Source organism: Larimichthys crocea, chromosome III (genome assembly GCF_000972845.2).
Source record: "Larimichthys crocea isolate SSNF chromosome III, L_crocea_2.0, whole genome shotgun sequence".
Lineage (NCBI taxonomy): Eukaryota > Metazoa > Chordata > Actinopteri > Sciaenidae > Larimichthys > Larimichthys crocea.
In genome coordinates, this window is record NC_040013.1 from 4,577,419 (window position 1) to 4,839,447 (window position 262,029).

The 262,029-nt window shown below is 41.8% G+C and overlaps 14 protein-coding genes and 1 long non-coding RNA gene across 30 annotated transcripts; 8 read left to right on the plus strand and 7 right to left on the minus strand.

Moving 5' to 3' along the window:
- Positions 1-750: 750 nt before the first annotated feature.
- stc1 (stanniocalcin 1) lies at positions 751-8,924 on the minus strand. Of its 2 annotated transcripts, none has more exons than XM_019275940.2 (4): positions 8,438-8,924; positions 6,472-6,611; positions 6,103-6,314; positions 751-5,530 (listed from the first exon to the last, which is right to left on the minus strand). In XM_019275940.2, exons 1-4 carry the CDS (start codon positions 8,616-8,618, stop codon positions 5,230-5,232), a joined length of 834 nt encoding a protein of 277 aa, XP_019131485.1. In that variant the 5' UTR covers positions 8,619-8,924; the 3' UTR covers positions 751-5,229. The 2 variants fall into 2 exon arrangements, with proteins under 2 accessions (XP_019131485.1, XP_010744395.2); XM_010746093.3 differs by having other exon boundaries at positions 6,472-6,614; positions 8,438-8,922.
- Positions 8,925-38,270: 29,346 nt separating this feature from the next.
- LOC109142373 (uncharacterized) lies at positions 38,271-47,267 on the plus strand. Its single transcript, XR_002042965.2, has 5 exons — positions 38,271-42,288; positions 46,005-46,094; positions 46,206-46,312; positions 46,529-46,616; positions 47,131-47,267. It is a non-coding gene; the product is annotated as an uncharacterized LOC109142373 (long non-coding RNA).
- On the minus strand, positions 44,979-48,160 carry ido1 (indoleamine 2,3-dioxygenase 1). The gene is made up of 10 exons (XM_010746092.3): positions 47,961-48,160; positions 47,304-47,399; positions 47,100-47,219; positions 46,505-46,623; positions 46,396-46,410; positions 46,200-46,299; positions 45,966-46,083; positions 45,835-45,886; positions 45,600-45,748; positions 44,979-45,507 (listed from the first exon to the last, which is right to left on the minus strand). Exons 1-10 carry the CDS (start codon positions 48,051-48,053, stop codon positions 45,110-45,112), a joined length of 1,260 nt encoding a protein of 419 aa, XP_010744394.1. The 5' UTR covers positions 48,054-48,160; the 3' UTR covers positions 44,979-45,109.
- Positions 48,161-51,533: 3,373 nt separating this feature from the next.
- Positions 51,534-61,848, plus strand: rhobtb2a (Rho related BTB domain containing 2a). 3 transcript variants are annotated; one of them, XM_019275968.2, is made up of 10 exons: positions 51,534-52,128; positions 53,765-53,966; positions 54,054-54,157; positions 54,257-54,442; positions 54,531-55,471; positions 55,557-55,675; positions 56,331-56,481; positions 56,573-56,661; positions 57,346-57,451; positions 57,969-61,848. In XM_019275968.2, the coding sequence occupies exons 1-10, from the start codon at positions 52,067-52,069 to the stop codon at positions 58,187-58,189; spliced, it is 2,181 nt and encodes a 726-aa protein (XP_019131513.1). In that variant the 5' UTR covers positions 51,534-52,066; the 3' UTR covers positions 58,190-61,848. The 3 variants fall into 3 exon arrangements, with proteins under 3 accessions (XP_019131513.1, XP_010744393.1, XP_019131514.1); XM_010746091.3 differs by having other exon boundaries at positions 51,540-52,128; positions 57,984-61,848; XM_019275969.2 differs by lacking the exon at positions 51,534-52,128 and adding an exon at positions 52,191-52,348.
- Positions 61,849-61,941: 93 nt separating this feature from the next.
- Positions 61,942-110,109, plus strand: pebp4 (phosphatidylethanolamine binding protein 4). Its single transcript, XM_019275970.2, has 7 exons — positions 61,942-62,058; positions 63,583-63,677; positions 63,851-63,983; positions 82,314-82,412; positions 102,361-102,406; positions 103,285-103,401; positions 109,726-110,109. The coding sequence occupies exons 1-7, from the start codon at positions 62,056-62,058 to the stop codon at positions 109,815-109,817; spliced, it is 585 nt and encodes a 194-aa protein (XP_019131515.1). The 5' UTR covers positions 61,942-62,055; the 3' UTR covers positions 109,818-110,109.
- A 4,206-nt stretch (positions 110,110-114,315) lies between these two features.
- On the plus strand, positions 114,316-123,749 carry egr3 (early growth response 3). The gene is made up of 2 exons (XM_010746090.3): positions 114,316-115,105; positions 117,842-123,749. The coding sequence occupies exons 1-2, from the start codon at positions 114,952-114,954 to the stop codon at positions 118,918-118,920; spliced, it is 1,233 nt and encodes a 410-aa protein (XP_010744392.1). The 5' UTR covers positions 114,316-114,951; the 3' UTR covers positions 118,921-123,749.
- Positions 123,750-123,802: 53 nt separating this feature from the next.
- On the plus strand, positions 123,803-154,014 carry bin3 (bridging integrator 3). Its single transcript, XM_010746089.3, has 9 exons — positions 123,803-124,091; positions 132,271-132,319; positions 133,573-133,613; positions 138,577-138,638; positions 140,200-140,336; positions 145,261-145,301; positions 149,586-149,727; positions 150,785-150,919; positions 153,282-154,014. Exons 1-9 carry the CDS (start codon positions 124,084-124,086, stop codon positions 153,426-153,428), a joined length of 762 nt encoding a protein of 253 aa, XP_010744391.1. The 5' UTR covers positions 123,803-124,083; the 3' UTR covers positions 153,429-154,014.
- On the minus strand, positions 153,699-169,753 carry acsl2 (acyl-CoA synthetase long chain family member 2). The gene is made up of 20 exons (XM_019275971.2): positions 169,622-169,753; positions 162,404-162,660; positions 162,205-162,319; positions 160,783-160,847; positions 160,573-160,674; positions 160,145-160,244; positions 158,719-158,897; positions 158,562-158,594; positions 158,304-158,355; positions 158,074-158,147; positions 157,676-157,753; positions 157,455-157,589; positions 157,237-157,371; positions 156,582-156,750; positions 156,418-156,506; positions 156,229-156,345; positions 155,991-156,134; positions 155,796-155,897; positions 155,639-155,710; positions 153,699-155,553 (listed from the first exon to the last, which is right to left on the minus strand). The coding sequence occupies exons 2-20, from the start codon at positions 162,656-162,658 to the stop codon at positions 155,413-155,415; spliced, it is 2,157 nt and encodes a 718-aa protein (XP_019131516.2). The 5' UTR covers positions 162,659-162,660; positions 169,622-169,753; the 3' UTR covers positions 153,699-155,412.
- Positions 169,754-171,743: 1,990 nt separating this feature from the next.
- On the minus strand, positions 171,744-179,495 carry prkg1l (protein kinase cGMP-dependent 1, like). 2 transcript variants are annotated; one of them, XM_010746097.3, is made up of 20 exons: positions 179,135-179,495; positions 178,175-178,367; positions 177,958-178,081; positions 177,606-177,772; positions 176,926-177,039; positions 175,330-175,435; positions 175,039-175,102; positions 174,641-174,718; positions 174,371-174,465; positions 174,203-174,268; positions 174,047-174,124; positions 173,845-173,941; positions 173,596-173,735; positions 173,412-173,501; positions 173,131-173,272; positions 172,886-173,049; positions 172,666-172,788; positions 172,383-172,445; positions 172,221-172,287; positions 171,744-172,140 (listed from the first exon to the last, which is right to left on the minus strand). In XM_010746097.3, the coding sequence occupies exons 2-20, from the start codon at positions 178,362-178,364 to the stop codon at positions 172,057-172,059; spliced, it is 2,052 nt and encodes a 683-aa protein (XP_010744399.3). In that variant the 5' UTR covers positions 178,365-178,367; positions 179,135-179,495; the 3' UTR covers positions 171,744-172,056. The 2 variants fall into 2 exon arrangements, with proteins under 2 accessions (XP_010744399.3, XP_027131313.1); XM_027275512.1 differs by lacking the exons at positions 177,958-178,081; positions 179,135-179,495 and having other exon boundaries at positions 178,175-178,264.
- Positions 179,496-183,315: 3,820 nt separating this feature from the next.
- ubl4a (ubiquitin like 4A) lies at positions 183,316-192,242 on the plus strand. The gene is made up of 4 exons (XM_010746088.3): positions 183,316-183,579; positions 190,354-190,459; positions 190,563-190,786; positions 191,537-192,242. Exons 1-4 carry the CDS (start codon positions 183,532-183,534, stop codon positions 191,642-191,644), a joined length of 486 nt encoding a protein of 161 aa, XP_010744390.2. The 5' UTR covers positions 183,316-183,531; the 3' UTR covers positions 191,645-192,242.
- A 241-nt stretch (positions 192,243-192,483) lies between these two features.
- On the plus strand, positions 192,484-200,130 carry LOC104931148 (dynamin-1-like protein). Of its 3 annotated transcripts, none has more exons than XM_010746086.3 (18): positions 192,484-192,652; positions 193,702-193,824; positions 193,915-194,056; positions 194,260-194,298; positions 194,523-194,569; positions 194,664-194,735; positions 194,835-194,921; positions 195,049-195,211; positions 195,737-195,857; positions 195,966-196,304; positions 196,706-196,826; positions 196,981-197,136; positions 197,231-197,320; positions 197,404-197,502; positions 197,707-197,823; positions 197,914-198,023; positions 198,163-198,322; positions 198,467-200,130. In XM_010746086.3, the coding sequence occupies exons 2-18, from the start codon at positions 193,723-193,725 to the stop codon at positions 198,521-198,523; spliced, it is 2,022 nt and encodes a 673-aa protein (XP_010744388.2). In that variant the 5' UTR covers positions 192,484-192,652; positions 193,702-193,722; the 3' UTR covers positions 198,524-200,130. The 3 variants fall into 3 exon arrangements, with proteins under 3 accessions (XP_010744388.2, XP_019131506.1, XP_010744389.2); XM_019275961.2 differs by having other exon boundaries at positions 193,707-193,824; XM_010746087.3 differs by lacking the exon at positions 194,260-194,298.
- A 119-nt stretch (positions 200,131-200,249) lies between these two features.
- On the plus strand, positions 200,250-213,512 carry disp3 (dispatched RND transporter family member 3). 2 transcript variants are annotated; one of them, XM_019275960.2, is made up of 22 exons: positions 200,250-201,204; positions 201,461-201,571; positions 205,588-206,565; positions 206,663-206,882; positions 206,977-207,113; positions 207,220-207,354; positions 207,561-207,721; positions 207,901-208,040; positions 208,158-208,249; positions 208,374-208,538; positions 208,890-209,051; positions 209,136-209,282; positions 209,382-209,518; positions 209,639-209,808; positions 209,906-210,036; positions 210,349-210,533; positions 210,648-210,774; positions 210,849-210,994; positions 211,109-211,268; positions 211,377-211,490; positions 211,595-211,761; positions 211,959-213,512. In XM_019275960.2, exons 3-22 carry the CDS (start codon positions 205,596-205,598, stop codon positions 212,313-212,315), a joined length of 4,023 nt encoding a protein of 1,340 aa, XP_019131505.2. In that variant the 5' UTR covers positions 200,250-201,204; positions 201,461-201,571; positions 205,588-205,595; the 3' UTR covers positions 212,316-213,512. The 2 variants fall into 2 exon arrangements, with proteins under 2 accessions (XP_019131505.2, XP_027133702.1); XM_027277901.1 differs by lacking the exon at positions 200,250-201,204 and having other exon boundaries at positions 201,415-201,571.
- Positions 213,513-214,897: 1,385 nt separating this feature from the next.
- On the minus strand, positions 214,898-243,124 carry bmp1a (bone morphogenetic protein 1a). The gene is made up of 20 exons (XM_027277902.1): positions 242,730-243,124; positions 234,726-234,839; positions 231,666-231,791; positions 231,032-231,149; positions 229,369-229,547; positions 229,045-229,150; positions 224,541-224,665; positions 222,766-222,881; positions 222,486-222,588; positions 221,966-222,082; positions 221,389-221,534; positions 221,107-221,302; positions 220,744-220,869; positions 219,781-219,941; positions 219,439-219,619; positions 219,188-219,313; positions 218,940-219,067; positions 218,282-218,495; positions 217,713-217,963; positions 214,898-216,374 (listed from the first exon to the last, which is right to left on the minus strand). The coding sequence occupies exons 1-20, from the start codon at positions 242,872-242,874 to the stop codon at positions 216,240-216,242; spliced, it is 2,913 nt and encodes a 970-aa protein (XP_027133703.1). The 5' UTR covers positions 242,875-243,124; the 3' UTR covers positions 214,898-216,239.
- Positions 243,125-245,272: 2,148 nt separating this feature from the next.
- kansl3 (KAT8 regulatory NSL complex subunit 3) lies at positions 245,273-256,609 on the minus strand. 8 transcript variants are annotated; one of them, XM_019275992.2, is made up of 22 exons: positions 256,392-256,609; positions 254,384-254,658; positions 254,112-254,282; positions 253,900-253,990; positions 252,913-253,098; positions 252,694-252,822; positions 252,478-252,594; positions 252,296-252,394; positions 251,943-252,014; positions 251,791-251,865; positions 251,548-251,705; positions 251,395-251,458; positions 251,116-251,304; positions 250,293-250,449; positions 249,927-250,004; positions 249,504-249,683; positions 249,130-249,217; positions 248,778-248,905; positions 248,295-248,401; positions 247,718-247,916; positions 246,708-246,823; positions 245,273-246,039 (listed from the first exon to the last, which is right to left on the minus strand). In XM_019275992.2, the coding sequence occupies exons 2-22, from the start codon at positions 254,593-254,595 to the stop codon at positions 246,034-246,036; spliced, it is 2,622 nt and encodes an 873-aa protein (XP_019131537.1). In that variant the 5' UTR covers positions 254,596-254,658; positions 256,392-256,609; the 3' UTR covers positions 245,273-246,033. The 8 variants fall into 8 exon arrangements, with proteins under 8 accessions (XP_019131537.1, XP_019131536.1, XP_019131542.1 ...); XM_019275991.2 differs by having other exon boundaries at positions 246,708-246,826; XM_019275997.2 differs by lacking the exon at positions 249,927-250,004 and having other exon boundaries at positions 256,392-256,606.
- A 1,486-nt stretch (positions 256,610-258,095) lies between these two features.
- On the minus strand, positions 258,096-261,770 carry LOC104931144 (dynein regulatory complex subunit 4-like). Of its 2 annotated transcripts, XM_027278000.1 has the most exons (11): positions 261,705-261,770; positions 260,786-260,983; positions 260,339-260,545; positions 260,203-260,257; positions 259,914-260,107; positions 259,532-259,696; positions 259,074-259,160; positions 258,793-258,987; positions 258,500-258,565; positions 258,268-258,410; positions 258,096-258,236 (listed from the first exon to the last, which is right to left on the minus strand). In XM_027278000.1, exons 1-10 carry the CDS (start codon positions 261,717-261,719, stop codon positions 258,273-258,275), a joined length of 1,320 nt encoding a protein of 439 aa, XP_027133801.1. In that variant the 5' UTR covers positions 261,720-261,770; the 3' UTR covers positions 258,096-258,236; positions 258,268-258,272. The 2 variants fall into 2 exon arrangements, with proteins under 2 accessions (XP_027133801.1, XP_027133800.1); XM_027277999.1 differs by having other exon boundaries at positions 258,096-258,410.
- Positions 261,771-262,029: the final 259 nt, after the last annotated feature.

Sequence of the window (262,029 nt, forward strand, 5' to 3'; positions counted from 1 at the left end):
GCTGTGCCTTGGTCACATAAAATTTGACCCTTAACAAATAATCTGGAGGTCATGGCAGTTTGCCACTTGTATCTTGATGTGTTTTGTGGTTTTGGGGGAGACATACGAACGCGTTCCCAAACATCTTTTTGGCGGGGTGTGTTTGTACTGCCATTGCTGTGAACCATATAGTCAGAACTTAAGTGTTTCTCTGAGTTTATCTAACCAGTAAGAGAAGGGAAGGTTTTACTTTTCATCAGCATTAAACAACAGATTTTGGGGTTTGCTGATAGATAAACCAAAGTCATTAACTCAGAGGCACTTTTCTGAATGTTTAAAGGCAACGGATGGAGAAGAACACAGAGAACTAAAGGACATTTTAAATTGGTAGATGTTGAAGCAAATCTGCGAGTGATGATGGATCCAAATAAGTGAAACAAGAGCAAAGCAACATATTTCATACCATATGCCAGATATGATAAATATTTTATTTCTGATCCGCAAAAGACACACAATTGATGCATTTGTATCTTTCATGACTTTTCAGTACAGAGGAAAAACCCAAACATATACACAGTATGGGTATATATGTATATGGGTATATCTTAAAGTGCAAGTGATTCACAAGGGTCAATCATGCGTTACATAGCATCAGTAATCTCCTTAAATCCTCGATAACTTTTTGAATCTGATAGTAAAATAACTGTCACTATATATATATATATATATATATATGAATACAAAATAAACTTTACTAGTCACTGAAGCTTTTTGATTTTGTTTAAGCACAACATTTATGAATCTATTTCAAGTCTTGAGAGGAAAGAGTACCATGAAGTGCCAGAAGTGAGGGAGTCTTTAGTCTCTAGTGTTGACAGGAGAAAAACAGTTTCACAAAACTCACCATGGGTCAATTTAATAATGCTCCAGTACCACCTTAAGCACCCTATATGCTTGAATTTAAAAAAAACGAAAAGCAAGCAAACTTATACTTTTCTCACTTTTGTTTTTTTCCAAACAGCCTTCATGGGTCACCAAACTTGGGCACGCCCTCGTCGTTAACAGACATTCAGTATACAGGTACATTCTCTGAAATTACCATTACATTTGACTTGGTGAGGAAACAGTCAATTTGCCCTTGCCAAATATGTTTGACACGAGGAGTGTTCATAGAAAATAAATATGAAGAACATGGATGGACATTAAAATGTTTCAAATGTAAATGTGGACTGATGCTGAGCTCACTGTGTGTTGGCAGATCGGAGCGGCCACAGCAGAGGGGCATCTGGACAGCATCATACAGGGAAGTAACAGTTTAGCAGCAGCTGTTGGGTTTTGGATTTACCCATGGACAACAAAGATACAGACATATGTATCAATAGTACATGAAGAAGCCCTGACCCTTCAGGATGCGAAATATTCAAACTGATTTTCATTCACTGGGTAAATAAAACATGTCTCAATTGCACATGTGCTGAATGTTTCAATGCCCTTTATAGTGGTTAAGATGCAAAGTGCATATTTAACATAAAATAGTAAGCTAGGATATATTACAGTGTGACTATAGCTCTTAACTTCCCAAGTGATTCCTTCAGAACTGCTGTCCTTTCACACCAAATGACACAAAAGAAAATGATCATATTCACAGAACAAAAAAAGAAAAGAAAGAAACAAAACAAAACAAAAACAAACAAACAAAAAGAAACACCAGTTTACAAGAACCACAGAAACAGAAAAGCAATGCAGAGGAGCAATGCCTTCACACTGTGAGTGCAGTATGAGAGCACACATGCTGCTGCTTTATTCACACAGCATCAGCTGGCACTGAATGAAATAAAGGTCAATTTCTGTGTTGCTGTGAATCCTTTGTATGTGAGATTATTGCATAGTTTGGAATTCTTAACATAGCTATTAGATTGACACTGACATCTGTTTGTTTTTGTTTTTTCCTCTGGTCTGTGCTTCAATCTCTCTTTATCTATACAGGACAATATATAAATTCACTTTTTTTTCAGGAGAGGACTGGGTTCAGTTCTTTTCATGAAATCAAAATAGAAACTATAATCAAAACCAAGCAGGCAGGCAAGCAGAACCACTTACGCTGAACAATTCCTCATAATTTTATTATGAAATCTGATTTGAATGGTTTCAAGGGTATTTTTCTGAATGAATAGTGAACTGAACCCAGTCCTGCTTCCAAGTTCATCTTTATATTGCATTTTTTTTTATGTGCACAAACATTTGCAAGTTACTCCCACACCACCATCCTCTATATCTACCCAGGTATAGACAAAACAAACACCAGCATGAAGACCCTTCTCAGTGACTGTGGCTCTGTACTAATCCTCTCTGAAGGCCATGAAACATGCGGTCTCATCTGCAAACATGTTCAGATTTCATCTGTGGTTTTTTCGGAGAGAGATCTTAATGAATGAAGTCTACTGGGACTTTTTGTTACGCTGATATACAGTTACAAATCCCCTAATACACACAAACTAACACGAGCTTCTTACCTACTGAGACAGCCTAACACCTGAGTTTCCCAATGAGCCAGCAAAAAGCAAAACAGCACACTGGTAGCTTTCTTACTTTGACTTGTGTTGCTTGTTACTGCTAGTGCAGTAAACCAAGTGTATGAAACTTCTGGACCTCAGACACTGGGTTCTGTTGAGTTTCCGCCTCATTTTTCTTCATCATTAAGTCGCAAACTAGATACTGTTTGGTCTCTTTAATCTAGTCGATCCTGGAACACATCACTCTCTTCAAGGCCCCGAAAACATATTTTCTGAATCAACTATGAGTGATGTGGTGTAACATGGACACACGAGAGATTTCTGTCCGTGCTCATCTTCAGTGGTTTGACATGGAAATGGAAAATTTCAATCCATCAATTAACCTCATCAAACCGCATCCACATAGTCTTGATTAAGCAGATTATCTGTGGTTTTGGATCATGAAATATTAATATTAATAGTGAATGTTATGAGAAGATTTCAGGGGCTTTATAGAAAGACTGCGACTGAGTGGCTAAAGCATACACAGATACCACATTATGTGCTCCCATGATGCGTGTCCTCACTTCTCTTGCATCTTTCCTATCTCTTTCTCTACCGTATAATGTCAGAAAAATCCAAATAAACACATAGAAAATAACAAGAAAGAAATGCAAGAGTGCTACGATCAGAATGTATTTAAATATAACCTAATCTAAATGGAAATAGACAACGTTTTTGCTTAACTTTGTCATTATAATTGCTATAGAATAATGACACCTTCTGCTTTTAGACTGCTTCCTGTCTCCTCTTCCTTACTCCTCCGCCATCCCGACGCCAACCTCTGCTGCAGTTACTTAACGTTACTTAAACTGTAACATGATTTGTCTGTTTTGCTTGCTCCCAGATCCAGTACAAAACTGTGACAATTTAAATTCTTTCTTATTCCCAAAGTGGTGCTGATCATTTCTTCACAGAGTTACGCTCTGAAGAAAAATGGTAAGCGATCTGGTCTTTGCAACAGCAGCTCAAACAATCATACCACTTTGGAAACGTCTATTAAATTTCAGCCTGCACAAACTAGGACAGGGCCGTTAAAATAACTTCCCTATGAGGATAATGGATGCTGGTGTTTGTTTTATTGTGATTACACCTGGTCAGTGTTCAATAACGTGCACGAACCCCCTGCACTGAACAAGCGCATCCAGCAGCTGCAATAACAACCTTTCTTCAAACCAGAACGTGTGTCAGAAAGCTATCGTTTTTGTTGTGGTCCCTTGTAACACCCATAAAGCGGATTACCTGACATGAATGACCAACATTGTTCCCCTATGGCCAGCACAGAGTCATGACATGGGTCCCATTCAGTCACCAGAGTGTCAGCTCACTCTTTCTTTTTCTCTCTCTCTCTTTTTTTTTTGGCATAGAGCTCATGTTCAAATAGGAGCCATGACTGAACTGCTTGTTAAATCTGTAAAGTAATCAAAACTACAATAATGCATTAAAATAATAATAATAAAAAAACAAATTAAATAATATAGTAGGAAAATAAATATCATTCCAACAAGGCTTTTTTTTTTTTTTTTTTTTTAAATAGTCTTTCTCAATCTCGACACTGGAAGCCAGTGTGTATGTCACGTTATTCACCTCAGAGAATGACGATCATCAGTCCAAGACGATGGCTGCGCTCAGTCTCATCGGTGAACGTGCTAATCAGCCACCGCACATACACTACTGCTTCACGCTCACTTAAGAACATGGATACAGATTCCACTAAACATGGTCCCACATATACTGCAGAGCTCAACAGTCATATGCATTACAAGTGTCTGGATACAATATATGCAAAATGGACTTTTTTTTTGTTTTCTGATAGTTAGACTTGGCCATGACCTAGACAATCCATCTGTGCACAGCTACACCTGCCATCACAACAAAAACAATTATAAGTGCTATAGCTATACACTATTTTGGTATATCATAAATAGCATTCAGGGCAGTTTGTAGTTTTTTTTTTTTTTTTTTGGTCAGTTTAAGGTCAAAGGTTATCATAAAACCTCTGCAGACCTCACTCTGTATGAGCGCTCTCTCTCGTAGAGGGCTAGCTATGGCTGTCTCAGATAACTTAGTGTACAGTACATTTAACTGTTATGTTAGGAAAATAAATATGAAAGGTCATATCTCATGCTCACAATTTGATTGGTCTCAAATATTAAATACACCTAGCAATAATTTTCCATTCCTATCAATGAACTAATAATTATCCAACTACTTCTATTCATGAACAGATGTCTGGATTATGAGATTTTTGTCCTTTAAAGTATGAACTTGTGCTCTAAAGGCGTGAACCACCATGGCTGTTTTCTTTCTTTTCTTTTTTTTCTTTTTTAATAGTTTTTTTCACGCTTGGCATCAAAAGAAATCTTAAGGATTCATCTCTGTTGGAGGATGGCGAAGAGGAGTGAGCAGGACCATGTTGCACAGATGCAACAGCCACATGTTCAACACTAACTGTGAGCAGACACGTTTGAAAACAGTCAATGGAAGGGGGGATTCTCTCAAGCCTAAAGTGTAGGATATACATATAACAACAATCAAACTCTGATATCAACTCTATGGGCGTTCCGGCATTCCCTAGAGGTGCATATTTCTGTAACTTCCAGTCTAGCGGAGGAATGTATTTTATCACCCCTAGGGAATAGAGGAGCTTTCATGATGTTTTTGAGGAGTGTGTGGAGTTTCTGAATCTGAGTGGAAGTTAGGAGCTGTCACTGGCAGAGCGCTTTTTGCCAAAATGACTGGCAGAGTCTCTGTTTCGCAGATTAGGCTGGATCTTGTACATATGGGGACCCATGGACCAGCGCCAGCTCCCACGGCCCTCCACTCCAGTTGGGATGGCGGCAGCTGCAGCCACAGCAGTGGATGGGCAGGGCTTGTTCTGCAGCAGCTGAATAAGCATGGTCATCTCTGGGCCCAGCCGCGACACCATGCTGGTCCTAACGCGGTCCACCGTGTCCTCATCGCAGTCCATCAGGCTCTGTAGCAGCTTACCATAAAACCTAAGACAACAAAACAAAACGCCAGAGTGTCTTTTTAAGAGCTCGAGGACAGAAAAGTACAGCATGGCCACGATATATTCATATTATACCCTCTAACAGTTCAACTCTTTATCAGTACTTTTATGTATTTGCACACACATGTTCTATAGTCTGATGTCATCCATGTGGGAGTGACCATTAGCACTACAAAGCTTTGTGCCCCCCCCCTCTCCCAACCCTTCTGTATCCACTCCCAAACTGCAAACATGTATTACAACAACAATAGGAATGAAAAAATGCAAACTTGATATCCCTGTTTCATTTTCTTTCATTGTACAAAGAATGTATGAAGGAGTTGTCAATCAAAACATAGAAATGAATGCATATTTAGCCATCTGTTATGCTGCATAAATCAGGGTCAAAGGGCCATTTGGAGCATGCCAGGCATGTATATTTGAGAGTGATTCAAACACACGTCTTCCGCTTACAATGAATGGCAGCTTATCGTCCTTTACTTGAGAAAAAAACCGTTGGGTTAAATCTACTTTGAGATAAGCTTTAATCTCTTTACGTACAGGAGAAGAAGAGCTCACCTATTTGGGAAGTGACTTGGTAGCTGTGCCACTTCACCAATAGCATCTGGATTTGATCGGGCAACGGTGCAGATATCCAGCTTGCTGTAGCACTCCTCTTGGACTTCGGATATCATTCTTTGGAAGGTGGAGCAGCGGCGGATGGTGGGGAATGCCTTCGAGGTGATGCCATTGGCAATGCACTTAAGGCTCTCCTTCACGAATGCTTTACCCTGTAAAAAAAACAAAAAAAAAAACCCAGCAGTGCTTCACACATTCTTGCCCTGACAGTTACACCCATATAATCCTACATGGCTACATGTGCACGTAGAAACAGAGAGAGAATGGCATTCTGCGTGTAGTCCGTGTGAAATGAATTAAAGTGTATACCTGAGTGTCAAATTTAGCAGCACTGTATAGGAAGGACTTGCAGATGTCATGCATGCCATCTGTGTCACAAGTTGAGTTTTCCAGGCAGGCGAAGGCTCCGCAGCCAACTTGGAGGGCACTGTTGAGACAGCGTGCCACATCTGCTGTGGGCACAGAGAATGGACCATCAGCAGGGGAGCCAACAGTGGGTTCACTGGGAATCACTGCACACTCACTGAGCTCATTACACAAGGGTTGCCAGGGTTTCAGCTAAGAAATGTGGCGAACAAAAGAGAATTTTCATACTTTGGTGATTCACAAAAGACATACAGTCACTCGGGGCAAATAGTGACTTGACTGGGGATTGGACACCTTACAACTCGGACAGTCTCAGACACTATTTGGCACAAGTGCACTTTTCTCTTGGCAGGGACCTATATTCCACTGTTTGGTTCTTTTCAGCAGAGCTTGGATGAACAGCACCAGAAAAACCAAAGAGTTTCCTGAAAATTGTTGGCGTGCCTGTAGACACGCACAAACATACACTTGTACCGCTGGCACACACGCACGCACACACACACACACATATATACAAACACACCCTGCTACCAGACTCTGTCTTCAATTTTTGCTCAAGCCATAATTGTCAAGCTGAATTTAAAGACTCTGCCTCCAAACCACTTTAATATTCTTAACTATTAACTAAGCACATGTAACAGTCCAGTTAAATAGCCAAAATTGATCTCATGAACATCTACATAATTAAATACACATGCAGAAAACGCTGCCATATTCTTTTCAGGAACGTCACATGACTGGAATAGTTATTAGGCTGATTAACCCACAAGTAACTCTGATCCCCATCTTTGTAAAAACCCTATGAAACAGCTACCCTGCAACATCATTCAGTCCATTTTCCAAAAACTGATCTTGTCCATAAGTGGCACAGCTCAGTCCACGCAATTGACTTGAAATTATACACCAAGACCGAGCTATAAAACATAATCTGTAAATCAGTGTATCCAGATAGTTGGCTTTTCCTTCCTCTTCATCCAAGAATCTACGGCAATGGCAAGCAGCCTGACTCAAATCTTTTGTAATAACCATTAAGAAATGTCACCGCGGAGCCTAAGCCTACTTGGCAGTGGGCCCCCATGTTGACCTGCACAGTCAGATAAAGTCTGCCTGCCATCAGGGACCAGAGATTGTTCTCTAAATACAGAGAGTGAGCTGCAAATCTTATGATGATGAAGCAATTCCTGCAGAAGCGAATCAGCATCCCTCTTACCCACTGCCTTATTTTTTTTTTTATTACTGGGCTGTACCTTTGTGTTAAAGGGGGAAAAAAAAGTCCACATTTGGATGAAACCATGTGAATTTAATGTCATTTCTTGATGGTTAATGAGACTCTTTTCTTTGATGGCTAAGAAATGTCAACTAATAGGGTTGCATTTTCCCAAAAGGCACAGCCCCAGTGACAAACAGTGTAGCTTTTTTCTTTTCTTTCAGAGGCAATACTGAGAAGAAAACACAATGGTGTAGCCTACTTCTTTTTCTGACTTGAAGGCTTACACATGAAGGCTACACAGGAAGCTTTATGTTTTATGCACCCCCCTCATCAAGTCCACTATAATGCTGAATAGTGGGACCTATGCAGCAAGGCAAAAGCCATGAGAAAGAGACTATCAGCATGACACAGCCTGCGCTCTCAGGTGTCAGCACCAAGCACCATGCTCATCTGTTGCCGGCAGGACACCGGCAAAAACCACAGCGTTAATCCCGCAGCCTTCTCCATGAATCAACGCGCTCGTTTAGACAGAAAAGGCTGCATAGGCCAAAAAAAAAAAAAAAGACATTATAGGAAAAATCTTCACATAGTAAGCGAGCAAAGGTAAGGCTGTGCATTTGTGGGAATGTATGTAAAAAAAAAAAAAAAAAGCAAGCAGTGCACTCTGAGATATGCAGATGGAAGCAGCGTGTTACTTACAAGGGCTGTTGGCAGAAAAGCGTGCTCTCCTGGGCGAATAAGACTCGTTTTGATCCAGTTCATATGCAGATGCGTTCAGCACCATCAGGAGGAAAAGTCCGGTCCTCAAAGGCATCGTCCTCTCAACACAGATAATACAACTAAATGTAAAGAGACGCCTCCTGATTTGTGTGTAAATCATAAGGAATAACGCTCCAAAAAAAAAAAAAAAAGCTTCTGCAGCGACGAAAAACAGAACAAATGTAGGCTATTACAAGTGCCAGCAATTTCTTTACATTGGACTCCTCACTATCCTTTTGACTTGCATGACAGATAGAACCGATGTCAAGTCTGCATGGGTTTATATGGGAGCGCTGAACATTACGAGTTCTGCGTTTGGACCAATCACAACGCAGTATTCAAGACCGTGGTCCTGGTCTTTCCACTACTAATTGATAAAATCATTTAACAGCGGCCAGCACTGTAGATCCTACAGCTCCACATGAAGAATTCAGACATTATTACTTATAATAACACAAAGAAACAAAATATGAATGTATATATTTTAATTTCATCATTAGAGACTTTTTTAAATCATCGAATTATTGCATGTTACAGGCTATAAATGTATATATAATTTCACCTCTCTCCCTTTATCTTCACTTTAGCTTCAGCCACACCTCTGTTCATTACTGAAGTAGATTTAATCACCACTGTGATCACTGGTTATGAGGTGACGTACATACAGTATGACATATCAACAGTTTATGGAATATAGATGAGTTGTCTTATAATAAAAAATAACTTACATAAAACAGGAGTTGTATATTGTAAACATGCTGCAGTCCTTCTGTGTTGACTTATGCAGGGTGACATGAAATTATGTGTCTATAAAGAATAAGTAAGGGACTGTACCTAAATTATTTGTTACTGTTGCCTGAAGGGCGAGCACAGGGAAGGGTCTTTTTTTATTTTTGAATAATTCATTTCAGCTTTCTTTTCTGAGATTTGTTAGCCATTAGTTGGTTAACAATCAGAATCAGAACTTTATTTAACACAAGAATGAACCGGTACCTACAGGACCAGTGGAGTGCTGCAGGAATGAGTCTGAAAACCAAGACTGTGAGTTCACTCGTTAGTTCATTTTTGCACTTTTCTGTCTCAAAGTCAACAGATTTTCTGAATGTGTTTTTGGTTTAATGCATGAAATAAGGTCTGTGGTTAAAAGATTCTCACGTTTTGTGCTACAACATAATTTTGAAGCTTCTTAATGATTTTTAAAAGCAGCTAAATGAGACGACAAAGGTCGGTGGGAACATTGAACCAAAATTATTCCATGTCATTCCTGCAGCACTCTGCACCAAATGTGGATGTTTGTATTTACTACAGACAGAATTTCTTTACTAGCCAGTCACATCTTGCATCATAACAGAAACTGAAATTTGCTGCATAAAGCTAGTTTATAATAATAATATGTAATATAAAGTTTAGGATGAAACTTTGCTAACTTGTTTTTCTAGTTTGGGGATGTTTGTATCGTTAAGTTTATTTATGATTTGTTTGGGTTTTATTGTTATAATCAGATCATGATGACATACACACATAAACCAAACCCTAACTCTGTTTTATCATAATAATATATGTATAATGTATACTAGTATTTAAAGTGGAGTACACAATTAACATTGTTGTTAGCTATAATGACATTTCTATTATTCTATCAGAGTATCCAAAGAGAATGAATAGCACTGTGAAGTTCAGCCCTACTCCCCACCCCAGAAATTTTTCCACAGTCCCTAACATTAACAAATACATCTCCAAAATAACAGACCAAGGTGTATGGAAATGTGGTGCGTACTTTGTCAGTCTTGAAAGCCTAACATCCAAATATCAAGCCAGAATATTCAAATGACTTCATTTTTTATCACTCTGGCATTTTCCTAAAGTGTGCTTAACGATGACACCACTGTTGTTTTAACTTAAGCGAGTCTACGCAACATGTAAATAAACTACCTGGGCTGCTGACGCAAAGTGAGGGTAGTGATCGATGTCGAACTAATTCTTCATCCTCTTCTTCCCAAGTCAGTGAAATGTTGGCTCAGAGTCCACTAACTTGCAGCTGCACGTGCCGGCATACAGAGGATGATGTGTGGGACTCTAAGCTATCATTAATCATGGAGGCCTCACGCCTCTTCACCCAGTGCAATGCTTGACTATTACAGACAGTATCAGACACTAGGAAGCTGAATTGTCCTGATAAGAATGTGGAATAGAGGCAAATATTTAAAGATCTGAACAATCTTGTTGTCTTGTTTGACTTAGAAATACAAGAGACGGTTCTTTATTTGTGCAGACAGCTTTAAGGTATTCGGTTACACCGAGTCAAGTGAACGGACAAACTTCTCCAGGCTTCAAATGGTGCTTGTTCTCCTACTATCAGATATACATTTCATTACAGGTGTCAGTGTGTGCCAAGCATAAATCACCATATTCTTTTCCTCATTAGTAAAAGATGTGTGATATTTTCCATGCACGTTATGTCAAATCACATTTCCTGCGGTGTTTCAGAGAGCAGAAAAAGACCTCTTTGTGTCTCTCTTCTGTGCTCTGTTTGGCAATCATTGTGTTATAACCCTAATTTCTCCCAGAGCATTGTCAGTTGGGCATGATGTCAAGCTGTTGGCACCTTATCTCTGCTGGGGAATCCAAATATGGGCCCCTGCCAGCTGCACCAATAGCCTTTGTAATGGAAAGATAATATGAATATAACAACCTAATGAATGAGCTATTATCTACTGTCACAATCAATCATTATTAACATCCCAGTCTCTGAAGGGCATAAATTACACGTTAGACATGTGATTTTTGAGAATTTAGACAGTTCGAACTCGGCTTGAAGACTGATGGCTCTTTCAAAGGAGTCCAGAGAGCCAAGCTCTGTGATCTTTTTGTCCTTTGATGGCATTATTTAGACATTGTCCATCTTAACAAGATTAAGTTTGACTGTCCAGTGCAATGTTTTTACTTTTAGAATTTCTTTCTGTTACAGCAGAAAAGGAGTTTCCAGAGTGATGACTGGTTCTCCTCCCTGCAAATTAGGTGAAGAAAACAGTATGTCAAAGACCAGCCTGCTTGCTTATTGGTTATGTCAGCACTCCTAAAAAAACCTGAAGAAAACAACAGTCTGAACAATGTAAGATTTGAGTCAGATGTTGAGCTGATATTCATGCTTTCCATGAATATGTTGCTGCTCTTGCATTTATTGCTTCCCTATGCTTTTTCTCTCAGGTGGGCGGGGGTTGGCGTTGTCTCAGCTGAAACTGAGGACGTGAATCGAGAGTTTATTCATGAGTTTGGAAGTCGGTCTCGTCCTTGTTAGCACATCACTGCAGACTCTTCCTTTTTGGAGCGTAGCCATACCACAAACACATTTGAGAAGACCACTTCTGTGTCCTCTGGGAGGGTGGGGGGAGGAGAAAGGATAATGAATTCCTTTGTCAGGTAGAAGAAGGTGATTCGCCTTGTTTTCAGAAATATAACAGACAACACTGGCATGGTGCTGGAGATAGAGGGCAGAGTTCACTGAAAGGACAAATCTGCTACAGAGAACGTCCTGCTGCAGCGTGAGAGTTTTGCATTCATTTACATTGAGGTGGATGAACTGATTCTCTGATTAGAGGTCACTTTGCATCTAAGTTGAATTTCGCCCTGAGCTTATTGCTGTTTGCCTGACAGCAGCTTCCTCTATAATTATAAGATTATGAGATTGTTCATTATGAGCCCAAGATTTGAAATTAGAATAATAAATGGGGGGGTTCAACTTTTATCAACCGCAATCAAATTAATCACAAATATTGCTAATGTCCGGGCTGAAGCTTTTTAACGAGTTTATATAATGAGTTATGTAAAAGCACCTGCAAGATGTCACCTGAAGGACAGTGCTAGTCTACCTGTGTCCACAAGAGGGACTTTTTTTCAGACGTTGCTGTCTTTAAATGAGCCATTACTGCAAAGCAACACCTTCAGACTGTTTTGTAGCGTGACGGAGTGATGCATGGGGATGATTTGTCACATTTGAGAAGTGGAAAAGATGCCCTGCAGGATGATTACAAACAAGTTATCCACATGTAAAGCCAGTATGTGTTTCTCCGTGTTTTGATGCGTGATAATGTGTTTTGCTTTCTGGCGGCAGATGCTTGTGGCGTTCACATGAGAATAACACTTCATATCTGAGGAAATATTTTGAACAGGAGGTGAGGTGTGGGTAGCAGCTCTGCACGGTAATGACAGAAAGAACCAGGATCTGTCCATTAAGACACTACACCCTGCAGTGCCATCAGCTGTCAGAAAAAACAGCGGTAAAAGAGACTTTTAAATCACAAGAAAAGATTTGAAATAAGCACATATCCTTCAAAAAAAAAAAAAAAGCTCTCATGATGCTGAAAAATTTGATTAATTATTGAAAAATGTTAAAAAGACTTCCATAAATCAAATGATCATGTTCAGCGCTGGTGAGACCACAATTATAATCTTTATTGTTCAAGGAAAGTCTATTGAAACACCAGAAGGGGAGCAACCTAACTGAGATCTGGTTTCTGTGGGCACAGTGAACAGCTAAACTCATTTACCATAGTAAGTGGTATTCACCACTCTCAAAAAATAAAAAGCAGAGCCCGCTGTGTACAGAACTCTCATTTTATTGTGGGCCTGTGGAATTCACGATTCCTAAAAAAAAGGGGGGAACTAAAATGATTCTGAAGGACAAAATACTCATTGTCACATTACCAGAATGGAGGGTGTAATGTTTCAGTTTTTTTTTTTTTTTTTAAGAGCATTAGGTCATTTCTTTCTCAGTCGTATCTGAATGCATGGTATTTTTTCCTCAAACAGATGTCTGCATGACTCGAACATAACGCAAACAACTCAGGGGATCTGCATTCCTGAACATGTGTCCAATATGAGCAGTATAGCAGGGCTATATATCTGGAGGCTGGAATGAAAACACACTGCAGCACTGCAGCATGAAACATTAGCACCAAACTTTACATTCAAAAAACAAAGTTAGGGTGCACATGTCTTCACATTGGTATGACATGCAGCTATAGATGACTTACTTTAGACAAAGGGAATGAGAATCAAAAAGATGTAGAGACATATATGATGAGGAAGAACACTTTAAGTCCAGCTGCTGACGCTGACAAGAACAACCTTTTCTTCTAGTCAAGGTCTGAAACTACTTAAAGGTCCAGTGTGTGGGATTTAAATGGCGTTGCTGAGCTGCAGATTGAAGCGAACTGAATACACCTCGCCTCACCTTCTGCGATACTCAGGTAAAATGAGAAAGAGCCAGTGTCCTCTAAATTCAGCTCAACCAGGCAAAGACTTTCCTTACATCGTCGATGAGTCCTCACTTGGTGATGGACTTGCTTAGATTTGCGACTGCAGCTGGGCAGATGTCAAAAGTTTTTTTGTTTGTTTATTTGCAGGCAAAGATTTTCAAGACAAGGAAGGAATCAAATAAATAAATAAATGAAGTTAACACCATGATGTTCTTGTTTTTCTCCTGCCATCAAGCCACCACAAAGAATGAATGATATATTTAGTTTCTGCACTGCTGCAGGTCACATCGGGGAGTAGTATTATGTGACTCCTCAATTGAGTTGCATTGATTTTATGGCTTCAGCATGCCCACTCCATCATCGGTGAGGTTTAATGTTTTGTACGAGCGTCCGTGCTGCTGAAGTGTCCTCGAGCACTTTTACCTCCTTTTAAGACAACTGAAATGGCAAATTTCTCCTCTGGGAATTAAAAGGATGTTGCTCAACCCGTATTAAGATCCCAAAGACATTTTACAAGGACAAAAAAAAAAACTTGTGCGGTTTTTAGTATTGTGTGCACTTGTGTGTGTTTTGCTTCAGTGTTCTGTTGCAGGCAGCTAATTCTGATTGGAAACATTTTCAATGTGGATGCTTTTGAAGTTAAACAAAAAGTACTGTCTACTTGCGTGAGGCGTGCTGTTGAAGATACATTTGAAATGCATTAACTCGCACTTCTTCCCAAAGGGCACAGAGAACTGTAGAATATCATTCCCAGAGCTTCCCATTCCCGTTGCTCCTAATCATGCACTGGCACTTTCTTGCATTTGCTGTTTGAAACACCTGTTGTCTGCTGGGTTTTTTTTCTGTGGGTAATATCCTCTGGTGCACAGGTGTGCAGTAACTGTTTCCAAAAGCAGCAACAGTGATTTTGAAGTAATAAACAGAGAGCTTTCTTTGTAGTTTTCTTGACCAACTGTAGAAAACGATGCCGGACGCCAGATACCCTTGACTTCATCATCTGAAGATCTAGGAAAACTTGGAAAACTATATCACATAGCTCTACAGACAGTACAGATGTGTCTGGCAAGTGACCTCTGGAATGTGCACTTCAACAACCCAATGAAATATTAGAACCACATTTTCAGATTTGCAACTTTTTCAATGATTTATTCTTTGTGTCAGACCTTTTAAATCCAATGTCATGGCTCCTCAGTTGAACATCTAACGCTTGTGGATCAGTCCAATGTTTAAATGCCAAAGTGTGTGTTGCAGCCAAAATCATCCGACCAAGAATAGCACAGTGTGATGTTCAAACATCAGAGTTACATGGTGGATTTTGTTGACTTGTTTCAAGCCTTATAAAGCAATATGTAAGTTACACTGTAGCTTTGGCATTAATGTAATGAGTTGGTTAAAAAAAAAGCCAACAGACGTTCTGTAGTTCCTCGTTAGATTAACTTTTTCCTCTCATGGATTTGAGTTAATTAGTGTAATTCCTCTTTACATTCCACCTCCCAAGCACACACATGCATTTAATGCTTCAAACACACACCATGCAAAATCACAGTGCCTGTACCTTAGAAGGAGTCCGTCTGTATGCAGCATGCAGTAGTACCTAGGCTATGTTCCCTTCACCCAGCCATCTGGTTTTAGTTCAGACCCATCTGGATCTGTCTCCAGCTCAGGCATCTCAGGAATACATTTTGGAGGGGTGCCCACATCCGTTCACACAGACAAGTGTTTTCAATTACTCAATTTTAAATGTCTCTAAAACCCAAGTGATTGAGCTTTTTTTTTAAGGCGGCAGTGGTGGTAAACACTACTTTAAAAGAGCTGCTTCAAAGAGAGATGGATGACCAGTCCGTAAGACGTCGGCCAAGTTACACCTTGATGAGTGGCAGCCACGAGCATATCACCACTCACGTCCGCAAGCCGGAGCGCGACTGCAGCTCGCAGACTCCGGGATCACAACACATACTTGTTTGCTGATTTCAGAGCTACCGCAAATATCCTCTGAGTCGACATGAAGCAACTAGAGAGGCGAGAAGTGATGAGAACCATGCAAAGAGCTCATCTCATATTGTAACTGACAGGATGATTCCACAAGCTCCCACAACAAAAGACATGAGTTAGCTTTATGTGTAGTTGAGGTTTCTATCATGAAAAACAGAAGAGATTTTAGGTTTGCTGCAATTTATCAAATTTATACAGGCCCATGGCTTAGATTAATTGGTATTGATGAGTTTCTGATGCATGTTACCAATTTCTGAATCATTATTCATGATCACTGCTTATTCCAATCTGAAACTGGATAAAGCCTGTGTTGTAGTTTCAAGTATTTGGTCAAATTTTTCTAACATCATCTGACACTTTTGTCAGCAAATAAACTAACATGATGAGAATAAAAAAACATAACAGAGATCAGTTTGAATGCATCTTGGCCAGCTGCAAGAACTTTCCCATTTCTCTAAGAGTTGTGTGTGTGTGTGTGTGTGTCTCACATCCTCACACATGAATCCATCCTGATGAATTCTGCTGCGTCAGGGTGACGCTTGTACCTGGATCTATTTTAAATTGTGACCAACAGCACATTTTAATGACTTCTATGACTAAACCAGTGGAGACCTTCCTCAGGATGCCCATGGGCATGTACTCATACAGCTACAGTTTTTTCACATGGCTGTGTGATAAGAGCTATAGTGTAGCACTTATACATTGTCACAGGCAGTGGCAGTTAATCCAAAGAAAATACTGCCCCTTTTTTCAATTTGCATGCTAATATTATTGCAGATTTAATCTGATATGAGCTGCACAGTGGTAGCCCTCATATAAGTTCCCCCGTCAGGCATCCAGTCCTGCAGCAGCTCCCAGCACACTAATTCTTTGTCAAATGTTGTAAGGCCTCCTTCAGACCGACAATAGCACTGCGTCAAAACGAGGAGATTACTGCATTGTCATAGAGAGTAGAGTCCAGAGGCGGAAATGAGTTGATCATGGTTCAAACAGTGCAATGTCATCCAGCAATGCACTTTGCTGGCCAATCAAACATAAAAAAACAAACTACAGCGACAAAATGAATATAATTCTTTTTAAGTCTGCAGCCACATTAGCAGCTCTGTGAGGCTGCATTATCAGCATGCTCACAAATAACAACGCCAATATGAGACGCTCAGATGCTACATCTAGTAGTTCTGAACGTCAGATAAAGCATGTTCACCACTGTTCTAAAAGCATTTCAAATCATCTCTAACCATCTGGATAAAACATTAAGACTGCTGCAAAATAAAAATATAGCCCATTTGCCAAATTTCCCATTTGTATTTTCTAATCCAAACAAAGATGAAATATAGCACGTCTTTGTTCAATTTGTGATGGTAACCAAGATGAAACTGAAGATCGCGGGGGATCCCAGCTGACATTGGCAGCTGCATCAGCAGTGAGGTTGCGGTTTTGTTATGGGCTATCAGCATGTTCATAAAAAACAATGCTGTAACGCTGCTTACTCTCAGCGTTAACTATTAACTTGACTTTGATTAAATTAAATTAGTTACGGGCTGTGGGTCAAGCACAACGCAGGGGACCCCTTCTTCAGTGTAACATGAATACTTTTATGTACATCTCAACAATACTGTAGGACAACTGAACACTGACCAACATGTGATACATCCGCCAATTTTAAGAATCACTTATTTAAGGCAAGATGTATCATAAAATATAGTACCTGTTCTGAGTTAAGGAATAGAAATACTGCTAACTTGTTAATGTTCACCATCCTAGTTTGGTGAACATTTGTTAATTGGCAAAGTACAATTGAGGATGATGGGAATGTTTTACAGGTATCTGGTCATAAAATGTGACCTGATGATGATGCTAGAGGAAACATTAAGGTATCATCAAAGTTATTACTATTCATCCAGAGGAGGATGTGAAGGTCTGTACCAAATAGTATGGCCGAAAAGTTGTTGAGATGTTTTACTCAAAATCACAAATGTTATCCTCAAGAAGCCACGGGTTCATAAAGTCAGTGGGATTCATCATGATGTTAGAGGTAGCTAGCTAGATGGATTGGGGTTGGATGGAGTTAGATGGATTTAGGCCACTGTGCAGGTCAAAGAAAAATCTCCTTACTAAGCTGTTACTAAAATAACTCTATTTTGCAAAAAAAATAAATATTCCAACCAGTGTAATAATAGTAGAATTATCCTCTTGCTTGTCTTAGTGTACTTATCTTGTCACTTATGTTCTCAGTGGTGTCTGTTTGTTTTGGTCTGAGATGCTGGTGCTCTTTTGCCGCATCTAGTGGCTCGAATGTCAAATAGAGCACATTTAACAACACTCACCACTCTTCTGAAAGTATTTCCAACCACCTCTAAACATCTGGAAAAAACATCAAGTCCACAGCACAATAAAAAAGAAAATCTATCCAATTTGCCAAATTTCCCATTTGTATTTTCTAATCCAAACAAAGACGGTAGGCATAAATGAAATACAGCATGTCTTTGTTCAATTTGTATGATCTTAAGCAAAATTAAACTAAAGATCGCAGGGGATCCCAGCTGGCGAGAGGCGGGGTACACCGTGGACAAGCCGCCAGATCATCGCAGGGCTGACACAAACAATCATTCACACCTATGGACAATTTAGAGTGACCGATAACTTAAAAACTTGCATGTGTTTTATCTGTGGGAGGCGAGAACCCACAAAGACACGGAGAGACACTGGACAAACTCCATACAGGAAGACCCCAGCAGGCTGGGCGATTCAAACCAGGAACCTCCTTGCTGTGAGGCACCAGTACTAGCCACTGCACCACCCCCCATTTTATATTTCATTCATCTAAATTGTGGTATGCTGCTACCCCATTCCATCTCCTGATGGCGCAGCAGTGGTTAGAGCATTTCCCTGCCCCCATGTGCAGCTGCCCTACTTGTGTGACGGACCTCAGTTCACGTCCTTCCTCCAGCTGCCCTTCTCTACTTCCTCAGCGAGGTCTTCAGTTGCTCTACGGAGCGTCACTCTAGTTACGCCAATGTCCCGAAGTAGTAGTTTCCATTGAGAACTGGAAAAAATATATAAAAGAAAGTTATTGCATGAGTTTGCAAGCACTAGAAATTCACTGTGACGCTCTTGCTGTCTACTAGAGTTTAAGTCTGTCTGTGTGTGTTGTTGAAAAAGTAAATAAAAATCCCCACATACACCGAGAACCCATAATTCTCACCATTACACTAATTCCCATGTTGTTAAATGTGTTTTATACACAGCTTTTATTCTAATGACCAGAACTGAACAAAGCTTGAAATCTGGAGGATCGTTGTGGTTTTGATTTATGAAGCTGGAGTGTTTCTCAATGGTCTTGCGGTATTCATCACATCTATGCGTAATCCCTAATCAGGGTTATGTACATAGCGCTCCATCAAGAGCCCTTCAACAACGCTCAGAGAATGTTGACTTGGTAATTGAATTTGAGCATAGCTTATGATGGGAACATAAGCCAGATGCCAGGATGTTTATGGCGTTGTCGCTTTGTGGGTAGCAGTGTACACAACCTCTGTCTCTCGCTGCAGCCAAATTTTCCATGCTCGGTGCATCCTTATGGTCAAAAACATTTGAGTAATGTATAGTCATGTACTTGGTGTTAGCAGTGATATGCATCATGTGTATTACTTAATGCGCTGTGTCAGATTCTGGCAAAGCAAACTATGACTGATTATTAATCTCGTTTAAAATCTTCTACAGACGAATTAAAGAAAAAAATCTGAATAAATGTGGAGAAACATAACGAATGCACATGATTTCCTACAGGGCATGAGGGTCACTGACTAGTTTAATGAGTATGGAAATTATATGAATCCTGGAAGTCCAAAAACTTACAAAGAGACTTTGTGTCAAGGCCAGTATTTCTAGGAATTTGTGTGCATAAGGTCACGATTTAGTATGTCCGTAAAATGCAGGAAGAAGTGTGTTCTTTATGGTGTCCTAGGTAGAGTTTGGTGTACGTAATCTTAACCATATCGTGTAAGCCAAGTGGAGATATTGTAAGCAAGAGTTGCACAGACATTGTTATTGGACACAAATTTTCCAAGTTTCGTAGAATCTGGATACATAGCTGACAGGCGCCTCCCCAAAAATGTAACAACACACCAGGGCAAGGACAGATGTGGCTCAACCCAGTTGGTCACAAGTCCCAAGTCAAGTCACTTTTTCACCTCTTATCTGGTCTTTATAAAGAGAAAAAACATGGTATTGGTAGCTGTCTGTTATCAGTCTCATTGGTCAGTTTATCTTTAATTGTTCAGAAAATATGAAAATTGAATTAATTTGTCAGGTTGCATCTTAAGAAGCTTGACTGACATCCAATCATGGCAACATCATTCCCAGCATACGTTCGTATATCATGTAACCTTACACAGACACTTGTAATGTCAACATTTTTAACACAATGTCATATTTAATATTTAAACCGAAAACATGAATGTCATTTGAGTCATCACCTCAAATGAAGTCTGATCTGAACTTCAAGAATCGCATCATTTCTTTTCTGTCACGTGAAGTTGCAAGTCATCAAACCAGTGACTCAAGATGACTCGAGTCCACACCTCTGCTGTCTGCCTGTGTCTTCTCCTACGCAATGTAGACACTGTCAAGGAGGCAGTAACTTTCTCATTTTCAGAGACGCACATCCAGCAAAGCAGACTGCTTCTGCTCACCTCAGAGTGAACACATGGAACGAGCCTCCTGCTCAGTAACTGACGAGTTGTATGTAGCCCAAATCAAAAATCTAAATCAATCCAAAATAATACATACAGCCTGTTGTGTAAACTACTATCAAATATATTTGATGGAGATTCTGCCCCCAGAGATGCAACCACCAAATCAAACCAACATTACTACATTCAAATTATAGACGCTGCATGTAATTACACTGTGACAAGTGAGACTCTGTTGTGATCGATAGAGCATAAGCAAAAAATAAAACACTCAACGCCACCAAGCTTTTTTTTTCAAATAGGCATAATTAAGCTGAACGCAGCACACAGGGAACACGCAGCTCCTAAACCAGCATCGACCAATCTTATTCCACAATAAACGTCTCTGCGGCCACCCCTGCACCCAGTTGTTTGTCATTAAACGTTGCCTTTATCAGTTCTTGTTCATTGTTCTGTTTATGCATCTTGAGTTTCTTGAGCTAAATGTGTGGGTTTCACTTTCCCAATGCTCAATTAAGATTGATTACATAACTTGTTTTGGATTATGCAAAGTGGTTATGAGAGGAGAATTAGATAGTAACAATGCTAGTAATTACAGAAAGGGCAGTTACTCACTCAGTGGCAGCAGAAACTACTTTTATGCAATGCAGCAGTGATCTAGGCCTGCGAAGCACAGGCTTGACCTGCCTTTGTAAAGTTGAGCACGAAGCAAAAAAAAAAAAAACAACAACACAAGAAGCGCCTTACCAAGCCACATCCCACTAGTTTCATGGCAGACACCCTAACCACACAACCCTAAGTGATGGATAACGGAGAAAGCAATGGGATTTGTAGTAGAAGCGCTGTGCATCCTCACTGAAACACAGCCACCATGTCTTCCAGAGCCTCAGCAGCTTGGCCGATCACTGTGAGTGAACGCAGATGGGAGAGATGCCCAGCAGTGGAAAACAGGGAATAAACTAGCTTAATGAAAGCATCATGGCACAGTGAAAAGCCATCAGTGAGAATGCCCCGGGGGTAGGAAGATGTGCTGGTGTGCGTGCTGGGGGCTGGAAGCTTGCCTAAATCCAGGAGCTCTGTTGGCCCCTCTGTGGGCTCACGGCAGTCCACTCCCTCATCATACAGTACCTCCTGGGAGCAGCCAGAAAGCTGATATGCGATGTCACAGGTGATGCCCAGAGGTACTAAGTACCATATCAAGAAAATTAGATGCTTAGTTGAGAATGGCAGTGGCCCAAGCTCGTCTTTTACACATGGGATTGCATCTGCATTCAATGTCCTTGACAGTGTTAGGAGGAGAAAAAGCTTTTCAGACTCGTGTTTTAATTTGTGTTACAGAGCAGATACAACAGTTGTGTTTTTCTAGAGTTGCATGACTGATGTTTGCCATCAGCTGTTCAGTTAAGAATCTCAGCTAACAGATATAGTTCCCAGCTGTTCATGGTTGCGTGCAATTGTCACCTGATATTTATCTCCCCTTTTATTTCAAAGCTAATACCTCCAAGCATTTACTGTATTTCATGCTTCAGTCTGATGTTTTTCTGTCGCCTCATCACAGGCTGCAACATGTAAGCTGCAACTTTCTGACTTGTGTTTTAAATTTGTAGTTATCAATATTTGTATATTAACACTGGGTAGAAAGGCAACATGTAGTGACAGAGTTATTATCAACTCTGCAGGAGCTGTTTGGCATATTTCAGCTCACTGTTTTGGTGTTTTCAGCTCTGATAAATCAACTGTGAGTGACCTTCCCAGCATCAACAGCATGTCTGGTGCACATAGTGGAGCATTTAGTAGCTGGTAGAGACCAAAACAGAGTGAAAAGAAGAGTAAATATTGGACCTATAATGAATTTTAATGTTTATAGCTGATTTATGTGTGAATATGCAACCGTTCTGCTGCCCACAAGTGGCCAAATAAATACAGTCACTTATTACTGCTTTAATCTATTTAATCTTCCTCATATTTGTCTTTAAAATGTTTTTCTCTGTGAAGACCTTTGAATTGGTGTTGACTGAAACGTGCTGTGCTTTGCTGCAATCAGAAAATATTGATTTAAATTCCTTCAAATAAAAAACAATTAGTTATTTTAATGCCTGCCAGCTGCAGCTACAAAACATTCAACTTTTTAAATCTGCACAGGGTACACCCTGGTCAGGTCACCAGTTCATTGCAGGGCTGACACAGAGAGACAAACAACCATTAACGCCTCTCATTCACACCTACGGGCAGTTTAGAGTCACCAATTAACCTGCATATCTTTGGACTGTGGGAGGAATCCCGGAAAGTACCCACATAGATACGAGGAGGACATGCAAACTCCAGACAGAAAAAGTCCCAGCCACAGAAAGGCCCCAGCCAGCTGGCGAGTTCGAAACCAAAACCTACTTACTATGAGGCGACAGCGCTAACCAAACCACTGCACCACCATGCACTCCCATTACACAAGGGGTAATAATGACCAATGACAAATCAGTCAGTACAGACTACAGTTTGTGCAAAGGTAATATTTATTTACTTTATGGAATTTCATATATAATATATAACCGAAACTGCACCGCCTGCTCAGCTTTTAACCCACCAACTCACCACTTTTCTCCTCAGTACAACCATCAATCTTTCTAAGAAAAAAAAAGGGGAAATGTCAGAAATTATCCTGTTTGTCTCAGCCGGCTGGAGGAGTTTGCAAGTCATGGGCGGAGTGTTGTTAAGACCGCAGGACCACACCGGTGCACCAAAACGATACTTGCAGGTATGTTAACATGTTAATGTGCTGCAGCTGAGCAGCTCATTAACTATCGAGCCTGCAAACTGACATTAAAAAGACGTGTTCAGGTTTGTAAGTGACATAAGAAGGAGACTTTGAGTTTTTTGTTGTGTAGCAGGCTGCAGTCCAGCTCTGTGCTTTGCCTATGATAGACACTGACATTACTGTTTTCTGCAAGGTTTAATTGGCCTTACTGAAGGTCCCTGTCTACGTGGATGGATACCTGAATGGTATACCAATGAATGTATTTAAAGTGGGGCTTTAAGGGTTATTTAATTTGATAAACATCTTATTCAAGAGAAAAGGGAAATTATCCAACATCTATAAGTCCCTGTCAACAGCTTTTTTTGATTTAGTATACTTGGTTTAAAGTTTTTCCATTGACTTTCATTCCTGCGTCTATAAATAAAGTTCTTTCAATAGAAGCCACTTTTCTCTCTCCACAGAGTGAGAGCAACCTTCATGAAGAAGTTATCTTCTGGTGTACAGTGCACCTATTCACTGCTCGCTGCTGTCTCCCTAACTCACCTCATCATCCGTTTATATCAATGTATTTTATTTTTATTTTAAGACTGAACGCTTTCACTTGAATTTTATTCTGAAATACGTACAGTACATACCATAAAGTATGGGCCTGTCATGTTCCCAGAACTGTAAATACACTCTTTAAATCTGTCATCCGTCATGTCACCAACGCATTTATGTGAAATTAATAGACTCAATTTATACTTATCGCATAGCTCAGGCTCTCCGGCAGACATATGGACGCATAAGTCATATGGATGGACAGATTCTGAATTTGCAGTTCAAGGCAGGGACATTGTGCATTGTCTCATAGGCACAGAGTGAAAGCAGAGTTCAAAAACATGTGTTAATCGTTATATTCATATGGGGGAAGAAGATATAAGGAAGATTGTCCTCTTGTAAATGGGTGAAGTTGAGAAGCTAAATCCAAAAAGGTGCAGGCTTAACTCTTTGCAAGAGCCAACACGGCCACGTGGCCTGTCAAACTGTCTTTTCGAGCCAGACAGTGCTTTTTCACTCTTTGTAAATCCTTCTGTATAAGCTAAGTCAGCTGAAAGCCTAAAAGGTAATGATTGCTGTCTGTGGACAGTACAGGGAGTTTTCTTCAGTCTATTAGGTGTCAACTCCACTGACAGAAAGGCCATTTACAACTTCCAAATATATCCTCCCGAATCTCCGTGCAACTGGCAAAGATGGTGAAGTTGCCATGCATTTTCCACTGATCCATCAAGAACTGAATCAAACTGTGAGAGCCAGGGAAATGCAAACAAGGCAAACTCAGTCACAGCCTCTTCTCTTTGTCTCTGTTAGCAGGAGGGCGGATATTAACCCACAAATAGGAGATAAGGCAGATAAATTAAAAGGTGACACAAAGAGAAAAGATACATTCAGGAAAGACATGCTCAGTTATTTTTTCTCGTATCACTCATCCCTACCAAAACAATTACTCTTAAATGAGATTAATATCCTTTTGTTGAAGCTGTGTCATTTTCCAGGGCGTCTGTTTGAGCACATATCGCTGCCAGGTTTAACATCAGGGTCGGTCTTAATTGTTTTCCACTACATTTTAAGTTGATGTAGCAAACATATTAGCAAAAAGTTGACATCCGGGTGCAGGTATGATCACTTACGAGAAGTGCGTAACGCTTTTACGGCACTAAGTCACACACCACCAACTATTTCACTGATTTCGGTGAAACCGGTTCATATTTTATGGAGAAAAAGTTTTCTGGTTTTCCCTCTGATGTCCTCCAGCTGCTCCGCATCAACGTAAAAAAACGTAATAAATCAAAGTGATTCATAGAGTTCCCTTATAGGACAGTAACTTTAACTGCTGTGAACTATAGCTGCTGTTAGCAAATGTTAGTTCAGTTTGTTAGCCAGGCTGACTGTAAACTCAGAGCACCAGTGTTTGTACCACTAATGTTTTGGACCACGAGGAAGAAGAGGAGGTTTTCAGGCCCAGGGGGAAGGTTGATGGGGTGCAGAGCAAGTGTCGTGCCAGAAGTACAGTATGTATGGACATAATGGGCAAAGAGAATGTTGATAGAGAAAGCCACAGGTGCTGAACACATAAAAGCTTTGCAGAGCTGAAGAGGAGGGTGAAATTCTTTGTAGGTTTTCTTCGCGTCATGCATTGTTAAAATTTTGAAGGTCTCTGCGGAGATGTTCGTGAATATCTTTGGAGAAACATAAGTTCAGGATCAGCAGGTATAATGTTTACCACCAGTGTGTTAGCATGCCAATAAGCCCTAAACACAAAATTCAGTTCAGAGTCAGTATTTGGTCGTAAACATATAAAAGTATTGGACAAATTAACTTGATGATGGCAATCAGCGGATCATCAAGGTTTTTACAATTCATCCTGAGAGAGACATTAATGCCTGTAACAAATTTTATAATCCCTCCATTAGCTGATGAGATACTTAAGTCTGGACCAAAGTGGTAAACTAACTGACACAGCCATCCTTAGACTTAAGGATATATTGATTAGTTCTTAAAGTGCTAGAGCTGGTGTTTAGTCACTTACCAACGTGCAGGATCTTATGCTGAATGGCGAAAGGTAAGAGTGAGCTGAAGGGAAATGAGGCACATACAGTCACAATTAGTGAGTTGCTCTTTGTTTAGAGATTTATCATCTCTCAGTTGGACGTACCGTGTCCAGCGGACGTGCTTGATCAAGGAGTTAAAACCAGAGTCCAGTGGCTTTGGCACATATTCACAACATCTTTCAGTCTTTTCATTAGACTTGTTTTGGAAAGTTTGAGACCAGTTTACTCCTTACTGTCCACAATCATTAGATCTAGAAGAAAGGGGACAAGAAAGTCTTGCTGAAGGTATTTTCTTGCGTGGCTGGTGTATACGTGTGAGTCAAAGGGAAAGTAAATGAGTGCTTGTCTTTATGACTCCTTTTCTGTAACACGTCGGTCCCGTGGGTTTATATAATTTCGGAGTATAAACCACATCGAACACTCACAGTGAGTGGGACGAATAACTAAAACAAGAGGGGTCCTTGTAACCTTTCATGTGAGCATTCTTGGCACATCTATGTTCACTTCCTTCAGACATTTTAAATCTCAGCTGCCCAGTTGGAGAGCGCTTGAAAGGACTGAGGCTATGATGCAGACATATTGCTCAGGAGCATGTGGATAGCGCTAACACCAATGTGGGAATCATATATTTTGTCAGTGTGTTTGAGCTAGCAATAGGCAAGTGTGTGGCCTCGCAGTCAAATTGATGATCTGATCAAACTCTGAGTGCGTTCAAAATGCTCGGGGTTTAATTATTAGAGTTGAACAGACTCCAGCAGTAATGTTCATGGTGTTCTCTCCTGGTATTTGTTAGCGAGTGTGTTTGCATTCTTGTCTAGGATGACAGATAAACCAGCTTTGCTTGCATGGAAAGCAGAATTGAAGAATTGCTTTGTGCATGGTGGGGAATGCGTAAACCACATTGTCCGCAAATGTCCTCACTGGACCCCGGTGAGGTCCCTGCAGTTTCAAAAATGTAATGGTTTACATACAGAGCTGGCAGCGTGACGGGCCATCATTCATAGTTATACTTGATTTGACACAGGTGGATTCTCTTCATGTTATTTATACATGGTTGTTTTTTGGTTGGAGGCTTAGGTTTTTATGGTATTATAATAATAATCCTTACTTTTCTTCAAGATTTTTGAAATATCAGGATTGTTAAACATCTTTGATATCACCCTGTATAATTCATTTAGATGTTTTTTCACTGTGCTGCATGTGGGACACACATGCGGCACAAGTTCCCACATCGTTTGAAAGATCTTTACAGCGAACAGAAATCTGATTCCATGTTGTCCACTCAAAGATTTTGATAAAATATTTGATGTTATAATAAAACCTTTGATGGATTTGAAAGCAAATCTTATTATGTTAACTTATGTGATGAAAAAAAAAGAAGCAGACTGACTCATCCATGTCTATTTTTGTTTGTCTCTTTTCAAACGCTGTATTGTATCACAGTGAAAAAGGACCTTGTAGAAACTAATGTGAGAGTATTTAATTTAAATAGCATATAATAAGCTTTTGATTAGTAGCCCAGGCAAATTAGTGGTACAGTTGTTTCAGTTTGGCTCTCTCTTTAGTGGTTACAACTCTGTTGAATCAACTCAGTAAAGGAAAGGAGAATTTTGAACATAATGTCTGCGGGTCCCACAAAACTTTGTGAATTACCGTCTTGATTTTCAGTCCACTGGTAATCATACTGTTGTTTAAAAGCCTTATTTTATAGACGATAATGCACTCGGGCAGCATAATGCAGGTATAAAAATGAAGGCATGCAACATAAGAGGTCATCTGATGTTTTTTTTTTTTTCTCTTCTTCCGTGCTCTGACAGGGAAACAGACATGATAATTCAAAGGAACTGAGAACTGCACAATTTGGAGACAGCGGTTTTATGTGGAAAAGCAGAGGCGTGCACTTAGTAACACATCCAACAACACTGGCGGTGACTTTGTTGGGGGCAAATATTTTCCATTAAGAAATTCATGAGCTTGTAAACAGCTCAGGTCCTGGGAAGCATAGTTACATCTGGGATGATAACCGGCCTGTTCATTTGGTTTTCGTTGACATACCCTTTTCTGTTTTTCTGCACAAGAATAGCTCCGGGCTCACTTCGCAGTAAGCCTCACGCTAATCCTGTAGGAAACTGTAGAACCTCCTGGCCCAGTATTCACCTCCACTCCAACATTTTTAAACTCTTCAGTAGATTTTCAGATTAAGTGCGAGTGTTGCGGTGCATGTTCACGGCCTGCTTGCCTTTCTTTCAGCGCTTGGCAACCTCTGCCTGCGTGTGAGCATGCAGGTGCACACAGAGCAGTGTTCTGATGAAGATGAGTCAGTCCAAAGTCACTTAGCAGCTTTATAGAGGATGTTTGTAAACTTTAAAGGGCCACCTGTGAGCAGCCATAAAGCTGCCATTGTGCCCGACCGTGTGTGAGCTGAGTCACATCGTTCTGCTGCGCTGGGCACATTTCTTCTTCTTTGAGGTGACACTTGCTCATCTTGACGGCTGACGTCTCTCCGACTTGCACGCAAGAGATTTTAAATCTGAGACGTAAAATAAGGTTTGACTCAGTTGGCGAGGTTGGTGGTAATTAAAAATAGAACTAAGAGAAGCAAAGGAATATCCATAAAAATAAAGTACATTAACAAGAAAATCCAATAAAAAGCATAAATAGGGGGTACCATGCCTTCATGCTTATAGTGTGTTCTGAAAATGATTACTAACAAATGCCATGTTGCCCCATTAAATATATAGCTCTTTAAAGTATGATAACACATTTTATATATCATATTCTGGATCCAAAACAAGTTTGCATTACAGAGTAATTGCTTATTCTAGTGGATATATTTTATACTATATTTTATTCTCTTCTTTTATACCTTTAATTGGGTGCCAAAGTCTGGCATTCATTTTCTGTTCCCTCATCACCATGTGTGGTGCCAGAGGTTTTCGAGTCAACCTTCCTGGAAAGTATTGGTTATTTTGCTAAATATGGGGTCTGCTGTACCTCTCATACACTTTATTTGCGTTCTGTGGAAAGTCCGGACTTTTATGATCGAGAATAAAGATGATTCTTGCAACAACAAAAAAAATCAGATGGCAGAAGAAGAAGGAGTAATAGTAGTGTGTAGGCAGTGTGAACTCAAGATCCGTCAAGATCCAAATTTTTAACTCGGTCTTCTCTCTGCCTTAGACAAAGAGGAATTCTTTGAATTTGAATTTTGTTTCAAGACTAGTAAACTCAGTTGCCTGTGCATTGGATGTAAAACTTCAAATTGACAAAATTCTAAAAATCTTGTTTACCGCTAGCAGCTATCACCCCTCGCCATCCACCTTCACATGCACTCCAACAAAGTGAATGGTGGAGACAGGAGATGAAGCTGTGGCTGTCTGGGAGGAGATGTCAACCGGGTCCTTCTGTAATAAAATTTAGCCACCTAAACCACAAAGAGTTCATCTGCAAAACAAGAGTCCAAAGGAAAACACAGGCGTATGTAAATCATGCAATGCAGACGGATGGGACCACGCCAAACAAAGGCAACATTTTAAAGAGAGGTAAAGCAAGGCTAGCTACATAATGTAAGCACTTTCTCTCTGTACCAAAACTCTTCAGAGATCTCTTCAGCCAAAGAGATTGGAGAAACTGTGGCTTAGGAGGTAGAGCGGGTTGTCTCCTAATCAGATAATCAGTGGTTCCATCCCCAGCAAGATATTGAACCTTAAATTGCTCCCAAAGGCTGCACCACTCTGACTCGGTTTGGGTTTGACTTGATTTGAACCTCTCAAAGTCTTGGTTTCGTCTCTTTACAGTCTGTCTTTGGTCATGACTTGGTCTCGGTTTATGTGGTCTTGCTGTGTGTAGCTGAGAAAAATAAAAAACAGTAGCAACACATCCTTCCTTATGAAACAGTCAGCGTGTCAATTAAATGACGTCGTATTGCATTGTTATGTTTGAGAGCTGTACTGATAAATGTGCGTAAATACCACGAAGCTGTGAACTGCCTTCTCAGAGCTCAGAATCATTAACACCAATTATTCACGTCTTGGACGGGAAGCAGGGTCAGCTTCCTGTTCACTTGACTTCATTTCCTCCTGTTGCTGTTACTGTATTGTTTATCCTGTGTTTCTTCCTCTACGAGTCTATCCATCACGAACACTTCAAACGACTTGCCCTTCAGTTTGCACTCAAGTCTTTCTAGTTATTCCCTTTCACACTTAAGTTGGTTCCCATGTGTTTGGAAAGCTGTTCAATCCTCACTTACTCATACTGGGACTCATCAGCATCCCATAGACTGACTCTCTCTCTCTCCTTCCAGTGTTCCCAGGATGCACAGCTGCTTTTCTGCGCTCCACACGCTGGAAAGTCTATTTCTGTGCAGATAATATTAGCCACATCCCCTGTTTACTCAATGCTGAAAACTGAACCATTGTATGTGGAGCTGTCAGGGTCCCTGGTGGCTCAAAGTCATGGTTACAGGCAGTCAGTGTAAAGGACGTAGGATTCCCTAAAAGAAAAAAAGGATAACACTGTCCTACCTGCACAGTAACTCCATGGTCTTAGAGAGACTACATGGAAGTAATGAGATCCGTGAGAGATATAAGGTGTGCGTTATGTCCTCGAAAATTATCAAAACCAACAAATCAAGCCTTTAACTAGGCCGTACTAGGCCGTAGAAGCCCAGAGTCTGTAAGACTCTAAAAAATAATCTCTGGATTGGTTTTGAGGTTTTGTGATGACTAATGAGCATGTCAGTAGGTGTTGAAGACAAAAAGTCTGCACTGCACAAAGATTATCAGATTGTTTCCGATTTGTTTCTTACTCATTCCCTAGTAACCGCTCAGTATTTTGTGTACCTTATTGCAAACTGTTACTCACTATTTGTCCTGAACGCTGAAATAAACAGTTTAATTTGGCACCACCAAAAAGAGATGAGTTCTCGTGATGGTAAAATCCACTGTTGAACCGCACGCACGTAACGTCCTAAATGATTAAGGTGGTAAAAGGCCAGATATAGTCCAAAAAACGGGTGCGGGAAGCACGTGTACACACACATGTTCACATATGTAGGTGCATACAGTCTGCAGGGTGGTCGCAAATGCGGGCAAGTTGTGCCACACTGATGCAGAAAGCAAAATTTTGATTTAGCCTGACTCATCGGATGGAAGCTGTTCATATAAGCTTGCAATCGGGCATGTCTCACTCTTCCTTCCCTCGGCTATCTCTATTATGTTTTCGAAATCCTCGTTGTTAACTGTTTCTTTTGCCATTTAGCTTTTCAGTGGCATTGCTCTCCTCAAACAAACTTTTCAGGGAGATTAGCACTGCATCGTGGGCTTAGCACCACCCAAGACGATTGGGATTGGTTTACAGAAACACAGCCGGAGCGTTTTTAATGGATCCGCTGCTCTATGGAGATCTGGCTATGAGAGACTAATCTTGACTCAACTCCACACCCTTTTTTTTCTTCACGTTTAAAGTCCAGAAATTTCGCAGGCAGCAAGCTCCTCAACAGCAACATCAGCAAGTTACATCTCCATCATGCTCATGCTCTTGGAGCTTTTCAGCTACCGAGATGGAATTTTGTTTTCTCAAAAGTTTGTTTGGAGCGGTAACGTGGCAACGTGGAGCTGTTAATTTGATCTTTTCATTCACCACTTTACAATTGGCACCTGATGTAAAGAAAGAAATTGTGGAAGTGATAAAGCTGCGAGCTTACTTTATCTTGGTCAAACACTGCTTCCAAGAAAACCACAAAGAGTTATTTGCAAAGTGGGAAATATCCTTCCCCGTTGCTGCTTTGTGACTCAACATGAATAAGGTGGAAGTGGTACAAGGCAACGGAGAACGGTGCTTTCCTCTAGGGTTATGAGTGCAAAAGTTTGGTGTGTGTTCTCGTTGAGTCACAGATCCTATTCCAAACCAAACTTGACTGAGGCCACGTTACATCTTAAAAATGCTGTAAATGGGATTCAAAGGCTCACTCCGGCCCACCTTGCAGCTCTCTATCAACTCGATAAACTTTGGATCAACGTATCGATATTTAAGAAGAAAAAAAAACAGCAACCTTTTATTAACCTGCCTGACACTAACTGGAGACAGTTGCTCTACCACCTTCTGTGGACCCAAGATCAACAACATCCTTTGTGATAGCTGAGGAACTGACTGCTTTCTTTGGCATCATGTCATACACAGAGAGATATTTTTAGGCCGTCCTGTATGAATTAGGCAGTGTTCAGTGTTCTCTCTGTGGGGCAGTTCAGATCTACCTGATTCAAGGGTTGCTATTAGCCCTTCTAATAAAGGCCAGATTGTGGGAAAACTGGTAGTTAATGTGACCCGGCTGTGGCTTGCTGACAGACGTTCCCACCAGCGGTGTAGGACAGAGGCTGCTCCATTTTCCTATCCACAGGAAAAATGCTATCAGCTCCCTCAGTGCTGCAGACTCTTTACTTGCATTATTTTCCCTTGAGAGATTTAATAGCCTTCTATCTTACTCTTGACATCAGCTGCGAGATTCAGTGACTCCATGTTCAATATGAGTCCATTCACTGCCTCTGTGGCAGAATGGCAAGAACAAACTCAACTCTTCAGACATGGATACAAAAACCCAGTCATATGTCTCGATACTGCTGAAAGTAACCGTGACAAATGAGAATAGTGTTTTATCATGCAGACTATCTCCGAGGTCTCAGGTTTTTAGAGAGTTATACGCCCTTGTTTTTCAGCATCCATTTTAACTCCCCTGCAGGGATATCCATTTATATTTTTAGTTCAGTCTTTAAATGTAATCTGATTGTATGAGGATGGAGTATCGTTACAGGAAGAAGTGGTCCATCATGTCATCCTCAAGCACTTAATCATCACCCCGGACTTATTTGCTTATACATGTTGGCACTTGTTTGAGCTTCATATACCTGGACTGGCTCCTTGGGGTCTGGGTTTTATCTCACACTATTGTCTGATGTTCTCATGGCTCGCATTAAGCAGAAAAATACTACCCACAGTATGAGAAGACAGGAGGAGATACCCGGCTTTCAGTCCTCGGTGGGCTGCTTGGATTTTTATTTTCAACCGTGTAAATACAGACTGTATATTTTATGAATTTTGCCGTTGTCATTTTTATTTCCCTCCACAACTCCACAGTGTCTCTGTGTTTTAACTTTTCTCCGAGCCCCAGCAGGCAGCTATTTTCAGCACAAAAGCTCTGATAACCCAGCTGTAAGCTACCATCACTAAATGGCATAAAAGCCAGATGTGTTTCACCAAATTGGAGTTAAAACAAGAGTATATATTGGACTCCAATTGAATAATAATGTTGCTCCATGGCTGCTAGATGTGTAAACTGGCAACTGTTTGCTAACAAACTTGCCACAAAAAACTTTGTACGGTGATCGTATGTCAATTTTTGCAACACTTTATTTGGATAGTCCGCCTACAGATAGTTTATAGAGTATTTGTAACATTTCGACAGTCTGGACATCAACTAACATTACTTAATAGTCCAAAAGCAGTCAGCCCAGCTCAGCGTCTGTCTCTCAGCCTTTTATTTGTTGAAACTCTCGCAACAATTAAAAGTCCTAGTTTTACTCTTATCCGATGACTTCTTGCTCAATCACTCTCTCTTTTTCCACTTCTTAGCCTCCTCCATCATCCTCTTCTGTTTTATAGCCTCTGTCACTTTGTCCATAGAGGCTGCTGGCTGCCTGCTCACCCAGCTCGGGTTCTGGCATAACACTGGCTGCCTCTCCCCCGTCAGCATCGACTCCGTGGCCTGGGCCTGATATCTTCCCCTTCCTGGTGGTTGAATTGTCGCATATACTTTAAAGCTAACCTGTTAAACATCTACAGACAACAGCAAAACACATCTGTATGTGCACTAATCTAAATAAAGTGTTAAATAAAGGGGACTGTTGACCCAGAGAGGTCAAAAAAACAATGAAATGCTACTTTAAGCTGTTTAAATCAATATTACATGGTCATATTTAGGTGACTTATCATAGTGCTAAAGGTCAGTCAAATATGTCTTGCAGCACATGGGTGATAAAAGGTTATGTGACCAGGATGCAGAGCAGCTACAGGACACTGAGTGCTGTAAGCAACTTTGCAATTTCACACCCTGCTCCTCCAAGAATTGTCCTGAGGCATTGTGGGACATAAAACTGACGTAAAGTTGTGAAAGAGACCTGATATTAATGCTAATAACTTCATTTTCATTACTTTTATGACGCTCTACGTAGCGCCACAACTAAAACGTCGGATCCTTTCCACCTAAATCACAGTAGAAAGCCTCTAATTGGCATCCAGCTTCGTACCCTAAAACTTCAGACACAACAGCAGTATGGTGGAACATGCCTGTCTCCGTGGTCCTCCGTTAATGGAACAAGCTTGTCCGCATGAGACCGTTTAATTCAAGCTGCTGAGTGATAATTTCTTCTGGGTCTGCTTGGTGCCAGGCCAGCAGGTGACACAGCCAGAGCATCCTGCCCCATTATCCAGCGAGGACTTGGACTCCGGTTCCCACGACATTTCTCAGAACGTGCAGGTATGGGTTTCATTTGTGTTTGTGAAGAATGAGCTATATTTTCCAGACAAAAAAAACATTAAGTTAAAGTTCTGTTTGAATCATAGTGGTTTTGTTTTGCTACAGGCTAAAACATTTGCTACAAAAAAAAATCAGACATAACTAAGTTTGATTTATCTATTTTTGCTTTTTTAATTTTCTGCAGCAGATGTAGAAAAAGAGAAAAAGACGTAACAAATGTCGTCAGCTGGAATCAAACTATCAAACCACTCCACTAGTACATGATACAGTATGTGCCGAGCTAAGGAGGAGACAAATAAATCACCGAGCCTCATAAACATCACTCAGTGTACTGCTACAGCGCTGACGCTCTTTAGTGGAGCTGAGGCACAAGCGCCCCTCACAGCGGGACAATGTGCTCGAGGATAATCAGCTCAATAAAAGTACATCTGCCTTTCACACTGCTGTATACTAGAACTGCACAGAGACACAATGTCCTGTTGTTTTTTTATATTTCACTGCTCTTGACAAAGAATTTCAAGCTGGAGGATGAAGGTTCATCTTTCCCTCTGTACACAAGGCTTTCCTTGCTGGGTTTATTGAAGGGAAATGGAGTGCGTTTCAGAGTTTTGGAGGAAGTTGTTTTCATGGCCCTGGAGAGCTCTGACTTTATTTTTAATTATTTAATTGATGAGACTTTAACTTGTGATACTGTCACAGTATCCAAAAGAGAACTCACCGAAAAGACGTATGACAAGAAACAAAACAAAATATATAAAAGGAGGTTTGAAAAAAACTTAAAGCAACACAGTGTAGAAATTGTGACTGCGGTAACTATGACAGCTGTACATGAGAATTTGTTATGATTACATTACTTACAACACAAGACATAGCAGCCAGTTAATATCACTTACTAGTCCAATGATCCAGACGTACGCTACCAGAACCAAATGGCAGAAAAAACAGATGTGTTTCACCAAACTGGAGCTAAAACAAGAATATATATTGGACTCCAAATGAATAATAATGTTGCTCCATGTCTGCTGGATGTGTAAATTGGCAATGTTTGCTAACAAACTTGCCACAAACCCTTTCTACAGTGATCATATATCAATTTTTTGCAAACTATTCGATAACTATTTGGATAGTCCCCCTACAGATTTATAGAGATTTGAGTATTTGTGACATTTCGACAGTCTGGACATCAGCTTACATTACTTAAGAGTACAACAGCAGTCAGCCCAGCTCGGCGTCTGTCTTTTAAGCCTGTTATTACACGAAACTCTCACCAATGACTAAAAGTCAGTTCCAGATTTACTTGTCCGGCAGCTTCTTGCTCAGTCACTCTCTCGCCTGGTTACACTGCCTACTCACCCTGCTCTGGTTCTGGCACGACACTGGCTCTGCCCCTCCAACCAGCAGTCTGGTCTTGATAACTTCATCATCCCAGTGGTCCAAAATGCCTGTGGTACAAACACCAACACTCCTCCAGCAACCTGGTTAACAACCTTAGCTAACATTAGGTAACAGCACCTGTTTACTCAACTGTCCGTCAGGAAACTCTGTAAATCAGCTGGATGACATCAGAGGAAAAAACAGAAAACGTGCCATATCAGAGATTACTCTCCTGGAGAGTAGTGCAGAGACAGACGTACGGGGGTGCAGAGTGGGAATAAAAGAAACACTATCAAAGCTCCACTTTCTGCAAATGTTTGTGTGCTTTCAGGTGCACCTTGGCTTTCATCAGCAGGTGGAGACAGGGATTCACAACTGAAATTTCATATGCAGGTCACGTGATAATAATATGACCCTCTCTATGCCGACTGAGTAAACATCGCTTTGGGCAGAAAACTCTTTTTTCTTACCGCCGCAGATTCCAACCTGCAGCCAAGCGCTGTATGTCATTCCCTCTCTTTTTCTGTCTGTCTTTGGCAGCTCCGATATAATAAAGGCAATAAAAAGCCCCCAGAATAAATCAAGTATTATTGGAGTGTCTTCAGGCCACACATTATTATTCCCTATTTGATAGTTCATAGTTTATAAATGTTATTTGTACTATCACAGGTTACATCATATTTTACTTTATGTTACTAGAGTCATCTTAAATATTTGGATGTGTTGAACAGGTCACGGTGAACTTCAGTGTTACCACAGCCTGTTCAGGGTAATTACTTTTTATAGACCTCTTTTGCTTAGAGACTGGTGTTGAAAAGTGAAGATTCGGTCCCTGCTGTGGGGGATTTACTTCCTGTGTGTGTGTGTGTGCTGTTATGCCAAAAAAACACCCTTCACTCTTCACTCTCATGTCTATTGCTGCTTGCACAGCTGATTTCAATATACGTCTCTGAATAAAGGGAAGGGGAAAACGCCAAAAACGGTAATTTGTCAACTAATTTTTACAATCAGGCCTATTTAAAGTTATCGAATTAGATCTGGCCAGACACACTGTCTTGACAGAGGGGAGAATCATTTTAGCTGAATTATTTTTGGAGAGAGGTTTCAATTTCGTGGAGAGTAATAACCATGAGCATGTTGATCGGACGACTGAGACACTGCAGACATGGCAAGCCAGAACGAAACTCCTGGAAGTTACTGACATACAAATGAGTAAGAATGAAAATAAATGTTCAGAAAACCGAGAACGAGTTCCCAAGGTGCTTGAACTTGATGTCTGAAAAATTGTACGGCAATTTATTTTGGTAAACAAGATTAAATTCTTTTTACAAGGATGTGTAATCAGTCAGGCAGCTGAGGTTGAGATTTTTTGGATCTTTGCAGTCCCAGATATTGTTTTTCTCTACAAGACTTGTCTACTTTTGTTCACTGTGGTCCTGTGTGTCAGCTCAGAATATAATGGGTAATATAAATATCTGAGCACAAAGACCCTCTCAGAGTATTTAAAACAAGCTGAGTTATTTGATTATATAGCAGCCGAAAATATTGTATAATTACACAACAGAAATGAGAAAGAACTTTTCACTCTACTACTGTATATTTGCACTTCACCACAGTAATCTAGATGACACCACATAAGAGGTTCCCAGAAGTGGAACAATATTTATGGAGTTTCCTGAATTTTTTTTTTAATAATAAAAAATATTATATTAATTTTAACCATGAAAATACCGAACAAGTACATTTGGCAAGCATCTATTTATATGTTTTGCATTAAACCCACTGCGGAAACTAACAATATTGGCTTCCCCCAATTTTGTAAATTACATGGCAGAAAGTACAAGGTCTTAAATCTAAATTTGGTTGTTTTTGGCTTAGGTGAACATGTTTTGGCAGTACAAATTGTAATAGTTTGTTTTATGAATACAGTTTTTCAGGACACGGTGTCTTGGGAGCAGAGACAAGCAAACTAAGCTCGTGCTGTGTGGGCAGTGAGAGGCTGACCTCAGGATGAGACAAAAGGTCTCAATGTGCTCTTTCATGAACCAGTCAAACCAGTATGAAGCTCTTCAGTCCAGCACTATCTGTGGACTGTTGATCAACTGATATCTCGGTTTAATTAATTTTAAGATATTATCCTCGCATAAATCATATTAGATCTATATTGATGTTAGTTTCCAAGACAACCAAACCAGACCACTGCTTTTTGAGCCACGAACGGTCCAAAGCTTTGGTCCAGACTGAAATATCTGCTTCTGTTGCCAAGAAATTTGGGATTAACAGTCTAGATCAGGATGAATTGGATTAATTTAACTGTTGAATGATTAATTTAATGATACATTTTAACTGTTAACGCCTTAATTTTAACTCTAGTGCCATCATCAGATTAAAAAAAAAGTACTTTAATGCAACGTGCATTAAATTACATTACAATAATCTAATAATATTAATCTCTAATTTGGGAATGACACCATACATCCTGTAAATCAATCAAATCACATTTATTCACACGTTACATACATTTCAATATAATAACATCTGTATCTGTTTTCATGTGTAAAACTTCTACAGTAGCAGCACCAGTCACGGAGGATGTGACGCCTGCGTCGGTGGCGTTCCGAATGGAGGAATTTTGTCAAGGGGAGTTCCTTTAACCGAGTAAACAAGTACTGTTTATGCACACTGTGAAATGGAACGCAGCCTAAATTAAGGCCGTTCCCATCAGCCTCAGCTGTAATCATAATTAATAAATGTTAGGATGCTAATATGCTGAACCAAGTTGATGAACAGAGTGGACACAAAACCCAAACACAGTGTGTGAATAGTGAATGAAACAACACTGAAACAAGCCTGTGTGAAAATATCAGCTTCATGTGATCTTACAAAGAAGATGTTTCATCCTCAGCCTCTCAACTAAATGCCAAACAGGAGCTCGCCAAAAACACCAGAGTATAATCTTTCTGATGAGGTTAACCATGTCTAGCAGCTTGTCATGCCACTAAGCCCTTCCTAATTCCTGTGAAGTGATCTTGTATAAAAGTATTGTTTCCTTTAATCATACAGTCTAGGCATGAATACAGGCGTTTCTGGGATGGTAGCACAGTCTGGCCTTCTTTAAGTGTAGTGGGCATAATCAATGGACTCAATGACCCATGACATCACACTCTGATCTTGACTTACGGCACAATAAGATCCTGTCGTCCGTATTGACCAATGTGAAAATATTCTTTATCCGACAGAAGCAGAAGGACTCTGTCCATATTTCTTCCCGTCCGTGTTGGAACAGTGCAGCACCGCATGTCAGTGTCAAGTCTCCCCAGGCCTGTAAGTTGCACCTGAGCGCCCCTCCCATCTGCCTGACCCTGTTTGTCTCCAGTTTGTCCCCTGGTCTGAGCAGCCCACCCTCTGCCTGCCTCAGCTCTGCATGCGAACAAGTCCGGATCTCGCCTGGGAGGAAGTGGAATGTTTTTACTGGGAAGTTTGGGATTAGACGACCAATGCAGGATTTTCATTCCATCTCTCGGTAGCTGCACTCCAAAGGAAGCCCCCCTCCGCCCACCTTTCTCTCTTTTTTTTTTCTTACATAAGTGAGCCATCGCCAATGTGGATTAATATGTTTTCTCCCATGCAGTAAAAGCAAACTGGACTCTGTGTCCAAAAAATGCAGTACAGAGCGTCCATGACTGAACTGCAGCAGGGCCTGGGAATAAAGACTCTCTTCTTTCGGCTGCCCATTGATTACCTGCCATAAGACAATTTTGCGGTGAATTACAGCACTTGACTTTTTACTGCTTGGAAGCCTTTATTAATCCATCAATCCGACCTGATCTAAAATCCAACATTTCTGCTACAGATCTGGCTTATCGCTCAACATGGGGCAAAGCTTGAGTCGAATATGGACAGGTGAACATCCCAGAGCTGATAGCATCTCCAGTTCCTGCTATTATCTTCGAACACCTACTGTGTAATCTACACCTTAGCTCATTCACGCCTCCTCCGTTATCATGCAGTGTGTCTCTGTATGTATAGCATGCAATACATGAGTGTGTGACAGGGAGAAGAGATGGACATTTCTTTTCCATGCAGGAGAACCCCCCGGGGGAACTTCCTGTATTTTTGTAACCCGGATGAGAAGCTGTTGATAACATGAGTGTGTGGGCGCCAGCGGGGAAGGTGACATTAGCGACAACTCAGAGGAAGAGGAAGTCAATCAGCAGAGCGAGAGCAAGGAGGACAATAGCTGTGTGGCATGAGAGGAAAGCCAAGTGGGGAAAGTGGGAGTAAACACACACACACGAGGTATCTCTGTCTGCAGGTCAGAGGCAATGACGTCCTCTGTCCACACGTGCATGCATGCATGCTCATTTGGGCATGGCGTGTGTCTGCGCATTTAGGTGCATTTGCATGTGTGTGTGTGTGTGGTTCGCACAATTGTCTGTTTCGCACCTGGCCGGGCCAGTAGTGAGTCAGCAGTGGTGAGAGGTTGAGCTGTATTCCCTGTCACACAGCTCAAAGTTGTGTTAACCTTTAAGACAAAAGGCTGTGACGTGTGTGGGCTTCTGCTAATCCTGTAAGGAAAGCCATCTGAATGTCATGTATTCTTCTAGCTGACATCAAAATCTGATTTAAAATGTGTGGTTGAGGTCTCTGAGGAAACTATTCAGCGCGTCTACCTCAAATGTAGGGGCATTTTGGTCCTCCTGAAAAGTGTTGTTCCAACAACTCTCAAGTTCAGGCTTTTCTTAGTTGAATTAGAGGGACCCACAGCACTCCGGAAATTAGAGAATTAGTATGCAATTCCAGAATGATGAGCTGATTTGATCTGCTGCTGTTTGTCTTTCAGTAATTTGAGCTGACCTGTGTTTAAAAGAGTATTTGTTACAGGATGTACAGCTTAAAAAAAAACTCTGAGTGAAAGTCACACTTGTCTGTACTTTTAACATCTCCCCTAACTTCTTTTTAACTTCTCACATAGTTTCACAGAGTTTAAGGCAAGATAAGACTGTAAAAAATCTGAAGTTCTGCACAGATTTTGATAATGTGTTAAAATATCTATTGCCCTTGAATTCACTGTCTGGCCAACAGCTACTACAAAGCAAGAAGACAATGAAAGCATGAAGCAGATCACTGGAGTTACACTTTGTGGTGGCCACATTTCTTTGTTTCATTAACCTTGTCAAAGCATATTTCACAGTATAAATGAAAGAGAACAACACAAGAGGTTTTTTTTTTTTTTTGAAGGTCTATTGCATAAGTGCAAATCTTTCCTCCAAAACATGAGCGAAATTGGGGACAGGTCAGTAAGCTGTCACTACATCTTAGATCTTAAAGGTCCTGCAAAGTTTTTAAACTCTCATAAAGACGAAAACTTTTTTATTAAGTCAATTAATTTCACATTTTCTAGCCAAGCTAGGCTAGCAGCAGAGCTCCAGGGCTGGAAACGTTGATCAGTCAGTTGGTTTGTTTTGGTCCAAACTGAAATATAAAAGCTCTGTTGGATGGATTACCATGAAATGTTATACATAAATTCGTGGTCCCTTGACAAAGTATCCTAATTACTTTGCTGATCGTTTGGCTATGAGGTTCACATTGGTGGTTTGTGAGTGAAATGTCTTGACAACTGTTGGAATTTGGTTCAGGGTGAATTGTAGTTAATGTTTTGTTTAGTACTACCTGCAAAACCAATGACATTCCCATCAGCCTGAGCTGTACTGTGCCAAACTAAGATGTTAAAGATGGTAAACGTTATACCTGCTAAACATGGTAACATTTAGTTAAAAAAAAAAGAGCAGAGCCAGGTGACACTGTTGACTCCCAGCTGGTTTGAACCCTGGCTGGGGCCTTTCTTTGGAGTTTGCATGTTGTCTCCGTGTTTTTGGGTTAATTGGTGACTCTAAATTGCCCATAGGTGTGAACGTGAGGGTGGTTGTTTGTCTCTATGTGATCTGTGATGAATTGCCGACCGATTTGTCCAGGGTGTACCCTGCTGCTTCCCCAATGCCAGCTGGGATTGGTTCCAGCCCCCCACAACTCTGATAAGGATAAGCAGTTACAGAAAATGTATGGATGGAAGAGCAGAGCCACCAGCATGGCTCAGAAAATGCCTCAGGTGACTTATCAAAACTGGTACAACAGAGCCATTTGAACAAACACTTGACAATTTCTCTACATATATTCAGCCAAATAACTCACATGGCTGCAAAGGTGGAACACAACTATCCATTAGATGCAGAGCCATCTGGATATCTGTGCCGTACAGCACAGCATGATGCAGTATCTTGATCACAGGGGCCAAAATGTCACAAGTTTTTCCCTGGAAGAACAAAGGCTGCAATGTGACGTGTGCTTTCCTGTCAGGCTAGTGACGTCATTCGGGCTGGATCATCAACACTGGCAACAACAGTAATTCAACACCTGAAAAAGCAGCCTTTCAAGCTGGCTGTGACTGCTTCGTATTTTCTTTTTTCATGTGGGCATGGCGTTTCAGTCGAGTCAGTGGGGAGGAAGTGATAAAGTTGCTGTAAGATGACTACATCAAAAGCCCATAACCTGCTCTACGAGACCGCACAAGTGATGTACAAAGAGGATCTGAAAGGTGGGGTAGGTGAAAGAAGAGCTTTATGTCTTGTTTAACGGTGACTTGTAGGCAGAAAAGTGAAGTCTGAGAAACCACAACACGGAGAATGTCAGTTATGTTTGCCTGTGTTTAGAGGGGCCTCTATGGAAACCTTCCAAATGGGGGTACTATAAGAAGGATGATTCACCGGTCTGGAGGTGAATCACGGCATTCAGAGAGTCTATAGGAACACTACAGGTAAAGAAACCCCTTCTCCCTGCGGTGAACTGTCACATATTCTTTTACCCAGACCACTTAATGAATATCCTGTGGGGGTGGGGATCAGAGATCAAGGAGATTTGTCATGGGTATCTGGACTACAGTATGTAAGCATATAAAACAAGAGAATAAACCAGAGTCACGTTCACTTAAACTTAATCATCCAAAAGAATGGCGATGACAGATGTGTGTTAGTATATATAGAGCTCAAATTTAACCAAGGGAGTGTCCAAACTGATCAGTAAGACATATCTGACCTGTGGGTGTGTTGGACAAAGATACTGAAGTTCAGATGGGTAGAAAGTGGTCAGACGCCCAGCCCAGAGTCACCTACTGTACGCTGTACAACCCATAATTCCCAGCTACGCCCGTCGTGTGCACGCCAAAAACAATCAATCTGGAGCCGCTGCCATCGTGGCTGCTCATTCAAAGGGGTGAGAAAAGGTCCTGGCTTTACTTGGCTTGAGGTACGCAGCAGCATCATAAATTCAATTTTGAAATAACAGAATCCAGGATATCCTGTGGTTAACCACCAAGGCAAGATATCCGATTGTCTAACCAAAAGGAGAACCCACGCCTGTAATCCTGTCGGCTCTGATAGATGGAATATGGATGTTTGAGTAGATTTCATGAAAACAAGAGTGACTCCAGATGCCCTTTGCCCTGAGGAAAATCATTGATTTAGGTTTCTGAGTCGATTCTCTGTTTGGCAAGTACATTTGTAGTTGATTCATTTGGAACATTAAAGCCAAAATATTATTATATGACGATAAAGACTACAGCCCCTACACACTTATTTTGTAATACATCTCACAGCACTGTCAGTCCGACTCAAATCACTCGTAAGCGGACGTGTGCATGCGTATGTGTGTCGCATCCTACGCTGAAACCAGTCACTGTTGTGATATGAGGTGAAATTTCAGTGGCAGGCCCAGCCCCGACTACACAATGAAGACATCCTTAGAGATGGCCTTTGTTTACTGCCAGGTTGTCAGGGAGTCCTCCACATTCAGGCAATAAGGATGGGGATTATTTGCTTTGGCTGTGGAAGAAGGTTCTAATCAGATCAGTGTGACATGTGAACACGCTGTCCTTCTCGCCACCCAGCTCTCTCCATCTCCTCGTTTCTGTTCACCTTTCACCTCCTCACCCCGGGATCTTCCTGTACAACAATGAACAGGTTGTGAAACGTGTCTGACTGAACGGTTTTGCGGAGAATAAAAGCATGAATGACTGCTCCATTAGACCCGATGCTTACTAAATCTCTCCTTAAACCTTTGCGAAACGTGACTCACGCTAAAATCTTGACAGGCCGCATGTGTAATTGTTTTTCTTTCTCATTTGCTCCTCCATTGTCTGCCCAGCATGTGAAAATAAAGAGGGAAAAATGATGTAGATCACTCAGGTTGGGCGGAATTGTCATGTCTAATTGCCACATCGTCTGCCTTATCTGATCTCGCAAGGCTGCTATTGTAATGAAACACCAGTGGAGACGAGCCAGGAAAGGTGAAGATTACACAGCGTGAGCCATTCATGGCACAATCCATCCCTTCATTGCTCTGGGTTTTCCACACTCTCACTGTCCAGGAAGTATAGTGGGGCATGTGAGGGCTGGATGTGGGCTGGAGGAGGACGGCAGGAGTGCTGAGGTAACCACTCTGATAAGTGATGCATCTCTGCACTTCATTGTGCATTGTGCTTCGACATGACAACCCTATTGTGAGGACTGCTCTGCAGAGTAAAGATGCAACAAAGGCTGATTATTTTGTGAGAGGGAAAGGTCAGGTTCCAGCCTGTCGAGGCTTTAGTGCGTCAGGAGGATTTTTACTTGTGTGGTTCTCACACCTCTTCAAATGACTATTATTAACGATAAATACATTATTGCATCAGGTCCGACAAGGTTAATCAGAGAAACCTGCATGCCTTTGGTGCACTCAGGTATTGCTCACTGCTTTTGCTTTTTGAAGGCCAACCCTGGTGTGAATTATAATGCTGCCCTTTAGTGCCCTGCCATGGTTCCACTAGGTATTACAGTATGTCAAGTAGTAATTATTTAACAGATGAAAACGTCGCTCGGTTATTAATCGTACTTTTAAACCAAGCGGGAGATAAGAGTGAAACAATAACAGCTACGTTTTCAAGCTGCAGAAGACAAACCGTCTTTGTTATTTCTAAACTATATTTGAACTGAAACTCAAAAGAGGTTTAGTAATGACTTTTGTCTAATGTCCAAAAGTCCTGTAGATACGTGGGTCTGGACCAGATGTCTGATGCATTTTTTGCGTCCCAGCTCAGATTAAAGAATGAATTAGTGGTTGAGTTTAATGGAGACTAACAGCAATGGTTTGAATTATGGTTTGGACTGAATGATGGGTATCACTCATGTCTATTAAGCTGAGGTTTGTTTACGCACACAACAAAGCTACGTGTAAGACAACCGATGGAGGCCTCTCACTCTCATTCTGCCAAAATGCATCCTTTTAATGACACAAAATAGTGTGTTAAGTAGTCAGAGGTGATTTACTGTCTGTTTTATGTGATGTGCTTGACACTTGGCTGTGTGAGCATGAGTGATGACAGTCCACATCAGCTGTGGTGTTTCATTTCTTTGCTTGTCTCAGGCAGGAAGGCGTCTTTTGTTTGGTCTCTCACAGTCTTAAGGAAGATCATGATGCCAGAGCCACCGGTGCCCCTCTCCTCTAAAGCTGTTGGTGCTCTGCTGATCATCTCGCCCTCTGAGTGTTGGCCCTGGTTACGAAGTTGTCGGGCACGGGCAGCAGGTACAGTGATGAAGCGGCTCACGATGTTGATGTGGTAGTTGCGCAAAGCCAACAGTTTTGTGACACAGTGCTGAAAGGCTTGGTTTAGCCGCTCGCTATCCTGCTGGTGGACAAAACTCTTGAGGGAGGGTTGCAATGAGATATCCTGGATCAGTTGCTTGTGTGCAGGTGGCATGTAGTTCCTCATGCGGGTTAGAAAGGCACCTGCATAAGGGCAGTTTCATCACAATGAGTCGTTCTCATTCCTCTCTGGTGCTGTAATGAATCAAAGGGTTGGAAAAAATCTGCAGTCTTACCACTTTTGGCTTCATGTTTGATGCCTAGAAGTTCATCAAAGCAGTGCAGCAAGCTGCTCTGTGCAGCGCTCCCACCTGAATACTCCATCGGTTCTGGCTGGACCCCTTCATAAATCAGACCCTTTGGCATAGAGGGGTTGTCTTTCCACCTATGCACAAACACAAACACATTTCAAAAACATGTTTCACTTTGCAAATTAATGACGAATAAGAAAACAAAGAGAGAGTTCTGTACCCAGACAGGTAGATCCTCATAATGCCATAGAAGATAGACGGCTCCACGTACACTTAAAAAAAAAACATATTATTCAACATACCTGTTGATAGAGAAATATAAATACTTTCAGGTTATGTTTGATTGATTACCATGCATCAGTTTGAGTGCATCTGTCATCTCCTCTACAGACTGGCTGACCTCCTCCAGGGCTCTGGCCACAGCCTCAGTGTCACCACACCTGACACCATTGATCACAGTGGGAATGTTCTGCAACACAGGTCCTGTTACAATGCCTTTTATGTTGTTGTTTGAAGGTGACTTTTATAGTTATTAAACTCTTTTCACAATATATATTGTATGAATTGACTTGACTTTATTTTTACCTTCAGCGCAGGAACCGCTGCCAGCTCCACCAGCAGAGTAACCATAAAGAAACCTCGCACGCTGTCTCCACCCGGGAGGCTGAGCAGCAGCTCCAGGTTCCTGCATGATGCAAGTAAAACAATAACCTCATTGTACATCAAAATATCATGGTACATTATGTATAGAGGAGCGGGATTCAAGTGAAAACACACTTACTCCATGTCAAAAGGCCTGGCACAGAACATGCAAAAAAAAAGAGAACAAATTTATAACTGACACTTGTTTAGGAAACGACCAAACCACATGCAGAAATAACTAGTCTTACCCCTCTGGGTCCTTTTTTCTCCAGTTAGCCAGAACTGCATCTGCATGGGTGAGGATTGGAGGAAGTCCTAAGCGCTGTGACACCTCCCAGTACGGGACAGCCAGATTATGTGGTAATTTCTTAGAAGAAGATTATTGAAGATTATTGTAGATTGTAGATAGTTGGATGTTTGAGTAGAATTCATGAAAACATGTGTGACTCCAGATGACCTTTGCCCTGAGGAAAATCACTGATTTAGGTTTCTGTGTTGATTCTTTGTTTGGGAAAGTTCATTTGTAGTGGATTTCTTTGGAGCATTTAGGCCAAACTATTACAATATAACAATAAAGACTGAGCCCTCATCTGTCACGATGCAAATGACTCATAAGCAGGTGTGTGCATGCATATGTGTGTCATATCCTACACGGAAACTAGTCACTGTTGTGATGTAAGGTGAAACTTCAGTGGCCGTGCAGGTCCAGCCTGCTCTAATTTTGTAGAGGAAGACTATTGAAGATGAAAAAGCATTTATATGTTGTAGTAGTATTGTAGTATTGTAGTTTGTAGAGCAACTGAGGGAATGTATGACAAAAACGTAAAGTGAACACAAAGATACCTCGACTGTGTTGCTCTCTCCCCCCTGCCAGGTGTAGCCCATGGTCATGATGCTGAGGGCCAGGTGGGCCAGCCGTAACTCCCGGTGCTTCTGCAGAAACTGGCTGCTCAGCAGCGGCATCTGGAAAGATGGAGTATCAGCACTGAACCATGGCTCCATAAACTGTTGAATTGTCCTTGTCGTCAGTTTATTATCCCCACTTACCTTGTTTATATGGAAGCGCAACTCGTGAGAGAGGACAAGCTCTGGGACTCGCAGGGCAATATCCATCCATGGCTGGTAGTAAGGTGGAAGCTCTTCCTTTGAAAGTCAAGTCGGAGCATCGCGTACATCATAAGAATGGTGTAAGAATAAGAATAAAATAGAAATGAAACAATTCACTGGGTGCTTTATGTCATTGTTGGGTCTCTCTAAATGATGAGTATGGTCTAAAATCTGCTCTAAAACTAATGAAATTGAATGAAATTGAATTTTATGTTGCTTCATGCACGGTGACCTTGGACTTGGCAGAGGGTTTAAACAAAATGTGATTTTGTAAACACATGCTGCTACGAATAAAGTTCATTCGACAAAGTAAACAGGAACAACGCCAAATTTCAACTTCCCTCGGTCACCTGGTGTCAATCAATGACACCAGCCACAAGTTCACTATTTTATAACTGCTCAACTACAAACAGAGATCATACAATGTGAGTTTAGTTTCAGGGACTGCAAATCTGAGACTGTTTTTCTCTTATATCCATGTTCAATATCCAATGAATTTCAGAGACTGAGGTTTCCTGACACACATACTTCATTATGACAAGCATTAAATTTAAAGAGGTAAAGAATGAAACTTATCCAGTGAACTTTTCCACCTACCAGAGGATCAGGGAGGATGAAGCCAAGCTCCTGAGAGACATGGTAAGAGTCCAGAGAGAAAAGAGATCTGGAGTCTGATTCAGCAGCAGCCATATAGAGAACGTGACAGAAACCCACAGACAGCAACGATCCTCTGACTATCTGAGTGGTTCAAGAGACCCCAATCTGCCTGGACTCTGGCACGGAGTTCACTTTAAATCTGTTGTCAACAATATTTGCTTACACAACATTTGTTCGTCACTTCTGCAATTGCACAATGCTAAGTAACGCGTGGCTAATCAGTACCGTTCTTAACTTTGTGAATCATTAAAGAGGCAGATGTTCAACGGACAAGGGACATTCGATCACACTATACTTACTGTACATTTTACTGTTATGGTATGTAAGATAACTTCCATGTTGTGTATAGGAAGCGCTACACTTCCACTATTTCAGTGCTGCATTTATAAAAAATAGTTGAACTGCTGTGTTAAAAAAATAACCCACTTTTAACCCCACACTTCAGCATTTAAAACCAAATACCAGATTGTTCATTTGATTTAACCAAGTGAGTGAAATTTATTCTATATCTGGATTAAATATTACCCATACAGAATAAAGGTCCAGTGTGTAGGATTTAGAGGTATCTAGTGGTGAAGTTGCAGATTGCAACCAACTGGTCCTGGCTTCACCTTCTTTCAAGTGTGTAGGAGAAACTACAATGGCTGCAGAAGCCTTCATATAAACTGTTCTGTGAATGTCAATGAAAAGTGGCTGAAAGAACAAAAAACATTTGACTGACTGCATGTCCTCTCCATTCACATACTGACACCAAATTCAGGGTTTTAATTATATCTCATTTATATTTCGGTATTTTAAATGTTTAGCCTGCAACACAATTATTACATTAACAGTACCGGTCAATAATTTAGACACACTTTCTCATTCAATGTTTTTACTTTCAATGGAAGACACTAACACTATAGACACATGTGGAATTATGTGGTAAGCCATGCTGGTTAAGTGTGCCCACACCATCACACCTCCTCCTCCATGCATCATGTTGGGAACCACACATGTAGATACCATCCGTTCACCTTCTCTGCGGCTCAGCAGTTAGACCAACAAATCTCAAATTTAGACTCATCAGGCCAAAGTCTGGATTTTCACTGGTCTAATGTCCATTCCTTGTGCTTATTTGCCCAAACAATTCTCTTCTTCTTGTTTAGTCTCCCCACAGTCGCAGCTTTTTTGCAGCAAATTCGACCATAAAGGCCCGATTCCCGCAGTCTCCTCCGAACAGTTGATGTTGAGATACAGTATGTCTGCTACTTGAACTGTGTAAAGCATTTATATGGCTTCTAATCTGAGGTGACATTAATTTGTGATTTCTGAGGCCGGTAACTGTAATGATCTTATCCTCTGCAGCAGAGGTAACTCTCGGTCTTCCTTTCCTTGAGTGGTGGTCTGGCATGAGAGCCAGTTTCAACATAATGTTTGATGGTTTTTGTGATTACACTTAAAGACACATTCAAAGTTCTTGAAATTTTGCAGACTGACCTTCATGGACTGTTGTTTTTTCTTTACTTACACTAGTGTGCTTAGAAGGGTTCTTGCCCTAATGTGGATTAGTAGTCGAATATGGCTATTTACTATATGCCAACACTACCTAAAACTGATGGTTTAAAACGCATTAGGAAGGGAAAAAATCCCACTAATAAAGTTTTTCAAGAATCTGAAATATAAAAACTTTGTTTTGTTTACATGTTTTTGTTAACACATAATGTTATATCGTAGTTCTGATGTCTGCGGTGTTAAAATCAGTGAATGAGAAGGTGTGTCCAAACATCAACAGTACTGTATGTTATATGGAAGAAGGGCAGTCTTTGTTGTGGCTCAGTTTTAAAGAGAGGATTGAGGAAATTTAGACTGTCAGCCTCACCTGGTGGAGCAGAGTGAACATTGCGGGAGTTGCAGTGTAACAGACTGAGGAAAAGTGAATCAGTATCACTCAGTCCTCCACAACAACAACAACAAAAGTGCATTTTACTGTGTGAACAGGTTGATTTTGGAAAGCTGACACGCGGTGCAATATAAATGCAATATAAATCTGTAAAATCACAGAATGATGCTTGTGTGGAGCCGTTTCTTTGTAAATAACTGCAGTGCAGCTTTAGCATTAATCCTTTCTAAAAGTTGGAAGTCTAAAGGTCAACTGTAATTTGAGCCTCTTGTCCCTGAAAAAAAGTTAAGATGTACAAACACTGGATTGCATTGTTAGACTCTAATGTGCATGACGTAGTTCAGAGCGGCACAGAGTGACGGAGGTAACAGATAAATCAGCTCTTTAGAATTGAGCTTATCGTGGATTTGAGGGCCTTTCCTAAACTGCATTATATAAGGAGGCTGTGAGGACAGAGTTACTGAATCGAACTGGAGTGGAAATAATCTGTATTTAACAGTGAAAACCTCCCAACATCTGCGCACCATGGCTGTCAGTACCTGTGAGTGGTAAGTAGCCTTTTATTTATCACAGACCAAACATGGCAGGTCATTTATTTGCATGAGTTATCACACCTGTAAAGTGCTAAACAATAACTAAACGGACTGTTGAGAGTCATTTCTGCGTGTGGCAGTACTGTTAAAAGTAAATCTCCTAATCATTAACACTGCACTAATAACAGTCATGGCTAATGTATGATAACCATGATGAATGAGAATCTAATGTAGAAGCACATTTATCTGAGTAATGAGCTCGATTATTGGAACGTAGCATTGATTGAGTTCTTTTCAGGCTTAATAATCACATTTTTTTTGTACTGACAACATGTTTAATATCATAAAATCAGTGATTTATATGCAACTTAATGAGTTAACTCTTAAATATGGAGTAAAAAGCAGCATTAGTAGCCAAACTAATGACAAAAGATCTTGGTCGTATGCAATAAAACATGGAACTGCCACATTATATTGTAATTTTGTGCAAAAAATGACCCAGTTATTGAGTTTCAAACTGGGGACATGGAGTTTGAAAGACGTTACTATACTGGCAGGGTCTAAAAAAGATGTGCTACTGGTTGCAGCATGTGGAGTGCACAGTATGATTGATTCTTTCTGGAGCTTGACCTGTGGGCATTAGAAAAAAGTCAAACCCAGTCAGTCAGTCTGTAGCTAAAGAGTTTGGCTTGTTCAGAGGACCTCATGCAGAGTTTAAACAGCCTAAGGAGTTCATTTAGTAACAGGGAACAGCTGATTATTTATATAAAGCTCTTTTTACACAGTGCCTTTGATTCGTGCATGAATGCAAACATTTAGTTTCGCTTTTATTTGATGTATATTTCAGTTTAAAAGCAAACAGATGTTTGCATCAAAGCGCTTCACAGAGACAGAAACAATTGAATTTATGTCATGCATCTGCCATACATTCAACCACCATATGTGTGTGTGTGTGTTTGTGTGTGTGTGTGTAGGCTATATACAGTACATACACACACGCATTCACAAGTTAATCCCTGCTGAATGAGTCCCACCTGTCCTAAGTGTACATGTAGTAGACCCGCCCCTGAATACAACACTTTCAATTAACGCTTTGGGGAGCTGATGCAAGACTGTGCACGCTTTATCTGACCCAGCATGAATGCATGAGGGGTGTATAATGTGTTTTTAATCACACTCACAACATAAAATCTGCAAAGTATAATCCAGATTGTTTTAAGGAAGAGGTAGAACAACAACAACAAGAAGCATGTGCTGGACTTGGAGGAGAGCTGCTTAGGAGCTGTGGAATGAGATTTGTGCGACTTTAAAGTGGATCAGTGTTTTGTAATGAATGTTTTTTTTTCCTCTCTCTCTCTCTCTCGTCGGTGCGCCTGCCCTATTATTAGCTACGGAGGCCTTACAGTTAGTGGAGGTGGTTCCATGACGGTCAGGGCTGCAGCTCTGCAACGCACCGACAGGCTTCAGATCAGCGTTCGTATTTTTGGCAATGCAATCGGACTTAACGCACTGATCCAGGGGACCTTTCCTGACACATCCACGGTCGGTGCACGCTCTGTTTTCAAGCCTCGTTCACCTTGCCTTGAAGATGAAGTTAAACACGAGCCGCCGTCAGGTGCGAGCCGCATCCGATGGAGCCCTGCTTTTTGTCTCGTTCATCGACCAACCCCATGCAGCACTTCCTTATGTTGCGGTAAGGTTGGAAATGACACATTTCCTGAGAGAGAAACTGGTTTTTATTTCCTAATCGCTGCTTTGTTTTTTTGTTTTTTGTTTTTTTGTTTTTTTGCGGTGAACACGGAGGCAGATAAACAGGCTCAGGAGTCAGTGACGGGGCGTTACATAACGTGTAATGCAGCAGAGCCTCATGACTAGTGTCTCGGTGGTGGTGGAGAGACTGTTCGGTCCTCCTGGTAGGATATGCACATTTTTTTTTTATCATCTTTGCTGCTGGATGATAACTGAGGCTGCAGGCTTGTTTCACGCTGGTTAGTTTAGGGGATAGTCTGCAGGCGCTGTTTATTGTATGTGACCATATGAAATATATAAAAGATTAATTAATTCGTGAGTTGCGCAGTGTGGACTGTAACAGGAAAGGGTAAATGAATGAGCAATATTAGAGGCGGTATATCTCTATAGTGTCATGCAGGCCCTGCCTAAGGTCACATAATGCTTTGTATGCCTTTAAAGAAGGTGAGACTGAGCCCAGATTGTGCAGTCAATGAAAGGCTGATTTTATGAATGGCTGCAAACGACAAGTTGACCATAAAGAAAAATCATAGTAATCTCCAAAGGGACTGTGCACATGCTCTGAAAGCTGTAACATGCTTTTTTTTTTCTCCTGATTGCAGCATGTCATCCTCCTGAATCAGAAAGTGGTGTGTAGTGTAGGTCATGGTCAGGAAGGAGGGGCCAGTTTTTCTCTTTATGTTTGGCATCTGATCTGACCTCATTCACTAAGAATCTAAATATGAATGACGGTTCTGATCAAAAGTCTCAGTGGGATGATGCTGGGACCAATCTCAGATGGTGGTCTGGTGTTTGAACATGCAGAAGTTGGATGTGGGAGTCCATGACATGACAGAGTTTGGGATGTTGATTTGTCCTGTGGTGGCACAAGTTAGACTACAACCCTAAACATGACCACAGCACTCATAACAGGCTTTTTTATTTATTTATATGCTGCTGATGTTGCAAAGAGAACATCAGTGTAATAGATGGAGGGTTGTCTGATGTAGGCTGTGACACACACACAGACACGGGCTACAGTTCCCTTGGAAACCAGTCCGGCTACCTAATTCATCAGCCTCCATTTTCAAGAGACAGAAATAATCTATTTACCTATTCCCTCCATTTCATTTAATGAGGGTTTATTTGTGGATGTCAGATGTCTAGTATGAATTAGGGTTGTGATGATTGAAGCTTAGCCTGTAATATAGGAACTGTAAAAAGAGGAAGGTTTTTGGGCTTAGTGGTTGAAAGGGAATACATTAATATTTAATATGATCAGCCTTTTATTAAACCATCGTGTACAAACTAAACACTTAAAGTGGGATTGTGGTATTATTTTGCAGACTTTATGGACACCCCTGCAAAAAGAATTTGCTTGTCCCTTTAAAAATTCTATATCAGTAACAAGGACAGGCAACTTGTGAATGGGCACAGGGAAGTCACGAGACAATCCATTGATAGCTCTGCAGGCAGACTGAGCAGTGCAGATAAGGAGTAGTCACCGTATTGATCTATGTTCCTGTCCTGTTCAGGACAATAGTTTAGGATTTCAGTTGCTGATGCAGCTTTTTTTTTTCCTTCTGTGTATTTTTCGACAGGTCTCAGCTGACAGATTCTGATATGGACTATGAGAGGCCAAACGTTGAAACTATCAAGTGTGTGGTGGTCGGAGACAATGCCGTTGGAAAGACCCGCCTTATCTGCGCCCGGGCCTGCAATGCCACGCTGACTCAGTACCAGTTACTCGCTACACATGTGCCCACAGTCTGGGCAATTGACCAGTATAGAGTATGCCAGGAGGTGAGTAAGCAAGCTCATAATGTTTGAAGGTTATCTGCGCATTTTAAATCTCTGGTCGCTCTTAGCTGATTTGTTATCTCCTTTTAGGTACTGGAGCGCTCCAGAGATGTGGTGGATGACGTTAGTGTGTCCCTTCGCCTCTGGGATACTTTCGGAGACCATCACAAGGACCGGCGTTTTGCATACGGCAGGTAAGATATTATATTATATAAAATTCAGTGTTTGTCTACCAGCAGTGTTGATTTTCTGCAACGTGCGTTGAGATTATGTGTCCCGTGTATTCTCTTCAGGTCAGATGTGGTGGTATTGTGTTTCTCAATCGCCAACCCCAACTCTCTATACCATGTGAAGACCATGTGGTACCCTGAGATCAAGCACTTCTGCCCCCGTGCTCCTGTCATCTTAGTGGGCTGTCAGCTGGACCTGCGCTATGCAGACCTGGAGGCAGTGAACAGGGCACGGAGGCCTTTAGCTAGGTAATAGGACTCATGTTTGAACACAAGAATTTGAGATTTACTCTCCTCTAGTGCCAGAATTGCCTTTGATATACTCTCTTATTTTCAGACCCATTAAATCCAATGAGATTCTTCCTCCAGAGAGAGGTCGGGAGGTGGCCAAAGAGTTGGGAGTGCCATATTATGAAACCAGTGTTGTTGCTCAATTTGGAGTCAAGGACGTCTTTGACAATGCTATCCGAGCTGCACTCATCTCACGCCGCCACCTGCAGTTTTGGAAATCACACCTCAGAAATGTTCAGCGGCCTCTCCTTCAGGCGCCCTTCTTGCCACCAAAACCTCCCCCACCTATAATCACTGTGCCTCCTCCCCCAACCACCACGGAGGAGCATCCGGTCGGCCTTCTGGAGGACCCACACTGTGCCGACGTCATCCTGGTCCTGCAGGAGCGACAGAAAATCTTTGCACACAAGATATACTTGGCGACATCCTCTTCAAAGTTCTACGACCTCTTCATTATGGACACGCAAAATGAGGAAACTGAAAGGCCCGCTCGGGGTCCTCTCTCTGGCCGAGAGCTGCTGATGCGTGCTGCTAGCTTTGATGTTTGCGAAAGCAGCGATGACGGAGACAGGGCAAACCTTAGGGCCTGCACAAGTGATGGGACCTTGAAAGACTCCGAGGGGGCCCGACGGGGCAGAATGCTCTCCTCGTGGAGCCGAGCTTTCGTCAGCATCCAGGAGGAGGTGGTAGATGACCCAGTAACATACAGCCCCAGGCCCATGACTGTAGTGCACATGGATCAGTCCATGCAGCTCGGCCCTTTCCGAGCAGTACTTCGCTACCTGTACACAGGTCAGCTAGACGAGAATGAGAAAGAGCTAATGCACATTGCACACATTGCCGAGCTGCTGGAGGTCTTTGACCTGCGGATGATGGTGGCAAACATACTTAACAATGAAGCCTTCATGAACCAAGAAATCACCAAAGCCTTCCATGTACGGCGCACAAACAGAGTCAAAGAGTGCTTGGCCAAAGGCACCTTTTCTGGTGAGTGGAAATCATTGATCCATGTTTGTTCTCATGTCATGTGGAGAGGATGTAGGTGTTTACCAGTACCACCACTGTATTGCAGATGTAGTATTCAAGCTGGATGATGGGACCATCATGGCCCACAAGCCTTTACTCATCTCTAGCTGTGACTGGATGGCAGCTATGTTTGGCGGGCCTTTTGTGGAGAGCTGCACCAAAGAGGTAGGGCAACCTACATCGCTGTTTTCTTTTAGGCTGTGAAATAAGAGCAACAGAGCTCAAGGACAACAGACCAAAGTCATGTTTATAATTTCCAGAGGCATTCTTATTCTTATTAACAATCCAGTTACATTATAATCACCCACAGCACACTCGTGCAGCAAAGATAGACACCCTGACTGACCCAAGTAGAGCACCAATGAACTATGTGGTCTGTATACGAAGTATAATTTGATTAGAGGATTGCAAGTCTGTTGTAATTCAATTACGCAAGCTTCTGTGGTGCAAACTGTAGTCCTGTGAGCTCAGTGACTTTGTTTATGTCCCGTAACAGAACGCTAAAGCATAAATCAGAAGGACTATTTCTGCAGGTAGTTTGAAATTTAGATATTCAAAAGTGTGTCTCATCAAAGCTAAATTTAGATTTACTAACCAGTTATCAGCTTTGAGCCACTTCATGGTGTTTTTGTTTTTTTCCTGTCTTTGCTGCAGCTAAAGCAGAACTGACAGTAACTCGATTTTTAGGAAATATTTGAATTAAATCCTCATAGAAATACAAAAGTGAAATGTTCATCTTGCTTTTCTATTAAATGCAAAACGCAGCAAAAGCCTCAGGGCCCCCTAAGTCGTGACTGTGTCACATGTTCCTGTTTCTAAGGTGCTGTTTCCCAACACAACTCGCAGCTGTATGAGAGCTGTGCTGGAATATCTGTATACGGGGCGGTTTTGTTCTCGGTCTGACCTGGATGCAATGGAGCTTATTGTTCTTGCCAATCGTCTTTGCCTGCCCCACCTGGTTGCCCTTACAGGTATTTAGATTTGGTATAATTATTACTCTGTAAACCACAGGATTGTTGTGCATGATTCCAAGTTAATGCCAAGCTTCTGTGTTTCTTTCAGAGCTCTACACAGTGACAGTATTGACGGAGGCAGCGATGATGGGGGCTGACATTGATGGAGATGTGCTGGTGTACTTGGATATGGCCCAGGTAGTGTGCCCTGTCAACATGGCACTGAAAGCTTTTATAAACTACTCTGCAATTTTATTTTTTATTAATGATAAGGCATTTCTCGGGAAGAACTGCTCTGGAGGCTGAAATAATCTTTAGACTAAGTAGGTGGAGCCAAAAAAAAAAACAGTTTTTCAGAGTGCAAGTCAGCTATTTGGCAAAATGAAAGGCAAAGGATCATTGGGGCAGTGGGCATTTAGGACACATGGGAGTCTCAGCATGCAGGCTCAGCACTTTAGTTCATCTCATCATTCAGACTCAGACGGGCTTCTGGTTCAGCTGTATTTCCGCTTCAGCTATCACACGCAAGGCTGGATCACCAAAGAACCTCAGAGGGCTCATGTTCATTTTGTGATAGATGATGAATTGCTAATAACTTAGGTAATATGCACCACTAAAGTATGGAAATAAATGTATCGAAGCTGATAAATGTTGATCAAACACAAACAAAATGTATGAAAGTCGAGTCAAGTCTAACAAAGCAGATGTAAACATGAGATCTGAACCTGACGTCACTTAAAAGTAAATGTTTTTGTTTCATGCTTTAATGATCATTGATTTTTTAGTTCAAATATTGAGGTGTTTGCATCCAAAGCAACAACAATGAACATACGAGAATGTACAAAAACATTTGTCATATGTAATAATTCTGTATGTTGACAGTTCCACGGTGCCCAACAGCTCACTGGCTGGTGTCTTCACCACATTTGCACCAACTACAACAGTGTCTGCCGCAAGTTTCCCCGAGACATGAAAGCCAAGTCTACAGGTGGGTGACCTGGTAACACATACTTATACTATACTTATACAGTAACCTGACAAACAGCATGGAGAACACTTGGTTTGCTACATTAGACTTAAGAGGATGAAATAAAAACATGTTTAATAAGCTTTAAGGAAAGTTAGCCAATTTAAATAAAATCTGTAAAAGCAGATTACAGATGGACTCATTCCACCTCAGTAAGAATAAGGCTCCTAAAAACGAATGGTTACTGACCTGCGTTGATCAATAATACACAAAGACGCTTGTATCATCTGGTTCTTAGCTTACAATCTTATCAAAACAAGTCCATCAGTGTTGCGAAATCAGATATTTTTGCTGTTACATGATGCTATATAATGTTTCTATATCATATCGGTTTATACAGTCTGTAAGATTCCCTCTGTAATATATTGCTAGTACGATTATTACAATAAAAAATATGCAAACATTCTATTCTTTTTTTCTTTCGACTTCTTCCGACTTATATGTTTCTTCCAACTACATTTTTAAATTCCTAAAACAGTTTATTCTGATGCAGAGAACCAAGAGTACTTTGAGAAACATCGCTGGCCACCTGTGTGGTACCTGAAAGAGGACGACCACTACCAAAGAGCACGCAAAGAACGCGACAAAGAGGACTACCTGTACCAGAGGCGGCAATGTAAACGCAAGTGGCTCTTCTGGAACCTCCCTTCCTCCCCTAACTCAAACTCTCCTTCTTCTGGCTCATCCGCTGTCATCTGACCCAAGTGGTAAGGCCAGGTCCGCTCTGGAAGTACATCAGTGTGGACGCGAGGTTGTAAAGATACAATACAAGAAAAGCACTGTTGGCTAGGTATGCCCCCCCAATTATTCAGGCACAGTTCCTCCTCCTGTTTGTTTGCCTCTGCAGTCAAACGGCACTCCTCCAGGTTTGCAAGGTCAGCTCAATCTGACGGTTAAAGTAATGAGTTTTGTTCCTTAGATTTTTAGCTTCGTGTACATGAGACTCAAACCTCAGTGATATGAACCTCACTGACAAATGGCACAGTGTAACTGGCGCAAATAGCAACTCGTATTGATTGTTATGTGTGTTCCACTACCTGAGTTTTAAGTTTTAGAAATAGGACTCTGCTGGCACAGAACTTTCCACCTATGATCATAATTATCATCAATTAACGTGAACTGATAACCAAGTGCTGCTTATCAGCTGCAACAACCAGCAATTCAACACAGAACTTCTCAGTCTCAGAGATATAACACTTTGCCCTTAAGTGTTTGTACAATCTACCAAACTATGTGTAAAGTATGATCTCATCAACAGGATGTGACAACGATAAAGCCTGCCAGGAATCAGTTATTGACGTCATTCACTCCAACCGTGCTGATTATGATCGTGGACGGATAAATGAAAGTTCCACTCCTGTTAATTTTTCTTCAGTCATTTATATTTTTGAATGTCTGTGCACGGCTCGCACAGCTAAAAGTGACGTGAGTCTGGACACACTGCGCATTTTCCGTATTGTGAACGTGTGATTTGTGGCCTCATGTCACAAAAGGGCTTTAGTTTACATGAATGCATTCAGTGTCCCGAGACACAAGATCCCAAATCAAGGAAAATATCTGTATTTTCTGTAAAATGCCAGCAAAAACAAACCAGATCACTAATTATGTGTTGCTTGATGAGGCTTGTTAGCACACATGTTTCCAGAGTCCTTCGGTTTTTACATTGAACGGTTTCCATCAGCTTAATCACTGTCATCCTGGAAGGCAACACATGATTCATCTCAGAGGCAGTAGCAACATTTCTAGAGCTAAAGTGACCACATGTACATTACCATCCCTTTGTGACGGCGCGTCATCCGCCGCTGGTGGCGATTCGGCCCGTAGAGATTTAACGTAACCGATCAGAGGACGCCCTCCTGACTGTCTGCAGTTGGCCCGCGTAGGACTTCTACATGCAGGAGGCTTCCTCACGTTTGGGTGAAGTCAGTCATCCATATTCTTCTACTACACACCTCGAGCACTTTCTGGACTCTTCTCCACAGAGACACACACATACACGCAAGAACCTCCAGAAGCAGCATCCTGGTGAACGCCACCTAAAAACAGTGGTGGTGCAATGAAACGCTGCGGCAAATGTAAAGAAAGAAACTGTGGATGATACAAGACCATGATATTTAAAATGTTAAAAAAAAAAAGTTGTAAAGATGTTTAGATCAAATCATTTTTCATGATTTGTTTTGCACACCTCACAGTATATGTTCAAGATTGTCATCTACTGTTGTACTTGATTGTAGGATGGACTTGTGGTGCTCAGTGAAGATGGGTAGTATTGTAAATTGTACAGAATATCAGACGAACTGCAAGTAACTCGCATCACTCTAACGTGCAGTTACCCAATGTTGTGCACTGCAGGCAGTGAGCAGAATCGTACAGTATTACTGAGTAATACATATACTGAATATAGACTTGACTTATCCGACTTGCATTTAGTTACTGTGCAGCTACAAACTGTTGTCGATAAATACCTGAAAATACTCATTGTGCTGACCTCCAGTTACATCTATTATATGCTGTAGTATACATGCAAATTACAGACAGAATAGTAAAATAGGGTTACAGTGCAAAGTAAAGTAGACACATGTTTATATAAACAACATTATAAAGACTTAAAAAACAAAACGGAAAAAAAAAACACTCCATTGTTGTCAAAAATTCAGATTGCAGCGTTTGCTTTTGCAGCATATGTTAAAGAGAGCTCGCTTTAATCCTGCATATGATTGGGTTATACTTTTCCATACTGATTTTTGAGTAGGCAGATACCTAGAGCCCGACAAAGAGCTTAAAAAGTGGTGTGAATCGACTCGGTGACAAACGGTTCCTTGCTTGTATTATCTCCTCACTTAATAACTACACTGCATGAACGGGGCTCGCCAAAATAGATGAAGTTAGACGTAGATTAGTAGTGGTGCTGGTGCTCTAAGCAGTAGCTTTAAATTGTTTTCGATTACATGGATTTTGTCTATTGCTAAGTAAACATAAGAACTGTCATTCTGAATGTTTTAATGGATCAAATCTTTGGGCACACGTGGTCAGACGTTTGGAGTATCGTTCTCTTTTTTAGAGTTTAATTCTGAATGTTTGAATTTATTAGATCATCTGACTAATAAATAATAATGTCCAGTTTTTACACACTAGTTTAACAGCAGGGAGGGTCTGTAATGTTATAATTTGCCTTTGGTGGTGCGATTGAAATTTCATAGACATACATTTCATTCCTCGGTGCATTGCATTCATCAATGAATCTTCTGCTGATGTTTTGCATTGACAACACCTCATGCCTTAATGTACAGTGTAGTGTATGGTATCGAATGTAAAGTAGCGTTACTGTGGTTTGTTTGCTATGTGTTCAGTTACCATGGTGCTCTCTAGGTTGTGTATGTGTGTGTGTGTATTTGTGAATGTACATAATTCATCACTTGGATGTAAAGCAGCCAATGTATGACTCGAGGAGCTCGATGTGTGTGTGCTTTAGTTTGAACACTGCGTAGGATTTTTTTATTTTCTCTCGAAGCTGTAAACAGAAAAAAACTAATTAAAGACTCTGACCATCAAGGCCACACTAGACTAACATAATGACGAACCATTAATTTGTGACATTAACCATGAAATGAATGCAGGGATTTCAAATTTGCTTCATTATTTTGAGGTTGCTTTATGCTTAACAAGCTCCGATTTTAGACATTCGCGGCCATTGGGAGTTAGATGTAAATAGTAAATCGTGTGATGATTGCAAACTTGACATAGCAATTGATACAAGCTGTTGCATAGTTTAACATAGATACTGTTTTTGTACTATGCATACTGATATGTCTGACTTTGAAACTACAAACTTGCACTGCTTTGTAGCACCAGGTTCTATTCAAACTGCATTAGAGGGGTAATAGCAACATCATTTAAGATACGTAGACAACATCAGGTGATAAAAAATAAATAAAAAAACATGAAAAAAAAATTAGATCATAAATTACAAAGAAGTTGTCACTGGGGCCCGTTTCCATATATTTGGGTGCTAATATCACCGCTGCAGAGAAGCACAAACCAAAGGGAGCTTTAGCAGCACCAGGAATATATTATATATGCTGCACAATCACTACTGCATAGTTTAAGAGGCCTTGTTCAGAAATGGTTGAAAATAAATAAATAAATAAATGCATAAAAAAACAAAAACAATAAATGAAAAGAAAAAAAAAACTTGAATGTTTTCTCAGTGTTCAAAAGCCTAGATGACGTTTTCTTTAGTCATCAGGTGTTTTTGTTTCTCAAGAGCTGTTTTTATTGTTTTGGGAGCTGTAAATCTGGAATTCTGTAGCATGTGTTCTTGGAAAATGTGTAAATAATATTTACTAAAATAAAAAAAATGGAGCAACATGCAATTTGAGTATGGCGCCAGTCTGATTTTTTTCTTTCTTTCAGTTTTGTCATATGAAACTTTTGCAGCCTCATAGGTCAGCAGGTTGGTGCACTGACTGCGCAGAGGCAGCAGCAGCAGCAACAACAACTGCGACCTGAAACCAGGAGGAGAGGAAGAAACCTGCAGAAAAACACAAGTGGACGAGCTCTCAGAGATGGTAATGTTGCTCAGTAATGAATGTAGCTGCTCTGCGGAGGCTGCAGTCTGTGTGCTGTCATGTTTAATGTCTGTTCTGCGTCTTAAAGTGCACCGACGCGTCGGTTTGTTTAGCAGACTGTGCGTAAATACAAACAAACTAAAACAGGTGAGTTTACCTGACCGCAAATTAAATCACCTCCCCGAGTCGAGTCATTCCAAATATTAATTATTAATACGTTTTCCAGGAAATAAATAACTGAAAGTAAAATGACTTGGTGCCTCTTGTGGCCGCAATTTAAATATAGCAACGTGTCAGCAGCATGTAATTTATTAATGTCATATGACCCCTACAGCTGAAGCAGGCACATATTTAAATGTTTTAATGTAAAATGAAAGACAAATACCAGCCTGGGCCAGTTTTTAAGTGAACTAGTTTAAGTTGTCATGTTGCTGCTGATGTGGCAGACTTGTCTGATTGGCCAAGACTGCCAGCAGGTGAGTGACTGAGTGAATAGATCAGACATTTTGAGTCCTTATGCGTCCAGCCTCTCTGTTTGCTGCTTTTATTTGTCTTCTATGATGTTATACTTAATATCTTTAGGTTTGGAATTGTTGTCATACTTTTTATTTATTTTATTCACGTCTCTTTCTTTCAAATGTTGGAATTATTCTTTTGTTTTCAAATCTTTTAAAGACCCAGTGTGTCAGATTTAAAGGGGCTCCATTAACAGTTTGTTTTCATCAGTGTATAAACACCTGAAATTAAGAATCATAATGTTTATGTTACCTTGATATGAGCCTTTTAGGAATGAGAGGGTGACGTTAGGGGGTTGCAATCACCACTACACCAACAGATGCCACCAAATCCTACATACTGACCAGTACTGACAGTTACTCTGGAAACTTCCAGCCTTTTAAACTACTTCTAAGTGATTTAATGACGAGCTCACTGTGGCAGATTGTTATTTGCAAGATAATTCTGAACAATATACTAAAAATTAGATCTATCTCGATATGAGTCATGATCTCAGTTAAATGTTTGTTTGTTTTTTTGCATTTAATTAATGGAAATAAAATCTAAAAATGATGGTGATGTGACTTTTGTTGGCGCTTGTACCAAACAACCACGTTCCATTACATCTGGATAAAATGATTTATATGCCGTCATGTCATCGTTTATCATTTCTAATTTATCATTATCATTAATAAAAAAATGTTGTTAAACATTTTACCTTTTGAAAATCTGGATTGTTTGGCCACGTTGTGATTTCAATAATATTTCGATTAATTATTCGGGCCTGTTGCAGAGTTGTATTGACTGTTAAACACGATACTGCTCGACAGATGAATGACATGTAACTTAATCTGCTGCTGGGCTTCATGTCAGTATGAACAGGCCTCGTTTGACCTCGACTGTCAGGACGTTATTGGCTGTGTTTCAGTCAGACTGCTTGGAAAAAGAACAATTTAAATCTAACTAGGTCTAACTAAATATAAGTTTTAACATTTCTTGAACAAAGGTTATTTGTCTGTTGTCCTGCAGGCGATGTCGGCGCAGTTTGTGGTGTTGTGTGCTTGTCTTTTGGGGTTTTATCCAATACCGGATTCCCTCAGCTCTAAGGATACATCTTTCTGTCAGTAAGTATCCCATAATGCCTCACAGACGGGTGAACCAAAGCTTCATCTGCTCTCTCTGTGTTCTACTTAATGTTTATCTCAGGATATGAGCCTGTTGTGATCGTTGCCCACTACAGAATGTAATACAAAATCGTGTTGAGTTGGTTTTTATCTCTTATCTCTCTTCAACAAAGCGGCGGGCTCGTGGTGATCTACCCAGGATTGCACATTGACAAATGTCTCGTAATCCCAAAGGGCGAGAAAGTCAGAGAAAAGGTCAGCACAGTCTGGAAAGCTCCAGAGATTTCCTTCGCCGGAGCACACAAGGTAAGAAATGTGATCTGTATCTTGAATACTGAAGCTACATACTGCAGATTTTAGTACTTATCTAAGTATTTAGACCTTTTTAGTCGTCCCTCATACCTGAGACAAAGAAAGAGAATTACATTTCTGACGTTATCCTGAGAAATACTATGAAATATTGTCTTTGTTTAGTCAGTGTTCTTTGGCAAACATGCACATGCTTATTTGTAACACTAGAGTGCAGTAACACACAAGACAAGCTGCATTTCTACCTCAGCTGAACAGGCCTTTAAGCTGTTGTCACATGAAAGGAAATGTTACCGTTAACATAAATGTAAAGGTACCCAATAAGATTTCAGTTTTATATTAAATGTCAGACTTCTGTACCACCTCATATTATCTACTTTAATATGAGACACTCTGCAGTAATCATGGCCACCAGAGGGTGGTGCTAGCACATCGTACTTGTAAAGCCCCTTTAATGAACAATGTGTTAAATCAAGGTAATGTCCTATCTACAGTTTCTACTATTAAGAATGTCTAGATAACATAAATACTAATGTAGACAATGATGTTATTGGTGTCTCACTGCTCAAATCTCTTGACTATTTCAAATCTGTGAATCTACAAACATGAAATCTCCATCCTGCAGTTTGATGTCATTACAGTCAGCAGACAGACACACAAAGCTGTGCGTGCTTTAGAGGACCAGTATGAACCAGTATTCTTTAGTGGGAACTCATGTTTAATAAAAAAAAGAAATGTGTAAAACAACTCCCAACAATGACCTGAAGAGAACAGTTGATTACTACTTGTAATTCATGTATCTGGAGTATTACGACCTGTACCGAGCTGAAAGGGACGCAGTAAAACTGTAGTTTGAAGTTTGAGTATTGTGTTAGAATATTGCATTTGATTCCACATTTTAATTAAATATGGTTCTAAAAGGATTTTTAAAAATGCAGCGCTGATGATAAAACAAAGGAAATGCTTCTGAAAAGAGAACGACAGTGAAATAACTTCTACACCACATAAGAGAGAAACAAGTTTGGAAAAATGGGTCGGCAGCACATGAAGTAGGGCTTAAATGATGTGTAGTATGCACCTCTTCTAAAACTCGCTCTTGTCATGCCGGATAGAGAGTCATTGAGGCGATCTGTGCAGTATTCATTTATTCAAAAATGTGTATTTTTCAGTACATCAGTGCAGTTTTTATTTCTTGTTGTAGCGACAAATTGAGAGAGATACAGTTCCCAATGCACAGAACCCCCCTGCTGAAGTTGACAATGAATTCACATCAAGCGCACACCAAATCCTATATCTGTAAATTGAAAACTTAAATTGAAAGCCACCTCGATTTAGGAGGTAGTTTATGAATTCCAGAGCTAAGCAGTCTAGCTTGAACATGATCTATTGCCCTTCTCTTGCCCAAACTCCATTTGATCTATGGTCGTATTATCTATAATGCTGTCTTACATGATTCTCTTTTATTGCCAGAATCAGTGTCAGACAGCAAAACAGATTACATGTTGGATTAAATCAATACAAACTTTATTTACTGGGCTCTGAAATGTAATTCTCCATTTCTCCTGACACTTAAGTAAACACGCACTATTGAAGGATCAGATTGTTACTTGTGGTTCTGTGGTTGGTCTGCTGGTCCACCACGCTTTCTGTCACCGTGCCACGCTGCCAGCGCTGCTGCCGCTGCTATTCTTTGCAACTCAGCCCTTGTACCCAGTAGTAGGAATACAGAATAGTGACCGCTCATGCTCAAATCCACCCACAGTAACACCCACTTCATTACTGGGACGGGACGCATGCCTGCTGAGTAATTGTAATGGAGCGCAATGGGCAGAAGTCCCATACACCCGCCTCTAAATAGGTGCTCATAACCAAAAACAAAAGCAAAGGGCCACAGAAACTGCAGATTTCTGTGTTCAAACTTCAGAGCAACGATTCACCACTTGAACTTATGTGTTAGTAAAACCTGGCATGTGTGTCGATGAAGCATTTTTAGAAATCCTAATTACACTCTACGGTTTGAAGCAAGTGGGATATTTATTGGCTAAAGGGACTAAACTATAACAGCATGACTCGGTTACAGTTAGTCTCATGAATAAAGTTAGCGCAAAGTGATAACAAGGACTGTAAAATTAAAAAAAAAGCTGACTATGTTATAGAATAATTATTTTGGTTTTTAAGTTAAATCAAGTCAGTTTGCAGATTTTCAATCAGCTTTGTATCATCATCAAAGCCTGGTTATGCCAAATGTGCCACATGGCGGACTCGTGTTGAGCTCTTGGTGCAAGTGGCATGGAAGAAAAGCTAAATTGTAACGATACAAAGCTTGTTGAAAATCGGCATCACTTTAACCTCTGGACTCCACAAAGAACAGCGGGAAACGATGCTGCTGTCAGCTTCATTTCAAACACTGACCCCTGGTTTTTAGAATATAAGAAAAGTTTTGGCGCTAAAGCTGTTGTTTCGAGGTGAATGCACAGAAAAATAGCCCAATTAGATAAAGATAAACTTGATGTTAAACACTCTCCGAAACACCCAATTAAATAGGTTATGTCCAAGCATGTGTTAAAATGAGACCTATAGCTTTTCTTGAGTGTAGCTGTAATATCCAAAATTACATAGCACAGCGACCTCATGATTAGTGTGGAAATGAAGGTCAGTTCTTGAGTTGAAAAACTTTGGTTGCAGCTCTAGTCTCACACCCTGAAGTATTTTCTCAGTAGGAAGCAGAAATATCTGTTAAGTGGAGTGTAGCAGTAGCCTGTTTGTGTAAACTAATGAATAATTATATGTCATATTTGACATTTAGCATAACGTAGGAATGACTCCTGACACAGAGACAATAATAATCCCAATTAGTAACCGACCCGTGGGAGTCACGCTAGGAAGGCAGCTCTCACCTACATAATGAAATGCTCAGCAGGTATAACATGAGTCAGTGTAGCACTGTCATGACATCAACACTCTTACACACTTCTACGCTGACACCTTGCTGTATACAGTCTCTTTGAAGGCGCGTTTAAGTGAGGAGCCGAAAGCTGTAGCTGGAAGATTCACACGATAAATATCTTTAATTAGAAACCAACTGTTATAATCACGTTCCTGTGTTGTTGTAAATTGGGTCTCGGTGGTCAGGAAGTCGGCTCACTGTTGGATCATTAACATGCTTGGCGCTGATCGTCTTAAATTTTCACTTTTGGTAAAAATCCTGATGCCTCTGCAAAAGATCCCTTTTGTATGTCACGCCATTAATTGTTAAATAAAGACGCAGAGAGTAGTTTGTAAATGTCAAACAATGTATCAACACCCTCGTCCTGTTTAAAATCTAGTCTCAGTTCAACATTAATATCTACTGTAAATGCCAAATTGCTTTGAGGAATTTAGTGTTTTTCACAGAAAAAGAGCTATATGAGCTTTTTGGAAAAGCGGCAAACTTGGCCAAAGGACAGAAAAGCCGTGAGATGAAGCTTCGCCTGCAGAAAAGAATAAAAGAATAGTGAAAATTAGGAAGACTCCAAAAATAACCTCTGAACTAGAAAGGATTAAAAAGCTCTGTGTGCATGTAGCATGCAGGTGTGCTTTTGGCACAACCAAAGAATGTTTCCGTGAGTTTCCACCTTCTTAAACTTTGTGTTTAATCGATGTTTTAATGCCCGTTGCAGGTGATAAGAGATATATATTTATCACTAATGCTTGAATCTCTCCTGATGAGTGACGTCTGTTGTCTTTTTTTAAAATTACTAATTAACCTTAATTTATTTAGAGGACAGAGAATTGGGTCTCGTGTGCATCCACGAGAGTATTGTTGTGTTTGATTTCTCGGCTGAGATCACTGACATTAATGTACGCCACATATTATTTAAAATGATGATTTATTTTTGACACGTTTTGAAGCATGCTCATCTTTCCTGTAGCATGTAGCTGGTGTAAACAACACAGGCCACAGGAGCTATCTTTACCTCATAGTTATTCCAAAAGTGGAGACAGTTTTGGAGTTGTTGTTTTCTTTTCTTTTCTTTTTTTTTTCAGTAAGGACCATAGCCACAGGGCACATTCTTAGACATGGGGGATTTCAAAGCCTTGTTTTTGGGTAGACATTTCTTGCATCTGGTGGATGGAATGAGGGTTTAAACCATTACTGCGATTAGAGCTGCCTCACTATGATCTCTTGAGCTTGCTTACTGCTGCTAATAGCTGTTTCCTCTCTATTTCCCTCTATCTTTTTCTTTTTCGCTTTCTCTCTCTCTGTGAATGATTTTTATGCTTTGCTAAAACATGTGGGGGCGTTGAGAGAGGATTTAAATGCAACGATCCCCCTCCTCTTTTTTTTTTTTTTTTTTTTTTTTTTTTTTTTGGTGAATCTCAGCGTTCTTTTCTGCAAGCCTCTGATGACGACAGGGCAGCTTTAAGCCTGGCAGTGCCCACGGCAGGCTGCCGTCTCAGCGCTGCCCACTCTCCTCTGTGTTGGCATGCTGGAGAAAGCGAGGGTGGGGTTCCTCTTTAGCAGACCCTGTCATTCCTAGGAAAGCCTACATGTCCACCCATGCAGGATTCCTGATAGGTCTTCATGTTGGGGATGTGAGAGCACAAAGATAGGGATTTTATTTTCAGTAGGCGATGGTCTCCATTCAGCGAAGTGTCAAGGATGTATATTTAGATAAAGACACACAGCACTTCCTTGAGCCTTCACATGACAGCGAGGGTCAACAAGTGAAGCATGTTCTTTAATATCCATCTAATTGCACATTCAGTGTCGTCAGGTGGGTGTTTTTGGCTCTGCTGGATTAAAACAGCGCGTTTGGCCGAGATTCAGGGAGTTTATTTCCTTAGCTAATGTTCCCCTTTGTCATTGTAACACCCTGTTAAGCTGACCCGTGTCCCGCTCCATTCAGTCATCGCCCATTACTACACAACATCTATGATTCATGCAAGCTTCTGAAGAGGAAAGAATTACAACCTTCTGCTACCAGGAGCACTGGATTGATTATGCATATTCAGTGGACTGAATAAAAGGCAATAAACCTCCTAAGCCACCTTTCCACGCAGAAGAAGAGGAATTTGCACCTTGTGAAGAAGCATGTGTGTGGCAACGCGAACCACTACAGGTGCAAGTGCAAGTCTTCGAGGCTGTTGCACCACAGGGTTTCAGTCTTGCCCTCAGCTGGCAGCGTATATCTCATAGCCAATATTTATTTTTTTCTCTCACCTCCTTCTCCTCCAGTTTTCTTTCCTACCTCCACTCACCCTCTTGCCTTCACTTGTACAGTGACAGTGTATTTTATTATTTTTTTAAAGCTACCCTTTTGTACCCTGCATGGCATTCTTTCACCTTACATTTGGTATAAGAGCGTAGGCAGCAATACTTTTACTCTGTGGCTGTGAGTAAAATATGATTTCAATTACCATGAAAATGTATTGTATTATCAATGGGAGGATAAGAACAGATTAAGGAAGCTCTGGGATGCTCTTATAGACGACAATGGTCAGGTTTCTATGCGAGCAGAGGTATTGGAGGAAATGATAGATTTTCAGTGTTTGTCAAAAGCTCTGAGGAAAGGAGGTGGTTCGACATGTAAAGCCGACTCAACAGACCCCGTTAAGACGAGGTTATTTGCTTCGAAACGTGGCAACTCTTTTAAGCATTGATAGACGTGGCAACTTTTTTAACAAACTAACAAAGTAATAAAAATGTTACCACCCGCTGTTGAAAGAAAATGTGCACAAGTTAATTTCCGCGTTTGGAATCGTGTGCAAATTTCCCACCTGAGACCACGACAATTACCCAAATTCATTAATTAGATCCAAATCTGCGAACAGGCTTCAGCACGGAGGCAAAAGCAAAGACTTCGACAAGCAGAAGCAAGTCTTTAATAAAAATACCTCCCGAACCGCGCGGCTCCTGATTATTATTCAGTATTCACACAGAAATTCTATCTTGTCAGTTCATATACATTGACGGCAAGATCTGTTCAAACAGAGATTCATAATCTGCATGGGAAGTGCATCTGCTGCGGTGGATACTTAGACAAACATACAAGATTAAATTTCTATTTATATGAGCCACAGAAATCTAACATTTACCAGGGAATCATTGTAAGATCTGGAGTCGACTCGGTCTCACTTTGGCACAGTAAGAAACTTGTACATTTTATGAATGTGATCTGTCCGGCGGCCCTCATGATACCAAAAATAACAACTTGACAAAATATTTGTGCATTTTTTTTTGTCTTTTTGTGTGTATTGCATGAACTCGAGAAATCTCTTGTAGTTTTTTTTACGAGCTCCTTCCTTTGTGAGGAAGTCGAGGACAGAAATTGAAATATAAACTCTCATTTAGATTCTTAGTCTTAGAGTTTTAATGTACACGCTCCTCCTCCTTTACGGACAGGATTACTGTGGTGTTTATGTTTGAAAGCGTTTCTTCGACAGCCTCTTTTCTTAAGCAATCAAAAAGTTAAAAGTGATCACGTGAAGTTTACTTAAGACCCAGATGCTTGGCTTAGTGGCACCGTGCCCAAAATGTTTTTTGTGCTTCTCATTTGTGGTCAGGCACAGGGTTTAGTTACAGTTGTGTCCCAATCCTCTGATTCACCTTCTTTAGGAACAGCTTCAGGGCTGCTCACAATGCTTAACTCTCCATAATGCCATCCCCTTCATCTCCCCAGTGGTCTTATTGTCTTAACTATGGATGGAGCGACGGTGTTAAGAAAAACAGGTTAATACACGTTTGGCACACTGAAAGTAAAGTATCTTTTCAAAGATGCAAGTTTTTTTCTTCAGAGAATGTTTTTCATCAGGTGATATCAACTTGTTTTTACTGTTTTTTAAAATATATTACCCGCGATTCATTTCGCTCCTGACATTAAAAAGGCTGTCGCTAATGGTTGCAGCAATCATGGGTCCATTGATGCGTTGATTGATCTGAGAACAGGGGATGATAAAACTGCCTTCCTTGTCATTTTTCCTGATCCTGTAGTTTGGAAGCGGAGAAAATGTTATGCAAATGATTTGTTAATCCCTTTACATTATTTGTTCCATTTCTCCCTCTCTTCGTTTTCACACTCAATTTCTAGCACAGCGAGCTGACAGGCGGACACCCTCAGATTGCTAATTCTTAAGATAGAAAGAAGAAAGTCAGCCATCCATTTTTTTTTTATTTAGAATATATATATCGCTTCAATTAATTAATTTGACTCCAATCGTTCACCTGAAAAACTGCACAAAGAGATCTCGGAAGACATTCGACTACTTCACTTTAGAGACCCTCAACTTTAACCTCTTTCTCTTCTTCTTTGTGTGTGAGTCTTAAATATAAGCCGAGAGAGCAGTGGCACATGTGACCAGTGTTTTTTTTTTTCCATAGTTTTGTTGTCCCAAAGGTTGGTGTTAAAAATAATAAGAAAGAGGTGGGATGGTCTTAGATTCAAGAAGCTTAAAATGCAAAATCTCAAATAAGCCCAATTTCCCCTAGCCAATCGCGTTGCATTTTGGTGGGTTTGTGTTGATCGTCTCAACTGACTCACATACCGCCCCTCCCCAAATAAAAACACTACAGATTTACGTGGCTTTTCAAAAAATGTATCTAGACATTTATCCAGCTTAATCTTCTTAACATATTAAAGTGATTTGCTTTACCCTGAAGTGGCTGAAGCTGCGAGCTCACCGCCCCTCATGGCACTAAGACCTGAGAGGCATTGTGGACATCTTTCCGCTCTTGAATAAGAGAAAGGTGGGCAGAAGTCAACCTGCTTCTCAGCTGTGGAGCGGTGGCTGTCCCCGTTGTGCGTCCATTTTATTTGTTTATTTATTTAATTTTTTTTGTTCTGTTATTAGTCCAACTGTTGCACTCAGTCAGTGTTCTTAAGCACATGGCTCTGCCAGAACTGCCCACACTGTGGTGTGGAGGTTTGGAGCTCTCAGCTTTTGAGCTGAACTGAAAGAGCTCTCTCACAGAGTAGGTGTTGGCAGGATGCTTTGTTTCTTTCTGTGAATGTCATGAGAGGTATGGATAATGAGAAAACTGAAGCACATTGATGGCATGATTTATCTGGGTGCCAACTTTATGCCTGACTGCAGATCTGGGCATTTTCAGATAGACGATGTGCTTAACCTTTTCTTCAGACGCGACGCAAATCTGAGAATCGGTAGTGACGGTTACAGTGTGTTTTTCCTTTAAACACCACTTCACAGGCCGGGCAGCTAAAAGGTCTTGGTCAAACTCGAGTAGCGCTAATGTCTGTATTTGGCATAATGCTCTATGGATGTGCTTTAGGGCATTGGTTTTGCCAGATTGCATCAGTAGAAGTGTAAGTTTAAACTTGGAGACATTCATTGCAGCTGAAGCCTGAGTCCATTTATTGCCTTGGTGGTATTTAGCTTAGTTAAATCAGGCATGATAGGGTGAAAGGACACTGTGCTGCGAACATCATTTATTTTATTTGGATAATAGTTGCCTAAAATATAAAGTAGTTTTTAGAATGATCTTTTTTCAATGATAAAAGAGTCTTTGGTGAAGTAAGTCTGTGTAATTATAAAACATAGCGTTGCTTTGGCCACCACCAAGCAGATTTTCTCACTTTTCTTCAAACTTTGAGCTCGATCCCTACTCAAATGTTTTTTTACATCTTGAGAGGAGGCTTTTCCTAGAGTGCAGGATATCATCTTTACACTGCTTGCTTTGTCAAAAATAGCCAAAAAAAAATTTATTCAGATCGCTATCACACAAGATAAAGAAACGCTGTGAGTCTTTACGATTGCAAACTTGAGAATGTTTAACTAGTTATCATATGTATATCAGATTCATGGATTCATTTAGTGTCAAATCAAATGAGTTAATTGCTTCATCCACTCTATCCCAAAATACGTGCGTCAAAAGAATAAAAGGCAATGTTCGTTCTTTTACTATGAAATAATGAAACTACAGAATGCGGGATGGACATACAGTATGTGGGGAGTTAAATACGTAAACTGCTGACAGATTGAAGTAGAAGTACGCACAGATACAGGACTCAGATTTAATATAGATGCGTATGTGTGCAGATGTGTTAAAGCCTGCATATGTGGAAGGGTGGACGTGGATAAATATATACGCCTGGAAGTGGAGACTCACAGGAACATGTGCATATGTACATGTATGTACAATAATTAAAGTATGTGAAAAAGTCAAAAAGGTTGTGTACATTCTGTGACAACAAAACAAAAAACACCCTAAATGACATGATGTAAGTCATCATAATAATGAAAACAGTCATCTTACCTTTGTTTCTATACACAGGAGAAAGAGTTTTAGTCCACCGCTTGTGCATGACTGAATCTACTACAGTTTATTATCAGCAATGTACCAAACCAGAGAAGATAATGAGATCATTTACTCTGCATAACTAAGTTTGCACAATATATAGTTTGCAGGAAATGTTTCTGCTGCAAACAATCTAATTTTAATAGCTTCATGACAGACTTGTAACAGTAACCCGCTAAAGAGTGTGACAGCGCGCACAGTCACTTACTCCTGCGCAGAACATATTCACCGTCCTACATGTGCTGTACCATAGTGACTAAACTATGATGCGTTCCTGTAAATGTGTCCACTTATTAGAAAAAGAAAAAAACCTCATGAAATGAAATGTAGTGTTTTTGCTCTATCCCTTTCCCTTATTCAGCCTGGCAGGTACTTGACCTCTCGTACTTGGACTGAATGTCTGACAGGTGTTAAAATCATACGCATACGAGGTTGTTCATACAAAATGTTGTTGAACGTAGCGCAGTTAGAGCACTTCAAACAAACTATGAGTGGTTGCTTCTCTTCGTATCGCAGAGAATAGGAGAAATTGATTGGAACTGGGAGGCTTAGGACTGGATTTTCCTCAACCATAATATTTTTTCTTTAACAACCACAGCTTAAATTTAGATTTTTTTTTCTGGCTTTGTTTTTTTTATTTTATTTCTTTGTCCAAATCCTATCGAGTGGTGCTTCAGGTTTTTCCTTGAGTAAAAAGTTGATATTGTTATGGGGAGGGAGAAAGGACTTTTTTCAAGTGTGCAGGAATGTAGATTTCTTCCCCCCGTGAAATCCTAATTGTGCCTTGGAGGGCTGGTAGGGTATCTGTGCTCGGCTCAGCTCAACAGGATTTGTGTCTGTGTATGTTAGAGTATGTCTCTTAGCTTGAATGCGGATATAACCCTTTCATTGCACAAGCTGCTGATTTTTCATTTTTGCCGATAGGCTGATCCTGTGCATCCGTATCTTTTTGTGGAAGACATTGAAAGTTTTTATTCAGGAAGCTTCGATATTTCATTTTTTTTTTCTCACCCCCCTTTAAACATTTGATATTTGTGAAGAGTCAGTGCAGATAACACGTGGACCTCTTTCTGTGGATCAACCATATTTGAAAATTAAGCTCCTGAGAGCAGGTGTTGTCAATAACGTGTGGTCAGATTGAGAACATATATCTCAGGTCAAAACTACATCTGTCCCGTGTGCTTCTTGAATTATTGCTTTGCATTTATCTATGCAAATCCAGGATAAGATCCTATCTGCCTGCAGCGACATATCCCCCTGGATTTGGTCTATGTGAGTTAGGCAGGTTATGGTTGACAGTCAAAAAGGAATTGCAACAACATATATGCGAAGATTATTGCTGTAGTCATTAATTGTTGCTTGAAAGGGGATTAGGATTACCTAGTCTTATAGAACACTCTAACACCTGTCCTTCCTCATATCTAACAATGTGACTTCAGTTTTTTCCTTATTTCAGTATCAGTTCAAGTTGGCAAAATAAAAAAAGGCTGATTTATTCAAATGAATCATCAACGCTGGAAATGATTCAATATGTGCCACATTCAGATGGGTGATATATTATTCCCTTGGGGAGAGGCAAAGATGGAGCTGTGGAGCTGTTTCATTTGTGCTGTCTTTATCAGTGTGTCAGGCAGAGAGGCTGAGCTTGTTCTCTATGAATGGACGAGCCCTTGAACCATAAACCTGTACCTCCTCTGATAACAGTTTTTGCATTGTGATATAAGTGCCATTCTCTGTGATGTCCTCTCTGACAGCGCTAAATATATCAACATACACAAAATGATCTGTCAGACGAATTATTTTATTTCAGCCAGTTCTCCAAAACTAAGGATTTTCAAGGCAGCTTGCGCAGTGTGTGTTTCTGAAGACATATTGTGGATTCAAAGCAAAGCTCAGCATTGTGGTTGCATTTCACCAAGCTTCGCTATTCATGTTTTGCTCTTAGGGAACATTCTTACTGTAGTTTTTTTTGTCTTCAATTTCCGTGCGCTGTATTTCACCTTATGCTATTTCTACCGCCGGGACCTCAGACTGCTCTGACGTCTGAGATTGCCACATCTTCTAAGGTGATAAGAATGCTCCCTGAATTACTCAGAGCCCGTGTGATGACATGGCCCTGATTGTCAGACGGGTGGGCTGGTGACACTGGAACACAGACGGTGCTTGTCTGTTTGAAATATTCTGTTTCAAGCTTCCAAGCCCTGGGCAGTCCTCTCTCCCAGTCTCCCAACACCCAGCATCGCCCACTGAAACAAGACTCTTCCATACTGGAAAATCTGGCCCTGTCAACTGGCAGTCTTGACTAGGTTCAGCCCACACGCCAAGCACCCCCCCACCGCCACTTCCACCCCTTAATAGGCACTAGAGTTTGCCACCCCATGTAGATGCCTTTTGGTCGCCATCCATGGATGGCGTCAATAGCATCTTCCTACACAACAGTGACTGAACGGAGGGCACAAGAAAATGTGGGAATAATTTACACTTTCTCACTGTACTACCATCAGAAACCATAATTAATCATGATAGAAAAAATGTGGAAGCCATCTTGGCTGGTGAAACACACAGTGCCTGTGAACAGGCCTGACACCTTTTAACAGCTCTGATGGCCAAATAGGAATGGGTGTCAGAGTGCTTACAACTAAGCTCCCTTCATGGCAGCATGTATCCCATCATCGTCTTCAGGACTGTGTCTGCTCCGTGAAGTGGACCTGTTGTAAGCCGTTCATATATTTCATTTAAATAAAGTCCTTAAAATAGATGCAACAATAGCAGTTATTCTCCGATTAGACTGATCGTTTTTGCATCTCGTTCCAGATAAACAGTTGGTTTCCGTAAGAGCAAAAAAAAAAGCTGCCAGAATGAAACGTGATGACCCAGATAAAGTACATTTTTAGGATCATGTGTTAAATAGGAGCGTTAGGCGTTTGCAGCTTTGAAGTCTCGTGTCGTGCCCCGTGTAAACTTGCTGCACAGTACAACGACCGAAAGCATCCACTGCAGTCTGAAAAGATCTTTATTATGTTCCTCTCTTTTTCCCCAAATTCCCCTTAGCACTTTTGGAATCAAAATAGTTGATTTAGATTCCCAAATCCTGGTGAAGTAATTAGAATGTGCTCACCATTAACTTTTATAGGCTGCACTTGGTGGTAAAGTAGCAGATCTATGTTTTTCAGTGTGTGACATGCTTGACAGACTAATTATGGATATGAGTCCAGTGCTGTAATTTGCCCTGTTTGACTGTGTTGTGCTCTCAGCAGCCAAACTACATGACAAAAATATTTCCCTCTTGCCTCATTTAGCACGGGCTGGATCTGAGGCTCACATCCCCGGCGCTTGGCTGCATGTTACTTCAGAGTACCTGTTAGTGGTAGTTACTGTGTTTTGAGCATGAGCATTTTGCAGAAATGCTTTCATGGCAGTGAGTAGGTGTATGTGTGTAAAGCCACAACTAGAAAGTGTTGAAAGCCTCAGCTAGCAAGATCGCATCCAGGGTGACTAATAAGCTTAACATGAGCACGGCTGTGTTCGCGAGCATGGTGCAGTGAAAGAAGTCTTCAGTGTTGAGAGAAATGCAGAAATGGTTCCCTAGGCTGCTACTAATTCCTTCACCCCCCTCAAGCTTCAATCAGACTGTGAACCATCTTACTGTTAGCTATGGCTTCATAGCAGTTTCCAAACTGCTATGTGAAAGTACACAGGCTCTATAAACAGAGTTCAGGACAGGCTGCGATCAAACGTTTTATCGGCATATCTGGGAGATGTTTATTTCTGGTTTTAGAGGCCACAGTGAGTGCATGTTCACTGCAGAACATTTATATTGAGTGTGCAGAGTCTATAGGCTGTAAACAACCTCACCTTCTGTCATGTGTTAATTTGATTAAAATATAGTATTGTAATACATTTTTATATGTTCAAACAGAGAAAAAAAAGTGTTAATGTGATTATGTAATTATGTAAACTTGTGCTTCATATTCCGCTGTGATTCCTCTTGAGCCGCTGCCTCCCTCGTACCGCAGCTCACTCCTGTGTTTGGCTACCCAGCGGGGATCTAGTAGCTGTGTTGTCTTTAGGCCTAGACTATGCATTTCTATCCACATGTGACTTTCCCTTGACCATGTGGCTCCTCGAAGTGTGGATTTATAAGCCACTTCACACTCCACTCCTGTGTGGGAGGGAGGCTGAGTTAAAAATAGGCAGGTTTGGAGGTAGTGAGCAGCCCGCACTGTGTGAGGCGCTTAAGAACACACTGAGGAGTATTGGCATTCTCTTTGCATATCATTTATATGTGTCAATAATCGATCTGAATGTTAAACCAGTAACTTAAGTACTCCAAATCATCTTGTATGACACTCTCAGAAGCGTCGCCACCACTCAAGTGGCGGGATGTACTGAGCATGTTGCATGTTATGGAGTTTAATAATAAATAGTGCCATGTGTTCTGTGATTTACAACATCTAAGACATGAAGTGACTTCACCTTTAGCTGACTGACTGTGTGCAAGCTGTGTTTGTGTGTGCATGTACGTAATAGCTACATTTATTTACTTAAACACACTTTCTAAATTGAAGCTGAGATATCCTGACTTTTTATCCCTTTTAGTCAGCTTTGTCTAAAAGAAATTCCATTTTTATACTATTAATTTCTTTTTCTAAACACATTCTGAGAGAAATGATGCCTGGATTATTGTCAGCGTTCATATCTTTTACCACTAGTATCCTGATTATCTTGTGTGGTTCGGTTTAGACAACAAAAGCCGGTTAACGCTACGTTAGAGTACGTTGCAGTCAGATGTTAAGGAAGTAAACAAGTTGTCAACATAACTTAAAGAGTTGTAGTTTTGTTTGTATCCTGCATGGGACCTTTTTTATCACTAGAATAATAAGATTCTCCTGAAAGACGCCAGGTTTTTTTTTCCTTGTGCATTCCTCTGTGGCAGATTACCCATCTGCCCTTCATGAAGGAGGTTTTATAATGCTTCTTGCAGTGAGGAACAATGAGGCTTCTGCAGATGAGAGGTGTCTGTGTGTGTGTGTGTGTGTGTGGGGGGGGCTGTTATTAATGACACCGAGGACCTTCTCACCTGTAAGTTTGGTGACCTCTAGGTGAGCGCCACAGCCCCCCTTCTATCTCCATCTCATCTTTGGGTCTACTGCGCCCCACTTTCTGATCAGGATTCAATTACTGCTGCCTGGCTGACCCTTGACCTCCCCTCCACCAAGATGAACCTCCTCTTGTGACCCCGACATTGGTACCACTGTTAACCCTCCCCATCACTCGCTCTCCTGCTCCTCTCGCTGCTATCCCGCCTCTGAAATGAGACCTTATTACTTCGTCCTTCATATAAAAGTCCACACATCTTCAATCTTTGATACTAGATGATATATTCTGTTTTAGTTTAAAAATATTTTTAATACTGTTTGGCTGCAAAAACAATTAAATGAGCCGAGATAGATTTTCATCATCTAAAAAAAAAAATCTACTTCTACAGATTTATTTTTATTTTTCTGTATTTTTAGATCAATCTTTCAACCTTGCTTTAAGCCGCAGTCGATGGTTGTTAAGCCATCACCGTCTCTTAATCACAACACAGATACCTGTTAATTACCAAACGAGTTCAAGTGTTTTTGCTACTTAAACAGGGATTTGAGATCGATGCGTTGCTCTGCCCCGGGTCGAGCGGTGAGCGCAGTTGACCATTTAATGAATCATTTTGGGTTGTGTTGCACAGAGGCTTGAAGGAGATGAAGAAGCGGGAGGATAAAGGAATGGGTATATTAATAGGCAGCTGCATGGACGACACTGTTAAGGTATTGGGTCAGGGATAAAACATGAACTTGTAAACTCACAGAGGGGCCTCTCCTTCCTCCCTCCTTCCCTCCCTCTCGCTAACTCACTCTCGCCCTTCGTGGTGTCATCAGTTAGCAGAGCTGGGCTCGATAGCCCAAGCAGCTCTACTAGAGCGGCGATTAGACATCTCTCTGATTCTCATCCCCAGCAGAGTTCATTCAAAGGTAAGCCAGTAGTTTACATCCTCAGAGACGCTGGTCTTCCTCTGCCTTTGTTCTTCGCCGTCTTCTGTTTTGCACACACTGTATCTATTCGATGCTATTGGCATGGAGTGGGAGTTTCATGTCATCTCTTGAAAATACAACAATATATAAATGTATTTAAATAAAAACTACATCTGCATTTCTATGATATATAATCATAAAGAGCCACTGAGTTCATATATTCAGTAAATGACTCCCCCTACCTCAGTCTCCATAGGCGTCACCCCCTTTTTCCCTCTCCACCACTGACCAGCAGCCATGACAGAGGCGCCCCGTTCGGCTGCAGGGTTTATTCCAGCCGCCTGGCGTCTGAAGTGTGGTCCTGGTGGGCCGTTTTGCTGTGATCACAGCAGGCAGTGGGAGGTTAATCCCAAGAGAATACAGGCTCAATCTCCCCCCACCTCCAGCCTGTACCCAGGAGCCTCACATCCCCTCCTGTATGGCCCGGTGGAGCTCTGTGGTCTGTGGCTGACACCTACCCAGATTTCACTTCTGCTCTGCACTCTGAGACAAGTCCTGTAGATACATTTCAGAGCATAACAGAGTGGGCAGGCGACCTTTAATCTCATTTACAATACTCTAGTTTAAGTAGGAAAAGGAGATTAAACACAGGAACATGAAAACAATTTTAGGTTTTTACTAATAGCTTTGTGTGTCCTTCAAAATATAGAAAATGAAGTGTCACGAGTGAAAGATTTGGTGGGCAGCATTGTAAACATGTAAAATAATCATCAAGTTTCCTCATTACTATTAATTATTAAAACTAATAATGTATTTTCAGTAAATGTCTGCCTTCCAGTATCCAGCTATGAGCATTAGCCCCGTTAAAACGTGTGTTTTGATATACATTTAGTTTGGTCGAGCCCTGATAAATTATTTCAGATGGCGGACTATGCATCTGTTTTTCCCTGGAGTCTTTCACACATATCTGTGCGTAATTAATGTGGATTTTGACAGATGGAGAAAAAAAATGTCCTTGTAAGAGAGAAGGGTACATGCCACAATGTGTGAAGTGCAAGCATGGAGGGAGCCTCTTGTATTATTTGCTGCCCGTGCCAGCTGGACCAGCCAGATTCTTACAGGTAGAAATTCAAACCACTAAATATGTGCATAAATCATTGAAATTCAGTGCCCACCATAATAAGTAGGCCATGTGTTTTTGTTGTTACACTTGAAAAATTTATGTGAAATGTTCTTAATGTCTAAATTTGGCTTTTGGGGGGGAAAATTTAAGCTCATCTTATACAGTGCATCTCCATCCATGGTAACTTTCGTGAAATATCCAATAAAGTGCTATTCCTTTCAGTGATAATTGTGACTGGAGGTCATTTTTAATTTAAATGCTTAAAACTGCCTTGTAGTAGTATACATGCATGTGTGTGTGTGCTGTGTTATTTCTGAATGCATCAGACTTAAATATTAGTGTAACTACATTATCACAGTGTCTTTGCCTGGTAGCAAACATGTACAAATGAGGATTACAACTCTTCAGAAGGCAACAGGTCATGGTTGGTAAGCTGCCCGGGGGGGTCACTGATATAGAGTCACTTTTGACAGGCTGTGGAGGAGGCTCTATTGTTGCTGGTGTGTCTGGATGTTACCTGCAGGCACTATCACTGAGACTACAGTATTATCCTATTATTAGGCTTAGTTGTTTACGCTTATTACTGCTTGTCAGGTAGGCAGAGAATCCTTCTGAAAATGAGCATCTGCAGAAAAATACATGACTACCTCTTTATCTCATTCAAGTACATCGGCTTACGATAATTTTCTGAGGCCTTTAAGAATGTCTTGATAGGATGCAACAAACAGGAATTTCAGGTTTATGTTTACATCCGAGCATTTGAATTCTATAAAACTGCGCCACAGACAGCTTTGTTTGGCAGTCGGTGTAAGGATGTATGAAACGCTGCATCTGTTTTTATGTGTATTAAAGCTGATATCATTATGGTCTTGCTTCAGACGAAAGTGCATATACAGTAAGAAGACATCGTGGATTGAAACAGCCTCGATTAATGTCTCTGTTTGTAGAGGAAGTGAACAAAATAAAAAAAGCCCATCATATGGTCTGGCAGATTTTGGGCACAGGACCAGGGATGACAAATGTGCTCTCGCAATAATTCAATCTGCTCTCATAATTCTCTAACTTTTAGGGACAGACAGAATGAAGATTTTCCGGCAGTCATGCCGCCAAGTCAACGTCCAATAACTGTGATCAAGTGTTAGTTAAGATGCTTTTTCTCTCACTTTATCTATTGACAGATTGAGGGGTACAAAGATACTGGGTAAGTGGCAGAAAGTTACTGTGAATATGTTAACGAGAGGATTTGGTATCAGATCCAAAATGTTGTCATTTTATTGATGTCACAGTAATGATATTAAGTTTAAGAAATAACAGAGACGAGACAGAGCTGTACTTTTGCTGTGTGTGTGTGTGTGTGTACTGCAGTTGGGGATTAGTATGACTGCAGAACATATTCTCATGTGTATTGTTGCCTTTTTATAACAGTTTTATTTCATACATTTTTAGAACAATACTGTCTCATGTGATTTTTTTTCTTTTTCTTTTCTAACCAACATTTTAGCTTTGACAGCTGAAGTAAGACTGTTGAGATTACGTGTCAAGCCAACAAAAGGCAAACCCAACCTTCTGGTATGAACTGGGTTTTGTCAGCTTTGTGTACTCAGTCGACAAATCATCTGACTATGTTTTAAAAAAACAAACACTTTTTATGAATAGAATAAAATTCACACTTTGCAGCATTTTCATGTACAGTGTGTAAAATCTATAAAAGCTGAAGTGAAGCATTTAAACTAAGCGTTGTTAGCTGCAGAGATGGATGTCAAGCCTTGGGCAACGTGATGCACAAACAGCTCATGGCTGCATTTAGAAAGCGAGAGGGATCAGGTACCAATCACAATGTATGTGTGTGGTACTGTTATGTTAAAAGTAATAACATATGAATCTCCTTCTGTTTGCAGAAGACGATGTATGTTCTGGTGATGGTTGATCCTGACGCACCAAGCCGCACCAAACCAACATCCGCTTACTGGAGGCACTGGCTGGTCGTGAACATACAGGTACAGTAAGTCTCTGCGGTAACCTTGTGAAGGCGAAGGCGACACGGACAGCATTCGTTATCGGATTAGGAACTCACATGGTACAAATTTATGAAGTAGTGGATTTTTTTTTGAGCATTTTCATAATCTCGGGGTCTCACTTGGCATGCCTTGTGTTTACATCTGCGCTGGGGTCGATCGCAAAAGGCTGAAAAATTATGAATGGTTTTTAAAGTCTAACTTGGTGAAATAAAGGATGCCAAGTTCAAAAAATGTTAATTTTTCATATCATGTATCTTGTGCAATAAATGCCTGTGACAAAAGTGTGGGAGTAAGTCTTTCTAAATGGCTGTGAAAGTTTGCAAGGCCCTGTCAGCAGCAATTTCCCTCTGCTGCAGAGAGCCTGGGACGTGTCAATGCAAGCGTGTGAGACTGAGATTGAGGAGAGCAGCATGCGAGGCGCACACTCTTTCTCCCATAGAGCTCCAGTCCCTCAGCTCCCCCTCCAGTGGAGAGATCTTGGCAGAGTGTCCTCCCTTCATCTGTTCCCCCAGGCAGAGCAGCTCCCCCAATGATCCACACTTCTCCATATTTTACACCCCCGAAATGGGCACGGCTCCGATCCCCTTATTTCTCTTCATATTTCACTCCTTTTTATCCATTCGTTTGTGTGTTTTCACAGTCTTGCATCCTAACGCCAAATGCGTGTTGAGTTGTTGATTGCCTCAAATATTTGGAGGTTTGCAGACATTTTATAATCCCGCGGGAACCGGGAGATCAACCCAGTAGATTAAGACTAGTGGTCTAAAAAAACAAACCACACAAAGACGCTTCAGATGATGTATCACTGCTCCTGTTTCATTTTATGAGGCGTACTTGTGCACTAAGTAAATGCCACATTGATTCAAAGATCCAAATGTATCTGGGGTATATTTTTTAGTAAACCTTTCAATGGGTATATATATTCAACTCATCTCTGCTTTAGAGATGATTTATGCAACCATATCTCTGCCTGCTTTAAGAATATTTACCTCATATATGAGTGATATACAGGAAAAACAAGTAATTTCCACTTTGTAAAATGACATCAGGCATCACATTTGCTTTTATTTTTAAGCCCATGAAGTCTGTCTGGCCGTGTGACCAGCTGTGAATAAACAAATGTCTTTCAAGTGCTCAGACAGACCACATTCTCTCCAGCAATTCAATTTCCTGTCACTTGTGTGGGTGTTGACCTGCGTTGCCCATGTAGGGATTGGCCAATGTGACGGGATGTTTTTTTCTGATTGTGACTGGTGGTTGGTCAGAAGGGTTAATGAGCCTTTTGAGTGATGCCAACCCATAGTGGGAGGTGTTTAATTGACCAGAGTGGCTAGGTGACATCACACAACCCCAGTTTTGTTTTTTCAAGTGTCGATCGATGAGCGCGCGTCGGATTTTTGTTTCAGTGCAGTCGTGATTTTTGGCAGCATTGTCGGCCAGTTCATGAATTAATGCATAAATACAGTGTATGTAATTCAGCCACAAAGACTAGAAGTGTTTCATGTGTTTTGTTTTATCTGTATGTAAGAGTGAAGTACTGTATGACAGCACGGTTTGGCATTTAAATTGATCTTTCTGGCAATGTGTTTGATGCTAGACTGTTTTGTGAAGCTGAAGTCAAAGGTCATGTTTTCAGAGGTCAAAGGGATCAGTGTTTTGATCCTCACTCGTCTAATACTACAAGTTGCAGCAGCCATATTCTTTTCATATATATTCATTAGTCCAAGGTCATGCAGTCTCGCCCCAGTTTGTAGATGTTTCCATAATTAGTGTGTATTCTTTATCCATAGCCACAGCTACGAAGGTAAAAGCCGAGAGTGAAGTGAGGTCAGGCTGGACTGAGCAACGCGGCGCCATAGATTTACACTGATTCTTTAGGCGATGTCTCATTAGAGAAGCGATGGTAGCAGAACAAGGACACACTGGACTACCCCGAGTATTATAGAGTCATCACTCACCTTGCTTTGAGCTGCATTATGTAGCTGGCTCTTCTTTTGTCAAAACTCATGCTGAGGATCTCCTCACTGTGTGTCAGCCATGCCAAAACCCTCTTGAACCACAGACACATACAGTACTCATCCACAACCACAGTGTGGAGACTTATAGAAATAGAAATAGGCAGGTTAAATGGTTTCAAAGGCTTTGATTGTTACATTTCCTACAAAAATGTCTCGATTTTAAGAGTTCTGGATTGATGAAGAGAACATTTTTGTTTGAATTTTTTTAACATCCTTACAAAGGCTTTTCACTAGAAGAAGGACATTGTTAATAAAAAGAGGTTTTGCAGGCTGTATGGGATGTTCAGGCCTTCAGGATGTCAAATCATTGACTTAGGTCCTCATGAAAACCCGAAAGCTAAACAGCAGTTACTGCCCATCTGCTAAGCTAGACCAGTTACCCTTTAAGCAGGACATCTAATTTATGTAGAATAACAAAGTAAATTAGTGTATACAGTATCGTTTGAATACAGGGAACAGATGCAGGTAGTAATTTAGGATGATCTGTAAATGCAGCTTTAGCCATGGTTAGCTGTCGTTAGATTTAGGGGGCTCTATTTATTGAATATAATATGCATAACTATGATTTAATTAGTGTATGATAAGAATAATTATGTTTTTGTTACCTTAGAATATACTGGGACGAGTCTGCCGTGTTTCTATGGTAGCCCACATGGACAAACCTTCGCCATGTTTCGCGCACGTCTCGGCCGAAGTTTCTCCTTCATGCTAGTAAAGAGAGGACGAGGCGAGGGGTTTGTAATCAGCAAGTACAACACTAGATGTCACTAAATCCCACACACTGGATCTTTAACTGGATTTGGCTTCATTCGTCTGGTTGTTGTTTTTTTTGTGGTTTTATTTTTGTACATTTCTGTGGCATAAAACAAATTCTTTGTTAGAACAAATGTCTACAAACCAATCTAAAGCAGTATTTTGTGCACTTGCACATGAATGGTACAATAAATAACTACCTTATTACATGTGTGCTTCAACACACATTCATAAATATGCAAAATAACTTACCAGGTAGCCGTGTAAAAAAGAAAAGAAAATGAATGTCAGGTGTCACATCTTTTATTTAATTGGCTGTGTCAATTAAGCGTTTACTCCAGCAGTTAAGTGTAAGCTGTGCGACTGGGTGTCTTCTCCCACCAACTGTCCAGTTTTCTTCTAGGATTCACATTATTAGATGCTGTATGTGCATTTTAGTCGCAACTGCCCATTTTCAATGACCCCCCGAGCTACTGAAACCGTAATTTAGAATCTTCTGCAACACACTCTGTGTTTTACATCAATTATGGACAATTACCAAAATAACCATCAACAGATTGTTGTCTAGCTCTCGAAGTCGAATTCCAGATTGTGAGCCTCTCCCTCCCTCTCTCCGCTCTCCCAGAGTCTAAATCAATGCAGATGTTCCGGTATGGTCTCGCAGCGATAATTACTGTAACAAGCAAATCATTAGTATGTGAATAGAGGCAGCTTATATAAATACAGAACTGGGTCTTACTTTTACTTGTTAATACTTATTCTCTCATTATAGTTTTGGCGGTTTGTGAGTCAAAATGATGCAATGTGAACTTGTAAAAGAGTGCTACAGAGAAAAGCCAAGGTGTTCATTATCACTGTAAAATCCCATTTAAGCAGCAATACATAACCTCAGCTTTTTATGAATGTTTTCTTACTTTCTATAATGTGTGAAGTTTCTCTGTTTAGGGTCTGTCTCCATGAGAGATGTTTTCTAAAATATATTTTTTCTGCACTAATGTTGTGCAGAAAAGTTACCGTAAGGATAATGATTGGATTTTCTACGCCTCAAATTATATTTCCTTGTATAATGATTCAATAAGAAAATCAATTGTGCGAAATATATGTACCGTACATATTTATATCCACAAGAAGCATTAAGGCTATCAGCTTTGTTGTTGTTTGGTTGGATTGTTTAGCAGCTTTCTTATCGACAAGCTCCATAAGATCATGATCTGGTCCGGCTGTGGTTCATTTCCAGATTCACTTCAAAAAGGGATTAGAAGTCATCATATGTTTGTTAACTTCCTCTCCCTGGCTAATTGGAGGCCAGTTGGACAGTTCTGTACACAGCGTGCTGTGCTCATTATTATGGTGCACGAGGGATATGAATGCTTTAACATCCATCACTGTTGTAGCAGCTCCCAAACGGCGGACAGAGCCTGTGTTCTGCTGCTGGTCAGGCAAATACAAACAGTGAAGTATTGTGACTGTATCAGACCAGCTGGCTTTGTGTTTGTGAATTCTGCAGCCTGCAGAGATCGTCTGCTCCACACCTCAAGATGTCCTTTAGCTGCAAACTATTAGGCGTGTAAACTCATCACATCGCATTTCATTCAAAAAGGATAACACTGGTGTTATTTTGCACTCACCTCGACAGGCCGACACATATTTGGATATTGTATTGTTGGTCTTGCTTTGTTTCATTAAGAAAAACGGTGTCGGCTCTTTTATTAGCATTTCATGCATAACAATAGTTGTCACAGTGGAATACATAACACAAACTGGATGAATTAGTTTAGTTGACTTCCTCTTTGTCAGAACAGAACATTTCTGCATACACACTGAGCGACTAGAGTACAAGTCTTTATCTTGTTAAGTTACACTTGACGTCAAAAACAGTCTCAGTCACCAATCATTAGCATCTGTGCAGCAGTAAATGATAGTCCTGCGTGTTGAAATTACATTTTTAACCTCTGCAATAGCCTTTGAGTTTGTTTTAGCAAAATACCTATCCAATATTGCAAATAAACATACATAATTGCATTGTTCTTTATCCTGTAATTATCCCTACTGTGGCATGTTATGATTTAAGCGTTTATTTTTGACAGACAGCTGCCCCCATATGGAAGCCAAAAACTATTTCCCGAAGGCCAGGCGAACCATAGCTAGCTTCATTGTGAGAACAAAGAACCATTGGTATTATTCATAATTAAACTCTTATTGTGTACTCTGTTGAATATTTCCATTCTTCTGCCTCTCTCCTGCTCACTCTCGTTTCCCCTCTCGGTACTTTGCACCTCGTGCTGGGAACATCTGTCTGGCGTCAGAGTGGAGCCTGGCTGTGCAGATTGGAGCAGGTAGAGGAGCACATTGTAGCCCAGCTAATGATGAGAGTGTCTGCCCTCTCTCTTGGAGGAGACGCAAGCTGCTGCTTCACGCTCGCTCACTCCACTCATACGCCCAGGGAAACAGATTTCCAAACATATGCAGTATGTTTTTAATCCAGTTGAGCACTTCATTTCCCAGCAAACACAAATAACCTTACGGGACATCCATATCTTATGACAAGGGGGTGGGCGCAAAGGAATTGAACAATTTTCCTTTTTAATGTGATTTTTTTTTTTCTCTCCAAAGTTGCTAAACATGCTCATAACCCAGGTTAACAGTTTGCTTGTTTATGGTTTCACAAACTTTTACACAGAAGTGCCTCCTGGCTCCGAGTCATATGAAGCAACTTTATCCAATCTAAACTCCACTCCTGTGCACCTGTTGTCATCCTTTGTTTAAACTTAAATTGACGGCATAAACACATGTTCTTTCTGTGAAGGGCCTTAAAGAATTTGAACAGATTGTTGTCAATAATACATATATATATTTATTTATTTATATATATACACGAGGAGTCAGTAAACAAAGTCTATTTACCGTACGTGATTAAGAGCCTGAAAATGTTTTTAAGAGAGAAAACTTTGCATTATGCATTTCTCTTATTGCAGCTTGAATTAGTTTGAGCATAATAAAGTTTACATGCAGGTCATTCATCTTTTTTTTTATAGCTATCTGAAACCTCCCTTGGTACAAGTCAACAATAGCCCTTAACATGGAGGCCCAGCTGGAGGTGCTTAACATTTAGAGCGATGCTCATCCTGCTGTCAGCTACAGCCAGACAAATGTCAGAGGTGGTACTACATGGAGTTCAGCTTTTGGAAGTCATTCCCTCACTAAAATCTCATCAGACTCTCCCCACAGCCTCTCAGCCAGATTAGGATGCTAGTGTTTGTTATTTTGGCTTTTTATCTTCCACTCAGTGCGGTCGCACACTTTCTTGTGTCTGTATGCATGCACGAAGAGTTCAAAAGAGGCTAATCGAGCAGGAGCCGGCGAGGTCATACCTGTGACACTGTGGCTTTGTCCCTGTCGCTCTGCTACTGTACACCCGGATCCCCCCCTCCTCCACCTCCTCCCCCCCTCAGTCTGTGTATAAACTGCCTGTAATAATACTATCGATCTTATCTTACTTGCAGCTTATTAACAAACAGGTTCTTCTTCAGTGTGGGCTGCTGCTCTCACTGTTCTCTGCCACCTAAAGGGAGAATTACATAAGAATCCTCCGCTCAATTGTCAGCTCCATCCCCCGTCCACATACAACAAACACACACACACACACATATACACACATAATACTGTAGCTGATAACCTAGCAAGCCTCTTGCCATCTCTATAACAACTGACCTCCCTGCTTTGGTTGCCGTGGTGAGATGATTGAGGAGGTTTCACTGCATGAAGAACGTGAGCTGCTATGGTTTCCTATCACAAGCGGCGAATGCTGTTTGGGCAGCGAGGAAATAATCATCCATAAATTATACTTTTCACGTGTTGCCTAAAAGTTTCTTCTAGGAAAATCTAATGCTTATTGATTTTGCCATTTGACTTTAGTCTCTTTCATGCAGGGGAAGATATTCATGTTACATTTTATTATTATTTAAGCACGTAGGCCTACTGTATGTCAGTTTGTGTGTAATTTTTACCCTGCATACTGTTCTGGATATATCCCGATTACTCTCCAAGAAAACAAGGACAACCTGGAAAGCCCTTTTTGATCCAGTCTGTCACACTATAGCCTGGTATGGGGAAAAAAAGAACAGATTGGACCTTCTCCATGCAAATGCAGTCTAAAAACCAGTAGCTCTGCACACATAAAGGCGCTTCTTTTAATATGTGCCCCCTTTCTTCACACCCACGACCATTGTGTATAAAATCCTGTTTTTCCTGAAAAGATTTCTAGTCGCAGCCGCAGACAATGTTCCCCCACACAAGCTGTCGTCTTTGTCATACCCCCCCCTCCCCTCCCTCCCCTCCACTTCAGTCAGTAAAGCAGGATCTCTGGCAGTCGGCCCCGCGTGCGAATTCATGCGTTTCAGGGTACAGGTGGGGGGTTTGCCGGAGCCTGCCTACCTGTTCCCCTGTAAACTGGTCAGTTTTGACAGACATGGATGGAAGAGGGGGGGGAGTTTGTCGGGAAGGTGGGGTAGGCTTGGAAACCAGAAGGGTAGAGAAAGGGGCGGGTAAATGAACAAATGTCAGGGTTAGTGGGGGGTTGCTGGGGCCGCGGCTGTGGAAAATGCTTCCTCTCAGGGGTTTCTCCTGATAGGGTACGGTGAAGGGGAGTGAGGCATGCTGATAAAAACAACTCACTAACAATTATGCTAACCAAAAATAGCCCTTACTTAAGTATATAGCATGCTTTCCAGTTAATTGTACACAAAAACAAAGACTTCACAAAAGACCTCCTGCAGCCAATGTATTTTCTTGTATTTTGGCATGATAATTAAGTGTGACAGCTATGAATGCAAAGTTGGCAGATATTATAGTGGCCTGTCTAACTCTACATACTGATTATGATTGTTTGTATTCCAAAAGTTATACTGAGCTATAAAATTAGAAAACTGCAGTATAGTGCAGGGAACTGTATTGTATAATAGAACAAATAATTAAAAGTGGTATAAGAGGAATTGTGTCTAATAAATAAAATAAAGTGTGCTCACGTGCCTGAAACACGCCAACAACCTACCGTGATTTTATAAATATACCAACAAGTCTGTCCATCCATCCATGGAGGTTTGTCAGTCGTCTGTACATGATTGTATAGAAACTGGAGATTTGGTTTATGAATATTAAACAATAATTGTTCCTATTTCTGTGAGTATTATTTATTTATTTATTTTTTTGGAGTACTTGACAATTACAAAATTTTTCCATTCTGTGCAGATTACAGCCCGTGTCCCTTCCTAACCAAGCGACTGACTGCATGGGATTTAATGACAGCGTTCCTAATATGCTCAAAAGATAATGCTTTTCATAATGGCAAGCGGGAAAAAAAGCCACCATCAATACAATGCGTTCAGTGGAAGCCAACATTTTATCCGTGTTACACTTGAATAATTTGTGTACGATTGCTGCATTTCCTCTGAATTGTTCTCCGGGTTTGTTCAACTTATTCTTATTGATATGCTGTAGGACTAACAACCATAAAATCTACTAAGACCTCTGATCTGTACTATTGACCATTATCATAGCCAAGAGCTTTGTTACAATGTGGTATTTTTATGCTACAGTTTGTGAGAAACCTGTTTACATTCCAGGGTGCTGTATAGTTCACTTCTCTCCGCAGCTCAGTCGGATTCCAAAGCACTGTATAGATTTCTTTCAGCTGATGAAATTAAAAAGACAGCAGTGTGTGTGTGGTGTGCCTTCCAGCAACACGATTTGCCTGTGAGTTCACGATACGGGTTGAGAGGGGAGTTCCTTTGGGGGGGATTAAATAGCTCCCTCTCTTCCTTCCCTCCTCCCCTGCCCTCCATACTTGCAGAACACAAACAGCTTGCAGGGCTGTACAGTACTTGTACAACATGTTTGCCACAGTGCTGCTCACAGGTAACAATAAGCCAAGGTCAAAGGTTAAGAGGGATTGTGGAGCTCGGATTCTTGTGTGTTCCTCTGGCAAACATTGTGTACACAGGCACAAGAAGCAGTGCCCATGGTATCGCTGGGAGAAATAAAGAGTGTGAGACAGAGAGAGCGAGTTGGCTCGGAAGAGAGGTGGGGGGGATCAAAACGAACAAGACCGGGGCCGGTTTCATGAAGATATGTTGGACTGGTCTAAGAAGGTCGGACAGTCTTAGTTTAGACTACTCTATTATAACATCACGATTACACCTGCTGACAAACTGAGACAAAAGATGACAGCATCGGTTGTTGCTTCAAACCCTTCAAAATGAACTCATATGACCTAAAAGGAGGGCAAAAGGTAACTGTATGCAAAGTGCTTGAATTTGAGCGGCGTCCTTGCAGGGGTGAGTAGGTGTAGATGTCTTTCAACTATAAAATCAATCTCTCACTAACCTAAAGTTAACTGAACTATGAAGTTTTTAAGTAAGACTTACCTAAAATCAGGGCTGGAAGAAGTATTTCTTTTACTTAAGTCACAGTCTACTCCATTATAAACTCCATTATGAAAGCAGCACGATGGCCCCTTGTCAGAGTTATATTATTATATATTATATTACAACAGATGTATGCACATGTGCTGTAAGAAGCGTTTTAATGTTGAAGATGGTCAAGTTAATTTGCTTCATATTTCATAAGTGGATCATGTGTTTTATTTGAAAATCAGAAATGTAGTGGAATAGAAGTATGAAGTAGCAGAAAGATTCAAAGGCTTTAAATTATATATTTACCTACAATACTTGACTTATATGGACTTAGTTACAGTTTACCACTACCTAAAGTTAGCCAGTTTTAAAGGTATCCAGTGATACCAGGGTTAAGTGATCGTGGAATGGGAGAAAAGATGAAAAAGGAGTCGTTGAAGATGCTTGTAAATGAATTTAAAAGTATATATATTGTAAAATATCCTCTTGATTTTAAGATTTCCTTGTTTTTTTTTTACTGAAATAAGTTCTCGTATCTCGTATCCAAAAAGATCGGCGAAAACCGCACAGTTCTGAGCAACTGATGAACTTGGATGCATCCCTGAACTCTGACTGTTGGTTCGATTTAAGCCATAGTGAATGTCTATCTTTGTGAAACCAGATCCCTGCCTCCGTCGGGCTCTTTGAATGGGAAGGAGATTATCCATTTAATCTCTTAATCATACACACTGTATACATAGTTGGTCCTGTGCCTAAAACCTCTGTCCTGATCAGATGTGTCATAGCCACCTTTTTTTTGCCTTGATTCCCTCTAACCCACAGACTAATTCAGGTTAGCGCTGACACTGTTACACTTGTTCCTCTCCAGCTGTCAGTGTATTATACCCTTGGTGCCCTACTAAAATGAAACCCAGACCAATGGTGCATAAAATCGAATGTGGAAATATGTAGATTTAAAGTACAGCTTTTTAAAAATCCCTCATTCCCACAAATGTATTCAGAGTAAATGCAGATGTTTCATAACATCGGGTTACTGTACATTTTGCACAGTATATGTTCCCCAAAAGTAGGAATTAATAATGAAGATGCTTTTTGGCCTGAAATTGCTATTCAAACAATTATGTACTTAGTTTCTTCCAACAAATGCATTCCACATTATTGTTTTGCCTCATAGCAAAGCACCCAAAAGACTAAAACCTTTCATTTCAGCAAAGGCCGCTATTGGTCACCGTCAATAAAAGCATAAAAGCATTTATTTCCCACGTTTGTCAAATTAACAGCATACTCCATCTCCCATAGGACTTGTAAGGTTCATTAACCTTTCTGTGAAGTGGGACAGGTTTCCAGCAGTTACCATAACCTCTGTCTCGCTCCTACCTCAATTATAATAGAAGAATTAAACATCCAGCGATTCAAAACAGTAATGCTGCCTCTTAAATCCCTTTGTACCAGCTCTCAGTTGTTAATGACTAAAGACACTGAATGAACTATAGAGTTATCAGCAGATATAACCGCGGACAGAAGCATATCAAATGGCTACTCTTAACAGCAGGGATTACAGACTGTACATGTACAGTTTTTGTTTGATGGCCAGATTTTTACTAAAATTATTATTCAGGTTTTTAAAATGGTAGGTTGCCTTTGTTATCTATGAATTACACGGCATTGGATTAATGGTACATAAAAACAGTTATTGTTCATTTGGCAAACAATTCAGTATGGAAACACTTGTGGCTGTTTATGAGTTTATTAATTGTTGCAAATTACGGGATATTTCACCGACATTTTCCCGTCTTGTTGCGCCGGCGTCCTTCCAAAGTCAAAAAGAGTAGACTGACCTTGAACTAATTAAGTGGTCAATTACACGCCTGTTGATCTCTTTTTAATTTCTTAATAATTAGATTAATTGTGTGGGCAAAGAGTTCGTTGTCTTGTCCACCTACTCCTACTCCTCCTCCTTCATCCTCCACCTCTTCCTCTCACTTCTTTTCCTCCTCCTCCATGCCCGGGCCCACAAGGTTTCCATACTCATTTATTTTGTGTCACTGTTCACACTTCAAAAATGACTTTAATTCTGTGCCATTGACTGTTTTAATAAGCTTAATCTTCCTCTTCTCTCCCACCCCCTTAAATCTCCCCCATCCTCTCATGTATTAATCAAAATCCAGCACGTGCCTGGATGTATTTGTAGGCACACAGCTCTATTATAACTCTATCAGTTTACTATCTCCCTGGATTTATGGTCTTACCGCCGGAAACTGCTGTAGCCATGGAGCGGCGAGGCCTCGTGTTTGTGTGTGCATGTCTTCTGATGCTACTTGTAGGCAATGCTCAGGCTGGGATTTTCCATCGCCACCCCCGTCAGTGGGAAGCCCTATATGGGGACATGTCAGCGCCTTGTTTGCTTGTTGTGCTGATGAAGCTGGGGGTGGGGCGAGTGGGCAGCCTTGTTCAGGTTCCAGGATTCCCTTCAAATGAGTCAGCCAGCCCCCACTCAAACTGACTGTTACCTTGGGAACTCAAGCTTGGGCTTCCCTCAACACTACTTAAGTACAGACTCATCAGCACCCATACTCCCGAGCACACACACAGGAGCTGTAAGGGCAGCGGCAGCAGCAGCACCCGGGTTGGATGAAATTACCTCATTAAAAGACTTTGGCCTGTACTTTGCCCTGTTAGGCCCAATCTGCTCTGTGAGAATGAGATGACCAACCCAGCACGGCCGCTTTGTTAAGGCGAATTTGTAATGTACGCAAATTAAGACCGAATAGACGAGCGTTATAATGAGTTTGGGTGGCTAGTTTCTTAAGTCAGTGGTTTGAGTAATAGTATGCATCCCTGCTAATGAGCACAGCCAGCGCGGTGTAGGTTTGGTACATCACAGGTGATGTCAGCGATGTCTGGAGTTCACTTAATAACTGGACTGTTTATGTTTCCAACGCAGTTCATTACCAAAGCCAAATGAGTCGCTAAAGCCATTAGTCTAGCAGGCTATCGTTAACTGGGTTAATTTGTTGATGCAGTGAAGCAGATCATGGGTGACTCCCCCGCTGGCTTTCACCCTGTCCTGCTGAGGCCGATCCATCCCGCTCAGCTGATCACCGTTAAAAGGTTGCTCTACCAACCAGTCACGCCAGACTCGAGCCCATTAGGCTCACACAGGCTCATTTAATGTAAATGGAGACTCTAGGAAATAAATAAAAAAATATTATAATTAGGGCTGTGTTTAATTTAATAGGGGTTAATATTATCAGCTTTATTAAAAATGTAGTTGTTTGTTTTGATGATTTTTTTTTTAATGACATGAAAATATCTGTGTGAAAATTGAACCAGTGTTCAGTATTATTTATTTTATGTGTTAACTGATTTATTAAAGGTCCAGTGTGCAGGAGTGTAAGTTCCTGATTGCAACCCCATCACCTCACCCTCCCCTTCCTAACATGAAGAAGAAACTACAGTGAATGTGAACCACACAACAACATTACAGACCTACACCGTCTCTATGAAAATTATTCTTATTTTCAGGTGGTTATACACTGATTAAAACATAATTATGCATATCATATTCAATTCCTGCTATTTTTTTAAATGGAGTCCCTTAAATCTGACACACTGGACCTTTAAGTGTATTTTTTTTTTCTATTTTGATGGGAGTTTGGAGTCAACTGCATCACCATTTGTGCATGAATATAAAAATATAACATGACCTGCATATGCTGAAACCGCCGTACACCTCTACCAGCTGCTCAACCGAGAAGTAAAGGTTGTCTGCTGTAACACAGAGGCTGGCATCGCTCCCATTTCATGCAGCACTGGGCTCTGCCACGGTCTGTTTGTGTGCCATCTTGATCTGATCTGAGAAGAAGAAGAGAGCTTCCAGCAGAGGAATGTGGTGTAGCTTGAGTTTGCAGTGCAGTTGAAGAGGTGAAGCCATCTGTCTGAGCTGCGGCACCTGGTTCATTCTGTTCATCCTCCTCAGTTACAGAGCCATATATATATGTACGGGTTTGATGCCTGTTTCCCCGGTGCATTTCACAGAGTTGAACTGTGGGCCACCTATGGTAATAGAAACAAAAGCAAAGAGCGACTCTAGGAAGCACTATAGCTACAATGAGTGAAAGTCAAAGACCACCACAGGAAAGAGCTCCCTGTAGATGTGATCTCAAATGTGCTTCACTATCCTGGCTGGTGGGAATGATGGCTTAAAACCGTTTAGTCAACTTCATGATGCCTGTGTGACCCTTCTGGGCCTTGATTAGGATGCATGCTTGTCTGCAGATGGCATAAATGGTGCACACTCACTGGTTTATGCAGATTTTACTCCAGCATGACAGCTGAATCTGAGAGTAGTTGGCAAGCTTTTTAGAGATCTTTGCCACCTGGCAGCGATGGACCAAAGCTAGGAGAGACCAGGGTCCTGCCAAAGGTCAGCTGTGATAGTAGGAGGGAAAGTTTCAAGTTAAGCATCTAAATGTTGCTTTTGTCCGGGCCTGAATTTGTTGATGCATAAAGAGTATCACAGGAGAGTAAGATTGTCACCATGTTCTCCGAACCTGGTCTAATCTGCAGGGTGAAGAAGCTTTACCAACCAGCAAGTCTTATGTGGCTTCAAGGCTTTAAGGGCTAAACACAGGAGCTACAGAGTGTTGCAGCTGAAGCCCAATTTCACCATATCTAGGGATGGCACATGTGTGGTGCACCAGTTGGATGATTCAAGCTCGAGGAGGGACTGACTGACTGGCTTTTGTCAGTAAATTGTTGCACGTTATGCTAGTAAACTCAAAAGCCTCGCTGGTATCTTTTCGCCTGTTATGCAGAGAATCTTGTCAGCCAGTTATTTTCAATTCAGAAGTGGCAGATTCACACTGAAATCTTTAATTTTTTTAGCTCCCTCGAAATAAATTAGTCCCCTGGTTGAACGGACACGTGAATTCTCTCTTCCACTTTGGAAGAAGAAAAAACGTGTTTAACCTGTAAACGGTGAGGTTCCTTGTGAGACGCAGACTTTTTAATTCACAATAACCCTGCAAATGAATGGGCTGATTACCGAGGCGAAGATGAGGAGGCAGTCATAAGCACTTGGCTTGAGTGGAATAGGCTGGGTGGGGAGGAGGGGGAGGGATGGGTGGCTGTGGCGGTACAAGTCCAGCCTCAGAAATAGAGCTGTGAACACCATCTGTCATGCTCTCTCTCCCCGTCTGTTAGCCTGACTGCAAGTAGAAGGGAGAATGATGCTCTCAGAACTGCATTAGAAGGACGTGGGTGCTGATTGTCGTAGGTGTGGGTTTACAGGGTGTGCAAGGGAGGAGGAGGGAAGCGGTGAATATACAAGGAGGTGCATGAGTAACCGACAAAGGGAAGCACTCACCCACACAGAGAGAAGGAGAAGGGTTGTTGGGCAAGTGGGTATTCCTGGTGAAACCGCACCCCTGCACGCACCCACCACCTCCTCACGGACTCCTACCTATTGGCTCTTGTCAGAGGATTCCTAGTGGAAGTTATGTAGGCACATTGTACAAACACACTGCTCATTTTCTCCTCTAAGGCCTAGAGGAGTTAACAATTTGTGTAAATATTAAGCCTCATTTGAAAAGTTGAGATAATGTTGAGTAGGTTTTACCTACCTGTAGTTAACCATGTTTAGACCCGCAGGAGGTGCATCTGTGTCCCATCAGTAGTCATTTACAAGAAATTCATGATGACTAATACTGCTGTCAGACGTGAACTAATTCAGATTCACTGTGTGGATTATGATAAATTGATAATTGGTCGGATCGGTCTTGGTTGTGCTTCACTTGGAACACACAGCCGGAGTTTCTGCGCTGAATATCAGTGGTTGGAGTGTCAGGCTATTACGTGACCCACAGAAAAAGCTCTGCTGCATTGCTTTTTTTTTTTTTCCAGATTTTTCGAATTATTCATTGCTCATAATGTGTAGGTTGTTCGGGATCCTTTCTGCTTTTGTCTGAGTCAGAGTGTGAAATGGAGTCAGTAAAACATGAAACCAAAGCTGGGCCACGATGAACAACGGGGAGAGGCAGGATGAGGTGTCCGTAACACCACAGCTGGAATAATATTAGTTAGATCTGGCATCTAAAGAGGTAACTGACTTTTTATATTTGAAGAATTATATAGTGTAAATTTGCTCTTTTAACATTCAGGAACAAACAATAGATGATTTTTACATTTAAATCCACAAGACTGTTTCCCACGATTGCCCTCCAAAGGCAGATCAGAGGTCAGGGTCAGCTTTACAACACCGTCAGCGGCTCTGACTGTCTTTTTCATTTACCAGCCACATGTTTCCTGTTACAGAGTCTTGAACTCGGGCCCTCCATTAGATGGGTGGTGTCCCTACTCACTACACCCCCTGCTGCCACAAATAAATCAGTAGATGTCTGGCCAGTCTCCAGCAATGTAAACATAGTACAACAAATGTTTAGCTGATCGAACAAATGTGGTGATATTTTCTGAACAGTTAGTTACTGCTAGATTTCCCAATGATATTCTTCAGATTTATTTTTCCATTTGATGTTTATGGGTGAATTCACAACTGAGGCAAAGCATCATACCAAATCCAGGATACAGTTGCTAGAATTTCTCTCCCACTCTTTGTTTATTGCTCGCTGGTTCTCAGTCTCTCATGTCAAAAAAAATTGTCTCCTCTTGAAAAGATTAACACACCTTTATGATTCACAGCGAATGTTGTTTTCTCCTTGTTTAAGTATGTTAAATAGTAAACAGCCATTTTGACGCTTTCAGTTTTTATCTCTGTCAGTTTCTGCCTCTCCCACACTGCTCAGTGTGTGATTCACCATCACAGCTACAAGAATGGGTATTCCCCTAGTATGAAGATGCAAAGCGTGGTCACATTTTGTTTGACATATTAACTCTCACTTTAACTCGATGCAGGTAATTCTCTTTGTTTGTTTCACTACCATTTGAATAAGAAAAGACTTCTAGCTTATGTTAACTACAGGTTAAAATGATCACCAGACCTCTGTGCTGTTATGATGACAGTTTGGTTGTCTGGGTTTAAGTGGTTTGGTGGCAGGAATTATTTATAATCTATGTCATCCAGTCAGAGTTGTGCTGATTTATTTATTATTGAAATCAATGTTCAAAAAGACAGTGCAGCATTGTTGTCATTGTGACAAAGCATTAACCTACTAAGCTTCTCTCTGTCTTCGCTGTGTATCTGTCTGCCACACAAGAAGAGTTTAAAGGGCAAAACATATAAATGGTACAAATGTTAAATAAACATAAATTAATGGAAACATATATTAAAAGTGTGTGTAGAATAGTTTGGCCACAGTGGTAGGCGGTGTTACATATTTAGCTCTATGAATGATTGAATATTGAAGAAATGGTGAGGTTTGATACTCACAAACGTACAAATTTAAAATAGCTACAAGATGAGAAAATATTTAGAAACACTCATGGTGTGTTCCTTGGTAACTGCATATGTAATGAAGCTAGTCTTATTCAACTTTCAGCTGTTGAAATGGCATAACTTGCAGATTTCCAACTGCTGAAACACTGACACAGCAGCCGTGAGTTCTCTGTTTAGTTATAGATGTATATTTTAATGTTCTGCTTCGAATTAAACGACCAGTAATTGTTTTTTTTAATGAAAAAGATGCACAGTATGCATTGGATTTGTATTATGAGCAAACAATACCGCACAGTTACAACCATCCAAGCTAGTGTGTTCTCTGACATCTGTCTTATGTAATGTAACTTTCACCCTCAGCTTGAGATCAAGCGCAGACGATCCAAAAATAAAACAGCTGTGCAGTCGGTCAGTATTTGAATATGTTGTACTGCAAAAGAGAGAGAACTTAATGTGTATCAATGTGTATTTCTATAAATCTATCTTTATCATAGCATCAGCTAAAGCTTTAATTTATTTGGGATGCGTCATGGTATCCGATCATAGTTATCCTTAGTTTATAATACTGTTCCGTCTTTATTGGGGGGCTTTACAGTGTCTGGGTTGTAGAGTCTCAACGCTTTTGACATTTTCAACCCTGAGCCCAGAGTATCATCCTAGCTGAGGATACCATTGATCCAAGATTAACTTCATCAATGCGCTATGTGGCTTTTGATTCCCCCTAACAAAGCTGAAATGGATTTACTATATGAAAAACTTTATGTGGTGCAAACAGTCGTAACATCTGAATTAACTGAAATGAGATGACTTGTGTGAGTACTTGTTCATCAACTTAATGGTGGGTCACAATAGACAGTGCGTGAGCTTTGCCATCATTAAATCCTATTTTAATTTATGATATCATCGCTCCCAGACTTTGCACGGGTGAGGTTAACAAGCAAATCACTCATCAGGGGCGAGGGGTATTAGGTGAATTTAATTAATTCAGAATAAAATAAAGCTCATCAAGTTACAGATGAATCTTTGGAGTTATCATTTAAATGTATTGTTATTGTTGTTTTATTTTTGCCCACAAATTTCCTAGAACATTTATTAGAAACCTTGCAGACTGATACACATATTCAAACCCATGATTTAAGCTGAACCTTTCCTTAATAAACACAATTAACACAGCAAGCGGCTGTCAATCATTTAGTGGTCAGAACTTTTCACACCCTGTGCCCCGCCCCCACAGCAGGGTCCCCGAGGGAGGCCGCCCACCATGTGAGAATGTCCCGTAGATTAGTGTGAGCGAGTCCCGTCACTCCCCAGTGAACATCAAGAGTCGGCGACCTCAACACTGCCCTGCCCTGTCACAGCTACTGTGCGATAGCAGCTCAGCCGTGGAACAGATAAACCACTATAACCACGTAACTGATTATTTTTCAAGATTTTGATATCCTGTGAATATTAATATGTTATTCATTGCTTGAGTTCTGCATGTGATTGACTTGTCTTTTATTGTTTGGCTGAATTTTCAATATTGCATTCATTTGCTGTTGTTTTTACTCTATGTATTATAATGAAATTAAAAGGGCAGAGGGTGCCGTGGAGAGTGAGCGAGAACTGAGCATTAAGATGTGGGAAAATGTTGCACGCTCAAATGTTGACTACCTGTTGCTATGGCGATGGGTTTGGATCCTGCAGGCTGCAGGACTCTTGCTATTTCTAAATAAAGCTTTTTTTTTCTCACTGATCAGTGGATGAAGATACTCACAGTTGAAACTAATCTTCTGAATTTTTACCAGTCTGTGTAAACACTGGTGCTCTGCGCTCTAATACTTAGTGCTAAACCTCCTAAACAGCAGTTACAGGATTATATATTAGATGATGCACAATAGAGGACTCACTGCTACATGTTTTCTATTCAAAGAGTCAATGATTAAAAATGAATATTGATAAATGAATCATTACAAAGTGTACCTTAGTCATCTGGCACGGACACTATGTCCTTATGACTATAGAGTTGTAACATTTTAATTGGCATAATGTGCCATCATTGGCTCCAAATGGCATTTCATCAGCTGCCAGGTGACACATATGACTAGCAAGCAAACTACATTTTTTCCATTTCCTGGTCAACAATATAAACTGAACACAACTACAGTTATTTATTATTATTCAAACAGTAGATCTCCTTTTAAAAAAAATATCAAAATTGATGACTGTAAAACGTGTTTGCACTATAAAAACACAAAATACCATTGTATGTTCCAAATTAGTCAACATCCATTAAAAGAAATTCAGATTAATGTTTTAATAGTGCTACGTTTCTGTTTATGGATCAAAGGAGATGAATAAAAAGCCCCTCGTCCTGCACATCTTTTGTCCTCACATGCTGTCTAGAAACACAGTACCTTTGTCACCCTGTGGGGGGAGCCTGTGCGTGCAGAAAAGGAGGACAGAAATAGGTGCTGAGATCAGATATTTGATGCCTGTGATGGGGACTTCCATGCTTACCTCAAGTGGGTTTTGGGCCATTTCACAGACAACATATTTAGTCCTTTTTTCCTCCCACTCAAGGATGCAGCCGTCTTGCTGTAAGCAGCCAAGTCTATTAAACAAACATTCCTGTGTGCAATTTGCAGTGCGAGGTGCCCGACTGTGTGCTTCCTGGGGATGAGGGAGTTTAACCTGACAAATATACAGTAGAAAATGCTTATGCTTATAAATATCTGCGCTTCACATCAGGTTAGATGATGTCTGTTTCTAGGCAACAAGAAGTTAATATACAATTAATAATATGGTAAATTGCTACCTGGTAATCCACTCAGTGGTTTAATTTTCTTGGAAACTCTCCTTTGTCTGAGGATTGTCTTCAGATATGAATATGAATTTGTAGATATTTAACATTAAAATATTTTTTTAAAGTACAGCTGTGATGAGGTGAAGCTTCCTGTAATGTAAATTAATAGCAAATTATTTCCCGATCATCACCTGATTCTCTAAATCTATGCTTGCCATGACAATATATGTCTAATTTAGTTAGACTATAAAAAAGAAATTGGCTTGGGAATTAAATGCCGTCTCCAGGCTCTCTCTAGTTGGTACAGTTTGTGCTAATTCAAGGACTGATCATTGAGCTAAGTGAGCACAGAATATTTGGCTGAGAGCACAAAACCGAGAGAAGAGTGGCATTATGTTAGTGTTGTAGAAAGCAATGTTATGGCTCACTGTACTGTCTTTCTTGTCAAATTGTTAGTTGGATTGTTTGTTTGTTTTTTGCAGATTTTGCCCAAAAGTGAGATGATTTAACTATGTTTAATAAATCTCTCACATGCTTTGCCTGACTGCCTCTGTGTCTGAATTACCAGGGCAATGCACTCAAGAAAGGAAAGATACAAGGGACGACACTCACCGGTAAGTATGGTTTCAGTTGACCAATCATTTGTAACCTTAGCTATTGTACTCATTGTATTTTTAATATTGTGTAAGCTGTCAAGTGTACGGTACTAAATAGTTGCCTTCGGGGTCAAGAGGTCATGTTGTTTTGAGCGTGTATCAAATGCACAACAGTAGGGTTGAGACAGATGTTGGGTGTGGTTGCTGCTGTCTTGCAGTGTTGATGTTGTTAGCTCGGTGCTAATCAAAAGATACGCAGCTTTGCCAAGCAAAGAAATTACTGTTTACGAAATTCTTTTACCCACGTGAAACCTACTGCTGCTGGTTGTTTAATCAGCTTCGAATGAAGCCGTTCAGATCATTTCTCTTGGATAAAAGTATGAACTTGACAGTCTGTACTGTTCCATGCTTGAGCAATCCTCTGAGACCTCACATCCTTAAACAATGGGAGTAAATGAAGACTTTTCACACAATACCTTCAATAATTTTGTGTCACATTAGTGAGGAAATAGCGTGTGAACAGTGGGGTAGATATTCTCTATCTGTTGAGGTGGTGCATCACATGGAGAGGGTTTTTAGATCACACACTTCATGATAGATGGAAGAAGAAAAAAAAGGGAGAGGACGGTCTTTTCTAATATTTTGTGGGTCTCTAGACAAACGAGGGACACAAAAGTTTATCCAGAGAAGAGCTTCCCAGAGCGATAGAAGAATCCGAGGAATTTATTGTCATCTAAAATAAATCCACATGCAAGAAGAGGTTTTATTGGAAACCTTTAACCGTGAAAAGAATTGGGATATCAAAGATGTATCCCACTGTTAGATTATTGCTATGTAATATCATTCTCTCAGTCTCAGCTCTCCTGGTTTTAATGCTTTGTTTTTTTTCCATGCAGACTACTATCCTCCAAAGCCGCCGCAGGACTCTGGTTTTCACCGCTACCAATTCATGTTGTTTGAGCAACTTCCAGATGTACCAGTGTCACTCACCGAGCGGGAGAAGTCGTCCCGCGGTAATGACTCCACAACACTGTTGTTAACCGACTTGCAGTATCATCTATCATATACCAACACTGATCAACACAACTGCCAACTGTTACTTGTTGAATCAGCAAAAAGAAAAGATCATGCCAAGGCATTAAAACTCTAGGCCCAAGCGTTTCCTCTCGACTGAACCACATGGTATGTTTTTTGTGGTTATAGGTCTTCTGTTTTTGGAACCTTTGTAGGCTGTTGTAGTTATTTTTGTAAATATTAGCAAGCAGGGTATACTATTTTCTGACATACAGTAGGAAGTTGTGTCATTTTACGACGTTAGATTCATTTAGGTATTGCATCACTAGTTTGAGTGGGCTTAATCCGTCATAAAGGGTGACATTTTTCCATATTAGGTTACAACAAATATAACCATGACACTACTGAAGCTGCTGTTATTAGTAATTTGATGTATTATATAATAACAGCCAGACTCCATCTAACCGTATTTAAGCTCAGGTTATGGCGCGTGGTTCTTTCATCTGGACACATGTCATTATGCATAATCCACCAACAATTACAAGCGTCTGATCGATAGATCTGGAGTTGCTTCAGAAAGATCTTTTATTCCAAGTGCTTGAACCTAACAAGGGAAATGTTAATGATGTTAGTGAGTAAGTCTGCTGCAGTGTTAATGCCGGCGGGGTCAAGACGAGTATTGTTAGCTCCCACGCACACCTGCACGAGTCTGCCTGACCACATCTCGTTAACCTCCGCCAAACCTGAAATCCTCATCAACCATGTCAGTACACGTGTGCATTTACTTATAACCTTGATTGCTGTTAATATTATTACCAGATCATTTCTTAGTTTGTCTCCCCTGAAAAGACAAACCGTGTTTGTCTTGCAGAAAGCAGACTTCTTGTTTTGTTTACGCTTCAGGTTTTTTGACTTTTCCTCCCCCTGAAGAAAAAAGTCTCTTGAAGGTGGGCAACTGCACTTGGATGTACAGTACAGTACCTCACAAGTAGGCGTGCCCATCTGTCTGTTCTACTCGGGTCACAGCCGGTGATTTGAGGGGAGATCAGGGCGGTTTGAGACTTCAAGCACTGCGGCCGTGAATGAGCGGAGCTGCCAGTCTTTGCTGTTTGAAGTTTTTGACAGCTATGTCAGCAAACAATCCAACCACATTAGGCTCAGGTCTGTTTGATGTTGAAACTTCTGGAAAAAGAAATGTCAAAAGAGATGTGCAGTATTTTATGTATTCAAACTCACATTTTTTTTTTTGGGAGGTTGAGATGAACTCCTATCACAATGTTAGGGTATTCACTGTGTCAGAACTGATTAAGCAGAACTGAATAATCGCTTGCTATTTAGAATATTTTAATATATTGTTTTTTGTGCAAAATAAACTGGAGCGCACTCATTTTCTACTTGCCAGCTCCAATACAGTAGTTGCCCCCACATTATGAAGCGATTGAACTGAGTGGATCCACCCATCCTTAATCTACTGGATGAGTTTAACTCCCGCTGTTGTACTTCCTCTCCCCTGCAAACTGTTCTCTCTATTCAAGGGAAATGAAATTAAGAAATTCACTCTTGGATAATCAAATGTTTCATGATGGGTCAATTCTGGAGAGGATAACTGCCCTTGTAAAGAGGGTAATGGAAATAGACTCTGCGTGACATATTAAGAATGAAAGCCCAGTCATGGTTTATGAATAGAAAAATATTCGATTTTCACAGTTATTATTGGTTTGGCTGAATTCGACGGTGTACCTGCTGTATTATTATCGGCCTCCACTTGGCCATGATGAGCACGGTATTCCCGCACAGACAAGAGGAACGGAGGGAATCCCATGTCTCCCCACCTCCTCCGTTAAGTATGTTCACTTATTAGCGTCTGTCCTCCCTCCATGTGGTATGACACAGAGAGCATTTTTCATAGCCCATGACATTAATTGATGTGATTTGCAAAGGGAGAGCATTTAGTCGTGGGTGGGAGACTCCTAATGATCGTTTTCCACTTCCAGTAGCGCAGTCATTGACTCAATTTTATCGCAAATTTGTCGTCTTTTTTCTTTTCATCTCTGACCATCACTTGAGTAGTAAAGGGGGTGAACAATGAGAGGTGGAGTAGGGCTGTTGTGAGGAACCGTGGGAGTCTGCTGTGCCTCCTGTGTTAAGGTTATGAATGTGGGTCAGTGAACTGATGGAGACAGCTGGTTTGTTACACAAGGAACTACAGGGGGGCTGCGCTCTTGGCACCGGGCACAGGGGCGTGATTGTAGGGAATCCCCTTCGCTCTGGCTCAGGAAGGCTGTTCTGACTGGAGGCTGCCCCTGTGCCAGGGTGGGGGGCAGGCGTGGGCACGCAGGCCCTTGTGATACTTGTTAGCCACTTGGCAAGCTCTCAATATGTCCTGCTACTGTTCAGTGCCGCAGAGTCAGTTTGTCAAGGGAAACAGTGTTACAAGGCCAGGGAGGAAAACGCTGAGGCCTTGAGAAAGGCTATCTAGTGTTGTTTCAGCCTACACGTTAGTTTGCACATAAACTGTTCACACATCCAGTCCCCTGTCTCCTGAATTGGACCTCAGCGGATACTGTGGATTGATCAGAAACAGTCTGAAGAAAAAAGTTGGAAATTAAAAATTGATCAGTTCTTGACATTTTTCCTCCATTTTTTTCGCGGTAAATTACAAGGGAGAGGATATACGTGACGATCATGTCGTGTGAATGAATGGATCACAGTGGAGTTAGCTGCTGGATGGTGCACGTTGCTCATCTTGCCTCCTAGAGCCCCTACTGCCAGCTCAGCACACTCCACAGTAATTGAAGCCATTTGCAATGTTGCAGTGTGGTAATGGGCAGATCCATGTCTACCACCCACCCACAGCCTCTACCATTAATCAGAGCTGCGTGGAGTCAAGAGAGCCAGGATTTGGTTGCTACAGCAGGCCTGAGTTTCAGCCAGGAGTCGGCTGCCTTAAAGGAACACTTTGACGTGTTGAATTTTGGCTGGTTGTGTTTTTTTTCTTCTCTCTCTCTCTCTCTCTCTCTCTCTCTCTCTCTCTCTCTTCCCAACACACGCTTGTCAGGTTTGGAGTAAAAGTTTCTAGATTTATTTCTTAATTCCCCTCATCGATAAATCGCTTCGCAGTATTGTTAAAATTCATTGCTGAAATGACTAATCAAAGTAGAGCTTAAAAACAGTTGACTGGTTAGTCAGTCCACAGGAAAAAAAAAAAAAAAAAGATTAATCATTCACATAACGTTTCATATAAAGTTGCCAAATGTTCCCGAGTTTTCTCAAATCATTTGAGGAGCTAAATCTGCTGCTTTTATTTGTTATATGTAGTAAACGGAATAACTTTTGGTTTTGGACTGTTGGGTGTGAAATTTGATCATGTCACCTTGGATTGTAGGGAATGATGGGCATTTTAGCTGTTTGCTCACAATTTATAGACCAAGTTTATTGATTAATCAAGAGAAGATGACAGATTAATCGATAACAGAAGTAATAATTAGTTCCAGCAAGGTCTGAAATAGTTAGTTGATTAATCAATTTGACAGAAAACTACTAAGCAACTATTCTCATCTGTCAAAAACTGCAGTGCCTCAGACGTCCACTTTGAGGTTGGCTGCAAAACGAGGCAATCTCCATAAGCTGGCATGTTAAAATGCTCTTCACAGCAGAAATAAACATGTTTACAGCCTGGTCTCTGTAGCTAATTTCCCTGTTTATGACAACTGTACTGATGTTTTCATAACCTACCAATTTTAATTATATTACGGCTTGATGTTATGCAGCATGGCTGCTTTGATTGACAGCGGCTGGTTTCAGCAGCTCTTCAGGAACCTATGGGTGACGTCACGGAGACTACATACGTTTATATTCATGCAGTCTATGAATCCAACTTGTGACACATCCCTTTCAGACTGACAATGCAGGCTGCTAGATTGACGGGAGGCTGTGAGCTGAGACTGGAAGCCAAACCTCGTGACAGGTTTCACCGAGGTCTTCCGCCCCGCTGAAGCATCTCTGAGTGAGACACTTCCCTGCTTTAGAGGCACTGTTCTGTGGGTGACCCCTATAACCTCTGACATTCACCAAAGAATTCCCCTTCATGATAATAGGATTGCATTATTATGACTATGAATGTTGTATGATAAAGCTCTGTAAAGCTCTTACCCTGATATGGCTCCTCTCACTCTGCTGCGATGAACAGGATCACTTGGTTTTGAGTATTTTTGAGAGACTATAAGAGGTTTAACAGGGACACCGCCCACACCACTAAATGTAGCAGTTCTGTGTCACCTCACAGCAGTCCTGATCTTCCTGCCATACCCAGACGGAGAAGCAAGGTGGAAACAAAAGGGGAGGCAGGAAGACTTTAACATCGCCCTCAGGTCCCACACTATCTGTCCTTTCCATGAGCAGGCAGATGGGAGAGGTGGAAACACGTCTCTGCACTACAAACAGACACCAGCCTATTTTAAGGTCACTTGTAAGTCTAGGCATTTGCAGGGTACCAGCCAGCGTGATAGCACCAGATATTGTGAATTCGCCTCATTTTGGATTGCGCCCAATGATTGCACAGCTTTAGACAGGATTATGTGTGTAAAGCCTTACAAGCAGCGCCTGGTTTTGACTCTCCGTCTGATCGTTAGTCTACAATAAAACGATCTTCAGTGTGACATTCTCCGTTAGAGGAAATGTTGCCTAATACTACTGTAAGGCAATTTTTCAAGAGAAAGTTTGACTTTTTAAATGCAAGAGAGTCAGATCTGCCACATGACTTGTGAACTATATCCCCATATTCAGTGTAAAGTTTGCCGTCCCCTCAGCTAAGTGCTACCTCTAAAGGGTTAGGGCCTTGTTCTGGACATGCAGGAGACTTTAGGGATGTGCAGAGGCGGTGCATTATCTCCCACTGAAGCACAGGCCAGAGGGGCCACCGGGGCCATGCCCTACTGCACAGACAGGTCACTTGACTCCATTGCCCTCTCTTGATTATTGGAGCCCTCTCTGCAGGCAATCCTCATCCACAGAGAAGACCTGGCAAGATTCAGGTACTCATCTGCTCATCTTCCAGTTATTATTCATCACCTTCCACCAGCTGAGCTCAGAACCTGGCCTCACCTCGTGGCAAACCCTGGACACACAGAGGTGTCATTCTCATAAGCTAAACATGTAGGGAAGATGTGGAAGGGCCTAAAAGTAGTTGATGATCATTTTAAACTGAAACTTACTGGTTCACGTGTGAACAAATACGCTACTTTAAGATTTTGCATCTGAAATGTAAATGAATCTTTGTGATTCGCTCCTGCATTGATGGGAGGGGACTGCACTTGATGTGCGTGGCAGTGGCAAAGTGTATTTCTTCTCCCATATCTCCTCCGCGATGATGGAGGATACAAAATGTGGCTGCCTGATGGTGAAAACAGCCACGGCAAAAGCCTGTAAAGCCAGAGGTGAATAGCAGTAATGTTTCTATCCAGGCAGAGACAGACTCAAACCCTAACTGTGAGACCATTCTCTCTACAGATTTGGACCATTTCAATAGTTGGCTTTCTTTTCAAAAGATTAACTTTCCTTCCTTATTCTTGAGCATCTGTTAATGTAATTACTCCACATACGGAAATACCAGAATGTCAGCGATTCCCTGGATTACGGAGCACGGCATTGTCTTATGTACACCCAAACATACACTCATTTTCACTAGAATCTGTTAAAGTTTAAAGCATGCAGGGTTTTTTTTTTTTTTTTTTTTTTTATGTGCTTGCCTTGGAATGATAATTGTGAAAAGTATCTCTTTTTTTTTTGTACAGGGAGGGGAAGCTGCAGGGAATCAGCGGTTGTCAAAATCTAAGAAGTGATATTGTCATACCAGCCGGATGGCCGTCTGGTGTTTGTTTAAAAGGGGAGGGAAGAAAAAAAACAGTCCAGGCGATTGAATCATATCTTCTTGCCAATACGTCCTTGCGTTCCCACCTCCATCATTACAGCAACATGTTTTATTTTCAGCAGTGCTGTTCTCAGTGACTCACATCCCAGAGCCATGTGCTGCTCAGTTAGGCCTCAGATCTTTTAAACATGGACCGAGCGGTCATGAGAAATACACTTGTAATGCACAAGAGATTGTGCTCAGACTGTGCTAAATTTATGTAGGATATTGTTAGGATAAAAACATGCTGTATTATAAACATGTGAGTTTTAACTGCTTTAAGTTATTTTGATCTGTTTGCAAATCAGCTGTGTATCAGACTGAAAAACAAACTCATTTGTTCATTTCATTCCACCTCCAAATATTTCTAAGTACTAATAATTTTCTGTCTTCATGTGTCTCCCTGCTCCCACAGGTAAATGGGATCTCGAAGCCTTCGTCACTAGGTTTAATCTGGGAAAGCCTGTGGCCGTGCTGCAGTTTCTCACCCAAAACTACAAAGACTGAAGATGCTCAGATGTCTGTAAAATGTTGTGGGAGAGAAGAATCTGTCAGTGCAACAATAGAAAATAAGATGTTTCCTCACGTTTCTCGAATTATACAGCATCAGTTCTTCAAAGCTTGCAACAGGTCAGCCCTTTTTGCTTTATCTTATCACCTAGTTAGAGAGAGATTTCCTCTTTGTGTTACAGCAGCTGCTTTCTCTTGATGTTGCCCTGTATCTCTTGTCACGTGGTCCGGAGCGAAGGATTTGGGAGATAGATTTTGACCTCACTGGGGATTTCTTATTAGTTTCCGAACGCTGTCGGCAAAAGAAGGAAGACGGCCTGATATCACAACTCAGTGTGGAAAGAGTTGATTCTAATTCAGGGGCGGAAACACGTCAGGGCCAAAAAAAGGAAGTGGGAGGTGAAACCGAGACCGCAACACAGCCGGATGCCGCAGTGGAACTTGAACCAAAATACTCTACAGAGTGACAGGGCAGGGGGAGGGGCTGCAGAGCCTGTGGTGTATTGGGTGAAGGAAGTTGTTTGTGTAATTGTTTATCATATTTCCATTGACCACTCTCACCTCAGTTGGAAACATTGAGCTGTTTTCAGGTCCTTGATTGATTTTTTTTTTTGAGGTGAAAGCTACTCTAACACGTTCAAGTGTCCTTGAATGTAACTTTGGGACTCTGAACCCATTTTGAACTTTGGACAGTTGCATAAGAGGCCTACCTGGAAGGTCTGTAGAGGATGGTGTGGGTAAACTTTTCAACCCTTTCACGAGGAGATACTTTTCAGACTTCTTAGGTCTTTGTAGAGGGTGGGTCAGAGTACCCCCCATGAGGAATATTGGTTTCTAACCAGCAACTCTCCTCTGGGAGGGGTTTGTATCAATACCCCAGATGTCTGAAAAAGGCTGGATTTACATGAGGGACTTTGATGTTCTGATGATCAATCTTTAGTTGGTGGTTTCATTGACCCTAATTTGGTGTCTCATCAGTGGGCTAGGCAGGAGTAGGTAATGGAGTTTTTTTGTTCCTTTGGTGGTTAAGCCAGCCTTGGTAAACCCCTATGTGCCCTCTTGATGAACTCTGGGAGATCATTGATCAAATTGTCCTGCATCTACTTTGTTTGCTTCCCCGACTTAGCAGTCTAAGCAGCCGCGTCGACAAACAAAACAACCAAAACAATGCACACAAGCTCACAGTTAGACAGCCCAGTCCACTCGCTTTTGAACAAATGTTAAGCATCCGTCAGTTGGAATATCGCTCTTGACCTTGATTTACCCATCTTATTTGACTTATGAAATCACATTTTTAACAATTGGCAAGTGGAGTATAATTCCACACTCATTGTGAAGCATGCCAAGTGGGAGAGCATTCTTCCAAAAAAACCACCTACTTGAATCCATCAGTGCACCATTGAAATGCCAAGATTTGTACTTCCAAATATACTGTGCATTTCTTTTTCTCCTTTATATCTTGGAGATAACCTGCCAAAACAGCTGGGTTTTGCCACTCAGCTTCCTTGAATGTGTTTATTTTTACTCCAAATGTCAGGAGAGTTAGAGAAATATTCTGATTAAGAAAAACTGACAGCTGTAGTTCATCGCTGCACAGTATATTGCCTCCTGTGAAAAAAAATAACTTCTCGCATTCCCTGATGATATGGGAAAGGCATTTAATATTTTCTTAATTTATTCAAACTTACATTAATTAAAAGGAATTTGTATAATCAATTCAATTGCCTAACCGGCACTAAGTGATCTAATATGCATACGATGACTCGAGTCTCTCTATTCTTTTCTATCTGCTGAAGTGAAAAAGTGCAGGAGATTTATTTTACTGGAGGATTCCTGGAGTTCATCGCTTGTTGTGAGCAGCGGCAAAATGGATTTGAGTGCGACATCTGTTCAATGCATGTCAACAGTATGGTCTGCTGACCCCTGTTGACCTTTATGCAGCATTTATTTTCTGTGCGCCTGACCCTCGTATTGCTCTGCAAATCTGACTGCAGAGATTCAGCGTGGTTTAGTCCAACCCAGGGAATAATAATTCACATTAATATCTTTATTTTTTGGATCTTTCCCACAATGTTTTGACCTCTGAAAGGTGCTAAGGTATCTGTGCTGGCCTTGTATCTTAAATACATTTTTATCTCAACTGTTAACTGTTAAAAAATGGAACTGCACATATGCAGAAGTCAACAGTGAATCTAACAGTGAGTTTAATGATGTTCATTTTGAACCTTTGTAAAATACTGGACTGGATAAGTAAATAAATGATCAAACTCTGTGACGTTTTCGTGCTACTCTTTAACTTTCATCTCTGTATGACTCAGAATGTGATGCTCTTAAGCTTAAATAAAGGTGTGTTAGTGCTTCAACCTGTCATAATGTGCGAGATATTTCTCACTATACATGCTCGTGATAACTGTCATAACTGTCAATATTTTTATTTTTCCAGCTCTTTCATTAACAGCAAGGAACAACAATATCAGTCTTCCCCATGAAGCTTGGAAAAACAAAACTAATTTGACTATATATCCACAGTGCCTGGTTAGTTTTCCACTGTGTTTTAAAATGAGCCTGTTGCTTCCATGGAATCCCGGTATGCAAAGGAGCCAGGACGCTGCAGTCAAAGAGGATCCAACGCTGCAAGCCATTGACAAACACTGCAGGCGTGCCCCATGTGACCCAGCTCACAGTCGAGGAAATAAGCCTGCAACAGGTAGGTGTTCCAGCAGGGCTGGCCAACTTTCCAACCACAGAGACACACAAACGCCTCCCATTGAGGAGACCCACCAAGGCACAGTGGGTCCTCGACCTCACCTGACAGGATTCTCTTGACGCTTTGCATCTGTAAATGCGACAGTTGGGCACCCTTTTTCCACTCTCATAATGTATTCATCAACTTGTGCAATGAGCTGGACAAAAACAGGAACAACGGACAACGCAATCAGATGTTATAACCCTGCAATAAATACTACCTTACATATGCTTATGATAGTCTTTATGTTTATGGCATTGTTCCACATTATGTTTTACTGTTAGGCTTCCCTGTTATTTAGTCCAAACCACGTACATCTAATACATTTATGGTTGTGTTTTATTTATAATATAAACAAGTAAGACATTCACTCAATAATAAGCTTTAATGAGCATGAATGTTAAAAATGTAAGACAACATAAACAGCCTCTTAACACACATACAGGCCGACAGAACTGTTCGAACACAAGACAAATGACCATTTTAACTTTTGACCTGGACAGATGTGTAAAAAAAAAAAAAAAAGAAGAAAAAAAAGACGAGAGAGAGAGAGAACTAGTTCACATGAGGGAGTGAGTCAGTATGATGTGAGCAAGGCAGATGATTAAGTAAACATTGAAAATCTATTTTCTGTCAGATACAAGATCAAGTCCATCGAGGGCAGAGTGTTGTGCCTATTTTGTTGGTTGAAGGTACAAGACTGGAAGCAAGACACCCTGAGAGGACTGGACTGCACCTGATGGTAAGACTGCTGCTCATACAACACACACACACACACACACATATGGAGGACTTGCCTGTGGTAATGAGACACACAAGATCACTGGCTGCTCTGTTTGTGTAAGCCCCCTAAACACAGAGCATGATTCAGACTAATTCTCCCACACACTCTGTTTACACTTCTGGTTCATTGAGGTACTATTAATTTCTCAGGTCTGAATATTCAGGCTCTGACATTTCATTCAATATTTTCTGTGAATTTTGCACACAAAAAAAAAAGAAAAAAAAAAGGCCTGTGTGTTTTATATTGTTGCAGCCACAGCAGAAAATATATGAAGCTCACACCAACTGTGAGAGTACAAAAGCTTAAAAACTATGATAGTGATGCATTTGAATGACCCTGCTGGCTTTTAGTTATTCTTAGCTGTTATGGTAACAAACAAAATCATAAGGGGATATTTCTGAAGGCAACTTTTTTTTTCACAAGTTGGCAAATTGTTTTAAAAAAAAAAAAGCGAGCCATGACGCTTTGTCCACTGACATCTCTTTGACTGCCTGTGGCTTCCGATCACTTTCCACTACTACTTCACCCGGAACTCACATGTCCAAATAGAGACACAAAGGGGGCGGGGCCGGACACTGCCTTATTTGGAGTTTCCACTTAAGCGGTCACTTGGGCACCAAGTCAAAGCAAAAATCCTTGTGGATTTACAAAAGCGCGGCGCAATATTTACAAGCGATTAACTGAGTCAATTATCTTTGTAAGTGTTGCTGCATGAAACAAAACAAAAGAAAAAGAAACGGGGGTTTGGAGCAGTGTAAGACAGGACGGCACAAAGTGTGTGCATGCTCAAACTAAAAGCACTAAAGTCATATCTTGGATAAAAAAAAAAAAAAGTTTAAAAGTCCCTACAGCCATAACACACTCTTTCTCCTCACGCACACTGCTGCACAAAGAGCCTGCCTCACACACACACATATATATATAGTCCACTGTTGTGTCTGTACAATAATACAAAGAAGTCATGTTTTCCACAAGGACGGGAATGAAGGAGAACCGTCGGCACAATCCTGGAGAAGCGCGCAGCTGGAGGTGACATGTAGATTTTGGTTAACTTTCTATCAGTCTATCTGTCGGAGCCTTTTGCCTCCACTTGTAGTTTCCACCGACTGACGCGCGGAGAGCCTTGTTCTGGGTGCTCTGTCCATATATGGTCATCTACGTCACGCAAATGTTCCATCCCCCTATTTAATACAAGCAAACTGGAGTCCCCTATCCAGCTCCAATAGAGCAAGTAGAGCCGCTCTTGTGCAACCAACACCACCACCACCTCCTCCATTGATTCACAGACTTCAAATTCCCCCACAAGCAGCCCATCAGCTTCCACAGTGATCAGATTAATAACAACAATAGCGTGTGATCACACAGGAGGAGATAACCAGCGCTGCTCGTCCTCCGCGGGATACTTGGATAAGCTACAGCAACAGGATCCATCCCTGCGCCTCTCTTCTTCTTTTTTATTTTTTTATTTTTTGTTGTATCCACGCCTGATCCACACCTGTGTTTTTACACTTTTGAGAACAACCCGCTGTATTTTTTTTGTGTGTAACTACTTGGATACCTGCGCGTTGTCCTGTATAAATGTCGGACTGAATATAACTGCTATGACAGGGAAACTAGCGGAGAAGCTCCCTCTTACCATGAGCAGTTTAATAAACACGATCCCTGACAGTCTCTACCCAGAAGAGGACATCCCGACGTCTATGAATATTTTCACCAATACGGAATCTATTAACCACTATTCACAGATGAACACAGGTAAGATTTTTTAAATCTAGTTTCTCGTGTGTGTGTGTGTTTTGGTTCAAGTGGTTCAAACTGCGATGTGCGCGAAAGGCAACAGTTGTCTTGGGGCTTGGAGCACCTGTTTGCGCTCTGGCTGTTGCGCACAAAGGCAGATTCCCGTACTGAATACTTTCTCGGGGGTCAGGTGTAACAGTAACCCGCTCTATGAATTAGATACATTTTAAAATGAGTCACTTTCAGGTCAACCATGTGATTTTTTGTGTGAGTGTGTGTGTGTTGTCCTTTTTCTTTTCTCCCTCGTCCGTACAGCCGAAATATCAGAAACGCAACGTGGAAAAAAAAGGGGGCAACTGGACTCATATCAAAACTTTTTATTATTATTATGAAATAAATCATCAGTTAAGATTTTATATTTAAGCAAATCTACCGCATTTAGAGTGATGAATTGAATTCTCCAAAGCTGAGGCGTGTTTGAGGAAATGTGTTATGAACGGCTGTGAAAGAAAAAGGCTCGTTTACGCAAACTCCACCAAAGGAAAAAAAAAAAAAAAAAGCCGCAATCGGCTTCAGATTGAAACAGAAATCTGAAAGCTTATGAGAAAAATGTGTCCAATTAATGTGGTTAAACTACAAATATCACTCATTTATGAATCTAATATCCACCCGCAAAGATGGGTCAACTACTTTAGACAATGACTTTCATTCACAACTCTATTAACATGTCACAGATTGGGTTTCAGTAGGCGTGTGTGGCTGCTTTTTCCCTATATACATGAAACATATTTAAACACCAGGCCCATGAACCATCTTATATTCACTAAATTCTGAGGCCGGATATGATTTATTGATTTATTGCTTAACGTATATTTCTGATTAATTGAGTCGCTTAGATAAAGATGACTTACTGCTTCGGCTCAGTGTTGGCATTAAATCAATCACTAATTGTACAGACTCACCTTGTGAGGTGATGGGTCAATGCTGCACGAAATCTGCTAAATCCGAAGTTTTCTGGTGTGGCTGAAAAGATCAGGATGTGATGCAGTGGTCACAATTAACCTCAGTGGACTTTATCACGAATCTTATGTTTATATAAATTCACAAATTAAAAACAACCCATCAGTTTGAATTTAACTCGAAATATGCTCCTCTTATGCACCCAGGAAATGTGCGTTCATTAATAATCCCAGCGCCAAGTCTTATAAATAGTATACTTCATTTATTTTGAATAGAAGCGAATTAAATATAAGCGACTTGAAGTTCATGACACACACGTGAGATATTACATTTTTTTCTATAAACACGGCAATAAAATGTATTTTATGTGACTTCTGACAGGATCAATTTAAACAACTGGAGAGAATAAAAAGGCGTGCAGGTGTTTTAATTCACGTCTGATCTGAGTGAAAATTATAAACTCTAAAATCTATGTATATGAAATTTTTGCATGTATGATATTTTTGAGCAAAAAAACAATAATATTTTTTTTTAGAGTACCATGCTGTGATTTTACAGGTGGAGCAGGTGTATGCTGTGCTCTTCAATCCTGACCTATAAGAAAAGAGTGGGGACTTTATTTCATGCCCCTTATTCCGTTTAAATATCCCACTGTTCAAATCACCCCCAAAGGACTGAAGATTTCAAATAAAATATCAACTCAAGCTTAATTTTTCCTTTTTATAAATGTCATATAAAAAAAGAAGTAAAAAAAAAATATGCCACAAGTGTCAATGCTCCCATGTACCTCATGTGTTGAACAGTGTTGTGCAATATACGTAATTTTGCTTTGTTTGTTTCATTATGATTTGCCTTTAGCCAAATTCCTGCAGGCTGTAATTACTGGGAGTGAGTATATAAGCACCCCTGTGTATGATTCCCTGCAAATGAAAAGAGACGTCTATTTTAACTTCTGTTTGAGAGAAGAATTCCTTTTAAAATGTCTCACATTAAGCTTTCAGAGCATGATCAGCACATAAACGTATCCCCATTAAGCACATCTACATTTGATGGTTTTTATGGCGTCTTTGGAATAAGTTAAACGTGTGTGTGAGTGTGTGTGTGTGTGTAAGAGAGAGAGAGTGTGTGTGTGTGTTATTGTGCGTGCATATTCAGTGTGAAGCGTAAGATTCTGTACAATTCAAATATCAAGCAAATTTGTGAAAATGTTGTTAAGCTCAATAATGCAGACATTCGATAGGAAACGTTTAAATATTTTACCCCGATTATGTGCAGATGTTCTTTTCTGCAAATGTGTTTTGAATCCTTGAGCGTGATAGATGTGGCGTCTGCCTTATAATCCTCCCTGCTGTAAAGAAATCAGATCTTGCCATTCAGTTTGGCTGTCCTCCTGAGGGACACAATGACTGGATCAAAGGGGGTGTTTAGGTCTTGATTTATGAGAGCTTGTGGGATCTGAGAGAGAGAGAGACACCACTGTCTCACATGCAGAAGTCACTCACTTAACTTACAGGTCTGACAGCGCTCACATTTCTTTATTGGACTTCTTTTATTTTTGGTCCCTTGTTGGCACTCTATTGCAGAAATATGCAGAATATCTGAATTTTGGACAAGACAGGGACAAGTTCAAACAGCTTGACAAAGTGAATTTTCCAGACTTTTCTTCACAACTTGTGCCACATTATCACTTTTACAGATCTTTTTTCCCCAACTGATTGCATTTCATGTTCATGATTGAGCAACCACGTGGATGATTTGTTCACGATTTCTGTTTTTTATTTGCTTTTTATCTAGATAATATCATGGATCTGGGCATGGGAAGCGAGAAAGCATCGGCAGAGATTCAGTATGGATCCAGCTTCCAGTCCAACCGCAGCGGGCAGACTGTCACCTATCTGGGGAAGTTTGCCTTTGACACTCCTCCGTCAGGTGGCATTGGCGGCTCGGGCTGGTGCTCTGATAACAATATTATCAGTCTTGTCAGCGCGGGGATCCTGGGCGTTTCTCCATCACCCGGCACGGTAACGACGCAGACATCATCCTCCGCAGCCAGCATGGGCGGACAGACGTCAGATATGGAGCAGGTATATGGTCCCCCACTGCCTGCCTATTCCACCTGCAGCGACCTGTACCAGGACCAGGTCTCCTTCCATCACAGCCCTGCCACCAGCACGGCTCTAGCCTACCCTGGCAATGACTATCACTCCACATCCAAAGCCTCCATGGATGGCAGCCTTTTCTCCATGATCCCTGACTACAACCTTTTCCATCATCAGGGGGAGGTTGGCGTGATGGAGCACAAGCCCTTCCAGACCATGGACCCCATTCGAGTCAACCCTCCTCCCATCACACCCCTGGAGACCATCAGAGCATTCAAAGACAAGCAGCAGATTCACCCAGGTTTCATCGGCGGGCAGCAGCACCCTCCTCAGCACCACCCACCACCACAGACTCTCACTCTCAAACCCATCCGACCACGGAAGTACCCCAACCGTCCCAGCAAAACCCCTGTCCATGAACGGCCGCACGCCTGTCCGGCAGAGAACTGTGACAGACGCTTCTCACGCTCAGACGAGCTCACACGTCACCTTCGCATCCACACAGGTCACAAACCCTTCCAGTGCCGAATATGCATGCGCTCCTTCAGCCGAAGTGACCACCTGACCACACACATCCGCACACACACGGGCGAGAAACCCTTCTCCTGTGAGTTCTGTGGACGCAAGTTTGCCAGAAGTGATGAGAGAAAGAGACATGCAAAGGTTCACCTGAAACAGAAGGACAAGAAGCCAGCTGACAAGAGCAGTGGGGCAGCTGGGAGCCACAGCTCGCCACCCAGCTCCTGTGGGGGGCCAACTGTGGGAACATCATGACCGTCACTACGTGCACTTGGACTGGACCCTCACCATGCCCCATAAAGAGACTTAGGAAGAAGGGATCACGTCCACTATGAGATAAATAGGTGACACTTTTCCTCTCTTTTACATCCCACTGCTCTTTTCAGTTCCTTCTATTTTGAGATGGATGCCTTTAGTTTAAGTGAGAAGGGAAAGGCTGCTACGCCCTTCTCTTTCAAGTAACTCAGAGCCTCAGCTACTGTAACACAGTGCCAACACAAAGAAGGGCACCACGGCACATTCTGTCCAAAAGGCCACTGTGTATCTATAGGTTTTGGTGTTGATACACTTTTTTTTGTAAATTTTACTGAGAATTTCTAAATTGGAAGGAAATCAGAATTCATCACAGGGGTCAAAACAGACAAAAATTACAATGGAGCTCAGTTAAAGGGTGAGTTGTCTGGGAGGTATGCATTAATTTTATTAGGCTGTTTAAAAGTGCAATTGGTTATATTTGTGTACTGTCATGGATACCTTATTAGTGGCACTTGACTGTCTTTTTGTTGTTGTTGTTGTTGTTGTTTTCTTTGAGGTGTCGTGTTTTATTTTTTATTTTCTATTTGAATGTTGGTTTCTCAAAAAGAATGTGCCAAATGTATTGTGGTGATACAGCCAACCTTGTTCTTATTATTGTGCCTGACATTTGCCAAACATAAAAGTGATATCAGCTTAGCACACGTGTTGAATTAAAAGGACAGATGAGATACAAACAACGTATCTCAGATTTAGATTTATCAGCACAATTTGGTTAAATCTAGATAATGACTGAACTTGGTTACACAAAGCAAACAGTGTCTTGTCCTGTAACCTGTACTTAGAAAACAAACATGCCTGCAGCAATCAATGCCTTTGCCAATACTTATTTATTTGTAGTCACTGAGAGACACTGTGTATTTTTGTTGCCTTTTTATATTGTGGCTTTATGTGGTGTTACCAGATGTAATTTCTGTTGCTTTTTTCGAAAAGCTCACCAATACTGTTCATTTTTTTTTCTTCAGTTTTCTTGAGTTCTGCAATTATATGCAATATATTCATGACATATGCCACAAACCCGTAAATCAAATTAACTAAGAGCACAGTTAGACAGACTGAACTACTTAAATAAATGACACTGGGTTGCAAAAACCAGCAGTATATGAAAGCAAAGATGAATAAGGATTCACAGTGTAAAAAGACTAAACCACTTGGTTTAAGTCACCAAAAGACAAACAGCGTAATGCTAAGAGAAAAATTGAAAGTGTCCAAATTCATGTTTACATCTTTTTTTAATACAGCGAGACTGAGACTGAGTTGTAAACTATAAGCAGTTGTTGTTTTTGTACAGTATACAAACATGTATGCAGGTAGCTACAGTAGAAGTTTCACTTTTGTACTCAAGTGTCAAATGCACAATAACTCAGTATTAAATTGTGCATATATGTGCATGCCTTCATGCACACTATGTAAATACAAATGTCTGCATAAACAAGAACTTTCAATTGACTGAATGCTTGTGCGGAATGTGTCTTAAAGCTTTTAGTAATGTAGTTATAATACAGAATATTTTGTTGTCATAGGTCATTGCAAAAATCTTTTGGAGCACTACAGTAGTGCCAGATATGGTGTATTATCTTCCATAAAAGATTTTAAAAAAAGAAAAAAAAAAGAAGAAAAAAGAAGAATAATAGCATTTGCACCATCTGTACGCTTTAAAGTGGTAACTGGTTTAAGGAAGCACTAATGTGTTCTCTGAATAAACAACAAGATTTTTTTTTTTTTTCACATCTTGTGTATCTCCATTACAGTCGCAATCAGTTATTTCAACCAACACATCTTCCCCCATTGTATAGAAAACACTGATTGTTCTCTGAGACTAAATGATTAGATCCAAAATACATTTCTGGGCAATGCCAATATTTTTCCATGTGTGGTTCCTTATTGATCTTTGTCCTGATAGAAGTAAATGCCTCTTGTATCATTATTCTATCTATTAGCTTCTATGGGATCTTTAAAGTGTGTTGTAACAATATTCACAGATGCACAGCAGTGACCACGTTTCATAACTGCCTTTTTTTTCAGAAATATTGTTCTATATTTATCTCTGTGAGGGTTTTTTCCCCTCTAGGAATACATAACTGAGATACTAATATGGCATTTTCATATTTTTCATGATACTTTTGGTAACAAAAATGTGGATTTTGACAAATACAGAATGCATAAGACTGCAGATATTGAAAATCATGAGGTATTTACTTCTGCCAGGGCTACTATAAAAGACACTGTGTCAAAAAATATTGGTTCATTCAAACAAATTATTCAAATTTATATCGATTACTGTCGATGTATTATCTGAGAAGTATTAACCGTGTCCATGTGCTGAGATAGTTTCTGGTTTTATTGTTTAAATTTACTGCTCAAACACCAGATAAACTTCTCTTCTTTTAAAAAGAAACATTCGCCTCTCCATCGACTTTGACTGACAATATTTGTGGTTATTGGATGTGCTCTCTGACTGTTAAGGAGTGTAGGCTGTATGCAAGGCAGAGAATTTATGTAAACATTGTTACCAGCTGGAGACAAATATAATGTACTGGTCAGTAGACACGGCAGTCAGACTTAAAGAGAATATCGACTGATAAATGCAAGGGCAAAAGAAAGGTTTAGAAAAGCAGTGCCACAGAGATCAGAGTGCATACAGAAATGAGCTTCCACATCCATGCTTTCCCTTTCCTGTAACAACCAGTTTTCACTGCTGAGCTTCCTGGCAAGTGTCCACTTATTTTCCAATTAATTTGGCCTCAGAGAGTCTTTTCTCAGCTCATCTACATGGTTAAATGAACAGACCTCCTTGCACTTTTCCAGATAGTTTAAAAGGTTACACACCCTGTAACATCAAACCGTAAATCAATAGTTTTGTATCATAAAAAAATAAGTTGTTTTATTGCATGGATGGTTATCGACAAATGAAACTTTTCTGAGCTCATCCCAATGAAACACAACAGAAATGAAAATCACAACTTAAAAATATTTAGAAATGTAACTCTCTACACATTACGTTACACAGCTTCCTTTATTTCTGATCCCAGATCGTCGAGATTCAAACATTAGATTGGGATTTTCCAGGTTTAATCTTGCAATGAGTAATGGACTCTAATGTAAACATCATGTAGCAGACAGCCTCATGGAGTCAGCACAAAAGAATATATAGTATAGCACATGAGGTGATAGGAAATACAAAATGTTTATCTTTAATGTTTACCTAGAATAATTTGATGTTAGAAACTGATCGTTATAGACTCATTTTGAATTTATTTGACCAAAAAGTATGCTCTTGTGTGCTCTTGATTTAACACTTTGCTGGTGAGAATGGATGTTTTTAATTATAATATATAGAATGTGGCTTCCTCTGAGAGAAAACTGTGTTTATGTTGCTTTGTGTCAAGGAACGATGCAGAGTGAGGCGGAGACTACACCAAACTATTTCCACATCTAAATGAAGCCATGTAATTACAACTTTGCAAACTCAATATTTCATCAGAGTCATCATCTCACTGTGTTTGTCACTTTTGTTTCGTGACACTTTTGTAATGGACCGATAGATTTTGTAAAATTTATATGATGCCCCTCCATCCCACTCCCTCACTATAGTTTGGTGGTTGAGCAACAATACAGGCTGCACCATGTTCTTCTGAACAATAATCCTTCTGTGTAATGTGTGAATGTTATAGATATATGTCAATAACTTGTTAAACAAACTCAGAAACAACCCCCCTCTTAATAGTGCTTCTCCAAGAATAATTTATTTTATGTTTTTTATGTTCTATTGTCCAAAAAGTGGGCGGCTGAACGCTCTGAAATTGGAATTTGCCTCATCCTCGTTCTCTGCTCCATGTTGGATCTGAGCCAACATCAGCAGCCATCTTTGTGCCAAACTGGGTTGCAGGGTTGGCTGATCAAAAACAATATGGGATGAGAACGCCACAGGAGCAACAAATCATAAATGTGACCTCAGTCCGCTTGCAGCTGAAGGCAGACTTGTGATAATGTTTGTGTTTAACTGTTTGATTTAGTCTCCGTGAAGTTGGCCTTGGGCAGGGCAATAGACTTGGGCTCATTCATGAAAATTAATAATTACAAGATTTAAGAAAAAGAAAAAAAACAAGAAAAAAAAAACAACAACTCACGTCGAAGAGATTTCAATAATGTGTAGATATTATAGGCTACTCATGTCATCTTATGGACTACAGGGTGGCTTCAGGGATTTTGTGGTCTTCAACAGTGACACTATGGTGTTCAGATGGAGTCGATACTCACTGTTTTCTGTTGTGTTGTTGTGTTTCCTTTTCATTACAGTATATCCTCATGTTTTGCATGTGCACGGAAATGTTCCAAAGTGCTACCCTCGGATGCTGTGGGTGGTGCTCATTTCTTTATTATGCATGAAAAATAAAAGTCACATTGGGTGAAATGGGATAAACCCTGACAACAATTCAAGACAGACAATTGAAAAACAAACACACACTGGGATAACTGTTCTGTTGGCTTTTTTTTTGTTATTTTAATTTTAATTTTTTTTGTTCCTTTAAAGAAAACAAGGGGTCTTGTTTAAAAAAAAATGTTGTGGATGTCTTTAAGCCCTATTTCATGTTTTTAATTACCTTATAATAAGGTCCTTTTATGATGAGCTGAATATTGAAATGAATTTTACTATATCCTTGTGATGGGGAGATGTACTCCCCTGTTTACTTGGCACTTCTTCAGTTTGTTGTAATGCAATTGTTTTGTTATTTCTATGTAAGTACTTGAATAAAGAAAAATATCACTTGCCTTCTGTTTACTTTGCTTCTCTGCGTGCGCGCACACCCGGCCGACACCCACGTGAACGCGCATGGCATTAAAAACATGATGAATCCGCCTTTAAATATAAACAAACACGTTATAAAACAGCATTAACTTGAACTTTAAGCTGTTATTATGTGAATATACTGAAATATCTGTGAGTATTTTTTTTGTTTTGTTTTTGTTTGCTCGGAGGAAACACGAGCGGCTAAGCCCCGGACTTCCTGCTCGATGCTCGGCTGCTGACTGGTAGAAAACACGGGGGGGGATGAGGTCCACGGAAGATAATAAAACCACCCAATGAAACCGGAATAACTCAAAATGAGCTGGTATGTATATTTCAGCTTCGTTATTAGTTAGATTAAAAGTATAAGTCGGGATGTGACGCTTAGCTTTTAGCTTTTAGCTCCGGCTATTTCCTGGTAAACAAGAGTTAGCGTTAGCTCGCTAAACTCACTCCTTCACGAATAAAACCTGTCCTTAAACACACTTAAACAGTTCATATATAACATATATATCTATGTCCTCTTTGTGTGGTAGTTATATATCAGTTTAACAGCTGTTAACAAGCAGTTTAACCTCGACCGGAGCTTGTACTTAGCACCTAGTTTTAGGCTAATTTAGCTCTAGCTCAAACTGGATATAACTTAACTAATTAACTAATTTAAAGTTACAGCTGTGTGTTCGTGCTGTTTAAATAAACCTAAGCGTGCCTCTGACATAAAACTGGAACTCAATGTGAGCTGTCGTTAGGTCAAAAGGGTCAACACGAGACATTTAAAGGTAACCGCTGCTACCTAACGTTGTGTACTTCGTGTACTTTCTGTGGTTGTAGCAGTATTATAATGGAGTTTTCCACGTCAGTGAAGTATTTCCTAGAAAGTATGTGGGCAGGTGAGTGTGTTGTTACCCCCCCCTAACATGTTTACTGCTACTGAACAAAGCTGTGGGTTTCACCAAGCATTCATCCAGGACACCCCCACATGTTCAAATGTTGTTTTAGTAGTGAAACACAAAGTTTGATAGTTGTTGGGTGGGCTTTTATGGGAAACACGAAGTCTGTGAGTTAAAGAGAAACCTCTTGACAGCCAAGCCAAGAGTTTAATGTCAGGTTTTAGGTCTGCATTGGATTAGTGTGAGCTGACATAGTGGATTAATCGATTAGTTAGTCAACCAGTATGTAGTAGTGGTTGTGCAATATCCATACCGATTGTTACTAGGGATGGGAATCGAGAACCGGTTCTCAACAAGAACGCGTGTTTCAATTCCAGTGAATCGTTTATCTTACGATTCTCTTATCGATTCTAGAAAGCATGAATCACGTCGCGTAACTTCTGCATGCTCGATTCCAGCAAGCACGACAAGTTACGCCACGTAACTAGGGCTGCCACGATTAGTCGATTAGTCACGATTATTCGTCGACAACTAATTTAGTAGTCGACGGATCAGGCCTGACTGTATCGTAAATGATATCATAACACAGACGGATCAGGCCTGACTGTATCGTAAATGATACCATAACACAGACCCTCCAGGAATTCACGATTTACAACTTCAACGCAACTTCAGTGAATCCCTGTGAATTCAGGGCGGTGTTGTAATTTGAACCAATCACCACGATTTTTCCGCAACTCCCGCGCAGTCTGCCCGGGGGATTCAACTCGGGTCAGGGACGGCCGCGCGTTGCGGCAGGATCCCCTCTTGGGACCTATTCCCGGCGCTGGCTGGTCCCAGCCGGGCACATTTCCTCCGTGGCCGCGACAAACTCTGGGTCGGCTTGGAAAGGCTCGAGGGCGAAGGTGGAGCTGCGAGCTTTACAACGCCCGCCCGCCCGGACCTCACCGTTTCCCGGGGCCGTGGACTCTCATTAAAGGGTTAATTAACTATCATCTTAATTGTTTTTATTTTCAGTTAGCTCATACTTCAAGCTGAAAGCTAATGATCTGATCAGCTGCATGCTGGTGCGATAAGCTGCATGTTTTACAATCAATTTACGTATGATCCGATTAGTCGACTAATCGAAAAAATAATCGGTGATTAGTCGACTATCAAAATAATCGTTTGTGGCAGCCCTACACGTAACTAACGCAAGTTTCGCACGTGCAGTGCAATCAGTAGTAAACAATGGCACCCACTCGGTTCAAACGCTCTAAAGTTTGGCTGCATTTTACCGAAACAGTTGGCAACAGGGCGACTTGCAATCATTGCAAAGTGGAGATAACAGCATCGGGAGGGAACGCGACGAACATGCAGAAACATTTGCGCACACAACGTGCAATATATTTAAATGAATGTCGTGTTTTTGACACGCTTTGGACTGGAGATGAATCTCAACCTAGCAGCAGCCAGGCTATGACCAGCTCTGCGGTTACTACAGAAGGTACAGAAGGTAAATAACACACTGCCTACCATGTTAGCGCGATGTGCTTCTTTGTAAAACATGCTATAACAGTTAACATTAAATGAATGCCTTCTGCATTACATTTAGAAGATGACCATGATGAGAGAGAGAGTCTGGCTGTCTCAGAGGCTGGCAGCTGTACTAGTACTCACTCCAGTTCACTACCTCCTCTAGATGATGCTGATCAAACTGTTTGTTCTCCTTTTTGTCCCAAATGAGAATCGATAAGAGAATCGACAAGGAATCGAATCGTTAAGCAGAATCGATAATGGAATCGGAATCGTAAAAATCTTATCAATTCCCATCCCTAATTGTTACGAGAATTTTTTTTAAAGAAGAATAAAGAGGACTGGACTCAAAGTATCAAAGTTTAAGTTGAATTTATTATTCTTGTACAAGAAGGAGCGTTTAACAGTGCAACACACAAAAAGGGGTTACAGAGAAAAGGCTCCTTGAGGAGCTCTAACAGTTGGTTCTTATACATTGTTCAAAAATGGGCTGTCTTGGACGCCTCTCCACTGATACAGATAACATCATAACATTAATTCTTTTTGGTTTACTGCTAAGGAATGAGCACTATATTTTATATCCACATGGTACTACTAATTTAATTTATAATTATCTCCCCCTGCCAGCCTCAGTAAATCAGAGGCCAACTAAGAGGCATACAAAAGACAGGACACACACACTTTCTATATGAGTTAAAACATCTGCACCCCAGTATAATCCTAATTTTTATAACACCGATACTTTTCAATAAATAAGGTGGATGCGTCATTGAATTGCTAAATCTCAGTTAATTTTCATGACATCACAAGTGTTTTTTGTGATGTTTCCTTTTTTATTTTAAAAAAGTTAAAACCCAGGACAGATGTTGGACAAAGTTTACAATTAAATAGAAAATGCTTTTCTATTTAATTGGCTCTGCGCTGACACAGGAGCTTAGGTGCTTTCTTTACAGAAACTCTCAAACAGTTTGTGTTCTCTTAAAAAAATGCAACATGCATGCATCTTAAACAACAAAATACATGAAAAATATCTCCTTTCTTTAAAAACAATCTCACAGTAAACTGCTGTTAACTGGTGTAATGTGCAATTTTCGCTCACGAGGTGGCGTAACGTTACTTTGCTTCTCACTGTGGTGGCGGTTAATATGCTGCTGCATGTTGCTCGTGTTGCCGCTATATGTTGCAGTCTCTTGCAATAATTGCATGCTGTTTTGGTTTTGTCTGTCCGTTTCTCACGGTATTTGTGTACATAGGGAATCCAAAATGCCACCACACAGGTGATTTCAAACTGCTCGGTGCATCCTCTATTTCAAAGCTATTTTCTACCGTCGCCATGTCTTCCCTCGTTCTGTGCTCCGTACCTACGTAGTGACGTAAGTCACGTGACTTTACTTCTGACGTTGAACAAATGAATCACCAACCAGTGACTGTTTTTAAGATAACGTAACCTATTTCTAATTTAAAAAAAGAAGAAAAAGAAACAAATCCTACTTCTCTTGCATTCGTGAAGAATCGCAACTCATTTTTTCTGTCAACCGGTGCGAATCGTCACACATTTGTAGCGATTTTTAATCATGTCACGATGCATCGTTACATCCCTAACAGTATGTGTCTGTTTGAGGATTTGTATAGCTTTGTAATGAAGAGAGGTGGTGTGAACAGTCGGTTTTATGACATAGTCTTCTTACGTACGATCGGCACAGATATTAGAGTTTCAACCCAGCTGGTGAGAAAGTAAACAGCAAACAAGGCTGTGTGCTATCATGTTCAGGCAAGCGTCAGCAAGAGGGAAAAAAAGTATCCATCCACAACAGAATGTTTATTTTTGACTACTCTTTCCAGTCAAGTTAGGTTTATTTAGCTGTTCTCTATATGATACACTGTGTATCATCACTTGTTCCTAACTCAACCCAAGTTCTCACAGGAGACAGGGATAAAATCCCCCAAAACTTTTGCTTATGAGGAAAAAGTTCATTGAGATTATTCATCATTGGCTCCACGGTGTCTTCTCATTTTGGCTCTTTGTAGAAGTATCTGTAGCATTGCCTGTTTTTTGTTTTATAACAGGTTGTTTCAGGGCTCCTAGCCAAGATTTTTACTTGCTTTCCTGAGAAACGGTTGCAGACATGGTTCAACAGAATTGCATCCACTAATTGTTTGCTTTGTCGAAATGGCGGTTAAGACTGTTATGGCCCAAATGGTGAATCATATTTGGCTTTCAACATTCACAGTTCAACTGTCTTTTTCTTTAAACAAAACAATATGAATTTTATTAGATCACTCAGGACTTAAGTATGGGAAGGTTTTGTCATACTAGTCCTCAATTGTGTGCTGCCATTTAAGAGGTTTGAATAAATTCAGTGGTTGACTCTCACGATTCATGAATGCAGTTCAAGAGAAAATGCGGAGAAACTAACATGTATTCTAACAAATTCCTTCAGCTGCCTGTGACGTGTATGTACATTAACTCACTTTATAATACGTTACACATTCATAGTGTCATTTTCAGGGAAGGCAGTGATCAAGTAAGGCGTCACTCAGTTCAGTCAGACAGTCAATAGCTGGCAAGCGACGTTTCTGCCAGCACGCACCGCCAAACACAAGGTCAAGAGTGGGGTGCTCGACCAGTGAAAAGAGTCCTTTATGGGCTCTGCTGACTGATGCATTCCAGTAGGGCCTGCACACTTGCTTCTATGACGTGAGAGGTTTGACTTTGGGGTCACCATCAGAACAATCCCACTTCCCAAAATCTTTCACTAGCCCTCTGTGCTCCATGGAATATCCAAGGTCGAATGATGCACTACCCCTCTAATGGCGTACACATTTGCAGTTTTTGTGAAAAGCCATTGGTTCTTCCAGTCGGTGCATAATGTGTCCCGGATAGAGGAGACTGTTGTGTCTTTGTTCTTGCCTACGTGCTTGCTTGATGGCAGTGACGTGTAGCCTATTACAGCAAAGATCAGATAGCTCTGTCAGTGCAAGTTGACCAACCTTGCTGATAATGACAGCAAAATGTGTAACCGCATTTTTAAACCAATCTGGGCCTGAAAATGGAGAAAGAAACCAATAACCTCTCCTCTCCTAAAACCTTTCTATTGAAGAATTTCTTGAGCTATTGTGTCATATCTTCTTGTGTGAGTAAATGTTTATTGGTTAATTGAATATTTGGATTCAAGTCCTGCAAAGTATACAAATACTTTGACTGTAGGTTTATCAAAATGTCCAAACTGAATACTAGAGCAGCCTTCGTGGGTAGTTCACCCAAGCTTGCCATCACTAGGCTTAGATTTGTTTTCAGAAAACTTTGGACTTCAGCCGGTGCAACACATACGTTTTCTGTCTTCAGCTGCCTTGTGGCCGGGCCTCTGCCATGTCAGACACTAGTTCTGGGTTCACAGGACCCGTCTTACCAATGTTTCTAAATGTGACAGCCCCTACAGAAATATTGCTGTGTGAAGAAACGTTAGAAATAATTCTCACAGTGGCTACCATCCTCCCTCTTTCTCATTCTCTCGCTCTGGTTGCCTGCTACATTTTCCCTCTCCCTCCCCGAAGCACACTTCACTCGGCGTGTTTGCCAATTCTCATGAGCAGTTGAAGCGAGTGACCACTTTCCTTTGGCTCCCAGTGGAAGTGGATATACTCCACGAATCTATAAAATTAAGGACTCTCTTTAGTTTTTCTCCAAGCAAATATATCCTTTGGTACATTAAAGGGAAAATCCACCTTAATACAGTTACATTTGGACAGATGTCATCTTGAAACAAATCTTGGCATGGTCAGCTCTGCCAAAATGTAGAAAAATAGAACACTGAAAGCATTTGAATATATGTTTCATGGTACATTGATGACTGTTTGGAGCGCTTTAATGTTTATACTTAACTCCTCCATTGGGTTTTTGCTATAGATGTCATTATTTTATCCCCGACACACCCACCGAATATGAGCAAACATCATATTTGTTGCCAGACGTTGTGCAACTCATCGTCCGACCAGAAAAACTCACTCAAAATTGCAAAGTCACTTTGAATCCACTGCTAGTGCTCATCATTTAACACTGAAAAGTGACAATACATGTTGGTTTTCTTTAAATATAACCGCACGGGCTGCATTTTAAGCACTGTGCACACATTATTAGTCCTCCTTTTTACTCATGAGTCACCATGTTCTCTTTAAATTATAGATATAAAAGTATTAAATACCAAAATGGACACAGACTGCTGTTGCACATATTTGTTAGCTTTATTCGGGACATGAAGATCTCTTCTACAAGACAGACCTGAGACAAATTACACATATAGAACATCAAATTCAGTCACACAGGCACACACAGACTCACTAATTAAAACAATCACAACATTATTAGCTAGAAAACCGCTAATGTCCCTCAGAGGAACGAGTGACTTCAATTTGTTATTTGCAGTTCATCCCAGTAGCAAGCTACTACCTATTAGTATATATGAGTCATTTTTGTAGCTGTTACACAGCTGCCTGTTTTGAGGATTCATCGATAAACACTGTAAAACAACGTGGGTATAGGTTTTACAAATCCTTAGACATAGAAGTAAGTGGACGTGTTAATAGGATATACTCAAAACAAGAAACTACTGTTAAAGGAGGCAAGTCATCAACTATTGGTGATTTATTGCCACGTGTCTGACCAGCCTTAAATCTCTTAGTGACAAACAACTAATGTTGTCTGGCTGCGTGAGGTTGCATTTCAGAAAGGCATTGATTGATTATTATGCCTTTCATAGACTGCTACATACGTAAGAATTCCACCTAATGTGACGTAACAGTATGCCGATCAGGTAATCAGAGAAAGGTGAGTCACGTAGGATTCCGTTGAGTAATTTCTCTGGTTATTTTCCGTGTTGGCTCACCCAAATGATGACACAGTGAAACTACTTTCCTGAGCCAAAAGCAACAAAATGTTTTTTAGGCATTGTTAATCGATTGAGAGCTTAACAACCAAAGGATTCATTTGAGACTTCAATTTTAGGACAATTGGTACCTGATACAACCTAAAACATCAACACTGAGCTTGCGAATCAAAGTGAATCTTGATATCTGAGCCACTAGTGAAACCTGTTTTTTTTTTGTATTAGATTAATCCTGCTGCTATTTGGCCATGTTGAGTTTTGTGATTGGGCTGTCATCAAAAGGATCTTCCCCACACATTGGTAGCATTCCCTGGTTGCACAACGAGGCCCTACATCACACCCTCTCTTTTCCATCTCATTAGTCTACACACCTTTCTTCTGACGCAGCTGCTGCCTCACCCTGCCTGTCAGCGGCAACTGTCCATCATATAGCTTAGATTTCAGGCTATTAGTGCCATCATCAATGACAACCTACAACCAAGCACATTGCCAAGGCAGTGTATTCTGTCTCATGGATTCCCGAAGCACTCTGATGCTCAGCAGCAACTTATTAAGGCAAAGGGAAGGTTTTGAAATGGGGATAAAAGATTGTGTTTTAACAAAGAAGGAGCAGGTTTCTTTAACTTTTCCCAAAACTATAGTCAGGATGTCAGTGTGTTTGCCTTTCAAGAGTGAGGAAAAGTTTGTGTTTCATTGTAAAGATTAGGTGCAGCGCTAAAATCCCATGACATGTTTTGTTTTTTGATTGATTTGGAGCACTGGTCTCAAGTTTTCTTCTGAAAGTGTTGCCCTTTTGTGTCCCAAAATATTACTGTATTTGCCTGACACTCTGAAATAGACACACAATTTTTTCTGATACAAGACACAGCTTGCATCTGTGTTTGATTGCCAGCCCAGGGTCATGCAGTAAAGCCACACTTAGAAGAGAGGACAACCACTTCTGTTTAGTGATATCCGCCTGCAATGGGAGCCAGATGTGCTTAGTGATCACACGAAGTTAATGACCATGGCTTTGACTGCACACTCCAGAGAAGCAGAAATTAACAGTTTCATATTGTCCATGTCAGGGATCTGAAAGAGGTGCTCGTTCACCTTTTTAAGACCTGTTCCAGCCTGTAGTCACCCTATTGTGCATCTAACGTTAATCTAAACGTTTGGAAACTTTTTTCCAGTTGCGTATGTCTCACACCTGTCCTTTTTTTTTGTGTGATTGCAGGATTCCCTTCAAGATCGGACAACCAAAGAAGCAGATTGTCTCTAAAACCGTAAGTCAAAAGTTGACTCATCACTCAACAGGGTTTAGAGTATAAAATTCAATAAAGTCTACTCAAATAAATGAAGGCAGAATTATGGGAAAATGTGAAGGTTTAGCTGTAGTTGTTAACCTTCACAAATGGTATATACAACATGACTAGTAGTCTAAATAATGTCATCAGAAGGCCTCACCCGAAAGACAGATTGGATGCCAATTTGTCTGAGCCAAGCAAGGGGGCAGAGGTGGTTACCTTGAAGTGACAGTCAGTGGGTGTTCTCCTTGCTGGAGAAAACCACTTCCAGTTTAATGGCTCTGTGGCCCGGCAGTCACTGACTGGGTTTACAGCTTCCTGTGCCATCCTAGGCAAATAACCAGGGAGTGGGTTAGAGGCAGTCCAGTTAGATGATCCACTAGCGACAAAGTGTCAGCTGCCTTCCTCGTTGTTTTGGCCACTGTGTTTAAATCCAGGAGCCCACAGAACCACAAGACAGGAAACCATCCTGCCTCTGTAACCTGCTTGGCATATTTCAGAGACATGGTTGGACAAACTGTCTTGGCCCATGTTGACCGTGGGAACATGATGTACTTACATAGACTGTGTAATACATAGTGGACATGGCTTTCTGGGTCTGAAAAGTGAAGCCAATGCAAGTCTTGAAGTGACTTAAACCTGCATTCTTTCTAAAGGTTTCTAAAGGGGTCATCGCTCAAAAGGAAGTCTGATTGTATGGAGTCTTGTGATTTACTTTATTTATTTTCTATGGTAAACATTTTCGTGATGAGTTTAAGGTCTTGATACGGTATTTTATAAGGTTATGTACAATAAAGCAGAGTGTGTGTTAGGGCATGGCTACCTTGTGATTGACCAGTCACTTCTTGCTCTGATGATGGCCGTAACACCAAACTAAACAATGGCGACATCCATTTCTTTTATAGAATCTGCACATTCTGGAGTATTTCATCTGTATTTCCATTGGTTCTCAGTGGTCTTTCATTTCCTTAGCTGTGGTCTGCTCCCCTTTAATAGTCAGTGTTCCTGAGAAAATACATAACAGGAACTACTGGTTAATGTGTCCTCATTCAGATTACAAACACGCACTGGTTGTTCCTAGAATCTATTATCTGAAACCAAGTGGTCACTTTTTTATTTTGCTTTGTCAGTATAATTGGCCTTCATTTCTCCAGAAGAGGTGGAAATGTAAACAAACACTTTAAATAATGAAATCACAGATTTTGACATGATTTTTTTTTTTTTTTTTTTAGGTTGAAAGAGACTTCGAGCGCGAATATGACAAGCTCCAAAAGTAAGTTTCCACTTTAAAGATTATTTCGTTAGTCTGACACGGTTGAGGTTTGAGTTTCCTGCATGCGTGTACAGTTGGAGTTTTTTGTTGCCTTGGTGAAAAGTGGTTTCTCCTACACCATATCTGCTCATATAACTTTTCTTGGAAGTACTGTACAGATTCTTAAAGTCAGTCATCAGCCAGAAATGTCCTTCTATCTAATTATCTTGGTGTTTCTAAAGAAAAGTGACTAACTAACCCTTTACTACTGATATGTGTTTGTGTTATTTATCATATCGAATATATTTGTAAATGTACAGTGTAGCAGCCACAACATAATGAAGATGTAGTGAATCTTTTTACAAATCTGTGCACGTTGATCCAAAATTAGATGGTTGTTGTGTGTTATACCGTTATTGAATAATTGTACTTAACATGTAGGTATTTTGGTTTTACATGTTTACAAAGCACTCTTGAGAAACTTAACACTCAACGTGTGCCTCATTGTACATACACTTTCTTTGTCGCCAGTCCCTGCTGTGTTTGGTCACTTTTTTTTTTTTCCTTTCTCTCAACATTGAACTGTGAAAGGACACACGTTTGAGCTATGGTGGAGTCTGAAATTAGAAATTGTGAAAGAGAGCTTTAGTTTCTGTTACATATTCTGCTCATCCTCTGACAAAACCTAGATCTAAGGAGTTATGTTCTCATGCAAGTCCACACTAAATGCATCATTCTTATTATTCTTAAGTATTTCATTAACTCGCGGATGAAGCCAGTCTACATCGCCGCCGTGAGGGGCGTCGCTCACATTAAAAGATGTGGTTTGATGGTTGTCATGAAGTAGCGTGAGGTCATGGGAGTTGTTGTCGTCATTCATGGCTTCAATTTAAGGATCTCCCACTATGACAGGGATGGAACGTTGACCCAACTCTGTTTTAAAATGTAACTTTTAATCTCTGATGCTGTCAATTGTGAGAAAACACATAATGGTGAAGGGTGAACTGTGAGTGACATCTGAATTCAACGTACATGTCGCGGCTGTCGGGAATTACAATGCCATCCAGATGTGGGTGGTGTTGTTTTTTGAGCTTTCTGTTGTCATTGGCGACCACACTGGCAAATGTTTGAATAAAATATGAGCTAATTTATAGTTTGCGTATTTAAATATTTAAATATTTTATTGTAGAAAAACAGCCATGTTGTTATTATTAGGACACACGACATTTGCATCATGGTGGTTTAAATTGTATTTTAGGGCGGTTAGTTTCATTGTTGATGAAACTATCTGACGTGACTCAGGCAGAACTCGTGTTCACAGACGAGGTAATGTAATATGAAGTTTAATTCGAGTTGAGTTTAGTCATATTTGATGACTTCCTTCCTTGCTTTCTGACGTATCCTGTGTTTTCCCAGTCCCAGCTTAACTTGAAGGGATAAAAAGGATATGACGGCAAGAAAAACCAAAAAGTACATTTATAAACTGTTGACAGATATTATTTAGACTACCTACTTTGAATTGAGCAACATTATATCAGTGTTCTGAGTTCACCTACAGACCTGAAAGCTCAGTACATGCGGGCCTTCTCCCACTGAGGCTAAGGTTATAGAAACTCCCTGAGGGCCCCACAGAATTGAGTGGGAGCACCATTTTCCTCTCAGGTTTTGTTGAGTAGGAGGGCCCATTATCAGGAAGGTGTGGTGCCAATAGACCTTATAGATGAGTCAGAGCAGCAGACATGTACAGACATTCAGGTTCTCCACCCTAGAGATCCATATCAACACACCGTGGTGGATCCGTGACCTAAATATATTTGGTACTCTTCACCATGGTGCCTGTTTTTTTTTTTCTTTTCTATTCTGTCCGCCTGACAAAAGATTTGACTTGTGATTTTGTGGTATTAATAATAGTGTTACTAAAATAAATATAATTGCCATGTGCGCAACAGCATGCTGCTCATAACTGGAGTCCGACCGATACAGGATTTTAGAGGCAATAGATGTCAATACTTGAGAGTTACACAAATCTGTTAACAATACGTTTTTTAAAATAAACAAATTAGACATATTGAATAAGAAATAGCTTGGATTTGTTGTTAAATGGTTAATAGTGAGCTGTCAGTGCTCTCTAGGTGACAAGCATCACTTGTATAAATACACACGACATGTAGATTCATAGCATGTAGAACCATAATTAACAAATATCGATTGATATATTGGTCATGGTCTTTTTAATCTGTCTAGCTCTGAGCTGCACACACACACAACAAAAACATGCAATCAACACATGCCAAGGCTCGCTTCATTTAGCAGCTTAATGACCATCAGTTTATTCACCTTTTGGGGGTCTGCTCAAGATCAACATACATGTGGCGTGAATTATTCTGCTCGACTCAGGTTGGATTTCTAGTCTAAATAGATTTACACAGTGTCTGCTAGAGTTATTTGGTTTTGGCAGTGATTTACAGATCTTGTGTGAATGGCATTGACCAGGTATTTACCCAAAAAGGTGTGAATGGTTAAATGTGGTTGAATGCCTGTTCTTTTTTTTCTGGTGTCATTCAAAGAGTCTATGTGTGAAAGTCATATAAAAGTGCAGCATTGTCCGGTTTTCGAAAGGCGGCATGGCTCGATGATTGTGGCTGCACGGGCCCAACGTTGGCGCACCGGAGCAAGGAGCAGCAGCTGTTCCACCAGGCCGCTCTATTAGCACCTTTTGGAAAGAGACTCCTGGCTCACCTGGCACTCGTCCAGAAAGGCTCTCTCTCTGTCAGTGTTGACAGTCGGAAAGTAGGGGGAGATACAACAACATTGTGCAACACATTTTAAAGTAGGAGGTACTCTCTGGGACGCGAGTTTCACATGCACAAACAGGCATCGGTCTCAGAGAATGTTATTTTGTTTACATAGTGAGACGCTTTCACCCACTATCCCACAACCCGATCTCCATGATTGGCATGGTTTTTACTGTTATGCTGTTATTTTCCTCATCTCATGTTTGTCTCCTTTCATTACTCTCAAGTGTTAACTGTGTCCGCCAATTTACTAAGACTATTTTAGGTTTAGTTTGTTTTACATCATGCCCTCCATTGACTCACTGGCATCCAAAACAAAGTCTAGTCAGGTCGTATGGATTTTTTTAACTTGCTTCTACCATCGCGCAGACAGACGTGATGACAACATATCAGTATTTCCAGATGTTTTTAACAATGTCAGGAGCAATTTTCTAGTCGCAGGTTTGACTCAAAACAGAATTGTAATATAATACACGCACGGTGAACTTTTCACAGCACATTCGTTTTCCTGGTCTACATGTGTGATGCTGAATTTGTATTTACTGGGCGTCTCGTGTTATGGAAACAGGAAAAGGTCTCCTAATTATTCAATACTGACTAAATCCTGTCTGAATTATTGCTAATAAAATTGCCTGTAATGCGAATAGCATTTGCTGAAAAGGGAAACATTTTGACGACTTCAGAAGAAGGCTGATATAGCTTAGAGACCCAGTTACATCTAATTGGTGAGAGAACACAAGAAGTTACTGTGGAGATTGTTCTGACAGAATGTCTTTTTCCTTTTGGTGTGAACAATACGCGATACAGTTACATCATTTTACTGCAAATGACATTTTTGGAACAACCTCCATCTGGTCTGTGGCGATTGAGTGCAAAATCCTAGAACACGTCAAGACAAACAAAAAGCATGCAGCGGACAAGTTATGATAGAAAATAATTAATGTTTTTGGACAATCTTTAAAATCAAAGCTGCTATAATACAAATGCAATCTGACATTTGTTGTTGAGTTACTCGGGGACCCCACATGCTATTTTGTGACAAAATGTACAAAAATGCCTGTGTTATGATTGCACTGTATGTGCATTTAGAAGTTTAGAAATGACTGTATTTAACGAAGAAGAAACTCTTGGGATTATACTGCACAGGCAGTTTGGCTTAATTTTTTGATAACACAGTATGTTGCCCTTCTTTAGAGTCGAACATTTCTTTTACTGCCCTCTCACTTGTGTTTTGGTTTATGAAATGGAGCTGCGTGAGCCAACTTGTGTGTTCCATCGAGATGTTAAAAGCTTTGCCCGACTATGAATAATAATAATAATCTTCCTTTTGAAGAGTTTCAGTATCAAGGCGGCAGAGAACCAGTCACATTCATGTTTGGTTCACTCTGCACCTGTGGGTTTGCTGGAGCAACCCACCGTTTGTTTGTTTCCCAGCTGCTGAACCCTGTATTTCAATGCAACCGACTGTTTTTTTTCTTTTTTTTGGTTTTGCATAGCCATATGTGTGTTACCAAGTCCTGTGGCCAGTGGCCATGGTGCCCCCCACCAGAAATCCTACAGGATTACACAGCTACTGTCTCCCTAGGTAATATAATCCCTCAAAGCGACGATGGAAATGAAACCCCGACCACGTTTCCCTTCTTCATCAAAACCAGGAGCGGTGATATGACAGCGGTCTCAGGGGAGATTCTAAACCCCTCGTTTGCCTTAATTGATATAATGAATGGCATGTGTTTTCAGCCTCCATAGTCTGGTAATTGCCATTTTTAACACCCATCAATGGAATATGTGCAGTGGAATGATTGAAGACATTAATGCTTTTGAGCGCAGATGTAGTTGCAGACAGTAACAAGAAGGATTTCCTGTATTATTAATTAGCTAACGGATGTTATAATAACATTTTATGTGGAATCAATGAAATGTGTAATTCCTTCTTGAACCATGTTTTTTTTTTCAAAATCGTAATTTTCTTTTCTAGGTTTTTGGTTCGGATGTCTTCTTTGTCCATGTCAACACATGTTTTCAGTTGTATATTAATTATGATACAGGTGTAGAGACGGTGTACCTTTTTTTTATTATTTTTGTCACTTTATCTTGTTCTCTATTTCTTTTACATCTCAATGTATGATGCTTTACGTTATGACTAGACCAGAAGCCGGCTGATGATCATTCTTCTTCTTGTCTCACAGGCTGGAGGATCAGACGAAAAAGCTTCACAAGGACATGAAGAAAAGCACTGAGGCTGATTTAGGTGTGTTCTGTCACCAACCTGTGTGTTACTGCAGGGTGTGCCATTGATCTCCACTTGTTCACCAACATACTTGATGTTGCTTGGCAGGTTTTTCAGGGCTAGAAAGACATTTTGGTTGGTTCGTTTGGTGGTGCGTCAGCTCTCCGAACGACTCGACAAATGAGATGAGAAGAGTGCGGGCCTTTTGCCTTAATCTTATGTAGTGCGTGTGTTTTTGGATTCATGAGAGTATCTTTTTATGCAGTGCTCAGTTAGGGCTCGAATCGTCTCCCATCTCTGCCTTCATTTATTCATGCATTCGTCGACCACAGAGACTATGTTTACTCTACTTTTTATTTGCTTATTTGTTGGTTTTGGAGTTGTGTATTTGGGAAGCTGCAGTAGACATGGCCTGTGGTAAGTAGTCAGTTGTGGGGGTGGAGGAGCAGGGATGGATGGAGGAGTGAGAGGCTTCTTCATTTCCTCTCCTTTGTGCTCTGGAATATGGATGTCTGCATCATCAAAGTGTCATAGCTGTCAGGCCCTCATTATCGTTAATGGATTCCATCTGTTGCACAGGTCCCATCTCCACCAACTGCTACGAAACAAAGAAGTGGACCTACTCTGCATGTCAGCACTGCATTTAATACACTGCTTTCTATATCGACCATCATTTATCAAGTCAAGGGTGGTGATACGCAGAGCTCTATTGAACTCGCTGCCAATTAGCCGGCGAGGGATGATAATATCTTTTTAAGGGCTGCGTTGGTTCACAATTTCAATTAGACTAAGTAACAGAAGGCGAAGAAAGTGGCGCTGACAACTGCTGAAAGAAATTGTTAATCTGGTCGCAGCCCCGGGTTATTAAAAGGGACTTCACACACTACTAGTACAAATAATTAAATCGCTACCCTCGGGTTACCGTTTTGACTTTCATGACCCTGTAATCAGCATGTCTCTCAGTTATACCAGACAAATGTCAAATCAAGCTATTTGTTACTTGTCAGATGAAGAGAGATGCAGAAACGCCACAGCGCAATAATTGATCGCTTGAAAATGGGTCTTGTGAGAATCCCAAGGTGGTGTGAAAAGGCTCTTACAGATCTCCATTTTCACCACAGCCTCTCCTGTCAGCTCACGTCTCCTCAGTGAAGCTCATTTATTTTGACTGTGAAGCCATAATCTGATATGTGCTCTGTGTCTAAACAGAATGGCACGAGCGCAGATTAACAGTAATCGGTGCTGTCAGTGTAGAAACATTGCAAAGATTCCTGGTGCTCTAGTGAATATTCAACACGGCAGCCAACCCCTCAGCGCTGTGCCATTCTACTTTTGTTTTAGTTCTTTCCTAAAACTCACTTTTGAAGACCTTACCAGATGCAAACATAAACTGATGAAATCCTCAGTGTAATCCACAAAAACTGCCCCCATGATGTAAGAAAAATGTAAAAATCCGGCGCTAAATTGGATTACAATGAGAAGATAAGCGTTCATACAGGCTATAATCACCAGGATTGTCTTTTCACATGTTTTTTGACCATGTTTTAACAGTGTCCTCTTCTTTAATGTGTGTTTCTATCAGCCATGTCCAAAGCAGCAGTGAAGATCTCCGCAGACCTGCTGGGTAACCCGCTGTGTGAGCAGGACCAGGCCTTCCTGGAGTCCATGACTGCTTTAGATACAGCCATGAAAAGGATGGACGCCTTCAACCAGGAGAAGGTCAGACTCAGTCCCACAGTCTTTCACACTTTAAATTTTTAAGTGTGCATCTCACTCTTTTGCTGTCTTTCTCCGCTTTGTTTTCTTGGCACTTGCCATTGGCACTAACACCGTCAGATTGGTGTCGGGGGAAATGTCTTCCCTCAGACATACAAAGTATGAAACTAGACGAGTTTTTGTTGTAAATGCGTCTTTTAATATTTAGTCAATATTGTGCAGCCTGTGGACTAAAGACTATCCGTATGTCTTTCCTTCTGCTGTTTTTTGAAAAGCATCTGTGGCATCATCCTCTATAAGCTCAAGCTACTGGTTATCAGCTGTGAAAACTGATGCATTTGTGACTCACTGGTGTCTAAAATAACTCGTACAATGGAAAGGCCTTTTCTCAACAGGAAAATATGCCTTAGCACCAAATTCATAGCAGCAACTCTGTTTGCAGCCTGTGTAGTGAACAAGTCTATTGTATCGCTTAGCTTGAAGGGCACCCAGCGAGCATAGACCTCCCCCAAGGCCAACAGACATATGCAAGTGAAAGACCATTCATTTTAATTATGACGGGTTCATGCTAGGGATGTTACAGTACACGGATGTTGAGATTAATATCATGTAAATAATCCAGCACGTCTTAAATGTTTTGGTTTATTTCCGCTCTCACTTTGTGGTTCATACTCCAACATAGCAGGTGGCAGCAATGCACCTTAGCACTGATTGTGTTACAGCACAAGATGCCAAAAAAGAGACAAAAAATAATAAAAGTTAAAGATGAATTTGATTGAAAGCAACTTTTCTATAGATATCATGATGATATCGTTAGTGTAAATGATAGGCCAGGATAAAGAGTAGTGAACATCTGATATCGTGACAGTTCCTCGTTTGAGCAGGTCGGATAATTCGGATTAATTTGGGAGAAATCACGTTTCTGATTTGATTATTTCTTACATACCTGCTGCATTTGTTTCTACAGTAATGTTTGAAGTGGCTGTGTGTGTGTATTGAGCTCGTGATTTAGATCTGCTCCAAAAGTTGTTGTTTTTTTCTTCCAAATCTTCCTAATCAGCAAATAAGCAAACACTTTTCACCACACGGCATATCATTTTGAAATGTTCCAGCAAAAAGTTGATTGTTTCAACAACTTGTAATCATCTTGAATTAATAACACTTAACATATAAACTTCTCTAATCCCTCCCGCAGACAGTCCAACAGGCAGATTACCATTCATAGAGCTGCTCCACTAGTGTGAATCCATCACTTCCTTCACCTACGTTTCCTCTCTCGTTGCACTTTTTTTCTGTTTGTATTGTGATATTTCGAGTCCTCGTCGGTTTGGACTGCGTGAGTTTCTCGTAATCTTTTGTGCTTTTGCACTCTTGTGTGTTTTGTCCTAAGGGGCAGCCGTAGACAGGCAGACATTTCTTTTCCAGAACTTGTAAGAAACAGGAGCGTACTCTTAGTTCGCTTCTGTGAAGATCTCTTCTTTGGCTGTCAGGGCCTCTTCAGATTATTTGCCGGTTGCACTTCAGGTTTTTGATTAGAATCATCGCCAAAGGTAGTTATAATGTGAATCATAGTGGCACTGCATGTGTGCATCCTCAAGGCACTACACTGTGAAGGGTAGACTTTTAAAGAGGAAAAAACACGGGAGAACACAGGAGATCACACCAAGGCATATACCGATTGACTTTTTTCCATCTGTGTTTTCTTGACTCATTGCCCTGCTCTTAGGTGTTCTGTGCTTTTCACATTTGTTGCTTTAAAAATATTCCTCTTTCTTTTTTTTTTTTCCACGTTTAGTTGTGTACCAGAATGATTTCATAACCTTTTCCACAACAATAATCGAGAGAAAAATGAATACCTTTTCTGAAAAGTGCATCATATTTTATTTTATTTTATTATTCCATGGTTAAATTGTAGTGTGGTACCACGGGAATAGTACACCATCTGGATTTGTACATATGGAGTCGAGTGGACGTGATTTATATTATCTGAAGCGAAATCTCATGAACTGGACTCAGTTTCCACAGAAAATCAAACAATAACCTTTTCCCCAAAATATGTGAGTGAAGAGTGCAACTCAAATCCACAACACAGTCGTCTTATCATTAAAGCTACTCGCAGAAAAACAGCATGAGATTTGTATTTGAGCTAGAAAGCGACTTAAACGTCACAAAGACACAGAGGGAGGTTAATCTGCTGAATATAAAATATGATAAACGTGTAAAGGTGGAGCAGCTATACACTATGGCAGTCACATTTGTTGATTTCTTCTCTTCCTCACTTCTAACAAACCAGTCTTTTCAGACTGGCTTTGCTCACAGCTCATCAAATTTTACAGGAGCAATTTTGAGTGACTAGACAAAGTAGAATGTGGGTTGGACGGAGCGTGTGGGTTTGTGACCCGGGGTGCGTATGTTCCAGGACTTGGCTTGGTTGAGTGCCCAGGAGAGCACTCTTGCCAGTTTGACTGTTTTCAGCGAGGATTAACATTCTTATGACTTTTATACAATATCAAATTTGCTTTTTATTTTTTTTATTATTTTACTGTCTTCACCAGTGATGTCATGCACACTTGACTGACTGTCAATAAGGATGTTTGGTGCCTCCTTTCTTTCCACATCAAGTGTTAAGCATCCCTGCTTACCTTTGTTCTTCCCCTCTGGCTATGATGTTAACCTGCAGGGTCTTGCACTGCTCGGTCAACTCTTCATTTTAATGTGATTCTGTGCGTTTTGAGCAGTCTCTGGTAGCGAGCAGCGCAGTTTATCTTCATAGTGAGTTGCTGCAATTCTTATTTTCTGGCTCCGTGATGTGTATTTTTCTCGTACGGCTCTGTGACTGGTTTTTACAGTGATTCAGCTCTGCAGCACAGTTTTTCACTCACGGAGGACAACAGTCACCAACTGTATTGACGTGTTTGTATACACCCTTTCATCCAGAGTGGATTTTGACAGCTAGGTCACACCTGATTTTCACTGCACTTCTTTCAGTCTTACTAAATAAAAATCCCCGCCCCAACACAAACGTTCAGTTCCAGGTTTGGGCAGGGCGGTGTGGCTCCTTTTTTTTTTTTAGTAGAGTGGCTAAAAGTGAGCTGAAGGCAAAATAGTGATTGCGAGCACTTTTTCGGTCAGTCTGCGATGTGGAAACATCACCTCAGGTTTGCTAGGTGTTTTAAAATCCAGCACGGCTCACTCGAAACACTACCCGAGCTTCTCCCCTTCAAGCTGACTGTTGATTCTGACGGCACCAACAGCAAACCCTACCGCTCCAGCAAAACAGACACAAAAGCATCCACCCTTTGCTCTTCTCCGCGTTGAGACGAGATGTTCTGCCGCAGGGCCCGCAAGTGAGAGAGCCAGCAGATAAAACGTGCAGCGATAATGAAGGCAGCAGTGGCCCAGGTCTGTGTGTTTATTTCTGGGGCTGAGGAGGGCGCACAGCCCCGCCGGCACACTGCTGCCGAAGCTGAGCCCCAGTGTAGATGGCGGCAGCGCAGTAGAGGATGCTCCGTTTGGAGGGATATTGATTTCCTCTGCGATCTGTGTGTATTTTTGGGAGGCCTGTGTGCCAGGATGGCCTCTGCCCCGTGACTCACTGATGGAGACTACTGCTTGAGCGTCGGCCTCAGGCTCTGCGGGGCCTCCAAGGAATAGCTCTGCCCCCCCTCTCTGTGGGAAGGGGCAGAGGGTAGAGGGCACCAGCATGCTTAAGCAAATCTGCCGCTGTTGTTCTCCCTCCTCGCTGCATGCTCTCACCTTTAGAAGCAGCGGCGCAGCTCAAATCGGGGAAGGGGGCGGGGATGGTGTGAATATGTAAAACAAAGAAAATGTGAATTCCCATGTACTTATTTGTTATTGGTTCTCTGTTTTCCCTCAAACCACAATCAACCATTTTGTACTTGGAAATCTGCCGGCGTGAAGCAGCGAGTGTTGCTGTATGTTCTCATGGATGGTCAGGGCATTTTTTTTTTTTCCCTTTCTTTTTCTTACAAAGCACAGCTGCGATCTCGCTTCCTTGTTGTTGTGTGATTGACTGTCCTTCCAATAGCGAGTGAACATATGATTAGCAGAGCTGCTCACTGTTCTCATGCAGCTGTCACTTCACATCTCACTGCCTTTTTAAAAAACATTTCTCCTGCACCGTCCTCACCGTTTACTCCTCGCTCGACTCGATTGCCTCGTTAACCTTTCTTTCATGCTCGCGCATCCAGCGGTAGCAGTCGTCTCGAATCTGCAATGTAAATGACGCTGGAAACTTTATTAATTGCGTGCCAACTTCTGTCTATGAGACTTGGTGTCAGGGCTGGAGGCCTCGAGATGAGATGTTCGTTTACTTCCACTTAACACCCCCCCACACACACACCAGCGCTTCCCCTCCTTCCCTCCCCTGTTGGTTCTGGCAACCAGAAGGAAGAACGCAGGAAAAATATTAACTGTTATTGTTAAAATGTTTGTTTGCAAAGAACTTTCATCTTGTAAGGCAGCCCACCCTCCACAGGATTTGAAATCAGTTGGGCTTTGCTTTCATGTCCGTCCCCTGACAGTTCCATCCTTTTGTATCGTGAGCTCAATGAATATTCAGGGGTTTCTCCTCAGGGCTTGTGTACAATAAAAGAGTCAACGTCACGAAAGTTTCTTTGCAAGCCCTCCTCCCTCTCTCTCTCGCTTTCTCTCTGTCTGTCTCCTCTCCCCAACATCCCCCCCCCACCTGCTTTTTTGTGCAAAGAGACACAATTGTTGATGTTTGTGCGGTGGCATTACTTAGCAGCTAATGAAGGCGAGACATAGACGCCGTCTTGTTCTGACTTCGGGTTTTGATGTAACTCAATTTGACAATGAATAACGATTTGTAGTGCCACTTCCCTTGATGCTGTGCTGCTTATTCCTCATGTTAACATGTTTTTTTTTTTTTGTTTTTTTGTTACAGGTCAACCAGATTCAGAAAACCGTCATTGACCCTCTGAAAAAGTAAGTGCCCGTCCTGATCTCTTTTCTCGTACTGCGGACTTTTAAGGGTCGACCAGAGTGGTCACAGGGAAATCTCAGGACGGTTTAGTCCAGTTTTTGTGGCTTAATCTTCCTGATGTGGTCAATCCATATGACACTGTGGGCAGTGCCCTGTAATATTTTTTTTATTATTTGCCCCACACTGGTGGTGCAGGGACACAGGAAGGCCTGCAGTGCAGTAATACAGGTTGTAAAACTGAACTTTGGGAGTGAGCGGCGGTGCTGCTGCTGTGGTGTGTAGTGTGTCTGGAAGAAAGTTTATTTGGTTTTCATTCCTAATGCTCGCCCCCATCTCTATGAGCGCTATTCCATTCCTTAAGCCTCGCTTTTTCAGACACACACACACACACATGCACATGCAAAGCAGAGGTACTGAAGGGAGTGGCTGGACTATCCCACCCGTCTTCCGGAGCGCTTGTTAAGGTTTTGCTTCCTCCTCTTGGCTCCTCCCAGGAGATTCAACATATGCTGTGTCAGAGCACGTGCATCTGTTTCTGTTGCAAGTTTATGTCGAACCCCCACGAGACTGTTGGGTCATGTCTTTGAAAAAAAAAATAACCAATATGAGAGAGAGAGATTCCTCCATAAAACATGAATAGGTTGGGTCAGTGTGTGTGTGTGTGTGTGTGTGTTTAAGCCCTTTCTTCCTCGTGTGCTCTGGTGGCGGAGCAATGACAGGATGGAATGGTTCTAATTTCCTCTTCCTGGTGGGCGGCAGGCGGACGTGTGGGCAGGCTCACAATATGGCAAAGGGCCCAGCTTCCTGGGCCCAGAGCCGTGGATTGGTTGAGGAGGAGAACTGTCTCAGGACAGTGCACACACACACACATACACACACAAACACACTAACCCAGCTTTTGGAGGGGGCGCTGTCTTACAAAGACGGTATTTCAGACCATGAAGTTAGGCATTTACACGATTCTGAAATAGAGCAGAGGAAGTAAGTTCATAAACGAGTTTTTCGAAGCTAAGTTAAGACGACCTCTTCGTTAACTTTTTGCCTCCTTTTTTTTAAAAACACAGCGCTGTTACTTTATCGAAGTGTCCTCTATAGAAAAACTGAGACACAAAAGCCGCAATACTTTTAAAGCTTCCATTAAGATTCCATTAGTCCGTCACTAATGAATATTATTCATTGTTTACTTAGTCTCAGAATACTCTGCTGGTGATCTCGTGTCACCATAAAGAGGATTAGAGAAGAGTTAAAAAGGAGAGCGTTAATGTTAATGGAAAACCTTGAATAGGGTGTGTGTGCGTGTTTGTTTTGCCATCCATCCTTCATACTTGGTGTGGTTAAAATTTGCAGCCCCCCCTCTCTCTCCCATCAAACCCCTCCGTTTCTCTTCCTCTCCGAGGCCCAGACGTGGATTTCATCCACTCAGCGGGGTCACAGAGTGACATCACTGTGTTTATGTGAGGGGAGGGGAAGAGTGTGCGTGGGCATTGAGGCATTCGTGTTATCTCGGCCTCCTAACCTAGCCCTTTCTGCTCCGTTGCTCTTTTGGGTGAGACAGAAGTCGAGCCTGTTTTGAGACCTCTGCCCCCGGGTTGAGCACCGACTGGACAAGCCACATTCACTAATCAGAGGAAGGCTCAGGTTGTAAAGGCCTGGAGCCAACAGGATTGTTTGTGTGAGGCTGATTAAGCTCATCTAATTTTATCGCCACAATCAAACTTCCGGTATTTTTTTTTTTTTTTGTGCCCAGGATGTTTGCCATGAAATGATCTATCTTTTTCCCCCTCATCTTTTCTGGTGTATCGCGTATCCAGGCTGCGTGAGTTATCTGAGTTTTGATCAACAAAGACTCAAGGCAAGTTGCTGCAGATCAAACTCTCCGCCCGCTGAGACAAAGGAGGTTTCTGCTGGCTGGCATGTACGTCACACGCGCAGGTTCTCATATCTCACTGAATCACGCATATTTTAACAAAAACCCGCCACGTGATTTAACCTCCTCTGACACTCTTAAGTCTTTATCCGAGACCTTGACACATTGGAGGTGGCAATTTGCGCATGCACAATTCTCTTTCCTATACTTTTAGTGGTTTGCTGTGTGTTTTACGCAGCAGTGAGTTATGTGATCATGATAGACGAGAGGCCAGCCTGCTAGACTGAGGGTGTCTAGACCAGACTTGGGCTTGGCCGATGGGTCAGACTGGCCTGTCTGTGGATTGGCAGCTACTCATAAACACACTTTCTGGTCCAGATGCTATTTCCATCCAGCCTGTTCACCACACCCTGACCTGTCACATGGACAGTGGTGTGCCCTTGGCCCCCGTGCAGCCCTCAACCGGCATGAGACCACATTCAAGGCAAGGCTTGACCACAAATGCAGACCTAGCCGGCTGACCGGTAGTTGTCCAGCCAAGGCCGGGACATCGAGGGAAAAGTCCAGTGCCTGGACAGTTTTAGATCAAGCTATCATTACAAAGTATGTATAGTCACCTTCAACCAGGGCCACTGCTGCACACTCTTGTGTGGGAGCCCTTCACACAGCTGAGTCACTATTACTTCTGGACACAGAAAGGACAGGAACGGGTTAAAAAGCTATTGGCTTTGTGTCTAGCTCTTCGTCCTCCTTCAGCATCAGGAGAGCAGTGGCCCTCAAGTCTCTCTCTCTCAACATAGTAGTTGTTGGCAGTGTGGACCCACTTTAGAGCACAAACAGCAGGCCATTGTGGTGTGTCACGAGGAAACTGCACCATGCTGTCAGGTGAAGTGCGCTGGTGAGAGTGCGATCAGCCTGAAAGCTGGTTCGCTGCTGCATTGTCATCAGCCAATAGGATCTTGTTGGAGAGCAGTCATGCCTAGAGGGCAGTTACATAATCCCTTGGCACTTCAAGTATGTGTACACTGGAACAGATAGTAGACTTGAGGATCGGCATCCACCCCTGCCATAAACTGGGCCAAAGTGGTATTTTATAAATAGCGGTAGAGCGTGGGCTGTGGGGCTGGGCTGAGCCGAGCTCCGTGATGTCACTCAAACGCTACAAGACCACTCCTAGCTCCACTTCCTGTAGTAAACAATCCCTGCTTGTCTGTCTGAAGCCGAGCCTCAGTTCACATCACTTTCTACTCCCCATCCACCCTCCCTGCCCTCCGGTAAAGGTGCACACGCCATAATCTTAGGATTTCGCAATCATCAATCCACAGGTTTTTCCCTTCATCTGCTGCTGCTGCTGCGCGGAGCAGGCCAAAGGGTTGGCATGGAGAGGAACGTAAATCATGAAGCCCACACATTTTGTGGCCAATAACACTATGGGCGGAGGCGCACATAATAAACTATTGTAGTAGTGTGCCTACACAGTTGATGAAATTCATTAAATGAGTCATTCAAAAAAAAAAAAAAGAAAAAAAGAAGAAGCTATATCTCACTTTTCATTACGAGTGTTTTTTTATTATTACTGACTCACATGTAGCTGCAGACACCTGTGTGATTAATCTTGTGGCTTGCTTTTTAAAAACACTGTGACTGGTTTGTGTTTACATCACAGTTTGTTTCTTAATCGTCGTCTGGTTGAGCCCGTGTTACTATTCATTTGTTAATGACCGCTCACGCCGCTCTCTCTTATTTCCATTTCACATTCGTCGTCTCTCTTTTTTAAAACGAATGAAAACGCAGCAGAAATACCTCGGTGTAAAGGAATAACGTAGGCGCGTATATTAGAAGACACTTTCATTCTTTAAGCGTAGAGTTTATCTCTCACTCAGGTGTGTTAACTTTACTTTTTTTTACTAAACATTACTGGGTTGAATATTCCCTGTATACGATATTCCTGCTTCCCATTAAAAGCAGCCACAAAACCAGTGCAACAAGTCCCAGGATGAAGCTCAGAATCCTGTTGCTAAGTTACAGATGAGTGTTTTCCTATTTTTAGTGCCGAAGACTAGGATTCTCGTTGCAAGAATATATTTTCATTTGGAAAATGATAATTGTCGCAAAATGAATTGTTTCATGCCATTTTGAACTACAGTAATTAGATAATAGATTAGAGGAAGCTTAATGCAGATTTGTCCTCTGGGGTTTGACAGTACCTCTACAATAAGATGTTGAAGGGAGAGATTTTATTAATTCATGATGACTTTTATTAAGATAGGATGCAATGCAGAATGCATGTCTACAAATTTCATAGAGCAAGGAGAGCTCCTTCTTTTCTTCAGTGCTGTGTCGGGGTCTTTTTTGTTTGCAGGCCTTATTGTCTGTGTCTAAGGTTGTCTCTCCGTGCGCTCGTCTTGTCTTGTTGCAGGTACAGCGGCGTCTTCCCCAGCCTCAACATGGCAGTGAAACGCCGGGAACAGGCGCTCCAGGACTACAAACGTTTGCAATCCAAAGTGGAGAAGTATGAAGAGAAAGAAAAAACCGGGCCCGTCATGGTCAAACTACATCAGGTACCGCAGAGTTTAAAAAAGCACACATCGGCGCACGTGTCGGTCCACTCCAGTGCGCTCCCTCTATCCGCAGAGGAGTAGAGTTCACTTGCTCTTACATGTTTTTTTTGCACGTATTGTGAATCGAGCGCAATAAGTGCAAAAAAGACACAAATGCTGACTGGATATGAACAAAAATAGTTGAGCACATGCATACTGTACATGTGCGCTCCTTCACCCACGCAAGCTACCGAGCTCTCAAGTAGTGCCTTTTCAAAAAGGCACTGCTGCACATCTACAGGCACGTAATTGAGAATTGTAGACACACACATATACACACACACTATGAGGCCACTACAGAAGCGCACACATTCACAGATAGCGCTGCAGTGTTGCCTATGCTATTGCCTCTAACACATCCTCACATGGCGAGCCACCCACACACATTGAGAAAAGCACTGTCAGGGGAACAAAGCCTTGAAGAGGCCCCTACATCCCTGCCCTTTGAATCCCTGCACACTTAAAGAAACGATCCTGACAAAAACACTCATCTTCCACTTCAACCGATCGTAGCTTAATGCAGCCGATAAACAATACGTTGTAGTTTGAATAGAGCAGCTCCCCTCTTCCCCTTAATAAAAAATTCTCACCCTCTCACACATATTCATTGTGCATTCCATAACTCCATGCCTACAGTAGACTACCCACTAATACATTCACACACAGATCAGTGGTGCTGGAGTCCACTCACAGCCAAGTCTGCCCACATTACCCACTCCTCCTCACTGTGGTCGTGATTACAGCCTTTTTTTTTTTTTTGCACTGCTTCTCCGTGGGAATTAGGCAAATATCTTTCTGAACAATAAGAAAAAAAAAAGAACACTAAAGATGGCTGAAGTATTTCAGTCTAACACGTTTTCTCTCTTTGCAGATATTCGTGGAAGTATGTTGTTGAATTATAACACGAGCTCCAGTGGTGGAAATGAAGGGGATGTTATGTAAAGTTAGAGCCGATAGTGACCGATGGTGACCCGTTCTTTTGTTTGCTCCCTCCCCCTCCACACACCCCACCCCCCAGGCTCGAGAGGAGCTCCGACCGGTCAGGGAAGACTTCGAGGCCAAGAACAAGCAGCTGCTGGACGAGATGCCCAAGTTCTACCAGAGCCGCATCGACTACTTCCAGCCCAGCTTTGAGGCTCTCATCAGGGCGCAGGTTAGTGATCCTCCGTGGAGATGCGAGCACGGCGAGGCGCTCACGCTCGCTCACACGCACGCACACCCGCCCCACAATGTGCTGCTACGCCCTCTGAGCGTTGGTTAAACAGTGGATAAAGTGTCTGATGGAAGGGAGTGTATAATCCTGGCAGTCTGTCTCCCTCCACGCAGTCCTAATGTGATTAACCCCCAGTGACGGCCCACACTACTGTGTTTAGCCCAGGAAGGCCTCATCTGTCTGGCTCCACTACAGCCGTGCAAGTCATCCTTTTAAACCTGGAGCTGCTCTTAAAGCAGCTGGGCGTCTCAAGTTAGCGCCGCCGTGTCCCCCTCCCCCACCACAGACCTGCCTGGTCCATGTCATTTCCTCTTTGGGACGGTCGCTGGCACACTCCTAATTAGTTAACTAGATTATCCTAATGACAATTATGGAGTTTTATGATGTACTTTGAAGTTAAAATTAGCAAACTGAGCAATCAGCAATAGCCAGTGTTAAATATCTGAGCTTCTCTCAGCTCATTTTTACCTTTTTTTACCTGCGTGAACTCTTTATCAGCCTCACTGATGCCATTTCGTTCTGTCTGGATTATCTTCATGTAGCTCACGCACATGAATGAGCATTTACACATGTTTACACACACACACACACAGCCACACGTGGGTGGCCAGAGGACCGGTGGACCCTCAGCCCATGCTGCATGTGCTTGGTTTCATCCTCCACTCCCTTCTCTCCCAGCCGCCGCTGTTGCTGCTCAGCTCCCAGCGGCAGCAGGAAAAAGGCACAAAGGCTGCCTTTGTTTTGCGAAGCCTCCAGCTTCACTTCCACAAAGTCCTGTCCAGCGACTGTCAGTGGGACACTTGGCCTGACCCGTCCACCTGTACAGATGTTGATGAATCGAGACATTGTCTTGCTTTCTTTCTCTTCGGGTTTTTTTTTTTAATTCGTTGTGGAAAAAAAAACAAAAAACAAATGCTGAAGATTACTTTCTTTGTTTCCTAAAACAGTGGTCAAGCATTGTTAAGGATGCAACTTAAATTATTCATTATTTTTTGTAGGCTAAGAGGTCAGAGTGTAACCTCTCGGTATAAATATTAAGCAGTTGGGGACTATGGTATGTGAAAATGCCCAGACAGAAGTCATGTAAATTAAAGCTGCTCCCCCTTTTTTCTTTTTTTTTTTTTTTTTTTTTGTATCGTAGGTGGTCACAGTTGTGTAAGGCTGCGTTTACTCCTCGTGGTGACTCGACTAATTGTAATAGTAGAGTGTCTTTGCTCCGGAGGGGCACCCAGACACTGATCTGGTGTACATTATCATCACTGGTCATATGGACATTTCCGATGGCCCTTTCAACAAGCCACTTTTGGGAAAAAAAAATATCCGCTTTACCCCCACAAACAGCAGAAACCCGATACTTATGGCCCACTCATGTGGTTTAGGTGGCAAATATTGGTATAAACATACAAAGGTCTGTCAGACTGAGCACTTAAAAAGGGCTCGTACAATGTGGTTTACAAACTTGACTTTTTTTTTGTTTGTTTTCCCCTGTTGGGTGACAGTGTCAAATCTGTTTATTACAAATGCACGATTCATAGTTCACCTCCAACTTGACCTTCATGTCGTGACCTTTAGGGAAATCACTAAGCGTTCCTCTGACTGGTACCTTGGTCGGTCTTGCTGTTTTCGCCCTACAACGAGAGACATGTGTAATGTGACAAAAGCCAAAGATTCCCCCTTAAGAGCAAGGTATCGCATGCATCACCGCGTGCATAAATGTTGCGATTGCGTGTGTGTGTGTGTGGGTTTCAAGGGGTTGTATTTCCCAGTACTTTCATTCTCTGCCTACTCTTCTAGAGTCTTGTAATGTGATTAAAGTCTATTAATCATCAAAGCAACTCTCTAGGGAGCCTGACTCATGAACTAAGGGGAAGAAGCAGGGGTGGGAAGTGTCAAGAAAGCTTTCAGTGAACACTCTCTATCTCTTGTTCAGCTTGAGAGAGAAAAGAAAGGGTCACTACCCACTGAAGTGCCGGGTTTTTTGGGGGGCTTTGTCGGAGCTGTTTGATATCTGTGGGCTCTCCCCTTTTCTCCTCTCGATTCACTGCTCATTAGCAGGGTTGAAGAGGTATGAGACCGGCAGCTTCCAACTAGTGTAAGTAAAAGTAAGGTCAGGTTGTGTGAGCGGAGCAGAGTTTGGATATGAATGTGGAGTTTTTTCCCTGAGAGAGGGATCTAAGGAAAGTATGTGGATTGATCCTGTCCAGTCTCTATCAGAAGGCAGACAGGACTATCTTTTTTTCTGCCATCACAGACTCTTAAGACTTTTTGTCTTCTTGTTTTTTCCCCCCACCCGCCCACCCAGGTGGTCTATTTCACCGAAATGTACAACATCTTCAGCGAGTTAACAGACCAGATCGACCAGGCGGGGTTGACTGATGAGCAGAGGGAGAAGGAGACCGAGGCCAAGCTCAGCGAGCTGCGTGCTCTGTCCATTGTCGCAGATGACTGAAGGAGGAGAGCCGAAGAAACCGGGAAGGGCTCCTTTTCATGCCTCTCAGTTCAAACGGACGGCAAAGGCCTTAACCTGATTATCAGCTTGTTTCCTTGCGGCCTCATCAACCAACCAACCAACCAACCCACCCCTCTCCTCTCCTCGTTCCTCTTGCACTACACTTCCATGTTTCATCCTCAGACTCCAAGCAGCTGAAATGCCACATTAACTAAGCCATCAGCCAAGTGCAAACATTATAAGCCAATCTGTTGTTTTTTTAAAAAAATTTTTAGTAAAGGAATCAAACCGTTCTCGTCAGAACTAATTAACAGGGTTACACTTCACGGTTTCAGAAACGTCTATAAGCATTTGTTTCTAAAGTAGGAAAATGAGCAAGGAAATGTTGTTATTAGTCACATCTGCTTTGTTTCCAACAATCTGTGAAACTGTTTTTATTACCCGACTTTGAAATTACAAACACTACGGACTGAATGTTATTTAATGTACCGCAGGTCATCAGCAAGACAATGTATTTCTAGATTCTGGCCTTTGGTGGTTATCTTTTAAGTTTAGCTCTGTGCCATGTTACATGTGAGGGCTTTTTTTTTTTTAAATTGAGGTCACATCACCTGTTCATAATGTGCCTACGTCGCCCTGACTGTGGATGTAACACTATAAACTTGTGTTGAAGTGAGTCTGTGCCTTTGCAGCGGAGAGAGAGAGGAGTCCCTCGATGAATCGCTGTCCAAAACAAAGGCTGGTGCCCCCTCTAGTGGAACTCACTGATCATGACACACTGTTTCCTTTTTTATTTTATTTACACCATCCAGCATTTCGTTCTATTGTTGTGGTTTGTCCGTTTAGCAAAGAAGCTCTCACGTTATCGGCACTCTGAAGTTCTTCGTGGTCGGAACGCCATCTCGTTTAAGTTTGGCTTCCCTAAATTTTGGACCAACTCGTACTGTCGTTGCACTCCTTCGTTTCCACCTTTTATCAGTAACTGCCTCAGTATGAAGAACACACTCTGGCTCCGATTGCTCCCATACCATGTTAATTTTTTTTTAAATCTTAGGAAGTTCATTATTTATTCTTTTACAAACATTGTGATTTTTTTTGCTTAATCATTGTTGTTATATTGAAGGCGTCGTTCTAAATCATTAATGAAGGGTTAAGTTGTGGAAATATTTTAACTTTTATTTAGGTTTTTAACTGCGTCATCTCAGTTTCTAATCAATCCTGTAATAAATTAATTGTGATGTCTACAAACTGCGTTGTTGTTGTTGCTCAGTAGTAAAAGTAGAGTCACACCAAAGAGTCATCAGTCGCTAACCTTTTATTTCTGTTCATTTTTACTTTACTGGAATTAGTCAGTAGTGTCTTGTCAACAAATCTCAAAATAATCATTATTTACAGTCCAGCCGTTTTTATTCTTTACAAATCGTTGCTGGTTGAAACCCTCGTTAGTTTTACTGGTTTAACTTCAGGTGAAAGATTACAGGAAAAAAAAAATGCATCGTCGTCATCGAGCAGCTAAGATCAAGGATGGAAAAAGCTTATGTGACGGCGACACAAGCATCCCAACAACCGCACAATACAAACCTACAGTTAAACAGCAGTGTCCCTTTTTTAAAAAAAAATCTGTGCATGTGAATTAAACGTCTAGAACTTTACATCTCTGCGAATTAAATCCTGTGATTCTTCTTTATCGCTACAGCTACACAATAATTTATTTAACAGTAAAATCTCCCAGTGAATCACAACTTTTGAATTAGTGAAAGTGAAACAGTGACATCGGAGGGGAGGAGGAAAATAATCGCTTGGTCCCATTTGGTCTTTGTGTGTTTTATGTGAAGAGTGGACGTGACTTAAAAAGTTCTTTGAAGCAAAATACCAATATTCCAAAATATATCTATTTTAGATAAGGCACTGCTGGGCGTATGCAAATTTCAAATTTAAATTTTTTCCCCCCTTATTGGACACCAGAAACCGTCAGAGGAGTCCTTTAAATGGCCGTCTTGCTGTACATGTTTGCTATCTGTTCCTGAAAGACCCTGCGGATGTCGACGCGTCTACTTTTCAGCGTGGGGGTGAGGAGGCCGTTGGCGACACTGAACGTCTCTGGATGCAGGTAAAGGTCCTTCACCTGAACGAAGAAAAAGAAAGAAACTAAGTCACGGCAAAAGTCCATGAGAGGATGTTTGTAACTCGCAAACCAAAACACTCCTCACTTGTTCAAAGGACTTCAGCCCTGCTCGCTTCCCCTCGGCGTTCATGTCCTCTAATACCGCCTTCTTTACATCCTGTTGGAAGATCGCTAACTCAGTGAGTGTTTTTAGAAAGCATGCAGTCATGTGAAGTGATGAAACTGGGGTTTATATGACATACGGGATTCTGGCACAGCTCTTCGTAGGATCCCACAATCCCTCGCTCCTTAGCCCAGTCAACAAACACCTCAGGGTCAGGCACAACTATGCCTATTAGATGAGACTGTAAATACAAGAGAAGATCAGAAAAAAAGAGCTCATAAACACGGCAAATGTTTGGAATCTAACAGAACATGGATCATATAAAGCTTTGTACCTGTAAACTATCTCCGTGCACGAACACCTGCAGCACAGGAACACAACGCATGTAGACGTTTTCTATCTTCTCCGGAGCGATGTACTCTCCCTGGGACAACTTGAAGATGTGCTTCTTCCTGTCAATGATGCGTAGTGTCCCGTTCTGGCAGAGGCAAACACACATTTACTCACATACAGGAGGACTAGAAGATGATATATGTCGCCCCCCTTAGGCTGGTTATTGTGTCTAATCTTACTGGAAGCCACTGGCCCACGTCTCCACTGTGCAGCCAGCCGTCGCTGTCCAAGGCTTCAGATGTCCTTTCTGGATCCTTCAAGTAACCTCTGAACACACTGGGGCCACGAATACAGATCTAACAGGACAAAGACCTGAGTGAGAACAGGCACAGGTAATACGTAAAGTATGAGATCATATTGAAACTCACCTCTCCATCTCCGTTCTTAGCATAGTAGTTCATGTCGGGGATGTCCACCAGCTTCACCATGGCACAGGGCAAGGGAGCACCGACGTGACCTGACAAAAGCACGTCCACAACAGTATTAACCAGCACAAAAGCAAGCAAGCAAGTAAGTAATGTTGATGTCTTACCTGCAGTCCAGTCGCCCGGCATAGAGAAAGTGCAGCCTGCGGTGCACTCCGTCTGTCCGTAACCCTCAAAGATCAGACAGCCCATGGTGGCTCTGAGGAAGGACAGCACAGTGGGGGAGATGGGTGCTGAAGCGGTCAGGGCGAACCGCAGGTTACCTCCTAAACTGGCCTGAAACACAAGCGAGCCATGCATGCAGCATTTTATACAAAAAAATAGTTTGAATACAATAACATTTTTTTAAAATAAAAAATTACATTTTGAAACAGCATTTTTCAACCCTAGACCATATTTTCCCATCTGCATTGACCGTACTGAGCCAAAATCTCTCAGTTCTTGCTCGTCTGTGTGCCTGCTTCTCCAATACACTCCCACAGGACCAATATGCTCTGGGTGATTTTGGCATTGATTGCTGGAACAGTGCTTCTCTTGTAAAGTTTGGATACAATTTTATTGACTATTTGCTGAGCTGCTGGTCTGCATGTACGACTGTATTAAGTGCTGCAAAAAAATATATATATAAATAGTGACAACTGTAGAGTCCTGGATTAACAGAAAATATGTCATTTGTTTAGGGGTTGATGTCAGAATCACTGGTCTTAAATGGAAACCTACAGCAACGATGTTGTAAATACAATTCAGGTTTCAGCAACTGACCTGAATCCTGTTGAACACCAGTTTGTCCCACAGACTGTTGTTACGTACAACTCCGCTGCTGAGCTCTGCCTGCTTTCTTTTCACGGCGTAGTGAAGCAAAGCCCGTCGCAACGGAGAGTTCACAGAACCCAGGATCTACGGCGTGCAGAAACAAAAAGTTTAAATCATAATCAACCGTAGGAATCACGGTAGCAAAAGATCGGACGCTATTTACCGACCTTGTCATAAATGCGATTGAGTAAACGAGGCACAACAGGAAAGAAGGTAGGTTTGAGAGTTTTAATGTCGTCCATAAGGAGAGAGATGTCGCCTTGGTAGAAGCCAACTCTGGCCCCGGCGCAGAACATCGAGACCTGTGACCAGAAATGGACTTTAATTTAGGGTTTACACACAAACACACTGTGAAAGAAAAAAACAGTCTGAGAAGAGGATCGACTACCTGAATCATCCTCTCAAACATGTGGGCAAGCGGCAGGTACGAGATCGACACGTCGTCTTGTTGGAACACAAACGAACCCTGAGAGAAAGCGAGAAATGAAATGAGCAAAGCACAGGGGAGAGATAAAGTTCAGGCGGCGGCATACGGTGAAGCCTCGCAGGCAATCAAACACGCTGTATGGCTTTTTCAACAGCAGTTAGATAGCACAATCTTTATACGGGGGGCAATTAGTTAAAGTACCTCGCAGCGACAGGGGCAATCAAACAGCCAATTAATCATACCATTAGACACAGCAGGGAGAGGGACAGTTTTGAGATACAGAGACACAAGCAGATGGGAAGTGATGCTAGCTGTGAGGCTGTTCTCAATTAGACAAGGAGGTGGAAGTGTAGACAGACCTCCAGGATCTTAATGACAGAGGAAGTGTTGGAGGCGATGTTGCCGTGGGTGATCATGGCTCCCTTGGGCTTCCCTGGATAAATAAACAAGACATTATTGCAGTGCCCTGCGCAGCAAAGGAAACTACAGCGGTGCCATAAAGAGAGGTTGTTAGTGGGCACTGAAGGACACTTCTCTAATGATGTGAGTGAAGGATAATTACGCAGAGTCGAATGAAATCAGACGGTACCTGTGGTTCCACTGGTGAAGCAAACCACGGCCAGATCCTGAGGCTGGGGCGGCTACAGCAGGCAGCAATAAAACAGGAGAATAAGACAACAGGCTTCCTCCACTCTTAATCTAAGCCATGTTTACAAGTGAGTGTTAATGATATCGTATGGGACAGGAGCAACTATAAAACTGTCATCCCAGCATTTAGAGGGGGATTAACTATTTACTGGTACCAGTTTGATGCGGTGATGTAGCAGCTGAGAAACGATAAACTCACCACAGGATCTTTGAGGTTCTGCCTTCCCAGCTCCTGAGATGTGGACAAAGAGGAGTTGTGCACATCAATTATACATATCACAATCGATGACTTAATTAAAGAGGATGATCTTAAATGAGCCTGCATTACAGGGATTTGGTACTTCCACCCTGCTCACCATGAGCTGATCCAGTTTCAAAACCTCCACCTCGCAGTTTTTCGCCCTCTCCACGAACGCGTCGCTGAAGTCGTTAAAGAGAACCAGGCAGGAGAGCTTCGGAGTCGCGCCTTTCTCCTTGTTCTCCAATAAAGTGGCTGCCTTCTCCTCCCGGTCACAGATCACCAGAGAGATCTCAGCTAAGAAACCACCAGAAGGAGATCAACTTTATTGATCCCATGCAGGAAAACTGATGCAGAAATAAACTTTAGGTATGAAATTATGAAGGAATAGTTCAGCACAAAGTGAGAAATCAGCAGTTTTATGGTTATAACTTCATCATAGTATAATATAATTAAAATCAAACATTTCCAAAGCTGTTTTGAACTTACATAACATCTAACCGGTGGTAAGTACACTAACTCAAGTCTTATACTTTTTATATTATACTCCACTATAGTGATCTGACAGCTAGACCTACTCCTGAATATTCATTAAAAACATGTGATAAGCTTATGAAACACACAGCACATTAACAAAGATTAAACCAGCAGTTCACAGCTCTTCTGACTTCGAAAGCACCGTCTGTGTTAGCAGAGCGACTTCCAGGGACGTAGTGGGGGGTAAAACCGAAGTAAACTCAGTTTATGCATCGCCTTTGAAATGAGCCTGAGAGTTTACTCACCTATTTTCAGATCAACTGTCATCTGAGTGGGAAACTGCAGTTTACCCACGTCTGTATTTACAACTACACCCCTGATTTCACCTCAAGACTGTGAGACCAAAGGAGGTGGAGTTATCCAGGAGGAACAAAATATAGCATATGTGAATTTGTTTCTTCTTCTTCCAAACTAACTGATTTTAAAAGTAGTACTTTTACTTGTAATCAGGTGTTTTCACAAATACTTTTACTTAAAAAAGGTCCAGTGTGTGGGATCTAGTGCCATCTAGTGGCAAAGCTTTGGATTGCAACCCCCTCGATTCTCCATCTCCTTCCTAGTTTGAAGGAGAAACACGAAGGATCCTGTCCGGAGCCGGTGGTTAGTTTGTCCGTTGTGTATGTAGGAACATAGCAAGTTAACATGGCGGACTCTAAATGAAGACCCCATGGCATCTGTATGTATAAAAAGCTCATTCTAAGACAGCAAAAACATAATTTATATAATTATACACAAATTAAATCATAGTAATGAATATAATATTTCATGTCTGGCCCCTAAATCTGACATGTTGGACCTTTAAATAAAAATTCTGAGTACTTGTTTCAACAAAATGTATATCTAAAAATGTCCTATATTCTCTTAATAAGCACACACACAACTCCCAGTCTCCAAAACAAAGTATTACTCACAAAATAATATATTTTGTGGTGAACTATTCCTAATTCCTAATGAAATTTCATATAAAATGTGTTTTTTTTGTTACTTCTACATGCAGGTTTTCTCACCCAGGTTCAGTATGTGGACCATCGCCTCCGCCCCCAGTGTGTCGTACAGAGGAACCACCGCCATGGAGTAAGTGTAGCAGCCCAGCTCTGAGATGATCCACTGCCACCAGCAGAGGGAGACAAAGCAGCACAGTTAGACACGGGTCCAGTTTAAACCCACAACTAGTACTTCACGTAGTACTAGTACTGCTTTCAAAATAAAACAGTGTGAAAGTTGATCTGATGAGAGGTTAAGAGCGGAGAAAATTATCTTTCACTTAAAAATAATAAAGACAGAAATAATATGATCTCCTGGACTCCTGGAGTGTGGGGTGATCATTCACAAACCTCTGTGGTGATGTGTGTACGAGAAGTCCAGGTGAAAATAAGTTCAACTAAACAGTGCGGGACACAAACATCAACACTACAAAGCAGTGATGAGTTCATACCTCTGGTCTGTTTTGTGCAAATATCCCGACAAACTGATTCGGGTTCGGCTGGCAGCCTTTAGCCAGCAGCCCAGAGCCCAGCAACTGAGCCCGCTCCGCCACCTGAACAGTTGGAGACGCTCGGTCAACAAACAGCAAAGAGGAACAGATGACACAGAAGTGCTGACGAAGGAGGAGCAGGATGAACTACTTAAAAAAAGAATGTCAGACCTCGGCGTAGGAGATCCACTCGTAGGGCTGCCCCGGTTTCCTGAAGCCAAGACACGGGCCATTTCCTGAAAGACACGAGACGGTTTTTAGGTCACAAAGCCAGATCTATAAACAGTGAAACACTGAGAACACTGCTGTCCTTATAATAAGACGTTTCTCTCATTGAAATTGTATATTTTGAAATCTGTGGAACTGTACTGTGTTATGATTCGTCATCCAGGACGCTCAAATAAACAAATCAAGACAGATACTAAACTATATATATAAAAGAAAATATGTCATTTCTTGCAGGGACTTAAAGGGTCAGTTTGAAGGATTTAGTGGCATCTAGCGATGAAGTCGTGGATTGCAACCACTTCGCTTGACCCTCCAGGTTTAAGCATGGAGGAGAAACTACGGTGGCCTTGCAAAAACTCTGCTGCTCGTCTGCTCACCCACACACACACCCGTGATCACATCACTCCAGTCCTCCGGAAACTCCACTGGCTCCCAGTTCCACAGCGTATTCATTTGAAAATCCTCCTCTTCACACACAAAGCCCTCCATAACCAGACCCTAACCATCCTGACTCCTCCACCCAGGACCAAGCACCGAACCTGGGGCGACAGAGCCTTCTCTGTACCTCCCTCTGGAACTCTCTCCCCAAACACATCTGTGACTGTACTGACCTGCCCACCTTAAAATCTCTGACAAAAACACACCTTTTTAAAATTGCTTTTAATGTTTAGCTCCGCCGGATGTGTTTTTAGTGTACTATCTTATATTGTTTTGATGATTTGATGTTCTTCTTATGTAAAGTGTCTTTGAGTACCTTGAAAAGTGCTTTTAAATAAAATGTATTATTATTATTAAAAAAGACAAAAAGCTAAAAGGTACCAGGGGTTACAGACATAGAAACTCCTATTTATTTTCTGGTGATGATACTTTAATGAAATCAGAGTTATAAATATATTCAATTTCTGCCATATTTTGCATACAGAGACCTCTAAATCTGACACCTTGGACTTTTAATATCTCAAATATCAAAGTTCTGCTATGACCCAAAACAAGTAAAAAGTTGTGTTGATTTAAAATGACTTTCTATTTTCTATTATTCCAAATGACTGCTATAAACAACCATGGACTAATAAATGAATAAAATCATTTATCATGTTCCAGCCGAATTGAATTCTGATGAATAATTGTAGCTATTACACCACAGATGACTAAATTTATGATTAAACCCTAATGTCAATTAATTATGGTAACTAATTCTAATCTGCTGCTGATTGAAATCAAACAAAAGGGAGTCTCTCATAAGACTAATGTTTGTCTCTACCTACTAATCTTTAAGCTGAAGGACGACAGCCACTATGAGTGGACTCAACAACAACATGCTCGACTTTGATACGACTGCACAATAAAATTCAGGGTAAAGTTCACCTGCGATTCTCACGCCTCTCTGGAACATGTCGTAGGCCGTCCTGGTGTCATCGTAGTAAAACTCCAGCAGTGAGTCATCTTTAAGGAGAGCCGACCGCCTGCAGCTGGGATCTCCCTACAACAAAACACTCCTCATGACAATGACATTTACACAAGTCTTAAAAACACTGATGCCAAATGCAACCAGGTACACACTCACATTCACAGCCACAGACTGGGCTTGTAGATCACACGGAGGTCGCATGGGTCGAGGACGGGTCACCAGCCAGTACGCAGTGATGGAGGCCAAGGCTCCTAAACCGAGCAGAGAGGAGCGTGACAGAGACAGGGAGGACAGGGAGAAGGAGGACAGAGGCAGGGATGGCAGAAGACTCCACAAGTCCTCTGATTCTGATCCTGATCCTTTGAGTCCAGCGCTGGAACGAAGTGTCTCTAACCACTCCTGGAAAAGCATCGCTGAGAGACAGAGGACAGAAACAAAACAAAAAAAAAAAGAAACAGCCAGTGAAACAGAAGGAAGTTATATGGTGTGTTTACACCACAAAAGCTTCATTGTGCTGCAATTTAGAAAGAAATGCAGCATCTCCTGCAGAGGGCGCCACACAGTAAACATGAGGCAGATTGAATGAGGCTGACAGATTGAGTTCAGTCACTTTGAAACAAGCAATTGTCCTGCAGAGGCGTGTATTATGATGTTTACTGTGCTTATTTTATCTGCTGAATCTGGCGAAAGCTACTTCAAAACAGTAAAATATAAAAGATTATAGCAAATAGTACAAAATATATAAAACAGAGTGAACATGAGCAACAAATCATACAGTGAGGTGTGATTTTCAGTGCTGAGCTCGGACGTGCACAGACATTTTGACAAGCTGCTCTAACCTGAAAATAAATAAATAAATAAATAACCGTCACACTGACTGTTCACGCAAGGGCAGAATATAAATGTTGAGCAACGCGATGGAAACGTGACAAACTGCACATCGCTCTGAAGCATATGTGGATATTTTGATTCATAGAGCGTCCCATTGGTTATAACGTTTATTGTTAATCGGTTACAAAGCTCTCACACATGGCAAGTTTGGATGCTACAGAGTCACATGACAGAGGGATGTGGTGCTCATCATAGGGCATCGCTTAGTTTCATTTTGTTTGTTTTGCGGAGACATGCCGATCAAAAAGTGTCTGTTTGGATGATAAGGTGTTGGTGCTGGTCTGACTTTAGCATTTATGTGCAGCAGAAGTTACGTTTTGTTTTTCCAGAGCCAAAGACAGCAAACGGCAGTGGGTGTAAACATGATGAGCCCTAACCGTACATCATATACATAATCACAGAGACATCAACCTGCATATTATCCAGTAATTATCATTGCATATCTACCTACGACAAAAATACCAAAGAAATTAAGAAATGATTCATTTAATTGAATAGTTTTTTATATTTATGTAGAAGTCTATGAGTTGAATTGAATACATGTGGATTTCAGATCGTTGGAGGGCCTGTTCTCTCTACGGGCCCACACTGCCTGCACCGTCTATATTTACACCTGTGGCAAGTGCACTGTTCAGGCTGCTCAGGCAACTTTAGCCCGGCCTCGTGCACGTCCTTGAGAGAAAAATGAAATAGAGAATAATAAATAATTATACAAGGTTGTCTTGGGTAAAAAAAAGATAAGAACATGCTGTCAGCCTTTTTCTTTTCTGCTGTGATGAAGCAGTATTGATAGTTGTAGATATCACGGAGCTAATAACTATATTCATTCACGATTAATCTACTGATTAGAGCAAGACCAATAAATCACTTTCTAAAAATATTACTGAACTTATGTGATCATCAGTTTATATGTTGACCAATAAGTGACTAAATTGCAGTAGAGAAATGTCAACAAGTTATGATCGGCTTTAGTACTATCATCCAATATATCACTATTAAATTTATTAAAGTATCAGCTTCAATATTCTTGTATCTGTCACTACAACTGATTTTCAATTAATTGATTAATTGTTTAGGATGTCAAATGTCCAACAATAGTATATAAATGAACAATACAAATTAATTAATCTTCAATTTTCTTGCTTTCTCCACCAAGATTTCAAATTCAAATCAGAGAAAAGCAGCAAATCCTCATGTTTTAGAAACTGGAGCCTGAAAATGTTTAAATGTTTTTTCAATAAACAAATAATTTAATGGACTAATCAGACTCCTTTTATGAGTAAAAATATATATTTACCTAGTAGATTTCTCTTCTACCGAGAAGCAGCAGTTTAATGCATTTTAAACAGCAGCAATGCAATAAACAAACCACCTAACCCCGAGCTATTCAACTGATATTTATCATAAATTATTAAACATTCAAATGACTTCGAGCTACAACTGTAGAGAAACTAATCGATCACATTCCCACTGGATCAGAACTGGAACGTAAACAAGACTTATATGATTTAGCAGCGCGCTCCTATAACATGGTTAGACTCACAGGAGGGAGAGGGAGGGGGGGGGTCGTCGTTTTCATACCACATTCGTCACTGTCAAAATCTGCCGCCTACATTACCCACGATGCAACACAACCGTCACTTTTTCCACTTCACCCCCAGTTTTTGCAGTTTTTTTTTTTGTAGCAGGGAGTGACATCACTTGAGCTCCACAAAAGCTTTTATACAACTTGTTTCCTCACACGCACGTGACAGATTTCACGTGTTAAATCAGCCGAGTTTACCTTTAAAAACATCCACCACATTAAACTCCGTTCATACGCTACAATCCAGCTTAAAACACAAAGAAACCCGAACAGAAGATGTAATTAAAAACATGGTTCCACTTGTGAGACTGTTAAACACCGGGCCTGAGGGGTCTGGTTAAAAGGCTGAACCACACTGGGCCACAGGCTTTGGCATCGCTCAGAGAGAAGAGGAAGAAGAAGAAGAAGAAGAAGAAAAGGCCTGAGCTGTGCACAGAGGGGGTGAAGGGGTTGGATGGGGGCAGTGGAGAGACACCAGGAAGTAATAATGATTGGCTCGACAGAAACAGGCAGCGGGGTTACTCTCAGTCATGTTGTGCCACCCTTTCATTCAAACAGGGAGAGAGAGAGAGACTCGGGGTGCGTACAGTATAGTGAGGGGGCTGGTGGTGAGACGGAGCATCAGATAGATCCACCCCTATGATTCTCTGCCAGGACTTTACGGTTCATCTACATCCTCCAAACCACACGTCTCCCCTAAAACTGTTCGCTCACCCCCGTCTAAGAAACCACTTCATCCAAGGAATTCACCTCATTGAATAAATCTCTGCTTTCCCACATCCAACCCCCCCTCCCTTTCCCGAACAACCCTCAACCTCTCACCCACTTTCTCCCCCAGTACCCAATAGGAAAGGGGATAAAGAGTGATATCATACCCCTCCCTCCTCTTTAACCAGGCCGCTCCTGCACTGCTTCCCTTACCGCACATGTCCTCAGAGGATATATATATGTATATATTTATAATCTACTTTAAGCATCAATTTATCTGGATTAAAGTTAGTTGCCACTTTACACCTGCTGGGGCAACAAAGCAGCTGGTGAGCCCCTTGAGTCCTTTCAATAGGTGAATAAATGGAGAACAAAAAAGGCTTTATGAAATGTGACAGCAAAAAAAATGACAGTCTGTTGCGAAGACAGCTTCCTGTAGGCCCCCTTTCTGTCTCTCCCCATCCTCCCTCACTCACTCACTCACTCCCCTCCCCGCTCACTCCCATTCATAATGGCTATTGTCAAGACCCAGACAGGGACCATTGTGCTCCCAGCTTTTACTCCCTGGAAGACATGAGACAAAAGGAATGGCACACACATGTGAAAATATATAACCAAGGAAAACAAATGCACCTTCACAGTCAGTGCCAGTCCCCACAGGGGGGGCGGAGAAAAACCTGAACGTTTTGGCGGTTTACGCATGACATCACGTGAAGAAACAGTTGAACACAAACAGCGTATTAAAAGTATGTCTGTGGTAAATGATGATTGGAGCAAGCGAACGCGGTTACGTAAAAATGGAAATAAACCGACAGACAAAATGTCATAAAACAGCAGCAGGCTCCCAAGTTCACAGGGAGACAGGCAGGCATGTAACATATATCCCGAGGCGGCCTGCATGTCTGCACTCATTTACTCCAGCTGACAAGTAGAGACAGAGCCCGAGAGCTCAGAGGATATTCAGAGCTACAGTATACTGTGTGACAAAAACAAGAGAGCAACAGCTGAAACCAAGAACAGGTTTTTGGAAAACATCTGCGATACAATTAAAAAGCTGAGTACAACCCTAATTAATCAAACTGTCGAATACTTTTCGGATGAGTCAAAATGCAACGAGGCTCTGATAAAAACAGAATTAGACGTGTGTAAAATTGGAAAGATTAGACCGTAAGTGTTTCCAATTTCTTTTTAAAACTTCTAAATGTAAAAAAGACTTCAAATACGCGATCGGATCAAGACTGAAATGTGGATTCTGAGAGCTGCAGCTGCAGGGAGAAATGTTTCCAGGGTTTATGTTAAAGGTTCTTGGAGTGTAGTTGTGAATTTCAACCCTCTCGTTTCACCTGCTGCATCTGTAGATATGAATGCATGTACTAAGGTAATAAATATATAACAATTTGACACACTGGACCTTTAATTAATACAAATTTGATCAGCTTTTGGTAAAGTATGAAGTAGAATGTGAGGAATGTGTCCTGGAAACACCTTGAGCGTAGTCAGGTAAAGCCTACTTGTTTAAACCAATTTAAAAAATTTAAAAAAGGAGCCAGTTCAGGAAGAAAGAAGACACACAGCTAGAAGCCAGACTCTAATCAAGTTGTAAATTATTTTACAGACTCTTCGGATAAGCCCGAGAGCGTGAAGAGTCAGTCACCGCAACGTATCCAGACAGTGTCTTGTTTTAATCACAAACAAGTCTGACCTTAACGTCCTTCTTCCAGTAACAGAGTTGTTTCCAGTCATTTCTCTGTTAGATTAAACCTTTTTTTTCCCTTCAGAAGCCGAAATAAGTTCACAACCCACAATTTTTTAATCAAACATTTACAAAGATAGAGGAAGCAACTAATAAAAAAAGTATAACATGTTGAGTTTGAGTGAAATGAATTGTCTGATCCATCTGCCACCGAGTTTATCTGTCCTTTTTAAAATCAGTGCCAGCATGTTTTTCTGACATTTGCACATTGTAAAAACAAGTGGCATCGAACTCCTGAGGAAACTATTGGAACTGTTGCAACCGTCCAAAGTGTGACTCATTTCACGAAGAAAGACGACAACAGTTGTAATATCCTAAAACATCTGTTTACACAACATGCGCTTTAATTCCAGGAACGCCGTGTGTCTGATATACACAACATGCGCTTTAATTCCAGGAACGCCGTGTGTCTGATACTCCACGCACGAGTGAGCGAGCAACATGATTATTACAGACGGTAAATATCCAACGTTATAATCACACGCATGCCTTTTTTTGCTGCTCTGTTTCTACACTTCACACTCAGAGACAGTAAAATGTCGACGCTGTGCAGGTTTACTTTTGTTCCCCCCCCAAAAAATGATTTAATTGGACTGATAATAGCCTTGGCATCAATAAAACCGTACCATTTCCCATCCCTACATAAATAATTCAGCTTACTCTCATTCATGCCCTCCCTACAGCGGCTCTGTGCAGTTTGAACACCACTGCATTAAACTTAAAACATGCTTTTGGTCTACTACCAGAGCCAGAGTTAAGTAATATTCCTCCCTCAAAGCAAAAGTTTCTGCATAAGTCCCTGAATAACATGAAGAGTGATAAGAGGCTCTCTACAGTAGCCTACAGAGCTCCTGTGAGGATGAGAGCAATGCTGGGAAATGCTTCCCTGACCCAGAAAACTACAGGAGGTGACATGAGGAGGGAGGGGGGGTTTATGAGAGAGAGAGAGAGGCGACAGGATTTTGTACCCACACCACCACCACCACCACCAGAAGCAGCAGCAGCAGCAAATGAACTCTGCACACTTTCCATGTGCCCAGAGAATGAATGAATGGTCCGAATGAGGGGTGATGACGAGTGAGTTACAAGGGAAGGAGGGGGGGAGACATGTGAGGCTGAGCCGGGGCGAGGAGGAGGGGACGGCCGGTGGTTGGGGAGCAAAAAGAGAAAGAACGAAACACGCGGTTGATTTCCGGCTGTGATTCCCAAATGAAGCGTGAAGAACACAAACACACACTCGGAGACACAAAAGTTTGTTGAAGGGGAAGTAGGTGAGGAATAAAGACCACGCACCCTGCACATAGAAAGCACCTTGACTCTCCTCAAGACGGCCTCGAGTCTCCCTGTGGTCTCAAATTCACTTGGAACCACCGAGGACTCTCTCAGACAATGCAACATTTGTGCTTTTTTTTTTTCTTCTTCCATCTAGCCTTTTGGTTTCACGTAACCAAGCAGCACCGGGTTCAAATGTCATTATGCAAAGGGTGAACTTCCACGTTTAGATTCCCTGGCATGGCACCTCACAGGTCAAGTTCAAATCAGTGAGTATTTTTATCCAGCCAGCCGGGGGAAGCCACCAAACCTCAGCTGCCATGTTGTACACTGGAGCTGTCAAACACTTCAGGGAGAGGGATGCCAGAGAGCTTTTTTGGCATCTGGCCCTGTGGACAACTTCAAACATGCTGCGTGGCCCGATCTATCTAGACATTCAGGTAACAGAAAGTTACAACACACACAAAAACAAGACACAGGATGAGGGCATGGATGAGGACAGAGTGAGACTTTGGGGGCGAAGGAATGTCAGAAAACTTGCAGCACAGTTCAGGGCTAAAAACACTCTCCAGCCATAATTATCCCCAGCTTGGATGAGGGACAAAATACCACAGCACTGTGCTTTGGTTGACAGCCACAGAAGTGGAACCCAGACCCTTTAAAGAATGTGCAAAAAAACAACACCTATAAAACTGTGGAGCAGAGGAAACACACCATGAGGTCAATATAGTTAAAGTTGAGATGAATAAAGACACAATGCAGGAGGTGTTATTGTTAAAATCAGCTTATTAAATATGATTTTAATTAATAAGTGAGTCGCTCTGGGGGGTCTGCATCTCATTTAAAGTTTAAACTGAACTCTTGGAGACTTCATAAGAGTTTTTTTTATTTTATTTTATTTTTTATAGCAGGTTGATTCATCCTCACAGAGCTCCACAGACTACAACAGATCCTCAGCTCGGCAGCCTGGAAACTGAGCGCGCTGCAGCCAAACTTTTGACTTTATAGATCGGAATCTAATCCTTCCGAGTTTAGTTAGTGTTTCTGTAATCGAGTTCAAACACGCTGAAGGAAAATCAAACAAGAGAGAGAGAAAGAAAGAAAGAAAGAAAGAAAGAAAGAAAGAAAGAAAGAAAGAAAGAAAGAAAGAGCAGACGCAGCTTACCTAACGCAGGCCTCCAATGTCTCCTTAAATTGGGCTCCAAAGTTTCTCCCTCAGCAGCAGATCCATGAAGATGTGGCCACGCGTCAAGCTGCACACATTATACTCATATTTCCGGTCACAACATCAAAATAAAACCTCGACTGATTGATTGACATGCATAAAGCCCCAGACAGATCATTTAGAAATATAATAATTATATTATTTTGATCCTATTACACAAATGTTGTAGCAAAAAATATGTTAGTAATGATTTAAAACACTGAATTAAGAATGAGTTAAGAATTAGATGGATTTAAAAATACATACAAATTCTTATTTTTGATTTGTCTGTATTGTTTAAAATGTACGTTCACAGACTGTAAGGCAATTAATAAGTACAATTATAACATTTCAGTGATGGAGAATTAATAAATGATGACAACATGAGAGACACTGAAGTACGGTATATAAAAAAATCCATTATTTATGAAAATTAAAACTTAAAATAACCAATAAAAGAGAATAAATAAAAATAGAATTAATAGTAAAAACATACACAGACAGTTTCTAAACCTTTACCAAGGAAATGCTGGAGAGGGAAGCTACTACAGCTTCTATGAACGAGAGATGGGAGAAATAATTAAATAATAAACTGTCCAATCAGCAATGGGAGAACATGTGTGATGCTGTTCTGCTCTACTGGTGTGAACCATGTCCTTGAAGACACATCTGACATCACTCGATCATAACTGATGGAGAAAATGTGCGGAGAATGAGGCAAAACCACCACCAGAACATTTTTAGAGCTGCCCAAAGATACAGTTATTTTGGGGGGGAAACAAAAACATGCAGGATATTACTGGGACACAGATTCTCTTTGAATGTGTGACACTAAATTTGGGTGACCTACCAAAGAAAGAAAGAATAACAGGAAGTGAAGATCTTTTGTAAATAATGACTGTAACAGCACAAAAAAGAAAGAAAGTGAACACCCGTAAATGGTTACAAATCGTTCCACCTACAGCAGATATTTGGATTAAAATGAGTCTCTACTGAGACTGAAGAAAGGATGTAACAATTGATTCTTCCTTGCTTGTCCCCCCTGTTTAAGTGTTTATATGTAATTTGCTTCCCCTCACTGTATAAACTCTTCTAACCCTGAATGTGAAGATCGATATTTGTAGATTGTGTATCTTACTGTACTTGTACTGTGTACTTGTCACCCGTTTCTGTCAAAAAAGAACAAAAAATTTAATTATTTCCCACTAATACATAACAATCTCTGGCATATTTCGACAGAATTTAAAGGATTTGCTTTTGAGATGAGTTTATAGTAGCATGTGAAGATGAGAGGGTTCCTAAAATGAGTTGACTGTGTGGTCCAGTTTTATTGTTGTCCTCTGATGATACACCAAAAGTAAGTCAGGCACTACAGAGAGCGGTGGAAGCAGCACAGCACATCACTGACAATGGACTCTCTGCACATTTCAACAGCATCTTTAAGGACCACAGACTGTTCTCCTTATTACTGTCTGGCAGTTGTTATAGGAGCATGGCTGCACAGGAAAGTTTTTACCACCGGGCTGTCAGACTTCCTAACTTGTAATCTAACAGGACTGCTGTCTGCAAACCAATTATGACTGCCGCTACCATACCAGGACTAATACTTCGTGCAACACCCCCCTGTAAGCACTTGTCACTTTACTCTCAGTCCTCAGTTTTCATATATTTTAAATAGTGTAGTATATCCTGTTTATATAGTACATTCGTATTTATTCATACAGTGAAACTTCTGCACTTCTCTTCACATCATTTCCTCTTCTTTTGTTATATTTTATTTATATTTTGTACTTAAAATTTTTATTTCATTTTATTTCTTAGCTCAGCTTATATTTATTTAATTCTACTGCTGGCCCTGTGTTAACCTACCCATGACGAATACACCTGAAAAAACCTGAAGCTGATTTTAATCACAATTTAATGACTTTATTTTGAAGTCAAAATAACACAACTTCCTGTCTGTGTCTCTCTCCGTCTCTGCGGCTTGACGTTTTTTCTGCACGACTGGGGCCGGCTCTGACGTCACTTCTTAATCATATTCATGCATTTGGCTGAGAGATCAATTATTGGGGGGGGGCTCCCATAAGAAGTGAAACACGTGGCTCGTTTTGCAGATTTAGGAATAAAGAAAGGACAGTGTGATGCGGCCCATTTGTTTATTGAGTTACATTCAACAGCAGAGACATCACTGAACTCTTCATAAACCTTCACATCAAAAACAGTCTGAGCCCAACACAGTAGGCAGCGTGGTTCATTTATCAAACAATATCTGCAGTTACTGAAACTGTGGAAAATATATTTTTTTTTTTGTCTGAAAATATAATTAAATCTTGATGGCAGTGAATTATTTATGAGGACTTAACCTGAAAGTGATGAAGTACTGTCTGACAGGTCCATCAGAAATCATCCCAGCTTGTGCACAGCTCCACAGAGTCCTCGGTGTAACGATCACATGTACCGCTGTCCAAAGGATGCTTAACCTAGAAGAAAAAAATAAAGATACATCTCTTGTAATCGTAGCAATAATTATCACAAAAAAACAAAAAGCTAACTGACTCACTTTAGGGAGAAGTGGAGGGTTTAATGTGCCTTTACAGAGTCCATCCCAGTTGAATCCCTCAAACCATCTGAATAAAAACAGAGCATCATAATCTATAAAACCGCTGTTTTCCAAGCACAGGCCTCAGTGATTTTCTACGGTGTGATAAATCTGTCGTCTTACTTGTGCTTCTGAATGTCCTTGGCCCCGTTTCTCTGACTGCCCAGCCTCTCCGAGGGATTGCTCCTTGGTGATGGAAAGCGAACAAGAACACACAAATAAATAAACTATGAATTAATAATCAGATTCTGTCATTCAGGAGGTGGTGTTACAGCGCAGGTCATGTCCGATACACCTGCACTGTCTCTTAACTTAGCTCCCATCTGTCCGTGTGTGGTCTGAAAAAGCACCAACTTAACTTCTTAACTTTTTTACAGCTTTATTTAATGCGTCATATTTACAACACCTGCACAGGGTCTTTATCAGACTGGAGGCACTTTTGCTGATGGTTTTTGGGAAGTCGATCTGATCAATGCCACAAATGGTCGCAGTGAGAATCTTCATCGGGTCAGAGCCGCTGAATGGGAGCCTGCAGAGGAAAAACACGAGCCTCCTACCATCAGTTCAATCTATAATTGGAGAAATTAGCTTAACAAGTTGTGCCGCTGCAAAACTGGAAAGCTTACCTATCACTCAGAAGTTCAAACACAAAAACACCCAGTGACCAGAAGTCTGCAGACACACTGTGGCCTTTGTTCAAGATGATTTCAGGTGCCATATAATCCGCCGTGCCGCAGAATGTCCAGGTCTTCTTACCCACCTCCACCCGTTTCATGCACCCGGAGCCAATCTACAAAAGGTAGAACTCAGTTAACTTTGGTACAATTCAATAGACTGTTCAAAATGTGGACTTTGTAAGTGCTTGGAGTACCAGTTTGGCATAACCGTGCTCATCCAGAACCACATTTTCAGGCTTGACGTCTCTATAGATGACGCCCTGACAGTGAAGAAAGGTCAAGGCCTCGACAACACACGCTGTGTAGAACCTGGTGCTGCATTCGTCCAAACATCCCCTGAGGCAGTAAGTGGAAGCGTTGATTCAGGCATCGAACAGCGAACAAAACAGATGGTGTGGAGTCTTAAAATTGCAATGTGATGAAAGCACATCAGTAGGACTAAACAAAAAGTTTCCATTTGTCTTAAATGTCTTACTTCTCTTTGAGAAGATTACCGAGATCCCCACCAAGACAAGCTTCTGTCAAAATGTACAAGCACTCAGCATCTCTGAAGGTTTTATGTAGCCTGTGATGGGTAAAAAACATAGCAGAATGTTAAAGATCTAACACATTATGTAATCAAACCAATCCTCATTAGATTACTGTTGAAGCACAAACACCTGACGATGAATGAGCAACGAGTCTCCATGAGGATGCGCCCTTCTCTCAGGACGTGCTCTCGCTGACCGTTGCTGAGGATCAGCTTCTTCTTAAGGACTCTCATGGCAAAGAGACACTTGATGTTGCTCTTTAGGTGCACCTGACAGAGGTGGAAATCAATAGATTACATTATAGAAACATAGAATCTCAAGGAGGCAGCAGCACGTAGGGGATCTGTGTCATTGGGCTGCTGGAAGATCAACCCTTACCAGGTCTACGTGACCAAACTCCCCAAGTGCTAGAGGGCAAATAATCTGGAAATCACTTAAGGTGGAAGATGAGAGGAGTTCAGGATCCTGGTCTGACCTGCTCATGACACAAAAAAAACAGATGTGAGCTTCTGTTTTGTGTTTTCTATAGGTGCGGATTAGATGTAATTATTGTAGAAAATAGTGATGTAATGCTCCTCACTCGCTTTTGGATTCATGGCTCTGCTGCGCCTCGTGACCGCAGTCAAACACCATCCCATCGATGATGTCTTTAAAGGTCCTGAAACATGCACGCATATCAATACACCTTCTAATATCTGGGTAAGCAGATTCATTTTACAAAACACTCTGTACTTACTCTCTGTCTATGACCAAACATGTAACCTCATCAGCAGCAATCACGTTCACAGTCCGAACATCCTCTCTAAAGACGGACAAAATGATATCAGTGCCTTTTTTTATATAATCATGTGCTGATCTCTAAAAAGCTCTTGTGCATAATTCTCTTTGAAACAAAATTATTTACCCCCACAAAGCTTTTTCTCCAAACCACTGTCTCTCAGAGAGCTTAGAGAGGACTGTTTGCTCTTCTTGACCTGGCTTCTTTTCTGTCACTTTAACCTGCCAGATCAGAAAAGAAAAAAAATGTTGGAAAGCAATGTATAAATGCACCAAAGTCAATTATCACCATCATCGTGCACTCTCCAAAGCTGCGCTGACATTTTGTCCTTCACAATCTTTTTTTGCTGAAAGCCTCATTTCATCTGTGCAGCGAGCAGAGAGCATAACACTTTACCTGGCCTTTGCTAATGATATAAAAGGTGTCCCCCGTGGCCCCTTGTCGGATGATGTAGTCACCTTCAGCGTAGTGCGTCTGTGGAACATAAATTAAAGATAGAGGATCAAAGAGTGTGAAATAATTTAAAAGAGGATGAAAAGATATAGCTTTATTTCTCACAGCTATAAAGATAACGGCTGGTGCCAACGATCCGAGTCTATCCTCGCACCTGCTTGTTAACTGATGCAACAGAAGGAAAGTTCAGAATAGAAAATACGGAAGGAGCGCCTGTAAACAACCGTGTTTACAAGCGTTCTGTCTGTGTGCACACATAATCTTCAGGCTGGATTCTGTTTGAAGAACAAGTAATGGGTACACAGCACTGAGCTTCAGATTTTAAGCATTTAATCTGATACCTCCTCCATGAGATCGGACATTTTCATGATGGCATCCTCTGGCAATGATTGCAGGAAGGGAACGCTGCAGACACACAGACGCAAAGAAGACATTATCCACAGTGACAGGTTTGATTTAGCATATTCAGATCAGAGGAATGTTGATATTTTGAACAGCGTTAAAAAGCCTAAAACGCAGCGACTGAGGAACAACTTGACCCTGGTGATGTTGTGTTGAATGCACTAGAATACAAAGCAGCTCTCTAGGCCCCCGCTCCGTGTCAAATCAAGTTGCGCCGGTCTGATATTCACCTGCTAAGCAGCTCAAATGAATGAGAAAGGCTGTTGAGACCACTCTGCATAAGTATGGTCTGGTAGCTCTTGCGGTCAATAACCCACAGCTTGCTGTCCGTTTGGGCTGCAGATCAAAAGAAGTGATAAAGGTTATGTCAGTGACACTGGAGCTCAGGTGGAAACACAATCACAAAGCAAGCATTGAAGCAGACACGTGTACATTGTGATGAATGCGGAGGTGCAACGCAGGATCGGCTTACAGTGTAAAGAGCAGACTGTAAACACATGCAGAATAAAAACAAATGTATTTTTCTTACAGAGCGGAACTTTTAATATAGATCTAATCTGATTGCCTTAATTATTTCTTTATAATAGAGCTTGAAAGAAGCTGCTGTAAATTAATAATGACCCATATTGATTAGTTAACTGTAGCTTCCTGCAAATGGAAGTCGACAGTCTAATTAGATTCACCATCTGATATTATGGCGCAGCCCTGATATCTCAATTTCCCCATTTGGATATACCCCATCAGTTTTCATTTAAACGTGAAATTCAAGGCTTTATTTGGATCTGAAAGTTATTTTTTTAATTAGTTATAATTAAGGAGGATTCTCTGACATTTTCTGGAGTTTCATTTTTGCCACCCTGATCTCTTCATGACCTGATAACGAAGCCCAGTTTTCACCTGCACCATCATCCCTGTCAAAAAGGAAGAGATCACATGAGCAGCAGCCTTATTGATGGTCTCAGGAGGCAACAATGGAGACAAAAAAAAAAAAAAGTAATTTCAGGTCAGGAAGGAGATAAATACAGCCAGCTCTGAACAGATCCAAGACACTGACTGACAGAAATGGATACAGAACAAAAGGACGACAGACTGCCGACATGAGCTGGGCATTGTTACAGGAGAGCAGACATATAGAAAATTGGAAAGGCTGACTGCTCGCGAATAGAAAGCGGCGAGATGATTAGTGCCCAAACGAGGCAAATAAACAGACTTTTTCTATTCAAACTGATCCTGACCGTCCACAGCCCATTTATTTGTAAAACCAGGTCAGATGCACGAGGCGATGGCTGAGAAAGTTTTCCCACAGGACTCTGTGAACAGATGCTGGAAGGAAATGATAGTTTCTATTTTCCAAAGAATATCACAAATCCTTTTACACCAGAAAAATGTGTATATGATAGGTTATGATCAGGAGAAGTGTGAATTAAATATGAAACCATTTCTAAAAATGCTATTTGTTAAAATTGGATTGCGGGGAGGAGATGTGGCAGTCAGGCTGGGTTATGCAATAAAGCAAGAGATGTTTAAAATTCCCCACATCTCTGAGAAAACTGTTTGAAGTTGTGGTGTTGTCTAAGATCTCAAAAGGTCTTTGATTTTAAATTCATCAGACATCCTCTATCTAAGACCACTGCCAGAAATCCGGCTGCTTGTGATATTCTGTTGAACAAGAATTATTTAGAAGAATTATACATTTATTACCCCACCAAATCAAAATTAATTACAGTGAAACTCCACCACAACCACCACAAGTGTTTTTTCGGTGCAAATCTCCAGACATATCTGCATGTTTATATAAAACCAAGAAGCCAGTAATGCTTTGATACCTGAGACAGAGTAGGTGTGGGTGCAGTTGTAGAGGAGAGCCAGCTCTGCGAACATGTTTTCAGGCTCAATTGTGAGAATCTTCAATCCGTCTTTTGTCACATCCAGCCTCCCTTCTGTTAATAGACACACAGCGGGTGGAGAAATATAGCACGTACATGATACATAGAGCTGTTATGCACGTGTTTTTGTGTCAGGAAATGTCGGGACTCTGTCAAAGCGGTCTGACTACTGTACAAGTAACAGATAGATGCAATCATCCCTGAGCCAATCAAGGCCACCATCCTGCTGCCTGATGAGGAAAAATAGGGAGTAGCCACTCTCCCATTAGCTGTCACATTACAGGAACAATCAAGCACTGATGAACTCTACAGCCACAGCCTCTATTCCCCTGTCTTTTGCATCAGTTGACATTTTAGCACAAAACATCAATGTGGGTCACTTGTTATTCCCCTAGGTGCCGTCTCTTCCCTCGCCCAAACATGCAGCTCTCCCATCACTGTTTGAGAGCTGTGTCAAATTACTATCTAATCTAACTGTGAGCCAGCTGTAAGAAAGGTACAATGAACCTAATCATTTCGAATGGCTGTTCTTAAGCACCTGTCATCTCAAGGAAATGTTAGTAAGTATCCTCAAGCTCATGATTAATGTTAGCAGTTGTAAGTAGAAAAAAAAGGTTTACCTTCTAAAACGTAAGCCTGAGCCCCGTTGGTCCCCTCCTGGATGACGTAGCAGCCTTGATTGATGGGCATGGGATACATGCAGGCTATGATGGTTCTGATTTCTCCCTCGTCAAGGTTCTTCAACAAGTCATTTTTCAAAAACGCTGCCCGAATCAGCCTCTGAGACCTGAGGACGTGAAGAAACAGAACTGATGTGACATTTAAGGGCAAGTTATTAAATGCCTTGAAAGCTGTGTCACAAGCTGCAGTGTTTGACAATGATTAGAAATGTTTATTGATTCTGAGTCATGCAGAAAGCATTCAGTGAGCCATGAACATTTCAGAGACATTTTTCAGCAGGTGAGCTCTTACTCCAGGCTTTTGTCACAGCTTCTGTGTGAAACCATGGCCAGAGTCACTGGGTCCAAAATGAAGGGCTCAGAAATTACTGTTTTCCTTTTGGTCCTCTGCTTGTCCTCAGTTTGTGCTGAGCAAGCTACGGGACAGGAAACATAACAAAAATGATTTAAGGTTCGCGCTACTTGTTGCTGCTTTAAAATCTAACCTACGACAGCACCATGTTCTGTACCTGCACCGGCTGCAGAGGGTCCTGGGAGGGAGACGGTGGCTCTGTAGCGATCCAGTTCTTCCTGCAGCCTCCGAATGAGTTCATCCTTTGTGTCCAACTCCAGCTCCAACTCATCTATCAGTGTGTCCCTCTGACGAAGCTCCTCAATCTTAAGTTGCAAGGCAAACTGGAGGTCCCGAAGTGTACCCATCACCTGCAAACATCAGGCGACAGACTCCAGAAATTTGTCTGATTTTGAGTCCTCTTTTTGCAGCTACAACATCTACATCTCCCCTGGGATTACTTATACTAATATCATTAGTATTGATAACATAAATAAGGGAATACATAAGGTATTATAGCTTCTATTTGAAGCTATGTAGACAAATATAAGACAGTTATATGAGGTGAGATAGATAGTTTAGTGACCTTCCTTTTCAACAGGCTGAATAGGAAAACACGTGGCCAAGTACAATCCAATGACACAGTTTCCCATGCAGTGAGAAAGACCATAATTTTTTCCTATGCTCTTTGTGCTTGCAGCACTTGGTCTCCAGGGGTAACACTCATGCACAAATGCATTATAGATACTGTATGGCTTTTTGCAGACCCTCCATTAAAAATGTATAAATCCAAGGAAACTTAACTAAAATATGAGAGAGAGAGAGACAAGAAAGTAATGTGGTTATGGTAATGTCAAAGAGATAACAGATCTCCGATTAAAATAAGGTCATTATAGACTATTTATTGAGTCACACACACTTTGTGTCCCTGAAGGAATAAGAGATGATAAAAGATGGTTCGCAAAGCGCGCACGGAGCCATACGCACCGACAATAAGGCTGTGTAATAAATGGAGGAGTTGTTAAAAATCTAACAGCAGCGTTTTGTGTTTGTAAACACAGATGCATGCTCTGTCCTGCAGAATATGATGAATGCCGTGCTCTATTTCCCATCACACACACACATAAAGATGACTTACCACATGCAGCCTGTCTGTCTGGCGTTGTGAAAGTCGTCCTCACTTGTCCTGAATAGGTTTTGTCCGTGTTTGTCAGCGCACAGTCCATTCGACAGGTGCGGATCTCCTTCTGTACACCCCACCCCAAGTGAAAAAAAAAAAAAAAGACGCTCTTCTCTTCTTGCTCGGGGCTGCTGGTCAGGGCTGGGCACAGAACAGCAGCCAATCACATGACCAAAGACAGTGAGAGACCATCCGGGAGGCTGTAATGAGAAATGCATGGACTGGATCCCAATTGGGTCAGAGGGTCTTTGGAGTATTTCCGAGCCCTCGGGGGGGTGATAAGGAGGCTGAGTGAGCAGTGAAAATCAATCATTTTATTCCCAGGATCATTTGTACACGTGAAAGAGACTAAAGGCTGGCTGAGCACTGAGCAGGTTGGACTCTGCCTCCTTTGTACCTGTGCACAGTGAAGTGGCCTCTCCTCCATCTGAGATGTAGGAAGAAACTAAATGCTAAGTTGGGGGTAAGAATGCAAATTGCAGTGTTCAGTTTTCAGTTGGTCTGATGCAAATATAATTAAATTAAAGGTTTAAATATTAGAAATAGTTACTTATTTTGTTCAACAGGACTCAACCAAAGACACTGACAGACAGCTTAACTCATTAATATCTTAGAAGTAGGGGAGACTGGATATGGATGTCACATGGGAGAGTGTAAGAGACTCTTAATTTACATACCTATTATTTGGTAAAAATGTTTTTATGTTATGATATTGTTTATGTGTAAAGTCAATGCAGGTGTTGAATATCAGATGAATGTTTCTGGTTGCTGGTATTCTGTTTTGAGCACAGACAGCATACATTTGGATGCTGTGTCCGTGATGTCACCCTCAGGTTTATGAACAGCTGTATGTGAAGCTCAGAGTGTGGTGGCGTCGTTGGACCTGTGGTGGGCTGAATGATGTCTGGGTGCTCAAACATGTCACCTGTAACAGCACCTACCTGTCAATCAAGCTGTCCACTGTTAATTATACATATGCACAATCAGATTTCTTTTTATAGTCAGTGCAGCTGCCCCCTGTTGGCCATTAGTTGAATGCAGGTGTAAGACACTTCATTACCCTTTGCATAAACTCTGTTCAGTAAATATATAATGGTATATGGACTGTCTTTCAAAATGCTCATCAGTTTGAGAGCTAATCATTGGTACACGTTCACACACCGATGGCACAGCATTCAGGAGAAATTTGGGGTGCTGTATCTTGCTCAAGGACACTTGGACATGCAGACTGCAGAGGAGCTGCAGGACAACCCACAGATGACAGATAATGCCCACCCTCTGCACAAAATGTTCACCAGGCAGAGGAGGGTGTTCGATGATGGCATACTTCTCTCCTAATCCTGCTCCACAGACAGACCGGGGAACTCTCTCGCCCCTCTGTCCATACGTCTGTACAACACCTCTCGGTTATTGCAGGGAGCAAACAAAAAGACAATACACAAACTGACAATTTCACACTCAGTTGCACTGTTTTCTCGACAAGTCGTGATTTAATTTGCACAACCTCTGGGCAGACACTGCTGTGAATCATCTATTTTCTACACTCCAGGTCTAATTTTAATGTATGTTTACTGTGTCTCATACTGCTACTGGATGCCTGAATTCCCCTTGGGATGAATAAAGTATCTATCTATCTATCTATCTATCTATCTATCTATCTATCTATCTATCTATCTATCTATCTATCTATCTATCTATCTATCTATCTATCTATCTATCTCATGAGGTCTGTGATATTCTTTTAGAGGTTTGAATTGGTGCCATTTGCAGTAAACAAATGTTGGTATTTTGTATAATAGCTCAAAGGTTCAGTGGGTCATAGGTGCTGAAGCTGAAAAGCGTATCTGTTCTCCTCTTAACTAGATAGTAATGAAATGTTTTTAAAGGCTGCTCTTTAAATGTCAAACTCCAGTCTGGATCTTTTAATCCTTCATCTTCCATTTAACATTTAATTATGGTCTGATTATCTCTGGCAGAACACTCATTTGTCTTTTTTTTTTTCTGTGGATGAATTATCCTATTTATGCCCCCCACACACCAATAACTATTTATACTGTCGTACTGTATATATCATGTATATATAGTGTATCCTATGCCACCATTTCTACTGTACATTCATGCCTATATTTACGTCAGATCTGTTTATTTTTGTATAATGTTTGACCAATTTAATAAGCCTTTCACATGCACTATATAATAATAACTGTTCATACTGTGCATAATACACATAACTACTTTTTTCTCTCTCTAGCTGCTTTTGCTGCTACTCCCAAACTGTAGATATACATAAATATATATCTTAGTATATTCATCTCAACTTGTCCATGCTGCTAATACTGTATATATATATTCTACAACATTTGCATACTATATATATCTCTGCATTATTTCTGTTTCAGTTACCACACTACTCACCATAGCTTTATATTTATTTATTTTTTAATCTGTATTTATGTTTCCATTCCAGTTACTTACCATGTGCAATATTATTTATATCATGCCACTTTACCTTAGTACTCGTTTTGCACATCTGTACACTTGTCTGTTGTTTGCCCGTGTGTTTGTTTTCTGTTTATTGTACAGGCTGAAGGATACTTCTGTCTGTTCGTTGTGTTTGCCCTTGTTATTCTGCTTCTGTAGTGTATATTACCCTTTTTTCTGCTGCTGTAACGATTGAATTTCCTCATTGTGGGATAAATAAAGTATAATCTAATCTAATCTAATCTATGTTTATATATCCTGTTCATTTGTACTTTACTACTCTGCATTTCTGCCAAACTGCATTTCGTTGTCTAAGTAAGTATGTTACTTTGTGCAATGACAATAAAGTTGAATCTAATCCACTTTAGATCTACATTGATACTGTGAACTCTATTTCACTGAGAACTGTCATCATGTTGTCTGTTTCACTGTTACAATATATTCTGTTGCTACAGATAATTTTCTTTTAGCTTCTACATTTCTGTAAATAAATCACTTTTTTTAAAAATTCTGTGTCTGTTTCTTTTTATATTTTATTCTATTCTATATTTCATATACTTTATATTTATACTGTTATTACCTTGTCTTGTGTTTTTCAAATGTACATTGTGAATGTGCAGTTGAATGACAATAATCCAATCCAATCCACTTTATTTATATAGCATGATTTTTTAGCAAACACAAGGTTTCCAAAGTGCTGCACAACAAGATAAAACACAATAAATAACACAATAGAAACATGAAATAGACAATAGAAAGATACAAAAATAAATAAATAAATAAAAAGCACTACCCACACAGGATAAGAAATAATAATAATAAAAATATGCATGTATAAAATCAACACTTTACATGGTGTCAAAAACCAATGAGAAGAGATTAGATTAGATTAGATATACTTTATTCATCCCACCACGGGGAAAAGTGTAGCATACACTACAGAATTAGAAAAAAGTAGAAAAGGCAAAACAACAACAACAACAATAAACAGACAGAAATATCTATAACCTACAACAATAAACACGAAAAACAATCAACCTTCAAAACAGACAAGTACTGAGGATAAAAGTGGCACGATCTCTCTTTCTATTTTTAGTTTTCATCATATCAAGATTTTTTTTCCTATTTATTGTCTACTTGGTTTTCCTTTAAACCTTTTGCCTTTAACTATTTTATATTTCAATCTTGCTCTCTCTCTCTCTCTCTCTCTCTCTCTATTATCATCTATATAATCTATCTCATATTATCATATATATATCTAATAATCTATATATATATCATTATATATATATTTTTTTTTTTTTTTTTTTTTTTTTTTTTTTCTCCTCTTTTCTATCGGGCTGCTCCGGGACCAGGGGAAACCAATTTCGTTTCATCCCATGTTTTACATGTGCTGCAATGACAATAAAACTCCTTGAATCCTTGAATATATAAAAAGAGTATTGTAATGTAAAGTGACCATAGTGTAAGAAATATTGCAAAGAAAGTGACCATGATATAAATAATAACTGCAAGGTATAAAAGAAATAAAACAGAAAAAGACATGAACAGGAGAATACACCTGTCTAATGTGCAGCGGCACAATGAAGTCCGTCTAAATCTAAATCTGAGTCTAATCTAATCTAATCCTCCAGAGAGCAGCAGCGGTCATACAGCACTCCGGCCAGTGAGTGGCGGTAGTGTCACCGGGGAGTAGCGGCAGGCTGCCCCGGCATGCGGAGAAGAAGATGGGCCGCTGACAAGAGAAGCAGCCCTGTGGCTATCCGGAGCTAGCAAAGTAGCTTTTTTACCTGAGCGCGTGTGTTTTTGTTCCCTAACATTTGAAGGTGTTGCTGCTGTTGTTGTTGTTGGTTTGTGTCAGTCACACATCGAAGATGATCCTCACCGTGAAACCGCTCCAGGGGAAAGAGTGCAGCGTGCAGGTGAGCGAGCAGCGCCAGGTTTAGCATCTTAGCTTAGCTTAGCTTAGCTTAGCTTAGCTTAGCTTAATTAGCCGCCTGTCACATGCTGAGCTGAGCTAACAATGATCGCACACATGATGCTCGAGTCACAGAGGGTTCGGGTTGTGAAAGACACCGCGCACAGGTGTTGTTGGATACAGGTGAAGCGACGTTACTCCACCGAGCCTGTTAGCCACATCGGTCTGTAACTGTAACTGTAACGGGTACGCGGCTCTCTCCCGTTACTTCGCTCTGTGTCCTTATTTGGTGCTACTCGTATGAAAGGGAAGTCACTGCACTGAAGAGAAATATGTCTGGACAGAGCTTGTGGTCAGTAAGACGCGTTATAACGCGTCACAGTAAAGGTTAGTAGCTTCACTAGAGCTGCTGTCACAGTTTGTGATGTTAAATGTTTACAGCAGGTTCATCTTCAGTTTGTGCACAGCTGCAGCGGCTAAACGCTGTATATGTGCATGGATAAATATATGCTTTAAAAGTTATAACACAGTAAATATACATTAAATTTAACCTACTATAACACAGTAAACATACATTAAAGTTATAACACAGTGAACGTACATTAAAGTTAACCTATAACACAGTGAACATGCATTAAAGTGAACCTATAACACAGTAACCATACATTAAAGTTAACCTATAACACAGTAAACATACATTAAAGTTAATCTATAACAGAGTAAATATACATTAAAGTTAACGTATAACACAGTGAACATACATTAAAGTTATAACACAGTAAACATACATTAAAGTTAACCTATAACACAGTAAACATACTTTAAAGTTAACCTACTATAACACAGTAAACATACATTAAAGTTAACCTATAACACAGTAAACATACATTAAAAGTTAACCTATAACACAACCTATAACACAGTAAACATACATAAAAGTTAACCTATAACACAACCTATAACACAGTAAATATACATTAACGTTATAACACACTAAACGTACATTAAAGTTAACCTATAACACAGTGACCCTACATTAAAGTGAACCTATAACACAGTAAACATACATTAAAGTGAACCTATAACACAGTAAACATACATTAAAGTGAACCTATAACACAGTGAACATACATTAAAGTGAACCTATAACACAGTAAACATACATTAAAGTGAACCTATAACACAGTAAACATACATTAAAGTGAACCTATAACACAGTAAACATACATTAAAGTGAACCTATAACACAGTAAACATACATTAAAGTGAACCTATAACACAGTAAACATACATTAAAGTGAACCTATAACACAGTAAACATACATTAAAGTTAACCTATAACACAGTGAACCTACATTAAAGTGAACCTATAACACAGTAAACATACATTAAAGTGAACCTATAACACAGTAAACATACATTAAAGTGAACCTATAACACAGTGAACATACATTAAAGTGAACCTATAACACAGTAAACATACATTAAAGTTAACCTATAACACAGTGAACATACATTAAAGTGAACCTATAACACAGTAAACGTACATTAAAGTTAACCTACATTAAAGTTAACCTATAACACAGTGAACATACATTAAAGTTAACCTATAACACAGTAAACATGCATTAAAGTTAACCTATAACACAGTGAACCTACATTAAAGTTATAACACAGTGAACCTACATTAAAGTTAACCTGTAACACAGTAAACATACATTAAAGTTATAACACAGTGAACCTACATTAAAGTTAACCTATAACACAGTAAACATACATTAAAGCTAACCTATAACACAGTGAACATACATTAAAGCTAACCTATAACACAGTGAACATACATTAAAGTTAACCTATAACACAGTGAACATACATTAAAGTTAACCTATAACACAGTAAACATACATTAAAGTTAACCTATAACACAGTGAACATACATTAAAGTTAACCTATAACACAGTAAACATACATAAAAGTTATAACAGTAAATATACATTAAAGTTAACCTATAACACAGTAAACATACATAAAAGTTATAACAGTAAATATACATTAAAGTTAACCTATAACACAGTGAACATACATAAAAGTTATAACACAGTAAACGTACATTAAATTGAACCTACTATAACACAGTAAACATACATTAAATTGAACCTACTATAACACAGTAAACATGCATTAAGTTTAACCTACTATAACACAGTAAACATACATTAAAGTTAACCTATAACACAGTAAACCTACATTAAAGTTAACCTATAACACAGTGACCCTACATTAAAGTTAACCTATAACACAGTGAACATACATAAAAGTTATAACACAGTAAACGTACATTAAATTGAACCTACTATAACACAGTAAACATACATTAAATTGAACCTACTATAACACAGTAAACATGCATTAAGTTTAACCTACTATAACACAGTGAACCTACATTAAAGTTAACCTATAACACAGTGAACCTACATTAAAGTTAACCTATAACACAGTGACCCTACATTAAAGTTAACCTATAACACAGTGAACATACATAAAAGTTATAACACAGTAAACGTACATTAAATTGAACCTACTATAACACAGTAAACATACATTAAATTGAACCTACTATAACACAGTAAACATGCATTAAGTTTAACCTACTATAACACAGTGAACCTACATTAAAGTTAACCTATAACACAGTGAACCTACATTAAAGTTAACCTATAACACAGTGACCCTACATTAAAGTTAACCTATAACACAGTGAACATACATAAAAGTTATAACACAGTAAACGTACATTAAATTGAACCTACTATAACACAGTAAACATACATTAAATTGAACCTACTATAACACAGTAAACATGCATTAAGTTTAACCTACTATAACACAGTGAACCTACATTAAAGTTAACCTATAACACAGTGACCCTACATTAAAGTTAACCTATAACACAGTGAACCTACATTAAATTGAACCTATAACACAGTAAACATACATTAAAGTTAACCTACTATAACACAGTGAACATACATTAAATTTAACCTACTATAACACAGTGAACATACATTAAATTTAACCTACTATAACACAGTAAACATGCATTAAATTTAACCTACTATAACACAGTAAACATGCATTAAATTTAACCTACTATAACACAGTAAACGTACATTAAAGTGAACAAATAGAGAGATAAAACTATATACAGTTAAATCAGGCTGTGGACAGTCACAGTATATAGCAGAGCTAAGGAACAAAACAAACAGGAAACAGACACTCAGACAAATATGTTGCTGGTTTATTATGTACAAAAACCCAGAAGGCGTTTCAGATATAAATCATCAGAAATTACCATTTATAAACAGATGCATGATTGCATGCACAAATATGTCCCTGAATGAACTGGCCTCTCCCAGTGAAGGAGGTGTGACCACCAAAAAAAGAACAATAACGAGCTGTGTCACAAGCTGGAAAGATAAATATGACCCGGCAAGAATAAGTAAGTAATACAATCGACAAAACAAGAGATATAGAAAACCATTATAGATATAGAAAAACCGTTCTACTGTTAAACATGCTTAAAAATGTACACAAGCTTTATAAAATAAGGGCATGAACTACCGTGAAACATGATAAATAAGGAGTTATAAGACCTCATTGAACCAGGAAGAGAGTATAAAACTTTATAAAGACTGAATCCAGCTGTAAAATGCAGATAGGGAATCCAATTATTTAAATAGGAGCTATAGGACCACTGCTTTGCAAAGGTATATTGGCATAGTTTGTAATGTATCTAGTTTGCTTCCCTCTGTAATAGAAATCTGTCTCCACTTCCTTTTCTATATTTCTATAGCTTGACATTTAAGTGAGCACACATCATGGTCCACTAAAAAGAAGTGTCTGTCCTTTTAATGCTACTTTTAACTCCAGTAGTCGTAGTTTTCCCCCAGTTTAGGATATTTTAAGAGACAGTCCACAAGTATTTGGTGCTGCAAGCGATCCTGTTCTTAACATTTAACTTTTACCAGTAGCAGGATGTAAGAAAACAACTCCTTATCATGTCATTACACTGGGTACAGCTCGTCCTGGTCCTACGGTTTCTGGCATGTCTGTTAGCAGAGATGGCCCACTATAGGGTCCCTGGATAAAATGTTTCATTGTTTGGCTGCACATCTCTTAATCATGAGCAAAGATTTCGAGATTCAGACTCTTTTCAGACCCTAAAAAGTAGAGTAAGAGTAAAGCGATTTTAACAATACACGTCCTCATCCCATCATACACACCGTGCCCCTCCTACGTGTTTTGTGCCCAATTTAAAAGCTTAAAAAAATACTTTTATTCCTCGAGTCACCAATCCCTCAGTTGCCATTTTTCTGTAGCATAATGGAACAGGAGATCCCATCCTTGTGATAAAGGTTTCTTTATCTTTCAAAGAGTGTCAAGAACATGACAGTTTGTCCAGAGATAATTCTGTTGTCACAAGGAGTACAGATAAAGGAAAGGAGCGCTGGTGGTTCAAAGTAAGGAAGCTTACAGATACCACGTTCTGCGCCAGCTTGGAAACTTTTACAGACCTGTAAGTCAGTTTGCTCAGGAGATTAAAAGTTTTATAATAAAGCCTTTGGCGGATTTCATGTCGCAGCAACACCTACTACAACCTATTTTCTATACACTCCTTAACATTTATAAATCATGTATAGTAGGAGTTCATGGGCACCGTGTGTGTCTCTCAGTCTCTCACACAAGTTATAGATCTACTACAGCTTCCTTCTTACCTCAATGACACCACAGATTCGCTTTTTAATAAAGTTTCTTTGGTTTTCACGAGACAGACATGTATGAATGTTCCTCACAAAGACGATTTTAGTAACACAAAAATATATTTTTAAATTTGTCTTGGTGTTTTTGGAGCAACAAACATGAAGTAAAAAAAAATCTAAGAATATAAGGAAGATTAAACATCAAAAACTAAAAATATAAACAATATAAATCCATGTACAATGTGTTTTTAGGGTGAAAAGAGCTGCACAGCTTATGTTTCCCCCATTAGTCTAATTATTTTATGGGGAACCTTGAAGATGAATAACCCCTTTGTCTCTCTCAATTATCATTTATAGTACTGTAGAAAATCTGTCATACCTGGATGTGCTGGTAAAGAAAGCCAAACATCTCAACAGACTGACAGAAACACACTTTTACACTTCAGTAGCCATCACCCTCCAGGCAGGGTTAAAGTAGTGTCTTCCATCCAGTCAGTGGTGAGGATCATTTTCGATGATAGCCTGAGCAAAAATCTTTTTGCAGCACTGACAGTGTATTTGAAGAACTAGTGATATGTGTAACCGTTTTGGAGTTGGAGGCTATAATAAGAGTTTATCATCCCTTAAACCTCCCTCACACTAACACACTCAGATCAGGAGAAGTGTTCCTGAACACTGGCACATTTTATTCAGCGACACATTCTTTTAAAGATTCGCCTATTTTTTGCTATTGTTCCAGGAACAGTCTAACTGTCTAACCTACCAGGTGGAAATATCTCAGCATAACGGTAGCTATGGGGAATAAAGATAATAAAAAAAAATCCCTAGTGGCAGGACACTTGTCTTTACTGGGCTATGATATGTGCTCTCTTAAATATCAAGGAATAGAAATGATGCATTTAAAAGGCGTGGTGACAGAGACAGATCTTTATTTCAGAGGGAAGCAAGTCTGATTTATTAGCATTGAGGAAGTATCTCAATTTTGGATTCAACAGAAGAGAAGTGACTCAACATCACGTTTCTCCGAGCTCTGCTCTGAAGTAGAACTGTGATACGTATGTTATCGTGTATGCAAGCACTGTATTTATATAGCACCAGTTCATAACAAAGGTTATCTCATTAAACTTTCCATACAGAGCAGGTCTAGACCGTACTCTTTATAATATTATCTACAGAGACCCAAATCCACCAGGAGCAAACACTTGGCAACAGGCAGAGACCTCGAGCAGAACCGAGCCCATTAGTGGACGATCATCCGCTGTAACTGTGGAGAGGGAAGAGAGAAACACAGATGCACAGCTGCAACAAAACAATTACAATAATAATGATGATGATAATAATAATATATGTAGTGGACGTTGTGCAGGACTGCAGCAGCCATGATCCATAGGACCTGTGAGATGAGAGAGCACAAGTTAGTTAAGTTAGTAACATGCATTAATGAGACATGAATGTGGGCTCGGTGCACCATTTGAAGTCCCCCTGCAGTCTAACTACCTGACCTGAGCCAGACCTAACTATAAGCTCTGTCAAATAGTGAAGTCTTAAGTCTACTCTTAAATGTGTAGAAGGTGTCTGACTCCCAAACCCCCAAAAAAAGCTGAAAACTCTGTCTCCCAATCTACTTTTGGAGTCTATAGGAACCACAAGGAACCCTGTGTCATGTGATAGTGCCTGACCATGACATGGCATGTCATAGAGGACCAAAGAAACCAGAAAATATTCACATTTAAGAAGCTAACATTAGTAAATATGAATTGAATTTAATATCTGATTAATTGATTAACTTTTGTAGCTCTAACGATGTGCTAAAGAGACTGTTTACCAAGGTAAACGTGCATGTGTCCCTTCCCCGTTAACCGTTGTTTTCATGCAAATCTGATGCAAAGTAAGAACTCCAGATTGACGGCACTTCTCTGTAATTTGAATCCTCTTTAGATAAACAGTAAACGATCGCGCCTGCCACATGTATTTTGAATACGTAGTATGATTACATCATCGCATTGTTGTCCCTGCAGGTGACTGAAGACGAAAAGGTCTCCACTGTGAAGGAACTCGTGTCCGAACGTCTCAACATACCAGCAAACCAGCAGCGGTTGCTCTATAAAGGAAAGGCCCTCGCAGGTAGATCGGTCAGGTTTTTCATAACCTTTGTGCAGAACTGTAATTGCTAGATCCACCATGAATCAAACGCTTACATTTTTGACGATTGCATACTATTCCTCAGATGAGCACAGACTGAGTGATTATTCCATTGGGCCAGAGGCTAAATTGAATCTGGTAATCCGTCCTGTGGGGGAGAGGACCGGAGCATCGGGGATGGTCGCCGGCAGCAGCAGTAGCGGCAGCGGCAGCAGCACGCAGGGGCGAGTGTGGCAGACTGTTTCCACTATCCTTGCTCGACATTTTAGTCCAGCGGATGCAGCAAAAGTCCATGAACAGCTTATTAAGGTATTTAAATGCAGAATACTTGTCGTAATCAATCTATTTGACATGTGGATATCTGTAGGGGCTTCTCTAAAGTCTGAATACATCTAAAATGTAAACTCTCCTCCAAATATCTCCAAGTATAAGATACAAAAAGTCTGAGTCCATAGCCACATAAAATTGCTAAATGATTGTATCATGTTTTACCAGGTATTAAAATTCAGTTATACTGGATCAATATATAAAAGCCTGCAAGGTATTAATAATGAAAGCCAGCCATCAACTGCACTCTCTTGTATGTTACTTAATCTATATTAAATTGTATTGATTTGTTTTCATCTTCTGTTTATCAATGTCAATAACTCCTAATTATTATATTCACCATGACGAGACATTGTTTATTTATAAGCCCTGCAGATGGACGTTCTGTGGTTATATTAAAACACACGACTCGCACTGCAAACTCAATTACCTCAGAAGCAAAGAGATCTTTGGTCTTTGATGCCATTAGATTTGGTTATAGTGAGACTGGATCTTCTTATTAGTAAAAGGAGGTACGAGCTGGAGGAGTCACAGACTGGGCTAATGTTACTTTAAATGCAGGATTTTGTTTGTTAGCTGCCAATTATTTTTACGTGGCATTCAACAAGGTCAGCCTTACTCACCTGTGGTTCATTAAAGCTACACACACACACACACACAACATGGTTAGAATAAATTAAGCTTTTAACTTGCTGTTTCTCAATATTTATTTATTTTTTCTCTCCCTTCAAGGACTACGAACGTTCACTTCGACAACTTAGCCTCGATGACATTGAGCGCTTGGCGGGGAGGCTGCTTCACCCCGACGGCGAGGGCATGGACACCTCGTACATGGACTAAGAACGCCCAGCTGGAAGTTACTTACTGTGATTGTCTTTTGAGAGATAGAGAGAAAGAGGGAGAGAGAGGTGCTCAGTGCTTGGAGGTGCATACAGTGTTTTTAGAGAGTGTGCGGCATTGAAAATACAGTATCCGTTTTCTTGCAGAGGGCCCCGGCTGTGCGCCTAATCAGTGGCTGAGTGAACACAGATAGCACTGACTGTTTATCGCAGCAATAGGGCTTTCTTATCCACGAACTAAAGGGCTTGGATAAGAAAACTTGGCCACTTTTTAAAACCTTGTCATTGACGTTGCAGTCGTGACAAGACAAGACCCGATCACGTAATATTTGAATACAAAGGAATCCATTTATGCTGTTTTGGTTTCGCATGATCTCTGGCTGCTGCGACTCCCCGGGGGGCGGGGGGACACACTAACTTTCTACTGGAGAGTGTTTGTTAGTCTGTTAAAGTCGGTGATGATGACTGGGTGTGTTTTTCTGTTAGCCATCCACGAGAAGGTCATACATGTTTTATCCTTAACTAACTGATGTTCATTGTATGATTTGTAAATATTATGTTTATATATATATACAGACATTAAAACACAGTAAAAAAAACGACTTGTGTCAATGTTTCCTGTTGTGTTGTGTGCTGATATTAAAATAAAATATATTATTTTTTATTGAATATATTATATTAAATAGTATTTTGCATTAAAAAGTAATTAAACATAATTAAAGTGGGTATTCTAGCTCTAGCGAGGAGGCGGGACTAACCGCCTATGTGTTACGTGAGGACCAATCAGATGACAGCAAGGCTCATGATTCATATTTTACAACCAATCAGATCGATGGAAGGGCCACACGGGCTCCGCCTATGTAGTAAGCTTGACGGTTATATCTTTTAGCAGCTAATTTTTTTGACAGTTGGTGTAGAAATGAAACGTTTTTGACGCTCGACGTTTGTTTTTTACGAGCTATGAGGGAGCGACACGTCGGGTGAGGACATATTAATCGTTGAACATCGGGTAAGGACATCTTTGTTTGGTTAAAACTGGCGTTAGCACGAAGCTAACACGTCTCCCCCTTCACTTCTTCCTGCAGTTAGCCTCGGACAGCTAGCCCCTCAGCTAATAATCCCGAGATTTTAAATCTGTGCGTCATTTGTTGCCATGTAGGTTTGATATTAAACCAGCGATTTATTGATAACTAACCGGGTTTTAAACTCTGAAATTCAGCGTGTGTGTGTGTGTGTGTGTAATCTGGGTGGATTTAGCTGATGCTCGGGGGGTTACACCCTCTCCCTCTCTCATCAGGACCACCCAGAGGAGATACTGCACTTTATTTATGTTTATATTAATTATTCATTGATACGTTTCCATTTATAAGCAGAAAACAACAACTCAGGGAAGACAAGAGGCAGTCAAAAAAAAAAGATTTACCATATTTTAAGGAAAAGGTAAACAACAAATGTAGGTTTGACACATGTGCACACAAAATAACCAAAGTACAAAACAAATAGCTGGGACAAAAGGCCTGACTATCTACCAAAATCTCTGAAAAGTAAATAAAAATACTCCAGATGCAACAACCCATAACCTAGTGTGATAACAATTGCTTTCTATGTGCACGAATGTAAAGGGTACCCCACCACAAACCTTCATAGAGCATCAGTAAGTCATAAAGCAAAGACACACACAGAGAGAGAGAGAGGCTTTTAAAAAGGTGTCCTCCGTCTCTGATTGGATGACGAGCCGATCCCCGGCTCTTCTGGAGTCCACAGGTAGCAGCCAATCCTCCCCTTCTCACCTGAAGGACAAAGGGAGGAACACAAACCTATACATGTAACATGTAACGCTTGGCAAAAAAACAAAACAACAACAACACAAGACAATCTGGCAGGGATGAAGTGAAGCAAATGGACTGCAGGTGAGGAGATGGGCTGATGGCAAGGTGGGATCTGAAATGACAGGAGAGTTAGTAATGAGACAGGGAACCAATAAAAACAAACTGAGTGTAACTATGTTACAGTATGAGTTACTTTAAATTTAAGTCATGCTTGTTGTGTTTTTATCAGCGTAGTAAGTCTGTCTGAAGAATGGAGACTCTCATTCCCACCATCAACCGGCTGCAGGAGGTCTTCCTCACAGTGGGTGCAGAGGTCATCCAGCTGCCTCAGATAGTCGTGGTTGGATCTCAGGTAATCTATTATTTATAACCCCCCTCCATAAGCCTTATCGCTGCTATTAAAATTGTAACTGATTTGTTGCTATAAACTGTGCCACAACAGAGCAGTGGAAAGAGTTCTGTGCTGGAGAGCCTGGTCGGACGGGATTTCTTGCCTCGGGGGTCAGGGATAGTCACGAGACGACCCCTCGTGTTGCAGCTTATTAATGTTGCTCCTCTGCAGGAGAGACTGAAGATCGAGAGTGGTAAGTACACATTTATTCATATTTCACACTCAGTAAAGTTATCTTACACTAGCATATTGAAGTAGGACAGCAGGTCTGGGCATGGGGTCTGCTTAGTGCTTAGTGCTTAGTACTCAGGCATGGCACTTTCACTCACTGTTTAAACTGCAAGCTCTTTTCTAACACGCAGTCTTTCTTCCTCTTCTTATTCACCACTTTTTCAGGTAACGGGGTAAAACAAAATGCCCAAAACAGCTACCCAGGTCTCTGTACATTTAATCTGCATGGACTTATCTTTGTTCAGTCATTTCTTTTCTTCTTTTCGCTCTCATGCACTTCGTTTGTTCTAAAGTTCATCATCCATCTGTCCAGCGTGGTATAAGTCCATTTGTAATCTTTTTCTTATTTTTGATTATTTCCTTCCCAACCTGTAAATTTAACTGGAAACATCTCTGTAAAATTACTCACACTCACTATGTTTGTCCAGGTGTCAAAGCTGAAGAATGGGGCACATTCCTGCACTGCAAGAACCAGGTATGTGTTGAATGATGTGCATGCTGCCTTTTTGCTGTTTCTTTTTGTGCTGCTCTTTGTTGATGTGTCATTTTATTTCTTTATTTTTTGACAGATCTTCACAGATTTTCAGGAAATTTGTCGGGAAATTGAAGCAGAGACTGAACGCAGTTCTGGTGATAACAAGGTGAAAAGATGGCATTGACGTAAAGGGGTTACTTCAAATTTAGCTTTTCACACTGCATTCATGATTTTTCTTTGCTTGTCTTTGTTTCACTCCCTCCAGGGAATCAGTCCTGAGCCGATATATTTGAAGATATTCTCCCCTAAAGTCTTGAATCTCACCCTGGTTGATTTACCTGGAATTACTAAGGTAAACTGTGTTTTAATCATGATTAATGCTGGTTGTTTTGCGTATCTGCAATTATCACACATTCACAGCAGCCCCCCATCTGCGCTGTGCGTACAGTAACACTGGCTGCTCATTGTTGCTGTTTCAGGTTCCTGTTGGGGACCAGCCAGAGGACATCGAGGCTCAAGTACAAGAAATGATCTTGTCCTTCATCTCCAATCCAAACTCCCTCATCCTCGCCGTGTCCCCTGCCAACTCTGACTTGGCCACCTCAGATGCGCTGAAATTGGCTCGCGAGGTCGATCCAGATGGTGGGACATTTTGTACACAGGCGCCTCTTCTTCTCAAGATTTCGTTTTCTTTCCTCTACATCCGTGCTTATTACATAACATGCCTTAAGTAGAAATGCATTTTAAATTATTGAATGTGTGCGAGGAACACAAGTTGTTTCCTGCTACTGAACCCAGCAGATTTACAGCTAAAAGCATCCTGACAATTAACAGTTGCTGAATGGATTGATGTTGCACTCATGGCGCTCTCTGTAGACTGGATTGATAGATAGTGAAAAAATCGTCTGGGACTTTGGCACCATGGGCTTAAAATGCCTGTTTTACACTTTGATAGTGTCCCAGTTTGGATATCTGTGTCTAGGCCCGATTGTTCCCCTGCTCGCCTCAATCATGTCCCATCAGAGATCCAATTCCTTGTTTTCAACTATGTGTCGTGCACTTTCTTCCTTTTTTTTTCTCAGTAAAAATGGTGAAAAACTAAATTAGGAGGGCTCTTAATTGTCCCTAAAATCTAATCAACGGTGTCTGTGTTTGGGTGTCTGTCAGGTCGTCGAACACTGCTGGTCACCAGTAAGCTGGACCTGATGGATGCAGGCACTGATGCTCTGGAGGTCCTTCTGGGTCGAGTCATTCCAGTCCGACTTGGGATTATTGGGGTGGTTAACAGGTTTGCGATATTAATAATTTGTGTTTTTAGCTTCGCAATACAGCAAGGTGGCAAGTTTGTCCTTACTGACTGCACTCCCTCTCTCCCCTAATTGGTGATTCCCCCTAGGAGCCAGCATGACATCAATACCCAGAAGAGCCTGGAGGACTCAATGAAGGATGAGCAGGCTTTTCTGCAGCGCCACTACCCCTCGCTCGCCTCACGCGCTGGCTCCCGCTATCTGGCCAAAACTCTCAGCAGGTTGCTCATGCACCACATCCGGGACTGCCTGCCAGACCTCAAAACCCGAGTGACCGTGCTGAGCGCCCAGTACCAGGCGAGGCTCAACAGCTACGGCCAGCCAGTAGAAGACCACAGTGCCACCCTGCTGCAGATTGTCACCAAGTTCGCCAGCGATTACTGCAACACCATCGAGGGAACGGCCAGATACATCCAGACCTCGGAGCTGTGAGTCTGACCTCTTTGCCTGAGCAGGATGTTTACTGAATAGCAGATGTTTTTATGACGAAAGCAGATGTTGTTCCATGTTTAAGTTTGTCTCAAATGTAGAACTTTTGTTGCGCCACTCAGCATTTTATTTCATTATTTTGTTCACGATGTATGTCGTCAAGGTGATGTCCGTGGGGGGAATGTAATTATAAATCAAAGCGGTATCAGCAACTTCTGTTGGCACCTTTTTGTTTCTACAGCTCTCTTACCACAAGGCAATTAATCCATGTAAATATGTACCGAGCAAATATTGACCATTTTTGGTTGACTGCGTTTAATTTTGGCACGATTAACACTGCTGACACGTCGCACTGAGGAACCGCGTTGGTTTCACAGCTGAATCCATCTCTTTTCCACAGCTGTGGGGGTGCTCGTATCTGTTACATATTCCATGAGACCTTTGGCCGCACTTTGCAATCCATCGACCCTCTGGGAGGACTGACCGAGCTTGATATCCTCACTGCCATCCGCAATGCTACAGTGAGTGTCTCCTGACTTATTCGTATAATTTGTTTAATCCAAATTCAAGTCAAGTTCACTCGTTCGGAGGAGTAGCAGGTAAATAATTGAGCGTGTGTGTGTGTGTGTGTGTGTGTGTGTGTGTGTGTGTGTGCGCGTGTGATTTGCCTCGCAGGGTCCGCGGCCTGCACTTTTTGTGCCCGAGGTGTCCTTTGAGTTGTTGGTGAAGCGGCAAATTAAGCGGCTGGAGGAGCCGAGCCTGCGCTGCGTAGAGCTTGTTCATGAAGAGCTGCAGAGGATCATCCAGCACTGCTCCTCCTTTAGCACACAGGTCGGCCAACAGACGTTGATTGCTTTTCTTAAAAACGGAGCAGCATTAATTATGACAGCACCACGTTAACGGAGTATGTCTTTGTGTTTGTAAGGAGCTTCTTCGATTCCCCAAACTGCACGACTCCATTGTGGAAGTGGTGACTGGATTACTGAGGAAGCGCCTGCCGATTACTAATGACATGGTAATGCAAAGTTCAAGTAAGATGCTAAGATGATGTTTAATTATAACAACTGACAACCAAATCCCACGTTCCTTTTCTTTTAGGTACACAATTTAGTAGCAATAGAGCTCGCCTACATCAACACAAAACATCCAGACTTCACGGACGCAGCGCAGGTCTCTGCATCTGTCAACAGTCAGCAGGTAGTTATTTGCCGGTTACAGCAGGTGCTCACATTTGTCATTTATTCAGCTTGGGTAAACAGCAGAAGTTGTGTTCTGTAAGCCTTAACCATTATGTTTCACACACACAAACGCTACAGCCCCTTTTTTAAAGTCTGTAGTGTAATTCCAAGCTCAGCCAAAATTGCTCTGACCCCCTGACTTCGTCGGATTTCTCGCTGTCAGGCGGAGGCCCTTGATGGAGGGAAGCGCTGGAAGAACGAGAAGGTTGCAGAGGAGAAAGCCCCGGCTACGGGCTTTGGCAGCCCCAGCAAAGGCCAGGCCATTAACCTCCTCGACACAGTGAGTGGTTGGGATTAGCAGGAGGACAAAACACTTAGTAGTGAATACATTGCAGACTGTCAACATTTTACTTTGCGCCCTCTTCGCCAGGCGGTGCCGGCATCTCGAAAGCTGAGCGCGAGGGAGCAGAGAGACTGCGAGGTCATCCAGCGCCTCATCAAGTGCTACTTCCTCATTGTCCGCAAGAGCATCCAAGACAGGTTCGTCGGGGACGAATCCACCTGCGGGGCATTCTCTCTCTCCCTAATTCCCCCTTTCTCTTTTCTATCACTGAGCTCAGTTGTTATTGTTATTAATGATCGTCTTTCTAACTTTATCCCGGGGCCTGTGTGTCCGCAGTGTGCCCAAGACAGTGATGCACTTCCTGGTGAACTTTGTGAAAGAGCATCTGCAGAGCGAGCTGGTCGGTCAGCTTTACAAACAGCAACTGCTGCAGGGGCTGCTCATTGAGTCACAGGACACGGCACAGCAGCGGACCGAAGTTGCTCAAATGCTCGAGGTAAAAATGGCTGATCCCTTTTTATTCTCTGAACTGCTTATGAACATCAAGGAAAGCGAGTCCCTTTTTCTTTTTGTCTTTTATCTACTTCTTAAAGGCCAGCGCTTTAAAAAGACTCTCTTTTTCTCTTCTTCTTCTTCTCAGGCGCTCAAAAAAGCCAATAACATCATCTCTGAGATCCGGGAGACCCATCTGTGGTAGCCAGAGGACACGAACAATTCCCTTGTCATAGGAACGCTTTGAGAGTATGAAAGCGTGTGTGAGTTTACAGCACAGAGCGATTGTGATTGTGCGCGAGTGTGTGTGTCTGTGTGTACCACCGTTTTCTCATTGGACCAATGACCGTAGCACATTTTAGATCAACTCTTTTCCAGTCAGCTGTCGCCCTGACCAATACACCAGGGGCTGTTTCTTTTCACTGTGAACGTCGTGTAGTGACAGAAATTAATTAAACACTCAGGCCGTATGTGTTATTGCAAGGTTGCAAGAAGAAAGACACAGCCGCGAACAAAATCTCTCCTTGTGACAAAATGTTTACCGGTTCATATGATTGTTGCTGTACGTGAAAAATGTAAATTATATGTGAAGTTTTTTCTTTTTCTTTCTGAACGAACTGTGTTCACGCTTTACATTTTCCAAACCGGGGTTCCTCTGAGCCTCAGGTGCTAAAATTATGTGAGATTAGGCTCCGACTTTAATCCCCATTGTTGGAACACTCGGCAGACATAGGAGTGAAGTGGAAATCATAATCAATGCCGCCTGCAATGCAACACTGAAGACAGAGCACAGTCATTTGCAGAAATTACAGGATGAATGCAGATTGTTTTTCCAGCTCTGGTACTACTAATCAATATCTGGTTTGTTTTTCAGTCACATTTACATATCAGCTCATTTATATTACTAACAATGTTTCTCTGACTTTCTTATTTTGTGTGTAGTCATAAACAAAGAGACCAAACATTCCCATCATATATTTCCCTCTCTGTTAAGCTCGTAGGGACTCCCACGTAGAGTTGGACAGATGTTATGTATGCATATATATTATAAGATTTAGTAAACAGGGCTTAATTAAAACTTCAGAGACTAGTCAGGATTGTTATACGAGTACGATACGCCATTTGTTTGTAAGGTTTTAGATCCGGAAGGTAAGGATGTAATGTTCTGTAGCTTCTCTTCATTCCCTCGAAACCAATTGTTCAGCGCTCTCCACTCTTAATGGTGCGGAGAGATAAGACAGAGCCCTATCGCTGTCCCCGTCCATTACTAAGACAACGACTGCCCCAGGTACAAGACGCTCAGAAGCAGAAACCTCCTGCATGCAGTACATCCCCCCCAACTCTCAACTTCAGTTAGCCGGAGACATTTGCTTCTGTGCCAGTAATACTTTCATTGTGTAATATTGCTTGCTGTAGGAAAAAAAAGAAAAAAGAAAAGATTTATCTTTTTCTATCTAGTCCTAACTTAGCTTGTTCAGGCAGATTCCTCCCCCAGGTGTTCGAGTGTTTTATGTGAATCTCTTCTCATAGCCAAGACAAATAGCATATCTCGAAAATTAGGCTTTGTCGGGAGACACTGCCATAATGGGGGCCCTCGAACAGCGACTTCTGTGTGATCAGGGAGCGTCAGTGGTGTACGTTTGCATGCGTGTGTTCAGTACGGATGAATTATGTATATTTTGTATTATTTAAATGTATATTATCATGTGTCGACTGCCTGTGAGTTCTTGCCTGCCAATATTTGTGATACATGTTTACTGAATGAAGTCTGTTGAGGTTGGAGGGGCTCATTAAACCCGAACAAAGGACACAGCACAGAGTCTGTTTGGATGTTATTGACATGCCATTGTAACTATCGATCGGTTTTCACATGATCCGTTTGTTTGTCTCCCACAGTTCCTGCAGCAATAGATGTGATTAAGACTCACTCTGCTTTCGCTTTATTGATCTCAAGTGACTGGAAAAAGTCTGTTTGGTCGGATGGGTCTGTCACATCCACACCAACAGGATGAAGATAAAGCATCCTTAAAGGGTGCCAACACATAAAAACACACACAAACACACACAGTGACAATGAGACCTTATCTCAGCGTTTGCTTCCACACTGCACCAGCTGAGAAAGCAGCTACACGCGGCAAAACTTCACTTATAGAGTTATCCGCTCCCATTTAGATGATGGATTATTACCTTTTCTTGTCAAGGCAATCCAAAGTTTAAAGCCGCACTGAGGTTGAGATGTGAGGTGATGGATGAGCTGAATGTGGCAGAACGAGAGCGGAGATGGTCATTAATGTTAGATGAGTGTGAGCGAGCGAGGAGTGGGCTCTTATTGACAGAACAAGGCGAATGGACAAAGTGAAATCAGTGGTGAATTTCAAACCCTGATTTTTAGTGATGCACTCGGCAATCAAAATGCATCCACAACAAAACGGACAAATGAAGCACATGCTAATAAACTCTTACTCTCAGGTGATTATTTCAGATTGCACTTTGTCTCCCACTGTAGCCAGTTATTCTGATCACCCTCTTATAACACACCCCACCTCCCCACCGACTGAGACTAGACTAGACCATACCAACTCTGACAGCAAGGCAGGGGGCTCCACTGCAATATCATGACAAGTGCATCATTTTTTGGTTACATAAAAGCAGCTGAATTCATGTTGAACCGGTCCAAAGCACGCTCAGGTTGATTTCTAAACCCTGCCCGCAGGCTCTCCTGCCTTCCACCCGTGCCTTGCAGAGGTTTTCGGGGCTGCATCCCCCCTCCTCGTCTCTCCTCCGCTGGTGAACCAGTCAGCAGAGCAAGCTTGAACAAAGCCATAGGAGAGAGAGGAGCATCTGGGAAGAAATGTCTCTCACTGACTCTGTCGCCTGGACAACCGGGTAAGAGAGGAGGGGAGGGCGCACAAGAGAGAGAGAGAGAGAAGGAGAAAGGACCGGGGAGCATAAAAGGAGAGGAAAACAACACATTATTAACTGCTTAGATTAGTGGATTCCTTTAGAGTATGTGTGGGGGGAGAAAGTGGATTTTTGTGTGCCATTCTCTGGTGAGGGTTCCCTTAGTCTCTCTCTTTCTCTTGATGAGTTATTAACTATGACAATAAAGCAGTGTTTTTTTGTTTTTTTTACCCCAAACCAGAGCATGGACAGGATGAAATTTCAGAGCACAAGTTCAGCACATTACAAGTGGACCCAGTAGGCCTGAACGCTCCACCTGTGATTCTCAGTCTCATCAGCCTCTCTCTCTCAGGTAAGAGACATCTGCTTTGATGGGCATGCTTTTGTTTTGTGCCTGATTTATTGATAAGCATATTAATTACTGGGAGCAGTAAAACTGTGCAATTATCTGGAGAATGAAAGAAATCAATAAAAGCTCATTCTACCTGCTTTGCAGACAGCTTAGAGTGGCAGGCATTGTTCATCAGAGTAACTCTGAGGCAGATAAGTTTTGGGGGGGAAATTTGGGTTTCATTGTGTGTGTGGATGTGTTGTTAAAACGCTGCCAGATAAAGAAACTCTTATTTATTCCGTTTCTATTCAAGAGAGTGAGAGAAATTGCACGGTACCTCCCCAGGATGCTTCACGCACTGTGCACACAGCTTTGCGCTTCCCTCCAGCGCGAGCATGAATTCATCGACAATAAGAAAAAAAAAATGAAAACGGCTGTTTAGGTGCAAATGCATCTCGAGAGTTTTGACTTGACTCCAGATCCCCAGTGCGTAAAACAATTGAAGGCACGTCCGCTGTAAACATACTGCTGAGCGCTCATGCATAAGGAATATATTCATAGAGCACTAGTGCTGAAATCAATGCCCCTTTAAATGAGGTGGTATGCTGGCTGAGTTTACACCAGGCTGAATGTGTGTGGGGCAGGAGGCAGCATGTGATATCCATATTGGATGAGATGGAGAGGAGATAAACTGAGGAGGATGGGGTTATTTTTAGCTGCTGTCAGTAATGAAGGTTACAAATCTTTCACCTTTGTGGGCAAGATGGAGACATAGAAGAGCAGAAAGATTGATGTGAGGGAAAGGACAAGAGAGTAACTGGCAAAAAGGAGGAGATGCAGAAAGAAGATTATAGGTGATGGGTTCAGGCTCGCAGCAGACTCGGGGCTCCTCAGAGCACCCACCTCACCTATCAGACAGAGACGTAGTGGAGGGTAAAAATGCTGACACTCACCTTTTTCACGACTTTACTGGAGAGAGAAACCAAAATACAGAGAGAAAAATTCTAGTCTAGTCTGGTGGAGGTTACGGTTCACCCTCGGTTTTTGCTCACAGCTCGCTGAACATGACACACATGACAGCTCAAATAAAGCTCTGTGGTGCACAACACAGGCCATCAGATACAGCAGCTGTACTTTCAAGTAAGCAGGCAGGTGCAACGCAGCCACCTGGGGAAGCTCTTGTTTAAAAAGAAATTCAATAAAAGGGACACAGAAAGTTCAAAATTGAGTTTTATGTGAAGGTGAGGTGAGGGCATCCAATACACTGTGACACGGCATACATAATAGAGAGAGAGAGCAGGTTCATCTTTCAAGCGATGAATACAAGATTTCACACCTCAAAAGCCGCAAATAGATGTTCATTTCAGGCCTCGGTGCATTTATCTGTCTCAGTTTTGAGTCTATAGACAAAGAAACACTGCCCCGCTATTAAAAAATGAACCAGCTGTGATATAAACAGAGCCAGACTGGCGTCAGCTTTTAATCCAGTAAATACAGAAAGCATGACGCCGAAACAAACCACTATTTTTAATCCACACCTGTAAAGGGTTTAAATCGACGGTGTAACCCTAATCTTGAATGAACAACTCCTGTGAGCTTGTAAACACATTAGTTATAGCCGGCTCCGCACTGCTCCCAGTGCTTTGCAGCTGCGCGGCGCTCATTATCGTACGTGAGGTGCAATGTTCCTGGATGTGAAGACGCGTCAGACTCATCAAGTAGAGAGAAAAGGAATGCGTCCCAGAGGTCGTGCATCACTGTAGCTATCTTTCCCCCACTGTACCTGCTCGCTGTCTGTTGCAGGGTAAACAGTGGGTGATGGAGGGTTTAGCAAAAGCACAGAGCTCTCTGTTTTTATGTCTAATAGGGTCTAAGTCTTGTATGTCAGTCTCTAATGAGTTCCTCAGGCTGTCAGACTTTGGCATCTTTGCCACTAATCAGCCTGTTTTTGATGCTGGAACAGACTCAGGGCCTAGGCTGTGGAGATGTGCCGATAGTTCTCTCATTTAGATTGTTTTTCCTGCGAATATTAAGCAGCACAAAAGCACAATTTCTTTTCACAGATTTCTAGAGGTGTGCTGGTCGTTTGTTTGAAGGATGACAGCTGCGGTGTGTGTGTGTGTGTGTGTGTGTGTCTCTCCAGTCATTCCCCGGGCTGTTCTTTCCCTCTCTCGTTATATTTCTCAGTGTGCCTCCTCTCATCTTCTGTTGATGAGAGCAGCATCATCAGAACAAGCCGGAGAGAGGCACAGATGAAATGTAACTGGATTACAGTAATCTAATTAGCGAAATTACCAGCTGTATTCCATTTCATTCAGCCGCAAACGCGTGATTATATCTCACATATTTCTGTGGGAGATTGGTCACATGATTGGTCATATTGCTTGGACAGAAAAACGTTTGAAAGGAAAAAAAAGGGGGACTGCATAAAGAAAACTAAATAGTCATGAAGGTGATTGGTGCAGAAAGCCAATAATGCTGTTCCTGTATTACAGCCTGCAAACTAACAAATGATTTCCCCTGTTATTACAGAAACATAAGGCACTGTAATCCAAATGTAGCTGAAAATAATTAGACTTTGTCGAGATGGCGCGTTCCCTTCTTTGTTTTCACGCTCTAGCACCAAACATCCCGACACCATTAATGAATTCGTCCTCCAAAAAGAGGTGGGAGTTCATGTTCACACCGCGTGGGAAGGCGCGGGTTCTGCTGCTCTCCCATTAAAAGGTGCACTCGTGGTGTCCTTGTCTGTGCAGTAAGATGACATGGTGATTAATAAAAAGAAGTGTTGTGTGGATTAGATGGCCCTAAAATAGAGTTTTTTCCCCACACACAATATTAGACACAGTGGAGCTCTCAATGGGCTTTCTTATCTCGCCCATGAAGGGAGAAACCCTGCAGGAGAAGCTGCATTAGCATATGTGAGTCCTGTGGACATTTGAGAACATTAAAACCTCTCAGAGAGCGAGAAGGCTGGTAATTATGTAGTCAGGAAACAAATCCATTATCAGTGAACTGGAGACTGACTTTGTGGACACCGTGATCGTACACAGTGTCATTTTCTGCAGCAGACATGAGTACTTTTTCTTCTTCTTCTTCTTCTTCTTCAGCACTACTGTGAAATAAAGTTTATTCAGGTGTAAGAGCACGAACAAAAAATCCCATAAATCAACAAACCTCCAGTTCATTTGTAGCCGTGGGGTTCAGAGTCTTTGTTCTCTGCTTTCTCACACTACAGGTCATTTTTATATATATATATATATTGATCTCAGGGTGTAATTTCTAAATTCTTCTATTTTTTCGTGATAGATTTTCTCTTCAGCCACACAGAGCCGAGTGCTGCTATCTCTTTCCCTACCTGGCTAACCTTAAAGCACAGTTCTCGAGAAAATAGATAAATTGCTGCAGTTAGCAGGCTCACTGCCACTGGAATGCAAACCGGCTGCAGTATCTCGTGTGTACTGAGTAAGTGGTGGGAGTAAAAAAAATAAATTAAAAAAAGAGTAGCACCTATTGACACTGTTGTGTCAAATGCTGCCCATCACAGGAGGGAAAAACCCCGTCTCTTATTCTACAGCTCCGTCTAATATCCCACTCACTCTTCTTGTCAGTAATTAGACAAGTGAGATGATTTAATTTGCTGCAGAGCAGACACAGCTACTTTGACGCCAGCAGACTCTCTCCTGTTGACAGAGAGAAGAATTAAATCACAGCTTTTAACCCGTCTCACCCCCGAGCTCTTGTGATCAGCATCTTAAAGCGAGACTCCTAACCGTTTTCTCTGGAGACAGAAAAATGGTCTCGCCTCTTCGGTTTTCCTCCATGTGAGCCTCCGCTGACAGCTGCTTGAGGACAGACTTAATTCTCACGTCCTTTTACTCGCTGAGTACGGCTTTGTCCTTCATTTTGTCTGATGCTCATGTCACCTGCCGCTGGTTCAAACATTTATTTTGTGACCGTGTTCACATGGCCAAGGAGAGGAGAGGAGAGTGCTTTAAAGTGAGCAATGATCAGGTGGTGTTTTGTGTCCCTGACAGGTGCCGGCATGGAGGTGGAGGATGAGCCGCTGCTGTTTCAAACAAGCTGGGGAGGGGAGGAAGAGGAGGAAGAGGAGGAGCAGGAGGAAGAGGATGGAGTAGCACACGCAGCCGGGCAGAACTGTTTCTCCAGAGAGGCTGGGGTGTGTGGGATTTGGAGGGCAGTGGGGTGGGTGTACACGCAGCCCTGTGCGAGTGGAGTTGTTTTAGGGGTAGTTGTCCTGTTACCCTGTGCCCTGTTTGCCTACATGCTCCTCTACTGCCCTCCTCTGGACATAGACCTCTCCTACAGTGCCTTTGAGGTTCACAGTCACTTCTCTGCTGAGCGCTTCGACGCCCTCACCATCGCTGTAAAGACTCAGCTGGGGTCCTGGGACAGACGTAGGCGAGACTTAGATAACAGCGAGTCTGAGGCCCTGCAGGAGCTTCTGCTGGAGAGGCTGGGCAGACAGGGGGTGTTCAACAGGACAGATAATGAGGGCATGTGGTCCTCCACTCCTCAGAAGGAGCCTTCACATGCAGGAGATGATGAGAAGAGGGGGGCCAGAGATGAAAGGACAGTGCCTGATTTGGGTCAGGAGGAAATGGGGAAGCACAAGAACTCAGATCACAGAGGAGAGGAGGACGAGGATAGAAACTCCACTTTGGTCATTAGGAGGCGCAGGTTTACTCCCAATTACTACTTACAGAGTCAAGCCTTGTGGAGGATTGAGCTGGTATTTGTGGCCCAAGGGGAGGGTGATCGTAACATCTTCACCCCAGAACGCCTGCAGACGATTCATCACGTGGAGCGTCTGCTCATGCAGCATCCGCAGTTTCATCAGTTCTGCTGGAAGCCTCTGGAGATGCTGAGGGATCTGCCACTGGGACCGTCTTACTGCTCTCCACCAAGCTCACTCCTGTCTTACCTCTACCCCAGTGAGAGAGGAGGGAAGATATATTATGATGGCATGGGTCCAGATCTTGCTGATATTCAAGGTGAGTCCACACAGGGAAGAAACATGAGGGGAAAAACAGCTTTTATGCATAAGGTAATAGCTCTAAGTCGTCCTAACAAGCGCCTGTTTATTCCCAGGTTCCCTGAGTCTGGCCATCACGCATCCACAGTTCTACTGGTACGTGGATGAGAGCCTGTCCCCTGAGCATCTCTCCTCCTCTCTCTTACGCAGTGAGATCCACTTCGGAGCACCTCTTCCTTCCTACTACTCCCTGCAGGACCGAGCTGATGAGCAAAGATCTCGCTTTAAAAACTTTGTGGTTCAGTATGCAGACATCTTGGCCAACCAATCTACCAGGTCAGGAGAAAAAAACTGCTGCAGGAGCGGGCACATTTATTTTCAGTTAAACAGAGTTTGAAATTTGATGCTATTTTTGGTGTCTGCTTTCCAGCCAGGTGAAGGTGCTGTATGGGGGCACGGAGCTGTTCGATGATGAGGTGAGGCACACCTTCCACAATGATATGATGCTGGCTGTCATCAGTGGAGCCTGCATTACTGTGCTCGTCTATGTCCTTACCTCGTTTTCTGGTACAGTATGACCTGTTCCTTCTTCCACTTGGCGTGTATATATCTCATTATTTGAACGTGCGTGTGAATGTTTACAGTCTCCTTGTGGTTTCTTGCCTCTCTGCAGTGTTTCTGACTTTCTTCGGCCTCGCTAGCATCGGACTGAGCTGCCTGATGGCTCTTTTCTTATACCATGTTGTCTTTGGCGTGAGGTACCTGGGCATCCTCAACGGAGTTGCAGCCTTTGTTATTATTGGCATCGGTATGGGAAAAAGAAAAGTTTTTTCATTTATTTTATGAAGTCAGCTTGAAATTAGTTTTCTCTGTAGTTTCTCCTTCAAGCCAGAAAGGAGACGGTGATGCTGCTAGATGTGACTAAATCCTACACACTGGTCCTTTTAAAAGGTTGAAAAACACAATATGTAACACATAATGATGCAGCTCTTTTGTTCTCTCGCTGTTGCTCAGGGGTGGACGATGTATTTGTGTTCATCAGCACCTTCAGACAGGCGTCTCATCTGCGTCAGCCGCAGCAGCGAATGATCTACACAATCAAAACAGCTGGTCGAGCTACTTTCCTCACCTCCTTCACCACAGCAGCTGCCTACGCTGCGAACACCTTCTCTCAGGTAATCACGGGGAGAGAGGAGATGTAGCCGTTAATAGGATGTGTACAGGAGGCATAAATGACTCCCCCGCTATGGATGAGTAGAAATGCATCTCTCAGCAGACGGAGGTTTTCATACGATAAGCACAAATTGAATGTTTCAAGGTCCTTTACATTCTGCCTCGTTGAACTGACACTCAGATCCCAGCCGTGCATGACTTCGGCCTGTTCATGGCGCTCATTGTCAGCTGCTGCTGGCTTTGGGTATCCGTCCTGATGCCAGCTGCCCTGTGCGTCTGGACCCAGTGTGTGGAGCCTCAGGAGCACGCCTGGTTGAACTGGTGAGGCGTTATTTCTTTTACTTTTTAGTGTGTGATGTTATTTGTGCACGCTGTGAGATGCCACAATGTAATCCCCTCAGCTGTCCCTCTCCCTAAAACTTCCTCCTCCCTCTGTAGCTGGAAGCTGTTTTCGGGCCTGTCAGCGAGCCACGGCCCTTTGTCAGATGAGGATGATGATGTGGCACTTCTGTCAGTGGAGATGGAGCCAGGTGATTATTATCTCCCTAGCATCGAATGAATGATGGGGGGGAGAATGGGGAAAAGGGAACGAGTCCAGGCTGTAAAACGCTTCTGTCCAGGCACCACTAAGCCCCTGTCTTTGTCTCGGGCCAGGTTCCTGCGACACAGACGCCGATGCAGCCATTCTTTCCCTGTCAGTGGAGACACCTCTGTCCCCTCCAGGGCAACGGCATGTGGGTGTGGTGAGCACAAATCTCCAGTGGGCCCTAAAGCACTTAGTGGCAGAGCCAGCTGTGGAGCGACGGAAAGCAGTTCTAGGTGAGATTTGATAAAAAAAAGATTTTGAGAGAGCTAAGATCTTTAAAACTTCAGGGAGAATTTTGTATAATTAGTTTTTTTTCCACTAAGCCGCTTGATCAATGATTCAGACATGACAGTAACCTCCAGGTCCAAAAAGAATTGTTGATGAAATGCCGTAATCTCTGTTCAGCCTGAGGGGATATAGTCTGTCAGAGGAAGAGCAAGCACCTATCATGAAGAATTCATCCTCCCTCTTTTCAGGAGTGTCTGTAATTGATCCTTGCTCCCGATCTGTCCCCCAGCTGCTCTATCTACTCCATCAGTCCCTCCTCTCTGCCATTGTTTATCATTGTCTTCCTGTCGTCCCAGGTGTCTTCCTCCTGGTTCTGCTCTTATCTGCCGGGTGCTGCTGTCTCCTGAGGCCAGCCACTCACGCCCCACTTCTTTTCCGCCGGGACACGAACCTCCAGACGCTGCTGGCTCTGAGAAGCAACCTCAGCGGTCAAGGCATCTCCTGCCCTATGTGCTCAGGTGAGGCTGCAGCTGTGATGAAAAAAAAATCCAACTCCTCAGAGATCCAGAATACCTCTCTGAAGTGCATGTTATGTCCTGCAGGTGTGTTCATGGAAAAGCCGCACCCTTTGTACACCCACACGTCCTCGTCAGCGTTTAGGTTTTCTACACATCAGCAGACCTCGAGCACATCAACCTCCACCGCTCCTCGGAGCTCAGTGAAACCAAATTCAAGCACAAACCAAACAGGTAAAATGTTCAGCACATAAAACTCATCCTTCTTCCTCCATATTGTAAAAGCTGCTCCATTATTTTTTTTAAATATTGCACTTTATACTGTTTTTTTAGGCTCTTTACTTACAGTTTACGTATCAAAGTTGGACCTCGGAGCCTCTACAACACTTTACCGCTTCTCCCTCAACACCAGCACTCCCTCCCCGTGGAAACTGTGCAGCACAGATCATCAAGAGGTGTCAACATTTCAGGTCAGAGAGCAAAAAAACTTAATGAGTTGTAATAATTAAATGTAGATGTAGCGCTATGTCTCCCAACTTTGATACGGGCCACTAAAGCGGCTTATAACTAATCTTGTTTTATCTGAATAGGCTTATAATCATCCCCGCAGCAATTACACCAGCAGAATGACAGTGTGTGTTTCCCATGTGTACCACCCGTACCCCAGCTGGATGATCACATCCACTTCATGTGATCCCCGTCATGGCTGGACACCTGAGTTTTCCTTTTACGCTGCATCGTCTCCGCAGCAGCACAGCAGGTGAAAACACAAATAAGAAAGTATGGATGGACTGTCACGTTGTTTCAGTGGACAATCTGTCATTTCGGCTCTGCTCTCTCTCTGTCTCTCCTCTTAGGAGGCTGTACTTTGCCCAACTTCGCCTGAGACCTCATCCCAGCCGAGTGTGCGTCACCACGCCTGGCTGCGGCATCAGTTCTGGGCCCGATGGACCCACACAGGGAACCTTTTATACTCCACTTCCCAGCGGTGAGCGAGCGAGTGTCACTGTGTCAGAAGGGTTCATTAACATAAAGACAGTTTGTTAGCACATCAGGAAAAACTATCTTGGCACTGAATGTGTCACACTGCTGACTTTTATTCTCAATGAGGCTTAAAAATAGAGAAAACTCAGTGATATGACACTTCCTTCAAATATAGCTCGTTAAAATGGCACTCTGTGAACCCACTGGAGGATTTTTTTTTTTCCAACAGTGCTCCGCTTGTACGCATTTGTACTGTATGCCTGCACTATATAAATAAATGCAGCTTAGAGATTTGTCTCTGATTCTATTTTCAAAGATCCTTCATCTGCTGCCAAGACCAAGCCATCCAAAACGTTTGGCTTCAACCCATGCAGCGGCGGCGCATGTGGCCACCCAGCCGTGCGTCCCCTGGTCGACACCGGGGCGATGGTTTTTGTTGTGTTTGGCATCTTGGGAGTGAACCGAACCGAACGCAGGGACAACCATGTGATTGGAGATATGGTGAGGATCGCACCTGTCTCTTGTTTGTGTATCCGGATAATCAACTGAAACAAAAGTACAGCCAGATTTGTGACAGATCTTGTGGCTGACATGGTTGTTTAATTCTCTCCAAAGGGTAGCATCATATTGGATCCAGACTTTGATATATTCCAGGAAATGGGGCGTCTTTGTGAAATCTGTAAAGCAATTAGTGCCAACAGACAACTTGTGAAGCCAGGAGGAGCTCAGTGTTTGCCTTCAGGTAAGAAATCAGCATAAAATGTCCCTAAACACCTCATGAGAAAGAAATAATGTCCTTTCTTCTGTTCTTTTCAGGTAACAAACTGTCGTCTATTCTGCCTCTGCTCCATCCCGAGTGTCACTCACTCCCTGAACCCAACCTCCTTCCCGGGCAGCTCTCCCACGGAGCCGTGGGAATGCACGGAGGCAAGGTCCGCTGGCTGTCCATGGCCTTTGAATCTGTGAGTTTCCCTTCATCTTTCAGCTTTTCATCTCCCCGTGGTACCACAGCAGCACATTACCACTTCACTACCAGTTTCTGCCCTGCCTAACGCTCTGACCTCTCTCCTCCCAAGACTACATACAAGGGCAAATCGTCCTTTCAGACCTATTCCGACTTCCTTCAGTGGGAGAACTTTATCCAGGAGCAGCTCGCCGCCCTCCCACAGTCCTCCGCTTTGCAACGGGGTTTCCAGACCTGCGAGCACTGGAAGCAGATCTTTATGGAAATCATAGGTGAGCGAGAGGTGGCTCTGCGTGTTGAAGAGGGATTCATATATACAGAGTACACGAGAGCAGCAGCATGTAAAAATGATAATATACTGCTCTCTGGACTGTTCGTAGGTGTGGAGAGTGCCCTCTGGAGCCTGCTGCTGTCTCTGGCCATCTGTGTGGCAGCTGTATCTGTGTTTACTGCACATCCTCTGCTGCTGCTGCCAGTGCTCATAACCATTCTAGGTAAGAGATGAAGACGCTGTTTGAAAGTGACACTTAAAGCTGAATATTCAGGCCTGAGTGTGGATTGTGCGTTTGTAATTATAAATTTTTTTGGCCTTTAACAGGGGTGATCTGTCTGGTGGTGGCCATCATGTACTGGCTGGGCTGGGAGATGGGAGCAGTGGAGGCGATTTCTCTGTCTATACTTGTGGGATCTTCAGTGGATTACTGTCTACACCTGGTGGAGGGATACCTGCTGGCTGGGGAGACCATGTCCTCTACGCCTAACTCGGTACGAGAGTGTAAATTTGCTCCACAGCAACAATTATGAGCAATTAGAAAAACTTCCACAGCGTGTGTTCTGTTTATGCACATGTTGAAACAAGCTAATGACCAAGATTTTGGATTTAATAAGGCGAGAAGCGCCCCGAAGGCTCATGAATAACGAGGAGCGGCTCCTCTTATTAAAAACTGTGTTGTGTTTTGCAGGAGACTCCGGCTGAGAGGCAAAGGCGCACTCTGGAGGCGGTGAACCACGTGGGTGTTGCCATAGTGTCCAGCGCCGTCACCACGGTGATCTCCACAGTCCCCCTTTTCTTCTGTGTCATTGTGCCTTTCGCCAAGTTCGGCCAGATAGTGGCCATTAACACCGCCGTGTCCATTTTGTTCACCTTGACCGTGACCGTGGCCATGCTGGCATTCATGGCCCCGGCGCGCTTCAGCAGAACCCCCGGCGCCGTGCTCAAGGCCAGCCTGGCTGTGATGGCGGCCGCAGCCTTGGGGGCGGGCGTGTGCTGGGTGGGAGGACAGTTGGGAGCGTTGGCCTGGCAATCAATCAGCACGTAAATACAACCGTCCGCCAGCTCACACCGATGTCAGGCAGAGGAGTTCCTCTGTATGCAAAAATGAGAAGCTCAATTTCCCTCCACGTTCAGGAGGAATATCAGATCAGTCAATGATCTCGTACTTTACAGCACAAAGATGTCAGAATCTCATAATTAGAAGCTGTTTTTCATCTCAAAATCCATTTTATTTCACTTGTATTGACCGGTGGATTGTAAGTATTGCCCACTGGGTACCTCTTCTAAAATATAGTGTAAATGACTGTGACTCACAGTAGTGGGTTTATCGCTCTGGGTTTTACATGATGATTCAGCTGAGGTATTCTTTTTTTCCTTTTCCTTTCTGGATCTGGCCTCTCCTTCAGCCTAGAGGTGGAGATGATTGAGTAATCTTTGGGAAACACATGGTGAGTCACAGTTTTTCATCAGTGTAACTTATCGAGTCACCGACTGTTCTGCAACCTGCTTGTGCGAACAGCGTGGCGAAGCAGGGTGAGCGCGCTCGATGACGTCCGTGAACGTTTTGGTGTTGACTCACGGCCCATCTTGTGAAACATCACTTTTTTTTGTGTGTTTTCTCAGTTGTGCATTGAATGTGTTTTTTCAGCCACCTTTGTAAATCAAAGGTTATGATGTCCTAATGTGGCTGGATTAAAAAAAAAGAAAAAAGAGTTGTACTAGTCGGATTTATACCGTGCACAGTTTTGTTAAACGTGACGTGCGTGATGTAAACGTTTCAGTATGCTGCTCTCACACATTCTCGACCGAACGATGCTGCCAGCACACACTTGTTCTGAAGAGTTGTGCAAAATACCAATACTCACCACAAGAGACCCTTTCAAATGTTTATATCTTCAGAACTGCTTCAGGGTCTTTATTTTTCTCATTGGCACCAATTGAAAGAGACCTCTTGTCAGGTCCTCAGGTGTACCCTCCACCACTCTTGTAAGCACTCACTGTAACCAACTCTACACCCACCTCCGCACCCCTCAGCTCTGGCACAATTTAGAGCACCACTCATGCACCCATCGATGCCGTCTCGGGTCTGCCCGGCCGTGAAGGTAGGGGGCATTTGTCAAACCACATAACACAGTAATAATGGTCAGGGAGAGGGGGGTGACTCCATTGCGACAAGAGCAGTGTATTTCTGTTGTTGTGTGTGTGTTATTTGTGAACGTCAAATAAAACAGGTGCAGAAAAAGCCTCGGGTTTTTTTTTTCTTTTTGTCAGAGCTCAGCACTGTTTTTTTTTCTTCTGCATTGTTATGTAACGGAGCAGAGGAGCAGGATGAAGACCTGTCACGGTTTGCCTGCTGTCACACAATGACTGGGAGAGCTACTACAGTAGAAAGCATCACATCTCCCAGTTGAGTTGTCGTTAATTATTCATGATAAACGGCTCAGATTTTACATCGAACTGCAGCGCATCAATGTTTCATGTTTGTTCTTAAACTAAAAAAACTTGTTCTGCATATAGAGGCGACGGAAAAAGTTAAATATTCTGAGTTTTTTTTTGTCGAACGAGCACCAGATTTATTGTGCTGCAGCAGAAGAAGGGAAATGTGTTGCCTCTGTGTCAGCGGTCTGTTTATATTTATTTAAATGTGAAGGTGATTTGTATGAAAATCTCATTTTCTTGCAAATAAGTAGGTGCAGCCGGTGTCTAAAGAAATAATGTGAATTTAAAGGGAAGATGTTTCTTGTTCTAGAAACACTGAAACACAGTCTGCCCTTGTGGAGCTCTTCATCTACAATGTAGTCTCTACATTAATGTCTTCTATTACTAAATAGGAGCACAGGTTATCTGTTTATACTCAGATTTGGTTGTAAAAGTTGCACAAATGTGCCAAATAATCTAAACGATAGCCATAGGTTTAGAACATTTAATGAATATTTGGACAAATGTGTGTAAATCTATCATTTAAATGCATGTTAAAATGTAATGTACATGCACCTTTCCAGGAGCCTTCATCATTTCTTCATCAGTGTGAAATAGTGTGTCTCACCCAGACTGCAGTCTTATTGCGTCTGCATGCACTGTATTGTATTTGCAGTGTTTTTCATCAGGCTGTAAGTAGAGTGAGGGACAATTTCAGTCGTGCCACTCTGGCAGTTTTCTGCTCTGCTCCCCATGTTTTAATAAAAAAAAGGCACGACAGAAGAGTAATGGAATAATGAGTGAGGTTACATGTAGGGGGATGAATATTTAGCAAGGTGGAAAAGGATATGACAATCTCCCTCTATAAATAGGGGCGTCGAGGATATTTGCTTTGTTGTTTTCGTGTTGGCTGGGTGTCAGAAAAATCGTCTGAAACTTCTTTCATACAGAGCCGGGGCGACATTTAAGTCCTCGGTTCTGTATTACTCCCTCCTACTCACATGTCCTGGATTGCACTCAACAGGCAGCTCAGTCGGTGCAATGCAGGATGTGTTGTGAAACTGAAATGACACAAAAACAGGTTTAACAGTTATCAGGTAATATTGCGAACAAAGGTCAGACAACAAACAGACGTGTCAGACTGCTGCAGTGTCACACAACATTTTGTTCTCATCGTGTTGAGCGAGAAATAAACGGAGAAAAGGGAAATGAGTGAGCAACATAGTATATTCAACATAGACCAATGGCTACACATTAGAAGGCAATTATAGGGCTAATATCAACAGCACCGTTCCACCTTTACATTATATATGTAATTACTATAACAATAAATACCCAGGCTCATTTGGTTCTTGAGAAATACTTCATTGTACCAAGAAAAGGCATTTTCTCTGGAGAGAAATTATTTTACATCAGAACTGTAAATCAACACTGAAACATAAGTCATATCTTTATTACCCCATGTCACAGGGCACACGTTAATGTTCAAGTATGCCCGAGGAACTGAAAAGGAGCAATTTAAAAAAACAAACCAAAAAAAAAAAAAACAATGAAGGATAAGAGATAAAATGCATTTAAAAATAAGTGAACTGGCATTGCATTTCACAAAAACTCATAAGCTCATGATTTTGGAACAATTCACTGTAAAGTGCTAACTGGTTCGAGCTGAAAAGCACATGTTCCCTTTGAAAGATCATACACATTATTTTATACATGGAGGTACAGTAATAGCCAGTCGTCAGGCAAGCAATTACCAACCAGAAGACATGGACCACAATTCATTTATTAGTCCTTTAATAAGATAACTGCTTCCTTAATTTCCTTGTTAATGGTAACAACGAGAATCTTGCCACTGGTTGCCAGGACAATGCCAATTACAAATGCTGGTGTTGTCACTGTACAGTTTACCTTCTCTCCTTGTAATTACATGCAATTGACTGACATACAGTATCAAAAATCTCAAGTCAAGTCCTTCTAATCCTCTTACAGATAGGAATCCTTGAACCAAAAAAAGGGATAAGAGTGTGAGGAGAGGAGAGCAATTATTGAGGAGTGCAGGAGACCCTTCCCATACTCCTCCTCCTCTTCCTCTCCTCTCCCTGGATGTGGTGGGCTGGCCCGACAAAAGCAGGGATCTATCCAGCTGATGCCTGCCTTCCTACAGGTCCTGAGAATCCATTGTTTTCCTTTGTGCCTCTCTTTAGGAGGCATGTTTTAAAAAAAATGAAACAAACAAAAAAAATATCTGGAGGGGACTGGGTCAATAAATTTTCCCCTACTGTCCACCTAAAGCGGACATTCATCCTCCCACCCCAATCCTAACCATAAAAAGGTAAAAACAAGGTGTACTGCAGAATGGCTTTACTCCTCACAGTCTGTGGGGGGAGCTAGAGCCCCTAGGAGCTGAGGTGCGGTTGGTGGTCTTGCGGCTGTTCTGTCGTGTCTGATTCATCTTGGTGGCCGAAGGTTTCCGAGCGTCAGGCTGGCGCCTCCCCTGGGGGCCCCTCCGTTTGCCCCTTTGCCCCGCACGGCCCCTTCCGGCCCCCGCTGGTCACTTGCGTGAGTGCAGTGTGTCCTGGAACTTGGTACTGGTGTAGCGGACGTGAAATCCTTTCTTGTTGATTGTGTCGTCAGAGCGGAACTTGATCACAATGGAGTCACCAGCCGAGTAGATCTCCTCTGGAGGCTGTCAGGAGGGACAAAACAACAGATTAATTTGTGCCGTCGCTTTCTGGTTCGTTGACTGCACTCCAATTAAAACCTAAGATGTCTCACATGCCGAAACCCAAGTCAGATCAGTGACCATGACGAATGGCTCCTGACTGCAGAGCAGAACAACTAGTTCTGTAAAAGCCAGGGGCCACGTAATAGTCCACGACTAGGACTGGCCCTTTCCAGCTTTATTTTGATTAAGGGCTGCTATTGAAGTGAGGATAAAATACACTCTAATGATTAATACCAGGTGCACCAGAGCTCATTCCTTCCCTGAACAAAACCATATACAGCACAGCGCTTCATATATTTCTTCCGTCCTGAGCATTAAACTGTTCCTAATGAAACAAAAAGGAGAATTAACTGCAGAAAATATGCAACACATGACCTGGCTGTTTGTCAGGATAGTGGTATCGCACGAATATTTATTCAGAACATCGTACTGAAAAATAATTAGTCGGTTGAGGCAGCTGCTCTGTGGCAACGGCAGTGAGGAGCGTTTGCGATGTCGGAGCTGCCAAAGCTTTGTGCAACCAACTGTAAAACACTAGACTGTTGATTAAAGCTGCCATTCATAACATGAATAATATACCTGCAGTAACCCGTAAGTCTGGGTTTATTGGGAAAGGGATTTGAAACACAAGAAGAATGCAGACTACAATCTTTTATTGTAGACAGAGCAATACGTAGTCTACTGTTTGACTGCGAAAAGCCCTTGGGCTAAAAGTAAAACTCCCCACACTATAATGAGTTTTCACCCTACTTTGGACTGAATTGTGTCAGTTTATTTCGACCTGTTTTATAAAAGGAAACTTGATTGAGAAGCCGCTCCCCGGGGGTTCTGGGAGTGTTATGTCCCCTCCAGCAAATGATTCATAGGAACGGGCGTGAGTAAAAGGCCAGAGCTTATTACTGAAGTGTGTAAATGAGATCAAGCTGTTCTCTGACCTACGGAAACTCGTGTTTCTATTCCCTGCTGGCCTCATTGTTCCAGCCAGACTCCGGCTGAAGCCTCAGCATTGGCTGATTAATTCACGGTCACAATCCAAAGCTAGAAACTCGCAAGATAGGCTCTCGACACCCAGGGAGTGACGGCTTGTATCGACCTACAATCGCCTCCGCAGCAGCACTCCCAAACCCAGAGGAGCACGTCAACTTGATTCAAAGTGATTAAAACCGGAGTATGGAATCAAAAGCCCCGGGGTACTTCACAAACTCACCCTTTTACAAAGTGTTGGCAAAGGTTACTCAACGGCAGCGCTGATTCAGAAACAAATGCCGTTATATACTGTAAAACCAGTTGTGTTCTTACCCCTGAGCCACAGTAACGTCCCAGCCGTGGAGACTTGGTGTCCGCTCCATCGAAGAGCTCCATGTAGTCGTAGCCGCAGTCCGCCTCCTCCTCAATCTCAAAGGTCTGGAAGATGAGCTCCACGCCGTAGCCTTTCTCCGCCGAGATCACCCACTGACAGTCGGAGGCTCCGGGGTAGTTATTGTCCCCAAACTGTGCATGAGAGAACAGGTCCTTGGTTTTGACTTCAGCCTTCAGGCGACCTCCACACTCTGTGAACAGAAAAGTTGAGTTGAGCTGTTTGTTGATAAGCTACATGTGCAGCTGCTGTGGTCTCTGGTTTGTTTGTGGCTTTACAGTCATCCAGATACAAAGGAGTATGCTCTGTTGTTAAATATGAGTCATAATCATTCTCAGACAGGGCGGTGAACTATGACCAAAACTAAATCCTGCATGTTTTACACTCAAAAACCTTTCTGACGACTGATGTGAGTAAATGCCCTTAAATTACCTTGATGCCCTTAAAACATGAAGGTTTTACTGGAGTCCCTGTTTGTCTTTAGTACAGTCACAACAGCGTTTATTCTTACCTGCAGTGTGTGAAGCCTCGAATCCTTTCTTCTGCACAGAGTTATCAGAGAAGAAGCGAATGAACAGCTTGTTGCCACTAGACATGATGGGTGGGGGCTTCTTGGTGCCACAGAAGCGGCCCAAGCTGGGAGCTTTTCCATCCCGGCCGTCGTATAGCTCGATGTGGTCATAAGCACACTCCAGGTGGGCCTCCATGTCGATCTCATTGAAGGACTGAGACAAAACGAGACGATAAATAAAGTGTTATAAATAGAAACGTATGAGATTGAAGGTGTTTCAAGCTTCTTTCTTTCTTTTAGATCAAGTGACATCTTGACAGCGGCGTGTTATTTCTAGAAAACTCGTCCTCTGATTTGTAGCTTTGTTATTCAGACACAGAGGCATGCAATGACGTGCTTTGACATTAGAAATTGTTACCGGTTTTCTTTCAATTTTTAAAATAATTCACTGAATGTCAGTGACACGGCAGACAAAAAACGCGGATAATAACAGAAGGGGGAGCCACACATCATCGCTGGGAATGGCATAACAGCTTCTGACATCAGCACGGTAAACACAGATGGATTTAGCAATTTAATTACACAGCAAGCCACACACAAATAACTGCATGATTGACACGTGAAATTATACAGAGAGCAGGAGGAAGCGGCAACGTACTATTTTGATGCGATGGCCTGGAGTGGTGGTGAGTGCCCAGGTGCATGCCTTCTTGCTCGGGTATTTATCCGGCCAATTGGGGCTGGTGATGGTGCCACTCACACTATTCACAGTGTGATCGCAGCCAGCTGTAAAAAGACATCACTGAGTCAACACGGAGCTCTGAGTGTGGGCTCATCCACACTAATGGCTGCTCTGATAAGTCGGAGAATGAGAATAAATGTGCCAAAGAATTTGAAGTGAAATACCTTCTTTACAGTCGTGCTTGTTCTCATGCAGCACAAAGCCACTCCTGCACTGACAGCTGTAGCTCCCAAAGGTGTTGACACACTCATGTTGACAGCCGCCGTTCTCCTTAGAGCACTCATCTTTGTCTGAGGAAGTACAGAGGACACGACCTTGACGACTGCTTCCTTTCAAGACTGACTGACAGCAGCTCCAAGTAACCTGAACAGAAGGACTTGTGATGCTGTGCACACAGCACTACCGGAGGACTCACCTGAGAAGAACTGTGCTTTAAAGCCCTTTTTGGACACCGTGTTGTCCGATTTGAACTCAATGCGCATGTTGTTGTACTGAGAGGTAATCGCTTCTGGTTTCTCTGCCCCGCAGAACTTCCCGTGTAGCCTTGAATCAGCCGAGAGGCCGCTGCGCACCTCCACGTAGTCGTACTTGCAAACCTGAGCAGAGAGACGGAGCACGTGAAGAGGTTGGGACTTTTCATTTATTTTTTTTGTTTTACAAGGAGCAGTAGAAGGTTGCTATGAAGGTAGCGCGATGGCAGAGAAGGAAAACAGAACAAACCCACCCCGCGCCGATTCAAAAAAACCCCAGTGCTCACGTCATTGCCCTCAGTCTCGAAGACGTCAAAGAGCAGAGTGATACGGTACTGCGTGGGGGCAACCAGCTGCCAGATGCAGTTCTTGTTTGGGGGGTACTCTCTTGGCCAACCGGGGCTTGTGATTGACCCATTCAGCTTGGTGATGAAGCCTCCGCATGCAGCTGCACGGAAGAAACGAGGACAGAACAGTGAGCTTGAAACAGATGCAGACGTGCAGACAAAAGAATAAATCAAATGTTCCAAGTGTTACGCTGCAGAAACAAAACAGCTAAATGAAAGCCCTGTGAAATATTTTTCTTTTTTTTCCTGTGTCCTGAATAAACCCGATTACAGCCTGACCTGCCTGTGGGACTCTGGGAGCTTTGTATCAGTTATGTAACACACAACATGTTAGAACAACTGGTGCTACCCGTTCTCCTCACCTGACTATTTTTAACTAAAATTAGCACTGTGTTGATTTTTCTCAGCTACAATGGATGTCTTGTTGATACATGGATTGTCGGGTTATTAGATCATTGCAATGTTGGAAGGGCAAACGTTACAATCCTTATGTGCAGTATGGATGTAATGCACCATTAATGCACGTGAAAGAACTTTCTTCTCAGATTGAGTTGATTTCATTTGCTCGTCTATAATTTTTCCTACTAAGAGCTAAACTGGACTTCCTCTCAGGGTGGACAGTGGTTAAGTGGCCAACCAGATAATGCACAGCTTGTATACTTGTAATTAGGTCTTAAACAACAACAACATATAATTTGAGATAAAAATAATGCTTTGCATTGCTGTGACTCAAATCTTTAAAAGATAGTGCCCGGGCCAGCACAAGCATCACTGTTGGCATCTTTTCTGGCTTTTAAGGGATGACTGTACTAATTGTATTTGGGTGGCTAACTGTGTAAAAGTGCTTTAGCATGTAAATTACATGTTGAGCAAGGCTATTGACTTCTTCTCCCCTGTACTTACCCTCACAGCTGCGCTTGTCAGCAGCCAGCTCATAGCCTGGGTCACAGGCACACTTGTAGCTGCCCAGTGTGTTGACACAGCGTTGCTCACAGCGACCGTTGTCTGGCTTGGAGCACTCATCCATCTCTGAAAACACAAAGATACGTTAGGACCCTTTTAGCTGGCCCCTGGCTCGGTGGCTTACAAGAGGAACCCTCCAAAACAACAGCGGAGCCAAGCAAAAGGGGGGTCGCACAGGACCAGGGGGTGCAAGCGGAATGAAATAAAACGTATACAGCTGTAGAATTTTTAAAAAAATATAACGACTGATGGAGCGATTTCTGAAAGACGTCAGATAGGAATTTATGATCTTTAACCTCTGACCTTTGAAGAAGTTGGCAGCAAAGCCGGCCTTGTTGACAGAGCCATCTGAAACAAATTTCATCCACAGCTGGTTGGAGCTGGTTTTGATGTCATCTGGCTTGTCGTAGCCACAGAAGCGACCCAGGAGGGGACTGTTTTCAGAGTTTCCATCACGAACCTCCAGGTAGTCATAGGCACAACTGTCGTGTCTCTCAATCTGAGGAAGGGTTAGAGGGTTTTAAGTTTGGACCAGCGAAAACCAATTTATTTGATTTAATAAGTTACAAATGACTGCCGTCTTACCTCAAAAGACTGGAAAGTAAGGCCTACGTGGTAGCCCTGAGCTACAGTAATCTTCCACACACACACTTTGTTTGGCCTGTAGTCGTCGGGGTAGTTGGGGGACTGGATCTGGCCATTGTCTTTCTTCACCTCCCCACCACAGATGGCTGCATGCGACAATAAAAACAATAAAAACAATACTTAGCTCCCTCGATAGCAATATCATCAGCACATGCCTCTGTAGAAAAAAAAAAAAAAAACGTGTGCTTTCTGTTTTGATTTATGCAATGTGGATTAGCTGAAATGCCTCCACACACACACACACACACACACACACACACACACACACACACACACACACAAACACACATCATCCCTCTTGCACGTTCTGGAAACAATGGAGCCGAATGTGAAGTCTGGCCAGAATCTGATTAATGCAGCGTAAAGTGCCTGACACATCAGCAGTAGGAGAGCCAGAGACTGTGGATATTACTGCAGCTTCTAGGCACATTGTTGGATGTGTGACTGGCCATGCGTTCAGTCAGCTGAACAGTGTGCTGGAATGGGGTGCAGGGAGGTCGGGGGAATGGGTCCTTACCCTCATAAACAGCGGAGAAACCTTTTCCCACCCAGTTACTGCTGCTGCGGAACTCAATCCACAGTCGGCTGTCGGTGGAGATGATTGGTTCAGGGAGCTTATCGCCACAGAAACGACCTGGGTCACAGGTGAAGACACACAATATATATAAACCAAGATTTGATCACCGAGACACCTGCAATGGCTTTGAAATACTTGTACTCTTTACCCTTTACTTCACATGAGAGAGAGAGGGTAACAGAGGAAGTATTTGATGACAAAAATACACTGACAATTCTCTGCTGTTACCCAACAGTTACAGCAAATAATGGACATATTTTATATATTTAAACACACATAAAACCTGTGTTAAGCTGTCACGACTGTATCTAATCACCCAGAAACAAATTCAACAATCAATCAGACTAAGTTTTTGGATATCTCAGTTCTAAAACAAGACATATGCAGATCGAAAAAGTAATAATCACATTAATCGATAATGATCTGAAGCCTAGAGCAGAGTTCTCCTGTTAAAACCGACCTTTGAGCGGCGCCTTCCTCCAGTATCCATCTCGGATTTCCACGTGGTCGTACCAACACAGATGACTTCGGTACAGATCCATGGAGGTGAAGTTGAGAATGATCTGGGAAAAAAAAAACAAAGAGCATGATTCACAGACAGGATTCGGGTCGAAGGTCACACACTGCTAATGCTCAGATAGATAACAAGTAACAGAGACACCGCATCAGCGTAAAACAGTCAGTGAAGCTTGTCTTGAAAGCATCTCAAAGCTGACCTGTCGCTTTCCATACGCTCATACCTTTTCCCCTGGTGTGACTGATATTCTCCAGATGCAGTGCATGTAGGCCGAGTAGCCGTTGGGGAAGCCAGGAGAGGAGAAGTTGCCGCTGCTGTCCTGCAGACTGTCCCCACATCCTGTTGGAGGAAACAAAAACACGCATAAAAGGCCTGAGCCGTAGGCATGCTACACCGCCAATTAGTCTCCTGAAGAGAAAAAAAAAAAAGCCACTAACTCAAACTATACGGATATCAGGACTGAAGTAAATCTCCTGAAACCTCGCTGCAGAGACAGATGCTTGATGCTGGAATTATAACACCAAATGTGAAGTAAAGGCCAGCTCTTTTATGTTCAAAGGCACATCTGCTGATAATATTCACCCACAACCCCGTGCCTCACCCCCCCGCGCCCCGTCCCTCAGCTACTCCAGATGAGGATCACACAAACGGATGGGAGTGTGAGACACTTTCTCTGAGCATCCTCTGAAAATAAACCTAACCCACTATAAATAACCCGGCGCTCTGGAGGATGTGATGCATTATGTACGTGTTCGCCAGTTGAAAAACCACCCTTTAGTTTGACTGGCAAAAGTGTGCAAGCACGCGGGAGGACTCATTCCAAATACCGAGGGAGGAGGCTCAGGCCAAGTGGGGGAAAGATGTGTTTAATTAAGACAGAGAGGAAATGATAGAGAGTAGATTGTATCTTCAGCTGTCCATCTTGAGGACCGTGCATTCATTCATTATTACCTCTGTGTTATCTTTACCTCGGGCTGCATTTAGCAAGGAGTAAGAAAAACATCTCCCTCGACTGTTTGAGTTCACCACTTCCCTTGAGGTTTGTGTGTAAGCAATAAAAAAAAAAAAAAAAAGCCACGAGTTGTGTGTTATAATGCTTGGCAAAGATTTGCCAACGCGTAAGCATTAACAAGCGCTCGGGCACACACACCGGGGATGACAAACACTCCCAGGAATGCAGTGTGAATGGGAGATCCGTGGCACTTTAAGGCTCTTTACTCACCACCTCATCCCCCCGCAGAGTGCGTCACGTCACTGTTTCTTCCTCACGAGACAAAAATCGTGGTGGAGAAACCGACAGAACGCTTTCACAGAACACATATAGATTCAGAGTTATACCCTGAAAACCACAGCAGCTGGTCCAGCTCTAGTGACCATCACTATGTTTATTCATCGGGCTTTAATGTGAGCCTGACAGCTCAGCTCAGCTATCCTAGCCTGACCTACAATTAAGTGTCTGACATCAAATCTATTCAACAGAAGGCTCGTCTCAATGTACATCTGTTAATGCTATAAATTCTGTTTACAACAGCATTAAACCCTCCGTCTCCTCTCGGAGACGCATAAACAAAGTAAGCGGTTCGGAGAAGCGCCAGGCTTATGTAACTCTCCTCGGTGTACGGCCTCACAGTTCATACTGTACATGCTGTGATGTGCGAACACAAGCGATGTTCCCAAAAAAAATCGTTTTAGTCATTGTCTCAGAGAAACCAGCTGTTCTTCTGCGTCTATCTGGGAAAGAGTGATGACAAACTTCCTGTCCCTGGGTAGTGTTTACACTCCTCCCAGCTTGGGAGTCTCGGACGCTGTAGCCAAGGAACCACTCCACATCAATAGTAGATGCTTGGCTATTTCTACACGGTGTGAGCTGCATCTAGAAGGGAGGGCAGGAAAAAACTACAGACCTCTCTCTCTTTCTCTCAGGGCTATGTTGCACACACATGCAAAAATAGACCGGAAAAACCCCATAGCAGACAGGATCTGTCATTTTGGTCTTACTGGAGCATTTGTAGAGTTTGCGTGCCTGTGCGATATCCCCTTTGCTCAGTCTGGTTCTCTGGCCAATGGGTGGTCGCACTCCGTTCACATCGTAGCGTGGCAGGATGGTGTCCAGGAAGATGCCTCTGTAATTCAGTAAGAGAGAGAGAGACTGATGTTAATGTGGCATGAAACCCAAGACGGCATGCGCACAATCCTAATAACTGTTTCAAGTCGTAAAACATTATTATTAACTGCTTCTGAATACCGCGATGAAAAGGAGTCGTGGCAGTAACTGGCAATAACGACCAAACAAGAAGGAGATGGATGGAGATCATAGATTCTGACGATGTGACAGCAATTAAATCATTGTTGACCTCATTGTTAGTATGCACGCCCACGCCTATGTGTATACAAGTATTACTAATACTGATCCTGACCCACCTGCTTGTATTCTTATAAACTTTAAAACCTCTGACCTGTGACTAAACACATGACCAGGATATAACCAATCAGGATGTGACTCATACAAACATATACGAACGTAAGAAAATTATGTTTATTTTGAGCTGTGCTCGTCTTTTTTAAACAGATGGACAGTTTCAGTCATTTATCACGGTCTTCCTTTGAGGTCGGGGTCACGTGATCTGTTTCTGAAGTTAGTGCTGACACACACACACACACGTCTGCCTCACAGATGGACCAGAACCAAGAAGCTTAATCTCTTTGTCCCTCTGAGCTACTGAGTGATCAAAATAAATTGCTGCCCAAAGGTAAAGACGTGACTAACATTTCATGTCTAAAGTCTCAAGTGAAAACTGTAAATAAATGATCAAGTCAGGAATTTAAGGAGCTTTAAAAAAAAAAAAAAAAGCTCAGATAGACTCCCTTCACGCCGCTCTCTCACTTGACACTTTGCTAGTTTATCATCTCCATTTTTCTCTAAAAAGTATTGGCGAGCAACGGCCTGGCTCCTTGGCCGTTCCCATGGTGACATGCCTATCAACGCCAGGCATGTGCAAACAGAGCAGCCTGAGCTAACAGTTTAGACTCTGCCTGCCTGCCTGCCTCTCTGTCTGTCTATCTGTCTGTCCTGTGGGCTTCCAGGAGCCCGTATGCTGGCTGTTGGGCGGAAAAACGCCACTCCAGCCGGTGTCAGAGCAGACAAAGGGCACACTGGCAGGTCTCTATTTGAGTTGGCACTGCTCCATGCACCAGTACTGAAAAATATCTCTAGAGCAAAAGGAGGGGAGGGTGGGTGGGGGGGGGTCGCTAGGCAGGGTTGTGGGTCGGGTAACACACCCAAGACAAAAAGCCGGGGGGGATCAACCCTGCTTCGTCCCCAGGAGACACAGCAAAACATCAAGACAAGCCATGAAATCTTCCGAACAACACCCGTGGCAAAGGCCCCGGCTTCCCACGGTGATTTACTGTAAAACACAGAGCAAACACGCTGGCTAATAAAAAAAAGGGGGTAGCGAAGAAAGACAGTGGCACAGGTAAATCAGCCAATCAGCGCTCAAGATAAAGTGCTTGGAGTGACTTGTGAAAAGCTAACAGGAGCCCCTTGTGCGCCAGTACAGCTCTGTGAAACACCCCCCAACCCACACAGACCATTCCTCTCTCCCTCGTGTCTAAACAGTCTTATTGATCAGCACAGTTCCACGAATTAGGGAGAGCAACAGACTCAAGGGTTGGAGTGAAAACAGAACAGGGTGGATTACCGGACATAAACACACTTCAGGGCAGTGCTGCTCCACCATTGTGCTGACGGTGCATACCACAAACTTTCAAAATCCTGAGGTCAAGTCTGAATCTTGACCTTAGAGTGACAGCAACCTAAACGGATGTGCTGCTGTAGGCCGAGTGCTGAGCTGACTGAAATCCAATACGAGATAAAAACAAATTTATGAGCTGCAGTGGACTTTGTTTAAGTCATCAAAAGACCCAAAAGTCCAGTAGAGAGAGAAAAAAAAAAGTTTTGGAGTGTAGAGTTTCATGTTTTATGTGTTATTTTATGCCACTATGCTCCCTCGTTTTTTCCTACACAACACTAAACAACCCAAACAAAAATCTAATTCTGCAGTATTTCCTACAGACCTACAGTTTGGGATGCACCGGGCGGCCCAGACAGGCATTTCTGTACATTGGCCTACACCCAGCCACAGCCTCCTCCAGTTTAGACAAAGATTCCCTCTCTGCTTCCCAGAATTTGTTTGCCGCAAGAGCATGGCAGTTGATTTGGGAAGAGGCCCATACGCTGAGAGAGTAACACAGGGCATGGGAGAGCTGGCGGTACGGAAAATGGAAAAAATAAATATATATATGAATATTTAGCAATACATAGCTGACGTAGAGGTAAGCCAAGTAAGAACAAAAGGACAGCAAACAGCTGGTTCTCATATCAGAGTGAGGTAGCTGTGATCATAGTCTGGGCTCATTCGTCCTTTTGCTTTGCCCATAGATCAGATGACATCCACTCTGGCTTACTGCTGTCAAATAGGTAGAACATTGCTGTCCTGCAGCTGTCCGAAAGCTCTCCTCCATTTTGTTTATCTATGCAAAAGAGGCGAGGGTCGAAACGCAGCGTTCATGTTCACGAACGACAGCAGGAAGTGACCGCAATATTTATTATTTAATATACACACAGACAGGTTGTCGAGGAGCCACTCTGCAGCGAGCGTAGTGATGCTTTTGAAATTACACTGATGACTCATGAGCTGAATCTGAGTCAACATCTCCCATGAGGCCTATTTTGGATCCACAGTCACCCAGCTGGTAAATAACACTTCAAATTAAATGCAGCCTAAGACGACTTAGAGTAAGTAAGAGCCCAGACTGACCAGTGCTTGTCATGGAATTACATATAAATATTTTTAGGAAGCTCTTTCCTCCGACGCTGCAACGTCAACGTGTAGTGCTGAATGACAGCGCGACATCTGGAGGGGCTTCCTGTAATGTCTGACAGGGAGTAAGACATGAGGTCAGCTGGCGACGAAATCAAACGCTATGACACATTCACAGTTCTGCTTTTACAAACAGGACTTCCTCTCTGTAGATTTTCACAATCCGACTAATTCGACGCCACAGTTTAGCCATTTATCCGTTTTTTAGAGTCGCGTGAATCTATTTTCTGAACCTGGGGTCGTACTTTTCCTTCATGTGTTAGGGAAGCATTAATTAATTTTCCACTCCTCCATTCCTTACCATATGTAGGCAATTATTACAGGTCGACCTAAATCCTGCTTAGAGTGCAGAAGACATTTAATAGCACAGCATGTATACCTGAGTGCAATGAAGGAAATAAGTCCCTGCAGCAGCCCAGGGTGAACACCGTGATGCTAATCACCAAACCCTCTTCAAAGGGCCTTTGGGAGCATAACGAGGTGATTCATGGTATGAAACCACGGCTTTTACAAGAAGCTTCACACAGCCTTGAAAGTGGCACGCGGAAATTTTCTTATGATGAAGCAAGGGCTACTGTTGCCGGGCTACCTCAGCCCCAGGTTTACTTTACTTTACTGGGGCTGCTGCTGCTGCAGGAACCGAGGAGAGGAGCCTTAATTTGAACAGGCTGTGGGAAGGAGTTGGCGCTTTCATGGCACTTGGCTTTTGTTTTACAGAAGAAAAGAAAACATAATACAAATCATTTTAAGTTTTTCAGAGATGTTGGATTTGAATTCATTTAAAACTCTGAGCATGCAAACTTCTTTTGCAGTGCAGAATGAGAGCGAAAGGACTAAAGTGTCATGGATACGGCTTTGGATGCCAGAACAGGTAAAACCTATTAAGCAACAAAGCAGCTCGAAGCTGACAAAGCTACTCTGTTCCACTCGGGGTCCAAAATGAAGAAGCTAAATGGAACCGGACACACTAGATTTGTTACCAAGTTACTTCACGCAAGTGTGTTATTTTTTATCCTCGCTACTCCCAATACAGAAATAAGCAATATAATCTTGTCCAAATATTACATAAACCACATTAGTGTTCCCCCAGACTCCCTAAAGCCCCGTGCAATGTGAGCATTGATTGTTAAAAAAAAAGAAAGACAAGCGGAGGAGAGTCCCTAGATCAAGGAGAAGCGTTTGTAGGAGCTGCTTTAAAAAACAAAACCCTTTTTTAAGACCCACTTTCTCCCAAGAAACCAGTTTCTATCTCTGTGCGCTTAAAACTCAGATAGTGAGGAAACAATTTCAGATCCAAGACGAGGCGATGGCGGGACTTTTCTAAACTCGATGTCCCCAGCTCCTTCGCTTTCTACTGATTTATTATCGGGAAGAATTCAGCGCTTCATTCTTTCTTCTTCCCAAGCTTCGGGAATCCTGCCACATTACTCAGCAGAGAGACACACAGACCTGGTGCGTTACAGATCATATGGTCATAAAAAAGTCTGCGAGCACAAATGGAAAACTGGATGATGGGTTAAAAGGTTGCAGCAGGGTGGGAAACAGCTCGGCCTGACTTGATCTTGAAGACTAGTTTTCATGTCTGGGGCGCATGGAGTGGAACTTGGCTTGGCTCATACCTGGAGAATGTATTCCTGGCATAGTGCATGATACTGTCAAAGTCATAGACTTCTCCCAGAGAATCCACCTCCCCCGGCTCCATCTTCAAAAAGTTATACTCCTGTCCTGTGAAAGGAAAAAAAGGGAAGAGCACATTTTGAAATATGAAGCTGAGTCATACTGTGCGACCATATGTATGTTTGTCAAAGGTGAATACAGTTCTACGCTGTCTGAACAATTTATCATGCAATGAGGCTACAGAAACACTTGGTTTAAAAGAGATCTGCTGTCAGAGGATGAGCATACATTTCACCATCTTAGCTCAAACTTTCTGTGCTCCTTACCTGGTTGAATGTTGTCCCTGATAATGCTGACGTGTTCGTCTCGGTCGGGCCGCGTGTGCTCGTGCCAGAATCCGATCACGTGACCCAACTCGTGCACCACAATGCCAAACTTGTCACAGTTTTTCCCAATGGATATAGCCTGGGGGCCCCCACCGCGACGACCCACATAGGAGCAGCACCTATGAATCAACACACACACACACACACAGAGGCACTGTTAACAAAGCCAAAACATGGTCCCTAGACTTTACGTTTCAGTAAATTAAAAAAAAAATCATTAACAAGCGAGTGGAAATAACAGAGAGAGGCCAAAAAGTCAGAGAAGAAGGAGGAGTGTGTCTCTGGCTCTGTAAGGGCTACCAGCTCCTATATTTCAACCTGCCCTGCACGTATATAAATGGAGCTCCTAATGAGAACAACATTATCATAACAACCTCCGTTTTGTTTTACAGGGGGAGCCGTACGAGGCGACACGTCATCCGCACATACAGCAGTGACATTCATTCATCCGTCTGCCAATGCAAATGCTGCGAGTGACGGTGGGAGCTGGCTGGCTGCAGCGCTCCATCTCAGCGTGACATGAAAGGTTCAGTGTGGGAGGCTGGAGGACGGGCACGCATACACACATCACGGCCCTGTGGGCCAGACAGCCGCTCTCTAATTACTGCGAGCCCAGCCAGGCCCTCCTGAGACACGCCTTGAACTTTGCACAGGACAGATGGGGGCCTGCTGAATATGCAGCAGAGTCAAGCGTTCCCACTGCTAACCGCTGCCGCCTGCGTGGATAATGTCATCCCTGTTGCTCCAGAGGCCAGTTACCAGGCTAAAAATGGCTATCAACAGTTGGCTGGAAAAAGTTCAGTTTCATGAGCTGCATCCGCTTTCTGTTACTCTGTTTGTGCTGAATGATACATATCAGTGGGAGAGGTACATTGTGTGTAATGACATAATGGTTCCAGCTTGTGGTCTAAATTTGTGTGAGGTTAAAACATGGGAACTGGAACAAGTTTTTGTGTGTCCTCTGGGAACGTCTAATACTCCTCCTAAGAGTTCTTTTTTTTACATTAACTCTTAAATGAATAGGTTGCACTGGTTTGCGTTCGCAACAGGAGCAAGTGCTTTAATGTAAAAACATTTCATCGTTAAATAAAAAATAAAAAAAGAGCCCTGCACGCCCAAACAGGTCATCAATAGTCGCTTAGCAACAACAAGAGCCACAACTAGCACTTCCCCTGAGTGCCTGTTTAAGAAGAAGAAGAACTGCTGAGTGGACACTGAGCCCAACTTCAGCAGAGAGCGGGTAAAACAGGGTCACGGAGAGGCGGGAGAAGTCTCGCCCTTGGGTGCAATTTTCTACAACATGTATGACACAAGTTTTCAGCGTGATGATGAAGCGCAGGAAACATTCCTGGCCACTGAATGGCCGTCTCTCTCTCAGGACTTGGTAGGGAGCTGAAATAACAACTCACAGAGAGACCGTGAACGGAGAGGATGAACAATGGTGAAAGGCTGCTGAGCATGAAGCAAGAAAAAAAAAAAAAAAGGGCACTTAAGGCGCTAAATAATTAGTTGGAGATAACGAAACCTCAACAGAGGGTGACCATTGTTCCGGTTTCTTCACATGGGAGCTGGAAAAAAAGAAAGAAAAAAAAAACTGACTCACCCACATGGTCGGTAGGTGAAGACAATATAGCTCTCTTCCTGCGTCCTCTCAATAAAGGTCACACAGGTGTGCTTCTCCCAGTGCCGCATGGCTTGGCGGAATATAGCCCGCTGGCTGCCTGAATAAGATGACAGAGAGGGTGAGATCAGTGGAGCTGAGAAACACACACACACACACACACACACACAGCGTTTTATAGAAAAGAGGGAGATGAATAGAGAGGGGGGGGACAGCTGGAAACCGCTTCGAGACACAGAGCTGGATAGAAAAATGCTGGAAATGAAGTCACAATAATAATCATAATGTAAACCTTTGTTTCCAAACTTTCACAATCTTGTTTTTATTATAAAATAAAAGCTTTCGAACAATTCTTTTCTTCTTCTTCTCCAGATTTCCCATGTTTCTTTTATTACCCTGAACATTTTGAGGAATTAAGAATTAGTCATTTAAAAAAAAAAACGATGGCTCAGTGCTTTATTTCCTGCAACATCCCCTTTTGATAGAAAATATGCTGAATTACAGAAGCGTGACAACATCAACAGCCACAAACAATGAGTGACCTTGCTACATCAGATCATGAATATACTTGATTAAAAGCACAAAAGTGACTCTTCAGGAAATACTTGTTACTTACCACTGAAGTTGCCGCTGATGACATAGGGAATAACGCCTTCAGGCCAGACGCGTTCAGGTCTGGAGGTGGCAGCTCTTTTCCTGCGGCGTGAACCTTGCCTATTTTGGCTACTTTGATTGGTGGATCCTGAAGATTTCAAATCAAGACAAAAATAATAAAATAATGTAAATGATTATATTCTTCCTGTGTCCGACAGAGTAAATATTTCTACATTTTCATAAAGAGCAAATATGCTTTACCCTCAGATGACAAAGGAGTCTTTTATTTTCTTAAAAACGACATTAAAAAGCTTTGACGCCATTCAGAGGTTCTAATTATTATTTCTCATTTAGGAAATTACATTTACACACTTAAGAGAGACAATTGTTCAAGTGACATCGTTCTTCTTGTTTTGCACAAATGGATTTTATTGAAGCTGAATTCTCTCTTCTTTTTTCAAATTAATTTCACCGTCTTTATGTCACTCAAACGCACATAAATGCAGAGTAACCATGGAGACTAAGCTCCCACCACCTAAACCTGGTTATTATAACAAGGAGCATCCATAATGTGAACCACGTATAGGACAATATATCTACTGAACTTCATTATGCTGCAGAACAGGCGCAACTTCTTTAGATAGAAACCTGTTCTATAGTAAATGGTTGAACAGAAATGAAGTGTGTGTTTTTAAAGATGCAGCTTTGTGGCAAATGAATGGAGAGGGTTCATCTACTATGACATACTCTGGGAAAATAAATTAACTAACACAAACAGACACAAGTGTCACAGTGACCTGTAATTAATACTTGAGCTACAATGATATAAAAAAAAAGAACATCACATCTGGAGGCGATGCTTCCTTTGAACAGAAAACACGGTGGACTACAGAGAAAGAGAGCGTCTTTGAAAACGTGTGACCTTTAAAGGAAATAAATGTTGACTTTAGATTATGCCTGTTGCATTACATTACATCAGTACATGAAAATATATCCTTTGTTTAAAAAGAAGCAGAATAATTTCCTTATAAAGGAGGATCAGTGCGTGTGCAGGAGAGAAAACTTTCTAACAACAGTGTGACGACCAAGAAAAACACCTTCAGACACAGTTCACGCAGTGCGGGGATTTAACGGGCGTGTTGGGAACAAGTCGATTAACATTCATATTTAAAAAAAGAAAGAAAGACGATGTGCTGCTGTACTTTATATTGTTCCTTCTAATTCTTTGTACTCGACCAAAAATGCTTCAAACATGGATAGATAACTTTGATGTGCTTTCGAGGGCTGCAGGTTTTCCACATAAAAAACTCCAACAGCTGATTTCACTCAGTTTCTCATATTTGGGTGAAGTTGCGTAATGAAAAACTGCAGAATGCACATGGTGTACTGATGCCTGTTCCTCTCAGGAGTTCATATATGATTAATTTAACATATATCAGAACAGTTAATCACCATGTTGACCTCTGTGCATGATGGATTTTTATGTGATTGCTGCAGAAACAACAGATTAAGGATTTCTGGCAGCTACGTCAATAGTGTAAGGAGAATTCTGGGGGAGTCATAACTCCAGCAACACTTGTAGTATAAAGAACATCTTTATTGTGAGACATCACCTGGATGACCCTGATGAAGGCCACAAGCTGGAACGTTTTAGCCTCACAATAAAGTTGTTCTTTATACTATAAGTATCGCTGCAGTAAAAAAAAGAAAAAAAGAAAAAGAAGTACATCTGGTTTCAGTACATCCTGCGCAAGGGCTTGTTGTTCCAGAACAATACTTGAAGCTGTATGGCTGCGAGCCCTCATCTTTTCTAGCTAAATTTGATTAAAATGTAAGCCACAGTTTGCAGGGAGGCGTGGGTGGGTAAGGGGGGGGTTATATTTGCTGGAACAATGTGTTCTGTTGAATTTCAGTCTGCAAGCCCGGCGAGATCAATTAGCACGTACACTTGTGCATGTGTTGAAGAAAAGTCCGATAACAGCCAAATCTGCTCGGTTAACTGATAAGAAAGAGTGCTGGGGAGACAAAACTTGCGGAAGATGTGTTAATTACAATAACATGATTGCATCGTTACTTCATTCATAGTTTCATTATTTTAAGGGATCATGTTATTTATTTTAAATCAAACGTCCTTGCTCTTTGAGCCGCTTGGATCAGGTGGAAAACTTCACAGAGCTGAGGTGACAGACTTTAAATCCACATATTGAAACTCGTGGACACCATATGGAATAAATGAAAGAAACAGCGCTGTGTAAAGGCTGGTAATCAGGACCCACACCTGTGTGTTCGGTGATCTGGTATATATACACTGAGGTGACAGATTGCGTATGCAGCCTAAGGAAGGTACACATAAAAAGGTTTCCTCGTGCTTGATGCGTTTTATATAACTGCATTTGAACACTAAAGTGGCCTTTTTCACAACACGACAATTAGATGTGCAGTGACTAACCTGCTGGAGTGGACAAAGGGCTATTCAGAGATGAGTGTACACGCAGTCTGTCTCAGTTGCAGACCGGAGCCACGAGTCTCGTCTTAACTCGCTGCCCTGGAGATCACTATTTAGTCTGAAAGTCAATCTCACCCAGCGGATATTTTGAGTGCAGTTGGAATTGTGCAAAAAGTTTCTTTCTCCCTCTGTGTGCTTATTTACTCGAGTGAAAAACAGCACAGTTGAAGCACCGATAGCAACAAGCACGGACGTGTTGGTTCACGCTCACCTATAGTTTATAGGATCGTGAAGCCCATTGGTTCCTGTTGACTCACAGCTGTTGCTTAAATGCCGCTTTTTAAGAACAACATTTACTGCGACAAAGCTCTGCAATTACTGTCGAACACGGTAATGCAGGTGTAGCAATGTGTGGTGATAACACGACAGTCGCAGGAGTAAAAAACACAAGGCTGATATCAGACAGGTGCTGCTGCCGACTCTGCGCGCTTTGACAGTTTTTAATGAGAAACAAAATGTTAATTTCAGGTGTTTTATCTAGCGTGACAAGCCAAAAAAAAAAAAAACGGCGCTCTAATGAGGATGTCTCACCACCGAGATGCAACGTTTGAAGCGGGCGCTCTCTGTTGTTGTTACCTGTGTCCGTGTGATTAACAATATGGACGGTTCGCTGAGCCAAATCTATTATCCTGTCCACTTTAAACGACCGCAGGTCCTCCTCGTCCAGAGCAATGTCTCCCAGGAAGGCAACTGAAACAGACAAACAGAAACATGCACATGTTAGACGAGCGGAAGGAAACTCAACAATATGGAGCATCAGTCTGAGCCGGGCCGGTTGCCTGAAGCGTTTCCTGACGCTTAGACTGAGTAGGATGCATGGAGGCCCAGTCAAAGCACTTGTAGAAGGCCTAGAGCGTGTAACACACACACACACACACAGTATATATATAAAATATATACCTCATTCCTTTCTTGACTCTCTGTTTACCCTTTCCGTGCAGTGAAACAGAAACAGAATTGTGAAACAACAGCACATCTGTTTGGATAACAGAAGGGCTGCCTTCTCTGGACTCCAAATTATAGGATGGAAATGTAAGCAACATATTGCACATGGCTTGCAAAGGTTGAAACTGAGTATGAACTCAGAAACCTGAGCGTTGTGATGTGATTAATTAAGCCATCTTCAATCCAGATGTTGCCAAACAACAGAACTCACGCTGTGTGCTTTGGCGCCCTTGGATAGTTAATGAGAGCTATCAGATATGACACAGTGAGACACTGACACCGCCTCGATGGAGTAATATGGGGCACCTTGAACAAGTAATAGCTCTTTAATGAGGCCAAGGAGAGGGAAAAATAACCAAACAGTCCCACTTTATGAGGAATGTGCTTTATAGGATTCCTTACTAAATGCCCCATTTCTGTGGAGGATAAGCAAGGAGTCCTCTCCGCAGAGAGAGGGTGCTCAGTTTTACAGGCTTTTAACACCAGCACGTCTCTAGAATTTATGACCCGGCTTGTATGCAGAAGTTGGAGAGAGAGAGAGAGAGAAGGTAGGGGGGGTGATGGGGTTTCAAAAGAAGCAGAGAGGGAGAGAAGGGCAAAGGGGTGGCACTTATAATCCGTGTCTGAACAGGAGATGACAATGTGAAAGGAAGGAAGAGGAGGAAGGCATATCCCCTCTGCCCAAACCACAGCTCTGAATAGGGAAGGCAGATGCGCGGCAGAAAGAAAATGACAGCCTTCTAAGATGTGTGTTTGGAGGGGGAGACCGATCCGGAGGGTTAGGAAGCCTGGAGAACCGCTAAACTGTAGAGTTAATGGGAGTGATTTACAGCGGTTGTGTCTGTCAAACGTTTGAATCTGCAAACCTTCAACGCGATACGAGCCACCCTCTCCGTGAAATTCATCGTGTGTAGGTAAATGCATTTAGTTTTGAGACAGCTCACAGCTTCTTCTTTTTTTTTTTCCTCCCATTTTCCCGCAAAACAAAAACATCCACAGGAAAGGTCTTTTATCTCCTGCAGTCGTATGAAAGTCTGACAGAGGAGACAAGAGAAAGAAGCACAATAGAAACAAAGACTAAAAAAAAAAAAAACACTTGGCTCGCATCCCTGCTCGCCAGAAGAGTATTATTGAAACAATGTGGAGTTGGATTTAGTTTATGCAGGCTAGTCTTCTTCCACCCTGCAGGTCGTAGAAGATGCACAGCAGAGTGACTGTGTTTGGGATTAGGGGCTAATGACAGCAATAAGAAAAGGTGTAGATCACTGCTGGCAAGACTGGGCATGCACGGAAGACAGGTTTAAATTCCAGAGGTCAAAGGGATCCTCTAATTTGTGCTTGCAAAAAAAAAAAAAGAAAAACACACTAATTCACTCTAAATCCCTGAGACACAAAACAGACCGCTCAAAATCAGCACACATACTGTCAGGGCTCGCCAGAAACACAGCTGATAAGAGGAAGCTACCAGATGTCATGCAGCATCGGACATTTTTCTCTTTTATCGTCACTGTTTTTTTTAATTTCAATTCCTAGAAGTGGCTGAGCGCTGAAAAGAACAGACTAACGATTAATATCAAGTTGCTGTCATTTAAGCACCAAGAAAGAGTTTTAAAAACAATTCCACGAAACTCTTTTTCACTCCGTGCTGACGTTTCTAGTGTCATTTTGCACATATTAGCAGTGTTACGTGCAGACTGCGAGCAAATAACGAGGTGCAGGTTTTTCTCCCACCCCCATGAGCTTCACAGAGGGCTGACGCTCTCTGACCAATCATCCACCGCTGTGCTGAAGACGGGCCGGTTAATCCGCAGTGTCATTGTTCTCAGACAACAGTGGAGATTGAAGTGAGCAAATGCACGGCCCAGCGGCATTAGGACTCATTTCCCCCGGGCACAGCAGTCGTCCTGGAGACGCTGTTGCAGGTTTATGGAAAGACTCGCAGGGATTGTGAATTAATCCCCTTGTCTCCTGGCTTTAATTATCCACAGATACACGCTTTTATGAATCTTTCGTACACAGTTCTGGGCTCGGATTTGAGGACAGGCTATATGGAGAAAGGTGATCGAGATACAGAGTGGCTGTAACAACATGAAGTACCGACACAGACAGACTCGTGTGCTGTATTGTAGATTAAAATCCAGTGAATGTGGCAGATGGCAAGTGATCAGCATAGAGTACAGTGCTGCATCCCTTTCCAAACATTATCCATTACCTAAATGACAAAAGCTGCAGCCATGATACTAATATTTATGCAGACTAGTTGGGTAATAGTTTTTAGTTGCTGTTCTAGTTAAAAAACAAACAGACAGAAGGCATTCAGGTTCAAATCGATGTGTGTGTGTGGGTGCATTGAGACTTTCGGTAAAATGCTGGACACATCAAAGTCCAAACTGCCCCGAGTCACTGAATTTCTTTAGTTAATCTAAACCATCGTAATCCTTCTCATCTCAGACTGCCCCCATCAATCATCGTATCCAGTCAGATTACACATGAGATCTCAATCAAATTAATCCCATTGCTTGTGTGTGATGGCCTGGCCTCGACCTCTGCGGTGTCAAATACTCCGGGACTATTCTCCCATAAATCTCCTTCTGTGAATACCAGACCACGACATCTGCCACTGAAACCTGCACAAACATCAATACTAAGCCTAAACAGACACTAACGCCGGCCTATATTTAGAAGGGCCAGCTCAACAGCGAGGCCACAGTTTGCTCCTCGCTGTGCTTATAGAGACGTCTCTCCCTATACAAGACCTGATGGTGAGGGATGAGAAAGCCTGGCCAATATGTAAGCCTGGAATGCATCACAATGCCCTGGCACCGCCTTTCACAGCCTGTGTTTGGTAACAAACGCTGCATTTGAATTCCAATAGAGCCCAATAGTGTATCACGTTAAGGTGATTACCATGATGACAGTGTAAGTATCACTTTTCAGGTTTCATTCTGTACCAGCCCTTTCTGCCACATGCTGACCAGTGCAGCCACCGTCCCTCCAGACAGTGTGTGTTTAAAACAGCACGGAAAAAAGTAGTAAAGTAGCAAAAAAAAAAAAGAAGCACTAACTAAGGAATGATGAATTGCATTATGCAGGCCTGTTGTCGTGTAAATATGGTACCTCTCCTCTGTAAAAACAACACCAGCTGTTATTTCCTTAGCAAATGCTTACCTTGACATTTCCTAACACTGCAATTTGAGCTCAAGGCAAGAGAGAGGGAAAGGGAGAAAAAAAAAGAAGTCTACTTATCTGCACTCTGCTCATTTCAAAAAGTTAACTATGGTATAATTAGAAGAGAGATTCTGGCAAAGTCTCAAGCTACAGCATGAGATCCGAGTAATTATTTTCCAATAAAAGCCTGAAGTCTCGTCAGCCACTGCCGAGATCAGGGCTGAGTTACTTGTCACCACGCTGCAGCTTCAGTCTTATTGACAAAATGAGAGTGGCTTCAGATGCAAAGGGCACACAGCAAGAGGCTGCCACCCCTTTAACATTTCACACTCCATCAAGCCCATTAGCAGATTGGATTTCCCAGCTCATCCATGCCACTGATTACTGATATACCCTACTGCCAGTCGAACCCCCCTGTAATGACTCATCAGCTCGCCAGCCATTTGTCTTTTTTAATGTCAACGGTACACAGTATTTGAGCTCCTTACACGGATGAATAATTCATCGCCACGCAGCAGGAATTTTCACCTTTGACAGAACTTATTTTGACCAGCCAGACTTCATATTTATGGTTTAGACAGCAGACTAACACATAGTCACACAGTCTGGTGTGAGGTAAGAAGCTGAACAGCTGTCCAAAGCAAAGTTTAAACGGGTTTGCGGATGAACTAAATCTGGATGATATCTTCAACCCTCAACATTTTCCATAAATAATAACTCTCCACCTTAAGTATTCACTACAGGTGGAGGGAACAGAGAAACAATTCTTCGAGCTGAACAGCAACGTAGCTCAGATTAATTATTTAGAAAGCAACAAACTGTGAATAATGAAGAAGTGACTGTTCACTGCTCATTATGGTAGGCTAATTGGGCATCCTTTGAGCCATTTAAATGAGCTCCTCCAAAGCATTTGTTATAACTTAGGCGCTGTACCCAGACTTGGTATTATTGTAATGCAAGATTAGTTATTACTTAGCTCTGACAACAAACATATTGTTCCAACTAATGCGCCAAGATCGTGCCAATGGATCGGCTCCCTAATCACCCGAAACCCTGCAGAGAGAGAAGTGGCAGGGGTCCTGTAATGTAAAAAAAACACCCAGTGTGGGCTCGGCTATACAGCCTGAATACCATGATAAAAGAAAAGCATCAGCTTAAGTGCTTGCTTAAAGGCCCAATCATGAAGTTCAACAGACAGCCCCATCAGACTGCCAGAGCAGGACTGAGGGATGGAACGAGTGTCATCATTGAGATACAAATAAAAGCAAAACACAGTCGACACAGCCCACGACCTAATGTTTAAAATTCATGGTGATGCTTTTAAGCAGAGGATTGTTTTTCATCTTAATATCAAATTATGAGTCCCTCATGCACGGTGACTGTCTGATGATGAGTAATCATAATGTAGTGGGATGCTGAGGCTTTTTCAAAAAGGCCCTTAACAGCAAGCGAGTGACACTTGAATGAATTAATAAAAACAGACTTATGAGAAAATAAAAGCTCTCAAACATTGTTATCAAAATGAATACAGCTGTTTTTTCGGTGACAGTAAACAGATTGTAGCGTAACCTGCCAGGATCCCCTTGTGAATGGCCTGCACTCACCTCACCTGGGCTTGGTGTGGCACAGTGAGAATGGCCTGCCCTCCACCTTCACAGCCGCGCTTTTCCCTTGGCACGAGGTGAATGACCTACAGTCTGTGTGAAGTGTTTGAGCCCAGTGAGGCCCAGGGAGACGAGAAAAACCGCTTGCATAAGAGAGGACAAGACAAGAAGGGGGAGGTGGTGGTAGTGGTGGCGGCGTGTGTGTGTGTGTGTGTGTGTGTGTATGGTGTTCAGGTTGCCCTGTCTGCAGCCGAGGCCACAGCAGCACAGGAGCTCAAACACGCGACAGCATGCATCCGATGCTTGAACATGCACGACGGCCGGCACAGACAGACAAACGCTGTCACAGGAGTCTTATATAGATTAAGATGTCTGCTCCATAAATGAACGCAAACGCGCACGTCAAAACAGCCACTGTTTCCGAGATTATCATTTAAGCAGAGCAGACAATGAGCGTGACTGGTTCTCATCCATTTTTCATTTTCAAAAGAGTGGGTCTAATCTCAGTGGGTTGTTAGGGTCTTAAATGACTTCCTGGGACGCTGCCAAGTTTGGAGTTCTGCAAACTAAGGAATTTTCCACTGGTTAACTTCCTAAATAGATGGCATTACTTTGGTGTTATTGCACTGCTTGCTTCAATCAATGCACATTTCTATCATGTCTGGTATAGTGCTGAGTTATTTAATCCTTTGCAAATGTGAACATTTTTAGGGGGATTATTTTTGGATTAAGCGAGGAGGAGTGGCACTTATGCATTGTGCAAAGAAAGGAATAACTCACTGAGGGTTGGTTTAAAACAATCAGAGGAAAGTGAACACCTGAGCGGGAGTCATTATATGTCATCGGCTCAATCAGTCACTTCTCAATCATGACATTGAAGAACGGTGTTAAAGCAAGGACAGTCATGCAGAGGACAAGTGTGAAATGAACTCCCCTCAAAGCATTCCCTGCATTAGAAACTTCACACGGACGTAAGCATTTTCCTGGGCGGAAGCAGCACGACATAAAAATGCTGACCTGGAGGCCACAGAAAGCGATCAAATACACCCAGTGCAGCGGTGTGCATGAAAAATGAGGAAACAAAAACACTGAAAATCAATAATCCAAGAATCATCAAGTCTATACTAGACTATAGATACCAGCAGTGGAGCTGACCATTGTGAAAAAATGCTGTCCCCGGTGTATGGCGACTGAGCTGAGAGATCTTGGACATTTTGAAGAAGAAGAAAAGCAGGTGGGTGTTGGAAGAGCTGGAGACTGGGAGGGTTAAAAGAGAGTGGGACCGTCTCCCAACCACCTGTCTGCAGGCGTGCCCAGCGGAAACCATAAACAAAACGGCACCCCATAGAAATTAACTGGAATATTAATAATGATAACATTCTCACGAACTGCTTCATCAGCTGGGACAAGTCCCTAAAGATACAAATCTGTGAGTTACCACTGATTACTTGGAAACAAAGTCAGATTTTCGGGAAATTATCAGGAAGATCAGAAATTACCGGGAACGTAAACACAGCTTTGTTGACTCCTTTTCCATAAAACCTTTGGGCTCTTAATAAATTGTCAACAACACGTCCAGGAAATCAATACAACTGATGCAAAACTGCAGTGACCACTCGAGTGACTCACATTTAAACAGGAAGCAGCATCTTCGCCGATTTGTACACGGGACACGATTCATGTGCAGCCTGACCTTTGTCATGATTATGCAAAGCCACAACACTCCTAAAGCACAATCTTTACGTCTCCCTCGACACTTCTTCTCAGGGGAAAGACGAAGAAAACAGACAAGGCGGTTCAAGCCGAGAGCTCCACCATCGAACTGTGCTTTCATACTCGACTGCCACATCAGAAATCGTCAAATGCCAAATCAGTGAGCACTTCCAGGACTTTAGAGGTCATTTCAACTGGAGCCAACTCTCTCTATCTGTAACCTGAATACTTTCACCAGATGGAAAACACAATCTGTTCAAACTCCCCCAAAGGGATTTGGCAAGACAGTGAGTTCACAGTACACGTACACACATACACACACATATACAAAAAGGAAAAAAAAAAAAAAAAAATACAATGTCAAGTCAGATACGGTTCTGCCAAATAATGGGAAGATATGCAGGTTTAAACCACAGCCGAAAAGAAGAGGACCTATTTATACCTTGAGCCACAACAGAATTATGTGTGCATAATTTCTAAGCTCCACTGTACTGTCCTCTCTCTCCCCTCCTCCACTTTGTTTTAGTGGCTGTGTGAACAGCCGGTGGAAAAAAAGACTATTTGTGCAGTGACAAAAAAAAAGAGAAAGAGAGAGAGAAAGAAAGAGAGAGAGAGGAGAAGTCTTTAAAAATCAAAGTGCAGATTTTTCTTTGTTTGCCCAGCAGCTTTTCTTAATAAACACACAGTAGACAGCCTGCAGGGAGCTACAGGATCGCATTTTAAGAGATTTGAAACAAACAGCAGGGCTGGAACTTTTCAACAAGCACTTTAGCCAAAACTTTTTTGTAAAGTCTGGAGAATTCAGACACTCATGCCCCTGTTTTTCCTTTTTTTTTTTTTTTTTTAATTCTCATTCTTACAACCCCCTTTGCAGCCACTCTACCGAGCTTGGGTTATCCAAGGCGACTCAGTGTGTGCTTGCAAATGTTTCAAACTATGTCACTCAGTACAAAACAAATGCACATAATGTTCTCCGAAGCCTTTTAAAAACTACATCCACACACTGTCATCTCTCCAAAAAGCGTCTTTCTCTCTCTCTCCAGTCGATCTCTGCATGCTCCACAAACACATTCGTGGCATGTTTTCTACCTCCACAGAAAAAAAAGGTAAATCACACAGCGTTAAAGGAAAAAAGGGGGAAAAATCTCACCAGCTTTACAGGGATCCTTATAGTCGATCGCCTCTGATGTGGCAGTGGGATCCTCATAGTAGCCTGGATCAATCGCCTCCAAATCGATCGCCAATATCACGCCGAGACAGGATAGGAGAAACAAACATCTCGCCGTGAGATCCATTATTGTGGTGGGGGAAACGGCGAAAGGCGAGGGATAAAGGTAAAGGAAGAGAGAGGGACAGAGAGAGAGAGAGAGGAGAGAGGGAGAGAGAGAGAAAGAGAGAAAGAGAGAGAGAGGGAGAGAGAGAAAATGGGAGGTTTTTTGGGGGAAACGAGATCCCTCCAGAGGGCGGGTTTTAAATCCAGCCTCTCTCCGGTGTCTTCTTGGCTCTGGGGGCAGTGATTTCTCTCCTCCAGCCGGAGCTTCGGGTTAGCGCAGAGTACTGCCTGAGAAACTTTGATGATATGGCAGCTCCACGGGGGCGGTGAAAATACCCTCTCTTTTTTTTTTAACTCGATGATGCTGCCCCCCTTTGCATTTTTATTGCTCCCTTAGTCGGTCCATCAGGGGTCCTTGAAGAGCCTATGAGGGACTATAATTTGGTTCACTGGATATTTTCTCCCTAAGAATGAATATTGTGGTGATAGTTTCCCCTCTGGTGTCTCCACGCTCCCTATGTTTATAGCTATAGACCATAATTCAATGTTAAATTGACCAAAGTAAAGATGTCATTATATTTGGCTCCCCGGTGCACGAGCTTTGGGGCCCCGTGGCGTTGAATTTGGCTCTCATGTTGTGCCAAAAGTGCGTAAAATCCAAAAGTTCTCATGCTTACATGATGAATTTGATATTTCTGTACTTATTTTAGAGTTGAAATAAACTAAAACACACTCAAACTCAAACCTGTAACACACACACACGAGCGCACGAGACGGCCTAGCAGGAGCAGGAACGGGTGCGCGCGCGCACTATTTTACGCATTTTAAAAAAAATAAAAATATTCACACGTGCGCACAGGCGCCCACGCGTGCTTTACGCACGCGCACACGTACGCAAACAAACAAACAAACAGACAGAGCTGGACCTTTCTGGAAAAGGCTGCATACTGTATATACTGTAATATCAAAAAGTCAAAAAGAAAAAAGGTGTGTGTACACACCTGGCCAGAAAAAGTGATTGTGCCTCTGATTATACATGTTTGTCTTGTACTGTGTTTATTATTCTCACTGTTTGAATTCACTTTCTGTTCTTTAAACATGTAAATATCATCACTCACATCATAAACCAGATTTATTTAATCGTCCTTTGCACTATTTGTCTTATTCTGTCTACAAACACTATTGTTGTTATATAAATATTCATATATAGAGATATTTTCCTGTGAAGCTCCTTGTTTTTTTGTTTTTTTGTAGGTGTTTTATGTCTATATCTATCTGTACATCAAGAGCAAAGTGTGACCGGAGTCAAATCTATGAATGCTGCTCATACTGTATATCACATCCACCTCCCTCATGAGTTACCTCATACACAATCGTCTAACTCTGTTAACAATGTTTAGTTTTTCATACATACAGAGCTACATATGTTTTCATTTGCACATATTAGTTTAATGTTTACCTGCCGAGCTCTTTGTTATCAGCTGTATTTATGTTTACATATTCACCAATTCACCAACAAAAATCACCTTTATGTGAGAACCTATTTGGCAACTTAGACTCAGATATTATACACTGTTGCCTATAAAGTTGGAATAATTATGGACATAATCCTCTTTTTAGTCCTATTTATGGTTTAATTTTCACTGTGACATGTTTGGAAGAGACTGACCAATAACATTTTGAGAAGATCCTACTTTACAGTGTATATTGCTGTATGTCATTCTTTTCTCTTGCACCTTTCTGTCTCTCTAGATAAATATCTGTATGTAAACAGATGTATATGCACAGTGTAAAATACATGAACTTTGTTATTATCATATTTATTATGTACTTACCTGCAAGGCTGAATATATATTTCAGTTACTTCTAGTTTAATGTACAAAGATAATCCTGCGTGTATCACAGTTTTTTTGCAATACAACGCTTACTATGGGCATCAGCATTGCAGTGTATATTCAGTCTATATTAGAATTAAAGATGCTTTTTTCTGAAAGTAGATATCAGTTGAGAGGAGAGAAATTCCCTCAGTTTCTCACAGTGTGTTACAGTTGATATGTGGCAAAGATTGGACGGAGAGCTGCTGATCGGAGGCATCGCCAGCAGCTCTGTTGTTCTCCGTCTGACTGGCATCAACCCTGTCCCTGCTTATTACATACAAAGCCTGGTTTATAGAAAATCCTCTCTTTATCTTATCTGACTGTCGTCTAAGTGTGGAATTTAAGACAGGATGTCTGCTGAGATGAGTGGGCTGTATTTATGCTGTTGGTGTAAACACAGCAGTATGACCATCATGCCTGAGAGTGAGCGCCCTTCATTATATTTTGAATGGAGTTTTCTTAACTTGCTCAATGCTACAAGTCATTGTACTAAATATTTAGATTAGCAAAGCGTGAACACAGATGAGTGTTTTCAGGCAAATCTTTTTTTACTGTGGCAGTTTCTAGCACAAAAAAAAGCCCATATATAGTGAAGTGATGACAGGGTGAGGATGGGAAACATGTCCTTATACAGCAGTTTAAACAATCGAACATGAGGTTATAGAAAAGAACAAATACTGTTTATCCTAAATACAGACAGCTTCATCCATCACATAATTATGACCATTATTAGCATTTGTTTGGTTTTAAACTTAGTTATTACTTTAAGATATTTCAGGTTTTAGGTTGTTTGTCACACTGAAAGAAAACTGCGGCACAAAAAGCAATTGTTACGATGAAACGCTGTAATGATGTGAATATAATTACTGTCATAAATTAAGAGTGCCACCCAGTTGTGGGTATCAAAATTCCTGTTAATCATTCCTGTGGTAAATTTGATCAAGCAAAAGGATTTAAAGAGATGTAGGTGTACAGTCAGCTTCAACAGTTGCACGTCTATCCGTCTTCCTTCAAACTCAGGTTTTGTTCAGGCTGCAGCATGAGGACCACCACTGCAGTGTTGCCACCCATCTGTACACGGAGGGTTAAAGCATGGCGACAGTGACTGCCTGGCCTTTTTCCCAAGCATGTCGACGTGGGAGCTCTCTGGGGGATTTGAGGCAGGTGTTCTGCGCGTTGTGGGGTTGTGGCGTGCTCATCATTGCAGGGAGGGGTACAGTCTCATCAGCAGGCTGTGACTCCCAGACGCTTCTGGCACAGCACCAGCTTAATCAGGTGTTATCACCACACGTGAGCTGAGATTTTCACTGCTGCAAAAGGGCACAGTGCAATTAATGAACTCGCAAGTCCAGAAAATGTCATGATAATCCTATTTATATCAAAGTGTGAAGCACAAAGAAATGTTTTGACGTCTACTTCTTCTTTCGGGAACTGTCTAGAAGGATATTTTCAGCCATATCAGATGAACGTCTCCCTTTTACTTTTGATTATGATAACGCTTAGCTGAGGAAGACGTTTTCACTCTGCAGTCATGGCAAGTTTTTATGTAGTTCCCTATTATGACAGCACATCAAAACATGAAAACTTATTTGTCGAGTAAAATATGAAAAACATCTGTGAAGAAACGAGGTCTTTAATTAAAATAAAAGCTGTTGTTCACACTTAAAGCTTGTAGTCAGCTTCATATCTGTGTGCTTTTGTTTTGAAAAACTGCACATTAAGCAACAACAAGACTATTATTTAGGGCATGTTGTTATGAATTATTGAATACTCTCCACACACACAAAATAGTTGTGGTCTGCAAAATTATCTGTTGGCATTGTGGTTGCCATGGCACTGGAGATATTCATAAGCTGCCCAAACTGATACATCTCTTTTGGGTTGTATGGATAACAATGTGGGCAGTGTGAAAGCAGAAAAAGGCAAACGTCGATGCCGACACACGTCTTTATCCATTACATGCTTAAATGAGACGCACCTTGGGCTCATGGGCACGAGCCGGCGTCACAACCTCTCCAGCCTGGCTGAGAGTTCCCACTCGACTCGGCTGTGCTCCTCGAAGGGTCACCGTTATCGAAGTGGGGGCTTTCTGCCCTACTGACACACAAACAGAGCTGCTCAGCACTAACAGCCTGACACCATAATCCTCCAAAATACACTTAAAAAAAAGAGAGAGACAGGCTCGAGCATTTTGACTTTTGGCCACAAAAGCTTTGCTCCGTGGTTGGGTTAAAACAATAGCGGGGTGTTGCACAATGAACATGACAAGTAAAAGCAAATTTGGGAAGTTTTAGTTAAGTGAGAGGGGGGTGAGAAATACAACAGGCTGACGCTAAAAGAAAAAAACAAAACAAACAACAGGAGCAACGAAAACATGAGTTTGATTCCAGTTTTTATTGTGACAACAGGAACAGAGCTCTGGTAATGCTAAAAGTTTTATTGCTTTTCAACACATCAGCATTCATACGTATGGATATTATAAGCAGGGTTTTACAAAACGTTAGACACAAACATGAAATGACTCTAACAAACAGATCCGACACACAAAAGCAGCCTGGATTAGACGTTTGGGTATTAAATTTGGTCAACACTGACTTCAACTTAATAAACAGTTCCTCCGTATCCAATGGTTTCACACATTTATATTCAACATTTGCATCCACTCGACATAAACATGTTTCAAGCATAAGCTGGGAATTTTGACCGTACACTTCCCATATGGCTCTTTCTGACCATGAAAACAAAGACATGTCGCACGCCTCTGATCTGCCTCTCTGATGCGGCACAGCTGCACGTCTGACTTTTTTTAAGCAGTCAAGGTTCCTCCAGGCGAACTATCTACACACACGTCGACAGAGCTGTCCTCTACTGCGGCAATCCTCCCTGGCCTTCACAGACATCCTGATCTAAGCTGTTTCCAAAACAAAAAGGATGAATGAACCCTGGATGTTCAACGTGGCCGTCGTGTTTTGGCAGTTCGAGACATACCAGCGGTCTGATTGGTGATGTGCGCCAAGCCGGGCAAGCTGCTGGCAAGTTTAGCCAGCCCGCCATTGGTGAGCAGCTGGTGGATGGCGGTGGTTTTAGCCACTCCTCCCGTGGTAACCACGGGCACCGCCCGGAGCAGAGTGCTGCTACTGGTAGCGACCGAGCTCAGGACTTGACCCTGGGGCTTGCCACAAACTGCCTGAGGGTGGAGGAGGAGAAGACAAATAAACGGTGTAAGTTTCAGTCATGCACAATTTCATCTTTCATTCCCGTTGGCAAACTGACGCAGTCTGCACAGGTTCACAGAGATAAAACCGGACTGTGTTTATGATGTTATGATATAAACAATTCAACAGCAGCACAGACTACAACCTCTTATTAAATTAAAGTGCAACCGACATCTCTTTAAACCATTACAACCTTCATGAAGGTGAGATCTGTTTTAGCTGGTAACTTCTGTGCAGTAGCAAATAAAACCTGTGACCAGATCTGAATATATATTTTGTATACAACACCTATTTACATAAACACTTGGTGATTAAAATGGTTGTCAGTGTAGTGCTTTTCTGTAAGGTACCTGGGTGCCGCCTGTGTTGGCTGCCATGGAGGGCAGACTAGGAGCTTTGGTGACGATCTCCTGAAGACTGAAACTTAGGCCTTGTAGCAGACTGCTGGCGGAAGGCGCTGCACACAAACAGAGGCGGTGAGTCAATGGGGCTGAAATTTATGTGTAATCAATGTGAAAGAAATATTAACACAACAACTAACAGACTGCTCCCCCCCTAAACTAGATGGACACACACACACGCACGCAGACAAACACAGCATATGAATGTCATGTCCAAAGGGTAAAGTTTGGGACAGTGACAGACAGCGATGGCGCAAGAGGTGATCAATGATGATGTTTGCTTAAAATATGTTGTCCTCACACACTGTTCCCATCCAGTGTTCAAAGAAAAAGTCTACAAAGCGGCACTGTGTGTTGAGGGTACTGCGCAGAGGTTAGCTGCACAGTTTGAGAGCGCAAACAGACGTGCAGGGCAGGAAAGGACAGAGATACCTTGGGCAGTAGCCGGAGCTTGCGCCTGGACTGGTGTGGAGGACCCTGACACCATGCAAGGCTGCACGCTGTTGAATGAGCTGGAGCCTGGGGACAGGGCACCAGACATCTCTGAGAGACTACCAGACCTGCAGTGACACACATAACCACCAATCTACTCAGGAGCTAACCCAGCAAGTGCTGTTTGGCCACCATTCCCAAAACTCTTGAGCATAACACTCATCAATCCCTCTGCACCAGACACACTTTTTGTCCAATAGGGTGGGAGTGGGTGCGAGTGCAGGCATGATTAGGGGTTTTAAGCGCTCTATACTCAATGTGCCTGTGTGTAAGTAAGGGCAGGCGAGCTTACCGCTGGCCTGTAAGAAGTCCAGAGAGCTCCTTGGCTCCAGCCACAGTCTGTCCCACTGTCACTGTTAAGGGCTTCCCAGAAACACCCACTGCATGGAAAAAGGGGACCGATGGTCAGATATATAGAAGAAAGGCTCAAGTAGGTAGTCACTCTTTCGCTGTAGCAAACAAAAACTCTTTCTCTTCTTATCTTTGCATCTAGAGATCTGCCTGAAGTTGAGCCGCTCACAATTTCAGGGCAATTTTATCAGATACCAAAGAACACCATCTGTTTTACTCTGATCATAGCCCGGGCAAGTTGAATCCTTTCAAAGTATACATCAAACTGCGACTTCTAGAGATTCATATGGAAGTAAGGAAGTCTGCTTTTTGTACCTTCCTGTGCAGAAGGGCTGATGGTGCCCCCTGCTGACTCGCTTTGAGAAACAATGGTGACCTTGATCTTGGCTCTCTTGGAGGCTTTACTTGGCGTGGGACTGGGCGTCTGCCTCCTCTTGCCGTGGGACCTCAGTTCATCTCTGTCCAGGCCCTCCATCTGATCGCTGGTTACTGGCACTGCACCACACAAACAAACAAAACGCACACGCGTGAACACGGATATTCGCTGGACCGCTGAGGTGACTCGGCGGGCTGTTTTATCCCTCCTGTGATTTTAAATCTTACATTCTTTCTATTGTCTGTAATACATTAACATCAGTATCTTAGTATGTGATATTCATATCATATTAGGGCCGTGGAAACAAGGAAAGAAGTGAAAAGACAAAGAGGAAAGAGAAAGAAAGAGGGACAGACACTTACCAAAAATACATGGAGGGGTGCCAGGAGGAAGATTTTTCCTCACAAGCATGTTTTGTTTCATAAAAGCAGCAAACTGAGCTGGAATGAATTGGAAAAAAAGCCGGAAAGGAAAGTTGTAGGAAGAGAAGAGACAGAGAGGATGAGAGGAGAGTATTTCAGTCACGTTCCATCTTGCCCCGTCAGATGTCGTGACATGAAAATCTCTTACAAATTTTATTTGCAATCAAGTTTCACATCTCACTTCCCGCCACCCGTCTGCCCAGCCGGGGGCATCCCTTTTTTGCAAAATTCAGCAGTCGAGGTGATATGGATCGCTGTGCACGTGTAGGTGAATGTGAATGCGCCCGGAGTCGTGCTGAAACTAACCTTGAGCCTGCTTGTGAGTGAGCACCGTGCCGGAGCGCTGCATGTGTGTCTTGAGAAGCTGCGTGGCCGTGATCAGGCTGGACTTCTGTGCTGGAGACAGACCAGACGTCTTGGGTTTGGGACTTGAAGTGGGACTGCTACAGACACTAGACAGATCCTGAGGACAGAGTGAAGAGGAGGAGGAGGAGGATGAGTCATTAAACATGGAGACAGACTTTTATTATTCATTAGACACAAGGCTTTGATTTAAACACAGATCTGTATGTTCTCCCAAATGCAGGACACAAATGTTAGAATAATATCAATTAAAACCAAAAAATATTTTTGCATCGCTGTGCCGTGATCCAAAGACAAATAAAAAACAAAGACACAGGGGTTTCTTAAACAAAACACTTCAGTGGTTTGGAGTTAGAGAGAAAGGCAGGCGGGTTATCAAAGGCAGGACTTTCTTTGACTTCAGAAAGACACTTTGCTGATGTTAATCCTCAATTCTGTCACAAAAAGAAATTGCTACCTTCAACACCGCTGTCTGGGAGATTACAGTTTTACATTATCTGGCATCATTGGCACTCAGGAAGAATGAGGGAATGTGAAAAACATGTCAGTTCCCTTTGAGGAAATGAGCACACTCTCAAAAACACTGCCAGGTATCTTATTTTCCATCATATTTCCATGACTTAAGACAGCTAGTCTGAAACTTGCCTGAATTTGGAAACACAAAACAAACAATCATTAGCTCTACTCGATGATTATTTCATCAGATGTCGCCCTGGTGATGAAAAATAAGCAGCACCCTTTGAAAGACGTTGGCTGTTAAACCGACCTCCGAACCGGACGGCGAGATGGGAACTCTGAGCGCAGGGGAGGAAGGTCGTCCTCTCTCCATGTCAAAGGGAAGCTCCCGTCGAGGCCTTTTCTTCTTCTCCGTGTCCAGGTCCCTCATCTCCCCTGAGCCGTGGCTGTGGCCCTCTGCCCGCGTGAGGACGCCTGACAAGAAGTCAGCGATCTCATCCTGAAGATCAAGTGATGGAAAGTCAAATTAACATCACGGGGTCGCCCTTTGTGAAATGTACACTGCAGAGAAAACTAAAAAAGGAACAACCTGAATGCAGCGGTCCACCATGGTCTGCGTCAGTCCCTCCGATTTCATCTTCGCCGAGTTGATTCTGTGGACGGAGACCGTTTGCTGTGACACTCAGCTAGCAGGAATGTGACCGTTACTCCTTAAACCACTTAATCAGTGGTTTCAACTGACCTGAGGTTGTCGTCTGCTCCACCCACCACCACCATGCTGTTGTCTGCCCTCAGCTTCTCTCTGAGCTCCTCCATGCCTTCTATGCTACACTGCAGAGCGTTCTGGCCAACCACAAACAACACCGGGGTCTTCATGTCGAGCAGCGGGTCATCCACATCCTGCAAGCCAGTTAAAAATCCATTAGAAATACCGACTTGAAGTTCAGGTTTCTATGCAGAAAATAATATATGCCTTAGGTCTTACTCCTCTTGGCCCGTTGACTGTTAGCAGCGGGAAGCCGAGGCACACCACAGCGGTCAGATACTCCATAAGGGACACCTTTAATTAAACCAGGATGAATTAGTAACATCTTTTCAGGGGGTTAGATCATCGTGATATGTGATAAGAAGTCTTACGTGAGAAGCGATGAGAGCACCGGCGTTCCAGCCGACCAGAATAATGGGTTTGTGGGGGAAGTGACTGTGAACCTGGTGGTTAAATTTATAACACATAATCAAAAACAGCTGCAGACAGATCACCGAAGTGTGAGAAGAAACTGCTACGACGAGATCATTCGGGGTGGAATTAATTTCAATAACTCAGCGAGCACACACAGAGCGATGTGCGTTAATAATATACACCGAGGAAGAAAGTACACTGCAAGTTGTAAGTAACAGTGACTTTACTCAGAGCCCACACGAACGAAACAACTGCTATCACACTGCAAACACGAGTCACGTAAGAACTAAATAAAAACAGGACATCCTACCTCCATGACCTTGGCCCTGACGGTGCCCAGCATGTGCTCCAGGCACTGTGTGATTCCAATATTTGCTCCGCTGTTGACGTGACTGTGCACCGGGATGACCTGACGAAGAAAAAAACATTTGTTATAGGCACTTTTCTTTTCTTGGATAACACATATAGGTTGAGTTTAAAGATGAGCGAGACCTTTCCCAAGCAGGAGAGCTGCGACTGCCAGAATCTCATTCGCCGCGAGGTAGAGAGGGCAGGGTTGGTCGGGCTTGATGGTGCAATTAGGATGAGCGGCGATCCGGGAAGCTTGCTCTGAAAGAACAGGCGGAGGAGGGGGGGGCGGGGTTGGTCTTCAACTGTTAGAGATCATGTAGAAAATGCTTTCTATTGCAGACAGTGAGCGAGTGTTACCGGTTTGTTTTGGGACAGGACTCCAACAGCCGGATCCCAAGGCCGTTTCAGCAGCAGCGACAGAGCCTCTGCGCTCGGAGCGCCGGTCTTTGCTGATGTCAACAACATCCTGTCAATCAGCAGGGGCAACTTCCGAGACACAGAGAGGAATCACAATGAATCACGAATCCTAGATATTTTGCAAATACAAACTCAATTATTGATTCACGCGCGTCATACCTTGCTTTTGAGAGTCTGCAGCACGTCCAGGTAAGCCGCGAGCATGGCAAGGCTCAAGGATTCAATCATGGTAGTGTGTAGCCACTGTGTCAGCTTGGTGTCCCAGTTCACGCAGGCTAACGCGTGCCGAACCTTCCTGGCACATTTGTCCACGGCTATCCTCCGTAAAATCGGCTCATTCGAAGCCTGAGAGACACAGATCACGTCACAGGATGAGACCTCGTGTTTTGTTTCCACAATAAATATCTAAAAACATTTTTTATAACCTCCTTATTGATCTAGTCTCTTGCTCGAGGGCCTGTTTCAAGACGAACTGCGGCAGTTTGATCGTCCAAAAAAACGTGGTGTGCTGTTTTGCAACAGCAATATGGTTGCATTGATTTGTTGGGTGTGTGATGGATGAAAACCACAAAAACTCATAATGACAATCCAATAGGAATGTGATGTAAGCTGTACAAATGTTACATTTTGTTTTAAACGCGCTGTGGCAGCTCCAGACAAAACATTGCATGCAGCCAGTTACAGTAGCTCTGAACATTTCTGTGTTTTTAAGACTTTTCCCGACACCAACCTCCGTCTGTTTTATGTACAACCACGAACTTGAACTATAGAGATTAGTGATTTGTTATACCGACTAGAGATCCCTGCTGAAGTAGAGAAGGAGACAGGGATGCAGAGCTTGATCCATGAGCGGAAAAATGTTATCATGGGGAAAGTAACATCTCGCACAATAAGGCGGAGGAGCTGACGATACTAACCAGACTACAGAGGGAGTATGGAGAGTGTAGCATCTCAGAGACGTGGCTGAATTAACTCACAACTCTGGACGGTTTTAAAATTGTGAGTAAACAGCAAAGGAAAGCAGGGAGAGAGAGAGAGCGACCGAGTTGCTGCAGGAAGGACTCTGCCTTTCGTACGTGGGGTGCCCACTCTAACACCTGAGCCCCTTTTATTTATTTACTCATGAGTCAAATGACAATAACTTACATGTTCATTGGCCAGGCGAGCTAGCCTTTCAGCCTGCAGAGCTTTAAGGACTTTATTGAACAGTTTGTTCTGAGCCACCGACCATCCAGTCCTGAAACAGAGTAAAGACAATGTCAGAACAAATGCACGGAGACACTTTCAATCATAACTTATATTCTCGATGTGTACGTGCGTCCAGTCAAACAGCAGATAATAAATGAATGTTGAATTACTTGTTTATATGTTCCTCCCAGTCGTCGGGGGGTGGAGGGCTCTCGGCAACCGTGCGAGCAAACAGAACGTGCCGCTCGCACTCCTTCATCACGCTAAGAGCTTTCTGGTTATCGTACAGAGGAACAGGCGTCGGCGTGACGGTCTCCACGTCGATTAAAGAATCAGAGTCTCTGCAAGCAAAGAAAAGACGATGAAGAAACACGATGGTGATAATCCCAAGCTGTAGTAAGATCATATCCAGTTATAGATGAGGAGGAGCTTTTCGACTCACGTCAACGCTTCAGGCTGGCGACGAGGGGTAACGAACAGCGTCCTCGTGGGCCGGGCGCTGCTGGCGTCAGGGTGGGCATTCCACGGCTTGGCATAGCTGTGGTCCAGAAATACCAAATCCAGCTCTCGTTCGTGAGCAGAGAGCTGGAAAAGCAAAGACGTGCCCATCTTTCGCGCCGATATCTGGAAATCCTTATCCCCACCACGATACATCCTCCTCCTGGGCCCCAAAGGGCCCCGGGAAGGGCTCAGCGACTCGCGTGGATTCAGACCAAACTGGTGGAGAGGAGACAAAATGTAAAAACAAATCCACCGAGGAACCAAACATCTATCACACAACCTGTGAAAGCAACGTGCAATATAATTTGTCCAGTCTAAAATAATCCGGGTTATTTCGGGTTTGAAGCAAAATTTATGAGTTTATGTTTTGGGGGATTAATCAAGTTATCTGTCTGTCTGTCTGTCTGTCTGTCTACCTACCTACCTACCTGTCTGTCTATCTACTTACCTTTCTGTCTGTCTACCTACCTACCTACCTATCTGTCTGTCTATCTACTTACCTTTCTGTCTGTCTGTATCTGTCTGTCTGTCTAACTGTCTCTGTCTGTCTATCTACCTACCTACCTGTCTGTCTGTCTGTCTGTCTGTCTGTCTGTCTACCTGTCTGTCTGTCTGTCTGTCTGTCTGTCTATCTACCTACCTATCTGTACCTACCTGTCTGTCTGTCTGTCTGTCTGTGTCTGTCTATTTACCTACCTACCTGTCTGTCTATCTATCTACCTACCTATCTGTCTGTCTGTCTGTCTGTCTACCTACCTACCTGTCTGTCTGTCTGTCTGTCTGTCTATCTACCTACCTATCTGTACCTACCTACCTACCTGTCTCTGTCTGTCTGTCTGTCTGTCTGTCTATCTACCTACCTATCTGTACCTACCTACCTACCTGTCTCTGTCTGTCTGTCTGTCTGTCTGTCTATCTACCTACCTATCTGTACCTACCTACCTACCTGTCTCTGTCTGTCTGTCTGTCTGTCTGTCTATCTGTCTCTGTCTGTCTATCTACCAAGTTTATGTTTTTTGGGATTAATCAAGTTATCTGTCTGTCTGTCTGTCTGTCTGTCTGTCTGCCTGTCCTTCACAAAACAACAAAGCTGCAGCCGTGGTGATGTTGGATATAATCTAGAGCAGGGGTCTTCAACCAGAGGTCCGTGACCCCTAAGGGGTCCGCAGAGAAACTGCATAACTGACAATTTTCACCAAAAATAATGGTGAAAGAGGCACAGCTCCTGGCATTCAATAAACAAAAAATATCCACTTGCTTCCATCGATCATAAACATGTTTCTGTATTTTTTCTGTAACACAAAGTCAGGGAGATATTTTCTATTTATTAGGAATCAGGTATATCAGGTATGTGACTCATTATTTAAAGAAAAGGAGGTGGGAGTTTATAAGTTATTCTTTATTTCTATGTTCAAATGTTTTGCCTTATTTTTATTTTGGTTTGCATATTCGAAATAAACACTTCAATCAATCAAAACATACTCAGCGTATAAACAGGTTAATAAGTTGAAATAAGGTGAATTATGAAGTTATTATAAGCCAAACAAAGACATTTGAAGACGTCACCTCGCACTAAACTGTGATAAATCTGTATTTTCTGTAATTTCACAGACTGAACAACAAGCAGATGAATAACAGATAGATAACAGATGAATAACAGATGAATAACAGATGGATAAATAAAGATAAATAAAGATAAATAAACATTATTTACAGCCCTGACGTGACGTGACGCTCATAAACACGCAGGTGCTTTGTCCACCAGCCATGGACTGGATGTCGTTAGCTCACATAATAACATATATCTGAGTTAAACCAAACATTATAACATATAATAACTCATTAGCGAGATAAATATTCATTAATTAACGCCGAGTAAAGACACCTGGCCTAGCGTGCTAACGTTAGCACGGCGAGCTAAAGGCTAACCCGGGTTATCGCTGTCTCACCTGCTCGCTCTGTTACTCCATGTTTGTCCGGGGAGCCAGATAAAACCAAAAGACGGTTTTGTTTCGGTGGGATATAAAGTATATAAAATATATTTTACAGTTGTTTTTTTTATGAATGTAGAAAATGTTTAGCGCGCCCGAGCCTCGCTTCCTTTTGTTGTGAAATGTGTTGCCACGTTTGCGCCGTATCCCCCCTTTTCAACAACAATGAAGTCGGGGGCAGGGCAGGACAGGCTGCGTTTCGACCAAACTGGCAACCCCCAGTTTGTGGCGCGTCAGTGAGTGACGCAAAAACGTGGACTGGATTACATTGCACGGCAGGATCTGGATCTGGATCAGGATCTGGATCTGGATCTGGATCTGGATCGAAATACATTTAAAAATACTAGATAACAGAATCAGAAATACTTTAATAATCCCAGGGGGAAATTATTTCTGTTACAATACTCAAGTATACACACAAACAAAAACAACATATGTAAACAAGTAACCATCTATTAGAATAGATAATATAATAATATAATATATATATATAATATATATATATATATATATATATAATATATATAAATATTAATATATATATATATAATATTATATATATCTAATATATAGATAAAAGATCAAATTTACAGTTAAATAATGTGCAACAACTTCGTACTCGTTTCACTGTGGATAATGACACACTCTTGCCAGCTTCAGCCAACATCTTCACAAGGTCTTTTGCTTTTGTTCCTGGGTTGATATGCACATTTCAGACCAAAGCACATTTATCTCTGGGACAGAGAACCCGTCTCCTTCCTGACTGTATGTTGGCTGGACATTCCCATGGTGTTATAATTGTTTGTAAATTTGTTTGACAGAATGAACGTGGCACCTTCAATCATCTGGAAAGGATGAACCAGACTTGTGCAAGTGCACAATTCTCTTCCTGAATATTGGCTGATTCTTTGATTTTCCCATAATGTTACACAAAGAAGCATGTGTTTAGGTTGCCTTATAATACCCACAGGTGTGTCTCTATTAACTCAAATGTTGTCAATAAACAAAGAAACATCATCTCCAAAGACTGACATCATCATCGGGCTTTCCCATATGTTTAAAGGCATAGTAATCTTAGTGTATGTAAACTTCTGACTTTGAAAAAGTAATAAAAAATTTCTAAAATTCCTTCTCTCATTATTCTGCCATTATAACAAATAAAAATATTTTTTGTAATCCTAGCGGACCTAGAACAGGAAAAGTGATTGTCTGATTTCATGTGGGAAAAAAAGAATATATATATATATATAATATATAATATATATATATATATATATATATATCTAATAATATATATATAATAATAGGGTAACATATACCATTTAAAGCATATCAAAATTCCTTGACATCAATAACAAATGTACCTTTTGTAAAAACCGAACCTGAAAATGTAACTCACATCCACACTTTCACATCCATAAATGTAAATTTCAAGATTCATCACCATCATTTATTCATCATGTCTCTACAACTCCTCCCTCAAAATATCAGACACTCGTTAGTTAGTTATCCTCTGAGCACCATGAATGTCTGCACAAAATGCCTGTTAATCCACCCAATAGTTTTTGAGATATTTTACAGTTACAGTAACTAATGAGACGATTTACACACCACGGAGGAAAATCAAGAACTTCTAAATGACTCAAGTCAATAGTATTGCGACAAAAATATTTATTATTGTTTAAGAACATCAATATCACCACCAGTAGTTTCATTGAAAAGGACCAAACCTCTCAGAAAGTACATTTATACTTGTTTAGAAGCGTTTAGGACATGTGCAGTGAATGAAGTCAAGTGTCCAGGTGGTGCGGGTGAGTGTAATCTCACAGCTGGTGGAGTTCAGTGTGACGCGGCAGAGTTCTTTAAAGGAGGCAGTTCACGCAGGATCTGCGCTGAGGTCTTGAATGGGAAGTCAAACAGAGGGACACCCAGAGCCTTCAGCTTCTCCTTAACCATCGTCAGCACGTAGTCATACTTCTGCAGGTCACAGGTTTATTTCATCACCCTTTTGTCTGACAGCGATTTCTCTCGGAACAGTCAGTAAAATGAGCAAACCGACGACTCACCTTACATTCTTGATCCAGTTCATTGTCTGCGGCCCTCATCTCGCCTTGTAGGGACTCCATTAGTTCCTGCAAGCAGGAAAAAAAAATCCTTTGTGTTATATATTTCCTGCAAAGATGAGTGTGGTTGTGACACGCACCATCACATACAAATCTTCCTAAAAGTCCCAAAATTAAAAGCTAAAAGACTTTGTGGGAATACAGCGCTTCAACATTCATTACAAGTTTGAGGTTCTGCAGACGATAGAGCCAGGAGGAGGAGAGAACGACTGACTCGCATCACACTTGACTTGTACCTCGAGTTTGGCTGCAGCGCTGCTGTCGCCTTGGGCCGCAAGCACAGCGTAGAGCTCCGCCTGGGTCTTCTGCAGGATTACTGTCTGTGCTTCTATCTTTTTCTCCAGCAGCAGTTCCTTTAGTCCATTCTTCTGCTGTATTTCCAGCATGGCCTTCCTCTGCTTCTTCAACTTGTCATCACGCTCCTGCTCGATCTGCCGGACACCAAAAAAAAATACATATAATATATATAAACACGCTGCCAGGCAGAATGAAGGTAACATGTGATGAGGTGTTTTACCTTTTCACAAGCTTGCAGCAGCAGCTCGTGCTTCACCAACAGTTCTCTCCTTTCCTTTTCAATGACCTTTGCTGGAGTCCTTTTCATCTGTCAGACAATTTGAAGGAAAATGATTATTGTTTTACAGTATAATGGTTCCGGTAAGTTTAATTATTATTAAATTTTTTACCGTGCTTTCATTGCTGTTGAATAAATTCTCCATGTAACTGTAAAACTCAGTCAGAGTAAAACTAGACACAGATATAAACTCTCTCTGAATGCTTAGGTTTAAAGAAACAAAGAAACAAATCGGGCCAATCTATAAAAAATAAACTCAAATATAGTTTCCCTTTAGTGAGTATACTAAAGAACAAATCTCCACGACCATTTGATGATCCTAATCCTGAATTAGCTTCATTTTTCATTTGTATATTTGTATTTTGTAAAGTGTCATGCTGCTTTGTGTGCAGTGAACGCACCGCTGCCTGGCCCCTGGCCCGCTTCATCTCTCTCAGCTGGTTTTGGATCTCAGTCTTCTTCTGTTCCTCTTTCTGCACTTCTTCACGTAGACGTTTAATGTCTTCCTTAACTGCTGCAACGTCCGCGTTCAACTTTTTCTGCTTCTCAATTTCGAGAAGGTAATCCTGCCAAACAAGAAGAAATGCACAAGCAAACCGTTGTACTTCATTCAAGCTTTGGGACACTTTTTCAACCACTTTGTAAAACAATTCAAATACAAATTATCTCAGGGAATCTTTTCTGTGAACGCTATGTTAAATAAGACGAAGAGCACAATTTGTGAACTGTATTATCTATATGAAGTTATAAATAACAATGACATGAACTTCACATTCATTGCACCTTCATATGACCGTGCTTATCCTGAATTTTATAGTAGTGATTCTTGGCCTTCCTCAGAGACTCGTCATGCTCTTCCAACAAATCTTTGACGCGACTTTTCATTTTGTCGTCCAACTCTTTGATCTCAGCTCTCCGCTTTTTGGCCGCTTCTTCGCACATGGACTGCCATTTCTCGTGGTATTCCACCTCCATTTCTATTTAAAAAGCGACAGAAGGGAAAAAAAAAAAGTTTGGGCAGACAGCAGTTTTCTGAATTTAACCCAGAAGTGAGAGTTGTGAGTTTATTCACCTCTAACTTTCTTTTTATAGTGGTTTTCCATTTCCATTAGATCCAGCTGGTGTTTCTGTTGGTAGAGGAGCTCACTTGTAGAAATTAAACAGGAAATAAGTGCAAAATCAGAGCGTACAAATGAAACCAGACTCACCTGCTTGAGCTGCTCGATGCGTTTTTGATTTAGGAGCTTCTTTTCCATGGAGTCTTTCTCCAGGTCATGTAGTTCCTCCTGAAGCGCGATCTCTGACTCTGTGTGTTTGTTCTGGATCAGTGAGGTTGAGGCGACGCCATCCATCTTTAGCCCGGAGGCGGTGTCGTGGTGTTCTGACAGCATGTGCTTCAGCTTCTGCTTATACTCCTAGCCATCAATAATTAAACGTGGTGTTTACATGTGAAATGAATGCATGGATCAAATGGGGTTTGGTGACATGCAATATACTCAATTTCAAATCAGAAGAGAACAGAAAAGAGAATATCAGTAGATGTGGGCAGATGATGGAGAAATCAGGCTGTACCTCTGCATCTTGCAGGAATATACTCAAACATACATTTCATAAACTAGTATGTGAAATATTCATGGTGCGTGTGTGGAGCTCACAGCGATCTCCACTCGGTGGCGCTCCTGTGCTTCCTCCCTTGCCCTCTGTTTGTTCCTCAGCTTTGCATCCTCCTCGGCCAGCTTCCTCTTGGAGATTTCCCAGGAAGCTATGGCCTTGTCCCTCTCCTGCCGGAAGTAGATCTTTTCCTCCCGCAACCTGTCCCGCTCCTCTATGAGGCAAAGTGCGTGCTCCCACAGCTGGAGGTTCACAGACACATCATCATCATCATCATCATCATCATCATCATCATCATTATACCTCTTTACTAAGGATGATCCTGAAGTTTAAATGTAGATCATTTTAGTTCTGCACCAGGGCTGCAGTCAAGACCACTGACATCAAATCTAAATTATTTCAAGTTTTAAGTTTTAGGATTGAGTCAAAAGGTCAAAATGAATTAAGGCCAAAAGAGAACAGTTCATATTTAGTGTTCTTCATACTGATTATTATAGTTTAATCTAATCCAATAGTGTGTATCATTCAGGGCTGGGTTAATAAAATAAATAAATAGAAATTGCAGAAAAATATTATATTATTAAAACGTAAAAAACATTCTTGAATATCAAAGTAAATTAGGAATATGCTGATGTCAATATAAATCCACAGTGTTATCATTTAGATGCTTTACACAGCATTTCCATGTCAAATTTATTTATTTATTTTTTTTACAGATTATTGTTTTATGATTCCACAGTGAAATATCATATTACTATTCATAGTCATAGTGAAATCGGTATTGTCGTGAGCTCGACAACAATTTTTCAATAAAACACAGTGATGAGAGTAGAAAATGTAATAAATAATAAATAAGTATTGGCTATTGCGGAAAACATGAGTAAACTAGTAAAATGGAGTAATGGAGCTAATAAAGTATGAATATTAGAAGGAGTGAAAGTTGAGTTAAGTGAGGAGAAGCACCTGCTCCTTGGACATCTCCTCGGTTGTAGACCGTCCACTGCCGCAGCAGACGTCTTCTCTTCCCGACCTTTTGCTTTCTTTCTGGGTGGCTGGAAAAGAAAAAAAGAAAAAGAAAGAAATGCATTCAACATTTTAAAAAAACAAATAACTGTGTATTAAGTTTTACTCACCACCTCAAATGTAGTTTCACAGTGACAGTAAACCCGAGTTAAGGTGTGAACGTGCAACGGCGGCGACTTGCTACGATCAGCTGTTGTCCCGTTGTCGTGGCAACGTGTTTTTTCTTTTACAACCTTTATTGAAACCATAACATCAACTGTTTGTG

What these genes read in the sequence shown, in the direction of transcription:
- bmp1a (XM_027277902.1), bottom strand. Translation starts at nt 242,874, where the DNA reads ATGGATCTCACGGCGAGATGTTTGTTTCTCCTATCCTGTCTCGGCGTG. An exon ending in TGTTAATCACACGGACACAG is followed by an intron (nt 231,792 to 234,725) that starts GTAACAACAACA and finishes TGAAATCTTCAG; the next exon opens with GATCCACCAATCAAAGTAGC. An exon ending in TGCTGCCAACTTCTTCAAAG is followed by an intron (nt 220,870 to 221,106) that starts GTCAGAGGTTAA and finishes TTGTGTTTTCAG; the next exon opens with AGATGGATGAGTGCTCCAAG.
- ubl4a (XM_010746088.3), top strand. Translation starts at nt 183,532, where the DNA reads ATGATCCTCACCGTGAAACCGCTCCAGGGGAAAGAGTGCAGCGTGCAG. An exon ending in GGAAAGAGTGCAGCGTGCAG is followed by an intron (nt 183,580 to 190,353) that starts GTGAGCGAGCAG and finishes TTGTCCCTGCAG; the next exon opens with GTGACTGAAGACGAAAAGGT. An exon ending in TAAAGGAAAGGCCCTCGCAG is followed by an intron (nt 190,460 to 190,562) that starts GTAGATCGGTCA and finishes ACTATTCCTCAG; the next exon opens with ATGAGCACAGACTGAGTGAT.
- ido1 (XM_010746092.3), bottom strand. Translation starts at nt 48,053, where the DNA reads ATGGCTGCTGCTGAATCAGACTCCAGATCTCTTTTCTCTCTGGACTCT. An exon ending in GAGAGAGCAACACAGTCGAG is followed by an intron (nt 46,624 to 47,099) that starts GTATCTTTGTGT and finishes TCTTCTTCTAAG; the next exon opens with AAATTACCACATAATCTGGC. An exon ending in CAGCGGTTCCTGCGCTGAAG is followed by an intron (nt 46,084 to 46,199) that starts GTAAAAATAAAG and finishes CCTGTGTTGCAG; the next exon opens with AACATTCCCACTGTGATCAA.
- LOC104931144 (XM_027278000.1), bottom strand. An exon ending in TGCTGCAAGCTTGTGAAAAG is followed by an intron (nt 258,988 to 259,073) that starts GTAAAACACCTC and finishes GGTGTCCGGCAG; the next exon opens with ATCGAGCAGGAGCGTGATGA. An exon ending in AACTGGATCAAGAATGTAAG is followed by an intron (nt 258,411 to 258,499) that starts GTGAGTCGTCGG and finishes TGTGACCTGCAG; the next exon opens with AAGTATGACTACGTGCTGAC.
- stc1 (XM_010746093.3), bottom strand. Translation starts at nt 8,618, where the DNA reads ATGATTTACACACAAATCAGGAGGCGTCTCTTTACATTTAGTTGTATT. An exon ending in CTGCTAAATTTGACACTCAG is followed by an intron (nt 6,315 to 6,471) that starts GTATACACTTTA and finishes TTTTTTTTACAG; the next exon opens with GGTAAAGCATTCGTGAAGGA. An exon ending in CCAAGTCACTTCCCAAATAG is followed by an intron (nt 5,531 to 6,102) that starts GTGAGCTCTTCT and finishes TTGTTGTCTTAG; the next exon opens with GTTTTATGGTAAGCTGCTAC.
- pebp4 (XM_019275970.2), top strand. An exon ending in AAGGATACATCTTTCTGTCA is followed by an intron (nt 63,678 to 63,850) that starts GTAAGTATCCCA and finishes TCTTCAACAAAG; the next exon opens with CGGCGGGCTCGTGGTGATCT. An exon ending in GCGGGAGAAGTCGTCCCGCG is followed by an intron (nt 103,402 to 109,725) that starts GTAATGACTCCA and finishes CTGCTCCCACAG; the next exon opens with GTAAATGGGATCTCGAAGCC.
- bin3 (XM_010746089.3), top strand. An exon ending in AGCAGATTGTCTCTAAAACC is followed by an intron (nt 132,320 to 133,572) that starts GTAAGTCAAAAG and finishes TTTTTTTTTTAG; the next exon opens with GTTGAAAGAGACTTCGAGCG. An exon ending in ACGCCTTCAACCAGGAGAAG is followed by an intron (nt 140,337 to 145,260) that starts GTCAGACTCAGT and finishes TTTTTGTTACAG; the next exon opens with GTCAACCAGATTCAGAAAAC.
- disp3 (XM_019275960.2), top strand. Translation starts at nt 205,596, where the DNA reads ATGGAGGTGGAGGATGAGCCGCTGCTGTTTCAAACAAGCTGGGGAGGG. An exon ending in AGATCTTGCTGATATTCAAG is followed by an intron (nt 206,566 to 206,662) that starts GTGAGTCCACAC and finishes GTTTATTCCCAG; the next exon opens with GTTCCCTGAGTCTGGCCATC. An exon ending in TTGGCCAACCAATCTACCAG is followed by an intron (nt 206,883 to 206,976) that starts GTCAGGAGAAAA and finishes TCTGCTTTCCAG; the next exon opens with CCAGGTGAAGGTGCTGTATG.
- acsl2 (XM_019275971.2), bottom strand. Translation starts at nt 162,658, where the DNA reads ATGCTTTTCCAGGAGTGGTTAGAGACACTTCGTTCCAGCGCTGGACTC. An exon ending in TCAATCGCATTTATGACAAG is followed by an intron (nt 157,372 to 157,454) that starts GTCGGTAAATAG and finishes TGCACGCCGTAG; the next exon opens with ATCCTGGGTTCTGTGAACTC. An exon ending in GGCTGAAGTCCTTTGAACAA is followed by an intron (nt 155,554 to 155,638) that starts GTGAGGAGTGTT and finishes TTCTTCGTTCAG; the next exon opens with GTGAAGGACCTTTACCTGCA.
- LOC104931148 (XM_010746086.3), top strand. Translation starts at nt 193,723, where the DNA reads ATGGAGACTCTCATTCCCACCATCAACCGGCTGCAGGAGGTCTTCCTC. An exon ending in CTGCCATCCGCAATGCTACA is followed by an intron (nt 196,827 to 196,980) that starts GTGAGTGTCTCC and finishes TTTGCCTCGCAG; the next exon opens with GGTCCGCGGCCTGCACTTTT. An exon ending in AAGTTGCTCAAATGCTCGAG is followed by an intron (nt 198,323 to 198,466) that starts GTAAAAATGGCT and finishes TCTTCTTCTCAG; the next exon opens with GCGCTCAAAAAAGCCAATAA.
- rhobtb2a (XM_019275968.2), top strand. Translation starts at nt 52,067, where the DNA reads ATGGAGCCCTGCTTTTTGTCTCGTTCATCGACCAACCCCATGCAGCAC. An exon ending in CAGCACTTCCTTATGTTGCG is followed by an intron (nt 52,129 to 53,764) that starts GTAAGGTTGGAA and finishes ATTTTTCGACAG; the next exon opens with GTCTCAGCTGACAGATTCTG. An exon ending in CCACCTGGTTGCCCTTACAG is followed by an intron (nt 56,482 to 56,572) that starts GTATTTAGATTT and finishes TGTTTCTTTCAG; the next exon opens with AGCTCTACACAGTGACAGTA.
- kansl3 (XM_019275991.2), bottom strand. Translation starts at nt 254,595, where the DNA reads ATGTATCGTGGTGGGGATAAGGATTTCCAGATATCGGCGCGAAAGATG. An exon ending in CAGTCAACGGGCCAAGAGGA is followed by an intron (nt 251,706 to 251,790) that starts GTAAGACCTAAG and finishes ACTGGCTTGCAG; the next exon opens with GATGTGGATGACCCGCTGCT. An exon ending in CACTCACAAGCAGGCTCAAG is followed by an intron (nt 250,005 to 250,292) that starts GTTAGTTTCAGC and finishes AATTCATTCCAG; the next exon opens with CTCAGTTTGCTGCTTTTATG.
- prkg1l (XM_010746097.3), bottom strand. Translation starts at nt 178,364, where the DNA reads ATGGGTACACTTCGGGACCTCCAGTTTGCCTTGCAACTTAAGATTGAG. An exon ending in TGTTTGGTCATAGACAGAGA is followed by an intron (nt 174,125 to 174,202) that starts GTAAGTACAGAG and finishes TGCATGTTTCAG; the next exon opens with GACCTTTAAAGACATCATCG. An exon ending in CGTTGCTCATTCATCGTCAG is followed by an intron (nt 173,502 to 173,595) that starts GTGTTTGTGCTT and finishes TACCCATCACAG; the next exon opens with GCTACATAAAACCTTCAGAG.
- egr3 (XM_010746090.3), top strand. Translation starts at nt 114,952, where the DNA reads ATGACAGGGAAACTAGCGGAGAAGCTCCCTCTTACCATGAGCAGTTTA. An exon ending in CTATTCACAGATGAACACAG is followed by an intron (nt 115,106 to 117,841) that starts GTAAGATTTTTT and finishes CTTTTTATCTAG; the next exon opens with ATAATATCATGGATCTGGGC.